The following is a 278,124-nucleotide window of genomic DNA, read 5'->3' as shown; positions in this document are numbered from 1 at the left end:
GAGATTTCTAAATGTACATTTCCAATGTTTTTAACTTCCATGTCTTTAGGAATTAAAATTAAAATGATACCCATTTCAGTTCACGCCAGCATGTATTTTCAAAAATAAAATTTACTTCTTAAATAAATGTATATTTAAACACTGAATATATTTGATTATTCTTTTACAATAACTGATTACACAGTAGCAGTTTATACTACAGTCAGTACACAAACACTGTTATAGATTCTTTAGCAGACAGTCTGGCATTTCAACATCCATCCCCTATGTAGTAGATTTCTCTAAAATTAATTAAATAGCTGCAATAATGTAGCTATTTCCGATTTTTTATTTTGAAACCCCCCCCCCCCCCAATACATTAGAGAGGGCTACAATATTGCAGCTAGTAATTAAACTGCATTAATTACATATCCTAAGGAATATCACCAGAAAGCTGAAGACAGTTGATTTGCAAGGCAACAAGCATTTTACACTGCAAGGAGCCTCTTGGTTTCAAAGGCACTGACAGATAAAAAACATTTCACAATTCACCACATACAAAATTAGATGCATCATTTATATTTTATCCCCAGTTACTGTATTTTATTCATTACACATAATGGCATCTTTCAACAGCATGAATTTATGATACAAATATTGCACTTCAATTGGTCTTGCCTCACTGGTCCACTTAAGCAATTAAACACAATATGCTGCATGTCAAAGCATAAAATCAATTGATATTGTTACCAGAGCAGGCACCAATCTACTGATTTTTCCAGCCACTTTTACAATATTCAGCTCTATAGTTGTAAATCTCAAATGCTAAAACTGTTGATTTTCAACATCATTTAACATCAATAAATTTTCTTTCAAAAATATGATTACCTAAAAAAATAATTCAAAACTGTACTTCGGCTGAAAGATTCAACCCATTGGATGGGGTGCACTGGGTGTAATAGCAGCATTTTCATGCATGTTATGAATTACCCTATGTGGGTTTTTATTAATTACGGTTCTTATCATCAATGAAATCATTATGAATACTCCATACTCTTCAAATTGTTTCCCCCCAAGTCTGAATGTATGTAGAAAACGTTCCAGCACATAATGAAAAACAACCTTCCAAGTTCACGGAATGAATTGTGTTTAGATGCAACCCTTGCTATCAGCAGGAAACCAAACAGTCATTAGGAGGTTGCTGATAAAAGACTGCACCTGTCAGCTTTATCACAGGTGTACAATATTTATGACCAGTTAACATAAACTTTAGGATGAAGACTGCTGACTAGGTTTTTGAGCCTTGTTCACATTGCACAACCATTTTATTATCCTAGCATTTGTTTCTACTACGGAAGTTTGTTTACTATTACATTCAGCAATTTTTTTGTCGGTTTCTGATATTCCCCCGCCCTGTGAAGCATCGCTACAGGAGCTCCTATCATTTGGAGCAGAGGCGATGGAGCTGAGACTCTCAAACATGTCACTATTCTGAGTTCTGTGATGAAGTCTGAGCATGGGGTCCAAAACTGATCGATCTATTCCCATTTCATCAAAGAATCTCTCGAGTTCTGTACTTGTTCTTGATAGTCTTGAACTCAGGTCAGAAAGGTCAGAACTTGTCCTTGAATGTCGACCACTAAGGTCGGATTGAGATCTATGAAGTGTCTTTTTTCTCCTTACTAGAACACCAGCTTCATTTTCTGATGTTTTTGTCGCAGGACTTGCACACCGTTTTTCCACCAGTACGGTAACGGATGTACTGAGAGACTGATAGGAAGTAGGAACTAAGAAGTCCTTGGATTTCACAGGCGGGGTAGGTCTGTCAGGAATATTGGGTTTTTCTGGAAGTTTTGGCCTATCTGGGAGCTTGGGCTTTTCTGCAAGTTTGGGTTTTTCATTTGAAGAGGAATCCATACTTAATCCATGGTCCTTGTATCTATTCTTTGAAGTACTTGACACAGGCACACAGACTTTTGACTTGTGATTTTCACTTAGCACAGGAGACACATGATTTTCATGTTCTTTAACTCCATTTCTCCCCACATCGACACAATTGTATCCTAGTTTGTGATCACTGGCACTCACAGGTCGAATTCTTTTGGAAGAACCGGAATGCACCGAGCTATTTGAATTTTTCTTCTGAACACATTTAATATCGGTCTTCTCTGTGGATTTCTGTGATGAAGCAGGGGAACCTCGATGATCCACGGAGTCTAATCCTAATCCATATTCAGACACCGGGCGAGTAGGACGGCTGCCAGAGATGCAACTGTTTGACCTGGGAACAGAGACATTATTGATTATGGAAGTTTACATATGTTTGTTCTCTGAAAGACTTGTCATTTCTCATCTGCAGTAATGATTTTTTAAAGTATTACTCTCTCATATAGTCACAGAATTAACAAGACACTACCATAAATAAAACTTCCTCACTGATTCTGCTTGAAATTAATTAGTAAATGCATTATCATGCTTACGTAAATCAAAATTCTGAATATTCTTTTTGCTCTTCAGTGAAGCATGATGGCTTTTGCGTTAGAATAATATTAATATTGTTTATGTTAAGTCATAAAAGCCTTAGATCCTAAAACTTATGGGCCATTATAACATTTTCACTCCTTCCTTTCATTGATCCCCTTTAATAACTTCTCATTAATTAACCACTCATTTCCCTGTTTATCAATGACACTAAATGCAGTGTCAGCTCCAATTTCTTATGTTAAATGCACTTCATTTGTTTAAGGAAAAGAAAAGCACCCATTTACTGTTGAGAAACCTTAAGTACATGGAGCTCTGCATGAACAAACTGCTTTAGGAAAATAAAATCAAGCAGAAATCAATGCCATGCACACAGAAACGTGCACTTTCTGCTGGCCTAATGCTACATCAATATTGTACTTACTGGTCCCCGATATGTAGTACTTCTGGTCTACTGCTACATCAATATTGTACTTACTGGTCACCGATATGTAGTACTTCTGGTCTACTGCTACATCAATATTGTACTTACTGGTCACCGATATGTAGTACTTCTGGTCTAATGCTACATCAATATTGTACTTACTGGTCCCCGATATGTAGTACTTCTGGTCTAATGCTACATCAATATTGTACTTACTAGTCCCCGATATGTAGTACTTCTGGTCTACTGCTACATCAATATTGTACTTACTGGTCACCGATATGTAGTACTTCTGGTCTAATGCTACATCAATATTGTACTTACTAGTCCCCGATATGTAGTACTTCTGGTCTACTGCTACATCAATATTGTACTTACTGGTCCCCGATATGTAGTACTTCTGGGTGCTTCAGCTCCTGCTTGTGGTTTAAAACGCTGATGCTCTTTACGTACTCTGACTTGGAGGCTTCCAAAAGTTCCACTGCACTCTTGCGTCTACGAGCTGAAAATGCATGAAGAAATTTGTCAGATGGTTCACGTTATGCACTCTCTCTTCTCCAGTAGATCGGTTTGAGGGACAAGCAGCCTTCACTTTCTTTTGCTCTGTCAGTCATCTTCCTCTGGGGAATCTATCACTGAGTAGCCTCCCTTGCCATGAAAGATTTTTTTTTTTAAGCAGCTATACATGAATTTGTTCCACTGCCATAAATTATCCCTTCAAAACTGATATAATCTTAGGCGATACAGGGCATCATCTGGATATCATATCATCATTTCTTCTTGCTTAATCTTATGTTTTGTTTTATTGATAAATCAGTCTGAGGTTTAGAGGATTAGACTTGAAGTATACAAATCTCTGAGGTTTAAAAGAAATTTGTCTGTAAATTGTCAATTTTAAAAAAAGATGGCAACTTTATCTCCAAAAGTACGTGCATGATCTCCTACAGCACATTAATGCATTACTACCTTTTAACAATATGCTACATGATCAGGTGTTGGCTAACTTAAGGAGGAGTAATACATCATTATAATGGCTGACTTCCTTATCAGCAATACATGTATATTCCTTTTAAATCTAATTGCCTAGCTGAGTAGCTCAATAGGTTTAAGTGTCGACTGCTGATCTGTAATACATGTCTTTGAGTCTAGCAGAGCTTTTCATTTTTTCCCAGATAAATTTCTTCTAAACCTGCATTTTTTAACTAAAATACTTTTCAATTTCAAAATATTGTTGTACATATTCTCCACTTTCCATCCATATCAGATTTCTCTGGTGTGTTATTCCTCCTCAATTTATCACATATTAACCAGAAACAAAATATATAAAAGTTACATGTTGGAATTTCGCAGCTGAATGGCACCCAATCCCCTATTCTATATACTGACTACTCATCAACAACCCCCCCCCCCTCCAAGACAACTCACCAAATATATTCATGTTGGTGGTGCCTTTTCATGCTGACTACTCATCAAATCCCCTCCCCACCCCACTCCCTGAGTACTCGCCTAGTGGTGCCTCTCCATTCTGATTACTTATCGAAACCCACTCCCCTTACCCCACTCCCCGAGTACTCACCAAATATGCCAGTGTTGGCGGTGCCTCTCCTGAGGAAGTCAGCTCCCTTAGTGGCCAGACGGTCTGGGGTCTTTGTGATGGAGGTTAACTGGAGACTCATGTTTTCATAAATTCGAAGAATCTCTCTCCTTCCTGAGCCCCATGAAATAGACATTAGCCTATATTACAGCCCATAATCTGTAAATACAAAGATGCCATAGCAACCCCACTTGAATTTCATAATATAAAGGTTTAGTGCATAATCCAAATTATTATGCATTTTATGAGCTTGCAAAAATATATAAAAGTTTTGCAGCACTGGCAGCACTTGCATAAATTACCCTTTTGTTAAAACAATATTCTCACTGGTAATTAAAAGAGTGTTGTGACTTCACACACACACACACACACATATATATATATGTAGTAATTGTGTGCAGAGAGTGCTTATTTGATGACTAGTTTTAATATTTTCTAACTTGAAACATTGATTACACTATATAGAGGAATACATTTTTATTATGTTATTTGATCTCTTTACAATGTATAGTATTTTCTTATGTAAAAAAAACTGTTTAACAATAATTAACAATAATATGAAATTAGAAAATATATTTTGATTTTGACGTCAATTATCTTTTCATAAAAAGCAGGCAGCCTATATATATACTTGTTTCCTCAACATGCTGCATCCACATGCAGTTTGCAGTCTATGTAACCTGTAGTTAATGTTGTAAACTTTCTTTCTTTTTTTGAATTTCCTTCTTTATAAAATGTCTTACTGTTATGCCCTCTGGGCCCAAAATTGGAATAAACTTATCTTATCTTATCTTATCTATATAAGTTCTTGTTCTGAAGTACTAGATTAATAAATGTTTACTTTTGGTCTGAAAATTTATAACATAAAGGGCAGATAACTTTGTATTTCACATATACATGTATTACAAAAATCTATGAAATTCTACCATTAGTTTTTCAGTTTTCTATTCCTAGACAGTATTTCATCCACAATACACATCCCATGAACTTGACAGTTCTGGGCGATAAATCAGATATTGACTGTCAAATTGCAGTAGTCCTGACATTAAGTGAATATTTGAGCAGGGGAAATCATTTTATTCAATAAATGAACATGTAATGTGGTAATAAAATTACATGATTTAATATTTCTTTTTGTATAATTACCTACATTTCAAAATTAAGTTGGATAACAAATTTTTTATAGACTGGACCAGGTCTGAGGATTGTTTTGATTGACCCTTGAACAGATCTGATGCCCTCAGTCTAAAGATTCAAACAATCTATCCATTCTCAGGTCAAACAAAACAGTTGTTAAACTATTAAACAAGAGGCCCATGGGCCACATTACTCACCTGAGCCACCTTGGCCCTGCACCAAAAACAAGATTTTGCCTTAAAGAATCTATATACAAATTTGAATCTATAAGTAGGTCAAACTCATAGGTCAAAAACCATTGTGTCATAAAGTCTTGCCGTAAAGAATCTCTATACAAAATTTGAAAGCCCTAACTAAAATAGTTCCTAATATATTTAATAGGTCATGTTTTCATAAAAGTTGGTAAAACTCGGAGTTTAAGGTCACAAGGTCAAAAGGCATGATATGAAATGAAGGGTCTTGCATAAGAAATTTATACACAAGATATGAAAGATCTACCTACATAGTTCAGGATATATTGAATAGGTAAGATTTTTATTAAAAGTAGGTCAAACTTCCAGGTCAAGGTCACAAGATTACATACCATTAGATCACATGAAAGATCTTTTCATAAGGAATGTACATACAAAATATGAAAGCCCTAGCTTAAATAGTTCAAGAGATATTTTTGAAGATATTTCCTATATATATCAGCACATATAACTTTGATCCCCTATTGTGGCCCCACCCAATCCCTGGGGGCCATGATTTTAACAAACTTGAATCTGCACTATGTCAGGAAGCTTTCATATAAATTTCAACTTTTTTGGCCCAGTGGTTCTTGAGAAAAAGATTTTAAATAATTTTCCTATATTTGCATGTAAAACTTTGATCCCCTATTGTGACCCCACCTTAACCCTGGGGGACATGGTTTTAACAAACTTGAATCTGCACTATGTTAGGAAGCTTTCATGTAATTGCAACTTGTCCAATTTTTGCATTTTCATGATTACATCCCCTTTCAAGGGAGCATGGCCCTTCATTTTAACAAACTTGAATCCCCTTTACCTTGGGATGCTTTGTGCAAAGTTTGGTTACAATTGGCCGGCTGGTTCTGGAAAGAATTTTTTTTTAAATTTTGTCAGTGTATTTTTGCTATTTCCCTATTATCTCCTCTTGGAGAAGGGCGTTCTTCATTTGATCAAACTTAAATTCCCTTCACCCAAGGATGCTTTTTGCCAAGTTTCGTTGAAATTGGCCCAATGGTTCTGGAGAAGTAGAATAATTATGTGAAAAGTTTACAGACAGATGGACAACGGGTGCATGATCATAAAAGCTCACTTGGGCTTTCAGCTAAGGTTAGTTAAAAATATCTACATATCATTGTATTTCGTTTCTAGATAAAAACACTGACTTCTAAACTATAAACATAAAAACCTATATATCACAAAATATAATGAATAAATGTGTTAAGGTTTTTGGAGGTCAGCATAATTACTTCATGTTCCCATTGTTTATCATATACTCCAGTCTCTCAACACAGACAATCTAGACTTTTATTCTTTGCATAATTTGAATATATCAAATTTGTGTATTGCACTGGTATTATTTTGGTAACGCACTTTACTATAATTAAATCATATAAAGAATATCCAGATTTTTCTGTCACCATAAAATTAATGAATGCACCTAGTGGTGGGGGTGAAGGGGGGGGGGGGTATATCAGGTGATCGATACATTTGAGTAAGTTATCACTTGCTCCAGTGTTCCTAACATCCTCCTATTACACATACACCCTCAACTAGACAGTTATTTTTAATCTGTTTTCTATGTTGTTCATAAGTGCAATGTTAACAATTGATGCATGCTGCATTATATCTACAAAGATATGCACATTACTTGTGAAGTATTTATCAGTCTCGATTCCAGTGAATCTAAACATTTCTTGCCAAATGCATGTATCAAAATGATAAAGTTCTCTGTATGAACTTAAGATAAAGTTAACAATGAAAAGCACTACTAAAATTTAAAGACCTTCTAAACGAATTTCCCTCCGAAAATGAAATCAATTATTCAACAAGAAGCTCTACTACAATATAGATCCATACTTGAAATTGATTTACTCTTTTTAAAAGACTTTTTTAAATGCTTCACCCACTTTAAGTCATGATTATTCACAACAACGCTGGTCTATTTGTGAAAATAATGGTAGTCAATGAATGACAGTGAAACCTCACTAAGTGCATTCCGCAATAAAATCAAGTTATGAATGAATAACAAAAATGAACACACCATAGGATTGTCTAACGAATTCCACAACATGTCACAAATCAGTTATTATCATAAAAACATAAGCCTGGAACAATATATTCTTGAAAACTTTATACTGAAATAAAACTTGAAGTATGATGCCCTGTATGTCTATGAGACAATCACTGTGTATGTATCTACCTGCTTCTATCACTGCAGTGCTGTATGTGACTCATTGGAAATTTTTCTTTAAGTCTGACTAAGGTAGAGTAATCAATAGTCAATACTCTATCTCCCTCAGCGCTTATAATGGCGGGAATTGTCAATAAAGGTCAAGTTATCAATGAACTATATGACTCTAACAATGTAATTAAAGCTCTAGGGCTAAACCGTTAGTCTAACTAAATGACTTACATGTGGAGAACTGAGTTTGTTATGTTGAACATTAAAATTTTTCGAGTTAAGATAATGACTGTGTCTGTGCCTTGACCCAGCAATCCAGACATGTCTCCGGATTTTTAATGAACTAATTTGATGAATAATTAAGTAGGTAGACTTACAAGATTACATGTTATTATGACTGGAGTCAGTTAGTCGTGTAAATCTACCTGACTTTTAACACTAAGTCATTATACTGTGATGTTACAGTCTGTGTTTGTTGTTAACTCATTCATGTAACAGTTGTAATAAAAACCAACAACAAGAAAACAAAAGTGAAACTGAAACACACCTGAAAACAAGATGCCTGTATGCTGAAGGCACATACCTTATGGATCCAGACGACATGATCCTATTATCAATCCATAAAGATCAAATAAGCTGTCCACAGGTAAAAATAATTAACGACTACCACACTTCTATCCCCTGTTTATGGTCAATGAATCGAGCTAACAAGATTGTGACCAGCTGGCACAGGTCAACCATCAAATTACTAGAGGTAAAAATGTCCCATTACTCATCATTCATCATCAGATCATAATCTTCAGTGTGTTTCTGCTCTGAATCATACACAGTCCATACGGAGGATTGCTTACTTTCAAATTAGCAATACACAACAAAGGAAAAACCTGTCGAGACTTCAAAAATAAAATGATCTTCATATTGACTCTGTTTAAATGACAAATAATGCGTAAACAATTACTGCACTAATTAGCTAGATGTACATTGCAAAACATTCAAAATGCCATACCTCAATGTCGCTCAGTCATGAGAACGTGATATAACAACATGACACAGAGTTTTTAGTCGTGGACTCAGGTGAAAAAAAAGCAGGAAATGCAGACGTCATTTACTGTGAGATAAAGACCAATCCGGCCTGGAAGTTGATATCCCCGATATGTGACCCATGCCAATACCAGGTTATGTTTATACCTGATAGGCCTGTTGCGGGTGGAGACCAATCAAGCATTAAATACCTCTATGGTTCCCTGCTCTTTTTACAACATAGTGACCAATTTGGAACAATTTACTTGGAAATACCTCACCTTTTGTGCAATAGACATAGGTATCTCTGTTTGACATGATCTGTATCACGGTTTGGTTGACTCAAACCAGTTACAAATTGACTGTCTGTTTTGTCTTCATTTTACAAATAACTAAAAAGAAAAATGTGCTGTTGGTTCTTTGCCATTTTATCTTTACACAATCGATTTAACTGCAGTTTTTGAACAGAAACAGGTGGCAATTTCTTCCCTGTTTGGGTTTCCCTGAGAAATTTTGAGCTACCTTTTAAAGCCTAGTGCTAAAGTAAACTTTACTTTTCCTTGTTCATTATTTGAAAAGTACACAATCACACGAAAAGGACATTGTAATGTTAAAATTCATGTACACCTCTAGGGTGCATAAGATTGTGAAATTGTTTTCACCATTTACAAATCCTGGAGGGATCATTAGCTGTGACCTTGAAGAAGAGACGGAGGACATGATTGGTGTTCTTGAGCGACCTTGTTATCGAAAGTTCTTATATTTCACAATTGTGCTCAGACAGCAACACATCCAAATACAAACAAATAAACAGGTCCCTGAATTCATCGTCTGTAAGCAACATATCAAAATGCAAACAAAAAACTGGTCCCTGAATGTTATGTGTCTGTAAGCAAACCTTGAGAATTATGAAATACTTACGACATGTAAAATTATAACACTGAAAAACAAATTTGCATGCATGAGGCTAGACTGCAATTGCAAAGTAAATAGTCGAACTACTGAAATTACATGTAACATAAACCAAAGGTGGTAAATTTTCATGCCCTCCTTCAAAGAGAAGGAAGTGTATTGGTTTGTACCTGTTTGTTAGACAAAGAGTTGTCTGCTAGACAATGTGTCATCTGCTAGATAAAGTGTCGTCTGCTCAGTATCTTGAGGATCCTTTGATTGACAGATCTCAAACTACCAGTACATGACCCCAACTGATTTTGAGGTCAAAGGTTCAAAAGTCATAGGATGAAACCAAAGGTAGTTTATTCAATATCTTTGGAACCCTTTGCTTGACAGATATTAAACTTGATACACAACATTGGTTATGACAACTTGATGACCTTTATTGAATTTGAGGTCATGGGGTTAAAAGTTACTGCGAGTATACAATTTGCCATTGAAATATTATGTGTTCCATTTCTAAAGATCCCTTAGCTTGATGGACATAAATTTCACGGAAAGTTTTTCATGACTAGTACATGAACCCCAATTAATTTCCAGGAGAAAAAAATCGTACATTGTGGAATTTTTTTATTGAAAACTAGTAAATCTATGTCCAAGGATCAAACTTCATAGGCAAGTTGCTGAAGACAGCAACACATGACCCCCACTGATTATAAGGTCAAAAGTTCAGAATTCACAGGTTTTCTAACATGGATACAGTAGCAGCTGTTGTCCAATTGATAACTGAAGAATCTTTGTTTTATAGGTAGGTTTGTCAGGACTAATACAGGACCCCTATTTATTTTAGGTCAGATAATATCTAATAAGCAATCAGCAATTAATAACAAAAGAACTTTATTGTCCAATTGTCATCAAACTTCATTGGTAGTTTGATGGTCAGACGGGTTCGATCGCTGGTGGTTCAGTTGGCAGAGCACCTGAATGGAGATTCAGGAGGCCCAGGTTTGAATCCCTGGTCTGTTGCACTTTCTCCCTTTCTGTTACAGAAGATTGGTCATGATTAGCTGTTGACCCTCTATGGAGCTTCAAGCATGCATACAGAAGTTGTCCAACCAATACCTAGATAACTCTTTGCCCCGTGGTCATCAAACTTCTTATAATGCTAAGCAGCTTGGTCATGGCTAAGAGATTACCCCTATTGACTTTTAGGTCAAAGATAACTCAAGGGCCTTAAACTAAATAGTCATAAAGCTTCATAGGAAAATTCATTATCACTGGCGGATGACCCTTATTTGTTTTCAGGTAGAAATTTCACCATGTATTCTAATCCTGGAATTCAGTTTGGGAGGAGGGGGGGTCATCTGTTTTACAAGCATGTCTTGTTTAGATAGACAACCAAAACCAAAAAATGAGAAGGAAAACATTTGTGGAAGAGGAGGAAATACAGATTAATGGAATTTATTTACAATACGCTGTCTTCCCTATGATTTCCTCGTGTTTGACAGGTTGTACGTGTATGTAAACATTGAGCAGAGGAGTAAACAATAATGACATGTGTGTATGAAACAACCCACAAATTCATAAATTCATAAACTCACACCTGTCTAAAACTGTCCGCCACAACCATGGAGAAAGTCTTTATAATAAATCAATACACATCATTAATGTAATAATCTGACAATCATCATTTTAATATTTAAGTCTAAGCATCCTTTGGTTTCCATGCAATCAATCTATGTTCTGAGTAAAATTGTTCTGTTGTTAAGCACATTTAGATAACATGCAAAGTCACAACATTAACAAGGATTTAGTGTTTTCACTGCTTTGTTTAATTCGTCTGTTGGAAGAAAAAACATTACAAGAACAGACAGCTGTAACTCCAAGGATCAGTGGCAAAAGCACCTGACAAGTAAATGCAGGGTCCCAGGTTCGATTCCAGTCCAGCCACAAATTTTCTCCTTTCCTTATATATATTACATTTGGTGCTGTTGACCACCCCTGGACTTAAGGCCCCCAAGACCGTAAACTGAGAATAGGCTTAGATCTAAATTTCAAATCCAGCTAACTTTTGAAATAATTTTCATAAACAAATAAAATTTTCAGTATATGTTTGCATTTGATTTGATTTTATAAACCTGCAGTTTTTCAAACATCTGTGCCAGATAAATCTTCAGATATAAGTAATCAAAATTTTTACTTAAGTCTATTCTCAGTTTATGGTCTTGGGGCCAGGTGAAAGTCTTGATAAAGACAAAAAAAAACATTTCATGGGGGGGGGGGGTTATGTAGTAGTTAGGGCTATATCAATATAGATAGCTCAGTGGTGGTGGTGGTGGGGGGGGGGGGGGGGTATGTAGTAGTTAGGGCTATAAGTACTGTGGATATCAATATTGATAGCTCAGTGGTTAGAGGACAAAGGTTCGATTCCCGTTCAGCCATAGATTTTCTCTTAAATTTCCTATTATTACACAGAGAATTTTACTTTTAAAATTTTTTTTGTGCAATTAACAACAATACCAATATTTATGCTTATTGCAATGTTTTGTTTATTGTTTCCACATAGGCAAAGTGAACAAAACAAATCCACTTGCCTTCAATGCGCCTTCAACTACCATTATTATGTATGGTACATATGCCGAGGAAATTCAGATTGAACAAAAGCGTGTCCACTTCTCCAATGTAACAGTTTTAACTTCCTTGATAAACATATCAAAAATAAAATCTTACCTTCTCCTGTTCAATCAAAACAATTACAGTTGATCACGAAATCTAGTTTATATTCGTCACGCATATCGCACCTGCCATATGATATGGAGGGCCCAGTATAAGTTAGTAGGTTTATTGTTTACAAATCCCACAGCAATCGCAACTTCTCGGGCCTTTTCTAACAAGACACTCGGCTGTTTCCGTATAGCCCAACGAGTTTACGAAACAGCCGAACGTCTGATTGTTCCATACCGTAGTACAAGTTACGCCCCTTTATGCATTTCATTAATTAAAGTAAAGTAAATTTTTAAAGTCGGCACTATATACATTCAACATATCAAAACACAAGCTCTGTAGAGCTTTTTAAGCGACTATCACATGAACATTCATGTATATCAAGGACAAAGACACATAGCATGCATGTACACATATACACAGACATATCACAGATTAACAAAAGAATACAGAATAAAAGAAAACTTTCATGCAATAATATACAGATACGCCTTGCCTTGCGATGCGGTACTCTTGTTATAGACCAAGGTGACAAGAGGAATTATGATTTTATATTTAAGATGAGGAACATCTATAATAAATGATGATAAAGAATATCAAATCCAGAGGTGTACCACAAATAAAAAAGTGGAGAAAATGAAAACGAAGTGATCAATCTTATAATTCCTATAAAGAACACAAAATTAAGAGAAGGGAAAATACGGATCCTTGAACATTCATGTGCCTAGGAGAAGTAAGACCGGTCACACCCACCGAGCCCTCCTACCTGAGCAAAATGAACTTGAATATGCAACGGACCAGACCAGGATTCAAACTCGAACCCACAGGCACTTGTTTCTGCATATAAGTTATGACGTCTGTATACTAATAATAACACAAGTTGTTATTATAAATATTATTAGTAGTATACAGACGTCATAACTTATATACAGAAACAAGTGTCTGTGCCCGAACCCCCTGAATTTTTAGTCAGGTGCTCGACCAACTGAACTATTTGACTATCGGCGATTGACCCCATCTGATCGTCACATTCTTTCCTCCGTAAATGTCTTCACACCTTGAAGACATCAACTCAGTATCTTTAATCCCCTGACAAGAATTTTAACCTGTCAGTTCCAGGGGCTGGTCTATGGCACCAAATGTAACAGGGGGGGGGGGATGCAATGGACCAGACCGGGATTCGAACCCAAGCCCCCTGAATCTCTAGTCTGGTGCTCTATCAATTGAGCTGTCTGGGCACCGTCAATCGAACTCATCTGACCGCCACATTTATATATATATACATGTATATAATTTTCCAAGATTGTGGAGTGCTTTCTAGTTTTAGATATTTTACTTTATCCCATACATAAAAATTCCAAACATAGAGAACCATAGAAAGTAGGAGTGACCATTTATTATAGGCTAACTCTTAGAAGACACATATGCTGTGAGATTTAACAAGAAGTGCTATATATAATATCCATCAACCAAAATCCACGTAAAGTTTACCAACTCATTAATCATTCGGATATCCTTATCTAGATGTTACCGTCTCTGAGGACATGAAGTAGAACACCCGTAAATATAATTACGAACATCACAAAGCAAGAAACCATGAAGTGGGGCAAGATACTAGTTCTCTCCCCTAACGAACACAGCTACACCGTGTGGTACACACTAGTTACCGTTAATAAAACAAACGGCTTGATGCTACTCCTTTCTATTTTGTCCATACCCGCTTGTAGATATTTCAAGAAGAGTCGTCAAAATCTCATTTCTTTCAAAACCTTTCATCTTGCAGAATGTTCTGAAGATATATAGTCTATAGTTCCCTGTTGAGGCCTCACAAAGTTTCCACTTCGTAACCACTCTGGCTCTTTCTTAGACCTGGTCGATCTGCGTGGAGCAGTAACAGGTGAACTTGTTTCATCTGTTTCTTGTTCAGCATCAACTGCTGGTTCAGTTTCAGATTCTGGACCTTCTGCTTGTAGCGCTGCTTCTATAGCAGTCTCCTCGTCTGCATGATCTACAAAATGCTCTCCAACCTGATGAAAATGTGCATCCTCTATTCCAGTTTCTATCTGTTCAGACAACACACTACTAGGGGCATCAATGCGATGACGCTGTGTTCATCTCGGAACACAATACTAGGGGCATCAATGTGATGACGCTGTGCTCCTCTCGGAATCTCTATAAAGCAGTGTTTGAAACTCGCTGTGAAATTAGCTAGGCATGCAGGACTGACTGCTTGTAAAAGTTGTTAACCCTGCCAAAGACTTACTAGCCCTGAGAAAATAACTGCATTTTTAAAATTTACCTTTAATACTACATGAACATGAGAAACATGAATATATCGTCTAATGCAGTACGACGGACCTAATTTGATTCTACTAAATCATATTTTATTCGAATTTTAAACTACGGTCAAATATGCTGTAATGAATTAAAATCAATGAAGAAAACATGTGGTCATCAGCTTAGTGAGGATTCTGTAACGTGCCAACGCCTGCCGCGACACAAGACCTCCGTTTTTAACGTCATATCCAAAAATTCGTCATTCTCACTTCTCAATGCGGGTACCTGTAAAGTGCGAAACGAAAACTAAACGAAATCTACCGAAACGAAAGGAAATCTAACAAAACGAAACGAACTCTGCCGAAACGAAACCTACCGAAACGACACAGATTGTATAACCGAGCTCTTTTAATTATGATAATTAAAAATGGTATCTTAGGCCCCCGTGAAAGTTACCACATATAAATAAAATTCGCCTCCCCTTTGATGTAGGCTTCGGCTTGACTGATACAAAGATTTAAAAGTTGGAAGGGGGGGGGGAGGGTGAGTAAGCACAAAGTACATATCCGAAGTGGATTAAATACCATGTGCAATTAGTTTCGGATCCATAAATTTCAGAACGGAGGGTTACAGTCTCACAGCTCAGAAGTCTAGGGAAACACACTACACGAGGGGTGGGATCGCCGGCGTTGGATCCGCCTTTGGGCATATAAATACATGTTTCAGTATTTTTTGCTCTAAAGACAAATCTATGTATACATGTGGATATTGTGTACAATGTATTTGTATGTAGTATATCAAACGGTGGATTCTGAGTATGTCCTCCCGTTCTCTTTGTAATTTCTGCTCCCCTTGCTCATAAGCCTTTTGATTTTACAAAATGCTGACCTCCTCCTGATATTATTGCATTAAAAAATTCCGTTTTCCGTCCCGTTTTCAATTCCCCGTCTTAGCAACACCCCAAATGTATAGAGTTATATTTAGACTCACTACATATCAATGATAATTTTTAATAATAAATGTATATATATCTTACAGAATTGCATTCATATAATATGGTATACTATTTAATTTTTTTCCATTATTGAAAGTACATGTACTCGCACCTCAACAGTTAGAGATAAAATAAGAGGTTAAGAGATCTTCCTGCTTTCAACTTTCTCAGACACCAGCTTCTTCAAACAATGTATCTATGCCCAAAGGCGGATCCAATGCCGGCGACTCCACTCCATCTTTTAAAACTTTGTATCAGTCAAGCCGAAAGCCTACACCAACGGGGAGGCGAATTTTATTTATATGTGGTAACTTTCACAGGGGCCTAAGATACCATTTTTAATCATTATGATTAAAAGAGTTCGGTTATACAATCTGTTTCGTTTCGGTAGGTTTCGTTTCGGTGGGTTTCGTTTCGTTTCGGTAAATTTCGTTTCGTTTCGGTAGATTTCGTTTCGATTTCGTTTCGCATTTTACAGGTACCCTTCTAAATGCCAAGGTGCAATCGCTATCTATGTTAACGTTTGATGCGGCCGTGGCACGAGCGGGGCCTCCCGGTTACGAAGCCAAAGCTCTACTACTGAGGTACCGCAACCATTGGGCCCTATATTCATGCCAACAGTTTGACGGCTTGAAGTCCAGAAGATTTTTAGAGTAAGATATAATGCATATTCAATATAATTATGACCAAATATCGAAACATAAATATGTCCCAGAATGCAAATTAATTTTGTTATCGAATGCAAATAGAATTCACAAACAATACAAATTGAAACATTGAATGATACAAATAGTGTAACGTTGTACAATATAAATGAAAATATTTGAGCGATTCGGAGTAATGTCGATTGAATTACTCTATATATATACGTGTACATTTTAAAGGTCAATTTTGGTGCAAGTCTGTACACCAAACCCAATTTAATGGTACCGTTATCGATTTGCCAATGGTAAAACACAAACTCAACAATGGTGTCATCGGTATACCACTGGCTTGTTAGTGAGCACAAAGTGTCAAACAAAGATGTGTAGGATTTTACAGCAAGAAGATTCATTTAGAAATATGTTTTAAGTACTGTTAATTACTTTAAACATCTTTATTCCATCTTTATTCATTTACCATTTTTAATATTGACCGTATTTTTCAATCTGATTAAAATCCACTCCTATAATATTACGTAGCTACACAAAGTATCGCAGCGGATCAAAGATTTTAATCAGATTGTCCTTGATAAGATTACAGGTATTACTCGGACTAGTGTAGCAGGGCCCCTACTGGGCAGTCTGCACTATAAATCCACACCATCATGATATTACTCGGACAAAGGTTTTATATCCTCGGTCCCTGGGGTCGTTTCGAATGACCTCCAACTGAGGTCAGTGTGCAAAAGACACGGTTTCATCATTGGGCAGTTCTTTACAGTATTTCAGTTACATTGAAAATTTACGATTGAATGACCGTTGCACAGTAAATTGCTTCGACAAGAGCGTGAATGTATACACCTTTTTCATGAGCAGATTTAATGTGATTTAACCTTTAGGACTCGACCCAATTATAGAAATTATGACGCTTGCCTTTGATAGCATTGACGTCAATCGGCAGTATGGATATGTATATAAATCCCAAGATTACAAGAAATTGCCATTTAAGCTCAAAATAACTGCATGTATTGTAGTAGTGTAGTTTAAGAAACCTTTGCATTAAGTATGAACCTCTACAGCTCCTCATAGAAAAAAAGTTGTGGACTATCCAAACCCATTCACCATTTACATATTGTATGAGGAAATCACTAAACAATTATTGACTTTTGTTTTGGTAATATCTATCAATCCAAAAAGCATAATATTGACCGAAGTATATATTTCTTGGATTGATAAATTCCTTTATCAAAGAGTTCGCGCCCGAGTTTTGTAGTATTGTAAAAATTTTGCGAAGTGTATTTTGATTTCTTAATTCAAGAAGAATTAGGAAATTAAAAAGAAAAACTGGGTCATAGTGTTTGTTATTGAGCTACAGTGTTTTAAACTTGATCATTTTGCACTTCAAATTTACTCAAGATTTATGCGTTTATACTTGATTTGTCTGTTGGTGTCAACACAACATAAGCAAAACAAATCAATCATTGCATAAAATAGATACATAATCGTGTCTTCTAACAATAGACATAAAAATATTAATACTAGTAGATTAGAAATAAATACTGACCTTATTCATGATATAGAATTTGAGTGTTTAAAAAAAACATATCAGAAGTGTCAAACACCGACAGAAAAAGAAACCAGTGGCGACCGACGATATTGTGGATCTATGTGACAAAAGCCGCGAACTAAAGAACAAGACGAAAGAACCGGAAGGTGGGCAACAATACAATGATGTCAAAGTCCAGAGAGAGCTAAAGGCAGTCATGGGGACATGGATCGTCAACCGATGCAAAGAAATCGAAAACAGTCTTGGAAGAAACGACATCAAAGATGCCTACCAAATCGTAAAAGACCTAACAGTCACGAAACAAGCGAAAAAAACAACAATCCAAGACAAACCTGGAAAATGTCTAACCGATGAAGAACAAGTGCAAAAGAGAAAGACAAAGTATTGCTTAGAGGTATACATGCATAACGCTAAAGGAAATATAAAAGTCCTGGTCACCCCTCAACCAAAGTACAACAGAAAGGACAGAATGATGCGGGGGGGTTGGTTGGTTGTCAAAGCATTTACATCACTGAAGCCTGGAAAATCACCTGGTGTGGACAACATACCGGCAGAGATAATCAAGGCGGTAAGAGACCTAATAGTAGACATGCTACTAGTAAAATACAACAAGATATGGGAAACCGGCGAGCAGCCTTCACCTTGGACGCAATCCTCATCATCATTCTTTTAAAGAAAGGCAATCTCCAACCACAGTATTATTAGCCTCATCAGCCACCCAAACAAAGTCATGCTCAAGGTAAGTATCCTGATAAGATTGAAGCCCAAAGCGGAAAAAATATCGCTGAAAAACAGGCGGGTTTCAAGCCAGACCGCAGTAGAACAGAACAACATTTCAATCTAAGGATACTTTGCGAAATGTACAACCATTATCAACAAAATCTGTACCACGTGTTCATAGATTTCAATAAAAGCCCTTGACCGAGTGTGGCATGAAGCATTATGGGCGACAATGAGACTCTACAACATCAATGCCACCCTCATTAAAGTTATCGAGAGCCTTTACAACAAAATCACCAGTGCTGTTTTCTTCAACAACAACATAGGTGAATGGTTCCGAACAACTGTCGGAGTGCGCCAGGGTTGTCTACTGTCTCCCACGCTCTTCAACGTCTTCCTGGAAAGAATCATGACTGATGCACTTGTGGACCATGAAGGATTAGTCACTATTGGAGTCAGAACCATCACAAACCTCAGTTTCGCCGATGACGTCGACGAATTAGCTGGAGAAGAGCAAGAACTAATCAATCTGATCAACAGGCTGAACAACATCTCCACAGAATATAACATGGAGATCAATACAGAAAAGACTAAAATCATGACCATCAACCCAATCGGTTTTGCCAACGACATAACGATCAACAACAAGAAGCTTGAACCAGTCAACGTCTTCAGATACTTAGGTGCAACAATCGCAGATGAAGGATCAAGATCAGAAACATACTCTCCAGAATTGCTCAGACCACAGCCGCATTGACATAGGTGAAGCCAACATGGAACAATAAAAACATTTCCATCAGCTTAAAACCAGACTGATGCAATCTTTAGTCATGGCAATCTTCCTCTATGCTTGCGAATCATACACTAAAAGCTGACCTTGTAAAAAAAAACATCCAAGCAGTTGAAATGAGGTACTATAGAAGACTCCTTTGCATCTTATACAAAGATCACCAATGAGGAAATAAAGAGACGTACATGTATTTGTCCAACTATCTATTTTGTATTGCTTATAGGAGTTATGAGATTGATCATTGTTCGTTATCTTCACCTTGCATTGAGAATGAAATCATATACAGATCTCCTCACTTCAGTTAGAAGACACAAGCTGGAGTGGTATGGACATGCCATGAGGTCACCAGGCCTTCCAAAAACAATCCTGCAAGGCACAGTACGAGGCGGAAGGCGGAGCGGTCGACAAAGAAAGAGATGGGGAAACATCACAGAGTGGACGGGCGTGGGACCCGTTTTACAAAACAACAAGTCTGTTATTACTTTAAATGAATGAAGTATAACTTTTCTGAGGTTTAATTTTCAACATTTAAAAAATATTTTGCATTTGGAGTGAATGGTCTTACAATAAACTGGAATATTCCATTATGTAAAGTTGGTCGCAAGTTCTTTTGTAAAATGCAACCCTGGAGTTGTGGTACGCATTGAGGAGGGCGGAGTACCGGGATGATTGAAGAAAACTGATTGTCAGAGCTACAGGGTTGTTAGTTTACCGTTAACATCTATTTCCAATAAAATATCTAAGTGTGAAGCAGAAGTGGACGACTCTGTGGTGTCCTTTATTTCGAGTTCACAGGGATATATCGAATCGACACATGAATAAAAATGATTATTGTTAATAGATAATACGTCGTCGATATATCTAAATGTAGAATTGAAAGCCACAGCAAGAGATTTTTTCTTCTCGCGTTAAAGTTTTTGAATAAATCTCTCTCCTGAAGAATATAAAAACAGGTCAGCTAACAAAGGAGCACAATTCGTATCAATGTTTTTAATTACTGGCCAAAATACTGAAATTTTATACAAAATTTCGGGTAAATTAATTTAGACTTTTTTAAGATTCGGTGTTCTTTTTGAGAAAAAAAGTTAACCAAATTAATGAATTACAACATTTGAACTACTCCTCCTAGGCATCTGATCCCACCTCTGGGGTGTCCAGGAGTCTGTATTTACCCAACTCTCTATTTTGTATTGCTTATAGGAGTAATGATATTGATCACTGTTCGTTATCTTCACCTTCCAAGTCTCAACCAATAGAATCAAAAGCGATAAAATGGAAATACATTGTATAAGTATAGGGGTATGTAAAAATTGACGATATATTGCTGTAAAATCATGCAGATTTAGAACGCTTTGATTAAAAAATCCTTCCGTCACCAAATGTAGTCCCTGCAAAGCCCTTTCAAAATTTGAATTGATACAAATTTTCAACTGGATAGAGTTAAGTAATAGATATATAATGATGTCTTCCTGTGGCCTTTAATTCAACATCTAGCTATATTGACGATGTTTTATCTACTACCAATGCTCATTTTCATTCCTATATTGATTCACTATATCCTAGTGATCTCGAAATAAAAGACACCACACAGTCTTCCATATATGCTTCATATTTGGATATTTTATTGAGCAAAGATGTTGATAGGATACTAAAATCTTTAGTCGTCCACTTCTGCTTCATACTTAGACATTTTATTGAAAGTAGATTTTAACGGCAAACTAACAACTCAACTTTATGACAAACGGGATGACTTCAGCTTTTCCATCGTGAACGAGGGCCTCCGTGGCGTAGTGGTTAGAGCATTGCGATCAAAATCACACGGCCTCTCGCCTCTGCTCGGCGCGAAGTGAGAAAGTTTCCCAGTCTACTTGCGGAAGGTCTCTTTACAGGTACGTTGTATCTGGGTTCTCTCTTCCGCCAATAAAAACTGGGCGCCACCATATAACTGAAAAATTGTGGAATGTGGCGGAAAAAATCAATCAATCCATCGTGAACATCCCATATTTCTGTAACAATATTCCATTATCACCTGCATATGGTGTTTATTTCTCTCGACTGATTCAATACGCTAAAGCATGTCCTGCGTATGATCAATTTTTAAATCGAGGTAAGTTAATATCAAATAAATTGATGTTACAGGGGTTTCAACACTCTCGTATTAAGTCAGATTTCGCAAATTGTATGATAGTTATAATTATCTTATTTGCAAATACTACCTGTCATTGGGTTGAATGCTGTCTGATGTGTTTCATACCAATTGAAAATTTTAATTACGGATTGCTCCGTTTACCTGGTCAAGATAGATGGCTCACAGTGAGTGTTACCGGTCAACAGGGGATGATTACTCCTCCTTGGCACCTGATCCCACCTCTGGTGTGTCTAGGGGTCCATGCTCGCCCTAATCTTAATTTTGTATTCTCTAAGGGATTATGTTCGATTGATTGATTGTATATTGTGTAATGTCCCTTTCGAGAATGTTTAAATCATATGGGGATGGTACCATTGTTGGTGAAGGGTTGCAAAATTTAGACATATGCTCGATGCTTACGGCCTACAGTGACACGGGACCACTGGTTTTGCGGTCTCATCCGCAGGACCGCCCCTCTTACGACAAGCAAGTGATATTGAGGATCTATTCTAACCTGGATCTAATGGATTATGAGATTGAACACTATTCGTTATCTACACTTTTCATTCACATTGTTTCACATATATTGTATATGTTTTAAATACTCCAGATTTTGTAAGTGTTTACGTAACGCATGCAGTTAACAAATTCTTTACATGTGTCATCATACCTCAATGTATAGTTATGACGTCATCAATTTATTTTCATATTGATCAGATACAATTCACACGACAGTAGTAGAATGTTTTGTATTTCTTTCTATCTTAATACCTATGAAGCGCCAAATTAACATAAACTCAAATAATTGAAGATATCTTCAATTATTTGAAGATATCATCAATTCATTTGATGCGCGCAACAATTGAATTCAAGATCTCTTCAAATAATTAATGATATCTTCAATTCTGAATTATTGCGCGCAATAATTGAATTGATGATAGCATTAATTCTTTAGCTGAATTGATGCGCGCTTTAATTGAATTAATGATCTCTTCAAATGAATTAATGATATCAACAATTGAATTGATGCGCGCACTAATTCATTTGATGAGAGCAATAATTGATTTAATGCGCGCATTAATTCAATTATTGCTCTCCTCAATTAATGATATCTTTAATTCGTTTGAAGAGAGCAATAATTCTTTAAAGATATCTTCAATTCAACATATCCACAATTGAATTAATGATCTCTTTAATTGAATTGTTGCTATCTTTAAAAGAATTGATGTGCGCATTAATTCCTTATACAAAAGCATTGTAAATGATTTAAAGATATCTTCAACTGAATTAAAGAGATCATCAAATTTATACCAAGCTCTAAATTAATTATTGCGAGCAATATTTCTACTAAATTGATGCTCTCATCAAATGAATTGAAAAGAGCAATAATTGAATTAATGCGATCATCAAATATATTTTTGCTCTCATTAATGCGCGCATCAATTGAATTGAAGAGAACAATAATTGAATTGATGCGCGCATTAAATCAATTATTGCTCTCATTAATTCAATTGAAGCGCGCATTAATTCAATTGATGAGAGCAATAATTGAATTGAAGCGCGCATTAATTCATTTGATGAGAGCAATAATTGATTTAATGCGCGCATTAATTCAATTAAAGAGAGCAATAATTGAATTGATGATATCTTCAAATAATTGAAGATATCTTCAATTATTTGAGTTTATGCTAATTTGGCGCTCCATAAATACCTGCTTGGTTTATGATGTCATATTGTTTTGTGGATTCTATCCCAGCAACGATTTTCATTACCTTACCCGCGTTTGATATAATGGGATCAAGTAAGTTGATGACAATTTGCGGCATCAACAAGCTGGCCTTCGCAGAAATATGTTCTTATGTGAAGAAGATAGCAACCATACATTGTGCGGAATGGAAACCCCCCCCCCCTCTCTCTCTCAATTTCATAGATTTCTAGAATGAAGAAAAACATTCACTTGATAGAAGAAACCCCATGAAATACCAACAAAGATTGTTAATATCAAACTCTGTTCCTACAATCAACCGAATCATTCAAAGTAAACACTGGCGTCTGACAAGGATATCTACCAACACTCTTCCTGTTCCTACTTGCAGTTGTTTATGAGATCAATCCACACACAATAGAAAGAACGACATTCAGTGGACACCTTGAAACCAGCTGGATAATCAGAACTTTGGATGACAATCTGGTTAAAATCCGATCTGTGGCACACTGATTTTGACTACGGATAACTCCGTTTACCTGATCAGGATATAGGGCTCACGGCGGGTGTTATACTTATGCCTAAATGCAGGAGATGAACACGACATTAGTAAAAGTAAATCTGAAAATTATCTTCTAACGAAGACAATGATATGAAGACTAGACACAACATCAAATGCTTCTTAAATAGAAGAGTGTGTATATATATATATATATATATATATATATATATATATATATATATATAAAGAAGTTGACATTTTTACCTGAGAAGCATAGTTGATGGAAAGAGAGGCACAGATTGCTTTGAAAGAAAGACCAGAGCAGCATTTTTACAACCGTAATCAAAGAAACTAACAACATGCACTAAAGTTACTCTATAACAGCAATGTTAAGGCAGTACTCTTGTATGGGTCAGGAACACGGAGGACAACAGTAACAACAACAACAGGATCCAAACATTTATAAACACTTGTCTGAGAAGAATCCTCTGGATTAGATATGGCCTAATATAATGAACAACAAAGAGCTCTGACATAAGACAAAACAACCCCAAAAGAGGAAGAGATCATGAAGAGACAATGGAGGTGGATAGGGCACATCTCGCGCAATCTACAAAGCGACAGCACTATAACTCCAAAATGAAAGCGTTAGAAGGGAAAACCAAGACACGCCTGGCGAAGAGGCATGGAAGCTGGCAACAGAAGCTTAGACAACTGGAACAAAAACACAGGATGGAGATGCCTAGATGAATCTTGTAGGCAGTCGATGCCCTTATAGGATGGATAAGTCTGGAGAAATCTTGTCGGCAGTCTATAATCCAGGAGGAAGAAGGCATAAGCAAGTAACACGGTGCAACAACCTGAAAAGGATAAAATCAACACAACTGTCCACAGGTATGGATTTAAGTTTTGATGGTTATAAGTGTACTGCAAGCCAGAAATATCCCAATTAGTAGGTTTTTGATGAATAAAAAGTAAAACGAAGAAAGAAATAATTCAGTTATAGAACAGGATACTCGTATGTGGTGTATCGCTATCTTCTTCATAAAATATCGTGATGTATCAAGATATATATTTCCTCGCGAGACTTATTATTATGTATTTAAAATGTTGTTTCTTCTGGTCACCATGAATTTGTGTAAATAACCTAGGGTCGTCATCAGGTTGTTTCTCCGCTATACATATTACAAAGTTATAGTCACAAGCTGCACACACAGACATGTACTTAGATCGAGGGAGCATCTCAGCAAAGAACGGTAACTCAAATCACAAAAATTTGGTTTCGATTGTTTCACATTTATTATCAAATGTATTATTTGTGAAAATATGTACTATGCAGTGATCATGTATTTCGAAAGACTTTGAATTTAAACAAATTCTGCAAAATGACTATATTTCCATGAACTACATGTTTTCTTTAAATGAAACCGGTTGGATACTGTAAAACTTTTACACCTTAAAAATTTATAAAAAATTAGTCATGAAATTGAAAATTACTACGGAAGCGTATTAGTGCCACGTTTTTACTTTTTATATTTTACACATTAATCTGTAAATTTTACACTTTAATTAATCTGTAAAATTTACACTTTAATCTGTGAAAATTGATTTGTCAATCAAATTTAAATAAAACCTGATCAAAAATTGAACCCCATCAAAATACCTGTTTGCCCTTAACAGGACATGGAAACTGTTTTCTCTCTTTTCTTGTAATAAATACGTGTATACATTGACAATTCCAATGCTTTTGCCTTTGATACCTTTACAAATTGTAATGACAGCCATTTTCTCGTGAATGTGCGTATGAATCTTAATAAATATAGTACATCTATTCATCAGCTGGGAATTCCGATAGAAATGAAAATAAAGTTTAAATATAAGAAATAAATTCCAGTTTTACAAATACATGAGGGTAGGAACTGCAACGTTTCACGCCGACGTATTTTTCATGAAGCGTGTAACCACTTCCGCCAGCGTAATGCATCGCAGTTCATGCCATCAAATGAAATTCATTTCTTACTCTTGTAACATTTTCTATGCACCATGAAAATTTCTATCCGCGTTTCTAAGAAAATAATTTGCAATTTCATGATATTTCTCCTATATAATGTAATATATTTACAATGGTCTACTGAGATAAGAAGTGTTGGATATACTTACATTAAAAGTCTATTTAGTGTTTTTTGGACAATTCATAGACAACAGAAGATCATCAGAAAATGTACGTATATAATTTTTAAAACTTGAATACTTATAATTAAGATAACGTCACACCTGTCAATCACAGATATGACAATATTTAAAGTTAATACACTGAATCTAAATGCAGGTAAGTAATGCTAAATGAAGGCACTGGGGTAAGATTTAAAACCCAAGCACTTGCTCCGTGTAAGTGTACTAGAACAGCATATTTCATCCGACACCGTTTTCTTCTAAACGGTGAATTGAAAAATTTACGATCACTGTTCCGTTGTAAACTAAGAAATGCACTGATCGATTCACGATGAAATCGACACTGTATATTACATTCCAAACTAGAAATTGACTAGAAACTCAATCTTTGTACTCGAAACTTTACACGATTCCATAGAAATCACACCAAACCGCTTGCTCATTCACTTATTGTCGATTTCCGCACGGAATCTTTTCCTTTCGACCTTTTAGGTCGTCCGTCGGGAATTACAATGTCCGGGAAATGACTTTTCGCACTGGGTTCTGAACCATGCATTAACCAAGTCATTACAAACTCTTTGGAGGGCATACCCCTCGGCAGGGTATTCAATAGGGGTGGGTGTTGTCTGCGTTCGAGGGGAATATTATCAGAGCCCCTCAGTCTCTTTCCGTCTTTAGTCAATGTGTTTTTGGATAACGATTTCCTGACAGTTCCGGGCGAGTGTTGACCGGTTTGGTGATTACTGTAAAAAAGTAAGTCATTTTTTCTGTCCTTTTTGAAATGAATAGCACACGGCGAGGCTCGGACCTCGGGGAGAATTTGGGCGGAATCCGTCCGGACGGAGTTGGCTTTGGCAACTTTGTCTATGGCATCCTCTGGCAAATCAAATCCATCACTACTGCTGTCCATCGCCCTGAAAGGAAAATAAAAGCCTCATTTACATACGACACACTATTTATAGTCTTATCCTCTTCACAACATTTGCAGATCATTAAAAATTCATACTGTTTCAAGAGCTGTGTAAAAGAATGTGACGTGGGTCATAAATCGTATCAGATAAACTATATTGACTATGTTTGATACCAGTATTTAAGTTAAGAATGACTTTCTCTTCAGTAATTTATGTGAACGATAACCTTTAGCGACAGGTTTCTTAACATGACCGATCCCAGGTCGGAGGCTCTCAAAATGATATTCGAATGTAAAAATAAACATCTAACACTAGACGAAAAGTTGAATTTAATAACAGTGAAAAAAATTCTCTTTTAATAAAATGAAATTACATTCATACTTCAATTTGATAAAAGCATATAATTGTTAAGTTCAGTTTTAATCCTAACTTACCGACAATGAAAAACGTCAACAAATGCCAACAAAACAATTTAATAATCGAAGAAATTGTTCCTTTATTTGACCAAACTCGGGGATAAATGCAAAATAGACAAAAGGTATTATCCCAAAGTGTACGATGTTTTCCCCTGCAAATCCTCTAAGACATCCATGCACTAACAACGGATGCAAGAAAAAACGAGAAAGAAAAGTCTTACCTGGTCTCGCGCGGTGTTATGCGCGCGGAAAGCAAACAAAAATTGCATTTCCTTCTCAAAGCTGTCATTTTACCAAGTGATTCATAAGAATTTCATAAATGCTCTGACAATTTGAAAACTGTTCCAGGGAAATACCAACATGATATCCTATCATAAAGTCAAGGAAGGCCAATCACAACCGAGCCATGTATATATGAATAGTGTGTGATAAATGACTCCAATGCTTTTAGTCCGTGGCCGAAATGATTTCCCAGATTCCTTCCAAACGCTCAAAAGATAAGCTGTTACCGGACAATGGGAAATGGATCTTAAAAACTTCTCAAGTCTCCCAACAGCCGTAAATTAGACAGCGACTTAATAATAAAGTTAATATCCCTTTTCAAAGACACATGAAAATCTGTAGCGAAATATTTACAGACGAATTTAAACGTCGTTATCTACTAAAATAACAGGACCACTAGAAATTATTTGGAATTGGCGATCAAGCATACTACACATTAAAGAGATATAAAATATAAATGGTTAGGCATGACATCTCGATTGTTTATTCACGGATAAGATTTTTTTATGTCGATCTTCATCTATTTGATTAAGGATCAAACGTGATAGGCTGGCACTCAGAATGTTTTTAATTTATTTCTTCCCTCATTTGCTTAAAACACTGGACCCATTTCAATTCCATGACATAATGGATCGGTGCCGTTCTCCCGCCAACAATCCCGGGTCTTTTACACCGAAATTGGCACTAAGAACTGTTAAATCCCCTGTCAGTTCTCACAACTTCCCCACTCTCAGATTAGGTTCCGAATTCTTTAACAGCTGCTTGTACACATCGAACAGGATAAACAACTGCGCGAAGGCGCCACTTTCATAAACAATAATTAAATGTAAGAAGTTTGCCATTTCATATAGATTTTAAACCCTGTTCCTGTCAACACTTCTGGTTACACCATCAACCTTAGCACCAGATACTCAGGGCACAAGCGGCAAATCAAACAACAGCACCATATTTGACAAAATTAGAAGTGCACTTATAGACTTTACGCCTAAAAGGCGCCATAAGCAAGTTCGGAAGATTTCGAGTTCAATTTATAAGAAAACTCGTTCAGAACATACATTTATATCATTAATAAGAAATGAACCAATACCTCTCTAGACAAAACACTTTGATGTAATATACATCAGATAGCAATCAATTAATCATTGTGTGGTTTTTATATAGAAACCTAATGGATTTGTTGGAAATCCGTAGAGCTATACAAATATAAAAACAATCGCTATAAGAAATGTCTAAGTCTGTTGTGAAACCACATTGTTCTTGAAACCCATAAACATAAAACACAATACGACATGTACCAGGACTCGATACCACGGGGATGTAAAGATTTAAAACTACTGAAACCAATGTACGGACAATACATCAATCAATGGCGTGGCAATTTTGTGAATCTTTGCACATCAAGGTTACAGAAACATTTCTTTACACTGCCTTTGATCACAGGAAGATGAAAGTATCAGGATGACAGAGATTTCCTACCTGCGAGTCACGGAGTTGCCCGAGACCACCAGATCGTCCATGGTTGCTCTGAATGGAGCAGACCTTTCCACACCCGCAAACAATGTGTCAGCTTACAAGTAAACTCAATACATTACTATTCGATATCAAAATATACACAGGTTTTAAAAAGAACTTGTCTATTGAGCGCGGTCGTTGATTAAATGATCGAATTATCTATACATAACGAAAGATAGATATTTTTTGGCACTGTGTGCAGACTAAAAACGGAATTAAAGTGGATGTGTTTGTTTAAAGCATTTGATACAAGTGTTAGGGTCACTTCAATTATTTTTAAATCTGTGTATGCAAAGTCAGTAATCCATATATTTAATAGAATGATTCTGCAAAGTAGTTTTAATTGCCGGATGGCGCAAACAACGAGACTATTGTTTTCAGAACTAAACGGTCGAAATTTAATCGATTGGTAAACAGTAGGACACTTACATTGAACCATATCTTATCTTGTACTTTAAATGATAAACTGTCGTATCTGTTAAAAGCTTAATACTGAAATGAAGCTGGAAATTTTTATGCATGATTAGCAGTCAATACTAATTAAATTTATTTAGTTTATGTTTTAATTGACGCGCTCTGCAGTCTTATTCAGCTTTTAAAAATGTCTTGCTCAACAGCATTCAATTCCTGGAGAAAAGCAAACACAGTGTTTCCAATAATCATGTGTCAAATCAAAAGATTACGTGCACAAAAACTTCTCAAATCTCGTTTCCATTGCCATTAATCTAATAACCAAACACTGTTTTTGCGCACATGTGAAATACATGGCGTGTTACAGATTTTATAGTCTCTCCATCCATTCCAAGTCTTTAATAGGTAATATTGACATTTCCAATGTTTTTACCTTCGATATCTTTACCAATTGAAATGATATCCATTTTTTCATGAGTGTGAAGGATGTGCGTATGAATCTTGATAAATATAGTACGACCATTTCAAAGACTGGGAGTTCCGACAGAAAGGAAAGCAGAATATAAATATAAAATTCTTAAAATACATTATGATATGAACAACATTCACACTAGCAAACTTTTCATGAAGTGCTAATGAAATTTATTTCTTGAATGAATTGTATACCATGCTCTTTCATCACTCACGACATAAAGGTATTGATTGATGTCCGAACACAGGAAATTACCACATCTATTTAGTTGTTTGTTTTACGCCCCGTTGAGAATTTTTCACTCCTATTGAGACGTCACCAGCTGAAGGTGAAGTACCACAAATTTAGACCTATTGAAGCCTCGCTAGTGAACTATCTTTTCTAGTGATATGTTAGTGCCTCTCTTTGGATCACGCAAGTTAAGCAATGGCGAGCGTCATAAGCCCTTGGATGGGTGACACAATGGTGGCAGCGGTGAGGCTCTCATGTTTGGTGGGAGTCTCTCCGGAGCTCTGAACGGACGTGGTTTCGTCCGGGGACGACGGTGGTTGTCGTCGGGAACGGCGGATGCCGTTGCTGAAGAGGTGCTAACCATTAAGAGGAAACTCGCGCTAAGCTTCGGAATGAAGCTCCCCCGACTGCGGGGAGGGGGGGGGGGGGTGTAGCGGACAGTATAAGAGGGAACTTATACTGCCTCGCTAGTGAACTAGCTTTTCTAGTGATGTGGTAGAGTCTCTCTCTCTCTCTCTCTCTCTCTCTCTCTCTCTCTCTCTCTCTCTCTCTCCACGCAAGTTAAGCAACGGCTATCAATCCTAGATGGGTGTCCGCTACACGTCACACCGTGCTTGGCGTTCAGGGCCGTAGCAGCGAGGCTCTCTAATGTGCCAACACCTGCCGCGACACACGACCTGTTTTTAAGGTCATACCCGACAGACCCGAAACTCTCAATTCTAAATGCCAAACGTTTGGTGAAGGAGCAATCACTACCTACGTTTACGTCTTAAGTTTGGTGCGGCCATGGCATGAGTGGGACCCGAACTCACGACCTACCCCTGAGCTGCCGCGATCAGGCACATGTATCATATTATAGATAAAGTGTGGTGTTATCGTATATCTTTATAAAGTAGATATACATGTGATAAGTCTCTGTGGCCATACAACCAACAACACATCTCATTATCTTTAAAACACCACGTTTGTATTTTTGACGATGAAAACATGATCAGCTCTGTAACTTATTCATATTCGCGATTTTTGCGAAAGACGTCCTACACTTCGCAACATACTTGCCTGTCGTCTGGGATCGGGTCCACCCGTTTCTTTATAATGGTGAAGTGACGTCCAGCACGTTCAAATTTCTTTTCACTAAATCTGATGTCGACTCTATTTATCCCAATGAGTGGAAATATGTCGGTTAGTTCGGAGACTAAAGTGGGCGTAAACAACATGTCTCCCCCGCTGATTTGTGGCAGGGTTGTTCTTTCCCGAGTCAGTGGTCGCCTGGCCGACATGGCTATATTGCAATTTCACACATACGGATTCAGAACATCACCAACAAAAGGTACAGAAGTGTTTCTATATTGTTTTCATTAGTATTCACACATCCCTTAGATACACGACTTAATACAATTACTGAGTTTTTCCACGTAATAGAATTTTCGTCCACCTTGATATTGAGCTGGTTTAGGCCTATATTACACAATGAATCCGATTAAAGACTTCACACAATTTCACATAAATCGCAGTGAACTACTTTCACACGAAATAAAGCCTCACATAAGGCTAGTCAGTTTAACTCGAATCAATGCGTTATGTCTATAAAAATCAAAAGCTCCTCTAATCCAGTTTTCGATGTGTCGCTTGGGACGAGCTGGTCGGCATGTCGATTCCTCTTCTTTGATAGAAACATTTAGATAACAATGCTGCTCTGTTAAGGTGAAGCAATTGATACCATCGTATTAAAGGTATCCCATGCATCCATAATCTTTTATTTACTCTGAAAATCGACCACTTCCAATATTAAGGTGGAACGATCATTTACCATACGGATTGATGATACTCAATGCACCTCATTCAACAAAAGAGTTCTTCTGTTCATTCAATCTCGTGCTGCACGCAGAACATCTCTTACAATCAACAAATACATCTTTTCACAGTGTACCAATTGTCAAAGACTTAAACAATGTTGTTCACATGCAAAGGGCAGAAATCACACGCATACGCGTTCCTTCGTGTCGCCGTTTTTTCATATCCCACCAGCCATGAAATTTTCTGCTATATCAACTTTCGGCGGAAACTTTTGAATAGCCGTTCGTGAGTCGTCCTGTTTGAAGTCTTTAAACATGGTCAAGGGTAAGCGGGTGTTTAGTGCAAAACAAATTTAAATAGTAACAATGTATAAGCAGCTATATGCAGATGTGACGAGGATTAAATTTCGTCAATAAATGCATATAAACACACTTGAAAGAAAAGCTAAGCCTATTGGAATATAGAGACAGGTATACGTACAAATATACATTTGAATGTGTTCACGAGAAAATTAGTAACCAAATACAGGAACGTGACTAAAAGGAATATAGAAAATATCCCCTCCCCCAAGAAAAACCCCCCACCCTGATTCTATGACCATGAACTGAGAATAGAATTGTGCCAAAAATTCAGATCTGTCTAATCCATGAAATATTAGTATTTATAAGACTATAAAATTCACAATGAGATTGGATTTTAAATACAATGTACATGTATAATTCGAAATCCCAATGAGGTACTTCTTACGATTTTAACAAATCAGGGATGCATACAAAAATCATCTTTTTTCACTTAAAGACACCTGCTACAAGCAAATTTTTCTACCTCCTTTTTGAAAAGTTTCAATTTATATAGTTTTTAACAAAGTATTGGGTCATGTTTGAAAGTTCCTTTTTTTGTAGAGTATGTACATATGTATTTGAGAAATGAAGTTTTCGTTTTCGTTGCAGGATAACCCCCAAGATTGAGAAATGTTGTTATGAAATATAAAACCAAAACGGCATCATTCATGAAAACAAGAACTTTATTTCTATCTACTAAGGCTCAGAACTTTACCTATACAGATACAAATTAGATCACTTCGTGACGCCATGGCGTTTTCCGATACGGACTAGGTCTTCATATTTTTTTCTGATGAATCTAATTTGAAAAATACTTCAAGTTTTTAGTTTGATGTTGACGAATTATATTAACTGTATTGAATCACAGTTCCAAGAAGACTACACATACAACTGTACATGGAAGAGAGTTAACTTGTCCGTGCATCGCCATGTTTGTTTACATGTGTATCGATCTCGGAATGCAGACGATTGATTTCTATTGATATTCTGTCATTTGTAAATTTGTTTTGCAACATATATTTATAATTTTTTATGATTATAAGATTGAATTATCAGTTATCGACTTTATTTTCGTATTTGCAAAACAGGAAGAGCAATTGAGATGTGTATCATTTTTCTTATAATCAGTTAGTACGTATGAAAGTATATCGCACAATAATGACCGCGTCATTCCTTTGATCTTTGTAATAATCGTGGTAGAATGACACTTATTTACCAACATGATGAGCATCTCCATATGAGTGAAAAATTCTCGTACAATCAACCAACCGACATGATGCAGCTAGAGCTTAATCAATGCGTGAAAAGAAATTCAGACGATTACAGACTGTATCTATATGGTGGAAAAGCTCCGAAAACAAATACCCAGTAAACACTAATAATTTGACCAACTTGGCTTTAAAATTCATTTTGCAAAGTTGCCATTTTTACATGTTTTGCTTTAATCACATTTGGTACAGAAATTATTTCAAATATTTGAAAACAGAGAAGTTTGATTTGTTTGTAGCCCGTGTCCCCTAGCCTAAGTCTGTATTCGGTTTATGGTCATGAAGTCATATTTGCTCTCATCAAGTCAGTATCGGAAACAAATGGAGTATCAAAGCATGTGATTAATTAATCATACAATATGCATAACAGATGTAAACAAATCTGCCATTTACATAACCGGCAGTTCTTTGCATTGTACTTCATTGTTATCACGTGAATTAATGATATATTCGGATGGTCGATAACATATCGATTTTTATACCTTTTAGAATTTGATGCCTACATTTTAGGCTGTTCAATATTGGATAAAAATAAAAAATAAAATGAGCATCTTTGTTGAAAATTGATCAGGTTTCAAGAGATGGTTAATCAATGAGAATACAACATTGTATTTAGATTGCTTTATGGATGGGATAAGATAATACATAATTATTAATTGATAAACTGTTTGAGCATTCTCTTGTCGTCTAAAATTATTTATCTTGACGTTCTCAAATGGGTAATGGGACATTCCATGCGGTGTGTGATTGCTTTCAAATTGATTATATTCTGCTGTCGTAAAGACGTTTCCCTTGAACGGAAACCTTGCAAAAACACAATTTAATGATGCGTGTAAACTTCTATGGGAATGTTCAATTAACATAGGAAGACTGTCTTACGGCTTCTTTCATCGTGATTTATAAATCATTGTACTATTAGAAGAAGAAAAAATCACCCCGTGTCCTTCTTGTATCTTTCATATACGACAATAGGGGAAGTATCGTACAAGCCCGGTAATGTGATCGCCTAAGACCCTCGACATACCAGGAATTTTAATATTGCAAAAATTCTATGTACAGCACGGACATATTATTTATTCTTATCAAATCGTAAAACTTTTCTCAAATCAACAACATCAAAACGTATGACCCTTCAACACTTTACATGACCATTCCTCACGATAAATTAAAGACTAGACTTTTTGACATCATAGACAGTTGCTTCTTCAGCAAAAATGGAAAACGGAAATAGTCATATCTAGTGATCAGTCATCCAAAAAATTACTTTGTTATACACCACTCTGATTCCACACACAAGTACTCTGAAGTTGAAATTAAAAAAATTATGCTGGGATTCCTCATTGACAATATCTTCATAGCCGTCTTCCCAGTCTGTTAGAATTGCCATGGGCACGAATTGTGCTCCTTTGTTGGTTGTTTTATATTCTTATGAAGCAGAATTTATTCAAAAACGTCTACGTGAGAACAAAACATCTCTTGCTGTGGCCTTCAATTCGACATTTCGATATATCAACGTCGTATTATCTATCAATGATAATTTTCATTTATATGTCGATTCGATATATTCCTGTGAGCTCGAAATAAAAGACACCACAGAGTCGTCCACTTCTGCTTCATACTTAAACATTTTATTGAAAGTAGATTTTAACGGCAAACTAACAACTCAACTTTATGGCAAACGGGTGATTTCAGCTTCTCCGTCGTCAACTTCCCATATTTATGTAACAATATTCCATTGTCACCTGCAAATGGTGTTTATATCTTTCAACTGATTCGATACACAAGAGCTTGTTCTGCGTATAGTCAGTTTTTAAATCGAGGTAAGCTACTGACAAACAAGTTGATGGTACAGGGGTTTCAATAGTCTCGTTTAAAGTCGGTATTTCGCAAATTCTATGATCGTTATTACGATCTAATTTGCCAATACAACCTACCATTGGGTCAAATGCCGTCTGACGTGTTTCACACCGATTGTTAGGCCCTTCTTGGCACACTGATTTTGACAACGGGTAACTCCGTTAACCTGGCTCACGGCGGGTGTGACCGTTCGACAGGGGATGCTTACTCCTCCTAGGTACCTGAAACCCACCTCTGGTGAGTTCAGGGGTCCGTGTTTGCCCAACTCTTAATTTTGTATTGCTTATAGGAGTTATGAGATGGATCACTGTCCGTTATCTTCACCTTCATAAGAGTTATGAGATTAATCACTGTCCGTTATCTTCACCTTTCATACAGAGTTAACAAACAACGATACAGAGAGAGAGAGGGGGAATAAAACCAACTTAGAAACAAAACAAGGCTGATAAAACTTCCATCAACATAACAATTCTATGACGTATCATTGAACAGGTTCTACCACACATGACGTAGAACCAGATAAGCGGACACGAACGAGCAGAAACATGTACTGTATATACAATCTTCAGAGATCAGTGCCAACATCGTAATGCAGGTGAATAAACCCACTCGTCACATGTACAAGTTATAACGTAGTGTATCTAGAGTAGATTGTATGGTGTGAGTATGATTGAAAATATCATCCTACTTACTTAGAATCATTTCTGGATCACCGTCATCGCTCTGAACCAGTGACTTGTGTCTAATTATGTCATACGAGCCGACATGTCATTGAATAAAGAATAGGTACAGTTTCTAAAGTCATTTGGCCGAATATCAAACACTGCAGCACTTCCGTAACATGGCGAATTAGATTTGAAACAACAGTAAAATTGTTATAATAAAGCACTGGGTAAGGCTATCTTTACTTCTTGAAACGAGAATCAAATTCACCATAAGCGGGATCTGTATGTGTTATGATATAAATCTGTAACACACAACCAACAAGAGCAGGAGGCGAGACAGTTGGGGCCAATTAGAAAGAACGGCCCGGGGAAGAAAAAAATGGAGAGCCCTTGGTGGCGACCTACAAGATTAAAGGGATGAGAGAGAGAGAGAGAGAGAGAGGGGGGGGGACCCATGATGCACCACACTCACTCCAGTTACTTTGCTCTTGTACAGACAAGACGTACCGGGTATACCTTGAAACATTGAAAATGGTTCAACGCTACGCAGAGGCCGATTATAAAACATCTATATAGTGTGTACACTACATTTCTCAAAATGTTCGCAAATCATTTTGTCAAAATGTAATTACATCCTGTTGATATCAGAAATATCATAAAATACCCCGACTTTCATATACATCTGCTTCCATGCTTCTTAAATAAATGTATATAGCTGTTTGCTTGGTTTTGTGTTATTGGTTTTTTTTAAAATAGTTATTTGTATGTAATCCTTTACCACCACCTCAGTCCCTGTCACACTCTATCCCCGGTGGTGTGAACTATTTATTTAGCACAAATCTTTTTACTGAACTGCAGCCTCATTGTCTTCAGGAGAAGACTTTAATAGATCTTAACCAGAATGATTGATTCATTGAATATTGTTTAACGTCCTCTCGAGAATATTTCACTCATATGAAGACGTCACCACTGCCGGTGAGGGCTGCAAAATTTAGGCCTATGCTCGGGGCTTGTGGCCATTGAACAGGGAGGATCTTTATCGTGACATACCTGCTGTGACAAGGGGCCTCGGTTTTTGCGGTCTCATCCGAAGGACCACCCCATTTAGTCACCTCTTATGACAAGCAAGGCGGTAATGAGGACCTATTCTAACCCAGATCCCCACAGGATTGATCTTCACTTTGATTCATCATATAAAATATGAACCCTGGTTCGTACGTATTCAAACTGTCCCTAAGCATTAGCGTTAAACTTGAGTCTTCACTTACAAGAGGATGTTTGTATGTTTTGACATATTGTAGCCTCGTGGTTCTAAAAGTAAAAACCACCGAAGCTCTAGCTGGCCAGAGTACACTGAAGACCCAAGGATGTGTTGTCACAGGCAATAAAGGAGGGGGACCCATGTATGAAACAAGTGCCTGTGTGTGTTATGCTAAGAGTTTGGCTGAAAATGGCAAACTGCTCGGGGAAAGTCGACGACGACGACAGTTTTGATCGCAAAATACCACCTGCATTTGAGAGTTTAAAAAACTACCAATATGCGGTAAAAGAGGGCATCTGGGATTTCTAATAAAGCCATTTTCAACAAGTTTTCCTCGATTTCTAATCGAAGAAAATTTTGACTGTCAGATGAACCAAGTTGTTTTACACCACAGCGTCTTCACGGTCCTTGCCTCACTGGGATAACACGGGGTTTCTTTCTTCGAATATCATTGTTGATGAAAATTTCTCATTAGAAAAATGTATTATTACCTGAGGCATGCCAAAAGATCATCACTCTCCCACATCTTCATTCTTCCGTTCTTCATTTCAAATATCTCCGCAGACGACACCTAGCTATGCAGCAGAAGATTGTATCTTCCAACACGCACAGACGTCGGAGGATTAGAGCACTTTCCAACACTATCACTTTCATCTAGCGACAACAATCTGGTTACCATCATCTCCGACACTTCGCCTTATCACTCTTTTTAAGAATTAAATTAGAAATTCTGAAACTGTACATAGCATTAATGCGCCGGTAAAACACTATGTCGAAGTTGAGCATATATTGGCACCGATATCATGGTTTGGACCTCTGTGTAGGATTAAAACCGAACTTTTCGGCAGAGGAGTGTTCAGAAAAACAACACGGAACGTTAGCATTTAAAAGAAAGCTTTTTGAATTTGGATTTGCTGCAAAAAGGTATTAGAAATTGACTTTTGATCGACCATAAGGAGAAATGTAATTTGCAATGAAAGTGATGGAATACTTCCAAAACTTGCTTTTTCCTTTACACCAACTCGACGTGCTCTTGTACAAATATTTTAGTGGCTTTTTATTTAAATGTAACATTGTTGCTGTACTTAGTAAATTTAATAAACCACACAATGGTATATATATATATACAATGTCGTTTTCATATGCAGGTGTATATATTAATATTTTCTAAAGAAATATTGTGCTTGCATTTAATAAAATTCTTTTAAAGTTTAGAAATGAGACGAAATGTCTTTCTTAAACTTCGTATTGACGATGTAAATAAAAATCAACCCTCTATTGATAAGAAAGAGTTAACTGTACATTTTCTATTTAAGAATCTAAAAGAAAGCTATATATCTTATAGGGAGGGGGGGGGGGGGGGGGTCAGAGAGCGGAGAAAATAAATATATAAACAAAGTTCAAAAAGTGTTTAAGAAATCGTCAGTATAAATCGTGCATTGAACAAGAATTTTAAATACATCATATATATACGTGTATTGGTTTCACATCAAATGCTCTGCCTGGTTGGATTTAAATATAAACAGCTTAATTATGCATGGTTCTGTATACAAACCCATACACATTGAATCGAGCACAGCGATACCAGCAGAATCATGGCGCTTTTATATTGCGAGGTAAGTAATCGGTGCTTTAAAATCAAACAAATCTACAGTTTTGTTTTACGAATGTATATCTGCGCTGTTCTAGGGTTAAAATCTATCCCCCCAAAAAATGCGTTACAAAAATGTGCTATGGGTGATGTTTACAAGCAATCGCTTAACAACAGGCAAAAGAGCCAGATATTGATTATTTGAAGAAATGCTCGGGAGGCCATATTTTTTCTTCAGCTGTATCACTTATTGCACGGTTTTTATTTTAGGGGACAGTGAAGCCGGCAGGGGGAACCACGACCCCGAGGAAGCTTCCAACCGTCTACATAAAGCCATCCAGGGTCTAGGTAGGCTTTGGGTTAATAATACAAATATATACATACAATGTATACATACTTTTGTTCGCTTTTCTGATGAAAAGTGAAGATATAACAAACAGTTATCAATCTCATAATTCCTACAAGGAATAAAAAATTAAGAATAGGGCAAGAACGGACCCCTGGACACACCAAGGTTGGGATCAGGTCCTAGGAGGAGTAAGCATTCCCTGTTGACCGTTCACAGCCGCCGTTAACCCTCTATCTTCATCAAGAAAAGGGAGCATTGGGGTCTGCTACTCGCAACAACCCTATCGTTGCTATAAAAATTAGTGTAGTGCATGGTCCACTAATCAGTTCTGAAGACGTGCCATTACGGTAACTACTTGGCCGGGGTGCATTCTTTGGCAGGTGCCGAGTAATCTTTTAAATATCCGACACTTGTCCCCTCCTGTCTGGTGCCTAACAAAATAACCCATCAGTAATTAGGACATACTTGTGTGTTAACAGGATGAGGAAGCCTCCAGAAAAAAGGGGAGGAATGTAGGGTTGGGTTCGTCGGTCCAGTAGCTCATATGGTTCCCAGTCCAGAATACCGGTTCACACTTTCTCCTTACTGTCATAAATTGAATTGCGAGACTGTCATCATACCTTTTTGGTTGAATACACATGTATTGTATTAAACAGGTAGATGCACAATGTGGGCAATATCGGTCTTTTAATAGTATTCATCTTTTACAGGCACCGATGAAAAGGTCATCATCGATGTCCTGGCTGGACATATCAACCACGAACGACAAGAAATCAAGACCATGTATAAAACAATGTTTGGGCAGGTGAAATTTCTCTTGTATACACACAGTCTATAGAACACATGGCACTCAGAATGAAAGTAGGTCGATATCAAAATGGCGAGATATTGCACGAATTGAATGGATAGAGTTTGTTTTTTAAAGTATGACATTTCACGTTGTATAGGGCACTTGACACCTATTGGCAATTAAGTCGTAAAGTCTACACAAGTTGAAAACAAAAAACCAGATTATACAATATTTATTCGTCATAAAGATCACGGCAATATATCTAAAGTACTAACTTCTAAAAATCAACACTCCGATTTATAGACACAGTGGAGTCTTGATAATCCGGACACAGTGGAGTCTCGATAATCCGGACACTCCACCTTACAAGGATTGATGGATTGATTGTATCTTTTTTAACGAAGTCTTCACTCATATGGAGACATTTACATGCAAGGAGTCCAACCCGCATCCATAATACGTGAGATTAACGCCAGCGCTCTAAAGGTTGATAAGTGTGGTATCATAAAAACCTCGTTTGAAATAACCGTCCGCCTGACCGCCCTAGACACATAAATTTTGCCACGGATGAATTCATTTCTTGGATATAGACGCCCGACTGACGTGTTAAAATTTCCGCTAAATAAAATCAAGATGAATCAAATTCATTATCGTTCCGTTAACAAAGTGGACATACCTCGTCAATATAGTGCTTACGGATTTCGCGCTTCTGCGCATAAAGTCGTACGTGTGCCCTGAATGAAACTGTCGTACGCATACTTGTACAAACAAAATAAAATATCTACACACTTTGGTGGCAGGGGACAGTTTCTTTGGTTTTGAAACATGTGGATAGGGGGTATACACCAAAGTCAGATTATGACAGACTAATGAAAAATCATATTTCCCTTTTATGTCCATACTTGTATTTCATATTAGTGTAGTTAATAAATTATGACCCTAAATTACATGTAATCTATAAATGCTGGTGCTGGTGCACAAAACATGCTCTGAGCAGGTTCCCCTTTTTGCTTTGATTTTCCCTCATTTGGGCTAATCCGCACCACCCCCACACCATCACAGTACCAAACATGGGGATTTAGACACTGTGCACAATCAAGAACCCTATCTGCCCTTCTCAAAAATCTACCTCTCATATGGGGCCATCCACCTTCCCTCACAGCTACAGACCTTTTGCTAGACCCTGCATGTTTTCACCGGAATTTCTTCAGCAACTGACCACGTGTCTTAATTTCGTATTTGCACCCATCTATATGCTAGGAATCATGGTGACACCTACATGTTGTATATCAACATTTTTACTAAGCACTCAGCTACATTTGACATTCATCCTAAAATTATTGTATACATTTTTACACATGTAATATCACTCCGGGCCTATAGTGCGAAACTGTCCCCTGCTACCTTTCGCTGAATCGTAAAAAGTTAAAGATCGTGAAAATGAGAAGAAGAAAAAAGGTTCCCTAATTATACATATACATGATATACATGCATCACGTCGTCTCAAGTTCTGTATCGGAATCACTAAATATTGGAATATTAAACGATGATTCAATACTTGTATATATATATATATATATAAACTTTTTCCCAAATTCATGATTATTTAATATAATATAAAGGGAAAGTATGAAACCACAAGAAACATCTTGAATGACAACCTAATTTTTTCTCTCTTATGATTTGTAAAATGAATATTTTCTTACTGTCAAACTTCAATTTGGATTAAAAGTTTGTTATAGAGTTTTTTATATTATAACTTTTATATTTTCCATGATATAGTAGAAACGAATTAGGTCCGTCGTACCTCATTATATGATAGATTCATGTTTCTCATGTTCATGTAGGTCTAGTAATAAAAAATAAAAAATACACTTATTTTCTCAGGGCTAGCAGGTCTTTGGCAGGGCTAACAACTTTTTCTCAGGGCTAGCAGGTCTTTGGTAGGGCTAACAACTTTTCTCAGGGCTAGCAGGTCTTTGGCAGGGCAAACAACTTTTACAAGCAGTCAGCCCTGCATGCATTTATCTAGCTAATTTTACAGCGAATTTCAAACAACTGGCTACATATGATATACAGATTTCGCTGCCCTTAAAAGATCGACTTTGAAATCGTTCCAACAGAGATTGAGAAAATACGGGAAATTCCATTGTTTAGTCTTTGAATTACACAAAGAAGTCTTGAAATAGAGTCGGTCCGGATAATTCCACACATTCGGGTAATTTAAACAAGAAAACCATGGGTCACATCGCTCACCTGAGTCACCTTGGTCCCTATCTAAAGATTTTTCCGAAATATTTGCATGCAAAACTTTGGTCCCTATTGGGCTCCAATCTACCCCCGGATTTTTCTTTGAATCTGCATTATGTCATGAAGCTTTCATGTAAATCTAAACTTCTTTGGCCCAATGGTTGTTGAGAAGGTTTTTAAAGATTTTCTCTATATATTTCTATGTCAAACTTTATTCCCCTATTGTGGCCCCATCCTACCCCCCCTCGGGGGTGGGGGTGGGAGTGGGGGGGGGGGGCTTGATTTCAACAAACTTGAAACTGCACTATGTCAGGAAGCTTTTATGTCAATGTAAACTTTTCTGGCCCAGTGATTCTTCAGAAGTTTTTCGCCATATATTTGTATTTAAAACTTTGATCCCCTATTGTGGCCCCATCCTACCCCCGGGGGCTATTATTTTTACAAACTTCAATCTGCACTATGTCAGAAATCTCAGCTCTTCTGGCCCAATGTTTCTTGAGAAGAAGATTTTTAGAGATTTTTTTTCTATAAATTAGTATGTAAAACTTTGATTACCTATCTTACCCCGTGGATCATGTTTTTTTTAAAAACAAATCTGAATCTCCACTATGTCAAGAAGCTTTTATGTAAATTTCAGCTTTTCGGGCCCAGTGGTTCTTGAGAAGAAGATTTTTAAATGATCCCACCTTATTTTTGCATTTTTGTGATTATCTCCCCTTTAAAGGGGGCATGGTCCTTTCTTTGAACACCAATGATGATTTGTACCAAGTTTGGTTGAAATTAAAACAAAAACAACTAGAACTGTCCTCTCGGGACTAATACCCCCGCGGGGAACACTATAAAATGGATAAAAACAGACTTCTTCAGATCAAACCAGAAATTTTCTAATCAAATGGTCATCTAGTGTATCATTTAATTTTTTATTAAAAATGTAACTTTTAAAAAAAATCAATGAATCAATCAAATATTAAAATATTTCCGGAGATGCTTAATATAAACATTATACAAGTAAATAGGATTTTCAGAGAATTTAATTCTCTTAATTTGGTTCATGGTTTAAAAATTGCTAAAGTATGACACCCCCCCCCCCCCAACAGAAAATATATATATAATGGAAATATTCATGCATTCACTAAAAATCAAAATTTAAGGTACATAAATGTATTTTACTATAATAAAAAAACGTATGTAAAAGGTCTGATATAAACCTTTCAATATGTTTTTGAAATACAATGCATTCTCAAATATTCTTACGATAGCTCCATCTTCATGTGAATTGTCAAAATTAATGGTTAAAAGTAGAAAAACTGTTTAATTTCCACTCAATATAGTTAAATTCAAATATTAACCATCTTTTTAAAGATGTCAGACATACAAAAACAGAAGTATGTGTTAACATCAGAAAATCACACATTTTCGTTATACAGGAAAACAAAAATAGATATAAACTTGTTGAAATGAATTTTTTAATGTCAACGGTTAAAATTGATTGATTGATGTTTTCCGCCACACTCAACAATTTTTCAGTTATCTGGTGGCGCCCAGTTTTTTATTGGTGGAAGAGAGAACCCAGATACAATGTACCTGGGAAGAGACCACCGACCTTCCGAAAGTAAACTGGCAACGGTTGAAAGAAAACCCCTGCTAATTCATAAATATTAATAGTGGATATTAGGGAATCATTGTATAATAGACATGCGGTAGAAGAAATACCAACTTAGGAGTTATTGTCCTTGACAACATGTTTTTAAATATAAAAAATTGATTATCTTGGAAAATATCAACTTTTTCAGTATCAATAGCTTACCAGAATTTTTATTTTATGGAGATAATAAAATTCCCCTCAAAGATATATTTCTAACATGCGCAAAGTTTAATTTAGTTAAGATTTTTGCAAAAACCTAACAGAAATCAGAATAGCTTTCTAATACATGCATAACTTCAGTCTTAGAGTAAAGTATTTACAATGTTCAAATCAAATCTCTCCAAGAATTTTAAAGATATACTCCTTTTAGTTTAAAAAATTACTAAGTCCATAAGTTAAAAAAAAGCCTGTAACTTTTTCACAATCAAATTTTTCCAATCAATATGACAATTGGTACCACGTGCACATCTTCATTCTTCATATGGAGAGTAACGAGTGTACAAATTGTCAGAAAAATCTGCGTGGGGTCGAAAAACGACTTTAAAAAAATAATAAACCTGTTCCCAGAACCCCTCTTACATGTTGTGCAGTAGTCAAATCATTTTTTGAAAGATGATTGGTGTTGTCCTGTAGATGGGTATTAACGTTTCAAACCTTGCATTTTCGTCCTAGGGCCCAAAATCCTCGTACAATTTACACAGCAGCCAAATAATATTTTGGAAGATGATTGGTGGTGTCTGGTAGATGTGCAATTAGGTTTCAGAATTTTTATTTTGATCCTGGGGAGCAATTAAAGATTGAAAAACGTTTCAAATGCTTCTCATAGGCTTTTGTACTCACCTAGACTATACGTCATTAATCAAATATATCTGACCTTCCCCTCCCACTCCTATAGGGTTTCTCACAGTTTCTGTTCTGATGTGAGAACTTTTTTGTGTTCCAACAACAGGGGAATGCTCCCGTTTTAAAACAATTCTAAAAAAGATACTATCTTTTAAAATATAGTAATTCATTTCAAAATTAAGGATTATCTCCCTCATGCATAACTCTGATCCTAAGTTGAATTTGGCTCCAGAATTTGGCACTCTGTTTTTCCCTTTAGGTCTTACAAACATTGTTAATTCGGAATTCCAAATTTCGGCTTGATCATCACTGAAGAGACATTATTTGTCGAAATGCGCAACTGGTGCATTAAAATTGGTACCGTATAAGTTTTACATTGTTTACTATTTTGTTTACAGAATCAAGTCCCCGTGTTCCAACGTACTTAAGGGTATTGCATAAAGTAATAACATGAAACAACAACTTTCAATGCTTGAAAAACTTTATTTTTTATTTAATGATCTATTTAACAAGAGCATCTTATCTTTTTTTAATTTAGAAAACCCAGAAATAAGAAATAAATGACAAACCTGCCTCTAAAAAATCACAATGAATGTGTGACCATATTACGATGAATATTAATATCAACGGTATGAAGTAAAATTTGACTATCTTCAAAAATATTATGTCATGCATCACAACTATGTTGAAGATCATCATGAAATATAAAGTAGATAGAGAAAATGTAATTTTTCTGTAGAAATTATGTATTAGCTAGGGGCGTAGCTTAGTTAGGCTCAAGTAGGCACGTGCCTACACTCTTTTTTTTTTATTTTCAAAACACATTTTTGTCCATAAATGTTAGCAAAATATAAGTTGTTCATATATATTTCTAGTATCTAAAATCGAATATAAAATCATCATTCCGTCGGACCTTTTCTTTTTATAATGTATTCTACATAATGGTTATATATTTTTTCTAAACTTTGGTGATCACAATGACTCGCTCTCGAACTTAACAGTTAAAATTTTTCAAAAGTTGTACAATATTTAATGTCTATTGCAATCATTTTGATGCTCAGAGTAGTGCAAAACGAGTCCTAATATTTCAAAAGCGAGAGGGGGCCACCCCCTCCTGCACCTACCTCCTCGGCGCTTCGCGCCTCGGTGAAACTTTCAGCTTCATCTTTCGTGCCTACACATTAAAGCAGTCCTAGCTACGCCCCTGTTAGCCACATTTAGAGTTATTGGTGATGATACTTATTGTAACTGATATAGACAGAGCTTTGTTACACGCTCTTGTGTTCATGCTTTTGGGACTCTGATTTAAATGATTGTACTAGTATGTTATCAACTGGAAGACCCTGGGAAAGAATATTGCGTACACTAATGAGGTTACCTTCTTAAAGAACATATCAATATTACTGGTAATCGACAATCATCCCCACTTCACCCTACCCATCTTCGGTAGCCAAGGGTGACGCTCCACGGTGTTAAAGAGAAACACCGTGGAGCGTCGCCCTTGGCTAGCGAAGATGAACCCTACCTGAAAACAATACAAGCTGTAACTGACGGTAGATAAATTGAAAAATAAAAGAACATATATTTAACATATTTGTGATTGAATATAGGCCTATATATCTTCATAGAATCCGAGTAATTCTGAAGCAATAAACCCGTCAAATTAGCAGAAAATGTCGGTTCACGAAATATTGTCATCCTGTCAGTAATTCCTGTTTGTAATCTTCGATATGCATATTTACCTCGGAGGTCAACAGTTCGGAAAAGGCGAAAGAGAGGTACTGAGCATGTGTCAGATTTGTAAACAATTTAACATGCCAGTCTTATAGAAAATTCACTATCAAAATTACATTTGAGTGGCACATTTGGGTAATTATTACTTTCTTACACTTACAGTACCTCTTGTCATTCATGAAACGATGCAATATCTTAAAACAAACGGCACGTGTAGTTACTCACGTCAGTTTTCGTCTCGGTCTCAGCAACCCGATTATGTTCGGCAATCATCGTTCCCATGTCCGTGTATACGACGCAATGGCGGTTTATACGAAACGCTCATTGTAGGTATGCTCTCCAAAAATATTTCCTTGTTTATTTTGCTGAATTTTTCTTCAGATCTTGGGGATCATATTAGTTATACCGGTAGGTGTTATTTGGTGCATAATTGGATAGTTGAAAAAATACCATCAGTTACAGCTTGTACTGCTTTAACTATCACATATTTTCTAAGTTCTCTAAAACAATATATATACTACTCAAAATTTGATAAGGATCATTAGGTTATATGTGTGTAATTTACCACTAACATAACAAAAGACATACATTTGACTCAGAAACGTGTTTACTCAGGTTATGAATGAAAATTCATGAACGGCATGAACTTTTATCATTACGGAATGCTTGAAATCTGATAACAACACCAAAAGGAATTTCATTACAAAAAGTTAACAGCAAACCAGAGAAAGAATTACACAGTTTTTGGGGATAGTCCATGATTACACTTAGTCGATGAAGTGTCAATACCGGGTATGGCCTCCCCTTGCATCAATGACGGCTTGACAACGTCGAGCCATGCTGTCAATAAACACCCGGATGTTTCCAATGGGAAGGTTGTTCCATTCTTCCACGAGGGCGTTTCCGAGCTCTGCCAAAGTCGTGGGTTGTGCTCTACGGCGTGAAAGGGCAACCTGCAGCATGTTCCATACATGCTCAATCGGGTTCAAGTCCGGCGAGCGCGCTGTCCAGTCCATACGGACAATTGTCTCCTGCTGAAGGTACTGCTCCACCACCCTGGCGCGATGAGGACGGGCGTTATCATCCATCAGGATGAACTCAGGGCCAACAGCACCAGCGTAGGGTCTGACGTAAACATCGAGGATCTCATCCCGGTACCGCACCCCCGTCATTGTTCCTCTCTCCTGGACATGAAGATCTGTTCTTCCATCCCTGATGATTCCACCCCAGACCATGATGGAACCACCACCATAACGGTCATGTTCACTGATGTTGGCATCATGGAAACGTTCACATTGTCGTCGCCACACTCGGTGCCTCCTGTATGTAAAGTCCAAACAATACCTGGACTCATCGGTGAACAGAACTTTAACCCAATCGTTCTGTGTCCAAGTGACATGATCTTCAGCCCAGTCCAATCGCTCCCGCCGGTGTCGAACAGTCAGAGGGACTCGAACACATGCCCTTCTCGAGTTGAGACCTGCATTGTGAAGCCGATTCCGTATCGTTTGAGTGGACACATTCACCCCCGGGGCGTTCAGGAGGTCGTTACGTAGGCTGGTTGCTGTCCAGAAGGGATGGCGTCGTGTCTGAAGAGCCACAAAATGGTCTTGGTGTTGGGTTGTCGACCTCTGACGACCACCCCCATGTCGGTGTGCTGCTGTACCAAAAGTTTGCTGTCGGTTCCAGGCCCTGTTTACAACGCTCTGACTGACGTTTAGTGCATTTGCAACGTCACATTGTGAATAGCCAGCGTCAAGCATTCCAATACATCTGCCCAGTTGTTCTGTCGTCAGGCGACGCCTTACACGTTGAGGGGACATTGTGTTGATAAACGTAGTGTAAACACTCAAGTGATTTTGAAATTTTAGAAAGAATCAGACATCGATGCCTGAGTGAAAATCGTGCAATGGTAGCAAAAGCATAAACTGTGATGAGAAACGCATTTCCCATGGCATGAAATGCACGTGCAAGTTTGTTGAAGACGTTTTTGATTTCACTTGGACACAATATTGCCAGTTATGCAGTTATTAATTTTTTAAACATAAAAATATCTATGATCCGTATCAAATTTTGAGTAGTATATATTTCCTCTAATATTTTATCCGATACAAAATTTGCCGAAGTGTTTGGATTCATTGGATAGTTACAGTGAACACTGAAATGGAGCCCCTCACTTATTTCTACAGGATTTGGTAGACGACATATCAGGTGACCTGAGCGGGCATTTTGAAAAACTGTGTCTCTATCTCTTGATGCCCAGCAGATTGTTTGATGCCTGGTGTTTGCGTCAGGCTCTAGAGGTAAGTGTTGTTTGATGCCTGTTGTCTGCGTCAGGCTCTAGAGGTAAGTGTTGTTTGATGTCTGGTGTCTGCGTCAGGCTCTAGAGGTAAGTGTTGTTTGATGTCTGGTGTCTGCGTCAGGCTCTAGAGGTAAGTGTTGTTTGATGTCTGGTGTCTGCGTCAGGCTCTAGAGGTAAGTGTTGTTTGATGTCTGGTGTCTGCGTCAGGCTCTAGAGGTAAGTGTTGTTTGATGTCTGGTGTCTGCGTCAGGCTCTAGAGGTAAGTGTTGTTTGATGTCTGGTGTCTGCGTCAGGCTCTAGAGGTAAGTGTTGTTTGATGTCTGTTGTCTCCGTCAGACTCTAGAGGTAAGTGTTGTTTGATGCCTGGTGTCTGCGTCAGGCTCTAGAGGTAAGTGTTGTTTGATGTCTGTTGTCTGCGTCAGGCTCTAGAGGTAAGTGTTGTTTGATGTCTGTTGTCTGCGTCAGACTCTAGAGGTAAGTGTTGTTTGATGTCTGGTGTCTGCGTCAGGCTCTAGAGGTAAGTGTTGTTTGATGTCTGGTGTCTGCGTCAGGCTCTAGAGGTAAGTGTTGTTTGATGTCTGGTGTCTGCGTCAGACTCTAGAGGTAAGTGTTGTTTGATGTCTGGTGTCTGCGTCAGACTCTAGAGGTAAGTGTTGTTTGATGTCTGGTGTCTATGTCAGGCTCTAGAGGTAAGTGTTGTTTGATGTCTGGTGTCTATGTCAGGCTCTAGAGGTAAGAATGGCACTTTCTTCACGAGTGAAACAAAGGCCTACAGATACCAAACACCACCGCTAAGGCTTCCATAATCAAGTTTCATTAACTCTTAGAGTTATTTCTCTTTGTTAGCAAGAATTCAATTTTTTTTCCTGTAACATTCTTATCTTTGAGAAATTCTAATGAAATTCATCCTGTTCACACACAAATCTTAGTGGAGGAAAAACCAGTGAAATATTTGCATACTCTACAGTATTGATTCTTTATAGGAATCACGAGATCGATCACTGTAATCTTCACTTTTTTTGGTCAATCAAATATATGTTTTGCATATCGTTCTCGTATCTAATCATTAAATTTTCCAAAGAGCACAAAATTTGGAAAATCAATTACATTTGGGGTATATTTGGTATCTGAAGGGGAAAAAAACCCACCGGCCGTACAGAAACTGCCAGAGGTTCATAGCCATTTCTACATTCAGCTGAGTCACGTGAATCGATCTACCTACTAGTTGCGGGTTTTTATTTTTTTTATCTTATTCGCCAGGGCCTCGGGACGGATGAAGAAAGACTCATAGAAATTCTGTGTGGTAGAACCAATAGTGAGATCCACTCCATCAAAGAGGAATACCAAAATTGTAAGCATCAGCTCACAGTGGCGGATCCAGAAAATTTTAGGGGAGGGGGGGGGCAAGTTTATACCTTTTTCGTCCCAGAGGGAGGGGGTGAAGGTGGTGTTGAATCCCTAAAAATGGCAAAAACTTACCTTCGTTTTAAAATAAAATTCAACTGAAAGGGAGGTGCGTGTGTGTGTGTGTTACAACACCCTCTTGATCCGCCACTGGTTCATATATACAGACTCTCGGCCAGCCAGGGGCTTTCAGACATGGTAAACACTGGTTTGCCAAGACTCAGTTTTCGAGTATATCAGTGTTATTATACTGTAAAGTTTTGAATTTACTTCAGATTAATTTCACACTTTCTTAAGGAAAAATTGTGGTCATCTATGGATAACTGTATGCTATTTGCACAATGTTGTCTTCAAAATAGACATGAATGGAAAAAGAATATGTATAACGTGATTACAGAATACTGGTCACAATTCCCCAGAGAAAATAAAGAGAGGGTAGGTCTGTGCAGAACATGGTCGAATTTTTTTTTTTAGTGAATTTCTGTTTACTAGATAGAATTGGACTCAACTCTCTATTTTTCATGAATTTTGACATCGATTTTGGCATTTCACAAAATCGGCGAAAATAAAACGGTAACAAAAATAAAACGGTAATTATCTGTTGAAATATAACCCACGTCTCCTGCGGTTCTGCCGGGGACGTAGTTCTAAAATCCCATCTTTGATTTGCAAGAGGAAATTGAGGGAGAAAATGCAACGGACCATTCTGTGATTCATTCCCGGGCCCCCTGAATTCCCTAGTCGGGTGTTCTACCAACGGAGCTATTTGCCAACCGGCGATGGAATCCGTCTGATTTATTCTATATTTTCAGATTTCAAGAGGTCCTTAGAAGATGATGTCAGAAAAGACACCAGTGGCCATTTTCAACACATCTTAATCAGCCTACTGCAGGGGAATAGGAGCGAGGAACAGGAACTTGATGACCAGAAGGTCAGAAAAGATGCAAAGGATCTATTTGAGGTACAGTAGGAGTTGATAAGGTACTGCCTTCCTAATAGCAAATTATGACATTCTGACAAGTTCTCATTTAATTCGCCGTGGAAAACATTTTTTGTGGGTTTTCATTCATTTTGGATTTTTTCGTACCCAATACTGACAAATAAAAACAATATTAACGAATTCTGAAAGATCAAACTCACAACATGCTCCATGAAACTACATATGTACACCCCACGAAGGAAGCTGTCAATGACAACACTAATTGGTATTTGGACTTTGCATTTAACAGCCTTGCTTAACATAATAAAGAATATATAATCGGGACATGCACTACATTTATATAATCAAGACATGCACTACATTTGTACTTAATGAAGATAAACTATGATCAATCTCATAAATCCTATAAAGAATACAAATTAAGAGTTAAGCAAACACTGACCCCTGGGCACACCAGGGAGGGGTGGGATCAGGTGCCTAGGAAAAGTAAACATCCCCTGTTGACAGGTCACACCCGCCATGAGCCCTAAATCTTGATCAGGTAAATGGAGTAATCCATAGTCAAAATTAGTATGCAAGCATCAATGTTTCTTTTGAAAATCTACTTCCCACCTTTCAGGCAGGGGAGAATAGAGTTGGAACTCATACGTCTGTATTCAACAGTATCCTGGCCTCCCGCAGCGCTCCACACCTACAAGCAGTGTTTGAATACTACAGAAGAATTAGTCAGCAGGACATCGAAGCTGCAATCAAATCCGAAACTAGTGGAAACCTGTGCAAGGCCCTCCTAGCAGTTGGTATTGGACGAATATCTTATCATAATTTGTTTCATATCTGCAATATTTAAATGTATGTAGTGCATGATTCTGATATCCATATTAAATACTTGGTTTCTTCATGTTGATAGTTAAATGTATCAAGGACCGTCTGGATTATTATGCAGAGTGCATACATAAGTGTATCAAGGGTTTGGGGACCAACGACAAAAGGCTGATGGAACTGATCGTCTCCCACTGTGAGGTACTCAACATGGAATCATGTATCTGATGCTCCGTGTTAATCTAGACATTTCCATTCCACCTTGTTAATGTAGACATTTTGATTCTGCCTTTTTAATCTAGACATTTTAATTCCACCTTGTTAATCTAGACATTTCCATTCCGTCTTTTCGATTTCAAGAAAATCATCTGGATAAATGAGTTGTTTAGATAGCTGAATTACGTCTGCCATATTTTCATATAAGGAACCAATACCTTTACTTTATCGATGTCATGTTCTTTTCCCTTACAATGAAAACTTCAGAATTCAGATATGCAAATTTATTCCAGATTGATCTGAAAGATATTGGGGATGTGTACTTAAAGAAATACGGGGAAAGTCTGGCTCTGGCAATCAAAGAAGACACCAGCGGGGACTACGGGAAGCTGCTTGTGAGACTTGCCACCCATCAGTGATCAATGTCAAGACATTTACCACAACAGAAATATTATTTACCCTTTCTTTTCAAATATAATCTTACAGGACAACTAGCATGAGAGATCTTGGAACTAGTAATCAATAAATCTGGAACATAACAGACTGGCTAGCAATGAAAGAGACGAATGGTAATAATTCACCATCATTCAAAATGAAGTACATTCACTTGGCTTGAAACCCAATGACTGGAATTTTTTATTTCCATTTTCTAAGTACATTTAGTAGATGGAAACAATCCAATATACATGTGCCATATTTTTTGTATATAATGATCTTGCCAAGATAATTGACGAAATAAAAGAAGCACTCCTAAATAAGTTTTTTGTTTTTTACTGAAAAGGAAATCGGATGGAGATTTTATACCTAACATCTTAGTTATAAATTCACAACCCTAAATTCAAATTTACAGCACATATTATATACACAATGATGAATTACATTACATAGACATAATGAAGAATTACATTACATAGGATAATGAAGATTTACATTACATAGACATAATGAAGAATTACAAAAAAGAAAAACCAGACTTTGTCAATGAATCTAATGCAGGAGTTCTATTATCAAACTTTATTTAACAATATGAAAACATGGTTAAGAAAGTAAGAACATTTTATCATTAAAGTATCTTGAAACTGAAGCAAAAGGCATACCTGTCTAAAAAGAAACCTGTCCAAATTGACACATCAAACTTCTTTTAGATCTATGGGGTATATAACCCTTAGTAATTTACCTTAGCACTTCAATGACAACAGCACTTACGCAAGATACATTTAATGGAACACAATTTACAGATTAACAATAAAAAAATACATAATTTTTACTTTGACAAACCAGGTGTTGAATTTATAAATCCTCTCCTGCATATCAAAAAATGCTTCCTTAGACTACAAAACAAGTCTCCTGATTCTGAAAACTGCAGCAACAGACAACAAAGTAATCCCGCAGCGTCACCATGATTCGCAGGCAACACAAAAATCTGCCTGTATGATTAAAACTTGAAATATTTGACCTGAGAGTTTATAGATTATGTTTTCCTAGCCTTAAGAGTTCCACAGCTTTGAATCTATGGGAAATGGTGTTTTTTGTTTCTTTTGGCATTTCTGCGTAAGTCTGGGTGAATCCCTCCGGCTGGAAGCACGGGTCCCAACCAAAGTCATTGGGTCCTCTGGGTTTCACAATCTGTCCTGGTGTCTTCCCACAAAACAATTTCACTTCAGAGTCCTTTTCTCCTGAGCTGTACGCCAATATACACATTGCTGTGGCAGTCTTATTATCAAAGCCCTCTAACATCTTGTGGAGACCTGATAGATACACAATATGTGTGATTATCAAATCAACAAAGTATGGTCAACTGAAATTTTCAAATTTAGGAAAAAACTCTCGTCATTTTAACGATAACAGAATTTTTTTCTGCATCTTTGTCAGTGATGTATCATTCATAAAGAAAAAAAAAATGTGTCCACATAATTTTGGAGTATTCACACTGGACCTATCTCTTTAAGTTATTTCTTCATATTCTGTTTCATGTACACGAAAATTAGAATCCCTCTCAAATAAAGTAATGTCATTTTCATAATATTTCTGATGCTGTATCAATATCTTTCTGCTCATGGGAGAAAGTTGTAAGCTCAGAAATTATAAATCTGCAACATAATTTTTTACATGCTTTTCAATAATTATCTTAATGAATGAATTGAATCATTGTGTTGTGCTAGAAATAGAACCGTATGATTAATTATATGATCTACTGTTTCCCTCTTCAAATGAATCCAAAGATCAATCAATACTTTATACACAAACCAGTGTACATCTTTTGTTAAATTGGACAGAGTTTAAAACCCTCAAATAACAGTGAAAACAAAAAGAATACCGTAGACGAACTTATTTTTTGCGTGGGATTAATTCATGCTTTTTACAAGGTCATAGATTTGGTGCGGAAATTTTCCCCAGCATACTTAATATGCATTTAAGACATACAATGACAATACAAAAAATCAATGTAATTTTGTACCTGTCAGTGTGGATGGAACAGAAATTATTATTTCACAAAATTATGACCCCGTGGAAAAAAGTACATTTACAGTATCAAAATTTGGAAATACTATTCCAAATGTAAATACATGTAGCAAGTTTTCAACCTGTTTTTGTTTGTTTTACGTCCCTTTGAGAATTTTCACTCATATTGAGACATCAGCAGCTGTACCAGGCGATGTATGACGAAAGACCTAATTGCTTGATGCTCAGGGCCGCAGCAGTGAGGGTTTTATAACATGTGTGAAAGCCAGCCACAACACAGGACCAAAAGATTCGTGATTGTAAATACAGAGGTTGGTGAAGGAGCAAACAATACCTTTTTCTGTCCCCTGCTGCAACATGGAAGGGGACATATATAAATACTGGTGTCTGTGTGTCACACTTGATATTGTGGACACACCTCCTCGGAAACAACTCAACAGACTTTGTTTAAATTCTGTAGGATTGTTAGTCACTATATGTTGTTGATCATATTGCGCTGACATTTTGATTCGACATATTTTACAGGAGTTCTGGGACTTTGTTGAATTTGAATATGCTACACTATAGGAATACTTTGTACAGATTTTGTTCAAATTTTGCAGGATTGTTCGTCACAATCTGTAGTTGATCACATACCACTGCAATTTAGATTCTACAAATTTTACAGGAATAATGGGACTTTTGCGTTTCAATTTTTTTTGTGGTGGCGGGGGACATATGGCTGCATAAAGCAATCTTGTTACATCTTAGGTTTGATGTGGCCAAGGCACAAAGGGGCTCAGACTCGTTAATACCTCCTAGTTACGAATGGAACAATCTAACCAATGAGCCACCACAACCAGTTTCAACAGTTTTAATATAAATGTACGACAATTTTGTGCCTGAAATTCTAGATAATCCCCCTTATCTCCTCCTGTACCTATGCATCTCGGTAAAGATTTTATAAATGACACATTAGGTCACTGTTTGTTAAAAGATAAGTTCTGAAACAAGTATAAATGTTTCACCTTCGGGTCCTAATTTCTGGAGAAACCACTTGATGTATGGACCCGGGAGTCCACCCAGGGCATTAAAACACAGACTAGTGTCCTCAGTGATGACGGGACATTTCAGCTGTTCAGCTGCTAGCTTGCACTTCTCTCTGGCAACATCCTCTGGTTCACCTTGATATTCTGGCAAATCCACATCTGCGTTGGTAATCTAGGAAAAGGTAAAACATTGGTTTCAACAACAGTATTGGCATATACAGTAAAACACACCTATAGCAAACCTCCAGGGCCAGCGAAAAACAGTTATAACCAAACTTCATTATACAGTAAAACACACCTATAGCAAATCTCCAGGGCCAGTGAAAAACAATTATAACCAAACTTCATTATACAGTAAAACACACCTATAGCAAATCTCCAGGGCCAGCGAAAAACAGTTCATTATATAATAACCAAATTTAGTTATATCCAATAAAATGTTTCATTATTTTCCTCTCATATGGGAATAAATATCACTTTGCAATAAGCTTGAATTCATTATAAGGGTGTTCATTATAAGTGTATTTTACTGTACTTGTCGACAATATATTCTTATCATTGAGCATTGCCTTTGAAAGTCTCAATATCAAAAGAGTGCTACCTTGTATGGAAAATCTGGTCCAAGGATTTGCAAGAACTCTTTCAGTTTGTTTTTGTTTCCTGTACAAAGGACAATTTCTTTCTGCTTCTTTGTTTCAGACATTAGAAATCTTTTCTGGAATCAAAGTATAAGGACATACAGATACATGTGACTGCAAACAACATAGTGCCTAAAACAAATTCTCAACTTAAGAACATAATGATCTGACAAGTCATCATTAAGATCAGCTGACAAGTCGTCATAATGATCTGAAAAGTTGACTCGTCAGATGATTATGTTGACTTTTCAGATCATGTCGATATGTCAGATCGTGATGTTGACTTTTCAGATCGTGATGTTGACTTGTCAGATATTGAAGACAGAAACTTTATGAGAAAGTTAGATTTGAGCAAATGGCATATTAGATTTAACATATTCGAATTAAAAGATAAAGTCAAGTGAGTAAATATGAACGAAGATCTTTAAGTTGTTGACAAGTCGACATAATTAACTGACAAGTCAACATAATTTTCTGATATATCTAACCAGTGATGTCAGAATTATGCCACCATACAAATTACTAGAGAGGTCTGTCTTAGTGTCTTAGTGTAGTTAATGCAGTTTGAACTGTCTTGTCTGTAGCAGTGCGTCATAGATTATGATAGGTGTATCAAGCTACACTTGCACATATATTAAATATTGATGTTTATAAATGAAGGCATTATCCTGTTATTTACTTCACGAATCAAATAAGTTTGACGTTCTTGACGTTAACGTCAATTTCATCTCTGTGCATGTTTATCACAATCTTAAACATTTTATAGGGATTGTGGCCCTCTTTTACTTCTGATATACTTAATGTTATACTTAATGTACCTCACTTGTTATATTACTTTAACATTTTATATCCATCTTAAGTACTTGCCTTTATTCCGTAAATATAAATCCGCATAATTCCTTGATACGGAATAAAGTAACATTTACATAATAGCACTGATTTATTCCGTAAAAATTATTCAATTCGATAAAACAATTTTATTTTGTATTAAATTCGTCTAAATGCTTCATATGAATATACGGAATAAAGTAATATTTACTAATATCAACGATTTATTCCGTTAAAGTTATTCAATACAACTAAACATGGATGTACTTAATTTCATATAGAAGTAAAACATGCACTTGATGCGCGGATCAAGACCAATTATATTTCGCCTACATCCTTGATATGAATATTAATTACCCCACCAGCCCACATCACCACCCACAAGGTTATTTTAATTTATACTTCTTTCACCGATGCCATATGCAAATGTTTGAAAATTTGCATATTCCTATAGTAATTTAACGGAATAAACCAAATTTAAAGAGCAAATAACTCTTACTAAAGGAAAAATAAATCTTACACTTTATCGCGGAGCGAATAACATGATTATGCCTATGAAACTCTTCATTTATATTTTTCGTCATCTTTCTTGCGCTCTCCCTTTAAATTTGAGTTGTGAAGGAAATACTTGCCGAGGTTTTGAGTACATTTAAAGAATTTGCGTCGCTATTTACTCCTGTTATTTGCTTCGCGAATCAAATACTTTCCGTGGTTTTGAGTACATTTAAAGAACTTGCGTCGCTATTTACTCCTGTTATTTGCTTCGCTTTGTACAAAAACGTGCTATTTTCTTCATTTGGTGTTTCTTTTAACTTGTTCCCCCCAAAAATACCAAGCCCCATTTTTATATGTTTCTCCCCCAAAGAAACCCTTTTCCCGGGGAATCTTCCCCTTGAAGTGCTATTTAGAATGAACTGCCTCAGTATATATATACTCCTGTATTTGCTTCGCGAATCAAATACTTTTCGTGGTTTTGAGTACATTTAAAGAACTTGCGTCACTATTTACTCCTGTTATTTGCTTCGCTTTGTACACAAAAATGTGCTATTTTCTTCATTTAGTGTTTCTTTTAACTTGTTCCCCCCAAAAATACCAAGCCCCATTTTTAAATGTTTCTCCCCCAAAGAAACCCTTTTCCCGGGAAATCTTCCCCTTGAACAGGTTGGGAACACTTTCCCTATAGCGAGATATCCTCGCTAAAACGCGATTATCCCTCTTTAGCGAGAAATAAACATTACCATAAACAGGAGTTTTGGCGTCTTTATTGAAAATAATGGCAAATCCCGTGCAACGCAGAATAAGTGCGACACGCACTCAACATGATGCGAATTGTTTCTATGAAATTGACAACATAGTAATGAAATTGCATATGAAAGTTGCTGCGTAAGAGGGAAGCTGAAATCCAATACACATCGTGAGTGTTTTTGTTTTGATTCATATATTTGCAGAAGTATCAAACATTTTAGCACTTTTTCTTCTTTCCACGTGAATCACGAAAATATGTACTCCATGGGTGTTTTTCTCTGTTGTACGCGATATATTTATTCTCGCTAGAGAGGGATAATCGCGTTTTAGCGAGAATATCTCGCTATAGGGGAAGTGTTCCCAACCTATTGAAGTGCTATTTAGAATGAACTGCCTCAGTATATATACTCCTGTTATTTGCTTTGCGAAACAAATAATTTCCGAGGTTTTGAGTAGATTTAAAGAACTTGCATCGCTATTTACTTCTGTTATTTGCTTCGCCTCTGTATTTGTTATGATTGTATTGTACGGAATAATCACGGACCCAAAATGAAAGTAGTCGAAATTTGTGAAATTAAAGTCAGAAAGTGTAATGGTGGTCGTAAACATGTACAGAGATGAAATCGACGTTAACGTCAACAACGTCAAACTTATTTGATTCGCGAAGTAAATAACAGGATAATGCCTAAATGAAATTTCTGTGATTGCACTTACATGAGCAACACCAAGACGACGATAAACCAACATACATGTGCTTACAATCGTAACTGCTCGGTTATTTCCGTCACTTCCTGTTCTACACCTTTTCGGGCCAAAAACAACTTACCGGAAAGACCCGAGAAGTTACGATTGCTGCAATGTGACTACTTTCCTTTTCAAATCTTCCTTGGATATTTTCGCACTTTTAAGCAACCTAATGAAATAAACATTATCAATGATATATGATTGCTAAATATCTTGTTTAATAAATATTCTATAATGATATTTTTTATACTGATGAAAATAAAACGCATATTTTATCAACACCCTTGCATTTCTGTTTTTACGACAACGCGGCAAAAATACTGCGACCTATATTTTCAAGAAAGCCAACGCGTCAGGGAGGAATATGTCGTATTTTCCAACTTAACTAACGTATTTATAGACAAGGGTCAAATAAATACATTCAAAATGTCAAGGCATCGTAATGTACGGACTATGAACTATGAGGATGGTATGTTATGTATCAGAATTGTTTATGAAAATATTTCATTACATTATAATCAACTCGGTTAATGAACCGAAAATAGGATTACCCTATGGCTTATATACATACAGCCAACTCATATATATTGGAATTCAAGGAATCGACGAATACTGAGTTAAATTAGTCTTTCATAGGAATGCAGAAGAAAATTGAAAAACTTAAAAATGAGAACACTGACCCGTGGACTCGTCACAAAAGACTGCGGCTTGAGTCAATAAACACCTAGTTTTTAAGACTTAAAATATTTCGTGAGAAGTCTCTGTGAATAAATAGAATGCATCACAAGTATTTATTAATCTTATATTGCTTTGGTTTATCTTAAACAATATTATGATCAACTGGCTAACATAGCTGCATATGTCGATCAAGATATTTCAGCAATCTTATGTTGATTTTATCAGAATTGTCAATATTAAACATCCACAATGTACAACATTAGGTCTAAAAAATGTACACTATTAATTCATCAAATTGGAGGTTGCTGTAGTGAATGGCTTGTGGCCATTGAAAGTTCTAACTGCCATATCTGCTTAAACTATTTAATAACTCTAGGCAGGTTTAATGCATTCCAGCATTTTGATTATAGTGTAAAATCATGTATTTTCAGAAAATTAAGTGACTTTATAAAGAAACTCAATGTTTTGAAACAAAAAAATAGTGTCTGCAGTGTGAAGGATTGAATTTAATTTCAATATAAATGATATTTCAATATAGAATTAATATAGCATTCAATGCATGTAGAGTAAGTTGTATGCAGAGAATACCCAGCTATTTCATTTTATAAAAATCCTGTATTTTCAGAATATTATGATGAGGATGAGGTTTATGGGCATTCTTATGATGACAGCTACTGTGTCTCGCCAGCAACAGGTAATTAGACAGATTTTGTCGGAGATTGCCATCATGTCAGAGGTAGTGGAAAATAGGAAATCTTTTAGATGCCTACCTGACTTATTCTTATTTGATGAATGTTACACTCTGCTATTTCTGATGGATTCATAACACTTATGTTTTAAAACTGTCAGCATAGTAATTAGAAGAAAATAGTATCTTCATGCTACAGATGCTTTAAATCATTCTGTGATATTTTATTAACTCTCACATACATGTATGTAGTTTGTTGTGCAAGTTTGAATAGTGATATGTATATAAATTGGGATTATATTTTATTCATTATATTTTGTTTTGTTCGGGGAGCAGATATCAATTTGTTATTTTGTTTTGTAGCTGCACAGTTCACATTTAATCGGGAGCGAGATATTAATCTGTCATCGTACATGGAGGAGGGAATTCCAGAGGAAGAAGATGAGAGTGACCACGAACCGTTAAACGATTCAGGAAGGGACAATATCAAACTCAGTGATGTGGAACGAGGTTACACATTTCAGGATCATAAACTTTAACATCTTTTTTCAAATTAGATATATATGTATTTTTAGCTCATCAGTGTTGAAAGTTCAAGTGAGCCTTCTGCTCACTTTAGTCTGCCATTCATCTGTCCGTAATTTTTTTAAACATTTTCAACTTCTTTTCCAGAACCACAGGGGTAATTCAAAGTAAACTTGCCACACAGCATGCCTGGGTTCAATTAAAGTACCACATCCTTTTTTAAGAGATATGGAGATAATTTTAAGAATTAGTGAAAATTCTGTGGCATCTTTTAAAATCTTCTCAAGAACTTCTAGGTCAATTTCAATCAATCAAACTTGGTACAAATCAACCTTGAGTAAATGGAATTCAAGTTTGTTGAAATGAAGGGTCATGTTCCGTCCAAAGGGGAGATAATCAAGAAAAGGCAAAAATAGGGTGGAGGTCATTTAAAAATCTTCTTCTCAAGAACCACTGAGCCAAAGATACTGAAATTTTCGTGAAAGCTTCATGACATAAAGTACATTCATGTTTAATTGGGGCCACAATTGAGAATAAAAGTTTTACATGGTGATGTATAGGAATTTTTTTTAAAGATTTCTTCTCAATAACAACAGGGCTATGGTTAGTCATACAAGTCCTAGTGTGGCCCTGCTACTCTCGAAAATATTTGTTTTGATTAATTTCTTAAGTATTCCCATGTAATGCTTTGATCATCTGTTTTGGTCCTACCCTACTACCAGGGCTTGACTTGGAGTGGTGGCATGCTCCTGTAATCGAGCTGCTGGGAAGAAGAAAATTCTTTAAGATGTTTCTCTAGAAACTTTGATCCCCTATTTTAGTCGCATCCTGTCCCGGAGAGGGGTGTGTGTCATGATTGTGCAGGGATATTCTCACCGTGATCTGTCACACTGTATTACGGTTTTGTCGTGACCCTTTGGGGCCGTGTTGGGGTCACAATATTCATGTCAAAACTTTTGATAGGAATAAAGATTGAAAAAAATCACAACAGCCAGGCCAGACAACTCAGATGAGTAATGTGGTCCATGGGCTTTTTTAAGTCAATGTTATTTGAAACTTCTCACTGATTAGATCATATGTATGATCTGAAACTTCCAATTACAAAACCCATGGATGTTGAAAGGAAAGGTGTTTCATGCAGTTATACTTGATGTACAAATGTAATTACAGCCAGACTGAATTCCTGCTTGGAGGAGATTGGAAATGTCCTAGGTGATACTATTCCGGAGCACATTGTGTCCCAGACTGTCGTGAAGAATCATTACAACATACAGGCTTCTCTGAACGAACTCCTCAATAAAAATGGTACAGTGTTTGATGTCCTTTAGTACACCAGGTTTACGGACCTTTACTACAAACAAACTGAACTTCTCTGTTTTCAAATATTTCTGTACGAAATGTAAATAAATATGCATAACGTAAAAATAGCAACATTACAAACTGAATTACATGTAGGTCAAGTTGATCAAATTGTGATTAGTGTTTACTGGGTATTTGTTTTCAGAGCTTTCCCATATTCATACATTGATTAAAACATTGCTCTAGGTGCATCATGTCGGTTAATAAGTATCATATTTACTCTACAGTAAGGAAACTTCTTTTAAATATGCCTGAATTTTGTCAAAAACTGTAAATATGTTAAAATTGGAAAACTCTTCAAAAGGAGGTAGAAAAATTTGTTTGTAGCAGGTGTCTTTACGTTAGAGCTGAAGATAGAAAAAAAAAGAAAAGAAATAAAAACAAAATCCACTTAAAAAAGCAACAACAGTCCCCCTCCCAATAAACTCCAGATCAAGATATAAATTAAAACTAAAATATGAAATACAAAAGACTCAATATTTGCTCAAAGTGTCGCAGTCAGAATGATTTACATGGAGTTAAAGGAATTGTGTGTTGCATTGTTCAAATTATCTTTCAGAGGCACCTAAACCACAAAGACAGCCCAGGGCAGACAGACGATCAAACAGACAAGGTGACTAGCTGATTTCATATTTATAATTAGACATCGCAATACGGTGAAACCTGTCTAATCTGACATTTGGAGACCAAGATTTTGTCGGAATACACAGTGTGTCAGGAAAACATTGTAAAAATACAATGAAATTGAGAATGAAAATAATGGACCGCAATGCTCAGTGAAGCAGATCGGTTAGGTGTCGGATTAGACAGTTTTCGCTGTATTTGGTTTTAGAATATTTAGTTCCTGTGAATTCAACAAGTTTCTGTAGATTTGTTCACGCCCTTCGAATCCATTGCTTAATTTTTTGCCCACTTTTTTTTTCATGACTTCTCTTCCTGTTGGTGATTGGATGCATTTGTTGTTCATCTGCTTTCTGTGGCCTTTTTGTTGGAAATGATGGTATTTTGCTTTAATGATTGGCGTTGGTAAGGTAAGATGAAGATAGTGATTTCGATAGCTTTTTAGAATCTTTAGATTTAGAAACAGATGGTGATGATACTGACATATTTTCAAATATAAGTACAATGTCACCCAAAATTTTTAAATTTGGTACCTCACCCAAAGTAGATACCATTCCAGCTTGTAAGCAAACATTGAGTCAGGAACGATTCGCAACAAAACCATGTAAAATCAACACATCACAATTAGCAGCAAAATGTACGGCAGCTGAAGTTACACAGAAAAGTCCGAAAACAAAGCATGATATAAGTTCTGGTGATCATTCAAGCGTAGAAAAGAAGGGTCTGCCACTCGCTCAGCTGGCAGCTGAAGCAAAGAAGACACCTCTTTCTATGCTAGCATCCAATAAGAACAAAGTTTCTTTAGCCAAGTTGGCATCAGAACAAAAAAGTTCATCTGTTCATCTTGAAGGAAAGAAAAATTTATTGGCTGATTTGGCCTTGAAGCAGAAAACTTCATCTCTTGGCCATCTTGCTGCCGAGCACAAAGGAAATGCAGACACAGAAGACATAAAACCAACCCTAGCACTGCTAGCTGCTAAACAAAAGGAGTGTGGGAACGTATCCGATTCATCGAACACGTGTCTCGCTAAGCTTGCGACGAAAGAGATGGCAGTATCTGGAGGTCGACCGGTCCCTCCAAAATCTCAGGAATCCGTATCCGATTCATCGAACACGTGTCTCGCTAAGCTTGCGATGAAAGAGATGGCAGTATCTGGAGGTCGACCGGTCCCTCCAAAATCTCAGGAGTCCTCTCCAGAATCTCAAAAACCAACGACATCTTTAGCGCAACTAGCTCAAAAACACAAACTAGAAGGTCAGGGTTCAAATTCACCAACACAGGTTAAAGGTCATTTATCAACAGAACAAAAGAGATCACCTTTAGCTCAGCTGGCTTCAAGACACACAGGAATCTCTGTTGCTGGTTCAAAGCAAAGAGAAAAAGAAGTATCCCTTGCACAGCTTGCTTCAAAAAGCGATAATTCCTCCAGCAGCAATGGAATTTCTCTCAGTCAGCTGGCAAAGGGAACCACTTCAGGCATAGTGAGTCTAAGTGAACTCGCAAAGCAAAATAAGATGAAGACTAAAAGTGGAAGTGAATCAGAGGTCAGGGTTTCTGGCAATCTGCAGGTTGAAACGTCAGCACCTGCAGAATCATTTAAAAGGGATTCACAGGGAAGAATGATGTCAAAGACTCGGTATATCCTAGCAGAAGAAACTGTGGATGACAGAGATTTGTCACAGGATGGAAAAACAGCAGAAGATACTAACTTTGAAAAGCTTTCTATCGATTTTGAAACCTTGGTAACCATCACCAAAAAGCCATCTTCTATTGGAAAAGTTGTCTGTGGAAAGTTTGGGGGTTTCAAAAAGAAATTAAAGAACAATGATAACTATACTTACCAACCTTTTTCATTTGCGAACCAAAGAAAATGTACAGGTAGACATTCGCCAGAAAATCAGCAGAGTTTCGTTCCCTTTGACTTTTCCACCCCCTCCCCGGATGACATTATTAGGGAGAAACAAAACAGAGCTTTCTCTCGCTCAGGAGAAAGAGTGGTTTCCAGATGACTTATGTAATTCCATATTGATGTCCTTTTTCTCTCTGTGAACTTGGTGTTAAAACTTCGAAATATGTTGTACAAATGTTCTTTCATTTGCATAATCATGCCCCACAAAAAAAAAAAAATTTTATTGTGGGGAGGGGATATATTGTAATCACTATTTCAGTCCACCCATAGACATTTTTTTTTGTTCAGAGATTTTCTCTGACACTGTTAATTGATGTTTTATGACATGCTGTATATCTTGTTAGTATTTGTACCTAGTATTTTCTGACTTATTCATGCAGTGTTTATGAGAGTACAATGTATTTCAAAAGTGATAATTTTTCTGTACGTTCTCTCAATATATTTTTTTGTTTACAACAGAAAGATAGAATGTTCATAGTTGACAAGGTGGTTGTTATTGACATTGTGTTTTGTCCTGCTCCAGACCAAGGTAACGGTAACATAGCTCCATCCTCATGTGAATTATCAATATTAGTGGTTAAAAATGGAAAAACTAAATCAATTTCCACTTAATATAGTTTAATTTAATCAATAACCAAAGAAAGTGTGTGTATTTTTTAAAGATGTCGAACATACACAAATGGAAATATATGTCAACATCGGAAAATCACACAATTTCATTAAAATATACTTATAAATATACATATATGTGTGTTAAAATGACCAGTTTTTAATTTCAACAGTTTCAAAAAATGCTATAAGTATAAATATGTATAAACTGATTGTGGATATCGGGGGAATCATTGGATAATAGAGAATAAACATACAGTTGAGAAAATACCAGCATGGGAGTTATTGCCCTTGACAATATTTTTAAAATTTTAAATAGTAAATTTTTTATTGGAAATTATAAACTTCTTCAATATCAATAGTTTTCAAATTCATTATTATACCCCCCGCAACAAGTTGTGGGGGGGGGGGGGGGGGGGGTATACTGGAATCGGGTTGTCCGTCTGTCTGTCCGTTCGTCCGTCCATCTGTAGACGCAATGGTTTCCGGGCTCTAAAGCATTATCCTTTCCACCTACCGTCACCATATCATACATATGGACTACCCATGGGATGAAGATGTTCCCTATCGATTTTGGGGTCAAAGGTCAAGCACACTGGACATCAAAGTAGCAATATGGTTTCCGGGCTCTAAAGCGTTATCCTTTCCACCTACAGTCACCATATCATACATATGGACTACCCATGGGATGAAGATGTTCCCTATCGATTTTGGGGTCAAAAGGTCACGCGCACTGGACATCGAAGTAGCAATATGGTTCGGTTTGTCATGCCATTTGTTTTTTACACTCAGAAAAGAGGTAGTTTATACCTATTACCAACACCCTTTGGGAGATTGGGGTAAGCGGGGGGTATTCTTAGTGAGCATTGCTCACAGTACCTCTTGTTTTATTCAGTGAATAAAATTCCCCTGAAAGATATATTTTTATAAGGTTCAAAGTTTAATCAAATAAAGATTTTGCAAAAACCTATGATGTCACATGAGGATGGAGTTACCTTGGTCCCTGACAAATTCCTCTGTAATTCAGGTGCAAACCATGTAATTGGAGAAGTTCTTTGCATTCACTTTTGACAGAAAGGTTGCTGATTGTGAATATGTTCTGCTACATTCACAAGGTCATTTAGACTAGGTTAGTTGTCCAGGTCATTTAGACTAGGTTAGTTGTCCAGGTCATATTTTACAATGCAGAAAGATTAGATGCTCATATTTAAAATAGAGGTGGGTACAGTACCACTAAAATATGGAATGGAATTTAATAAATTGAAACAATTTGAAATGAAACATAATTGAAAGTATGAAATAAGGACATAATCCTTTGATGAAATAAAAATGGTTGGTTGGGGTTGAGACAGGGGTCTAAAATTAAAAGAGGGCCAAGTTTAACACCATATTGGGGTTCATGAGTCAAAAGGTCGAATGCTGTGTATGATTTACAATGGCTGTTTTTAGTGCAACAAAACTAACATTGTTTGTGTGTGTGTTCCACTTGCTCTCCAATAGTTCATCAATATAGAATTGTAGACCCTCTCTGTACATTCAGAACTTCTGGTGGTTTTGGAGCTAGTCTCAGGTTGTTGGTCAGAAAATTCCCATTAAGGGCTTCTTTTAGGAGAATTTGTCCATTTGTATTCAGTAGTTATTCTTAGGACAATTATCTTGCAGCATAATAATCCTTCAGACCTTTACATTTCTAGTGAGTCTAGTTTACATTTTTAGTGAGTCTTGTTTATATTTTTAGTGAGTTGAAATAGATGAATTAATTCTAGAAAAGATATAAAACATTTCTTTCACTGCTCTATCTTTAGAGCTTTTAGTTACTTACAGTGGACACAATCATTTCCTTGAACACCATGTTATGATCCTATCTCAAGGTTATCTGGACGATTTCAAGGTCATCCGGGGAAAGATATGTGTAATTTTTGTTGAAGCCATATCATAGCAGTGTTGAAATATTTGGTTTTTTTAGCTCTAGGATTCAATATAGTCCTAGAATTTAACTCAAGGATTCATTATAGTTCCAGATCTCAACTCTTAGACTAGGATTCAATATAGTCCTAGGATTCAATATAGTCCTTATAATTCAACTCTTAGATTCACCTCAACTCTTGTCTGACTTTGTAGTGCATGGATTTTTTTGAAGATATTTATTTTACTTTTTAAACTAAGAATAATAGAATTGAATGTTTAGAAGATATTTATGCAAATAGTTTTTAACCTAAGAATAATAGAATTGGATGTGAACCAGTTTGTTTGTGCTTGGGGGGTGGGGGGGGGACATTCATTTTATCAGAAAAGGAATAGTTTCACTTTGTTAACATATCAGCATAATAATCTCTTTAGCAATAAGTTACTGCAGTAGCTTTAACAAGGCAAGGTATCAAAAAAAGCAATGGATGTAGTTTGAATTTGTTTAATGCTCAAATGTTTCAATTTTGAACGAACGACAATGTTTTATTTCAGTTGGTTTCAAACTTTTAACAAATGACAATATTTTGCTTCAGTTGGTTTCAAACAATCTTTGTAACTTGAAAACTTAGTTATAGATTTTATATGTAGTAATTTTTTAATAGATTGAACATTGATCAATTTATATATTTATACAAATGTTAATGTTTTTTTCATGTTTTTATTGAATGTATTTATCTTTGATTTGATGAATAAATGCAGCATAGTGTCATGTCTATTCTTATCACAATCTTTTCTATATCATGTGGAAAATATTTCCTCCAGGTTACAAATTCAGTGAAGAAGTTGTGATCAATGATTTAATTCTAGATTTTTTTCCTCGGATAAAATTACAGGCATTTATAACATGGTTTCAGTGTTAGGCATTACTCTGCACTAAAGAAAGGTTGCTTAGCAACGTAAAATCCGTAACATCTGCCAAGGTCAATATAATACATGAAGTCATTTGAAAAAGAAATTTAAGAATGAAATTTCACTTTTGAAAATACAGGAGGGAATGAACTACGCTGCTTCATGCCAGCATACTTTTAACGCACTTCATGAAAAGTATTCTGGTGTGAAGAATTGCTGTTTATACCCTCATGTATTTTCAAAAATTAAATTTATTTTTACACTTTACTTTCATTTTTGTCAGAATATTCCCAACCATTAGAATAGTCATCCTATATTTATCAAGACTCATACACACATTGTTTACATTCGTGAGGAAATGGCTTCAATGATTTCCATCGGTAAAGATATCGAAGGTAAAAACCTTGCAAATTTAAATATTGCATCTTGAACACTACTGAAACGCTCTTTAGTGACGTGTATTTTCATATGTTAGAAACGGGTGAAGCTCCATTAATAGAAATGGTGAATATTTTCATTTTTTCCTTCATGATGATACAAATTCAAGTTGAAATTGAGGATATGGTTAGTTTTAGAAGGATAAAATGGAAGACTTGTTTGTGACAAAATAACCATATAGCCACCAATATTCTTTTTTAAAAATTGGCTACCATTGATTTGAAGCTGTGAGAAAAAGATGGTTACCAGTCAGATTATGCCAATCAGTACAGCATTTTAAATCTAACGTAAAAGTATTCTCGCCAGGTAAATTAAATTGCTATGAAGTAGGTAAGTAAATTGATGAATTACACTGCTACTGTTGTACATTGATGAATTATGCTGCTTCTGTTTCACTCATAGATGGTCTTTCAGAGTTTGCACCCGTTCAACCAACAGTTCAACTGAAAACCCCAGTAAAGAAAACCTCCACACCAGACATCACTACCTCCGCCGTGTCGCAAAAGAAACCGGCATCCACCACAGAGGAGCTCGTAAAATCAACTGTAAATGGACTAGTCTCTGTGTCCAGCGCTGGTAAAAGTGCTGTAAAAGATTCAAGGACTAATGCTGTAAACAGAAATACAAACAGTGAAGTGAATGTTACAGCTGATGACAGGAGAGATGTGAATGTTACAGCTGATGACAGGAGAGATGTGAATGTTACAGCTGATGACAGGAGAGATGACATGACAGATGTGGTGGACACGAGTCTTAAAGTTGCGAATTCTGAGGTGGATCTCTGTGCTGAACTGACACGTAAAAGTGAGCTTGATATCTCGAGTAAACCGACACTAAGCATCGTTCCTGCAACTCCAAAAAGTACCTCAAAGTAAGTGTGTGTCTACTGTAGGACTGCTATGTCTTATAAATTACTCTTATTCCGTATAATTATTTATATCTTAGGTAATTGGAGATTCAGGGGCATGTACATGTAGTTTATTTTCAAAAACTTTAACCCTGTCTGTGAGCTTGAAATGGATGGTGATAGGGATTTCACATGTATATTCCTTGTGACAAAACCTTTCTTTTGGTACCCAATGTTTTACATCATGAGCTTGACCCTGGAATTTGCCATACAGGGGCACAAGCATTTCACAAACACATCTTGGTTTTAAGAAAATTGCAATTTGATGTAATTTCAATTTGACGAATATTTATGATTAAGGAAATTAAAAATTATTGTTTGGAGGAATATTGCCTAGCAAGAAAATGGAAATACGAGAAGCTAAATGTATTGTAGCATGGTTCCCAAAACATCACGTAGTGCAACCAAACGCCGACCTAGTTTATAATGATTTGAAAATGTTGATAAAGTCAAATAAACCAATCAAATTATGCTAAAATAAAAAGCTTATAATTGCATGTATGCTTGACTTTACGTAGAATGAAACAAGATAAAGCCAAATTAAAAGCAGAGTATGAGAAGAGGAAAACAGGGAAGGATCTACTGAACTTGGTGGTCATTGGTAAGGAGAAAATATCGTGAAATTAGCTTCAACTTGTATAATGTATCGTGTACAGTAAAGATCTGCTGAACTTGGTGGTCATTGGTAAGGAGAAAATATCGTGAGATTAGCTTCAACTTGTATAATGTGTCATGTACAGTAAAGATCTGCTGAACTTGGTGGTCATTGGTAAGGAGAAAATATCGTGAGATTAGCTCCAACTCGTATAATGTGTCACGTACAGTAAAGATCTACTGAACTTGGTGGTCATTGATAAGCAGTTTGAAAAATATCGTAAGATTAGCTTCAGCTCGTATAATGTGTTATGTACAATGTACAAGAATGTATATATTGGAACAATTATAATTAGTAATGTGTTGACTAAATACACCGGCACCATCTGGTAAGTCTGTGCACATATTTTCCTGTAGGTCATGTCGATGCTGGAAAGAGTACATTAATGGGGCACCTGCTGTATCAGCTGGGCGTCGTCAACAAGAGAGCAATGCACAAATACGAACAGGAGTCCAGAAAACTGGGAAAAGGGTCCTTCGCTTATGCCTGGGTCTTAGATGAAACGGAGGAAGAAAGGTAAATATTAATGATGATTGCGATGATGCCTGGGTCTTAGATGAAACGGAGGAAGAAAGGTAAATATTAATGATGATTGCAAAGATGCCTGGGTCTTAGATGAAATGGAAGAAGAAAGGTAAATATTAATGATGATTGCAAAGATGCCTGGGTCTTAGATGAAATGGAAGAAGAAAGGTAAATATTAATGATGATTGTGATGATGCCTGGGTCTTAGATGAGACGGAGGAAGAAAGGTAAATATTAATGATGATTGCAATGATGCCTAGGTCTTAGATGAAACGGAGGAAGAAAGGTAGATATTAATGATGATTGCGATGATGCCTAGGTCTTAGATGAGACGGAGGAAGAAAGGTAGATATTAATGATGATTGCGATGATGCCTGGGTCTTAGATGAGACGGAGGAAGAAAGGTAAATATTAATGATGATTGCGATGATGCCTAGGTCTTAGATGAAACGGAGGAGGAAAGGTAGATATTAATGATGATTGCAATGATGCCTAGGTCTTAGATGAGACGGAGGAGGAAAGGTAGATATTAATGATGATTGCGATGATGCCTAGGTCTTAGATGAGACGGAGGAGGAAAGGTAGATATTAATGATGATTGCGATGATGCCTAGGTCTTAGATGAGACGGAGGAGGAAAGGTAGATATTAATGATGATTGCGATGATGCTTAGGTCAGAGATGAGACGGAGGAGGAAAGGTAGATATTAATGATGATTGCGATGATGCCTGGGTCTTAGATGAGACGGAGGAAGAAAGGTAAATATTAATGATGAATGCGATGATGCCTAGGTCTTAGATGAAACGGAGGAAGAAAGGTAGATATTAATGATGATTGCGATGATGCCTAGGTCTTAGATGAGACGGAGGAAGAAAGGTAGATATTAATGATGATTGCGATGATGCCTGGGTCTTAGATGAGACGGAGGAAGAAAGGTAGATATTAATGATGATTGCGATGATGCCTGGGTCTTAGATGAAACGGAGGAGGAAAGGTAAATATTAATGATGATTGCGATGATGCCTGGGTCTTAGATGAGACGGAGGAAGAGAGGTAGATATTAATGATGGTTGCGATGATGCCTAGGTCTTAGATGAAACGGAGGAAGAAAGGTAAATATTAATGATGATTGCAATGATGCCTGGGTCTTAGATGAGACGGAGGAAGAAAGGTAAATATTAATGATGATTACGATGATGAAGATATGTGATTTTACTTCATGTAATGTTATTTTGCAGATCAAGGGGAGTAACGATGGACATTGCTCAGACAACATTCGAGACCCCAAACAAACAAATAACTCTGCTAGACGCACCAGGACACAAAGATTTCATCCCAAATATGATCACAGGTATTTTAAAAGCAGTCAATTTATTAAGCATTGAATTTAGTGTCATGGGGCATTTCATGTGAAAGACCTGTATTTTCATTATTTCAATCAGTTTCTTCTCAATTTCAATCAAATTCTCTGCATTCAACCTTGAGAGAAAATCACGAGGAAGCAATGATGTAAACAGTGATGGTAATTTGTGAATGTTTTTGTATCCAGACATTGGATGTTTGAAGTGGGTGTGTATGTTGTAATTTAAGGCACCGCCCAAGCAGACGTTGCAATCCTAGTGGTCAATGCTACGCGTGGAGAATTTGAGACTGGTTTTGAATCAGGTGGACAGACCAGAGAGCATGCTCTCTTAGCTCGATCTCTAGGTAAGCAGTTAATGATCTATCTCACATGCTGTCTTAGCTCGATCTCTAGGTAAGCAGTTAATGATCTATCTCACATGCTGTCTTAGCTCGATCTCTAGGTAAGCAATATATGACCTATCTCACATGCTGTCTTAGCTCGATCTCTAGGTAAGCAGTTAATGATCTATCTCACATGCTGTCTTAGCTCGATCTCTAGGTAAGCAATATATGACCTATCTCACATGCTGTCTTAGCTCGATCTCTAGGTAAGCAGAAAATGACCTATCTCACATGCTGTCTTAGCTCGGATCTCTAGGTAAGCAGAAAATGACCTATCTCACATGCTGTCTTAGCTCGATCTCTAGGTAAGCAGAAAATGACCTATCTCACATGCTGTCTTAGCTCGATCTCTAGGTAAGCAGAAAATGACCTATCTCACATGCTGTCTTAACTCAATCTCTAGGTAAGCAGAAAATGACCTATCTCACATGTATTGTTAGAGCAAACATGTCTATTGATTGAAGTTTCAAGTAAACCATTTTATCAATATTTTTTAATGCAAACAGTTTTTTTTTATACAATTCTCAAGTTGTTCAAGATTCTTGACAAGAGAAAGCGTACTTAGAATAGTGAAGGCTGTTCACTGTGACAGGAAGTACTTAGAATAGTGACGGCTGTTCACTGTGACAGGAAGTACTTAGAATAGTGACGGCTGTTCACTGTGACAGGAAGTACTTAGAATAGTGACGGCTGTTCACTGTGACAGGAAGCACTTATGTTTCTTCGTGTTTACAGGCGTGTCACAACTGTTAGTAGCCGTCAATAAGATGGACACTGTGGACTGGTCACAGAGTCGTTATGATGACATCGTGAAAAAATTAGGCCTGTTCCTGAAGCAAGCTGGATATAAGGACTCGGACCTCTCGTACATTCCCTGCAGTGGACTGGGAGGGGAAAACCTAGCTAAAACAGTTACAGAACCCAAGCTCTCAGCCTGGTATAAAGGAAGCACTCTGGTGGAACAAATAGGTGAATATTTTACAGATTTTTAAAGTGAAACTTTACGAAGAGGAAGGGAGGGATAGGGGCCCCATGTGGCACCTGTTTCATTTGGAATTTCAGAATGGACTTCAATCCTTGAAACCTAATAAAACACTCCTAATAACTAATCACAGTCAGGAATGTATTTCACTAAAGCCACAAAATTGTCAGGTTTAAGCAAATGTAGTTTCGGAACAAAATGACATGGTTGGTTTTTTTTTTGTGTGTTTTTTTTTTTATGCATAAATATATATAGATTACAAAATATGAAGGTATTTAAGTTTGAGAGCCAAGCATGTGCTATATATTTTATGAATCAATATTTGCTTCAAATTTGTCAATTTTGGCCCAAAACAAGGAAAGAAATTTCCATTAACCTTGTGACCTTCCTGTGAACTTGGAATGTCATATGTGGAAACTGATACATGTATTTATTTTGAGACAATCCATTGTCGGGTTTACTGATAAATATCAACAATTTGTTCCATGATAATATATCAAAATGGGGCAAGTTAAGACTCTTATCACAGGAATTTTTTTAGGGTCTGTATGGGGCTGAAATAAGGCCCCATTCCCAATGCTAAAAAGCAAGTATTTTCCCCAATTTTTGCTTTGAAATTCCCAAACAATTAAAACAAATCAAGCTTCTAGAATAGCCTAATTATACCCCGGGGCAACAAGTTGTGGGGGGGGGGGGGGACTGGAATCGGGTTGTCTGTCTGTCTGCCCGTCCGTCCGTCCGTCTGTAGACGCAATGGTTTCCGGGCTCTAAAGCATTATTCTTTCCACCTACCGTCACCATATCATACATATGGACTACCCATGGGATGAAGATGTTCCCTATCGATTTTGGGGTCAAAAGGTCAAAGGTCAAGCGCACTGGACATCGAAGTAGCAATATGGTTCGGTTTGTCATGCCATTTGTTTTTTACACTCAGAAAAGAGGTAGTTTATACCTATTACCAACACCCTTTGGGAGATTGGGGTAAGCGGGGGGTATTCTTAGTGAGCATTGCTCACAGTACCTCTTGTTGTTCATAAATCTTCACAGGCCCACAGATTACAATTGTTTCTTCAAAATTATTAAGTAAACCTAATTTCTTTGACCTCTACTTATTTAAATGAGGTAATGGAAACTTTGACCAAATTGAAAGTCAGAAGGAGTCTATATATACCTTAATGCACTGATTTTGTTTTTTCCCTACTTCATTGTATGATACATTTTTCCCAATTTCAAGCAAATGTTGCTATTTTTCCCAATTGGAAAGGCCAAGGCCCTTGAAATCAAGACCCTAAAAAAAACCTGTATCATACCTTATACTTTAGATGGATTTTACTAGACATATTCTGTACAGTAAAACACAGTTATAGTGAACCTCCAGGACCAGCTAAAAGCTGTTCGTTATAACGAAACTTTATCATATCCAGTAAAGTTTTTATTATTTTCCTTTCATAGGGGAGTAAAAGTCACTTCGCAGTAAGCATGAATTTGGTATAAATGTGTTCATTATAAGTGTGTTATACTGTATTTTGGTTATAGACATATTCGGCTTGTTTGTCTGTCCTAATCATCTGTTGGAATTTAAGGCGAATCAATGAATTTTTTCATCTAAGAAATGTTTTACTTTCTGAACATTTTGAAAACTTGAATTTTTGTTTCCAGACAAGTTCAAGCCAGTTGAGCGTTCCATGGATAAACCGTTCCGTCTGATCATCAGTGATGTTTTCAAGGGAATGGGTAGTGGATTTAGTGTTGTGGGCCGTGTCAGCTCGGGCTCAGTCCAATCTTCTGAGAAAGTTCTGGTCCAGCCTGCTGGAGATTTAGCGGTCGTTAAAGGTATGCTTTCTGGAGTACTAAGTGAATAAAAATAAAAATTTTAATGTGAATATAACTTGATGAACAAGCAATTATTGAAATTGTGAGTATTGATTAAACTTGAAAGTACTACTGGATAAGCAGAATTTTTAGTGAGGATTTAATTTTATTCAATAGTGAGGGTGTTGAGATCTCTAAAATTGAATATCGCTAACAATTTATTCTGTATTGTAGGTAATAGTTATCTTTCTTGAAATTATAAAGTTGCTAAAATTAGCTCTTGCTAAATATAATAACCATCTTTATGGGAAAAAATCACTAAATTTGTGACTCACTAAAAATTCCACTTATATGGTACTTTATATAACTAATATGGGTTCATCTATGATCTTTGAACAAAAGATATTGAAATTTTGATGTGTGTGATATACGTGCTACAGATAGCAGGTATACCCACTGTTGCTTGGACTGGGTAATTGTAGGTGTGTCTGTAAATTGTAGGCGTGTCTGTAATTGTAGGCGATTGTAGGCGTGTCTGTAATTGTAGGTGTGTCTGTAATTGTAGGCGTGTCTGTAATTGTAGGCGATTGTAGGCGTGTCTGTAATTGTAGGCGATTGTAGGTGTGTCTGTAATTGTAGGTGTGTCTGTAATTGTAGGCGTGTCTGTAATTGTAGGCGTGGGTATGTCTGTAATTGTAGGCGTGTCTGTAATTGTAGGTGTGTCTGTAATTGTAGGTGTGTCTGTAATTGTAGGCGTGTCTGTAATTGTAGGTGTGTCTGTAATTGTAGGCGTGTCTGTAATTGTAGGCGTGTCTGTAATTGTAGGCGTGGGTGTGTCTGTAATTGTAGGCGTGTCTTTAATTGTTGTAGGTGTGTCTATGGAGGACTCGGACAACACCTGTGGCTTTGCAGGAGACCATGTAACTATTGTATTAACTGGCATGGATATGGCTCACGTCAATGTTGGTAAGTTCGTGAACGTAAATCAGAAGAAATGCACAAAGTCAGATTTGTAGTATTACATATTGGATTTATTAACAATATCTTTTATTTTTATGGACACAAATTTTAAGGGGGAATAGCACACCAAAGCAATCTGATATGGATGCAAAGTGGAGGATATGTGCAATGATATTTTGAAATTGAAAACTTTCAAATTTTCTTTATTTAGTCAAAAAATGCAGTTTGAGTTGAAAGTAATTTGTCAGAAATTTAAATCCCTGCTGAATTCGAACCCATGATCAACAATTCTACAATTGACGCGCTGAGTACCCAGCAAGGAATCCATTCATTCTCATGTTTTAAAAGGAAGACCCGGGTCCATTTTGACAAAGTAGCATACATCCTTAAACCCTTTTGATAGCGACGAATTCACAATTTATGAGTTTAGTGAAACCAATATACAGTGTCCCTTAAGAAGATTTTGATGAACCACACTAACTGGATTTTGTATATTGCAGGCAGTGTAATATGTGATCCTCAGAATCCTATTAAAAGTGCCATAAGGATCCGGGCGAGGATTGTTTTATTTAATTTGGAGTTACCCATCACAAAAGGATACACGGTACGAATGGTTAGAAAAGGTTTTACCTAGAATGTCGTGAGTCATAGTTAGAAAAGGTTTTACACAGAATGTCGTGAGTCATAGTAAGAAAAGGTTTTACATAGAATGTCGTGAGTCATAGTTAGAAAAGGTTTTACATAGAATGTCGTGAGTCATAGTAAGAAAAGGTTTTACATAGAATGTCATGAGTCATAGTAAGAAAAGGTTTTACCTAGAATGTCATGAGTCATAGTAGAAAAGGTTTTACATAGAATGTCATGAGTCATAGTAAGAAAAGGTTTTACATAGAATGTCGTGAGTCATAGTTAGAAAAGGTTTTACATAGAATGTCATGAGTCATAGTAAGAAAAGGTTTTACATAGAATGTCATGAGTCATAGTAAGAAAAGGTTTTACATAGAATGTCATGAGTCATAGTAAGAAAAGGTTTTACCTAGAATGTCGTGAGTCATAGTTAGAAAAGGTTTTACATAGAATGTCGTGATTTTTAAGTAGAAAGTGACTGGGTTACAATATTATTTAATTCAAGGAACTGTAGGTAATATAGTAAGGATCTTATAGGATCCTATTTGAAGGAAAACATGTATGTAGATGAAGAGCATCTTAACTTGACGTAATGGTGTATGATTTTTATTTCTAGGTTGTGTTTCATTACCAGTCTATAACTGAACCAGCTGTGATTAAACGTCTCAACAGTCAACTCAACAAAAACACTGGAGAAGTTGTCAAAAGTAAACCCAAGTAAGTAATCTAAACCTGGGGAGAAGTCATTAAAAGTAAACCCATGTAAGCAATCTAAAACTGGGGAGAAGTCATTAAAAGTAAAATAATGATGATAATAATAAAGCCTTTATTCATCCAGGATTACATATTTAGAGATAACGCTAGTTTTCAATATGGTCCTGCATATAACATGCATACAGACAAATATTAGTAAAATAAACACAGATTAAAAGAAGTAGAATACATATAAACTTAAGAAATAATTATGAATGTAAGATAAATAGGAACAAAATCCAAAGTAAGTAATCTAAAACTGGGGAGAAGTTATTAAAAGTAAACCCATGTAAGCAATCTAAAACTGGGGAGAAGTTATTAAAAGTAAACCCATGTAAGTAATCTAAAACTGGGGAGAAGTTATTAAAAGTAAACCCAAGTAAGTAATCTAAAACTGGGGAGAAGTTATTAAAAGTAAACCCATGTAAGCAATCTAAAACTGGGGAGAAGTCATTAAAAGTAAACCCAAGTAAGTAATCTAAAACTGGGGAGAAGTCATTAAAAGTAAACCCATGTAAGCAATCTAAAACTGGGGAGAAGTCATTAAAAGTAAATCCATGTAAACAATCTAAACCTGGGGAGAAGTTATTAAAAGTAAACCCATGCAAGCAATCTAAAACTGGGGAGAAGTCATTAAAAGTAAACCCATGTAAGTAATCTAAAACTGGGGAGAAGTCATTAAAAGTAAACCCATGTAAGCAATCTAAAACTGGGGAGAAGTTATTAAAAGTAAACCCATGTAAGTAATCTAAAACCGGGGAGAAGTTATTAAAAGTAAACCCATGTAAGCAATCTAAACCTGGGGAGAAGTCATTAAAAGTAAACCCAAGTAAACCTGGTCAGAAGTTACAGTAAAACTGTGAAGAAAGGTCGACAAGAAATTGATTACATGATTGACCTTGACCTTGACTAGGCGTTTCTTGAATTCTTCAATTTCTTGCATGATTATCTGTAGAAATCATTAAAATTCTTTTGAAAAACATCTACACAACATCAAAGAAAATGTTTTGAAAGTTTACTTAAGGAATGACTTTAATTATGGGCCAAGTTATACGAGTATAACCTGGTTTGGGTCAGTTTATGCTTTGTAATCTGTGAAGCGGATTTTAAAAAAGTGTAAACTGACCCACACCAGGTTATACTCGTATAACTTGCCCCAGAATTAAAGTCATTCCTTATAATTTAATGCAAGAGACAAAGATGCTAACCTTCGTTTATCAAAATGTACATAAACTTGGAAAAATACAAGTCAACTAAGCCGCACAATGATATACTTAGCAACAGCGACACGAAGCATCTAGCTGCGAAACCGAAGATCGCCATCTTTTATCTTAGTTCTACGGAGCCTAGCCATTTATCAAAATATTGTATCGAAAGTGAAGTTTATCATGATAGAAAATATGTGTAGACTATCCATGCAATGCGTATTTCGCTGCCCTTTAGAGATAGAGATCGACTTTGAAGTCGCTCATCTCCGACAGATTGAGAAAATACGGGAAAATGCATTGTTTAGGCCTACCCAAAATAAATCTTCAAATATCAGAAAATGCAATAATTTACGGCTTTCAACTCTGTGAAAACTTCTACTAGATGAAAACTTACCCTTGTATGCAATGTTGTCGCTAATAGTAAATCCGACACAAGAAAATATGTAAGCAAAAAACAAATAGCGATCCACATGTCAATGTGTCTGACGTCATGTGATAATATGTGACGTATGAATTTTTTTTTGCTTTGTTGAAAAATGGATCAAGGAATAAAACAACGCACCCCCCCCCCCTTTCCTTTTCCCCAGTGAGAAATGTATTTCAAAATGAACAGGGTAATGCTTACTTGGCAAATCATTAATTCGAATATAATATCTTTGTTTTAATCTATTATTCGACCATACATACAGAGAAAGATGTTTTACAACAGTGATTTGCGTACAAGTAGATGCTAATATTGACAACGAAAAAACAACATGTGTATCAAACCAAAGTATCTTATTGTGCACGTTGACTTTCTATTCCATAGAAGGCTGAAAACAGTGCTGCGATGTAAATTTAGAGAGAGAGAAAAAAATAGTTCCGACATCTGGTTGTCAAGGGGGTGTGTCCCCATACCAAACCAGGTTATACAAAAATAACTTGCGTTCCTCAATTGGAATTTGACCAATCAGAAACAAGGATACAATAAAAATTAAATTATTTCACAATAAACAAAAAGGCTGACATCACAATGCAAGTGAAACCATTTACAATCCTTGGAAATTTCATTCAAGCATGTAAGGCTGATATATTAAACCAAACGTATAAACTACGGTAAGGATTTGGATTCAATACTTTTATGACAGTAGGGATTTATTCAGAATGAGTTTCCTTGGTTACAAGCAATGATATTGCAGCAGTTAATATAGTTATATGTTAATAAAGTGTCTTATTATACACCCATCAATAATCTGTTTTTTGATACTGTTAAATTCACAGAGCGTGATCCGACTTTCTGGATCACTACACTTGGGTGACCTCATTCCAGTTCTCTGAAACTGATGATGTCACAATGCATCAACACACGTTTTTTTGTGGAAAATTATTGTTTGTCTTTTTAGCTCACCTGAACAGAAGGTTCAAGTGAGCTTTTCTGATCAAAATTTGTCTGGCGTTGTCGTAAACTTTTCACAATTTTATCTTCTTCTTCAGAACTACTGTGCCAATTTCAACCAAACTTTGCCAAAAGCATCCTTGGGTGAAGGGCTTTCAAGTTTGTTCAAATGAAGGGCCAAGTCCCTTTCAAAGGGGAGATAATCACAAAAATGCAAAAATAGGCTGGGGTCATTTAAAAATCTTCTTCTCAAGAACCACTGGGCCAGAAGAGCTAAAATTTACCTGAAAGCTTCCTGACATATTGCAGATTCAAGTTTGTTCAAATCATGGCCCCCGGGGGTAGGACGGGGCCACAAGGGGGGATCAAAGTTTTACATACAAATATATAGGGAAAAACTTTAAAAATCTTCTTTTCAAGAACCACTAAGCCAGAAAAGCTGAGATTTACATGAAAACTTCCTGACATAATGCAGATTTAAGTTTGTTCAAATCATGGGCCCCGGGGGTTGGATGGGGCCACAATAGGGGATTAAAGCTTTACATACAAATATATAGGAAAAATCTTTAAAAATCTTCTTCTCAAGAACCACTGAGCCAGAAAAGCTGATTTTTACATGAAAACTTTCTGACATAGTGCAGATTCAAGTTTGTTCAAATCATGGCCCCCGGGGGTAGGATGGGGCCACAAGGGGGAATCAAAGTTTTACATACAAATATATAGGGAAAAACTTTAAAAATCTTCTTTTCAAGAACCACTAAGCCAGAAAAGCTGAGATTTACATGAAAGCTTCCTGACATAATGCAGATTCAAGTTTGTTCAAATCATGGGCCCCGGGGGTTGGATGGGGCTACAATAGGGGATTAAAGTTTTACATACAAATATATAGGAAAAATCTTTAAAAATCTTCTTCTCAAGAACCACTGAGCCAGAAAAGCTGATTTTTACATGAAAACTTTCTGACATAGTGCAGATTCAAGTTTGTTCAAATCATGGCCCCCGGGGGGTAGGATGGGGCCACAAGGGGGAATCAAAGTTTTACATACAAATATATAGGGAAAAACTTTAAAAATCTTCTTCTCAAGAACCACTACTGTGGATTTACAGTAAGTGTGAATGAGACATATCGGCAAGTACATGACGTGCTTCAGATAGTTCATTTGGAAAGTCCCCGAGTGATTTTAAAGAGCGCTTTTGATAGGTCGGTTAAATTATAGGTAGGCGGTCCCAAGTATTTGGCATTATATTATCTCGTGCCTAACAAGTGTAAGTTTCACTATTTGATTTGAGTGTAAATTGCACCGTACGTAGCGTGAGATTCAATATCGGTTTTGATTTGACAACGGAGATTTGAGATTACGTTAATAAAATGTCTTGTAAAGTTTATCTTATATATACTAGATATCTGCATGTATAAGAGTGATGGGATATCTTATAAAGAAAAAAATATAAGATGTCTTATAAAAGATACAAGATATCTCGTAAACTTTAGAAGATATAACTTTTATCAGATACCTTATAAATTTTATCTTTTAAACAGGAATAACCGTGTTATACTTATAATCCATCGCAGTATCAATAGGTATGGGAGGGGGAATACAGGGTGAAAAAGGCGAGCTCCGATATGTAAAGAAAAGGCAGGATAGCAATATCCCAGAATTCAAATAGTGCTGAATATTGAAAAGAAAAGAAAAAGACGGGATCGAAAATGCTGCGGGAAAAGGCAGGATCCGCAGTTGCCTCTATATCCCAATAAAAATTGAAAGGTTACTCCCTTAAATTCCTGTAGATACTTGTCAGTTTTTTAAAAGTGATCAGAAATTTCAGTACATGTTTCTATAGGCGATTTTGTCCGTTTAAGAACAATGCTTTTGTTTTGTTGTCTCTTTCACATTCGCAGTTTCCATATCGTTATTTTAAAATAAATCTCTCAGAGGATATTTTCAAAATCTTGCAAAGCATTGGAAAAGATCATGTCGGAAAAATTTCTAAATTCAAATAGTTAGGGGGAAGAGGGGGTAAAAACTCGTAAGTTTCTGTCATCCGACATCAATTACACGTTAGTGGGGGAAAAAGACAACTGACTTTAAAACCACATAATAATACATTTTAATAAACGTTTAATAGTTTCAATGTACACTTTCATTTGTTTTACTTGTTAATTGATTAGTTTCAACATACTTCATATTTAGTTTTGTATTGGGGGGGGGGGGGGGGGGGGGGGTCTTGGTGAGAAATATGCGAACTCAGTTTTCTCTAACATTGAACATTTGATATCGCCCCTAAAATAATTCTTCAGATTAAGTAATAAGATCAATAGATATTCTACTTCGAGAAAACATTTATTTTCAACACATGGCATGCTTTGATGTCTTTTACTGTTATATATACCCACATTTTCGTAAGAAATTCGGAAGTAACCATCGCTAGATACTGTTAATTGAATGAACAACGGCAAGTTCTGTGAATTCTAGCAAAAACTAAATTCCCCAAACCACCCCTCTCCTGTACATGTAACACATTATTAAAGAAATTTCAGCATTTCGTTTGCATTCTATAACGTCATAATAAACCACAGCAAAGGTCGATTGTTAATGTTGCGATACTGGCGTACCTTTGAACCTATATCACTGGTCCACCCCTAACTGTATGTCCATAGGAGTTTGAAATTTTATCAATAAAGTTAATAAAATGTATTTGATTGACCAAGCCTTGAGCTATGGTCAATCAAGTACATTTTATTAACTTTATTGATAAAATTTCAAGTTCCTATGGTATGTCCATGATTGCGATTACCCGTTGTACGAACGCGACACTCGCTTCGTCAATATATATATATATATATATAAAGTCTCTTTTTTGAAAGTAAAATACAGAAAAAACTCTAAACACTTTGTTGAAATATTTCGACCGTGTTACCGGTCTTCTTCACGAAAACACGACTGAAGAAGACCGGTAACCCGGTCGAAATATTTCAACAAAGCGTTTAGAGTTTCTCTCTCTCTCTCTGTCTCTCTCTCTCTCTCTCTCTCTCTCTCTCTCTCTCTCTCTCTATATATATATATATAACTGACTCGGCCTAAATTGCATTAAAATCAGTAGCAAAGAAATTTTCAACACTTCGTTCGTGTTCAGACCACAGGGGCTCGTCACGAATTGACCCTCTCTATTCTATATTTACATTTATTTGTAAATATAGAATAGACGATGTCAAATTTTAAAAAGACAAATATTTCGTGACGAGTCCCTGTGTTCAGACGAAATGCTTCTCTTGGATTTTCTTTGCAGTTTCTTAAAAGTAATTTCCCTAAAAATTTCTCGCAGTTCTACAAATTAAAGACACCTTTGGTACATTGTCAGGGGTACAAATATTTCTTCTTAATAAATTTTGTCTGATTTCTCTATTAATATACACTTGATTTCTTTTTAATTTCATACTCGATTAACAAAAGTACATCCGGTGTGAGCATTGCCGGTGTGAGCTTCGTTGGCGACATTTTCGGTGCAAGAGTTCCCATGATTGACAATTTTATAAGGTGGCCTTTGCGACGTGTAATTTCTTACTGATTTTACCATAAAATAAACTCTCGGCATGTAATTTTAAAATCGTCATTGTTTTAGTTAGTATTGGTTTTCCCTTTTCGCAGTCTCTTCCATCGTGCTAAAAGATTATGTAATGACACGCCAGTGTAAAGACAAGTGTGACCATCTAAAATTATTTTTATTCCCGCCCCTTTAAATATTGGTCCAATCGCAGCGATTGTTCTTTCCTTGATGCGTCAACATTGACAGATTTGTTTTGAAACCAACTATCCGAGACCTCGAATGAACTTGAGAAGCTGAGTCGTTCACACTTACTGTAAATTCACAGTAAGCCAGAAAAGCTGAGATTTACTTGAAAGCTTCCTGACATAATGCAGATTCAAGTTTGTTCAAATCATGGGCCCCGGGGGTTGGATGGGGCCACAATAGGGGATCAAAGTTTTACATACAAATATATAGGAAAATCTTCTCAAGAACCACTGAGCCAGAAAAGCTGATATATACAAGAAAACTTTCTGACATAGTGCAGATTCAAGTTTGTTCAAATCATGGCCCCCGGGGGGTAGGATGGGGCCACAAGTGGAGGGGGGGGGGGGGGGGGTCAAAGTTTTACATACAAATATAGGAAAAAGCTTTAAAAATCTTCTTCTCAAGAACCATTGGGCCAAAGAAGTTGACATTTACATGAAAGCTTTCTGGCGTATTGTAGATTCAAGTTTGCAAAATTGTGGCTTCCAGGGGTAGTTGGGGCCATAATAGGGACTAAGGTTTTACATGCAAATATATATATGGAAAGTCTTCAGATATGGGCCAAGGTGACTCAGGTGAGCGATGTGGCCCATGGGCCTCTTGTTGATAATTAGGAATACATTCATTATCTTATAATCATTTATCTAAAATATTAATTAGGGAGTATATAATAAATGTATCATTACTACAGTAATTTGACAAGTGCTTCACGTCTCATTGGATTTGATGACCCATGCCTATCAACTGGATGTGATTCGACTCTTCAGATCAAGTTACTATAGTAATGATATATATCAATAATTAAGTGTGTGATGTGAAACCTTTGTTTAAGTGTGTGATGTGAAACCTATGATTAAGTGTGCAGTGATTTTTTTCCTTATATAACTGGTATTGATAAACGGTACCATTCCCAATGCCAAAAACCATTGATTTTTCCCAATTTTGAGACTAAAAATTCCCAATTTACTTGCCGAAAAATCGTAATTTACTTAGTCTGAAACGTTGTACAAGTTACACCTGTAACTAAAATGTCCTCTTCCGGTATTAAATCGAAAGTACAGATCATGGCAGTGCGCGTGTTTTGTAGAACTACGACAATTCTAAAACGAGCCTATGACGATTCCTTATGATAAGATAAGATAAGATACGTTTATTCCAATTTTGGGCCCAGAGGGCATAACAGTAAGACATTTTATAAAGAAGGAAATTCAAAAAAGAAAGAAAGTTTACAACATTAACTACAGGTTACATAGACTGCAAACTGCGTGTAAATATTACAGTAAATATTAGCGTAAAAAAGTTTATAAAGAGATGACTACTTCTTGTTTTGTTCTCTTTTTTCTTTTCTTGTAGTTAAAATTATTTACCGATACATTGGTAGAAAATTCCCAATTTGTTCGATTTTGACGCTATTTTTCCCAATTGAATGGGTACTGGTACCAGTACCAGTGGGTAGAAAAAAATCGCTGAGTGTGTGATGTGAAACCTATGATTAAGTGTGTGATTTAGTGTGTGATGTGAAACCTATGTTTGTAGATGCCTGGTGAAGAACAGCAGTGCAGTTGTGGAGATAGAATTTGAGCGACCTGTCTGTCTAGAAATGTACAAAGACTACAAAGACCTGGGCAGGTTTATGTTGAGGAATGGTGGTCATACAATCGCTGCCGGACTGGTGGAGGAGGTAAGTAATTTACGAGGATAGAAAGACTTTTTATACGCTCGTCACTTCCTGTTGTCACAGAGCAATGCAGTACAATATCATTTTGTATCCTTCTCTGTATTGTTTACATGTATTTTTTTATTGCAGGTTTTAAAAACCAAGTCAAAAACAGAAGAAAACTCGACAGAATAATGATCTACCACAGGAATTAGACTTTCTTTTTTGAGATGCTGCAAAGTTGTTTACTAAGCCTTGTATTTGTTTTTTCATGTGTGCATGGTCCTTGCCAGAACAGGATACAAAAGTTTTTTTTATCGATCATTGTGATAATTTGTTATTCAGAAAACAAATGGGCAATCTTTAATGTAGGTTGATTGTGAGAGGGATTCTTCAAGTCTATTTGAAATACATGTAGGTCGATTGTCTGCAAGTTTGATCATTTACCATGGAAGAAATTACAATACTACAGCTGTTACAATGTTAAGAATTTGTATAGTGCCTAATTTAACAATAAGATGCTTAACACCATAAAGGTGCACTAATGAATTTGTACATTAAAAACTAGACTTGAAAGTAAATTGGCTAGAAATTTAGATGCCAAAAATAGGACACCCAAACAAAACAAAAAATATAGAAATTTAATAAACATGCATACATATAAATTTTAAAACTTAATAGGACAAAACAAAAAGAGAAATTTGATATATACATGTACATATACATTACCATGAGAGTACGTCCTTAAAGGCTAAAATGAAAGTGGTATGTTTGATAAAGAAAGATTTTAATATTGAAATGCCTTTTGCAGTCATATGATCAAAAGCCCTCTCAAAAAGATATATTTTAAAATTGGTTTTAAAACTGTTAAGATTATCAGAGTTACTGATAGAAAATGGCAGTGAATTCCTGAGTTTAGGAGCTGCCTTGTCAAACCGCTGTTCATCTTATGTGTTTGTTTTGAATTGTTAGCGACTTGGATGTTTCTGAAGGAAGAGGTCGGGTGACACTTGATAAACTCCGTGATTTATCCTGAATTCTGGTGCTAGTCTATACAGAGAAGTAAAAATGTACATTTCACAACGCTGTTAATATGTGTAGTAAACTTGTTATTCAACATTCTGGTGTAACAGTACATCGTTATCATGGATACTGATCAATCTGGCTGTATATTACAGCTTTATTTGTTTTTCTTTGAATTCAGTGGAAAAAGTTTTTAATTTCATTTGAAAAATATCAATGACAAGCTTGGTGAAAGGGTAAAGCCCTGCATCATTGTGAAAAGGGTATGACCTGGTTATAAGGACCTTTATTTTGAATTGGATTTTAATTGTTTTTTAACCGTAAACCTTGAACGAATGTGTTTGTTTTAAATACAGGAGTATTGGTTTTAATTGATATTATCCACCGGTTCAGTAATCGGTCAATAAATCAGAACGATTCTGGCACTCTTATGCTTAGGGATCTAATGATCATCATTGACAAATTTCTCCTCACAATTCAAAATAAATCTACCACACATGCATTAATGAATGTTAAATTGACCAGGGTAGCATTTGTTATATCTGATAACCTGTCAGTCAATGAAATACTTCAAGCAAGTATTTCTGACATTACCCTCATAATCCTTAGAGGTAGAAGGACATTGCCTTGGGCCCCCCCCCCCCCCCCCCCCCCCCATTTAAGTTAACCTGATTAGCTACCCTGAGGCTGCTCAACCAGTATTAGTCCTTTGGGCTACCAGAATATTGCATCATTGCATGATTTTTGTTTATAGTTACTCACAAATGCATTTAATATTTATTTATTCATTAAACTGAATTTGACTTTTAGTTTGAATGGTTAAACATAAAGATACTGAGTACACAAATGCAATATACCTGTACTTGTCATTGCTTATGTTTGTTTATGTATTGTTCAATCCCAAATGTTGGTAAACCTAACACATCTTTTGGCATCAAACTTTTGAAAATACTCTATGCTCTGGTTGTTGTTGAACCTGAAGATTTTTTTCTGATACTAAGTTGAGCATGTACAGAAAAGAGAAGTGTCACTGTCAATTTGTCTCCTTGCTGTTTCGAAGTTTAAATGATGACCGGGATTGATAGAATTTCTGACTAATATCCGGGATTGATGGAATTTCTGAGGCCCGGGATTGATGGAATTTCTGAGGCCCGGGATTGATGGAATTTCTGAGGCCCGGGATTGATGGAATTTCTGACTGAGGCCCAAGATTAATGGAATTCTGATTTATAATGTATTTTGTAAGTGAAATGTTTTTAAACTTTTATTATTTGTGAGTCATCATGTTGGATGAATTGAAATGTTGGCAGTAGATTTTAAACTATTATGAGAAGATTCACTGCAGTTCCTGATGAAACTGGGTTTTTGCTGATGTTTTCAATAATAAAGACATTTTTGCTGTATTTACTTCTTGTCTTAATACTGAATACCATATAGCAGGGTTTTTTTTTTGGGGGGGGGGGGGGGGGTAGGTAATGATTTCTACAGATTTGCCAATTGAAAATGAGAATCGGCAATCTAATTAAAATCAGACTTCTTGGATCCGTGCCGTATACTCTGCGGAAGAAGATCTGACATGACCCGATTAGGGGTCATGTTCAGATGAACTTTATATCAGCCAATCAGCGCGTTGGCTTTGAAACTGTCAGTGTTTACAATTCAAGGAAAACGGCTGCTATTGTTTGTTTTTAAAGAAAACACATCACAGTTAGATGTAACATCACAATGCACCGTTTACGTCGACTGGCGTTATATTCCTCGCGTTAAGTAAACTATTTTGAAAACTATTCAAATCGTACCCATCCCTATTCATACATAAATCGCAATACACAATTAATTTGATTTGGGTGAATTTTATCTCATACGTTTTGTTGTTTGTATGGACGGAATAGGTTAGGAATTATTGCGAAAGTTTAAAATTCCTTATTTGAGAATATACAATTTTATAGTGTGCAATAAACTTCGTGGGAAAGCGATTACTGCAACTTGTTTACGAATTGCCGGGAACCGCCTGAATAGCCATCATTGTATGGCGCAATCTGACTGGCTGATAGTTCTCATGAATATTCCAAGCAAAAGGTCATGTGGACATGACTCCCAATGGGGTTATGTCAGATCCTATTATATAGCGATTGTGAGCATATCCTAGGATCTGATTTTAATTAGATTGTGAGAATCGGTAAATTTATGTATATCAGCATACATATACATTGTATTAATAAATAAGAATGAGTTCATCAAAATTTTTATCCACCAAAATTAATGGTATACCTTGTAGACCCAAAGAAGCAGGTACAGTTTCTACAGTCATTTGGCCCAGATAATGGATGATTTCAGTAGGAGTCCCAAAATCTGGCATTCAAATAAGAAATGTGTATAAGCAATTCCAAGCTACGTTTAATTTAATCTGAAATTGCTTTGTGTTATATGATGGGAACGTGAAGTTGCCATAAGATAGTGAAAATGCCAAAATCAATGAAAAAATTCTTCAATTCAGGGGATTTTCCTTTCAGAAAACATACAACCCATGTGTCGAGCAAATTCATATTCCAATACATTTTTCATTTTCTATTAATACAGTATATATTAATTTCATATTGCTAAACAGATGGGCACACCTTTTCCTAAGCAATTATCTGGATGAAATGTTACAGTTATCAAGCTCTTTTTGAAAAAAGGCAGGAAAAGTCTTATTTATGACATAATAATGCTATCGACTATGCAAACTTATAACTAATCTTCTGATATCCAATAGAAATTTGATTTTCCTTTCATACGGAATAAGTATAATCTCACAATAAGTGGGAATTTGTTATGCCCTTTCTTTATAAACATGTTTACTGTAGCTAGGTCAGAGTGAAAATGTGGTGCTGAACTCAACACCAACAAATCTCGAAAAGAAATATTTGCCTGGTCGAGATAAAGGGCTCGTGGCGGGTGTGACTGGTCGACAGGATGCTTGCTCCTCTTAGGCACCTGATCCCACCTCTGGTGTGTCCAGGGGTCTGTGTAAACTTGCCTTACTCTTAATTTTGCATTCTTTATAGGAGTTATTAGATTGGTCACTGTCCTTTATAATTATAATGCACATAAAGACCAACTAAGACTGAACTTCTTGACCCCTGGGTACCACAGGCACCTGCTGATGTTTGGACCCACACTCCTTTTGATCCACTCCCCCCTCCAAAGGATCTATATACAGAATATGAAAGCCCTACCTAAAATAGTTTTTTAAAAGGTTGTTTTCTGAAAAGTAGGTCAAAGGACATGATATGAAAGCTAGGTCTTGCCAGAAGAAATTTATATATAAGATTAGAAAGATCTACCTCAAATAGTACAGGGCATATTGAACACGTTAGATTTTTATTAAAAGTAGGTCGAACTTCCAGGTCATGGTCACACGAATTTTTAACTAAACTAGAGATTGTTTTTATGGAAAACAAATGTCTCACCAGCTCCCGAAATTGGAAGTGAACCAAATGAAATCTGCTCTCCTTAATGTACTGCATGGTAAGGAGGAGAAAGCATGAACATAGACCATGTAAATGCTGATAATTAAGACATGTAGAAGTGCTCACAAAATATTTTACCCACCCCTCAGATCCACTGTAACTTTAAGGATAACAATTGGATCCTCCTGTCCCTACAATATGCACATGTATAAATGGCATCGAATTATTGTACAAAGTTTCAAGTGTTAATATATAGGAGAAGCTATTTTAACATCTTCCACCTCTCCTAGATCCACTACAACTTTTAGGAAAAGAATTGGATTGTACAAAGTTTCAAATCTATCAGATAAGTACGGAAGCCGATAGGTGCCAGGGTAAAAAATTAATATTTATTTAACTGGCGGCCGCCACTTAATTTATGTGGTGGCCGCCACTTAATTTAACTGGCGGCCGCCACTTATTAACTGGCGGCTGCCACTTATTATCTGGCGGCTGCCATATAAATTAACTGGCACTTAATTTATGTGGCGGCCACCAGTTAATTTATATGGCGGCCGTCAGTTAATTATATGGCGACCGCCAGTTAATTTATATGGCGGCCGACTCTCAATTTAAATCATTTATATGGCTGTGACCAGTTATTCAATTCCTCTCTCTTTCTCTTTCTCAAAATGAAAGGGGTGCAATCCCTCCCAATGCTTAGTAATATGTATGTGATATATATATATATATATATACAATTAAGAGCATTAAATTATTGTTTTTCGATTGTACTGTTAAATACGTAGAACGACGGGGCTATGCATTACTGCAAGAACAGAGCAGATGGTCTTGAAATCTAAGTTCAAAAGGGGCATAACTCCCAGAAAAATTATTAAATCAGAATTTCTTGGGAATATGAACATCTACACAGTGTGTCCTTATTAAGTACAAAATTTCACGAAAGTCTGTTGAGTGGTCTCAGAAGAGTTAAGCTGACAAGAATAGGACAGATGGGCTCGAAATTTTAAGTTTTAAAGGGGCACAACTCCCAGAAAAAATATTGAATCAGAATTTCCTGGGAATATACATATCTACAGTGTGTCCTTATTAACTACAAAGTTTCACGAAATTCTGTTGAGCGGTCTCAGAGGAGTTGCGCTGACAAGAAAGGGACTGACGGACGGGTCAAAAACATTATACCCTCCGCAACTTCATTGCGTGGGGTATAATGAAGCATTGTACAAAGTTTAAAGTCTATCGGACAAGTTAGATAGGAGAAACATTCACAAGATTTTGTGACAGATGGCAGAAAGTACAAAAACAATGTCTCCCCCTGGAAGAGGGGAGACATAACGTAAATTTGAAATTTCAATTTCATATTACTATTGAACATATCCTCCACTTTCCATCGATATCGGATTTCTCAGGTGTGTTATTCCTCAATACATCTTTGCACGCCACGACTGAAACTTACGCTCCTCTTTTCCTTCACTCGTGGTTCTCTGTGTGGCCATTTCTTCGTTTCTTATAAATATGCATGACGCAATCCGTTATCAATAGAAGTAAAACAGCTATAATGGATGTGGCAATGAAAATATGTTCTTTTTGCACTGAAATTATAGTAAACAAAAGTCCTACAGATCAATGACCTCTGAAGAGTTTCGTGGTTTATTTCTTGTAAATGTCCACTGGTTCCAAAAGATGGGAAGGGAGGGGGTGTGTAAATACCAATACACAACACTCGTCGTCATTAGTCTCCGAATATTTCATTAGAAACACCCGTTAGTATAAAGACTTCTCACCGCCTCTTCTTAGTGACAGAAAATATTATGATCCTCATAAATGCACCTTCATAACTGCCAATGTTAAACACGTGTACACAATGGTTTTGCATTTGTTTGTGGAAGAACAAGCGCTCTCACTGGTCAGAGTAATATAACCACATTCTATAAACAGTTTAAATCTCCGATTAAGTCTTGCTGGGAAGCTTGGCGATTAGCCGCGGGTGAAAGGAAAGAGGAATGTACGTTTCGGCCGTGGCATGTGACGATGTTCCTCAATAAAGAGAGTGAAACTGTATTTGAATTGTGTCAAGAAGACTTTAAAAGATATACATGTATATAAAGAACTGGACGAAACTCGCACTCTACAGAGAAAAACTTTGTATTGATTCAAGATATTGGATGCAATTTATTCAAACAGAAAAAATGACATAATAATAATGGGTCAACAAACCAAACTTTTGTACAAGCATTCATACGGCAAGAATCTTCAAAATCCAAAACAGAAAAAAAAATTTGAATCTTTCTTATGACATTGAAACAGTCACTTTCAACTGACCCCTTTTTAAACATAAAAAAAAATATCACACTGCATATTCAAAATGTTAGTGGTATATACTAGCATACATCTATATAGATACAACTGAAATGATAAAATATTCACTTTTTCTGTATCCTGAATGATGTCATTTCATTAAAATTAAAACAATAGTTCTCAGACCTGTTACAATTTCCCTTTCCTATGGATGACTAATCCACTGATAACTAAATTCCTGTGTACTGATAAACTGGGAAATGATTACCTTCACAAACGTATTCACAAATATACTATTTCTGAAAAAATCAGAACTCGGTCTGTGATTCCGCTTGGACTTATCAGTTATGTTAAAAAGTTTCATAGTCCTCTCTGCACTTCTCTCAAAAGTATCTTAAAACATAGCTACAACCACTGGAAAAAAAATAACTTAAGCCCACTAACAAATCACACGAGGCAATTTATACAAAAACTTCCTTTTCTATCTCAAAAATTGTGATTTACAAGGTACAAGCATCTATTAAAGTCACTGAAAAAAAGTACACTTTACTCAGGAGACCCCAGTTACTATCTCAAAGTGAATCAGATTGTGCAAACAACATCGGTACCCTAAATATACATCATTTCTGCCATACTTGACATTTTCTTGGGAATATAAACAAAATCGTCAAAATAGCATGCCAATTCATTCACTGTCATGTCATCTAGCCTGGCCTCCTGTGAACAACTTCTCTCCAAGTACTGGTCACCCGTTTTGTTCTTTGATGTATCAGAACCCAAAGCTCTAGATCCATGGGCAAAATCAATCGGGTCAGTTTTCGACCTGAAGTGGTGCTTATGACTGGAAGATTTTAACTTCTTATGAAGACTGGTGCATTCTAAATCTTTCGCGGTTTCCCTGGAGCCCCGCATTAAAGAAGAAAAGTTCTGAAGGTTTGTTTTACATTCCGACCCAAAGAGAAAATTACTACTTGCTTGACTATTCAAATCATGTCCCACTGCTGGTAATGTTGTTTCCTTTCCGTGCAGTGGAATTTGTTCACTTTGCCTTCCTGGTTTCATTAACTTTAATCGTGCTGCCCTAATAATGTGCTTTCTATCCTTCTCTGAATGATGATATTTTAGCCGAGCCTCCCTGATGTATTTACGAGGAGGCGGAGTCAGAGTGGCAACTTTGGCGTAATTGTACATTTTTCCAGTCTCTCTCTGACATCCTTGCTTTGAACACATGCACTGTTCATTTTCACACTTTTCATGATCTAAAGAGATTTTCTGCATAGAAAAAATGACCTCCTGGGGATAAGGTTCCATTCTCTTAGGAATTTTCTTCTTGTGTTTGATGGTATTCTGAACTTCAGCACCCACCTCCTCCCTGGATGAATCTGGACCAATCCTGGAATACAAAGGAAAAATTCAGCATTTGGTATAACTATTAAAACTCTTCCAAAGTCAAAATAGCTTTTATTGCACATATCAAATACAATGTAATACTGAATGTCTTGAGGGTATACTAAATTTAGAGTGTTACATTTAATAGTCTGTGATGTAAAAATAAAGAAATAGAAAACAATCTGAGAGAAAATAATGCTGACTTTCAGCCTTTTCTTTTAACTCTTAAATATTAAACTTTCTGATACTAAATTATATGTAGTGAAATTGAGTACCGAATCTATTTGCAATGATAAAATGAAATTCTAATTAACAAGTAAAAATTGACAAGATCTCTACAAGCTGTAGCTAATTAAATCTATAGGAGCAAACGTCTTTAAATAACGTAATCATATTGTGAATATTAAGATGAATTGACAGTGCACAGTCAGTACAATTTTACAAACAATGAAAACTACTTACACAGCTGACCATAAGGCATCTATTTCATTTCTGTCACTTCCTCCGAGCAATTTCAGGTCCTCTTTACATCTACGAAGAAAAACAAAGAGTCTAAATTCTTAATACATGTATAAATGTTTGAAGAAAGAAAACATGAGTAACCCCCTTAGGCTGCAAAACTACATGTGTCACCCACAATATATTCAGAAATGCAGTAGCAATCAAAGAAAACATAACTTCCATATAAACCATGACAATGTTCCTTTCGCTTTTTCTCTAATATTGGGGAGTATTAGTTAATTTTAGTTCTATGATGACTTTGTTATACACCAAACTGAAGAAAGCTTTCTCAGTAGTACTTTTTACTATTAGTACACCAAGCCTTAGTAATACTTTTTACTATTAATACTCCCAACCTTACTAGTACTTTTTACTAATAGTACTCCCAGCCTTGCTGATACTTTTTACTATTAGTACTCCCAGCCTCAGTAGTACTTCTTACTAATAGTACTCCCAGCCTTACTAGTACTTTTTACTATTAGTACACCCAGCCTTACTAGTACTTTTTACTATTAGTACTCCCGGCCTTAGTAATACTATTTACTATTAGTACTCCCAGCCTAAGTAATAATTTTTCCTATTAATACTCCCAGCCTCAGTAGTACTTTTTACTATTAGTACTCCCAGCCTAAGTAATACTTTTTACTAATAGTACTCCCAGCCTTGGTAATACTTTTTACTATTAGTACTCCCAGCCTTAGTAGTACTTTTTTTATCAGTCCCACAAAGGTGCTGATGGATGAAGAGACCAACACACTGCACCTTCTCATTATACACCCTGTCTATGGTGGTTGAGTATTAAGTTTGAGTACTGTTTCTATAAAATTACCAATGAAAGTTTGACCTTGCCTTTTGACCTTGAACAGCAATAGACTTCTTCCTCTAATCATATGAAACATGTGTACAAGTTGGATGGTCCGGGCCTTATAAGTACATGTACAATGTGCTATTTTTATCTGACCCACAAGGTGCTGACAGACAGACAGATGTGCATCTATTATGTTTAAATATGAGTATCATTATCCTTGACTTGTTAGTACCATTTCTATCTTGTTTTGTGTCTGTAAAATGACTCCTACCCTTTTGACTTTGAATTACATCAAGTTTCTTCCTCTAGTTATGGAGAACATGTGTACCAAATTTGATGATCCTAGCCTTACAAGTACTGTCATTGTCTGCCCACAAGGTGCTGACAGATGGACAGACAGACAGATGGACTGTACAATACCATAACATGACCCAATAAAAATTAATCCTATACATAATCCACATATCATATATTTAAAAAGCTCACTGGTTTAATTCATATGAACAGTCTGCGAAATTAGCGGGAGTCCGAACGCCTGTGGCCAGTGATTTTCCTGTAGGACTTGTAAAATCTGCTTGGCAACAAGTCCGACTGGCTTGTAAAAAAAAATTACCCATCAGAGTTTTACTTTGACAATCGGAAGTAAATAAATATCACGCGCATGCTCAAGTCATAGAATTAGAATAACTCGCCCCAAGCAAAGTCATTCGTTTCATTAATTACGCATCTTCACTCGGTCTGTTCCGGATTTGTCTTGAAAATTATTCAGATTTCGCAAGTGTATAATTTACTTTCATTTTCAACGACTTTCATTATTCTTTTTTTTTTTCGGGCAAGTGAAATTGAGTTCGGGCATGTGGATTTCCTGAAAATGGTTGCCCGAATGGCTTGTGGCTTGCAAATCGACTGTATGAAATGTTTAATACAAAATATACTGTAAAATCATTATATTTGTCACATAAATTCAAATCTTCAAAAAAATACAAAATCCATGCAATATTCAATATACAGAATCCATTATCCATGAAATTCTATGCAATTCTGACCATTGATTCTACCATTATCTTAACATCTTGTACCTTTTCCTACCTTTGTACCAATACAAACTCCGCAAGTTGAGCAATATCGGAGAATATATTGAATTATTCTGTCATACAAAAAACATTTCAAAAATAATTGTTTTTATTTATGACCTTGCCCTTTGATTTAGTGATCTCAAAATGAATAAACATCTTCCTCTATATTGCCCACCAGAAGTCTTTCGCAAAATACTTAAAATTACCTATGACTTGTAATTCTCCACTTGCATACTTTATTTGAAATCTGTTGGTAAAAAATTCTAAACATGCTGTGTTGCATGAAAGTGTTGATGAATGGAGATTGCCACTTCTCCAGGAGAACTCGTACCCAAATTTCTGGGTACGAGTTCTCCTGGGTACGAGTTCTCCAGAAGTAATTTATTTGGCTATTATTTGTAAACAAATGTTACACATTTTACTTGTAGGTGCTGCCATTAAAATATCAAAATATGTCATCATGACTGTGATTGGTCAATAAATGATTGTGTCATTTCATATATAATAATGAAAATCAAGTGTTTCGCTGATCAAACAGCCACAGCTTGAGGAAGGGTAGGTACTCCCGGACTCGATGAGCATGGCTAACAACGATGAACTCTGAATTACTTCTGTTTGATTAAGTATGTCTGTGGTAAAACGATATACCTTCCAGGGAAATCTTGTTCTTGTCCGACTTTTAAATTGCTGAATGCTGATGTTAACTGGATTTTCACTGAGCTATTGGTGCCTCCATTGTCACCCATATTTGTTACACCTGAAATAAAGATTAAAAACTGTTGTATTCTAAAAAAAATTAAATAAATACCAATGTGTTAGTGAAACACTGATGCCCCCCCCCCCCCCCCCCCCCCCCCCAATGACCATGATTTTCACAACCACTTTTTGGAATTTCATGCAATTTTAGCTTTATTTAACCACCATAAATTTGTCGTTCTCAGGGATTCTACTTTCTATTTTGATCAAGCATGCTATTTTTTTTTAATGTCTTGATTTCAAGGGCCTGGGCCTTTCTGATTGGGAAAAATAGCAACATTTGCTTGAAATTGGAAAAAACCATTTCATACAATGAAGTAAGGAGAAAACTCGAATCAATGCATCATTGGACTCATCCTGACCTGACCTTAAAAAATTAGGTTTACATAACAATTTTGAAGCAAAAATTGTAACCTCTGAAGGACATTTATTAACAATAAGACTACCCTGATTTGATTTGTTTGCTTTCATTGTTTGGGAATTTTAAAGCAAAAATTGGAAAAAATACTTGCTTTTTAGCATTGCAGGGCTGTGAGTGAATTTCTCAGAAATCAGAGGAAAACAGGTCAAAAAGGGAGGAAAATACCTCAAGATACCTGGTAAAATATCATTTTCTGTCACTTTAGATGAAACACAGAGTGTGAGTGTTTCATTTTTTTAAATTGGGCCAATCGGAAGATTTCCTCTGAAAAGAGGAAAAATCACACCCCTGCATATATATAATAATAAAGCCATCCAGGATGACATATTTAGCGATATTAATGCTAGTTTTCAATATGGTCCTGTATTGGGAATGGGTCCTTATTTCGGCCCCCCCACAGATCCTAAAAAATCCCTGCAAGCAGTCTATAATAAAAAATCCCTGCAAGCAGTCTATAATAAAAAATCCCTGCAAGCAGTCTATAATAAAAAATCCCTGCAAGCAGTCTATAATAAAAAATCCCTGCAAGCAGTCTATAATAAAAAATCCCTGCAAGCAGTCTATAATAAAAAATCCCTGCAAGCAGTCTATAATAAAAAATCCCTGCAAGCAGTCTATAATAAAAAATCCCTGCAAGCAGTCTATAATAATGCTTGCTGAATTAATGAGTATAGTTCCCAGCTATCAATGAAATAATGCACAATAATAAATTTAAATAATATTAAATGTGCATGGATAAAACCATTAACCTATGTTGTGTTTTGTTTTTTTGTTTGTTTGTTTTTACAACAAAAGCAATGATCAGTAAAACAATAGCATAGTTTTAAAAGGTGTGAATTTCAATTGTAATATTTGGACAAGGTGTGAAAATCTTCTACATGGTATTGGTATATACCAATATATTATCTATTTTGTATTGCTTATAGGAGTTATGAGATTGATCACTGTTCATTATCTTCACCTTGCATTCTACAGATAGGAAAATTAGCTGGACTATAACATACATTAGGTAGGTATTGTGCTTGGGAGTTGAAAAATACTTCAAGACCAATCGGAGTAGCTGTGATTTCCAAGTTTTAAGATATCCAACAATCTGATTAAAATATCAGGGTTCGAAATTAACACATGCCCGTCAGTCTGTGACTGGTTAAAAGTCTGGCGGACTGACTGACATTTGTTTTAGTCAGTCCGATGGGACTGGTTAATTTTCTAAAGCATCATTTATAAAATTTTATACACATTTGGCATGCTTCGATCTGTAGATATCAGACGAATCCGATTTGTAAATACAAATCCCACATTTAAGTGTTACAATATTGTCTGAGGCATGTTGAGTCAAATTTCATTTTAATAACATTAACGATATATGATTAATTATTTCTGGAAAACTCTGTTGGACTGGTAAATTTTTCTGCGGACTGGTTGAAATTATACCCCATCGGTCCGGCTGGACTGGTGACAAAATGTTAGCTTCAAGCCCTGAATACGGATCTCTCAAGCTGCGCTGTGCGCTATTTGAGAGATCTGTATTTTAATCATATTGGATATCCAAAGTTTTTAAATATGTTTAAATATAATATACACGACTGGGACCAGTGGCTCACTTTGACATATGACAAGTTTGACATATCTGTGTTAAGGATACCCAAAAGTAAACAATCTTCTCACTGTTTTCTTTTACATGCAAATGTTTTCAAGCATGTAATTAAGGGAAAGTTAATAATTTTAAAAACTCATTAATTTGCTTTAAAGTAATGATGTACTTAAATAATGCATAAACATCGGATCATACTGCTTAAAGATTTTGGGTGGTTTGAATCAATGCAAGTAACGTTGGGTGGTTTGAATCAATGTCTGCAATGGTGTCGAAAATATCCAACTTTAATAACTGTGGGATTTACAACATGTAAAAGTAAGAAATGCATGTTTCAATGTGATAGGGAGTTAATAGGATGTCTAAGGCGAAAAGTTGAAGCGGACAAGAAATTCAGTTTAACCCATTTTAATCGCAACAAGCGGCTGAAGTTCAGACAAGATTTCCTGAATCACTTTGTGTGACACTGGTCTGAGATTTGGAAGAGGTGTCAGTCCAAATATCAAGCCTCGATGAATGTCACTGAAAAAATATTGAGTCTCTACCATAATACTATGTGTAAATTAAATTACCTAACTGAGAGGCATATCAGCATCTAAGTTTTTAACCGCAACCCTTCCCCCTAAACTGTCACATACAGAAACCCCTTCCCCTAAACTGTCACATACAGAAACCCCCCTCCCCCTAAACTGTCATGTACAGAAAACCCCTCCCCCTAAACTGCAGCGTTTTCCCCCCCTTATATAACTGGTACCAATAAACGGTACCATTCCCAATGCCAAAAACCGTAGATTTTTCCCAATTTTGAGACTAAAAATTCCCAATTCAATTGCTGAAAAATATAGACATCTGACATTGTAATTTACTTAGTCCGAAACGTTTTACGAGTTAATTAAAATGTTTACTTCCGATATTAAATCGAAAGTACAAAACATGGCAGTGCGCATGTTGTAGAGCTACGATTATTTTAAAATGAGCCTACGACGATTCTTTATGTCTCACAACAGGGAATATTACCGTAAAAAGTTTGTAAGGAGATGAATACTTCTTGTTTTGTTCTTTTTTGCCTTTTCTTTTAGTTGAAATCATTTGCCGATGCATTGGTAGAAAATTCCCAATTTGTTTGATTTTGATGCTATTTTCCCTAATCGAATCGGTACCAGTGGGTAGAAAAAAATCGCTGAACTGTCACATACAGAAATCCCCCTCCCCCTAAACTGTCACATACAGAAATCTCCCTCCCCCTAAACTGTCACATACAGACCCCCCCCCCCTCCCTTCAAACTGTCACATACAGAAATCCCCCTCCCACTAAACTGTCACATACAGAAATCCCCCTCCCACTAAACTGTCACATACAGAAATCCCCCTCCCCCTAAACTGTCACATACAGAAATTCCATGGCCTTAAAGACAGAAGTGATATTAATCTCATTATGGTTGTCGACTATTTTTATTTTCCCTACATTTCTCACATTGATAAAGATGCTCTCATAGATGTGTAAGGGGTGAGAGATAATATACACACAAACAGGAAGTGATTCGTCACCTCACATTGCGTACAAGCATCTCATCAGGATCAGTGACATGCATTTTATTTGGGGGTAATTTAAGTCGTCATTTCGCCTATAAAATTATTCACACGTACACAAAATACAGTGTCTTACCAAGAAACATCCAAATCTAGCTCTTATGAGACAACTTTCAGTGTCCTGAACAGGTTAAATGCTAATTTTCACATTACGTACTTTCTAACAACAACAAATCGACGCCATATTATGAAATTTTTCGATTTAATGGTCACGTGATACCATGTGTTGAAATAATTTTAATTTTTTTTTAGCAAACATAAAAAATACATATTATCCATCACATCCTCATGCATTAAATAACTGGAAGAAAAAAGATAATTTTGTATAAATTTTATCAACTACACATATTTTGTGACGTAGTACACATGCTGACGTCGATTGAGCCCGTGATACGTGTATGGAAAGAAGGCTGAAAGCAGTTGTAGAAAATTGTCAACCATATTTTCTTAAATTTTATGTCGTGTATAGAATAACATATCTTCAAAATAATGGAGCTGACAGAGGTGGTTTCTCCGCATGTTGCCGTGCCAGTAGTTGGAGTTTTGCTTTGTGCATTTTTGGTTTTTGCGTTTGGCTTTAAAACACCTGGTCAACCACCAAGCTTTAATTTTGAAGAAGATAACAAAAGGAAAAGATCAAAGAAATCAAAGGTTAAATTCGTATGTCATGTGTTTGTGTGTTATGATATTGTTGCCAAGTGTGTATTGTTCTCAGTATTACAACATTTATTGAATGTTCAAAAGCGGATAACTGGTCTGGGTATCAGCTGATCAAGTGCACTGGGTCAGTGGTAATATTATTAATAATGATAAGACCAAAAATGTTGTCTTTCTGCAAACAATGCTCCCAAAAATTGGGGTCAGTAATTAAAAAAAAAAGTTCCATTTCTAATTCAGAAACTTCTTAATGTGACAAAATGTCGGAACATTTTCTGGATGGGAGCAGTAGCTGTTCAGGTTAGGAACACTTCCCTATAGTGAGATATTCTCGCTAAATCGCAATTGTCCATCTTTAGCGAGAGTAAATATATCTTGTACAACTGCGAAAAACACCAGTGGAGTACATTTCTTCGTGTTTCATGTGAAAAGAAGAAAAAGTGCTAAAATGTCTGATACTTCTGCAAATTTATTAATCAAAACAAAAACACTCACGATGTGTATTGGATTTCAGACTGCTTCCCTCTTACACAGCAACTTTGATGTGCAATTTTTTGACTATGTTGTCAATTTCATAGAAACAATTGGCATCATGTTGAGTATGTGTTGCACTTATTTAGTGTTGCATGGGATTTGCCATTATTTTCAATAAAGACGCCAAAACACCAGTTTATGGTAATGTTTACTCTCTCGCTAAAGAGGGATAATCACGTTTTAGCAAGAATATCTCGCGATAGGGGAAGTGTTCCCAACCTGTTGTTGTGAAAAATTTGCAAGACATTTTGATATCAACATCTCATGTTGCCTAATATTATAAAGATACTATTAATATGTTACCCACCCTTTAAATAAAACTCAATTGAATAATGAAAAGTACTTTTCTTTGTGTAATTTTTTTTAAACATGGATTATTGTTAAAAATGAAGGATAGCTGTATATGTTTTGTCAGATCAGGAAGTTATGGACACACAAGTTTGTATATTAGATCTTTCAATATTCAGTATACACAAGGATTTATGTTCAGCCATACCTTTGCTTTCATCTTGGATTAAACAACAGTTACATGTGATTGACATGAACATTCCCAAATCTGAGGTACATCATGAATGGTACAATAGTTATATCAAAATTGTCAACATTGATGGAGTCATTTTTACTCCACACAGACCCAGTATTCTCTTACTTCAGTGGACAGTTGTTTTGTTGTTGTTTTTTTGTTAACAATACCCATTAATTTCTGTGTATGTTATAAAAACTCTTAATTGAACAATTTTATTTTATTACTTTAGACCTTGTACCTACTGATTCATGAAACATTAACTGGTGGGCACCCTGCCAGTTGTTAGTTTATTCATTATGACATCATGGAATGCTGTAAACAATGGGAATCAGAAATAGTTATGGTTGTTGATGCAGAGTTTTAAATCTATTAGTAGGATACTAATGAGAGAATCGTCTGATTTTTTAAATAATGGTAATATCGATATCAGCAATATAATACATTTAAATTACACTTAAGTACTTATAATGGAAACAGAATTTATTTTAAGCTTCATCATGGTTGGCTGATATACAAGATTAATGGGAATTTTTTGCCAAATATAGTTTTTTGGACAGTTGATTTATCTCAGTTTGTGCGTATAATTTACTGAATGAATGATGTGAACTTTCTCTTTATTTATGATTAATTAGAAATTGTTGATATAAGATTGTTCACACCAAATATTATTGTGAACGATTTAACATGGTGCTGATATGGGACATGTGTTGCTATGCAATACTTACGTAATGCTTGTTGAATCATTATTATTTTTTTCTGTTTTAGTCTCCCAGGAGCCAGACGAATGGACATGTTGTAGCAGTAAGTGATGACGAAACTGACAACAAAACAAATGCCAAACCGCCTACACAGTCAAAAAATGTTTCTAAGTCTCCAAAACCAAGTGCCAAAAAATCTCCTGAACAGAATAAAAAGGTAATTGTAAATATTATTGTTATCTTATGAAGTCAAGTGGAGAATTTAATATAATTATTATAGATAAAATTTTGATTGCCTGCAGAGAGTTGACAAAGCATATACTGTATTTGCTGGAAGTGTGAAGAAGAAAAAAACCCTCACCAACAGTACTGATGATGTTGGTTTTAAAGAAAATAGTAATTATTTATGTTATTTTATTGGTAATCATAATGCACGAGAAGAGTGAAATGCCTACTATTTTTCATATTAGATTTCTATGAACTTCCAATGCAAAGTCTTACAAAGAAGTGAATGTATATGAAATAGTGATTTTTTTACTTCAAATTTTCAGGTAAAGAAAACTACTAAAGATGTCGAAGAGTCTAAACCTGTGGCATCTTCACCTGTGTCTGAGGATGACGGAGGTATGTTTCCTGTGAGTTATAATTGCCTACCTTGTCTGTGAATGGAATATGTGCATGTCAAACAGGCAGTTGATGAATCATTTGATTAGAGCCCAGACAATCTCACATGTCTAAATGGCAGTTGATGAGTCATTTAATTAGAGCCCAGGCAATCTCACATATCTTACAGACAGTTGATGAATCATTTAATTAGAGCCCAGGCAATCTCACATAATGATTAATGATTGGTTTTATATAGCGCCTTTTCCAGCGTATGCTGCTCAAAGCATGTCACGACATGTCTAAGACAGTTGATGAGTCATTTAATTATAGCCCAGGCAATCTCACATGTCTAAAAGACAGTTGATGAGTCATTTAATTAGAGCCCAGGCAATCTCACATGTCTGACAGACAGTTGATGAGTCATTTAATTAGAGCCCAGGCAATCTCACATGTCTGACAGACAGTTGATGAGTCATTTAATTAGAGCCCAGGCAATCTCACATGTCTGACAGACAGTTGATGAGTCATTTAATTAGAGCCCAGGCAATCTCACATGTCTGACAGACAGTTGATGAGTCATTTAATTAGAGCCCAGGCAATCTCACATGTCTGACAGACAGTTGATGAGTCATTTAATTAGAGCCCAGGCAATCTCACAAGTTGAGGACTGTGTGTATGCCACTGCATTATGTATGCATGCGTCTAATGTGTTGAAAATTGACGTCTTGAACTTACCAAGGAGTGGGGACACAGGTAATACATATTAACATTGTTTTCTTTCCATGGAATGTTTTCAAACTTTAGTTTTGTAATTATTGTCTATGTCAGATCGAAACAAGTGTTCTTTATCGGGGCATGGACACGATTTGGTACAGAAAATTATTCAGATATTTAATGAATAATATGATAGCATTTGATTTATGTAAAACATAGCAAAAAACCTAAATTTCAAAAGTAAATGCAAAGATGTATACGTGAAATCTAAACTTTTCATTTTCAAAACAAGGCACGAGCTCTGTTTATGTTTACATGTCACGTGACTCAACTATCAGTTGACGGCTTTGGTGAAAAAAACTTTTACAACGAAAATTTTCTGTTCTTTCTTATTTGTGCTTGCTCCGTAAATTGATTTATCATTAACATATGTTGACATGTTGAATGCTTTTGACATATATTTTAGAAATCTTGGTGTTCTGATCTCCGCACATGGTTGACTGACTATGACAAGTGTGTTGACAAACACAATTTTTGGATTTTAATAATATGTATATAAAAAAAAAAAACCCTGTAAATTTCAGTGTATCAACATTTTGCCTCTTTAAGAAATAGATTACATTTTTTGAAATATATGTCGGCATGAACTGCAACACAGTTTACATCAGCATACTTCATGAGGCAGGTTAGCATTATTTTCTATAGTTACGATTTACTTTCAGTTTTGTTGGAATATTCCCAGCTGTAAGAATATCCGTACTATATTTATCAAGATTGATATACACTTTGTTCACATTGTTAAGGAAATGGCTATCATTTCAATCGGTAAAGATGTTGAAGATAATAAAGAAATGGGAAAAGATGTTGACGGTAAAAAAAAAAAATGGAAATGTAGGAACAAAATATGCCGGATTTAAAAATGTAGGATACTTCCTTTGAATATATTTATAAGTACACATACTGTATTTGTTTGTTTTTTTATTTACTGATGTCTAATAGTTACTAGTGCACCAGCATGAAACAGGAAGAAAACTATTTGTTCAGGTGTTTGCAATGAACTGACAAGAGTGTTTAGAATTTTTAGCTCACCTGAGTTGAAAGCTTAAGTGAGCTTTTCTAATCACCCTTTGTCCATTGTCTGTCTGTCTGTCTGTCTGTAAACTTTTCATACTTTCGACTTCTGTGAAATTAACTGACAAAAGTGTTTAAATTTTTTTTAATGCTGCAATCAATGTAGTTTAATGTGTTAGAGTACATGTATGCCTTTGAAATAAATTTCTCCATAGCTTTGTGAACATTATCGATGTTGTTGTAATCAGGAGGATGGACCACTCAGGTGTCAAAGAAAGACAAGAAGCAGAGGAAGACGATCATTGAGTCCGACATCGAGGAGAAGACCGTGGAGCCTGTTGAGGAAGCCATCGTAGAGGAGAAGTGTAAACCCATGGAACAGAAAAAAAAGATCAAGAAGAAAAATCAGCAGGTGCGCACACCATTTCTTTTCCTTATACAACAAAATTTGTCAAAACATCGGACCATACAGCATTAAATATTTTAAAACTATCGGCTTTTCTCAATTTTAAGTCTTAAAAAATGCCATTGAACCATATGACATTGTAAAATATGATTTAAAGGCTCACGATTCACTTTGTATGAAATAAAAAAAATTCATGAGTTATCTAATATTTTTACTTCCTTTTAAATGGAATGGAGATGTAAAAAAAAATAATAATATGGTGCATGTTTGTAAAATGTTTATTTGTTTATCCTTTTGAGTATGGCTTATTCAGGGTTCATTTTAAAATCAATGCCATTTGTTTTTTGTATAGAGAAATCCCAATTTGTTCTATATTCATTCTAAATTTCTCAACTAAATGGGTTTGGGTACTATTTCCAAATGGTAGGGGGAAAAAACCACTGTGACATAACTACTGTAACAGTGTTCTATTGATGAGATAAAAGTTTGCCTTTTCTTCTGAGAGTTGAATCATTGACTATTTTTCACTCTACTCTCTCTTTTTCATATAGTGATTATTAAATTGCAGGATAAAAGTTTGACGTATCGAAGCTGTTCATAAATTTGTCAATATTTCCTCCTTATGAAATTTTCACCTTTACAGTATTATGTGCTTCAAGAATAAAACATCACTTTTTTGTGACATCGTACTTTTCAAGAAATCCATATTGACATTGTTTTTATTTGCAGCAGGAGACTGTGACTGTCCAAGATGAGAAGACCCCAGAGGCAAAACCTGACCTGAAAGTATGTCAACTTTGTTACTGTGAAAAAGTGAAAAATTTGCAGAAAGTCGGGCATAATACACAAATTCTTGGTTCAAATTGTAATGAATTTTAGTGTGTTCATTTGAAAATAAAATTGCCTTTATTTCCAAATAATTGGTACATTGACAATGTCCAACATAAAAAATGTAAATTATTTGAAGTTGTATTACGTCTGACATAGAGATTAAAACTCTTTGAAGATGGAAATTTTTAAAACGCACTGTGCATGAACTTATTTTAGTGGATTTAAATTTTAGCGGCTTTGGTGATGAAAACAATAGCACTAATTTGTAGTTGTGCTAAAATATGAAATTCTCTTTTTATCTATTCTCATGTCTAGAAGAAGTACTAAATCATGATTATGCTAAATAGTGCATCAGCTCCGACGGTGCCAAATTTTTAACACCCTAAAATAGGTACGCATACACTAAAATACTACTAAATTTTGAAGGAGACGTCAACTGAAAGCAGCAAAAAAACCAAGAATAAGAAAAAGACAGAAGCCACTAAAGAACCAGAGAAAAAGCCAAGTGAACCAGAGAAAAAGCCAAGTGAACCAGAGAAAAAGCCAAGTGAACCAGAGAAAAAGCCAAGTGAAGCAGTGAAAGCAGTGGTTGAACCAGAGAAGAAAAGTGAAGAAAAAGTCAAGTCAAGCACACCAGAGGATAAAAATAAAACGTCACCCAAAAAAAAGAAAGGAGCCTCTGCAACAGATGTAATATTTCTCATTTAAACAGTTATTCTTATGTACTGTATACAGGGAAATATTGGCTCCCCTTTATTTTATTTTCGCACTCATTCACTGGTCGAAGCTGTTCTCTCCCTCATCTCTCTTATTGTGCGATTGTGTCTGGTCTAATTTAAAATGGGGCAAAACTGTCTGCAAGTGAAGAAGGGCAAAACTAACCCTGAATACGGTCTTCACAGAAGATACCTAAACTACATGTAGGTTGATTCCTCAAGACTATACCGGTTGTTTTGTATCGCTTATAAAGTCTTAAGAATCTAATATGCCTTGGGAGTAGTGATACTTTCCACTAGTACTTAGATGAATGATAAGGCCTGTGGGTCTCTTGTTAAGTATTAACTCCATTATAATCCAGTTTCTTCATTTTCCATTGCACACTATAAATGCAGGATCCTTTTATGTTATATCAAAGAATGGTGATGTTTGATGCAGTGTTACCAAGACAAAGTGAAAAGTTCACACTATAGAATTTATTTATTAATGGACAGGGTAATACATTTTCACGTAGTGCAGGATTTGTCACCATTATGGTGTCATGATCAAATAAATTTTATTGATTAGGCCAGTTCAACTTAATTAGTAGATTATCATCCAGGGTCACCAAAAAGTATAGGGCAGGTGGGAGGATTTTGTTTTTTAATTTTTATTTTCTGATAAAAATATTAAAGACAAACGATTTTTTTTTTTTCAACAGAAGCGCATCATTTAATGCCAGATGGATATCATTAAATGCTATTTTCACAGACGAATTCCAGGTGAAGCTTTAATTTCAAACAGAAATATACCTAACTTCTTCAAGATTTACGCCTGTAAGAACGCGAGATATTAGGAAAACCATATAGATCTATTTTCTTCACTTGGCTTTTCACGTTGCTATACCGGAAATGTAAACAAGATGTGTAAATACAGGAATCTGACATGAACATTTTCCGGAAATCGCAAGTTACGCAAAATAAAAAAATTCGGGGCGGGCCAATTTTTGAGGGGCGGGTGGGGATGATAATCTATCAATTAAGTTGAATTGACCTAAAGTAATTCGGAAATATATTGGTACTTCTATTGATAATTATTAAGAATTAAAATGATTTTGTAATTGAATAGATAAGGACTGAAAGATTCTGTACAATACTTCAGGCATTGTCATTGACCGTTATAGATGAACCAGTATGGATTGATCAAATTTTGGCCTAAATGATGTTTTCTGCATTCAAGCTGTAAATTCTATTCTCTCTCAAAATCACTAAAATCAATCACACTATTGGGAAGGATAACCACCATTTTCTGTCGTGGAAGAAGCTTAAATACAGTCATTTTTCGTAGAAAATAATGCCAGCAGTAAGATGTGGTCATATGACAAAAAGTCATCTAATTCAATGACCTAGAAATAAATACAAATTGTTTTACTGATTATATACAGCTTTTGTCACCTCTCCATTCACTGAAATTCACTCCACTCCATTCGTGTTGTCTTGCTTGTTCTGAATTGGGGAAAACGTGTTTGCATTATCTGCTCTTCTTCACATGCTTGCAGAAGAAGGAGGAGGTGGTGAAGAAGCCCGAGTCAGCCAAAGAGACGAAGAAGGCAGCCGATGCTACTCAAGCTGATCAAAAGAAATCAAAAGTCAAGTCCGACACTTCCTCAGATTCAAAAACCGTCAAAGCACCCCCAGAAGCCGTCTCCGAATCAAAGAAACCTAAAACAGCCGAACAGCCACGTGAGTTGTTTTTAGGAAAATAGTATTAAAAAAAACTTTGTCGTGAATGTAATTTCTTTGTACATGTAGAAATATTCAACCTATGAATATTTTTTTTCCCCATTTCACCCCATTGTTCATTGTTGTCTGGCAAATTCAAACATAGCAGAGAAACGAGAGATCATTAAATGATTTATGAGGACTAAAACAGCAGCAAATATTTTCTAGTACTCAAAGCTGAAACAGTTGCATGTACAAGAATGTCTACACAGTCACTAAACATTAACGAAATAGTGTAGGATGACATTTTCTTAATCATTCAATGCAATTTTACAAAGAAATAAAACACAGCTAGAATTTTTGTGCGTATATCAGGGTGTGATTTTTCCTCTTTTCAGAGGAAATCCTTTGATTAGCTCAATTTTTGAGAGAGAGAAAAAAATGAAACAGTGTGGGTTTGATTTATAGTGACAGAAAATGATATTTTTCCAGGTAGGATGAGGTGTTTTCCTTCTTTTTTTAACCAGTTATCTTCTGATTTCTGATGAATTCAGTGACAGCCCTGGTATATCAATAACTGGAAACAGAAAATGGACTTAGACAGGTGTATGTAATGTACTGTACTTGTATTTGTAGATGTTGAGGCTGAGGTGAAAAGTGCTGAAAATGATGGGTCATCTGTCTCATTTGATGAAATTGGAGGTAAGTATTTTGATGAGAGCAACAAAAAATAATGATTACCGTATTTTGCCGAATATAATAAGCACTTTTTTTAGAGAATATTTTTGTGTCAGAAAGGGGTGCGTATTATATACCACAATAGGTTTTTGACCTTTTTTTCCAGATGAAACTCGGCGATTAAGTAGTGTAATATTTCACTCAAAGACCAAGGCTTCGGATACTGTACGCCGCGCCTTTTCACGTTCACCTATTTATTAAGTAGAAAATTCGACCTCAAGAAAATTACTACAGAAACGTAAAATTGCAGAAAATGTGATATATATACTTACAATATCTAAATAATTCAATTATCATGAAACAAACAGCCAATCAAATTGCATTGGATCTGACTATTCATTACATCGCATGCCGCCATTATTGAAAGCATGTGTACACAATAATGCCTTGACACGTGCTAAAATTGTTGGAAAATAATTTTGTCACTTGCTAAAAGTTTGTTTACTGTAAGTTTTATGAATAGGCCTAATTTTTAATGAAATACTTATTTGAATCTTTGAAATAACTATTCTTGCGTAAAAGCGTGTGTTTTACGAAGCCATTGTTGTGTACACTGCTTTTGTTAGATACCCCCTCCGGGTAAAGAAATACCTAACAAATTTTTTTTCCACACATTTTAATAGTCATCGTAGTTAACGAGGAGTTGATAATTTGCATCTTTGTACCTACCATGGTGTGTTGATTACAGTAAAATAAGCGATAGTTTAATTGTTTCATTTTATTTTTATAACATCGGCTATTTGATTGATTTTAAGTTTCAACAAAGGAAATATCGAGTCAGTTAAGACTTTAATGCTACAAAATCTCGTGCTTTGCTGAAATGAACAGGCTTGTCCGGGTTGATATTTCCCTGAAGATTCTCATTGAAGATTACCGCGATGTAGACCTCATCTCAAAAAGTTTGCAAATTATTGTGCGTTGTTTAGAATTCATTATTTCTGCAAAAATATTAAGTGAAAATTAACACCAAGTATAAAATAAAGATTACCGCTTGGTCAAAATTTTTGCTGCGTATTATACACCCGAAGTGCGTTTTTTCACCAACTTTTAGGCTCAAAGTGGGGGGTGCGTATTAAACACCACTGCGTATTATATTCGGCAAAATACGGTAGGCCAAAAAAAAATATCAATAATTTCTCAGACACGGCCACATTTGTGAAAAGGTACTGCATAGAATTTGTTTTTTGTTCAATTTATATTTGTTTATTTATGTAAATGAGGTTACTCTTGCTATAGATTGTTTTGGTAAACTTTCAGGAGGATTTAATGAAACTGTATGGATATTTTTTATTAAACAATTATAGAATGCATACTTATTTATGTGCAAGTGATTAAGAATATGAAATTTGAATACAAAGTAGAATAATTTCATACCATTTTGTTTGTCATTTTTTTCTTTGGCAAACTTGGGTACCCAACATTGTATATTTCAAGTTATCTATATATATATATATATATATATATATATATATATATATATATCTAATGGTAGAGAGCAATATCAAAAAGAACATTAAATGCATGATAAAAGTCTATTAATGTTTATCCTTTGTGGTCATTTAGATTCCTGGGTTGAAGCCAAGCCTAAAAGCAAGAAGAAAAAAGCCAGGCGAGACAACTAGTTGATGCGGTTTTGTTTTATTGTTGTTGCTATATACTGCAATGAAAGGTGCTGGACCCTCATTAACAAGGCTCTGTGACCTTAACACACATTGACAAAGGCCTGGTTGTGGTGGTAGATTTAGAAACAAGGCCTGCACACCTCATGATCATCAAAGGCACAGCCCAAAGCATAGTTTATTCATCCAGGAAGAAAATGTCAACAGAATTTGGAACATCAAGTATTAACATAGTTCGTGCAAGATATTTCGGGTTCCCTTCTTGACAGGAATTAAGAGTAGAAAAGACTTTGGAGAATAATAAGAGATGAATTTTTGGGGAATTTTTTTTTATTTATTTATTTTTTGGATTTTTTTTTATTTCTTTTGTTTTATTTTGTTTTTGCTTGTTTGAAGAAGAAAAATGTACACAGTGATGAGAGAACATTAAACCTTGGTACATAGTATGATTTCGCTCAACATTGACTATGAATTTTTTTTCTTTTATGATTGTTGAATAATTTGTTTTCTTTTGTATTTTTGTGAAGCTATTCTTTTTAAAACTGTGTGAAGGCATTTTGGGGCTTTTTGTTAAGTTCATGTTAGATCCTTACAAATGATTGATTCTAGTCACCATGTGGAAAATGACCTCTGATGGTGAAGTTGAACTATGGCTGCTGAAGCTACTGGAAGATATATTTCCCCATTGTTTCTGCGTAATGATGGTTGTTGATAAAAAGATAAATGAAATCGTCAAGAATGAAATACAATGAAATTATCTATGTGTAGTTCTGCATTAGCTTATTAATATAGTGCAAACCTATTTTTCACTCCAAATATAGCACAGATATTAGACGAAAAAAGAAATATATTTTTGATAGTTTTTGTTTGAAATGTAAAATATGTGACTTGTGATGGACGGATCATATTAGTTTACAAGTGGACTTGAATGGAATATACCTTAATTCACATTTTCTAAATATTTAATCATGATTTGATTATGTATTGTCCTCTGAAATAATCAATCTGCAAGAGGTTTCCTGTTTGAGAGTCTACAATGGATGTCATGATAAATTATTAGTAGTTTTTGTTATGCAGTGTTTATGTATGGGTTTAAAGAGAGAAGGGGAGAAAAAAAACAACTATAATGGGTGTGTGTTAAAGGCAGATGCCAGATATTATTGTATAAAATACTTGGGACATTTGTGATATTTAGTGCTTAAGGGGGGGCAGTGGACACTGAACAGAAAATAGGGGTTGGTTTAGGGCATATATTTATTTATTATTTTAACAACAAAAAAAGTGTTGCTGATAGTCAAATATACGCATTCAACTTTTATCTAAAAATGACTTGCATAACCGGGTGTGAGTGTGTACAGTGTTATGCATTATAAGTGGAATTTTTAGTGAGACACAAATTTAGCGATTTTCCCATAAGAAAGGGTGTACATATATTTAGCAAGAGCTATGTTGTCGCGACTTTAAAATTCCAAGAGAGATAAATATTACTTATGATTCAGAATAAATTAATTTTAGCAATCTCAACACCCTCGCTAATAATGCCAAAATTAAACCCTTGCTAAACTTTTCTGCTTTATACACGATATATATGTGTTTATTGTGAAAAATTTTCACTAAATGTTAATATTACACACACATACAGACAGACTGAATTTTATTTAATACATTCCAGATTTTTCTTTGGCAGCTTTTAGTACATTTGAAGAATTTAAACAGTTTTTAACTTTTATCTTCCTGTTTGTATTGCTCTTTACACAGTCTGATAAGCTTTTTAAAATGTGATGGGGGGGATGCCTGCAATACAATAAAGTTTGTCTTCCAGAGTCTAGTTTTGTTGAAAAGTGGGTTCTGTTTTGATGTAAATATTTTGCCCCCCCCCCCCCCCCTTTTTAAAAAAAAAAAAAAAAAGAGATGTATAGAAAGATAAATTATAATCAAGTTTTCCAACTAATAACAGAACTAAGCCATAATATCTTATGTTCCTGATTGCGAATCGTATGATTTTTATTTATCAAAGTGCCAAAACAGCAGAGGACGCCAATTATGAATTCTCTTGGAAGAAAGTAGATGATGAACGTTTAGAATGTTGAAAATCATATTTGATTGAAATGGAAATATATGTTGGATATGATGTGCAAATTGTTTGTTTTTTTTGTGAAAAATTTATTTATTAAATATGTCTATGTTTACATATGTGCAAATCGCATGAGAAAAACTACGGCACTGTTATAAATGGCATGCAAATGCTGTTTAATTAGTTTATGATGGCATGTATGTGTGCTTTTGCAGTAGATATAGTTTTATCGCTATTTAAGTTGTGTCCCTTTAACATATAATTTTGTTGTTGTCGATGTCTCTAATTGATCGATGTTGAAATGTTGATGATCAGGGAAGTAAATTAGGAAGAGGGCCAATATAATCTACAGAAAAATTCATTTCTGCTGCTGTAAATGGGAACATGCATGTATATTATGGTTGTGGGATTTTACTTGTTATTAAGAATGTCCAGTTCACCCAAACAAGTGCACCCTATTCTTATTAAAGATATAAAAACCTGAGGAAGTGATCATTTATTGAGTAATTGTAGGTCACAAATTGTACAGATCTATGGAATATTGACTGATTTATAAAGTTGACAGAGTTTTTATGTACATGATGACATAAGTGTACAAAATATTATCTTAGACACTTGAAGGGTGAATATGGAACAGCTGTTAAACTGCTACTGAAATGAAAATGAGTGCTGTCATGGAAAGCTTTAGGGAAATAAGGGGGGATGAAAATTTATATGGTGCAATGTTTGTTATTTGTAAGTGTATATATCTAAAAGAGTATACATTTATATATATATATATATATATATATATATATATATATATATATATATATATATTTCTTTCACAGTTTGTCAGTATTTTCCAAAAGAATTACCCCCTTTTTTTTTTTAAATTGGGTCACTTGTGTATGACAATAATTTCATCACAGACATGTTAAAAACATTTAGAGAAATGAATATCAGATTATGTATTTCCACCCATAGAATGTTCAATGGATGTCTGCAGAATCACTACTAAAAGGCAATATAATGGATTACGATTTGACATGTGTAGTCCTGAAGTGGTGTATAAATGGAAATGTTTGAAATGGTATATCTTATTATATGATTTATTGTGATACATGTATGTAAATATGTGTTTTATATAATGCATGTGATTACTCAAACGACCAATCTGAAGTCATTATACAGGGTATGTGACATCTTCCCAGATCTGTCGGAGCGTCTCACTTTATGTGGCATTAGTTAATCATTCCAAGATTTAGTGCATATACTTGTTTCCTTCTTTTTTTTTGTCTTTGGAATTGTTTTTTCAGGATTGAGTGATAGTGTCTTATGATGCCATGTGTTTCAGTTCTTGATGATGGAGAAGGAATGATATTTTTGTTGTCTTCTGAATGTTTAATCTGAGAGTGTGCGAGAAATAAAGTGACGGGTGTGATTTGACTCTTATCAGGTTCACTTAGGTTGTGTTCATTATAGAAAAAGAAATGACAAGAATGAATTAAAATTGATCATATATACATATAATATGTCTTGTTTGTGATAGAAAGCTCCTTTTCTGAGTGTTCATTTTAACACTTTGAACATGGATTGTGTATTCAGCTACAAAAAACATTGAGTATAAATGAATGAGCGTTTTTGAAAGGGGAGATAATTTTTAAAATGGTGAACTTAGGGTGGGAGTGTTAAAAATCTTCCTTAGAACCACTGGACCAGAAAATATAAAGTATGTACTTTACAATGAATTAAATTTGGTCATGCCACAACCTACGATGGTCGGAAATAGTTTTACATGAGAAAACCTACTACTGTTGGTAATTGGTATGCGAGCTGTGTGGATACCCTCCCGGCCAGGACTGGGGCGGAGTCGCTGTAGAGTTGCATGTTGACTCGAGTGACCTTTTGCTATTGGTTTGTGCCCGTTATTGTGTTAACAATGAAACATTTTTAATCTCTTCTTCCAATTTTTCTTAAATTTGGTATAAAACATCTTTGGGACAAGGGGGACAGAAATGGTAAATTTCAGGACTCCTGCATCCCCATTTCTGTAGGGGTAAGGCAAAAACTGTCCAAAGTTGACCAATTTTCAAAAATCTCTACAATTGAACATCTGTAAAAATCTCAGCTTGATCTTGTCCTGCAGACAAAAATTAGTATAAATCATGAGAATATAATATTGCATCGCCTCAAAAACACAACAACAAAATGATGCCCCCCTCCCAAACCAGCTAGTACATGTAATAATATCAATTTGTCTCCATTCACCTATAGTTTTTATTTCTTTTTTAGCTGAGCCTTTCTGATTGAAATTGGTTGTCGTCGGCATCGTAAACTTTTCACATTTATATCTTCTTCTCCAGAACCACTGGGATGATTTCAACCAAATTTGGCACAAAGCATCCTTGGGTGAAGGGATTCTAGATTGTTGAAATGAAGAGGCACGCCCCCTCCAAGGGGAGATAATTGTGAAAATACATTGATGACTTTTAAAAATCTTATCCAGAACCACTGGGCCAATTTCAATCAAGATTTGCACAAAGTATCCTTGAGTGAAGGGGATTCAAATTTGTTCACATGAATGGCCACGCCCTTCTTTAAGGGGAGAAAATAATGAAAATACATTAACAACATTAAAAAATCTTATTCTGGAGAACCACTGGGCCAATTTCAACCAAATTTGGCACAATTCATCCTTGGGTGAAGAGTATTAAGTTTGTTCAAATGAAGGGCCACGTCCCTTTCCAATTGGGAGATTACAGTGAAATACATTAAAGACTTAAAAATCTAAGACTCTTCTTTAGAACCTGTGACTGGGCCAATTTCAACCAAACTTGGCACAAAGTATCCTTGGGCAAAGGGGATTCAAGTTTGTTCAATTGAAGGGTCATGCCCCCTTCAAAGGGGAGATAATCACAAATATGCAAAAATAGGGTGGGGTCATTTAAAAATCTTCAAGAACCACTGGGCCAGAAGAGCTGAAGTTTACATCAAAGCTTTCTGACATAGTGCAGATTGAAGTTTGTTAAAACCATGACCCCCAGGAGTAGGTTGGGGCTACAACAGGGGATCTAAATTTTACAAGCGAATATGCAGGTAAAATCTTTGAAATCTTCTCAAGAACCACTCTGCCAAGAAAGTACAAATTTACATGAAAGCTTCCTGACGTAGTGCAAATTCAAGTTTGTTACAATCACGGCCCCTGGGGGTAGGATGGGGCCCCAATAGGGGATCAAACCTTTACAAACAAACATATATAGAGAAAATCTTTTTAAGAACCACTGGGCCAGAAAAGTTTATATTTACATTTAAGCTTCCTGACATAATGCAGATTCAATTTTCTTAAAATCATAGCCCCAGGGGTAGAATGGGGCTACAATAGGGGATCCACATTTTACATACAAATATATGTATGTGTATATAGGGAAAATCTTCTCCTTAAATACCATCGGGCCAAAGAATTTTACATTTACATGAAAGCTTCCTGACATAGTGCAGATTCAAGTTTGTAGAGATCATACATACAAATATATGTATGTGTATATAGGGAAAATCTTCTCCTTAAAAACCATTGGGCCAAAGAATTTTACATTTACACGAAAGCTTCCTAACATAGTGCAGATTCAAGTTTGTAGAGATCATAGCCCTGGGGGTAGGTTGGGGCCACAATAGGGATCAAAGTTTTACATTGGAATAAATCTTGAAATATGTTGAGCCAAAGTAGTTCCCAGGTGAGCTATGTGGCCCATGGGCCTCTTGTATTTTAATATATCTATTCCTTTTTCATATTAATAAATAATATGAAACTTGAATGAAATGTAGTATTTCAAATACATTTAAGATCCATAGCTAGCGCAGTAAATTTGAAAGTATATGATCGAGAGAGGGGTACTTCCTTTCTCCACGCATCAAATTTGTACCTATTTAATGTCAATTCTCTGATAATAACTAAATAAAAATGACCAACAACCTCAAAATTTCATCATTTGAAGGCCTTGCTATTTCAAGATAAAATAATGCTATTACCCATAATTAACCGACATATCAAAACCTCACATAGAACACTTAGTCTAGTTATGAACTCTTTAAACAGAACACTCTGTGGACATTTTTGCTTTACTAGTATTCTGTGAAAGATTTGCAAAACTATGCTATTAAAGTTTATAGTTATTTATGAAAAAAATACATGTTGTAAATTGTCAATGACAATTAACTGTAAGTAAGAAGGAGAAATAGTTCACAACTGATGAAAATACTAATATTTGTCTGAATGATGACAAGAATCTATTCTTAACCACATGGGCTTGTCTTCCAGATTGTGAAAAATGAAAATATGAATCTTCTTTAAAATCCCCTTTGAAGTCATTTTAATAACAATGTCGACACATTTTGGTAATTTATTTAAGAAATTACTTTAATTGTGGGTCATATTCATCTTTGCTAGATTTTAAGGTTTACAATCCGCTCTGCTTTTAGAACTACAACCCTTGCAGGCTGCGTTAGAAATTTTTGTAGCTTTAAGTGGTGTCCTCTAGCGGATGGAGAAAACAAACTCTGTTTGGATTACATCATTTTCAACCAATGAAAATGCTTTTTTCAACAACACTTTGTGTGTTGTTCAAATATAAATGTCTGTGCCCAGTGAGTTACACGATGTTATATGCAAAGCCTCATGGCACAGTCTACACACCACCGTGCTGTATGGAGACTCTATGAAAATCTGATTAAATGGAAGATGATGACTAATTATTTACACATTCCATCGTCTTGCATGGGGTGTAATGTAACACACTATCTGATTAGATGCAGGGGACTTGGCCTGCATCCAATCATCATGCAGGAAATTGTTGACACAAAAATCGTGCTAACGCAGTCAAGGGTTGTAGAGAAGGGGTGCAGATCATAAACCCTTGGCTAGCGAAGATGGAACATATTATACGAGTATAACCTGGTTTGGGTCAGTTTACGCTTCCAGGATTATAAAAAGTGCATTAAACTGACCCAAACTAAGGTTATACTCGTATAATATGCACCACAATTATAGTCATTCCTTTTAATTTAATGCAAAAGACAAAGTTACTAACTTTCGTTTCTCAAAATATAAAAAAAATCTGAAAAATACAAGTCAATTGAGCCGCGCAATGATTCACTTAACCATGGTGACAAGTGCGTTCAATATTGGCGTTCCAAATGTTTTCATGCTCCCTTCTTAGAGTCACAAACGGCGAGAACATGTGCACACGAATGTGTTCTTAATTGGGTTTTTTCCCCGACCACACTACCTACAGAGGTGGTGTGAGTTATTGCACCTCGGGCCGGGTCATAGGCTAATATTAGTACTTTCAGTACTTTGATTTTAGTTTTTTTTAATTAATGTCGTAAATTGTTCTTGATTGTGACAAATAATATTTTTAAGCTATATAATCATAAAATTCATATTTAATATTCATATTCTAATGGCAGAAACATCCCCTATACTTACGATTTTGTCTTCTTTTATTTATCATCACATGTAAACTTTACGACAAATACGCTGTACCTATTTACGGTATCAACATGTGAAAAGTCGAGAAATTAGGTCCGTTTTCAATTACTTCTGAATTTCTGTAATTTTATAATGGGTCTTCGTTTTTCCAAGCTAAAGAGGGCCATAATTACGGAGCACCTGCTGTTGACTAATGTCCTGACCACGGGCGGATTAATGGGTTTAGGAGATGTCATCACACAGAACCTGGAAATAAGAATGGACAAGGAGGGCAAACAGAAATATAGTTTACAACGGACAGGTGATTGATGAAGATTGCTCACAAAAATCTTTTAATGAGATACCTGTCTATAATGTTGATATCTCATTTTATTTCAAGAAATGTTAATAGTACAAGATCTTCACAAGTCAAGGGTTATTGATTCGTTACCTCGCACCTACTAATCAATAACCCTTGACTTGTGAAGATGTGTCGTGTTGAAAATCGTATTGTGTGTAGATGTACTGAAGTTTTTAGCCGAATATAATAATTTTGCCAAATCTAAGGTTGTCATATAAAGAAAAAGCGTGTATAATATAAATCTGATGATTATCATTGGACCTATGTGGCTGATGCAATAATGGATTAAGATGTCGGATTTGACACATTTATATAAGCACACTGTCTATCTCAGTTCCTGATTAGTTAAGTTGAGAGAGATGAAGATGGTGAATTCACAGTTTAACTCACTCACAACCCTGTTTACCCTCACAATCTGTATATGAGCCGACATGGAGGAGAGAGTTATTTTAATTTGTGTTTTACTACAAAAGTTGGTTATGTGGGAATTTTTAATAGTCCCATTGGGATATGGGTTAGAATAGGTCCTTAGTACCCTAGTTTGCTTGTCGTAAGAGGCAACTAAATGGGACAGTCCTTCGGATGAGACTGCAAAAAACGAGGTCCCGTGTCACAGCAGGTGTGGCACTATTCGGCTCGGCTGAATATTTGGACTGATGCCATCACCGGTGAAGGTGTCAGTCCAAATATTCAGCCAAGCCGAATCTCAGCCGATATTAGTGTGGCACGATAAAGATCCCTCCCTGCTCATAAGTACTGAGCATAGGCCTAAATTTTGCAGCCCTTGATTTATTTCATTTCTAGACCTTTTCCAAATTTTTTTTCTTCCAAAAAATCCTAGCCCCAGGGTTTTGATGGTAGGCTGGAGATTAGTGTCTTACACAGAGAAAAGGCATTCTTTCTTCTGACATTATATGTCATTAAACTGACTGTGCACAGAAATAATGAATAGGGAAGCCTTTACCAAAATTGTAAAATTCGTAACTCCGGGATCAGGGTGCAGGTCTAAGGGAAGGGCTATTTTGCTCACACACTGGAAATGCCTTACATCTTTAAAAAATTTCTTTATTCCTGAACATCTTGAAAACAAATTAGTACTAAATTGATAGTTATAGCCCTCTGTAAATAAAGTTGATACAATTTTTTGTGATACTTGGATGACCATGAAGGCCCATGGGCCTCAAGTTGTACTGTACTTTATTACATAAGAAATGATTTTATACAAGGTAATATACACTTTACAGAGCGGATGCTTGCAGTTGGTCTTGCTTTGGGTCCATTTGGACATTTGTGGTATAGCAAGATAGTGGATAAATTAGTCCCAGGGGTCGTGAGTACTCGCACAGCGGTCAAGAAAATTCTTGCTGATCAGGTTGTGGCTGGTCCTTTCTTCTGTAGTGCCTTCTTCTTTGGTAAGAGAATAAAAAATCACCCAAACATTTAATTTTTTATGATAAAAAAAAACCCAATCCATTATAAATCATGTTAGGTATTCGATGCATAACGATTATATTTCATATCTAGTAAATGATTGGTGGGATTTTTGTAATCATGGTATCATTTTGAATTAGGGTTTATCAAATAGATATAATCCATCATAGGATGTTACAAAATTTTGGTTACTGCCTGACTTATTTCACTTTCAATTTTACATTGAAGTCTATGGAAATTAAGAACATGTTTTATCAAAATGTATCTAAAGGAAATTCATACAAATCTCTTGGTGAAAAAATGATAAGTTACATAAACTTTCTTTTATAGAAAAATGAAATAAAATTAATCTACCACAGATATTCTTTAGAAGATTAGATTTTTCTTATTTTCATCTTTAACTCTCCCAAACAGTTTTGGTTCCAAAAGAGATTGGTTTCTATTATCCTTTTTTTTAAATCCCAATTTAATAATAAACATTTATCTTGATTTAAATCATTCAGATTTGTTCAATCTTCTTTTGTCATGCATTGAATATTTTAATGTGAGACTTTTCTTTTATTTAAGTTGAAATGTTTGGAATATCTTGTTCTATTGTTATTTTTTGACAGGTATGGGATTACTAGAAGGAAAAGGAAATCAGGGTGCTATAGCGGAAGTGAAGGAGAAGTTTCTACCAGTCTACATGGTAACAGTTTGTTGATAGATATAGATTCACCTTCAAAGATCTTATGTCATACTGTCATTTAATTTCATTTAAATGTGTTTTATCATGTTCCATTCCTCTTCTTACCCTTGTAAAGCGCCTTAGAGTAACTGACGTGTAACTAATGGTCATTGTTGTTTTTATGTCTAACTTTAAATATAAAGATTATTATTATTCATTTTAAAAATGCATGTTGTAAAACTTGAAAGTAAATCTTTGTTTTAGCTTGACTGGTGTGTATGGCCCCCTCTTCAGTTTATCAACTTCCGATTTCTGCCTATGGAATATCGTGTTATATATGTAGCATGTATAACGCTATGCTGGAACACATTTTTATCGTATTATAAACACATGGTAAGAATTTCTTTATGCTACAAATTAACAAATTATAATTATATTTCATTTTCATTAAAAATTGTCCAAATCATTAAAAGTTAAAAATGGTGTTTTCTTTGTTTTTGAGAAGACTTTTCTTTAGTGACACGAGATATGTTTGTGGAGTATTGAGATATGTTGTGGAGCATTGAGATATGTAGTGGATTATTGAGATATGTTGTGGAGTATTGAGATATGTTGTGGAGTATTGAGATATGTTTGTGGAGTATTGAGATATGTTGTGGAGTATTGAGATATGTTGTGGAATATTGAAATATGTTGTGGAGTATTGAGATATGTTGTGGATTATTGAGATATGTAGTTAGTATTGAGATATGTTGTGAAGTATTGAGATATGTTGTGAAGTATTGAGATATTGAGAGATGTTGTGAAGTATTGAGAGATGTTGTGAAGTATTGAGATATTTTGTGAAGTATTGAGATATTTTTGTGGAGTATTAAGATGTGTTTGTGGAGTATTGAGATATGTTGTGGAGTTTTGAGATATGTTGTGAAGTATTGAGATAAGTTGTGGAGTATTGAGATATGCTGTTAAGTATTGAGATATGTTGTGGAGTATTGAGATATGTTTGTGGAGTATTGAGATATGTTTGTGGAGTATTGAGATATGTTTGTGGAGTATTGAAATATGTTTGTGGAGTATTGAGATGTGTTGTGGAGTATTGAGATAAGTTGTGGAGTATTGAGATATGTTGTAGAGTTTTGAGATATGTTGTGGAGTATTGAGATATGTTGTGGAGTTTTGAGATATGTTGTGAAGTATTGAGATAAGTTGTGGAATATTGAGATATGTTGTTAAGTATTGAGATAAGTTGTAGAGTACTGAGATGTGTTGTGGAGTATGGAGATGTGTTGTGGAGTATTGAGATGTGTTGTGGAGTATTGAGATAAGTTGTGGAGTATTGAGATATGTTGTGGGATATTGAGATAAGTTGTGGAGTATTGAGATATGTTGTGGAGTATTGAGATATGTTGTGGAGTATTGAGATATGTTGTGGAGTATTGAGATATGTTTGTGGAGTATTGAAATAAGTTGTGGAGTATTGAGATATGTTGTGGATTATTGAGATAAGTTGTGGAGCATTGAGATATGTTGTAGAGTATTGAGATATGTTGTGGCGTATTATTGAATAAGTAACACATTTATTTTAGGATTCACATCAACATCAGGAAATTCCAGAGCAAACTAAAAGCTGATGTTCAGAGACACTAGAGGAAGAAATCTGTGTGATGGTGTTCATGTGATATTTATTCAAGTGAACAATGTTATGTATATCTAAACAGTAATTAAGGATGATTGTTGTGTATCAGAACTTTATATTCCTTAATGAATACTCATGATGTACATGCCTTTTTATAAACATTTATTTATCTGGTTTTTTTCTTTTTTATGATTGAATTGTCATCATATTGAATTAAGTATTTTATTTATTAAATAAATTTATATTAAAAAAGTGTATATGTTTGATTTTACTATTCTATATTCAGTGTACATATCTTCCAAATACCCCCATTTAAATAGACTAAGAAGTGAGACAATATTACAGATAAAGATTTAAAACCAAATAAAATACTTGTTAAATTTTGCTGATATCTGTAAAATGATACACCCAGATTTAAAACTAATAGAATTACTTACTAAATTTTGCAGACATCTGTAAAATCAATACACCCAGTATATTATGTAAGACTTACGCTGCAGATTATGTTTACGAGTTACCAGTGTTCTCACCTGAAGCCTCGTACTATGTTTTGCGACAACTCTTGCTGCGGGGCAAATCTAGTCTGTGTCTTAGCAGGAAGTACCCAAGATTTTGCCTGCAATACTCGCTGATGTCACGGTGAATATCAAGTATATGTACCTGTAATTTGTGTTAAATCAAGTGCAGTTTCTCTACAGGATTTTATTTTTTTGTAATTAAGTGAATGGATTTTTATTAATGAAATATGACCAGAAGGATTTAAAGTGTTGCTGAAAATTAGTAAGTACTAAAAAGTCTTACCTTTTGATACTTAAATATTGACTGAGAAACTTATCATTCTGTAATTTTTTTCTTTTTAATTTTTAAAACACTATTTGAATTACTTGGTTGGCAAATACCTGTCAGTGAGTTTTGAAATTTTTTTTAGAACTTTTTAAAGACTTGGAAAATCACAGAAGAATATTTGTAATTTGCTAATTAGATATTTTTGGACTGTACTGTGAATTAAATTATTTAATTGATAGTTTTTTTTTTTTTGCAACTGTTCATTAGTGACTGTAGATGTGAATTTAAATATTTTTCACAAAAATATTGATATACAATAGGTGATTGCTTCAGAAGACATGGGGTTTTGGAAACAGCTTGGTTTGCTTCTGTGGAAAAACTATACTTTAAGGAAAAGACAAAAGGTTTGAAGGGATTGATTAATTAAATTAATGAATTATCTCTGAATTCAGTTGATGGAATATTTTGTGACATTCAGAGAATGGTATACATGATCAAGTGTTTATGAATCATAGACCAGTGGTGACCTTTCCTCTGTGTATAACGGGTTCTAAGGAGTGCACGCGTGTGTAAATATATATGTACGTCTATCATGACGAGCATTATACAGTGTAGATGATGTAAGTTTATGTTAATGCAATAGGATGCAGAAATATATACATTTAAATTTCCATCTGTTTTCTTTGTGATAACCCTTTGAAGCTCCAATGATTTCTCCACCACTTACAACTGGCTTGGATTCTCAAAAAAATTATTACATTTCAAATAGAACAGAAAAAATGAACTGATTTTGATAATCAAATGATATATAACAAAATTTCATGTCTTTTAAATCAGAAATTGATGAATTAAAATGCATAGACACTTACTTATGTAGAAAAGAAATCTTCTCATGAAGGAGAGTGAATATTCCCATGAGATGAAAATTTTAAAACACTGTATTTTTTTTTTATAATTCTTCACTCATATATTTCTGAAATGTATATACTCACTCATTTGAGGATAAAGTAGAGACAAAAATTTTATCTTGGCTTTAAGATTGTTTTTTTTGAAAACGTGTAATTTTCATTTAAATGTGTTATTGTTTATGTCAGATCGATCATCTTTTGATCTAACTGAAATCAGATTCCCTGATCTGCTAATGTAGTAGTGAACTAAAAGCAAATAAAATCTTTTAATTTGAATCAATTTGATCAACTTTCTACAATATAGAGCAATTTTATTCGGTGTTTTTCTTTTTTCTCTTAATGACAGTTCAGATTATTGGCTGAAATAGTGACCCCCACCATTCTTTTGTTAGTGCTGGTGTTAGTCCGGACTCGTCCGGATCTTCAGGAATACAACCATGAATGTAAGTTACTCAACCAATGAATAGACTTGTTACTTAACATTACGTAATTACCGTTACTCTATGCAATGTAATGTTACATTGGCTAATATAACGTTACCTTGTTACACTATCTGACTATACCATGATTATGTCTCCAGTTTATTTATAATCCTGCTTATATATAACTGCACATCATCTGATATGTTTTCCAGTCATCTCCCTTACATTCACACTAGTATTTGACATTCAAAGTTCATTTTCTGGAAAATGAAAGGGAAATTTAATGTTTTAAATTGTACATTATCAACAATTAACAAACAAAATCTACGACATATGTTCACTTTCATTGGGTTTAATATTGAGGGGGTCAGTGTGATATTATGAGGAAATTATAAGAACATTTGTGAATGCAATTTCTACTATATTGTTAAATTGGATTGGAATGAAACTTTTGAGAGATATTCATTTCCAAGAATAATTGTTCAAGACGCTTTTTTTAGCTCACTTGGACTGAAAGCTCAAGTGAGCTTTTCTGATCACCCGTTGTCTGTTGTCTGTCTGTAAACTTTTTACATTTTCTATTTCTTCTACAGAACCACTGGGCCAATTTCAACCAAACTTGGCAAAAAGCATCCTTGGGTGAAGGGCTTTCAAGTTTGTTCAAATGAAGGGCCATAATGTCACAAAAATGCAAAAAATAAGGTGGGGTCATTTAAAAATCTTTTTCTCAAGAACCACTGGGCCAGAAGAGCTGAAAGTTATGAAAGCTTCCTGACATAGTGCAGATTTCAGGTTTTTTTAAATCTTGACACCCCAGGGGTAGAATGGGGCCACAATAGGGGATCAAAGTTGTACATGTGAATATATAGGTAAAATCTTTGAAAATCTTCTCAAGAACTACTGAGCTAGTAAAGTACAAATTTACATAAAAGCTTCCTGACATAGTGCAGATTCATATTTGATAAAACCATGATCCACCCCCCCCACCCCCCATCTCCCCATAAGGGGGGGGGGGGGGTAGGATGGGACCACAATAGGGGCCGATCAAAGTTTTACATGCAAATATATAGGGGAAATCTCAAAAGATCGTCTTCTCAAGAACCACTGGCCAAAGAAAGTAGAAATTTAATTTACATGAAAGCTTCCTGACATAATGCAGATTCAAGTTTGTTAAAATCGTGACCTCTGGGGGTAGGGTGGGGCCACAATATGGGCCAATGTTTTACATACAAATATATAGGGCAACATCTTTTAAAATCTTCTCAAGAACCACTGGCCAAAGAAAGTAGAAATTTACATGAAAGCTTCCTAACATAGTGCAGATTAAAGTTTGTTAAAATCATGAATAAAAAAATGTGAATATATAGGGAAAATCTTTAAACATGGGTCAAGGTTATTCAGGGGAGCAATGTGGTCTATGAGCCTCTTGTTTTGTTCGTTTGTTGGGGGGGGGGTGTAATTTTTCCCTTACAAGTACTATAACTTGGACTTTGTTTTGTCTATGATATATGGAGGTGTTTGTGAATGTAATTTTTGTTGCATTTTAAATCAGGTTGGCATGAAGTTTGACAGGAATGTTTAAGGGGAGGGGGGGGGGGGGGTCTTGTAAGTATACATATGGGGGATTGTGGGAGACAAGTTTTGGCATAAAAATTTTCAAAACAGACAAAAGTTTTCAAGATATTTTTTGTTGCACCCCTTTAAGGAGGAATGACTTTTTGAAACTTCAAAGAAACTATAAATATCAGCAATATTTGTAAATTCCTTTTAAATCTAATTGCCTAGCTGGGTAGCTCAGTAGGTTTACATGATTTTCATTTCAACTGCTGATCTGTAGTTTGTGTGTTGACATCTAGCAGGGGTTTTAATTTTTTTCAGATTAGTTTCTACTAAAACTGCATTTTTTAAAGAAACTGAATAAGGTAAACTTTTCAAATTCAATATTGCACATATCCTCCACTTTCCATTCATAACAGATTTCTCTGGTGTGTTATTCCTCCTTAATCTACTGATGGGCATAAAAATGCAATAGGGGGATAATTTCCAGTGTCATTCCTCCTTAATCTACTGATGGGCATAAAAACGCAATAGGGGGACAATTTCCTGTGTCATTCCTCCTTAATCTACTAATTGGCATTAAAAACGCAATAGGGGGACAATATCCAGTGCTATTCCTCCTTAAAGAAAAGACTTGGAGGAGAATATTACAAGCATTAAAGGTCTGCCGTATGTCCACAATATCTTGTATCACCTAGGTCAATGTTAAAGACTACTTCTGCTATTTTCTGTAGGTCATTTCGATGGAAAAGATTGCATCACCTGGTTTGACGATTAAGACTTCTTCTGCTATTTTCTGTAGGTCATTTTGATGGAAAAGCGATGCCGAGTGCAGGTGTTCTCCCCTTTCTTCAGTCCTTCTTTTGTACCTTTAATAACACTTGTCATGAAACAGGAACACAAGACGAACAACCGGGACATGTTGGCAACTTTGACAAGTCCATGTGAGTGCTGATAATCTTCTATATGTATATAATCTTATAATCATATTGAAAATTATAGACAGATTATGATGTCTATGATAAAAATACTATTGTCTTTAGATTTAAAAAATTCAAACTATTTATTTTTAATGAAGATTAGTAAACAAGGTCTACAACTTTTATTAATGCTTCTCATCGGCTCGGATATTGACGCAAACGGGTCATCGATGTGGAAGAAAATTGGAGTATTTGGAGGAAACGTACCTCATCTTTGCTAGCCAAGGGTGTTTCACTTTTCTCCATAGAGCATCAAATTTGGCTTGTGAAGATGAGGAAACCTACATGTCTGAGTCAGCGAGTGGGCAACCACAACCTCACTGCCGATCTAGATCGGATCGTAGTGATGAGAAGCGAGGGTGTTAACCTTTAAACTACCTAGACAACCAGTCTTTAGTTTAACATTGGTATAATGATGGTGGAATGTTTTGTAAATCATTGAAAAGTGTACTCAAAACTTGCTTATTGATAGACAATAATTCCTGACTATTGATTTGACAGTTATAGACATGTGCATGATATAAAAATTTAACAAGTTTTCCCCTAATGATGCAGACTGACTAACCTGGTCTTTGACATCGAGGAAGTGCTGAATAGTAACATAGACAGAGATCTGATTAGTGACCTGCTGGAGGACTGGGAAATCATCACTCAGCTGATGAACAAAATTAGCAGCGGCAGTACTACAGGTTTGTCACAGACTATCAACTGATTAGTGAATTAAATCATCACTAATTACTTAATTAAATCATCACTAATTAGTGAATTAAATCATCACTAATTACTTAATGAAATCATCACTAATTAGTGGATTAAATCATCACTAATTAGTGAATTAAATCATCACTAATTAGTGAATTAAATCATCACTAATTACTTAATTAAATCATCACTAATTACTTAATTAAATCATCACTAATTACTTAATTAAATCATCACTCAGCTGATGAACAAGATCAGCAGTGGCAGTACCACAGGTTTGTCATGGACAATTAACTAATTAATTAAGATGTGCATGGTTCATTTCATCTGTTGTGGTTTACACATAACTATAATTTTCTGAAGATCTCCAATGGACATGCATGGTTGATTTCAGCCTCTGCTCATCACTATAAGCCAAAGTTGTTTTAAAGGATCAATACAAATTGGAACAATTCAAATTATCATTACACACCTCATTTGTCTGCACACCACTCTGTATTATCAGCACAATAGAAGTCAAAACATAATCATTCATTGCTTAATTAACTTATATTTAATCCGGTGTTTCAGGAGCAATACGAATCGGAACAATATTGGGAAATCCCCAAAATATAAGTGATGTTGTGAAGACGAAGGAGATCAACCTGTCAATAGATGTTTTGATCAACGTCATGAATGCCACCCTAGACTTCAATCAGGTAGTTGTATGACAATGATTTCCCCTCGGAATACAATATATACTTGAAAATTTCAGGAAAATTTAAACTTAATGTTTGTCTGTTTTGTATTTCAGCTTAACAAACCAAGTTTAAACAAGATATTTAAGGATTTTGACACCTGCCCCGACTCGCAGCACCGCCAGCCTGCCGCCCTGGAGATATGGCAGCGTATTTGTGATACAGGAAGCGTGCTTCACACGATCAACTTTCACAGTGATGAAGCTAAGAAACAGAGTCGGGAGGAGCTTTGTAACCTTGAAAAGAGTGACCTTGAACATATGTACCAGGCTTTCAGAGCTCAGTTCAGCATCCAGAGATTTTTTATACAGGTGATTTTAACTTGCTTAATTACACTTTTACTTAATTACACTTTTACTTAATTACACTTTTACTTAATTACACTTCTACTTACCAATATGGTATGTGTCTCCCATTCCTCAACTAAATCTGGCTTGGATTTCTCAAAAAAGTCTCGAACTTAAGTTTGAGTTTTCTTTTATTTGAGCAGCCAAAATTTGGGCAAAATCTCAGACTTAAGTCCAAGTTTTGACTTAAGTTGATCTCGAGAAATCCAGACCTGGTATTTGTGATTTTATAAATGTTCAAAAACTAAATAGATTTGTTATTGTATGTATAAATTGTATGAAATGTTTCTTCAGGTGATTTAAAAAAGGCTGTATTTGCAGGTATCTCTTGAATTCATAGGACAACTACAGTGTGTTTATTCTTTCAGATGTTTAAGTTTTTTTTGGGTTTTTTCCAGATGTTTAAATTTATATTTGTCAACACAATGAAAATTCCAAATGTTCAAGATATCTACAAGAGATTTAAAAAGCTGATAAGTGATGTAAGTATACATATTTAATCATGTAATCCAACTTAAATTAAAAAGTTTATTTGAGAAATAAATTTTATTTTTGAAAATGTATTTGAGGGCATGAACTGCGAGGCTTTAAAACAGCGTGCTTCATTAAATGCATTAGTGCTTCATGAAAAGTATGCTGGCATACCCTATATGTATTTTCAAAATTGAGTTTCATTTTTTATATTTACATCTTACTTTCATTTCTGTTGGAATATTTCCAGCCGTTACAGTATAGTCGTACTAATATTTATCAAGATTCATATGCACATCATTTCAATTGGTGAAGATTTTAAAGATGAAAATGTTGGAAATGTAAATATACTGATATGAATGAATAACCAAAAAAAAAATGTATTGTTAATTTGTTTTTCTTTATAGTTAACATCTTTGAAGGAGTTGGACGTCAATAAGATGGAAAAATTCTTCAGAGACATGAATAAAAAGAAAATGAATTCTACTCTGATCATTCAAAATCTTGGTGACTTTGTTTGTGGGGCCAATTCCTTTTTACGCATGCAAAGCAAACGTTCTGAAGATCTGTTTGAGAGATTTCGATCTCATGGTCGTCTTTCAAGAGGAGAATCCGACTCAAATAGTGCCACAAATGGTTACGGAAAGGATCGTAAGTGAAATTTCAGTTTGAATGCATAAACATTATCAAAATTTGTCAGGCTATATTACACATATTTTGATATTTTATGTATAAATCTCAACTATTTGACACCAATTCCATTTTTAATAATTAATGTATCTTGTTTTTTTTATTGAGATTGTGAAACAGAAAGAGACATTTCTGATATAGCATATTGTTTATCATAAAGGATCATTTTGTTCATTCTCCTCAAGAAGAGCAAATATAACAGAATTTTATATATTGAAGTGAAGTACTGATGTACTGTAGTTAAAAGTATCAAGATGTTTGGTACATCAGTATGGAATTGTTGTGTTACTATTTTTCAATGTTTCCGTGTAGGTCCTCTTTGTCGGGACGTGGTGAATTTCCTAAATGAGGATGTCCAGACCCAGATTCTGTGGAAGAATCTCAGACCTGTGGTGATGGGGAGGATCACGTATGCCCCAGACATACCATCAGTCAGGAAAGTTATAGAAAAGGTAGAAATTTAAAGACAAAACCTGGAGATGGAACATAAATTAATGATGTGTATTGTTTCTTCATTATTGGGCTGTAATATGTAATGTTGAAATATATCAATTTATCTGACCTATTTTGTGACTTTCTAGGCGAATCAGACATTCTCTGACTTTGCGAGATCAGTACAGTTAGCTAAAGATTGGGAAGGCTATATTGATTCTGTCCAGAAGCACTTTGCAGAGAGTTCAACATATGATATTTTGAGAGTACGTATAGATAATTAACATATGATATTCTGATAAGTTATAGTAAGTTAACTTATGATATTCTGAGTGTAAGTTATAGAGAGTTAACATATGATATTCTGAGTGTAAGTTATAGTAAGTTAACATGATATTCTGATAAGTTATAGTAAGTTAACATATGATATTCTGAGTGTAAGTTATAGTAAGTTAACATATGATATTCTGATAAGTTATAGTAAGTTAACATATGATATTCTGATAAGTTATAATAAGTTAACATATGATATTCTGATAAGTTATAGTAAGTTAACATATGATATTCTGATAAGTTATAGTAAGTTAACATATGATATTCTGAGTGTAAGTTTTAGTGAGTGAACATATGATATTCAGACAAGTTATAGTGAGTTAACATATGATATTGTGATAAGTTTTAATGAGTTAACATATGATATTCTGCGTGTAAGTTTTAGTGAGTGAACATATGATATTCTGACAAGTTATAGTGAGTTAACATATGATATTGTGATAAGTTTTAATGAATTAACATATGATATTCTGAGTGTAAGTTATAGTGAGTTAACATATGATATCCTGATAAGTTATAGTAAATTAACATATGATATTGTGATAAGTTGTAGTGAGTTAACATATAATATTCTGAGAGTAAGTTATAGTGAGTTAACCTATGATATTGTGATAAGTTGTTGTGAGTTAACCTATGATATTGTGATAAGTTGTAGTGAGTTAACATATGATATTCTGATAAGTTGTAGTGAGTTAACATATGATATAATGATAAGTTATAGTGAGTTAACATATGATATTGTAATAAGTTATAGTGAGTTAACCTCTGATATTGTGATAAGTTGTAGTGAGTTAACATATGATATTCTGATAAGTTGTAGTGAGTTAACATATAATATTCTGAGAGTAAGTTATAGTGAGTTAACCTATGTTATTATACTTTCATATAAAATACTCGATCCTGATTGGTCGAGAAGCATTTGAAAAAACATATTGTTACCCTCTGAGAACAAAAAACACGCGCCCCAGGGTGATAGTATCTAGCAACGGGTAACAGTACTTGACAACGGGTGATATTATAAAAAATTATCACATGCGTCAAATTTATGCGCGTACGTTCGCCGTAGATTGCTAGACGACGTCGTTTGAGCGTTTGTATTAAACGCGAGTACCCGCATCGAAATACGAAATATCGCATGACAGTGATTGATCAAATGTCAACAGACGTAAGTTTTTTCTGCTTTCCAGTTTACATAACATTCAGTATAATAAAACAAATATTGCATGTAGTTGAGGGTAACATTGAAATTTTCACCCCTCGAGAAACCATTGTCAACCTCGGCTACGCCTTGGTTGACAATGGTTTTCTCGGGGTGAAAATTTTCAATGTTACCCTCAACTACATGCAATATTTATATAATGTGATAAGTTATAGTGAGTTAACCTCTGATATTGTGATAAGTTGTAGTGAGTTAACCTATGATATTCTGGTAAGTTATAGAGAGTTAACATATGATATTCTGAGTGTAAGTTATACTAAGTTAACCTATGATATTCTGGTAAGTTATAGTGAGTTAACATATGATATTCTGATAAGTTGTAGTGAGTTAACCTATGATATTCTGAGTGTAAGTTATAGTGAGTTAACCTCTGATATTGTGATAAGTTGTAGTGAGTTAACCTATGATATTCTGAGTGTAAGTTATAGTGAGTTAACCTCTGATATTGTGATAAGTTGTAGTGAGTTAACCTATGATATTCTGATAAGTTGTAGTGAGTTAACATATGCTATTCTGAGTGTAAGTTATAGTGAGTTAACCTCTGATATTGTGATAAGTTGTAGTGAGTTAACCTATGATATTCTGAGTGTAAGTTGTAGTGAGTTAACTTCTGATATTGTGATAAGTTGTAGTGAGTTAACCTATGATATTCTGAGTGTAAGTTGTAGTGAGTTAACTTCTGATATTGTGATAAGTTGTAGTGAGTTAACCTATGATTTTCATAGAGAGTTAACATACAGTAAAATATCTGTATCTCGAATATGGTTTATCTCGAATACCCCGCCTGAGTCGAAGTCGACCGCCAGTCCCGGCTGTTTTCCCTATATAAATGATTTTAAAAACTTCTGATATTTCAAACACGGTAATCTCGAATACTACGCTTATGTCGAAGTATTTTCAAGGTCCGATACCCTAAATTCACCTGGTTTATCTCGAAGTCCAGTAAATTTTCCGCTCTGCCAGGTATTGGCATCATTAAATCACACATTCACACCCGCGGCTACATCAATTATAATTAATGACCGCTAATCCACGCTCGCCTTTTCCGAGTAGACCCAGGTCGTGATAAATGGTTCAACAGCTTGGGTGATTAGTGTAGCCTTCCAACATTACAGCTAAAGTTCACCACCAATTATGAAGTAACACACCCGATTCCATTGATGGTGTTTTGAATGACACACGCTCTATTATTAACATGTGGGTTAGATAAACGTACAAAATCGTCGAAGTACGCTTGAAGGTAATGCTCGTAATAACGATAATGCATTTAATAATACACGATTCATCATTAAAACTAGTACAGAGAAAACACGAAAATTTATTTAATAAACATTTAAAAGTTTGGTTTTTCTTTTAATCCATCTTTTTTGTTTTTTACGTGATACGTTATTTCATTACAACGCAATAACTACATCCCAGTTGAGCCTGGACATCAGTAAACTTAAAGCAACCAGGCACGATCATCTTAATTTTGAAACACATTGTGAATTTAATTGGATGTTTATATATATTAAAAAAAACGAAATGCTTGTCTTTGAAATTCCACAATATTAATTTATCAACTTGTATTAAACTGTAAGAAACGGCAATGGGTTTTTGTTTATAATGCAAATCCCATACTATGCATCAAATATCCTCCTTCCAAAAAAAAAATATATATCCAAGATCGATTTTGGATATCTCGAACCCCCGGATATCTCGAAGTTTTTTCGTGGTCCCTCGGACTTCGAGATAGAGATATTTTACTGTATGATATTCTGAGTGTAAGTTATACTAAGTTAATCTATGATATTCTGAGTGTAAGTTATAGTGAGTTAACATATGATATAACATATGAGTATGTTACTTATTGACTTGTACTGTATGAATTCCTTTGTAGAGGTTCTCTGGGTCCTGTACTTGTACTGTATGAATTCCTTTGTAGAGGTTCTCTGGGTCCTGTGTGTGTACGTGTACTGTATGAATTCCTTTGTATAGGTTTTCTGGGTCCTGTGTGTGTACGTGTACTGTATGAATTCCTTTGTAGAGGTTCTCTGGGTCCTGTACTTGTACTGTATGAATTCCTTTGTAGAGGTTCTCTGGGTCCTCTACTTGTACTGTGTGAATTCCTTTGTATAGGTTCTCTGGGTCCTGTACTTGTACTGTGTGAATTCCTTTGTAGAGGTTCTCTGGGTCCTGTACTTGTACTGTGTGAATTCCTTTGTAGAGGTTCTCTGGGTCCTGTTTGTGTGACCTGGTGGAGAACATCACAATGACAGCCTTTGGTAAGACAAAGAGTGTGGGGATCTGTCGATTCACCAAGACTCTACTGAGTGGGAGCCCGGATATCGGGAGTTATAACTGGAGGGACATTATCAAGTTTACTAAATCACTGGCCAGGGTCCTAGCAGATTATGGAGAGGTAATTTAGTGTGAATTTAGGTGTTTATACAGTGAAAAAAACTGTCTAATCCAACATGCAATGGGAGTAATTTTTTTTGTCATAATACATAGTGTCTTGGAATATACAGTGTAAAAAGCCATGAAAATATGAAATTGACGGTTGCAATGTCCAGTGAAATGGATTGCACAGGTGTCAGATTAAATAGTTTACACTGTACTTACATTTATAACTGTTTGTTAGAAAGCTTCTCCTTTCAAATATATATATAGATTAATTAACTTAATTCATATTGATGAATGGAGTGTATGAAACTTGTACACTGAAGATAAGACGTAGTCTCAGATCTGCATTAAAAATTAGGGTTGGAATGATCAGTCAAACGGGTTACACAGGTTTCAGATAACGGAGTTTTCACTGTAATGATATTGATGATAATGGGCTTGAACATTTTACAATACATGTATTATTTATCTCCCTGCATTAGTTATTTAGACAAGAGAAATTTACATGGAATATTAATGTTGCTGGGTTTGATCATTTTTATCTGTACATGTATTATTTATCTCCCTGCATTAGTTATTTAGACAAGAGAAATTTACATGGAATATTAATGTTGCTGGTTTTTTGCTTGTTGTAGTGCATGGTATTTGACAAGTTTGTTGGATTTGCGACAGAAGAAGAAATGCTTGTAGAGAGTGCCAAAATGGTGGAAAACAACACTCTGTGGGGAGGTCAGAGTTCAAAGCATATTATCATATTTAAAAAGACATTAAAAGATATTAAGAAGGTAGACTACATTGTCATAATGGCTGACTTCCTTTTAAAAAATATAAATATCAGCAATACTTGTATTTTCCTTTTAAATTTGATTGCCTTGCTGGGTAGCTCAGTCCATTAACATGTCGACTGTTGATCTGTAGATCGTCCGAGTCCAGCAGGGGTTATAAATATTTTTTTCAGATTCCTTTCTGCTAAAACTGCATTTTTTGACTACATCAAGTAAATCTGAATCTTTTCAATTTCAAAATATGTACAACAATATATGGTGTTTGATTTTTGTTGTCATTACAGCCCTGGTGTTTGATTTTTGTTGTCATTACAGTCCTAATGTTTGATTTTTGTTGTTGAAGCGTTGATGTTTGATTTTTGTTGTTGTTGCAGCCCTGGTATTTGATTTTTAGCTCACCTGAGCTAAAAGCTCAAGTGAGCTTTTCTGATCACCCGTATTCCGGCATCCGTCCATCCGTCTGTAAACTGTTAACATTTTTGACTTCTTCTCAAAAACCACTGGGCCAATTTCAACCTAAGTTTGCACAAAGCATCCTTAGGTAAAGGGAATTCTAAATTGTTAACATAAAGGGCCAGGCCACCTTCCAAGGGGCGATAATCAAGAAAAGGTAAAAATAGAGTAGGGTCATTAAAAAATCTTCTTCTCAAGAACCACTGGGCCAGAAAAGATGAAATTTATAGATAAGCTTTATTAGGTAGTGCAGATTCTAAATTGTTAAAATCATGGCCCCCGGGGGTCGGATGGGGCCACAATAGGGGATCAAAGTTTTACATACAAATATATAGGAAAAATCTTTAAAAATCTTCTTCTCAAGAACCACTGAGCCAGAAAAGCTGATATTTACATGAAAGCTTCCTGACATAGTGCAGATTCAAGTTTGTTCAAACCATGGCCCCTGGGGGTAGGATGGGGCCACAAGGGGGGGGGGGGTTCAAAGTTTTACATACAAATACATGTATATAGGAAAGATCTTTAAAAATCTTCTCAAGAACCATTGGGCCGAAGAAGTTCCCATTTACATGAAAGCTTTCTGACATAGTGTAGATTCAAGTTTACAAAAACCATGGCCTCCAGGGGTAGGTTGGGGCTATAATAGGGACTACAGTTTTACATTCAAATATATATGGAAAGTCTTCTGATATGGACCAAGGTGACTCAGGTGAGCGATGTGGCCCATGGGCCTCTTGTGTTGTTGTTACAGCCCTGGTGTTTGATTTTTGTTGTTGTTGTCACAGCCCAGGTGTTTGATTTTTGTTGTTGGTGTTACAGCCCTGGTGTTTGATTTTTGTTGTTGGTGTTACAGCCCTGGTGTTTGATTTTTGTTGTTGTTGTTACAGCCCTGGTGTTTGATTTTTGTTGTTGTTGTCACAGCCCTGGTGTTTGATTTTTGTTGTTGTTGTTACAGCCCTGGTGTTTGATTTTTGTTGTTGTTGTTACAGCCCTGGTGTTTGATTTTTGTTGTTGTTGTTACAGCCCTGGTGTTTGATTTTTGTTGTTGTTGTTACAGCCCTGGTGTTTGATTTTTGTTGTTGTTGTTACAGCCCTGGTGTTTGATGTCAGCAATGAGACACACATGTACTCTTTGCCGTCCCATGTCGCTTACAAAATAAGAATGGATGCAGACAGAGTGGACACCACAGACAGAGTCCTAGATCAGTAAGAAAACAAATCTAAATCATTAATACTGTATATGTACTTGTTCTAACAGAACTCATATTTTAATGGCTTTAAGCAGTGAAGCAAAATGCTAATTTATAGTTGTGCTAAGATATGAAATTCTCTATTTTATTCATTTTCTTATATAGGAAAAGTGCTAAATCATGATTATGCTAAATAGTGCATCTGCAGTTCCAAATTCACCAAATTTTAAATAATCTGAAATATTTAAGTCCACATACAGGACAATATCTAAACATGATACAGTGAATTCTGTCTAATCCAAAATGCTCTGGGAGATAAATTTTGTGTCAGGTTAGACAGGATATTGAATATTGCACAATGTAAAGAAAATGGTGTTGGATTAAACAGGTTTCACTGTTTTACTGAAAAATTACGAGCCGCAGAAGAAATTCATATACTGTACTAGTATGATACATGTTGCTTACTATAGATGCCATTTTTAAGTGGAGCGTAAACAACAATGGGCTTATTTAGCATCAGTCGATTTTCAATCGATTCATAGGTGCTTTTAGTCAAACGCCATTATGTACTGAGTGTGATTTTAAAATAATTCATTCTTAGAAAAGTCATAGTCCTGTGGGGTGTTTACCTTTACCGGCAGGGCTCGCAGTGTATATAATAAGTGTTTATGATCTTTTTGTACATAATTATATTTCTTTTCCTATTCGTTAAGTTTGCAAAGAAATGCATATTTAAAACAAATTGTAAAAATAGAACGACTTTATGAGACCTTGTTTATGTTGTCAAAGCAAAGTCGTATTTCATGTAAACGCCAGAATTCACACGCTTAGTGCTGTTCTGTACTCTGAGTATAGGTTGAAAATGTTTCCCTCAATTTTAACTATATGGTCATTTCTGTGAGCGATAAAAATTCATTCTTATTGATAATTCTTAATAGTTATTTATCACTCACAGAATGGCCGAGTAGTTTCGATTGGTGTATTCCTATGCAGATACCAGAAGATTATATCAAACTGTCCTCCATAGGCAAAAGCTCTGTTGTTAGTGTCTATTCAACGAACCATAGAATTTACTGCACTTCGAGATCGAGTGTATCTGTCAGTAAGTGAACTGTTAGGTTCTCTGTTTTCCAGAGTGTACAAGCCTGGTCCCCGGAGAACGCCCGGTAAGCAGACCAAGTTTCTAAGTTACGGCTTTGCGTACCTCCAGGATATGGTGGAACATGCCATCATTAAGATACAGACAGGCTCTGACAAAGACGTGGGGGTGATGGTGGAACAGTTTCCATATCCATGCTACATACGAGATTCGTAAGTTAAGACTGCCATTTGTTGTTACCAGTAGTCTGTAAACTTCGGTAAATCTGCTCACCTTTGTCGCAGATGAATTTTTAGCAAATTTGCTGGTCTATTGAATACTGAACGTGGGATACAAATTTTAGTGGCTTTAGCGGTGAAGCAAGAGCACTAATTTATAGGTACACTAAAATATGAAATTCTCTTATTATCCATTGACATATTAAAGAAGTGCTAAATCATGATTATGCTAAATAGTGCATCAGCTCCAACTAGATACGCTGTAATAAGTATACACGCAGTAACTCTGAAAATGAATGTTTTTGAAATATACTTAGCACCAAATTGATTTACCACGTTTTGATACACAAAATATTTACAGAATTTGACTGAAAAATAAGATTTACTATTAAATTAAATGTAATTGTTATTGGTAAAAAGAAGAAAATACATTTGTGTTCATTGTGAGGAGCTTCTCTTGCTTATCTATTTATTACTAATTTATATGCAGTAATACACCTTATAGCAATGTGCAGGGGGATGAACAATTCTGATTCGTTATAAACGTAATTTGATGTATCCAATACATTCATGATATGTTTTAAAACCACTTTTCTGTAAGTGTAAATTTATTATAAGCGTGTTAGCTGTAACCATGTTTTACTGTAAGTGTGAATTCATTATAAGTGTGTTCACTGTAATTGTGTTGTACTGTAAGTTTGAATTCATTATTAGCGTGTTTGCTGTAACTGTGTTTTACTGTAAGTGTGAATTCATTATAAGTGTGTTCGCTGTAACCATGTTTTACTGTAAGTGTGAATTCATTATAAATGTGTTCACTGTAATTGTGTTGTACTGTAAGTTTGAATTCATTATTAGCATGTTTGCTGTAACTGTGTTTTACTGTAAGTGTGAATTCATTATAAGTGTGTTCACTGTAACTGTGTTTTACTTTAAGTGTGAATTCATTATAAGTGTGTTCACTGTAACTGTGTTTTACTGTAAGTGTGAATTCATTATAAGTGTGTTCACTGTAACCGTGTTTTACTGTATGTGTGAATTCATTATATTAAGTGTGTTCACTGTAACTGTGTTTTACTGTAAGTGTGAATTCATTATAAGTGTGTTCACTGTAGCCGTGTTTTACACTATGCATGAATTCATTATAAACATGTTTGCTGTAACCATGTTTTACAGTAGATATTTGATATTTGGGGTGTAGCAGTCTTGGTTTTATATTCCCACAAATCGATGTCGAGTAGTGATTTAAGTACTCACATAATATAAACAATCTACTGTAGACATATTATTGATTTTAGGTTCACCTACGCCATTGAGATTGTTCTCCCTCTTCTTCTGGTATTAGCCTGGATACTACCAGTAGCCATGCTGTGTAAGAATATTGTATATGAAAAGGAGAAGAGGTTAAAGGAAGTGATGAGAATGATGGGATTGGGTAATGGCGTCCATTGGCTGGCCTGGTTCATTAATGCGTTTGTTGTAATGATGTTCACCATGGGACTTCTTGTTGTTTTATTGAAAGTAAGTTACATCCTGAGAATCATATCATTTTTCACAATTCATGTAGTGCAACAGCACACAATCATCTGTTACTCTATGTTCCTTTGGAAGTGCATACAATTATCTGTTGATAGTTACATTCACGGAATCTTTTCTCTTAGATATTTCTTTTGAGAATACATGTTTGTTGCAAACTAGTTTATTCCAGTTTTTTAGTACCAAATTTTCTGCAATGCTAGCTACCTTCATCACCCGATAAAACAAAAAAGAAATGATTTTATTGTTTAAGAATTTGCGCTTTGATGCCCACAATTTTTCTGTTACAATTTGTGCCGTTGAATTGTTTAAAGTTTGTGAATCTGAAAAACAGTGTCAATGTCGTGGATACTTATTTTCATTTTTTCAGTATGGAAATGTCATCAAGTACACAGACCCTACGATTCTGCTGTTCTTCTTCACCACATTTGCCGTGGCTACCATCATGCAGTGTTTTTTCTTCAGCGTTCTGTTTCATCAGGCCAATCTGGCAGCCTGCAGTTCAGGCTTCCTATACTTCACGCTGTATATTCCATACGTGTTGGCTAAACGATGGCAGGAGGTTCTACATCTCCCAGAAAAAATGGCAATCGTAAGTCCCTACTGAGATCATAAAAATACTGCGCAGTATCAGTGAAAAGAAACTCCTGATGTTTTTTTTTTTTCAAAAACAGTCAAATAACATCCCTATCAAATATATTACAATTTTCCTTTCATTTATTGTGGTATAATGATAATCATGTCTGTTGTTTTTAAGTTTGATTTTGCCTTGCTTACTAAAGTAAAACATGCTTATAGCAAAGTGCTGAGGATGGACAATTTTGATTTGTGATAAATGTAATTCGTTATATACAGTGAATTCAGAGTGTGTTTTAAAACTACGGGGAATGAAAATTACTTCGCTAAAAGCATGAATTCATTATAAGCATGTTCTATGTAACCGTGTTTTACTATAAACATGAATTCATTATAAGTGTGTTCACTGTAACTTTGTTTTACTGTAAGTTTGAATTCATTATAAGCGTGTTCAGTGTAACCGTGTTTTACTGTAAGTGTGAATTCATTATAAGTGTTTTAACTGTAACCATGTTTTACTGTAAGTGTGAATTCATTATAAGTGTGTTCACTGTAACCATGTTTAACTGTAAGCATGAATTCATTATAAGTGTTTTAACTGTAACCATGTTTTACTGTAAGTGTGAATTCATTATAAGTGTGTTCACTGTAACTGTATTTTACTGTAAGTGTGAATTCATTTTCAGTGTTTTAACTGTAACCATGTTTTACTGTAAGTGTGAATTCATTATAAGTGTGTTCGTTATAACCGTGTTTTACTGTAATTTTTTCCCTGACAGTGCTTGTCCTCCAGCATTGCGTTTGGATTTGGCTGCTTTAAGATTTCTCAGTTTGAGCAGCAGGCCGTGGGCGTGCAGTGGAACAACATCTGGGACAGCCCTATGACAGGAGACGACTTTTCCATGATGCATATCATTATCATGATGTGCGTGGACTCAGTGATCTATGGTTTGCTGACGTGGTACATCGAGGCAGTGTTCCCAGGGCAGTATGGGATCCCGAGACCTTGGTACTTCTTTGTACTGAAATCTTACTGGTGTGGGGGCGTATCTGAGAAGGACAGTCTGGAGGAGGGTCTCTCACCATATTTCGACCCGGAGGGTGAGTCACCTCTTCTCATTCTAACTTTCTTTTTATTGTATGCATGTACATAATGTATTTGTAAATTGTTTATAATGCATACTTGGAAAGAGCTTTTTTTAATAAACTTTGGTACTTTGACATGTACAGAGTGTTTTTTTTTGGTTTATATGGGGCTTTAATGAATGTTTAACGGTATATCTTGACACAAATGAAGTGGGAAAATATGCTAGGAATTGTTTTATATCAATATTTTGAGGCAGAGAACACAGCAGTACAATTGTGCACAGAATAAGTTGCATTGTAAATTTAAGGTTTTTACAAGGGGTGGATCCGTAACATGCTGGTATGTCCCAATTTATTCCCCAGAGAGCTACAGTTCTGGAGCTGATCTATGCGGAGAATAAAAATCACTTTGTTTTAATCAGTAATTCCATTTAAACATGTTCATTATAATTGTGTTTTACTTTTTGTTGATTTCGTTGCCTTTTATTTCTGGAGAACAGGCAAGCCAGTAGAAGATGAACCTCAGGACCGGACGTTAGGTGTGGCTATCAGAAACCTGAGGAAGGTGTACAGTGAAGGAAACAAGGTGGCCGTCAATGGACTCAGTCTCAACTTCTACGAAGGGCAGATAACTTCGTTCCTAGGTCATAATGGAGCTGGGAAAACGACCACAATGTACGAATGCTAATACATGTAGACGATTTAATGAAAATGTAATATTACTCATGAGTGCAAAAAAAAAATTCTGTAATTTTGAAAGCAAGATGATATTTTTATCATTTTGTAGTTTATAAAATGGTTTTTTTTGGTCAGGTCTATTTTGACAGGGATGTTTCCACCAACAGATGGCACTGCGTATATCTATGGAAAAGACATAAGGAAGGACATTGATGAGATTCGTCAGAGCCTGGGAGTTTGTCCTCAGCACGATTTACTGTTTCAGTTGTATGTTATTTAGAAATTCAGTTAAAGGGACATGGACAGGATTTGAGCTGAAAATTTTCAAATTTCATTTTCCCATTTTTATTGTTTGCAATGCTTAACTATATATACAGTATTATTACTGTATATGTTTTCACAATATTCTTTTGTTGATGAGCAAAAATTTAATTCATCTTGAATATTTTGTTTGTTTTCAGTATGACCGTAAAGGAACACCTCTGGTTTTATTCACAGTTGAAAGGATTAAGTCTGCAAGAGACTGCAAATGAAATCAATCCAATGATCCGGGACATTGGATTGGGTCACAGGAAGCATGCCTTTCCGGACATGTTGTCAGGTATGTTAGAGACTTGGGGGATGGTAAATGAAAGTCTCGTGATCTGTGATATCGACCATGTCAGAGTGAGGAAATGATGGACATGGCTAACTTCTGTGTTCAGATTTCAGGGCAATTCTTAATGACAGTTCCAATTCTTTTCAAATTTGGTATGAAGAATATTCAGGACAAGGGAACATAAATTGTCAATTTCATGATTCCTGCACCCCTATGGTCGTAGGGGTGGGGCAAAATCTGCCAAAAATTGATGTAATTGTTGGAAAATGAGTTTGACCAGTAATGGAGTGGGTAAAACAGGAGTTTGTGACTGGTAAATCGGCATAAACGACCTCCAATCTTAACACAGAGACTACCATAGATTTTGTTATTCTGTTGTAATTTTCAGTGTTTACTTGACATTTATCTGTTATTGTTTTGTTATAAAAATACAAAATATTTGCATTTGATTTTATGCTTTTGTGTCATTTAACTGTGACATCACAATTGAAAACTTTGCAGAAGATCAATGTTTGTTCCACTGCCTCACATTAACCAATCAAAACAGTTTCGTGTTTAATAGACAAAAATAGCAAGCTGTAGAATAGAGCACCAGAGATGTAAACTTACTCTCAAAGGATTTGCAACAACAACAAAACTGGATTCATGGGTTGATTTGTATTTTTTGGTTAAGTCATTTGGTTGTAATAAGTACAAATATGAAATTTCTATAATTAAAATAAATTAGAGACTTGGTAGTTTTCTATGATCTTCAGAAGTTGAAATATGTTACCCCGCCCTATATAACTCTTGATATATTAAATTTTCCACACTCTTTTTGACTTCATTGATAAATCATGGGAATAAATGATATTCTGTACAGTAAATTGAATTCATATTTTACTTTTACAAAAATGAACTGAGTTTTCATTTTCATCTTTTTTTTTTAAAAAAGTTTGTTTGTAGCAAGTGTTGTCAACTCACAATTTCTCAAAGGATTCTCCTGGAAGTTTTGTCATCCCTGATTATAAGAATTTTGATTACCCCTGTAGGTGGAATGAAGAGAAAGCTGTCTGTGGCCATCGCTTTCGTGGGGCATGTGAAGACGGTCATTCTGGATGAGCCAACAGCGGGGGTTGACCCATACTCCAGGAGATCAATATGGGAGCTGCTTCTGAAGTATAAAGAAGGTATCCAATACTACTGAAAGCATGTATTCATGTAGGCATCCAAACAATCCATGTGCTAAATGTTAAAGTTGATAGAGAATTGAATTAAAGATAAAGTCGTTGAATTCCATGAAATCACCAAAAGTCGTTGAATTCCATGAAATCACCAAAAGTCGTTGAATTTGATGAAATTTGATGAAATCAGCAATAATGGTTGAATTTGATGAAATCAGCAATAGTGGTTGCATTTGCTGAAATCAGCAATAGTGGTTAAATTTGATGAAATCAGCAATAGCGGTTGAATTTGATGAAATCAGCAATAGTGGTTAAATTTGATGAAATCAGAAATAGTGGTTGAATTTGATGAAATCAGAAATAGTGGTTAAATTTGATGAAATCAGCAATAGTGGTTAAATTTGATGAAATCAGAAATAGTGGTTGAATTTGATGAAATCAGCAATAGTGGTTAAATTTGATGAAATCAGCAATAGTGGTTGAATTTGATGAAATCAGCTATAGTGGTTGAATTTGATGAAATCAGCAATAGTGGTTGAATTTGATGAAATCAGCAATAGTGGTTGAATTTGATGAAATCAGCAATAGTGGTTGAATTTGATCAAATCAGCTATAGTGGTTGAATTTGATGAAATCAGCAATAGTGGTTGAATTTGATGAAATCAGCAATAATTGTTGAATTTGATCAAATCAGTAATAGTCGTTGAATTTGATGAAATCAGTAATAGTCGTTGAATTTGATGAAATCAGCAATAGTGGTTGAATTCAATGAAAACTATGAAAGAGGATCATTATTAACCTGTAGGACACTTGTTGAATTTTTCAACGGTTCACTTATACAGAAATAACTCATACATTTCTTGATGCTATTTAAATTATTGCAAGAAAATATCTACAGGTAGATTTTATCCACACATTGATATAATAATATATATATATATATATAGAGAGAGAGAGAGAGAGAGAGAGAAAGAGAGAGAGAACCATTATTTTATCCACACATTGCTTTATACCTGTATACTAGGTAGAACGATTATTTTATCCACTCACCACATGGATGAAGCAGACGTTCTGGGAGACAGAATAGCCATTATCTCGCAGGGAAGACTTTGCTGTTGTGGTTCCAGCCTCTTTCTGAAATCTCAGTACGGTAATGGCTACTATCTGACGATAGTTAGAAATCTGAACGAGGAGAATATTGAAATGAAGGGAGATAAATGTGCATCACCACCACTGAGTCCTCTCCCTTTGAAGAAAAGTCCAGTCCCGGCTCCCAGAAGAAAAGCCAACCATAAAGTGGTTAGATATCTTGATTTAAATCTATAACATTGACCTAAAATGTGTAGGGTCTTTACATACTGTTTATATATTTGATTTAGCAAGATTCATATTAAACCAATAGTAATAATATATAAATTATAGTTCGCACAAAAATTTGAAATTCTCAATTTTCAATGTATTCACTATTGTAGAACATTGTCACACCAATTCACGGTTTTACCAGATGATGTATCTGCTTTGACTGTGTTAAATCAAATATGTAGAAATAAATGCATATATACAGTATTTGTGCACTCATATTAACACTGAAATTTATTACGTGTATTTCTCTGATACTGATGAAGTTAAACTATGTGATATGTAGGTGAATGAAGCTGAACCAATTCATCATAGCATTTCTTGTGTGGAGAAGCTAAAGAAAGATGAAAGTTCCTGTCCTTCTACCTGTAAATCAGGAACCACGGAGACCACGGTTATAACAGGTGTGTAGTGTTACTAAAAATAAACCACAGGGACCACGGTAACGGGTTATAGCAGGTGTGTAGTGTTACTAAAAATAAACCACAGGGGGACCACGGTTATAACAGGTGTGTAGTGTTACTAAAAATAAACCACAGTGGGACCACGGTTATAACAGGTGTGTAGAGTTACTAAATATAAACCACAGGGACCACGGTTATAACAGGTGAAAAATGAATTATCAAAATGCTTTAAAGCAAGTCATGAAAGTTATTGAAATGTATATTGTAAATTGTAAACTAAGTGATTTCTAATTGCAGATGAATTGCTCCGGTTTACAAGAAAGCGATTACAGGCCTTCGTGAGGAAGTTTGTCAAGCGGGCAAAGTTTGTCGAGGACAATTCTACTGAGGTCACTTTCTTGTTACCAGAGGTCAGTGCCCACAATGGAGACTTTGAGGACCTGTTTATGGAATTAGAGAGATCCAGGAAAAAGCTCGGAATCTCCAGCTTCGGTGTGTCTGATACCAGCCTGGAGGAGGTAAACCAATAATACAATATGATAATAATGAAAGTATTAAACATCAGAATTATCAATTATTCTTACTTGTATTATATCCACTGTGTATTGTTTTAGGTGTTCTTGAGAGTTGCTGAGCAAGATGGTGAAAAACAAACAGATGAAGTAAAACGAAATAAACTAGAGGAAAATTCAGACAGTATGTAAACTTTGATAAATATCGATAGACATAAACAAGAGGAATATTCAGACAGTGTGTAAACTTTGATAAATATTGGTAGACATAAATACCGAAAGACATAAATACTGATAGACAAAATTACCAGTAGACAAAAATACTGGTAGACATTAATACTGATCGACAAACTGGAGGAAAAGCAGAAGTAGAAGAGGCATTAGATCGTTACATTTCTTGACTTTTGGAAAGTTGTGATCATAAAATGAAGATAGAGTTTGAGGCTCTTACATTTGAGTCCTCCAGCTGTAGACGTACAGACTGAGTTACCGTCACATCATCATGTTATTTTTCAGGAGGAAGAGTTCCGAGGCCAGTGACAAACTTAAGTTTCCGACATAACAGGAAAGCCTCCTACCTGAGATCACAGTCCGTGGAGGAGAAGAATGAAACTATCGACCTGGAGGAGAGCAGTGCTGGTAAGTTATATACTCGTAATGCAAGGCATCTACAGAGATCCTTTAATACAGTAAAACATGGCTACAGTGAACACACTTATAATGAATTCACACTTACAGTAAAACACAGTTACAATGAACACACTTATAATGAATTCACACTTACAGTAAAACACAGTTACAGTGAACACACTTATAATGAATTCACACTTACAGTAAAACACAGTTACAGTGAACACACTTATAATGAATTCACACTTACAGTAAAACACAGTTACAGTGAACACACTTATAATGAATTCACACTTACAGTCAAACACAGTTACAGTGAACACACTTATAATGAATTCACACTTACAGTCAAACACAGTTACAGTGAACACACTTATAATGAATTCACACATTCAGTGAAACATGGTTACAGTGAACACACTTATAATGAATTCACACTTACAGTAAAACACGGTTACAGTGAACACACTTATAATGAATTCATAACTACAGTTAAACACAGTTACAGTGAACACACTTATAATGAATTCACACTTACAGTAAAACACAGTTACAGTGAACACACTTATAATGAATTCACACTTACAGTTAAACACGGTTACAATGAACACACTTATAATGAATTCACACTTACAGTCAAACACAGTTACAGTGAACACACTTATAATGAATTCACACTTACAGTAAAACACAGTTACAGTGAACACACTTATAATGAATTCACACTTACAGTAAAACACAGTTACAATGAACACACTTATAATGAATTCACACTTACAGTAAAACACAGTTACAGTGAACACACTTATAATGAATTCACACATTCAGTAAAACATGGTTACAGTGAACACACTTATAATGAATTCACACTTACAGTAAAACACGGTTACAGTGAACACACTTATAATGAATTCATAACTACAGTTAAACACAGTTACAGTGAACACACTTATAATGAATTCACACTTACAGTAAAACACAGTTACAGTGAACACACTTATAATGAATTCACACTTACAGTTAAACACGGTTACAATGAACACACTTATAATGAATTCACACTTACAGTCAAACACAGTTACAGTGAACACACTTATAATGAATTCACACTTACAGTAAAACACAGTTACAATGAACACACTTATAATGAATTCACACTTACAGTAAAACACAGTTACAGTGAACACACTTATAATGAATTCACACATTCAGTAAAACATGGTTACAGCGAACACACTTATAATGAATTCACACTTACAGTAAAACACAGTTACAGTGAACACACTTATAATGAATTCACACTTACAGTTAAACACGGTTACAGTGAACACACTTATAATGAATTCATAACTACAGTTAAACAGAGTTACAGTGAACACACTTATAATGAATTCATACTTACAGTAAAACACGGTTACAGTGAACACACTTATAATGAATTCATAACTACAGTTAAACACAGTTACAGTGAACACACTTATAATGAATTTACACTTACAGTAAAACACAGTTACAGTGAACACACTTATAATGAATTCACATTGACAGTAATACACGATTACAGCGAACACGCTTATAATGAATTCATGCTTACAGTAAAGCACAGTTACAGTGAACACACTTACAATGAATTCACACTTACAGTAAAACACAGTTACAGTGAACACACTTACAATGAATTCATGCTTACAGGGAAGGGATTTTCATTCCCTGTAGTTTTTACATATTATGAATTTATTGGATATAATGAATTACGTTTATTACAAATCAAGATGGTACAACCCCAGCACTTCACTATAAACATGTTTTACTGTATATCTGGGTAGATAGTACATCCCCAGTACTTCACTATAAGTGTGTTTTACTGTATATCTGGGTAGATTGTTCATCCCAGCACTTCACTATAAGTGTGTTTTATTGTATATCTGGGTAGATAGTACATCCCCAGTACTTCACTATAAGCGTGTTTTACTGTATATCTGGGTAGATTGTACTCTATTGAAGTTCAGTAATTATGTCTCCCCTCTTTCAAAGGGAGACATTGTTTTTGTACTTTCTGTCCGTCCATTCGTCTGTCTGTCACAAAATCTTGGGAACGTTTCTCCTTCTATATGGGTTATCGGATAGACTTTGTACAATACTTCATTGCCATTTGTAGATGTGCATATTGTAGGGACAGGAGGATCCAATTATTTTCCTAAAAGTTATAGTGGATCTAAGAGGGGTGGAGGATGTAAAATAGTTTGTGAACACTTCTCCTCCTATATGGGTTATAGGATAGACTTGAAACTGTGTACAATGCTTCATTGCCATTTGTAGATGTGCATATTGTAGGGACAGGAGGATCCAATTATTTTCCTAAAAGTTATAGTGGATCTAAGAGGGGTGGAGGATGTTAAATAGCTTGGGAACACGTCTCCTTCTAAATGGCTTATCTGATAGATTTGAAACTTTGTACAATGCTTCATTGCCATTTGTAGTTGTGCATATTTGTGGGACCGGAGGATCCAATTATTTTCCTAAAAGTTATAGTGGATCTAAGAGGGGTGGAGGATGTAAAATAGCTTGTGAACACTTCTCCTATATGGCTTATCCGATAGGCTTAAAATTTTGTACAATACTTCAATGCCATTTGCAGATGTGCATATTGTAGGGACAGGAGGATCCAATTGTTTTCCTTAAAGTTATAGTGGATCTGAGGGGTGGAGGGTGTAAAATAGTTTGTGAGCACTTCTCCTATGTGGTTTATCTGAGTTCTTAATGTCTATGTTCCTGCTCATGCATTTTTCTCCATATCATGCAGTACATAAAGGGGAGGAGGTTTCATATGGAGCACTTCCAATTTGGGGAGCTGGGGATTCAGGGCTTGAAATTAACTTTTTATGTCACCAGTTCAGCCAGACTTATAAGGTATAATTTCAACTAGTCCGCAGAAAAATTTACCAGTCCATCACAGTTTTCCAGAAATAATTAACGTATTTCGGTAATGTCATTGAAATTGAATAATGGAATTGAACTCAATATGCCTCAGACAGTATTTTAATACTTACATGAGATTTAAATTTACTAGCTGGGTTCCTGTGATATTTACAGAGGGGCCCAATGTGTGTTTACAATTTGATAAGTAGGTTTTCTAAAATGACATTTTAGAAAATTGAGTAGTCCCATCGGACTGACTAAAACAAATGTCAATCAGTCTGCCAGACTTTTAACCTGTCACGGGCTGACGGGCATATGTTAATTTCGAGCCCTGGCATTTGTTTTTCTTAAAACAATCTGTAGTGAATGATTTCATTGGTCAATGTGGTTCATGAAAATACTGTCCACATTTCAGTTGTCAGTTACTTATTTACATTTCAACACGGAATTAATATTGATTATTGTAGATGGATTTAATCATGAGTTACAAGAAACAGTTCAAGGAAAGAGACTCTTGTTCATGCAGTTTTATGCTTTACTTATCAAAAGATTTCATCACTTCAAAAGGAGCAAGAAAGGCTTCCTGTGTGAGGTAGGATATTGTGAATACTTCCTGTGTGAGGTAGGATATTTTGAATACTTCCTGTATGAGTTAGGGTATTTTGAATACTTCCTGTGTGAGGTAGGATATTTTGAATACTTGCAGTGTGAGGTAGGATATTTTGAATACTTCCTGTGTGAGGTAGGATATTTTGAATTCTTCCTGTGTGAGGTAGGATATTTTGAATACTTCCTGTATGAGGTAGGGTATTTTGAATACTTCCTGTGTGAGGTAGGATATTTTGAATACTTGCAGTGTGAGGTAGGATATTTTGAATACTTCCTGTGTGAGGTAGGATATTTTGAATTCTTCCTGTGTGAGGTAGGATATTTTGAATACTTCCTGTATGAGGAAGGATATTTTGAACACTTCCTGTGTGAGGTAGGATATTTTGAATACTTGCAGTGTGAGGTAGGATATTTTGAATACTTCCTGTGTGAGGTAGGATATTTTGAATACTTCCTGTGTGAGGTAGGATATTTTGAATACTTGCAGTGTGAGGTAGGATATTTTGAATACTTGCAGTGTGAGAGGTAGGTACTTTAAAAAAATTTGCTTCGTGATTTAGAGTACTTATAGAGACTTTGAACTTTGCTTTGTGATGTAGAGTACTTATAGAGACTTTGAACTTTGCTTCGTGATGTAGAGTACTTATAGAGACTTTGAACTTTGCTTCGTGATGTAGAGTACTTATAGAGACTTTGAACTTTGCTTCGTGATGTAGAGTACTTATAGAGACTTTGAACTTTGCTTCGTGATGTAGAGTACTTATAGAGACTTTGAACTTTGCTTCGTGATGTAGAGTACTTATAGAGACTTTGAACTTTGCTTCGTGATGTAGAGTACTTACAGACACTTTGAACTTTGCTTCGTGATGTAGAGTACTTATAGAGACTTTGAACTTTGCTTCGTGATGTAGAGTACTTACAGAGACTGTGAATTTTTGTTATGTGAGTTAGCATACTATGAATGTTATGTTACAGTAGTAAAATGACATTTCTTTATGCTGTGTAACTCAAGAAACTAGATGGGTTATTTGGATGAAGTAGAATTCACATTACTTGTGTAGATTGTAATGCCAGTGCTGTTCATCTTGATCTCCATGGTGTTTGCCAAAATAGAATCTCCATACTCAGAGCCCCAACCAATGACTCTGCACCCCTGGCATTTTACACCAAAGAGGAGTGATCCGCATTTATTTATGTTCTACAGGTATTGTAAAAACAATGTATGGACATTTCCAAATGTTTCTAAAATCCTAAAAAAAGAAAGATTACAAATCTTTTGACCCTGTGTTTCATGTATTTGGATGTTTTGTTTTAGCCTGGATGAAAAGTCTCAGCTGGGAAAACACCTTGTCAGAACTTTAAAATCGGATTACGGTATCGGGAATCGATGTCTGGATTCAGAAATCTATACATTACAGTAAGTTGTGTTAAAGTGATCTATACATTACAGTACATTGTGTGCTAAAGTAATCTACGCATTACAGTAAGTTGTGCTAAAGTTATCTATACATTACAGTAAGTTGTGCTAAAGTAATCTATACATTACAGTAAATTGTGCTAAAGTGATCTATACATTACAGTAAGTTGTGCTAAAGTAATCTATACATTACAGTAAGTTGTGCTAAAGTAATCTATACATTACAGTAAGTTGTGCTAAAGTAATCTATACATTACAGTAAGTTGTGCTAAAGTAATCTATACATTACAGTAAATTGTGTGCTAAAGTAATCTATACATTACAGTAAATTGTGTGTTAAAGTAATCTATACATTACAGTAAGTTGTGCTAAAGTAATCTATACATTACAGTAAATTGTGCTAAAGTAATCTATACATTACAGTAAGTTGTGCTAAAGTAATCTATACATTACAGTAAGTTGTGCTAAAGTAATCTATACATTACAGTAAGTTGTGCTAAAGTAATTGGCATTTTGAAATGCTGAGAAATATAAATACAGTAAAACACACGTATAACGAATTCACACTTATTGCAAAGGGATATCTATTCCCATTAGAGGAAAATGATGGAAATTTTATTGGATTTAGCGAAGTTTGCTTATAATGACCTGTTTTCTCTTGCCTTGGAGGTTCATCATAATCATGTTTTACTGTATATTAGTGGATAATTATGTACAATCTTGAAGACTTTAAAATGATTTACGCGACTTGTATTTGAAATCTGCAGGGGATACCCTTGTCAGCCACAGTATGCAGCCTTATATATCTCAGACACAACTAGAAATCAGACACTGGATTGTTCATGCAGCACTGGTGTACAGCAGTGTCCAAAAGGCAGGTCCCACTGTTATTTATTGTAAAAATGGTGTACAGCTGTGTCCAAAAAGTCATGTCCAACAATTAATCATAGTAGAACTGGTGCATGAACAGGTTACATTTAAGAAATTAATATGAAGGTTGACTGTCACCTGATAATCAGTATTTATCATTAAATGACAATTTCCAGATATGCAAATGATGTGTAAAAAACAAAGTTGCAGGTAATTATTTTTATCTAACATTGCTTTGTTCCTGTCTAGGATCGGAGGGACTGGAACCTCCACTACAGATGCTGGCTTCTACAGATTACCTATACGATCTCACAGACAGAAACATATCTCAGTGGCTGCTGAAGACAAATGATCAGTTCATTGGAAGGAGGTACTATTTGTCAAAGTGCAGTGAAAACTGTCTAATCTGACACCTGTGCAATCCGTTTTACTGGGCATTCTGACCCTTATTTTCATTCTCAGTTTCATATGTTCATTGTTTTTACACTGTTTATTCCTTTATTTTTACACACTGTGTATTCCGACAAAAAGTTTTGTCTCTCTGTGCATGTCAGATTAGACAGGTTTCACTGTATTGTGATGTCTTAGACAGATTTCACTGTATTGTGATGTCAGATTAGACAGGTTTCACCGTATTGTGATGTCAGATTAGACAGGTTTCACCGTATTGTGATGTCAGATTAGACAGGTTTCACTGTAGTTTCATTTTACAAATGAACACTGAATGATGTGTCACCGTGTTGTAATATACAATGGACAGAACAGGAAAAAAACTCCAAATACTTTGTCAAACAAAATTTGATGATCAACGTAGATGCATGTTGAAGCACACAATGATGAGGCTATGCTTGTTGCCGGATCCTTTTGAGCTTCTCAATAAAATATGTTTGAATTAATGATGAGGATCATTTTGCAGATTTGGAGGCTTTTCATTTGGAGAGAAAACCAAACTGGCTAAACTAAACAACAAGAATGTACAGGAATTACTGCAGAAATTCTCATCAGTTAAAACAGCTGACAAGTCTTACGGCGTAGATAACAACAAGATCTGGAGCAATGTGGCTCTGTTGTTACACACCATGGCAACAGAGGATATCGCCAAGGTAACTGATGTTGATATTGGTTGGAAGACACTTTGCCTCAGGAAAGTCCTGCTCTCGGAACAATGGAATCTTACTAACTCTCTCAACTCTACAGTAAAACTCATTATTCGATAAAACATGCTTATAGTGAAATGCTTAAGACGAACAATTTCGATTCGTTATAAATGTAATTCGTTATACCAATAAGTTTATAATATGTTTTAAAGCTATAAGGAATGAAAATCACTTTGCTATAAGCATAAATTCATTATAAGCCTATTCTCTGTAACTGTGTTGTACTGTACGAGGACTACGTGTTTAGATTTGCCTATTACAGTAAAACAGGCTTATAACGAAGTGCTGGGGATGAACAATTTCGATTCGTTATACACTTAATTTGTTATATCCTTGCAGTTAGTTGAAATGTTCCAAAACTAAAGGAAATGAAAATCATTTCCCTGGAAATGTGAATTCATTGTAAGCATGTTATACTGTATACTGCTCTTGCTTTTGAAAGAATTTGATATATTAATATCGGACTTGGTTAATACATTGATATCGGACTTGGTTAATATATTGATATCAGACTTGGTTAATACATTGATATCAGACTTGGTTAATACATTGATATCGGACTTGGTTAATATATTAATATCGGACTTTGTTGATATATTGATATCGGACTTGGTTAATACATTGATATCGGACTTGGATAATACATTGATATCACACTTGTTTAATACATTGATATCGGACTTGGTTAATATATTGATATCAGACTTGGTTAATACATTGACATCGGACTTGGTTAATATATTAATATCGGACGTTGTTGATATATTGATATCGGACTTGGTTAATACATTGATATCGGACTTGGATAATACATTAATATCGGACTTTGTTGATATATTGATATTGGACTTGGTTAATACATTAATATCGGACTTGGTTAATATATTAATATCGGACTTGATTGATATATTGATATCAGACTTGGTTTGTCCCCAGGTTTGGTACAACAACAAAGGCTACATTGCTGTGGTATCGTACATGAATGTCGTCAACAACGTGATACTGAGAAGTAGGCTCCCCCGAAACAAGGACCCCTCCAAATACGGCATCACTGTCATCAACCACCCCCTACAACTATCTCAACAACAGTCCCATCAGGAATCCAAGTAAGTAGATATACCCCTACAACTATCTCAACAACAGTCACATCAGGAATCCAAGTAAGTAGACGTACCTACAACTATCTCAACAACAGTCCCATCAGGAATCCAAGTAAGTAGACGTACCTACAACTATCTCAACAACAGTCCCATCAGGAATCCAAGTAAGTAGACGTACCTACAACTATCTCAACAACAGTTCCATCAGGAATCCAAGTAAGTAGACGTACCTACAACTATCTCAACAACAGTCACATCAGGAATCCTAGTAAGTATATATACCTACAATTATCTCAACAACAGTCACATCAGTAATCCTAGTAAGTAGATATACCTACAACTATCTCAACAACAGTCACATCAGGAATCCTAGTAAGTAGATGTACCTACAATTATCTCAACAACAGTCACATCAGTAATCCTAGTAAGTATATATACCTACAACTATCTCAACAACAGTCCCATCAGTAATCCTAGTAAGTATATATACCTACAACTATCTCAACAACAGTCCCATCAGTAATCCTAGTAAGTATATATACCTACAATTATCTCAACAACAGTCACATCAGTAATCCTAGTAAGTAGATATACCTACAATTATCTCAACAACAGTCACATCAGTAATCCTAGTAAGTATATATACCTACAATTATCTCAACAACAGTCCCATCAGTAATCCTAGTAAGTATATATACCTACAATTATCTCAACAACAGTCACATCAGTAATCCTAGTAAGTAGATATACCTACAACTATCTCAACAACAGTCACATCAGTAATCCTAGTAAGTATATATACTCCTACAATTATCTCAACAACAGTCACATCAGTAATCCTAGTAAGTAGATATACTCCTACAATTATCTCAACAACAGTCACATCAGTAATCCTAGTAAGTAGATATACTCCTACAATTATCTCAACAACAGTCACATCAGTAATCCTAGTAAGTAGATATACCTACAACTATCTCAACAACAGTCACATCAGTAATCCTAGTAAGTAGATATACTCCTACAATTATCTCAACAACAGTCACATCAGTAATCCTAGTAAGTAGATATACCTACAATTATCTCAACAACAGTCACATCAGTAATCCTAGTAAGTAGATATACCTACAATTATCTCAACAACAGTCATCTATGTTGTTTCAGATCTAACAGTGAGGCTGATGTGTGTCTCTATTGTTTCAGATTTAACAGTAAGGCTGATGTGTGGCTGTTTTGTTTCAGATTTAACAGTAAGGCTGATGTGTGGCTGTTTTGTTTTAGATTTAACAGTGATGCTGATGTGTGGCTGTTTTGTTTCAGATTTAACAGTGAGGCTGATGTGTGTCTCTATTGTTTCAGATTTAACAGTAAGGCTGATGTGTGGCTTTATTGTTTCAGATTTAACAGTAAGGCTGATGTGTGTCTCTATTGTTTCAGATTTAACAGTAAGGCTGATGTGTGGCTGTTTTGTTTTAGATTTAACAGTAAGGCTGATGTGTGGCTGTTTTGTTTCAGATCTAAAAGTGAGACTGATGTGTGGCTTTATTGTTTCAGATTTAACAGTGAGGCTGATGTGTGGCTTTATTGTTTCAGATTTAACAGTAAGGCTGATGTGTGTCTCTATTGTTTCAGATTTAACGGTAAGGCTGATGTGTGGCTTTATTGTTTCAGATCTAACAGTAAGGCTGATGTGTGGCTGTTTTGTTTTAGATCTAACAGTGAGGCTGATGTGTGGCTGTTTTGTTTCAGATTTAACAGTAAGGCTGATGTGTGGCTTTATTGTTTCAGATTTAACAGTAAGGCTGATGTGCTGGTGGCAACCTGTGTTATTTTTGCCATGTCCTTCATTCCCGCCAGTTTTGTCATGATTCTAATCGATGAACGGATCACAAATTCCAAGCATCTTCAGTTTGTCAGTGGCGTCAATCCACTCATCTACTGGTCAACAAACTTCTTCTGGGACATGGTATGTGTCCTGTTTACACAACACAGTAAAACACGCTTATAGTGAACACATTTATAATGAATCCACACTTACTGCGAAGTGATATTTATTCCCCTATGAGAGGAAAATAACAAAAGTTATATTGGATATAATGAGGTTTAATTATAACAGATCGACAGCTTTTCACTGGTCCTGGATTTTTTTGTAATCTTTTCTACATTACTTATTTGGGGGGGAAATTCTTTTTATTTTGAAGTATTGAGTTGTTTTTTTCTTGCAGCTAAATTACTCCATTTCCTGTGCATTGTGCGTCTGCATCTTCCTGGGATTTCAGGTCGAGTCGTACATCAGTCCTAGTAACATTCCATGTCTCATTCTACTGCTAATTTTATTTGGGTTAGTACTTTTATTCGTGACTTTTGTGATTGAAAATAAAATCAAACCATTCCCCACATGTATTTACAAATCAGAAGTTTTGATTTGTGTCTAAACCTTTTGTGTAAACTATTTATTTTGCAATATGTTCAAAACATTGAGATATTTCCATTATTTACATAATTTCAGTGACTCTCTTATTAAAATGACATCTTTATTTTCAGCTATGCTCTGATTCCAATGATGTATCCCTTCTCCCGCATGTTCAATGTGGCTAGCACTGCCATGGTGACCTTGAAGTCGATAAATATCTTCATAGGAACCACTTCCACTCTGTCGACGTTTATACTGGAGCTCCTGGCAGAAGAGGATGAGGTTTGTCAACAAGACACAGTAGAACACAGTTATAGTGAACCTCCAGGGTCAGCAAAAAACAGTTCATTATAACCAAACTTCATTATACAGTAAAACACAGTTATAGTGAACCTCCAGGGACAGCAAAAAACAGTTCATTATATCCCAACTTCATTATACAGTAAAACACAGTTATAGTGAACCTCCAGGGTCAGCAAAAATAGTTCATTATAACCAAACTTCATTATACAGTAAAACACAGTCATAGCGAACCTCAGGGGTCAATAAAAGAGTTCATTTATCCAAACTTCACTATACTGAATAAAATTTTTGTTATTTTCCTCTCATAGTGAAATAAATATCACTTCATAATAAGCGTGGATTTATTATAAGCATGTTCATTAAAGGTGTGTTCTTCTGTAGATACAGTTAAACTTTCAATTGGTATCTTGAAGATTGATATCTTGAATACCATGGATATGTCAAAGTGAGTTAGAAGTCCTAACTACATTTTCTTTAGGTACTTTAACTTCAATATATTTTTTTCTCAGCCCCATCAAGTTCAATATAATAAGGTTTGAATGTGTATGTATGTGAATTAAATATTTTCATCTCATACTTGACATAAAGTCTGACTTTGACAAATGGATGTGTTATAGATGTGATTCAAGGTCAAGTGAACGAGGTCAAAATCATAGGTGATTTAGATATTGACGAAGCAGGATTTCAATTCCATTAATTTGGACAACACCAGTTTTGCTTAGGCAGATTATAAAACTAAATGGACTACTGGCATTTTATAGCAACTCCAGTACATCAATGAGCTGTTGAAGAATGTGATGCTGATCTTCCCTCAGTACTGCCTGGGCCTGGGTCTAATGGAGATGTCCCGGAACCAGCTCTATACCGACGCCTTCAAAAAATTCAGTAAGTGGTCCTTTAGGAGGATACATGTTTTAACGTATGAATACAGTAAAACATGGCTACAGCAATCACACTTATCATGAATTCATGCTTACAGCAAAGTGATTTTCATTCATTGTAGTTTTAAAACATCATACATATACACGTATGAACTTAATGGATATAACAAATTTTGTTTATTAGGACTCAGCATACCGTTTAAGGGTGGAATTTTCAGCGAGACACAAATTTTGCAATTTTTCCATAAAAATGTTAACCCAACTATCTATTTTGTATTGCTTGTGGGAGTTATGAGATTGATCACTGTTCGTTATCTTCACCTTGCATATATGATTATAACGAGAACTAATTTTAACGACTTTATAATTCCAGGAAAGATAACTGATACCTCTATATGAAATAAATTGTTAGCAATATTCAATTTTAGAAACCTCATCACTCTCACTAATAATGCCAAAATGAAATCCTCGCTAAAAATTCTGCTTATGTGGTATTTTACTGCCTCATGTTATACTGTATAATGAATACAAGATAATCTCTGCAGTCAAATCTTGAAATGATTTTATGCTGCAGCATCATTATATCAAATTACAAGCAAATATATACGTAAAATATATCTTTTAAATGTTCTCACGTTTATACATGGATATAAAATGTTTGTAATTTTTGATTTGTTCAGATCTGAAGAGTAAGATATCCCCGCTACAGTTTAATATGGTGGGAAAAAACATCCTAGCACTGTTTCTTCAAGGGACGCTGTTCTTTGTCATCAATCTTCTGATTGAATACAACTTCTGTATTAAACCAAGGTAAACATTTACTGCATTCTTTGTTACATTGTGATGTCAAGAGGTTTATCGCAGATTTTACATCTTGATATCATGATCTCCAAATGACGTTGTGTACTTTGTGTTTGTTAAACATCACTGTATTAGAATGGAATTTTATCTCTTTGTTGGATTTGTTGAAGAATGATCCCATCGGTTTCAAGATATTGTTGAAACAGGAAAGCCTAGGTCTATTTAATTGGTATTTATCTCCCACAATTCCACTTACACAATCATGATTTCTTAATTATACAGACAAATAACAATAAAGGACTATCCACATGATGACACGGATGTGGATGTGGAGAAGGAGAGGAAGAGAGTGTTAGACGGAGCGGCGGTGGATGACATTGTCAGGGTGGAAAACATGACCAAGGTAAAGCCTGGTGCTTCTGACGTTAAAGTACAATTCATTAAACCTTACACATAGTGTACATCTGATGTTAGTGTACAATTCATTAAACCTTACACATAGTGTACATCTGATGTTAGTGTACAATTCATTAAACCTTACACATAGTGTGCTTCTGATGTTAGTGTACAATTAAACCTTACACATAGTATACATCTGATGTTAGTGTACAATTCATTAACCCTTACACATAGTGTACATCTGATGTTAGTGTACAATTAAACCTTACACATAGTGTACATCTGATGTTAGTGTACAATTAAACCTTACACATAGTGTACATCTGATGTTAGTGTACAATTAAACCTTACACATAGTGTACATCTGATGTTAGTGTACAATTAAACCTTACACATAGTGTACATCTGATGTTAGTGTACAATTCATTAAACCTTACACATAGTGTACATCTGATGTTAGTGTACAATTCATTAAACCTTACACATAGTGTACATCTGATGTTAGTGTACAATTCATTAAACCTTACACATAGTGTGCTTCTGATGTTAGTGTACAATTCAATAAAATTTAATCTTACACATAACATTTTTTGTATGTATGTTGGAATTTTCGGATTAATTTATATTTACGTACAAGTATAAGAGAAAAAAACATACTGTAAATGGGGAAATGATTGCAGTGGTTTTAATTTCACTATGTTCCCGGTTGGGGATTTTTTCGTGAAATTAAAACCACCGCAATCATTTTGCAAGTGTGACACAATACGTTTTGAAAAGTTACTAGTAATCAAAATAAAATTTGAATTCCGCAAAAATAAAAGCACCGGAATTAGACCAATATGAAAAACTGCAAACTTTTAGCAACGCGAAATTAAAACCACTTACAGTATTTGGTGGCAATTGGAATCCCAAAAAACTCTGTCATTCTCCTATTTTACTGCATGAAATACACATACATACATTTGTTTAAGTATAAATCAGAATAAAGAAAATAGATCATTTGTTATCTTTTGATCCAACAAATTTCCACTTGTAGATTTATAAGATGGCTGAGGGGACGTCAAAGCACACAGCAGTCGATCGCCTGTGCGTAGGAATACCCAAGGGGCAGTGTTTTGGGCTGTTGGGGGTCAACGGAGCTGGAAAAACTACAACATTTAAAATGCTGACAGGGGATATCCCATTATCAAGTGGAATGGCATCTATTGCAGGACATAGGTCTGTCCAACATTTGTCAAAGTCACTAACAACAAAACTGATGTTATTTTTATAGATTGAGAAAAATCACCTTTGCTCACTCTGATCCTTGTTCTCTGATTTACTCCTTTTTTTCTCCTTTACTCCTTTTTCTTGGGTAAATTCTGAGTGATGATAGCAGATATAACATTCATTTGATTCTCTGCCTTTTTTGGTGCATGACTTTGTATTTAATAGCTTTTTATGCTGCATATATAGCACAAATAATGATGACTGTTAGATTGATAAATGAACAGAAGCAATATATATACAATCTTTTGTTTCAGTGTGATAGACGAGACTGACAGAGTTCGTAAATGTACATACAATATTTCCCTTTGTTTCAGAGTAATAGACGAGACTGACAGAGTTCGTAAATGTATATACACTGTACAATATTTCCCTCTGTTTCAGTGTGATAGATGAGATTGACTTTGTTCGTAAATGTGTCGGCTACTGCCCACAGTTTGATGCTTATGACTTATTACTTACGTCTAAAGAAGTGCTCGTGTTTTATGCTCGGCTTCGAGGAATCCCAGAAAAAGATGTCAATAAGGTTCGTACATTATAACACCATGTACATGATGTATATATCGTACATTATAACACAGCATACAGAATGTATATATCCTACATTATAACACTGTGTACAGGATCTATATATTGTACATTATAATGCTGTGTACAGGATGTATGTATCATACATTATAACACTGTGTACAGGATATATGTATCATACATTATAACACTGTGTACAGGATGTATATATCAACATTATAACACTGTGTACAGGATGTATATATCATACATTATAACACTGTGTACAGGATGTATATATCGTACATTATAACACTGTGTACAGGACGTATATATCGTACATTATAACACTGTGTACAGGATGTATGTATCATACATTATAACACTGTGTACAGGATGTATATATCATACATTATAACATTGTGTAAAGGATGTATATATCGTACATTATAACACTACGTACAGGATATATATACCGTACATAATAACACTGCGTACAGGATGTATATATCGTACATTATAACACTGTGTACAGGATCTATATATCGTACATTATAATGCTGTGTACAGGATGTATATATTGTGTATTATAACACTGTGTACAGGATGTATATATCGTACATCATAACACTGTGTACAGGATGTATATATCGTACATTATAGCACTGTGTACAGGATGTATATATCGTACATTATAACACTGTGTACAGGATGTATATATCATACATTATAACAGAGCATACAGGATCTATATACCGTACATTATAACACAGCATACAATATGTATATATCATACATTATAACACTGTATACAGGATGTATATATCATACATTATAACACTCAGTACAAGATGTATATGTCATACATTATAACACTGTGTACAAGATGTATATATCATACATTATAACACTGTATACTGGATCTATATATCGTATAATATAACACTGTGTAAAGGATGTATATATTGTACATTATAACACTGCGTACAGGATATATATACCGTACATAATAACACTGTGTACAAAATGTACATATTGTACATTATAACACTGTGTACAGGATGTATATATCATACATTATAACACTGTGTACAGGATGTATATATCATACATTATAACACCGTATACTGGATGTATATATTGTGCTTTCACAATGAATTTGGATATACTGCAGACATATTTAAATCCACAGATCCATAATTTCGCAGATTACCATTTTTGGTTTGGTCTGCAGGTATGAAATTCCGCTGGGTTGCATATGGCTTACATGAAAATAGCTTGCACACTGTAAAAATCTGCTGGTATGAAATTGCCCACATTTTATGTGACCGTGGACTTAGCAGAAATAAGTACTGCACATAAAAATGTACATTTAGCAGTGTGAGAACTGTCCGTATGTTTCTATGTAATGCAACTGTATATGTATATATATTCCGCTAGGAGCTACTGTAGAGGTATGTTAAATGAAAAATGCCAAATTTTAAGTGCAGTGTATTTGATGGGTTGTAATATGGAGCGCCAAATTAACATAAACTCAAATAATTGAAGATATCTTCAATTAGTTGAAGATATCATCAATTCATTTGATGCGCGCAACAATTTAATTAAAGATCTCTTCAAATAATTAATGATATCTTCAATTCTGAATTATTGCACGCATTAATTGAATTGATGATAGCATTAATTCTTCAGCTGAATTGATGCACACTTTAATTGAATTAATGATCTCTTCAAATGAATTAATGATATCAACAATTGAATTGATGCGCGCTACAATTCAATTGAAGAGAGCAATAATTGATATAATGCGCGCATTAAATCAATTGATGAGAGCAATAATTGAATTGATGCATGCATTAATTCATTGGATGAGAGCAATAATGGATTTAATGTGCGCTTTAATTCAATTATTGCTCTCTTCAATTGAATTAATGATATCTTTAATTCATTTGAAGAGAGCAATAATTCTTTTAGAGAGAGCAACTATATAATTAAATATATCTTCAATTCAACATATCCACAATTGAATTAATGATCTCTTTAATTGAATTGTTGCTCTCTTTAAAAGAATTGATGCACGCATTAATTCCTTATACAAAAGCATTGTAAATAATTAAAGATATCTTCAATTGAATTAAAGAGATCATCAAATTATTTATACCGAGCTCTAAATTAATTATTGCGAGCAATATTTCTACAAAATTGATGCTCTCATCAATTGAAGTGAAGAGAGCAATAATTGAATTAATGTGCGCATCAAATCTATTATTGCTCTCATTAATTCAATTGATGCGTGCATTAATTCAATTGATGAGAGCAATAATTGAATTGAAGCGAGCATTAATTCATTTGATGAGAGCAATAATTGATTTAATGCAAGCATTAATTCAATTAAAGAGAGCAATAATTGAATTGATGATATCTTCAAATAATTGAAGATATCTTCAATTATTTGAGTTTATGTTAATTTGGTGCTCCATATTGTAAAACTATGCATTAGAGATTATTGTATCCTGAAGAAGTTTAGAAAGAACTGCAAACGATAGTATTGTTTTGGCACTTACCTTCTGGTAAAATTTTAAAAGTTATCATTTCTAAATGATTCTTTTATGTCGATATAGATATTTATTTCATAAAAGTTGATATGTTTGACAAAAGAAAGAGATATAACTCTATAATTTGGATTAAAATCGTAGGAAGCAATGGAAAACGGAAAATATTTTTAAAAGCAAATTTATACCCAAACTTTTGTTGTTTCACGGGGGTTGGGGGGCACATGTTTACAGACCAAAATTTAACACAGCGAAAATGTTCACTCTAATGATCAATTGCAAATGAGGATAAAGTGTGAGAAATGAAGATTAAACATTTTATGCTCAATAATATGAAGTAATTTAACAAATTAAATGGTTATTAATTGCTATCAATAAAGATTTTAAGATATATGACGTTTTAAAGCCCAGTTTCAATGAACATGATTTTCTACCCACTACTCAAAATGAGTTGAAATTAAGAGCAATTAATCTATGAACATTGGTATTAAAGTTGATAATCAATTACTAATGGATTCTACTTTGCATTTGAAAAAATATCATTAGCAAAATTGCAAAGCTTTATAAAATATACGAGTTGAAAATGTAGGCGGGAATCCAGAGTTAGCGTGCATAGTTCTTTCCGATAGAAACATTGTGTTTCAGAGATGATTGTGTCCTGGAGAAGTTTAGAAATTTCCGATAGAAACGTTGTGTTTTAGAGATTTATATTAGTTCTCGTGACAGGTGGCTGACTGGGGAATCAAGAAACTTGGGCTGATTCCGTACGCCAACAAAATATCAGGGGGCTACTCAGGGGGAAACAGGAGAAAGCTGTCCACAGCCATCGCATTGCTGGGGAATCCCAAGGTCATTTTCCTGGTGAGTTCAGCCTAATCAAAGCACTGATAGCCAGGCTCATGTTCAGCCTAAAAATTCATAGATACTTTCTCAGTTTGATTGGACAAGTGTGTGTGATGATGACTCACAAACTTTGTTATGCATTACGCTGTGCCCTACACGAGAGTGTTCCTGTCAGGAACAGAAAATAATATAGATGATGACCTGTTCTTTAGGATGAGCCCACCACTGGTATGGATCCAAAAGCCAGGCGATTTCTGTGGACCTGTATCAACAGTATTGTCAAAGATGGGCGCTCAATCATAATGACTTCTCACAGGTCTGTGTTTTACTGCTAGCAAAAAATCAGACAATTCAGCATTTTTCTGCCCCCGTAATTGGAGATTCGAGGGCATATAGTTTTTGGTCTGTCTGTCTGTTTGTCCCCAAAAACTTTAACCTTGGCCATTACTTTTGAACACTTAGTGCTAGGGCCTTCATATTTTACATGTGTATTCCTTCTGACAGGGCCTTCCTTTTGGTACCAAAATATTATATACGACCTTGTGACCTTCACCTTGGAGTTTGACTACTACTGAAAAACTTTAACGTTGGCCATAACACTTGATAGTTTAGTGCTAGGGCTTTCATACTTCACATGTGTATTAACTTTGTACAATTACTTTGCTGCCATACAGATGCATCAACGTTTTACAAACACATCTTATTCAAATTAAGTTTGAGATTTTTTTCAAGAAATCCAAGCCAAAAATGTTCTTTGCTTCGACAAGTTCTGATAGGACACATGTATTTTGAATGATTTATTTTGCAGTATGGAGGAGTGTGAAGCTTTGTGTGGCAGGCTAGCCATCATGGTCAATGGAAAGTTTAGATGTATTGGCAGTATACAGCATCTCAAAAACAGGTTTGTATGACAAGAATACCAAATTTGAAAGTGGTCGAAAAGTTTTATGTAGACATACTGGAAAGTTACAGTCACTGAAAGGGTTTGTATGACAAGAATACCAAAACTGACTCAAAAGTCTCAGCGCGAACAGTCGTATTATGGAAAGTTACAGTCACTAGAAGAGAATTTGTGTGTTTTACAGATTTGGTGATGGTTATACCATACTGATCCGAGTCAGTGGCGCTAATCCTAACCTGGAGCCTGTGGAACGGTACATAAACACCATGTTCCCCGGCAGCACTCTTAAGGAGAAACATCACAACATGGTGCAGTACCAGCTGGGCCCTACCATCAAACTGTCCTATATATTTGGTCAGATTGAGTCGGTCCGACATGAATTTTCTATCGAGGATTACTCTGTGTCGCAGACCACACTTGATCAAGTGAGTGTTAAAGCTGTGAAATACGGAACCATATTTCAAATCTTTTATTGATCAGTTTCCTGAAGTAGTTTTAGTATTGGCCATAATTGAAATCTGTAACTGATGAGATAAAAAGTACTGTATGCTTTTGTTAAGTACAGCTCCGAAAGAAGGGAAGGGGGTTGATTTCTTCATTCTTTTGATTGTTTTTTAATCTTTGTAGGTATTTATTAATTTTGCCAAGAATCAGACAGATATTCTTCCTGAGGAGGAAAGTAGTGCAATCGATTTTCAGACCATAGGTAAGAACTCTTAAGTAGTGAAATCGATTCTCAGATCATAGGTAAGAACTCTTAAGTAGTGTAATCGATTCTCAGATCATAGGTAAGAACTCTTAAGTAGTGCAATCGATTCTCAGATCATAGGTAAGAACTCTTAAGTAGTGCAATCGATTCTCAGATCATAGGTAAGAACTCTAAGTAGTGCAATCGATTCTCAGACCATAGGTAAGAACTCTTAAGTAGTGCAATCGATTTTCATACCATTGCAATCGATTTTCATACCATAGGTAAGAACTGTTAAGTAGTGCAATCGATTCTCAGATCATAGGTAAGAACTCTTAAGTAGTGCAATCGATTCTCAGATCATAGGTAAGAACTCTTAAGTAGTGCAATCAATTCTCAGATCATAGGTAAGAACTGTTAAGTAGTGTAATCGATTCTCAGATCATAGGTAAGAACTCTTAAGTAGTGCAATCGATTTTCATACCATTGCAATCGATTTTCATACCATAGGTAAGAACTGTTAAGTAGTGCAATTGATTCTCAGATCATAGGTAAGAACTCTAACTAGTGCAATCGATTCTCAGACCATAGGTAAGAACTCTTAAGTAGTGCAATCGATTTTCCGACCATAGGCAAGCACTCTAAGTAATGCAATCGATTCTCAGACTATAGGTAAGAACTCTTAAGTAGTACAATCGATTTTCATACCATTGCAATCGATTTTCATACCATAGGTAAGAACTGTTAAGTAGTGCAATCGATTCTCAGATCATAGGTAAGAACTCTTAAGTAGTGCAATCGATTCTCAGATCATAGGTAAGAACTCTTAAGTAGTGCAATCAATTCTCAGATCATAGGTAAGAACTGTTAAGTAGTGCAATCAATTCTCAGATCATAGGTAAGAACTGTTAAGTAGTGTAATCGATTCTCAGATCATAGGTAAGAACTCTTAAGTAGTGCAATCGATTCTCAGATCATAGGTAGGAACTCTTAAGTAGTGCAATCGATTCTCAGATCATAGGTAAGCACTCTAAGTAGTGCAATCGATTCTCAGATCATAGGTAAGAACTGTAAGCATGCTCTTCACCAAAGGATGTACTTGTAAACAACTTACAGTGACTGAAGCTAAAACCACAACGGTGTACATTTTCACAAATTCTATGGTCGTTATAACGATCTAGTTCGTCAATACAACCTCGCATTGGGTCAAATGCTGTCTGACGTGTTTCATACCGATTGTTAAGCCGTTCTTGGCACACTCATTTTGACTGCGGATAACTCCGTTTACCTGATCAGGATATAGGGCTCATGGCGGGTGTGACCGGTCAACAGGGATGCTTACTCCTCCTAGGCACCTGATCCCACCTCTGGTGTGTCCAGGGGTCCATGTTTGCCCAACTATCTAATTTGTATTGCTTATAGGAGTTATGAGATTGATCACTGTTCGTTATCTTCACCTTGCATTGTATAGAGAACATGCAATGTAAATAACATACATGGGTGTGCACTATACTGAGTTACTTTTGATTTTATTGATAACCATTTTTTGAAAAATATTTTGTGGTGCTGATTACAGTACCTATATTTAACCGTATAAAAAAACTACACTGTACAATTATTGAAACTAATCGTGGAGTTCTTTCAGATGAGAGTGCTGATTCCATGGAGAACCACACCCTGCAGAACCTGAGAGTGAGTCAAACAGGAAGTACAATAGATCTGATTGGAAGTGAGACCGATGACCCAATTTATGTGAATACTGCTTTTGTGTCAGACTTGGAAGAATCGGATGTGTGAAGTGATGCTGTGCGACTTTCTTATTTATTATTGTTGTTTTCTTTTTGAGTTGGGCTTGTAACTCGACTTTGAGTGGCTTTAATGTGCAACGTATGATGAGAGATTCTTTATTATTGCAAGAAGGATGTTATTAAAAATTAATGATGTACACGTTCAAATAGTTTTTAAAATTGTTTCACCCAATCATTTTCTAAATTTCATTGTGTTTTAAAATCAACCAAGTTGTCTTGATTATTTTGTCTGTGGTACGTGTGTATTCAAAAGTGTACTATGTATAATGTACATGTAAGAATTTCTTGGCGCTCTTGGGAAAACTTATGAGGAAATTGATGGATTTTGCTTTTGATAAATGGAGAAAGAGAACGAAAAAAGGATTATTCATCAACAAGTCAAGTTAAAAATATAAAGCCTGGACGAGATGAACTGTGGAAAAAATTGTTTAAAACAGATCATGTTCTTGCAGCAGATATTTTACACCGTGTATTACACAAAACTATTGTATGAAAGAGAATGGTCTGAAGGTAACATCATTAACTACCAAACTAAGGTGACCTCAACGAATTGCAACAGGTGGCAGGTATAAGCCTACTTTTAATATCTAGCAAAATACACTGTTCGTTATCTTCACCTTTCATCAGGCAAGATCGATACTCAATCAGAATGGCAGTTGACAGCAACTAGAAAAAAACAAGCAGGCGTTCTAAAGGGGAAGGATTTGTTGTGACCACCCTGTGCAATACAGTAAAACACGCTATAACGAACACACTTTTGAAAAAAGAATTCACGCTTATTGCGAAGTGATATTTTTTCTCCTATGAAAGGAGAGTACCGGGGTATTGAAAATTTTATTGGAAATAACAAAGTTTGGTTTTAAGGAACTGTTTTTTGCTGACCCTGGAGGTTTGCTACAATCTAATTAAAATTAGATGTTAGATCCGCTCGCTTACTCGCTTTGTGTAGCGAGTATGTGAGTGGATCTAACATCTAATTTTAATTAGATTGGGTTTACTATAGCTTTGTTTTACTGTTTTGCTGAACAATGCACTGAAAGGTGTGGACAGGGGTTAGAATTCTAAAAGGCTTTTGATAGCATAGAGATGGCTAATGGAAGATACTGAGACAACGTGGTGTGAAAATAGTGAAGATAACGACCAGTGATCAATCTCATAATTCCTATAAAGAATGCAAAATTAAGAGTAGGGCAAATACGGACCCCTGGACACATCAGAGGTGTTGACCGATCACACCCGCTTGATCATGTAAACGGAATAATCCGTAGTCAAAATCATGGTGTAAAGAACGGCCTAACAATTGATATGAAATACCTCAGACAACATTTGACCCAACGACAGGTTGTATTTGCATATAGGATAATTATAATGACCATAGAATTTACGAGAAGCTGACTTTAGACGAGGCTTAAAAGCCCAGTAACATCAAATTATTTGTCAGTAGCCTGTCTAGGTTTAAAAATTGATTATATGCAGAACATGATCTTGCGTATTGAATCGGGAGAAAATATTGCTACATAAATATGGGAGGCTTAAATCGGGATATCCCGTTAGTCTTTGAAGTTGAATTCTTAGTTTGTCATTAACTTTTGTTCAGATGTGCATAGAATCAGAATGGTGTTTACAAAGTAATTTTTGGATGACTGGTCATAAATCTTGAATGTTTTCGAGTTTCATTTTAAGAAGAAGCAATTGTCTATTATATCAGAAAGCATCTATTAGTCTTAGATTTATGGTGAGGAATGATCGTGTAAAGTGTTGAAAAGTCGAACAGAACAGGTGTATATTCACAAAACATGGATAACCCTTATCTTACAGGCAGAAAGCAAGGCTGGGTGTATTGGGAATGTCTGAAATGTGTATATAAGTTGTTATAGCGACCGAGTCAAATTCTAACAATCACTGAGGCTGTCCACGAGTATTTGAAAAAATTAGCACGATTTGAAATTATTCAAAGTTACCAACATATCACTAAATAATCCTCACAACCCGTGCGCTACATTTCCCCTATAACATCGGTAAAAATGACACATTTTTAATTTCAACTAACTGTGTCTGACGAAGCTCCGCCTCGGCACAGAAACCCGCTATGCAGTGGCGGATCCAGGATTTTTCGAAAGAGGGGGGGGGGGGTATATGTGAAAATCAAGATTAGCTAAAATACTCTGCCTTTGTGGTGCCAAATTTGGAGTTTTACTCACATTTTTTTTATAATATGTGGCCAAAAAAGGGGGGGGGCTCTAAGTCTTTATCTTAATGAAATCTATTTAAAGTACACTCAGTCAAAGCAAATCTTTATCACAAAAATATTGACTGACCGAATATATTGGTGTTATGAAGAGTACTACCGAGAAAAATTGTAGCGAACGTTATGGTTAGGGTGATAAATTGTATTTGGACCAAAACTGGTAAAATTCATAAGATGGAAATGTCTCAAAAAAGAAACACACGATAAGAAAACCATCTCAACACAATGTGATTTCTATAATTAGCATTGCATCAGATTCTATTTTTAGTACTCATTTTAAGACTCGTGTAGGCGGTCAGTGGATGGTATTGTTGAGTTTTAGATTACAGAATTCGTTTCACCTTTTTACAGATTTTTGTCTTGTTTTTATCCAACAATTTTAATTCAATATCCCTGTATACCCCCCTCTCTGTCAGAGCGACATAAACTCAAATAATTGAAGATTTCTTTAATCATTTGAAGATAGAAGATATAATCAACTCATTTGATGCGCGTAATAGTTCAATTAAACATCACTTCAAATAATTAATGATATCTTCAATTCTGAATTATTGCGCAAATCAATCATTGCTCTCAAATGAGCACAATAATTGAATTGATGATATCTTCAAATAATTAAAGATATCTTCAATTATTTGGCGCTCCATAGGCCATCGATGACCTGGCATAACTTCCCCGGCTCTTATCATACGAACTAGTGCAAACACGGTCATCGTACGTTACACAATCATGGAGCTTCACGGGTTATCTGCAGTGCTATTTATTGTGATACATTTAACAGTGAGCAGGGCAGACGAACTAACTTTATTAAGAGATGAAATTGCGGACATCAGAAACATTTTGGGACACCAGAAGGAAAAAATCATACAACTTGAGAGCGTTAACGAGGCTCTGAAAACCAAGATTTTTGAAATGAATGAAAACAACGAATTTTTGAAAAATAAAGTCACGGATTTAAACTATAAAAATGAGGTTTTGGAGAATGATGTTAAAGATTTAAAGGCAAAAAGAGCAAAACTGGATGAAGTTCTAGAAAAAGACAATTCATTTTCGCCGGAGAACACGATGCAGGAAAAAACGACGGAATCCTCCGAATTATCCCGAGGACGTAAGTGTACATTACATTCTATTGAAAACTCGGTTAGACATGAAATCTAGCGGTGTCTGGTTTTATTCAATCTTAATATTGACAGGAATGTTGAGGATACTTTATTTATCGAAAATTTGTATTTGTAGGCCGCCTTCTGTTGACAAATTCAGCTTCTCCATCCGTGGAACCGATAGCCTTCTACGCTTATATGTCCAAATCAGAACCTGCACCTAGCGTTCACCATACATTGGTCTTTGATGTCGCGAAAACAAATCTCGGAAACGGATACAATAAATACAGCGGGACGTTTGTCGCACCCGCAGCGGGGGCGTATGTGTTCACCTGGACAATCAACACTAACCCACATGGCGCACACTTCATCAACTTGATGGTCAACAATGCGGTTGTTGGGGGATCTCTGACAGACACACAAGACACTGGCGACTACGACTCGGACTCGTCCACTGTGGTGGTCGCCTTAAACACGGGGGACAGTGTCAATCTCCGGACCACAAGTGCAAGTGACCGGGCTCAAATCTACGTTGATATTCACGCTTTCACGTGCTTCTCAGGATGGAGAATTTAATATAAATTATAAATAACAACGCAAAGGTCACTTGTTATTCACCATTCTTAAAGTTTACTTTACACATTATTTCAGTTTTTGGTAAAGCACATCGATGCTAGAAAGCATATATATGTATATACCTTTTAGGTTACTCTTATGGGTTATACTTTATACAAATCAATAAATAACAACAACAAATTGATTTGTTTATCTTTATGCACCTTATACTTTCGCCGTTGTTCTACTAATTTATGGTCCCCCCCCCAAAAAAAAAATCGGGAGGGGGGGGGGGGGGTCCTCTAATTCCGCCACCGAGTACGTCTGTCTTGGTCATCACATGGGATCTAGAATGCTTGAAAACTTTCTGAATGTTAATGTAACAGATAATTCCTCTGTTATTTATAGAAAGGGTTAACCCAATTTCCAGAGCTAGTACTACCCAGTAGTAGGAGGACCATGTGTCTAACAATACTACATTGTCCGGAGAGAGAGAGAGAGAGAGAGAGAGAGAGAGATTCTTGTGTGGATGTGTATTGCGTCTTTACATAGTATCACATTTTATAATTCATTACTATCAGGCTTACATTGGTGAAATCTAAATCTAGAGACACTCAGTATAACTGATCAAGGAAAGACACCTAGCATTGAGGTCAAAGTAAATCTTTATCACGAAATACTGACTGACCGAAGATATTAGTATTGTGGAGAGTACTACCGAGAAAAATTGTAGCGAACGTTATGGTCAGGGTGATAAATTGTATTTGGATCAAAACTGGTAAAATTCATATGATGGAAATGTCTCAAAAAAGAAACCCACGATAAGAAAAATATCGCAACACAGCGTGATTTCTATAATACAACATATTTATCATTGCTTCTAATTTTTCTTAGTACACTATACTCACTTGTTGAGTACATTTTAAGACTCGGACAGAGTAAGACTGGAGTAGGCGGTCAGTGGTGGGGGGTATTATCGAGATTTAGAATACAGAATTCGTTTCATCTTTTCAAACTTGTATGACTAAATTTTATCATTTCAGTTTTCATCGAAGGTCCCCTGTCTTTATAGCAGTCTATAGGTAACATCTACGCTAGGGATCACAGGAATATACCCCCCCCCCCCCCATCTTCTATGTACACAAAGATTCGATATGGAATAAGTGTAACCATTTGCATTTAATTCCTCATTTTACTATACGTATGCACCAATAAACTTATAAAGATTGCCATTATTTTGCATCTTTATAATGTCCTCAAAATCGACTTCGTATTAATCACAATGCATATTTGTGAACAAAAGGGGAAAGGGGGAGGAGAGCTAAATTAATAATTGAAGATATCTTTAATTTCTTAAAGATATCATCCATTCCATCATTGCGTGCAATAACTGAATTGATTGTGCACCAATTCAATTGATAAGAGCATTGATGCGCGCAATAAATCAAGTAGTACGCGCAAAAATTGAATCGCATTATGCATTGCAGGACTATAGCATTTGTGTGTTTTAACGTTTCTGTAACATGCCATAATGATTACTTTGAGGCTTGAGTGTAATTTATTCATAAATATTTTCATTTCGTAGATCTGGCGCAATGGCCATACCGCTGTACGTAGAAATTTCAAATTTAATGTATTCGATAAGATGTTAGTATGCATAAATCAGTAAAATTCGTGTTGAGGTTTAATTTGATATGATACAATGTCAATATACTGTAATGCATTAGTAGGATATGCAAAAGGCAAGAGTATAAACATTTTCTTTTTTCATTATCAGTATCAATATCTATATGATCACGAAAAAACATTATATAATTTATATCCGGATTCATTTATACCGATTTAGATATCAATAAAAACAAAGTTGCATAGTTTGGGAGAGGGGTTTCTAATGAGTCTGATGAAATTAAAAGAAGGAACCCAACATTTGCATTCAAACTAGATGTACTTCAAAATGAATTCATTTCTGCTCTGACTGAAAGCATGATTCTAAATTCGGGAACGAATCTTGCATACAAAATAATTAATAGGGGAACACATAAATTCGAGCTCCTTTGGAATTTAATGAAATGTAGATATGCACCTCTCTTTCAACACGAATTGATATGTTGTTTCAGGCACGAAAACAGGGGGTTGGGGTGGGCAGGAAGGCTGGTCTTCTTTTCCCACTTTTTTTGACAATTTACTTTTTTCCCGTTATTCTAACATACAAAGTCAGTATTTTCTACATGCACAGTTCAAACTAATATTCTTTTTTTAAAATTTGTAATGAATTCAATTATAAGCATCAACTCCTGTAAGTTTCCAATATATTGTCAATCACAAATTTTTTTAGCTGGAAAATTTTAAGGCTTGTAAGCTTACATTTATATAAGTGATCAATTTTCTTTCCTTCTGTGAAATGATATACATGTATTATAAATCGAAATAGGACGGTCTCTCTCTCTCTCTCTCTCTCTCTCTCTCTCTGAATATGGACATACAGAAACCGTAAATAATTATGTGGTTCCAAAAGAGACAACAAAACAATATTTTCGTTTATAAATCTCCGTTCATATGTGTCTTTGTGTAATGAACTGTTTATTATGGATTGCAAATGTAATACACGCATTTGTACACACTTGTATATTTTCGATCATTATTCCCTTATTTGTATATCCAAGTTTGTATATGATCATCGAGAAATTTTGAATTGTGCACGCAATATATCCAACTAGATATTAGATTCCCGATTTCTATAAACTGCAAAACCTCGATCAGACAAGCGTTCCATATAGGAAAAATTTTCGACTCTGACATCTCCCCTGATTGAAGACACCCTGTTTGGCACGGGTGAAATGTGTCGCAGTCTGTATAATGGAATGAAAACGTGTTGTAAAGTTCTAACGAAATACAAATGGAGTTTATCATTTTGTTTCGTGGATTTATCAGAATAAAGAGAATCTAATATTTTCGGTAAGTGCACATCTCCGATACCTGTTGAATAGACGCCCGTATTTGATATTATACCTTGTGCATTGCATATTATTTTGCAAATCAATACTTGGGGTACATAAATCTGCAACAAACTTTGCCGTACTGTCGGAACTGGGAAGATTCCCCCTTCACTTTGACATATTAAAAAGTATGTTAAGTTACTGGTACAGACTCGAAAATCTTGGTCAGTCATTTCCACTATTGTTTGATGCATATCGAGAATCAAAATTACTTTTTGAACAAAACGATTCATCATGGTTTGATTCTATAAACTGTTTCATAACCAATATTAATGGGATTAGAGATTTGCCCATTAAAGGGGCATACCAGTTTAAAAAGGCTCTTAAAGATTGTTTATTCAAACATTACATCAAAGAATGGCATTCACACCTTGCATTAAATTCAGATAAAAAACTAAGTTGCTTTTCTACTTTTAAACAAAACTTTGGTTTTGAGAATTATTTGAGTTCAATTAAAAATTTTGAGCAAAGGAGAAGTCTAACACGTTTCCGTATATCAGCTCATAGACTAAACATTGAAAGGGGACGTTACCAAAAAATCCCTCGACACGAGAGATTTTGTCTAAGATGCAACAACAATTCAGTGGATGACGAAAAACATTTTTTATTCTCATGTAGTCATTTATCAGAAGAAAGGGTTATTTTATTCCAAACGATAGACAAATCATGTAAGAATTTTGTAAAGATGGACAGTGATCAAAAACTTATATGGCTAATGACCAATGAAGATGAAAATATTCTCATCCAAATTAGTAAGATGATTTTAAACAGTGGGATATAATACTACAAATGTTACATTTCATTGCATTATGCACATTTTCTTAGATAGAATGTTCTATCGTTAAAATGATAATGTCCTACGGACCCGATTTAACGATAGAATGCGTCCTATATACCTGCAATGTAGCAAAATGAAAATTGCACACAGTGCATGTTTCGGTAAAATTATGTAACACATCACTCATATGCATTTGGAAAGTTATCTTAACGACCCACTTGGGCCGTTCTTATTTGCAAATTAGGTAAGCGTTCGTTTTTGGAAAACAGCATGCAGCAGGGTGTTCCGATGGCAGTTTCCGGTAAAATGGCAGTCAGTTCGAATCGAGAAAAGTGACATTTCAAAGTGTTGAGTTTACAATATTATTATACGATTTTTTACAGTGTTAAGGACTTACAAATTACCAATGAGGTTAGTTGTATATAAATTTAACTTTAAATGTACGCGTTTATTCTTTGATAAGTTTAAAATCGTTTTGGAGCGATTCCGCAATTTTCTGCTACATTACGGGTATATGGGAGGTATTCTAACTGTGGTGAGGGCCTGTCCCGAGACACAGTTAGATTATTCTAACTAACATTTTCTCTCTTCATATTTTACACCTGCAGACTGTCTTGGCTACTGGGAGTACAAGACCAACAGTCTGGTACAACAATTTGCTACCAGATTGTTAACAGGCACTGTCCCTTGTAATCCGAGATTCCTCTGACTCTTACCCCCGCTTTTATATTTGACATGTGCGGGGGAGAGTCAGAGCGGACTCCATATTGAAACGTGGGAATTCAGCGACACCAGCTGGTGTCGCTGCTTTACCTACCTCTTACAACTTTATTTCGCGGATCTATCTTCCAAGACGTGAGAATTCAGTTAACGGAAGATAAATCTATAAATAGATCATGATTAATACGATGCTATCGCCGTTTAAACGGCCCTAACACCGACAAATGGAGCATCACTTGAATTAGGTCGCCGCCTCGCCATTTGATTTCTTTGCGCATGACGTCAGCACATGTAAACACAAAATTCCATCGTTTAAACGGCGATAGCATCGTATTAATCATGATGTATTTGTAGAATAATCTTCCGATAACTGAATCCTCGCGTCTTGGAGGATGGGTCCGCGAAATAAAGTTGTAAGAGGTAGGTAAAGCAGCGACACCAGCTGGTGTCGCTGAATTCCCACTTTTCAATATGGAGTCCGCTCTGACTCTCCCCCGCAGAAGTCACAAAATAAAAGCGGGGTTAAGAGTCAGAGGAATCTCGGATTATGTCCCTTGGTACTCCCTGTAGTCAGGTCAACATATCGTGTTTTTATTCTCTCATATAACGTTATTCTCTTTTATATAAGTATTCTAACCTTCCTGCTTTAGACATAAAACATTCAGAAAAACTGGATCCTGCGTGTAAATATGTAATATACTAGCATGCTGTATTCAGTAAGATGATTTTGAACAGTGTAATGTGATACTGCAAATACATGTCTTTACATTCTACACATTTCCTTTACTTTACAATAGTAAGCTGTCTTGGTTACTGGGAGTACAAGACCAACGGTCTGGTACAATAAATTTATTACCAGACTGTTAACAGGCACTGTCCCTTGGTGCTCCCTGTAATCAGGTCAACATATTGTGGGTTTGTGGTTTTTTTTCTTCTTTTCTTTCTTTCATATAATGCTATTATTCTCTTTTATATAAGTATTCGCACGACACTATCATTATCTGCTATCCCAGTTACTGTTATGTGAGGCAGTTGGGTTATTTTATTTATCATGTTGTTAATTTAAATCTTGTCTGTAATCAGTATTTCATATATAATTATATAGATATGTGCAGTGCAGAAGTGTGAACTCTGTCAGTATTACCAGTAGTATTTCTAATTGATTGTTATTTATTTTCATTGTTATAATTAATTGCCTGTTAACATGTACATGCTCCCCGAGGGCCCTTGATTGGTGAATAAACTATATGTAGCTTACTATTATGCATATGACATGCACCTTTATTTTGCAAGAATTGATATAAATAATATATTTTATGCTCTTTGCCTATTCCATTCTATCAGTATGTAATTGGCAAATGATTTATCCGCATTTATTTTATTAGAAAATGCAAATACTTGCATGCACTTGCAAGTATGCAAAAAAAGTTGGGGTTTTTGTGTGTGTATTTTTGTCTAACTTATCTAAACTTCCAGAATGTTGCGTTAGTATACAATCAATATTTTGTAATTTCGAGCAAAGCATAATGTTTTAAAATGTTATTTTATTTGTTTCTCATTCCCTATATATTACTATCGGAGATGTGCACTGGTCGAGTCCACCTAGAAAAATCACTCAGGTGTGACAATCACATTTGGGGTATATACGGGTAGAGTAAATTAGGCTACCTGAAAGGAATATGGCGGATAAGATGAGAAAGGTGTACGTATTTATTAATTCATGTCAGCTTTAATATTGACAAGAATGTTGAGGATACTTATTTTTTGAAAATTTGTATTTGTAGGCCGCCTTCTTTTGTCAAAGTCAGCTTCTCCATCCGTGGAACCGATAGCCTTCTACGCTTATATGTCCAAATCAGAACCTGCACCTATCACTCACCATACATTGGTCTTTGATGTCGAGAAAACAAATCTCGGAAACGGATACAATAAATACAGCGGGACGTTTGTCGCACCCGCAGCGGGGGCGTATGTGTTCACCTGGACAATCAACACTAACCCACACGGCGCACACTTCATCAACTTAATGGTCAACAATGCGGTTGTTGGGGGATCTCTGACAGACACACAAGATGCTAACGACTACGACTCGGACTCATCCACTGTGGTGGTCGCCTTAAACACGGGGGACAGTGTCAATCTCCGGACCACAAGTGCAAGTGACCGGGCTCAAATCTACGTTGATATTCACGCTTTCACGTGCTTCTCAGGATGGATGATTTAATATAAATTATAAATAACAACGCAAAGGTCACTTGTTATTCACCATCTTAAAGTTTACTCTACACATTATTTCAGTTTGGTAAAGCACATCGATGCTAGAAAGCATACATGTATATATACCTTTTAGGTTACTCTTATGGGTTATACTTTATACATAGTGAAATCAATAAATAACAACAACAACTTGATTTGTTTATCTTTATGCACCTTCTACTTTCGTCGTTGTTCTACTAATTCATGGTCTCCCAAAAATGATGATGGGGGGGGGGGGGGGGGGGGGGGGGGAAGAAGAAGCAAGAATTTCTTTCACTCTGAAAGAAATAAATGGCAAAATCTTTTGATTTATTGAATTACTTTTATTGGAAGAACTTACATTTCCCCCCAAAAAGCCTTAAAATTTGCATCATTTTATTAAGTTCACCATACTAAAATTGACAGAAAATAGTAAAAATGACTACATACATGTAGGAGACATATTTCAAGCCTATAAAATCTGTAAAATCCAGGAGCTTCTGGGGGCTGGGCCCCCACAAGGGCTTCGCCCTGGACCCACCGGGGGCCTCAAGGCGGCCCCCCAACCGCTATTCCTGGATCCCCCCCCCCCCCCGGGTGAGGTCCTCTAATTCCGCCACTGAGTACTCTGTAATTGTGTCTGTTTTGTCTTCATGCGTCTCACTGCTAGAAAACATTCGGTATGTTAATGTAACAGATAATGACTGTTATTTATAGAAAGGGTTAACCCAACTTCCAGAGCTAGCACTAGTAGGAGGACCATGTATCTAAAAATACTACATTGTCACGAGAGAGAGAGAGAGAGAGAACGAGAAAGAGAGAGAGAGGGGGGTCTTGACTGAGAGTCGCAGCCTGTGGGGCGAAAATCTGGAGGCAATCACTCTCACCCATAAGAGAGTACACGGATTCTAACGTGGGTTCCAAATGAAACAGACAAAATATATGCCTCTGGCACTACAGTCCAATACACCCAAATTAACATTAATTCAAATAATTGAAAATATCAATTTAACTGTGCATAATAATTGATTCGATGCGCGCATTACTGCAATTGATTAGCGTGTTAATGTGGCGAAGTTATTGATGGCAAAATTCTAATTTGGAGCTCGCTATAAATGATTTGATGATTTCTTTTAATTCAATTGCATTCATTCATTCTTTATTTCCCCATTATGGGATTGAATATAGATATATTAATTACATGCAATTACATATATGTGACAAAATATAGAGGAAAACAAAATGATAATAAGCAGAGTGATGACGATATATACAATGAACAAATATTTTCATACAGACTGACAAGATCGGTTGAGTGATTAGTTAGCCATCACTGGCAGATGACGTCTGTAACGCTGATATGTGGCTGTAGCGTTGCTTAAAAAATTTAAGTTTTTAATTTGAAAAACCTCAAGTTCACAAGGATCTAAATTAGTATGTGGTATACGACCCAGGAGAATATAGTATAGATCTTTGTCTGTAAGGCCACAGTTCTGCAGAGAGATCAATGCAATGGTTGTTTGTGATGTCATTCCACCAATTACCTCGAATGTTAATGTGGCGAAGTTATTGATGGCAAAATTCTAATTTGGAGCTCGCTATAAATGATTTGATGATTTCTTTTAATTCAATTGCAGATATCTTGAATTATTTACTACGATTTTGTATAAGGAATTAATGTGCATGCACATCAATTCTTTTAAAGATACCAACCATTCGATTTAAAGAGATCATTAATTCAGTTGTGGAGATATTGAATTGAAGATATCTCTAATTAGATAATTGTTCTCTCTAAAAGAATTATTGCGTGCATCAATTGAATTAATGATATCATTAACATTCAATTGAAGAAAGCAACAATTAAATATTGCGCGCATTAATTGAATTATTTCTCTCTTCAATGAGGTTGTCGATATCATCAATTTTCTCTATTTTGAATTAAAATGAACTAGGGTTAAATATCGCTGTCCCCAAAACGCATATGTACCGCTAAATAATACACCCTGACTGTATCGCAGTAGACCTGTATTGATATGCAGCACCTTTCAATGTTTATAAAACAAAATATTTCATGTCAAATATTTACTTCAATATTGAATAATAAAATCGTTAAAAGAATCAAAAATGTCTTGACGGATATCATAAATAATGTGTAGTGTACGCAGGACTTCGATTTAATATTTTCTTTTGTATTTCGTTAGACTTAGTTAATCCACATGCCCTTTTTATTATTTGATCACTTAGCTGATTCAGTTATTTGTCTCTGACTGATTACATTTTATAATGGGGGTAGGGGTCACACTGTCGAAAGTCCTGGTGGCTTAAAACAAGGGGCATAACTCAACCCCATAGTGCTCCAATATAGATTTGTACGATATCGGAGACTTATATTTATAGATTATTCTGTGAATTTCTTCATTTTCTGTACAAGATCTGACCAGTAACCCTGTACGATTTTGATTGACACTTCTAGAAAACAAATTCAAATTGACTGCTTAACAAGCCTCTGTGGCAATGTTAATAATAAAATAGTTTGATTTCATTACTTAAAATTCCTTTCACAAGAGGGCAATTTACAGCAATGCTAGCTCGAGTTCTTTTACAAAATAGCTTCTGTTTCAAGGGCAAGATTTCTACTTTCAGATGTTTTGAAAATTGACCTCAAACATCAATTTCAACACCATATTGAATTAACCACAAACTTTTAACGGATCATCATATTCTTTCACATTGAAAATCTAATTTGGAAAAAATAAAGAGTTTATGAAATCAGCACAAAAAGATTTCATCATGAGAGATACAGGGCTCACAGTGGGTGTGACCGATCGACAGGGGATGCTTACTCCTCCTAGACACCTGATCCCACCTCTGGTATATCCAGGGGTCTGTGTTAGCCCAATGATTAATTTTGTATTCCTTATATAGGAATTATGAGATTAATCGCTGTTCGTTATCTTCACCTTTCATTCAGGGGACATATGATGATGAGCAAGAAGTACTTATGTAAAAAGACAATAAGGAATTTTGGATTAAAAAAAACCACCATGATTTTCAAAACTTAATTTATTTCAATAAATATTAACAAAAGGCACCGGTGAATTTGAGCTTGGAATCTGCAGATTGGCAACCTGACACTTTATCCACTTAGTTAGATGAAAGACAAATCTGGTGGCGAGCTCCTGTAATCTAGCTAATTGGAGGTCAGAGTTCGGTATTTACAAACAATTTCACAAAACATTTGAATCACCAATTTATGGCGTAGTGTCATAAAATGTATGTCGTGATATTAATTCAAAACAGTTTAAGCTAGCTCACTACACTAAAGCTTATACTCTGTCACAAGATGGCGATTTAAATGTTTTGTAAAATTATTTGTATCGATCGATTTGTTTGTCTATCATCGTAACTCAGTGGTGAAACATTGGGCTGGTGAATCACAGATCTTAAGTTCAAATTCCCCCCCCCCCCCCCCCCCCCCCCCCCGAGAGTCTTTTATTCACATGTGTATGTGTGGAGGAAATAATTTTTTTTTGAAAATCATGTTTGTATCCAAATTTGTATATTTTTGCCTTTTTTGCATATACATGTATACTAATGTATATCATCATATCTTTTATAATTAAATCAATTCGTACTGATTTGAGAAACTATTTCTGGGTGTAGTGAGCCACCTTAAAGAAGTAAAACATGTTGTAGTGACATGATATCAACAGGCTTCCAAAGAAATTTCTTCTTTCATCTAATCAATAGAAGTTATGATTACTGAGATATGAAGATGTTGTTGGTCAAAAAAGCTCATTGAAGCATATGTTACCTGTTACATGTATCACAATATCAACTTTATTGAAATAAATCCTTTGAGTTTTTAATAGTAGATCTATACATGTATAAAAATTTTAAATAACTTCAGCTAAATACAGAGCACTTGCCCTGCATAAATAGATTTAGATGCCCCATTCACTTTTACATAATAAATGTAAAATCATGTGAAATGTATAAATGATATCAATAAAAATTGTGATATGTAACAATCATTTTTAAACATATCTCTACCATTCGAAAAACTATAAAAAAGTTTCCAAGATTCTACAATTTCTATGTACATGTATTCAACAATACACATATACATATGTACCCATATCATGTGTGTATCATGTATGGAAGACAGAAATTACCTCAGTAAATTCATATTTGAAATTTGCATTCTAAATACATTTATCTACATTGTATGTCTATGTTGAAGCAGATTGAACAATAAAATCCTACATGAAAATTTGATGAGCTAGTATAGATATATAAGTACAGTTGAATAATCAAACAAAAATGACTTATTAAACATTTGTAAAACACAAACTAATTCCTGAGAGAATTACAGGTACATGCATGGGGAATTAAATGGCAGATAATATTCACCATCCCTTTCTTAAAACAAAATATTACTGTCAAATTAAACATGTGAATAAACAAGCATGTAAATCTTCTGTAGTAAATTACTGATACCGATCCCCACAGCTGACCAACTATCTGTACTGCTTATATACAGTCAAACACAGTTATCTCACACTCAGTGGAGCCGAAAAAAAAAGCTTAGAGATATCCACAAGTTCAAGATATTAGAGTTAAAATACATAAAGAAAATAATAGTTGGGATTTCCAAGTGTGGCGGAAAACAACAAAACAATCAATCAATCAACATATTTTTGGTACAGTACAACATGCTTATAAGGAAAACTCTTTTAATAAAATGCTTATTACAAAGTGATATTCCTCAATGAATGAAAAATAACAAAACTTTCATTGGATATCACAAAGTTTAGATATAACAAACCGTTTTTCACTGGCCTTGGAGTTTTACTGTATAAGAGATACCGATGTTCAAGACACTGAAGTTCAACCAGTACTTGCTGCTTTTCTGACTGACTAGTTCAGAGCAAGAGAAAAATCAAAGAAAACAACGGTAGATCACTGAGATAATCTGAACACACAAACAGAGGTAGATCTACTAATTAAGAATTTATAATTAATTACCCTTTCATGATGTACAGTAACCATTACTTTGTTGCTATACCCATACATAGGGGTCTGATGACGAACACAAATGGAAACTTTCCGTTGAATGGCGTGATACGTGTGCGGGCGAATCCTGCTCGTCGTACTGCCTGTTTTGTTTCTCTTGTAATATGACAGCCACTCATAAAGCTCCAAATCGGATTTAAAAGTCCCTGGAAATATCCTGTCAGTGATCCCTTTTCTGCCGCAATGTGTTCCAAAAAATAAAATTTCCCACCCTGAAAAAAACAAGAGGTATGCTCACACATTCACCTGAGTACATATGTATCACAAAACGAAAAATTACATTTAAAGTGTTGCATGTTGATGTTGCAATGAATGCATCTTTCAAATGCAGATACTTTATGGTGTAAGTTTATTGCTAAGTTTTTCTCATGTGTGTATGTGATCAAAAGTAATGATCAACAAGAAAATTATAGCCTGAATAAATATTTTTAACATTTCATTGGTGACCTCGATTTTGGACAAACAAGCTCGATTCTGGACTCAAAGTCTTTGGTCATATTCAAGCTTTGTATCTGAGCCCCTAATGTCTCCTCATTACAAAGTTATGGTCTGGAACAAATACCTGGTAATTCTTACCATTTGTGAACCAGTCACTCTCATCTTGGTCAAATAATACACATGCAGATAAATGAGACCTTATGTGGCAGTCAGACGGGTTTGATTATTGGTGGTTAGATAGCTCAGTTGGTAGAGCACTTGACTAGAGATTCAGGGGGCCCAGATTCGAATCCTGCATGGTCTGGTTTATTGCATTTTCTCCCTTCCTGTTACAACTGGTGCCATAGCCCAGCCCCAGGAGCTGACAGGTGAAAATGCCTGCCAGGAGATAAAGATGGTGGGTTCAAGTGTGAAGACATTTAAAAGGGGAGGAATGTAGTGGTCAGCCAGTGACTAGATGCCTCAGTTGGTAGAGCACCTGAAGTCCTGGAGATTTAGGGGGCCCAGTCTGGTCCACTGCATTTTCTCCCTTCCTGACACACCATCTGGTAATTTGCAGCAGTAGGAGCATTAACGTAGTTCCACACTCGTGTGATGTCATAGGATTTTGCAAAGTCAATAATTTAATGATAGGAACATAAATTTTGTTGGAATCTTTTTCAATAGTTATTGTAAAAAATCTTGTTAGCCATAAAATATTTCAAAATTCTTAGTTATATTTGAATAGTCAATGATATGTTTCAAAATATTGAATCCAAGGACAATAACTCTGTTTTCATTCAATTATCTATCAAGTCCATAATGCGATATATTTCTTTTATTTTTGACAAACATTTTACCAAGGTGATAAGGAATCATTATCTGTGTCTTTTCATGAAATTACATACAATTTTAATCCTGAGTGATTTAAATAGCTCAGCTGTATGGTGCCAGACTTCAGTTTTTGATGGGGGTATACATAATCTGGAAGCTATAGATTTGAATTTATTAAGGAAAGGTATGGATTTTCCCCCATGAATAACTGTAACAGATGTAACTCTACTAATATAAACAGAAAAAATTATATGTAAACCATGCTATAAGGAAAATGCGTCCACATTTGTTTGTTTTTTAACATTTTGGGGAATAACGCTAATTCAATAATTTTCCACATACATGTATTATTCTAAAACTTGATGAACATTTTGAAAATGACATGTGTTTTAGTTATTGACATGTTTCCCGATAAATAAATGCAATTCAAAAAATATTTTGTTGTTTTTATATTAAAATAACAACAAATAACTGTTTCCAATGAATTCCATAAAAATCTACATCGGGTAGGGCTGGGACGATTCAGGGTTAGCTCGATTCGGTTCGGTTTCGATTCAGAACAGCACGGTTCGGTTATTTTCGATTCGGTTCATGTTAGGTCCAATTTATCTAATGACACCACAAAAATTAACAATTTTAATGAGTAGCATATTTGATTTGATTTAATTCAAGTTATATAACTATATGTTGTCATTTGTAAACATCATATCTATTCATAATGGCATTTTATAACTTTGATAGAAAAAAGAAAACACTGACAGTCTATCAAAATTTGTTATATTAATGTGCTGCATAAGGCCACTGATAAAATGTGTTGTGTTTCCGCTAACCCGACCGACCCTAAATTATAGCCCTGACCCTAGAATTTTTTTTCGATATTTAAAAAAGAAAATCGTCATTTTCCCGGAAAAAATATATTCCCGGTTCTTGGTTTTCGTTTTAGTTAGACATTGAGATGAAGTCATTCAAACGCTTAATGATATACAAAATTGCATGGTATTGTGTCAAGCGTTTAAACAACATTGATAATGTTTCTAACTAACAGCATGGATGATGGTTGACCCAGTGGCTAGTACCTCCATGCGTGCTCACGCAACGATGATTGAACAATTGAAGTTAACAGACGGTCGAGAGACTCTGCAAAGTGTCATGTTTTCATAGAAGACTTTCTTTTGTTAAAATTGCCAACTCCTATGTTGTTTTTAGACGGTGGCTATTTATAGCCATGCACTGTCTTATGCTATCATTTCAACGGGCATTAGACGGGGACCCTAGTTTTATATGGAGGTCATGATGCAGAGTGACAGACATGAATGTCCAGTCTGTCAAATTTGTATGCACATCCTTGGTTTCTGCTGCAGTTCTAACTGAAAACACTATAAAAAAAGGTCGCAAATAAAGCAGTGAGCGCATTCGAGTTGTTGATGGCTGGTGAGAGCCGAGAGGAAAAAAAGATGTGCAGATTGTTTTTAAAATAAAAATTTATGTCCGGTAAAAAGTTTTAGCTGGAAGAGAGTTGGATCCCATTAGGATAAGTGGGATCTACCCAGACTGTCTTCCTACCCTTGTTCCATTTAGATTGTGAAAATACATTCAGAAATGTATTAATAAACTTAAAATATGTTAATGATGTTGATATTTTGGTGATGATTTAATATATATTTTTCAAAACCATCACATTATTTCCCTGTCAAACATATCCAATAGAAGTATTCCTATGACAACCAATCTAAATGTAGAAACAATATATCTGGTACTTGTAGAACATAGTGGCATAGAGGAGTTAACTTAAATTTGTGTTTTATGCTAGATATGTTTCATTGAAAAATATAGTTTCTTATAAAACATCTGGAAATAATCCTCAGCCAATAACGGGTGAAATGTTATGATTGAAAGTTTACTTGCAATGCAATTTAAGCGAAATTTTATTTTGAAAGTATAAAATTCAATAGAACATTTAACTTGTGCAGTAATTAGGGCTATACGGACCGTGGATATCGGCCTGGATAGCTCAGTGGTTAGAGCACCTGACTAGAAATGCAGGGGTCCAGCCAAAGATTTTCTCCTTCCCATACTACATTTGGTGCCGTTGACCATCCCTAATGGTGCAGGTTGGCCTATCAGGGGCGAAAAGAACCTGGGTTGATATTGAAAGACAATTATAAAATTATAATTGATCTTAAGGAGGGAGGAATGTAGTAATGAGGGCTATACGGACCGTGGATATCGGCCTGGATAGCTCAGTGATTAGAGCACCTGCCTAGTAATGCAGGGGTCCCGGGTTCGATTCCCGGTCCAGCCAAAGATTTTCTCCTCCTTCCTATACTACACAGTCTACACTTGTTAGTGTTTACAATGTTTTTGCATACTTTGAAAAAATAAAATTAAAAAAAAAAAAAAATTTATTTCCTACCTACCTACCCTATTTTTTTCTGGAACGTTAGCGGAAACTCAACAATTTTTATCGTTGGCCTAAGTTTTGGATTATTAAACAAATCTATAGTGAATCTAAAATGTATATGATATTGTTTTCATTGATATGCAAAAATTCAACAATTCTATCAATTGAGAGTCTTTGAAAATCTCTCCTTTATTGATTTACTTCTCTCATGTTAACTGTCAAATCTGTGTCATTACCTACGATGTTGATTTCTCTCCACCACTGACATAAATGCTATATGCCATGTAAAGATAAACTGCAATGATCTTACGGACCATATTCTGTTGGTATCTGAGTGGTGAAAATGCTAACTCTTAACATAGTAGTGATTTAAATCTCCGTTGTATAAAAAAACCCACATGTTTTCAACATCACTCGGACGCCATATTTGTTGTTTTGGTGTAAGTAAAATCTAAACCGAACCGAACCGAAATCCGGAATTTGTAATCGGTGCATCGAATCGAATGGTATGAATCGCGGTGCACCGAACTTTTCGGTGCACCGCACAGCCCTAACATCGGGGTATATGACTTTAGTGGTGTATGTAATGAAAATTAATATGGAAACCCTTAACTGTTTTGCCTTTTTTCATTACTCTGAATGTTAATTTATTGATTCCAAACAAAAAAATGCTACCTAAACCCCAAAAATCCAGGACTAAGGACCTACCTTAAATGTCTTCCCATTATATATCAATGGCCTGATTAGTTATTTCTAATCTGTAATGCTTTTTACAGATAACTTTGACCTTGGTAAAATGACCTTGGTTCAGGGTTTAGAGTCATGACACAGTCTATTACATAACTTGAAGTATGGTCTAGGCCATAAATGAGTTGGAACTTGGAACAAATGATGAAGAGATAGGACTATATCATCTTTGCAAGCCAAGTGTCAGATTTACTTAATTACTCTCATGAGCTGGAGTAGGTTTGCAGAGATGGGACTAAAAATATAATGAAGATTTTCAAAGATGTAATTCATTCTCAGCAACTTAGTCATATACCCCCTCCCAAAGGGCTTGAACCCCTGACCAAAAGGGTCACATGTTTTACAATTTTGAAATGCACTTCCGCTTCATTTTCATTCTTCACACTGCTGCATGTTCAGGTTGAATTTATATACTTTCACTACACAACCTATTAGCCCCACCCTGGGGCTTGGGCCCCAGACCCAGGGATCACAAATTTCACTTTGTTTGGTAGAGATCACCTTGCTCATTACAAATATGCACAAAATTTGCGTTCAGGGGTTAAAAATTCCTCAAGCCAGACATCTTGGATTTGCTGATCATTCAGAATTTAGACTTGGCATTCAGAAACACAGGAAGTCTGAGGGGTTTGCCAAAAAGTGAATACCAAGCAAAAGTGTGTTACTTCTAGAATGAGTTAAATACAGTTATTTATACCTTATTTGTGTTTACTTACATGAAAATGTCAAGAAAAGATAGAAAGTTTTCCTTCATTATTTTTGGCTTTAATCAATTTACAGTACATTTATTACAAATTTTGAAAATGACAAAATTCAGCATGACTTGACATTAATCAGTTGGCCTTGCTAAAAGTATAGACTTCAAGTATCAACCTTGAGCATATGAAATCAATTTATACCCCTAAATAGTCTGCTACAAATTATAGAGAAAAAGGTTTTGTTTCAAAATTGCATTATCATTCTTTTTTGTTTTGGCCCCACACCTCAAATCCCAAACCAGCTATTGAGGGTTGAGACCATGCAATTCACAAATTTTATTTTCCTATCCCTAAAGTACTCCAGCATGCTAGAGGTTCACGGCGAGATACTTTTAACTTGGCGTCGCGTAACCTCTAGCATCCATTGTGAAAATTATCACTGCTGAAAATGCCAAATTGGGAATGGGTTGCTTAAAACATTAAAAGCTTTATCATTGATGAATGACCATTACCAATCAAATATTTGTTATTTATATAAATAAGTATCTTTAAAACGAAGCAATTATGCCAGAGGTATATAAGGGACATTAACTGCTCTAACTTGGAGTATTCCTAAAGATGTTACACACCACTTTGAGTGATAATTGGTTAGGTAGTTTCTAAGAACTTGAAAATGTTCCAAAGTTGATGACACATGATGACTTCAAAACTTCTAAAAGATAAAAAGAAATGTCTGATCTCATTTATGGACCTGCTTTTGCCATCACAATAACCAAATTCTAATTTTCACCCAAACTCACAAAGAACTTTTCTACTGTGTGAGTGGTTAAGGGTGCAAAATTTAATCACAAGAATTACAATAAAATCTCACCCAGGTAATAGACAGATTAGTCAAAAATCAAGTTCACTCGAGCATTCATGGAGCTAACACTGTGGCCAATCCGAGTTGTCTACCATACTGGTAAAACTCAAAATCTGTATTAGATACAAATGCATCTGATTCCATTTCTTTGTCAAGCAATCCATTTCCTCTGTATTACAATGTATATCGCCATTTTCACAGTATTGGTGATAATTCATACTTGCTAATGTTATAATGCATTCTACATAAAGATATATGATTAAACCCATAACAAGTATGACCAAATATTGACCAAATGGTACCTTTAACAAATCCAATGATATATAACAGTCCCATGTTCTATTCAAAAAAAATATTCAAGATATACAACTGAAAAAAGGGATATTTTGTGTGTTATGCTGTTGCAGCTCAAAAATGGCTTTATTTTCAAGTTTTTGTTCAAAGAGATTTATAGAAGAGGCTTTTGGTAATAGAAACCAGATCAGTGAGAAATTATTCCACTTTTACGTGCAATTTACTGTATGTAAATCGAAAAAATATTAGCGAAATAATGTTTAAATATGTGAAAATGCTTGTACGTTATGCAATTTTATAAAATTCCAATGTTTAAACTTACAAGTAAAAAAACTACATGTTAATTCATTATTTCAACTTTTGTTTTGCATTGAAAATTGAGTTGAATACTAAATGAAACATTATAGAAAAGTTTGAGTGGATTATTCAAAACTAGAAAAAACAAGCAATGCTCACTAAGAATACCCCCCGCTTACCCCAATCTCCCAAAGGGTGTTGGTAATAGGTATAAATTACCTCTTTTCTGAGTGTAAAAAACAAATGGCATGACAAACCGAACCATATTGCTACTTTGATGTCCAGTGTGCTTGACCTTTGACCTTTTGACCCCAAAATCGATAGGGAACATCTTCATCCCATGGGTAGTCCAAATGTATGATATGGTGACTGTAGGTGGAAAGGATAACGCTTTAGAGCCTAGAAACCATATTGCTACTTCGATGTCCAGTGCGCGTGACCTTTGACCTTTTGACCCCAAAATCAATAGGGAACATCTTCATCCCATGGGTAGTCCATATGTATGATATGGTGACTGTAGGTGGAAAGTATAACGCTTTAGAGCCCGGAAACCATATTGCTACTTCGATGTCCAGTGCGCTTGACCTTTGACCTTTTGACCCCAAAATCGATAGGGAACATCTTCATCCCATGGGTAGTCCATATATATGATATGGTGACGGTAGGTGGAAAGGATAATGCTTTAGAGTCCGGAAACCATTGCGTCTACAGACGGACAGACGGACAACCCGATTCCAGTATACCCCCCCCCCCCCCCCCACAACTTGTTGCGGGGGGTATAATTACGCACTTTTCTCTAACTGGTATAAAAATGCCCCAAAATTTCTGTAGTGTCCGCAACATGTGCATATTTTGGAATGTCTGATGACTTATACTTCTATACTCTTACTGGTAAGAGGCAATACAGTTACTAATGTGTCTACCAAAGAAACAGACTCTAGCTCAGTATTGCTAAGTTTTCTGACAGATATATTGTGTTTTGTAGTGTCCGCAACCCTGTAGAGTCCGCAACAGCTTTTTGATTTCATAGATTTTTTCAAGAAAATGTATTATGATTTATCTTTCTGATAACTATAACTATTCAAGTATTTACTTTAAACATGTAATGGATTAAAATATTGTGAAAATATATGTTCAAACTCGGAATTTACACACATAACATCTAGTGTATACATATTCAAAATCCTTCAATTTTCAGTCTAAAGTTATATATTTCAAGTGAATTTTCACATATTTCAAACTGAAGTGGGAACTAATTAAACAAATATATGTCAAGATGTTAATTGTTTAATGATAAATCTAAATATATTCCAATTTAACTATGTTGCGGACACTACAGTAATGATATGCATTCCAATTTTCTTAAGCGTCTTGGACTAAAAAATTTTAATGAGCCACTAAGATGAGCAGCCCTGAGAGGTTAATGAAATCAAGGGAGAAGATAGAAGAAATAGGGTGAAATTAAAAAAAAAAACCCAGTGAAGCTAAAGAAAGACAAAATAAGGAAAAGGAGAAAGAGAGAGAGAGGTAAAAAACAATCCCCAATTTCTTGCCACAAAAAGAGATTACATGAATGAAAAAATACAGACAGAAAGAAATCTTGAGAGAAAGAAAAGGTTGAAATTGATTTGAATATGAAATGCAAGAAAAGGTGAACACAAAAAATTGGAAAGAAAAGAACAAATTTAAAAAGGAAAAGAATTAAAACCAAAAAGGGCAGAGAAAGAAATGTTATTTGTGAAAAACATAATTTTCAGATCATAGTTAAGGACAAGGAGAAAGATGAGGTTAACCCCCCCCCCCCCCCCCCCCCTCCAAGTACTGCTGGATATCTGAATACAATTCCTGTTCACACGAAATACAGAAAGTAGATTCCTCCTGGGGAAACTAATGATAAAATTAGCATCATACTTTCTGAGCCAATTTTATCCCCAAACAGTACCAATGACAAGTTATTTCATTCTTTTGATAATTAGTATTGTTTATATGCAAACATTATTTTGCATTCAACATTTAGTTCCAAGTTCAAGTTTGTTTGAATTTGAAAAAATAAATAAGAGTTGTTCATAAATTTATCTACAGTACTTGCAGTGTCTACATTAGCATTAATTATCATTTCACTTTGACGTGGCATAACTTTTTTTTATAGGAATGCTTATACAAATTTTTTTGGTTCTTGTACGCATACATATTGTACTTTCTAGGCAACATGTCAAAAATGTGCTATGTGGATTTTTATTTGTTGCTCCAAGTGCAACATAATTTGCACAAATACCGTGAAAATGGCATATATATATCACAGCAAGATTCATCAAGGCTGAATATTTGAACTGACGCCTCTTTGGAAGAGGTGTCAGTCCATATATCCAGCCTTGACAAATCTCGCTGACATTACACTGTACCATGTTTATTATCATATGAAATATTTCAACAAATTAAAATATACCGGTTTCAAAACTCTTCGGACTTCTTCTAATGATTTTGATGTACTCCTAACACTGCAAAGCACTAGAGTGCAGACGACAGCATCATACATGTCACTTTCCACCATCTCCATATTCTCAGCGAAACCTTTCAAGTAATTCACACGCTGTCTGTGTTTCTTTGAATTAACTTCCAAGTATGCATCAAAATATCTATTGGGATCTAAACAAGTGACGTTGCTTTTGGGTGGATAAAACGCGAAATTAGCTCCGCCACCTGCCCCAATTTCAAGAATCATTAAATCTCTGCCCAGATCTTTACGCTGATCCAACAGTTCAGAAAACAGTTTCTTTTTATGTCGTTTAGTTGCCTTGTTCACGATCGGCACCGTTTTATTGAGGAGATAAGCCCACACTGCACTGAAAATTTCTTTAAATTTTCTCTTAAAAAAGTGCAACACGAAGATTATTGCGCAACACGGGAGAACCCAAGAGACAACGAAGGCTTTGACGACAAGATCACTTTCTGCCATTTTGAAGTCATGTGACATAGGGTTAGGAATAAAATGGAGCCCAATCCCATCTTTATTTACACTCGGTATTGAAAATTGAAATATGTCTTCTGCTCGCAATGGACTTGCGTTTTTGAAACAGATGGTGAAATTCAGAACAGAAGTCAAAAGTTTTGAACATGTTTTACAAGGCGTAAGTACAACTCTAAGGTATTTTCCGATCTTTTTCTGAATTCAGTTCGAATTATCTCAAATGTAACTTACTATGGTATCGTCCAATTTTAATGAAATTTTCAATTGAAATGTAGAGTTGAGTAATTTTCCAAACAGGCACGTATTAATCACATGACATATGTTGTCTTATTAAAGCTATGCAATTTTTTTTACATCATTATTTATGATAACAAGTAAGGTTTAAAAATTGTTGTTTTTCCTTTTTGTTTAATTAATTTCTCTATTAATTACCTGTCCTAATATTTTAATTGTGTTTGTGTTGTTGTCATCAAACGCGGTACACTGGTTCTACTGAAAAAGATGACCCCAATTGATTTTGATGTCACAAGGCCAAAGGTCAAACTACCCGAGTATCGTCCGCTCAATATCTTGAGAATCCTTTGCATGTGTAGACTGTAGTAATTAGGGCTATACGGACCATGGATATCGGCCTGGATAGCTCAATGGTTAGAGCACCTGACTAGTAATGCAGGGGTCCCGGATTCGATTCTCGGTCCAGCTAAAGGTTTTCTCCTCTCTCCTAGATACCACATTTGGTGCCGTTGACCACCCCGATTAAGATTTGCAGCCGGGTGAAAAGAACCTGGGTTGTGTGCGTCTTCGAGGGCGAAGACAAATTAAGGAGGGAGGAATGTAGTAATTAGGGCTATAAGGCCCGTGGATATCGGCCTAGATAGCTCAGTGGTTAGAGCACCTGACTAGTAATGCAGGGGTCCCAGTCCAGCCAAAGATTTTCTCCTCTCTCCTATACTACACATGAAAGATATGAATCTTGGTACACAGGTACATCCTAAGAATCAGTATTGTAAATTTCTGAGGATGATGAAATCTCACAAAGCTATAAGTCAATTCACAATGGATAAAATACACTGTTATCTTTAGGGCAGACTTGTGTAGTTGTCCATGAAGTCGTAGTAATAATCCATATATATATATATATATATATATATATATATATATATATATATATATATATATAACACAACATTGTCTTTGTTTGTAAGGCTCATTATTACAACTGTATTTTCAATGAACTTGGCATTAATTCCACTTTTGGTAATCGTACTTATACTCCAACTGCCCTTTCAAAAGATGAAGTTCTTCAAAACCATGCTTCAGTTTTAGACACATTTAATATCCCAGTCAATGGGTCGAATGAATATGAGTTACCGTACCTATACTGGATTCCTAAACTACATAAAAACCCTTGCAAACAAAGATACATCGCTGGATCCAGTAAGTGCTCTACCAAGCCCCTATCTTTGCTCCTCACGAAAATATTAACAGTTACCCGTTGCTAGATACTATCACCCTGAACCGCGTGCTTTCTGTTCTCAGAGGGTAACAATGTTTTTCAAATGCTTCTCAACCAACCAGATTCAAGTATTTTACATGAAAGGATGATGCCATTCTTAATAACTGTATGGTATTGACAGACACACGATAGCCTAGTTGTTACTAGTGTTTATCCACACGGGTTACCAGTAAATGTATGTATACAATATATGCACATGAAGCCGTTCCTCTTGTTCTGATCATTTGTTTCAGTAACGTAAAATAACCAATAAGTTTGGTAAATTGATGCTGACTTTAATTCAAAGTTTTGAACTCTGTATAGAAAGCTGTGCAAGTACCTTAAATGTTGTAGCAACTATATAAGCATAATTCAATTTCAATATTAATCTTTCTTTTTTTTTTTAATTTTTTTACTAAGGTTCGAGTTGTGGACGGAGGAGAGGGGCGATGTCAGTGTGAAATGACCGTAAAGGAGGAACACCAGAATGCTGGAGGGACGCTACATGGGGGCTTGACCGCCACTCTGGTGGATGCCGTGTCCACGTGGGCTTTGATGACAACAGAGCGACAGGTGCCTGGCGTTAGTGTTGATCTTAGTGTATCGTAAGTACTCGTACAATGCTGTATACAATGGAGCGAGGATTTTGCATATAATTTAGGCGTAGGTTTTATTTAGTTTATTTGCTCTATATCCCATCAAAGAACGTCACACTATGACTATGTGTTTACAAAACTTCAAGATATTGTACAACTGTAACACCTCTCTAGAACAAAATTAAGTGTTAGACAAACACGGACCCCTGAATATACAAGAGGTGGGGTCAGGTGCCTAGGAGTAGTAAGCATTCCCTGTCGACCGGTCACAACCGCCGTGAGCCCTATACCTCAATCAGGTAAATGGAGTAATCCATCGTCAAAATCAGTGTGTAAAGACCGGCCTAACAATCGGTATGAAACAAGTCAGACAACATTTGACCAAATGACAGGTTGTAATGGCAAACTAGATCGTTATATTTACACAAAACTGTTGCACACAGGATTAGATCTGTTGCACACAGGATTAGATGTATTCCTCCATTCATGCCTATTCCCGTGGGGATCCGGGTTAGAATAGGTCCTCAGTACCCCCTTGTTTGTCGTAAGAGGCGACTAAATGGGGCGGTCCTTCGGATGAGACCGCAAAAACCGAGGTCCCGTGTCACAGCAGGTGTGGCACGATAAAAATCCCTCCCTGCTCAATGGCCATAAGCGCCGAGCAGCCCTTCACCGGCAGAGGGACGTTAAACAATATTCAACCAACCAACCATTCATGCCTGAGAAGGATATTTAAAATATATTGGCCGGAGAAGATCGATAACATCAAATTGAGGAAAGTGCAGAGATGGATAAGATCAGTGTATTAGTGAGAGTAAGAAGATGGACCTGGATTGGGCATGTTTTGAGAAAAGATGCACATAAACAACTGCAGAGTAGCATTAAGATGGAGACCTGAAGGTAGAAGGAAAAGAGGTCGACCAAAGGAAACGTGGAGAAGAACGGTGGAGAGAGAAAGAGAGCAGCTAGGGTTTACAAACTGGCTGAAACAGCAAGAGCTGCACAAGACAGGAAAACCTGGAAAATGCGTGTTAGAGGCCCTATTCTCCAGGAGGAGAGAAGGAACTATAAGTCAAAGTTGCACACATGTATACTAGTACTTTGTCACACTCTGCTTGCAGAAGCTGTCTGAATTAAAAGACGTGTCGGCTAACGTGCTGTATTTCTTCAGCTGTGAAATTCAAGAGCGTGCATTTCTTCAGCCGTGAAATTCAGTCAGTGGTTCAGAGCGTTTATTACTTCAGTAGGGAAAGTCAGTCATTCATTCAGAGTGATTGCAGTGATCCTGGAATGTGGAATCTCTACTCAGCCATAGGGTCAGCAAGCTATTGGACACGTACGATTCAACTACACAATGATATGGGACCCGATAGTGATTCGATCCCAGCCGGAATATTGCAGACGTTTACTAGCTGCTCCTAAACCATCAAAAATGTGATGAACTGCAAATATTCTGTTTTTGCTTTCAAAAGTTCTTTTTAGCTCACCTGTAAAAAAAAATCATGGTCCCCATGGCGGTAGGTTGGGGCCACAATAGGGATAAAAGTTTTATAAGCGAATATAAAGGGAAATTTTTAAATATGTGCCAAGGTGACTCAGGTGAGCGATGTGGCCCATGGGCCTCTTGTTTATCTTTATCTCCAACCTAGGCAATATGTCACTGACTACGTCAGATTGAGTTTTACTATAAAACGGTTTAGACATGCATAGAAGTGAAGTGTTTAGAGTGAGTCATGCATCTTATACGTCAATAAACTGGATAGACAACCAATGCTGAGGAGGAGAGGATGGTAATGGTTGGACAGTGAAGAAGACCACAGTGGATCTACTGAAGAAAGGACCAATGAACACCACGCTAAGGGAACCAGTTATCTGCTCCTGATTAAGGAATGATATGCATGTACACAATGTCTCATAATGACAAGAAAAATACTTCGAAGAAGAGTCCGTGTGGGAATGGACACTGGTCATCAAAATGGATCAGCAATGGAAGTGCATTGATAACAGTAATGAACTACCAAGGAGTCAGAGACAAACCCCAGACAAGATACATCATAAGAGAATGATAAGCAAAACTGTCAAAATTGAGACGAGAAAGGAAAGAAAACGAAGCGAATACCTTTTAAAAGTTTTAAGTCTTGTACTTAATACAAACATTCTCTCTAGGTGAGACTAGATTTAACTGAATGGAAATCAATGCAACCAACTTTACCACATGGCTCTGAGTACCTTGTTTATGAAATACAGCTCAACGTGTCGGGAAATGAAAATAAAAAAAAGAGAAACCATGGGAATTTTAAATTATTTGAAGAAAATAGAAATTGTTGGGTCACATCTTTGAATTCCACCAAGTAAGCTAAACTAAGTCAGACAGACAAAGTGTATCGTATAAGACAAGGCCGGGACAAAAGGAAACAAAGATCCCTGGTTAATAACAACCTGCCAGTTATAAAGGTTAAAATCACAGTGATGACTAGATAGGGATGAAATCCAATACTAGGAATCAAGGAATAGAAAGGAATACTAGATAGGGATGAAATCCGGTAATGAGGAATAGACAGGATGACTAGTGGAGATGAAATCCGATAATCAATGGATTCAAGTAGAGTAGATGAAATCCTATATAGATAGAATCGCTAGTGAATTGGAAAATAAAATCCGGTAATCGAGGAATAGACAGGATGACTAGATAGAGATGAAATCCTATATACATGTAGATAGGATGGCTAGTGAATTGGAAAATAAAATCCGGTATTCGAGGAATATACAGGATGACTAGATATAAATGAAATCCGGTAATCGAGGAATAGACAGGATGGCTAGTGAAGATGAAATTCTATAATCGAGAAATAAACAGGATGACAAGATAAAGATGAAATCCGGTAATCGAGGAATAGACAGGATCGATGGCTAGATGGAGATGAAAAGTTGAGTTCAGATTGGAAGGAAAGAAATGAGGACAGAAAAACACCTGGGGCCAGTTTCACAAAACTAACTTACGACTAAGATCTAACTTAAGACATAAATTTTTCCTAATTTCATTCCTTATCCGTTTCACAAAAAATGTCGTATCTTAGGATTTTCATAAGTTCTTTCGTAACTTTACGACAGGTAAGTAGGTGTCTTAAGTCCAAACTAATATGGCGGCGGCCTTTATTTTGCTGTGTCATCGTCAACTTAGACGAGAAAGACAATTCAGAGATGGAAAGAATCCTTTAGATTATATGAACGACATGGAGATTGTTTCAAAATTTAAACTACCACTTCATTTGATCATCGACTTATGCCAAATGATGGAAAACGATTTGAAAAGACACACTCGTAGGTCCCAATCATTGCCAACATCGTTAAAAGTCATGGCTGCCCTCAGATTTTATGCCACGGGGAATTTCCAATTGGTGACTGCTGATCTCCACGGCATCAGTAAGTCCAACGTTTCCAGAATAGTTAGAGATGTTTCTTCTTTACTTTCAAACATGAGCCCTAACTACGTCAAGATGTCTGAAGGAGATGCAGAGGGCTTAGTGGAACTTGAAGGTTCCTTATCGAAAGTATCAACCCCACCCGAAATCCCAGAAACGCACGTGTTTCCAATTATAGCTTGGATTTTGTCCTCTATTTGAGTGATTTCTACTTCTCTGGGCAGGGGGCCACCGCCAGTTTTTCGCTGTTCTCGTCTATTCAACGTCATCTCTCTTTTCGTATCGCTCGTTAAGCAGCTCCATTTTTTTTAGCTCATCAACTGTCCTTTCTTGGGAGGTATTAACTACGTTTACCTTTGCTGTAATTTCTTCCCATTGTCTTTTTTTAGCTGGATTTGTCACGCTGGAGTACTGTTTGGATATAACACTTCTTTTCTTTTTTCTACCTCCTCAGTTAAGATTTATATTTCTGCCGTTGAGATATTTTGATTTCTTTTTGACTGCGACATGTTTACATTTCGAGCACGGCATGGGTTGTGGGGCTCGATTTATTCGTTGAATTGGATAGTGAGTTGAACAATAAAATCATTGAAACATGACAGACCGTCAATTATTGGAAATGTGTTGAATTTCTACATGTAGTTGCAATATCGGGCTGAAACAGGTGACAGCCCCCCTCCCCCTCCCCCTCTCTGAAACTATGTACCAATGTCAAACTTAATTGCTTGTATAGTGTGTATCTAATAAGGTTTTCTATCAATTATCATTTTTTAATGATTAATTTACACAAGCCATTTATTCACTACCGGTATTTAAACTGTTAATGCAAAATCTGAAAACACTGATCACCTGTTTTGATTTACACATATTTAAGATACATCTTAGGAAAAGAGATTTCTTATGAACGTTTCGTGAAACAGTTGTGGATATTCTTAGGAAATTCGTAAGTTAGAATTTAAGAATATCTTACGACATATCTTAAGATATATCTTAGGAAAGTTTTATGAAACTGGACCCTGGAGTACCGGAGAATAATCTCATTCTATATATAAAACACCGAGAGTACCCGAGAATAATCTCATTCTATATATAAAACACCGAGAGTACCCGAGAATAATCTCATTCTCTATATAAAACACTAGAGTACCCGAGAATAATCTCATTCTATATATAAAACACTAGAGTACCCGAGAATAATCTCATTCTATATATAAAACACTAGAGTACCCGAGAACAGTATCATTCTATATATAGAAAGAAGGCACTGAGGCATTGCAGCGACCCCTGTACTTCCTCTGAGAAGAAACGAAGTATAAACATTTTGCGTCACGACATGTTAAGGGTATAATCTGCATAGGTATATCTACCAGATTTTATTTGTAATATAGATACCTCTTTGAAAAGGGTATCCAACATTGATTGATAAGTTTGGATCATATGATAATGAATAACACTACGTCCACAATCGGCGACTCGGGCGGTATTTATATTTACAGTGGATGTGCCATGAGGACACTGGTCCAGGATCCTTGTGTATATGTTTTGATAGTATGAAAAGTAAAGATAACGAACAGTGATCAATCTCATAACTCCTATAATCAATACAAAATAGAGAATTTGGCAATCACGGACCCCTGGATATACTATACCACAGGTGTGATCAGGTGCCTAGGAGGAGTTAGAATCCTCTATAGTATATTATCTCACACAGTTTTAAAATCTTGAAGGTACGATTGCTATTGATGTAAATCTCAACATTTGTGATTAGTCGTGTATTTACGTCTCTCCGAAAGATAACATATTGTACATCGTGAATAATAAATACAGGTAAAATTCATTTCTAAAAATTAAATTTACTAAAATAGAAATCATCTTTTAACTCATCTTCAGAAAGTCATTTTTAAATGTTAGATATGAGATGATGGATCAAATACGTGTGCACTTAGACAAGTTTGACAAATCATGTGTATTTAAAGAAATATATTTGTTTACAGATTTATGAAACCGGTGAAAATTGGAAACGACATTGTGATTGATGCTGACACACTGAAGATGGGAAAAAATCTGGCGTTTTGTTCAGTGGACATTAAATTGAAAAACGACGGTTCTCTTGTAGCTCAAGGAAAACATACGAAATATGTAGGATGAAGTGGTGTTTTAGATTTCCCAAGACATTTTAAGTTGCAAGATTTATAATTCTTACCAGAGAATATTTATAGGTTCTATCTATGCCCCATACACTTGTATAATACTTCTATCATTCTGTGTATATTTATATTGCGGATTTTTTTAAAGAATGAAACATGAATAAACGTGGAGGATTAACATACCCGTATAGAATCTTCGTTAAACAATGAATTGATTTAGATCACGCTTGTATTCCTAAAATATTGTAATAAAAGTAGAGTTTTTTATATACAGAGAAGTATTGAATAGAGAGTGGCAGCGTAATGAATTTGGTTTACATGTATAGTAGTCTTTACCAGATCTAATTGTCTATATTCTGGATCATAGATTAATATAATCATGATGAGAATGAAAAGTGAAAATAATGAACAGTGATCAATCTCATAAATTCCATAAAAAATGCAGAATTAAGAGTAGGGCATGGAATCAGGTACCTAGGAGGAGTAAGCATCCCCTGTTGAGAATGAATTCTGAGAGGTCAGAACATTGCACCATAGCATTTTAAATTCTAGCAACACTAAGGGACCGGTTGTAGTAGCTCAGCGGTTAAGGTGTCCATCCTCCCAAAACACTAACAATTTGTCGAATAGGTCGTAAAATCACAACAAAAACTCAAAACAAGATGACATGACACCATACTGTGGAAGCTACAAATTTACGCAAATATAAAAACGTACGACGGTTCGATGGTACATTGTCGATGATTGTGTGTATAATGTCGATTTTACGTCCAACAGGTCGATGATTGTGTGTATAATGTCGATTTTACGTCCAACAGTTCGATGATTGTGTGTATAATGTCGATTTTACGTCCGACGGTTCGATGATTGTGGTACGATGTCGATTTTACGTTCGATTTTTGTTACTATCGTCATAATACCGTGTCATCGCACCATAACGACAATGATATGAATGGATGGAACAAAATTCCATATAGCTGAAATAATTTGAATCAGATAATAGCTGGAGAGTTAGGTTGACTTTCATGTTGCCTTGTTGACCTACAGTATAGAATGGTTGACCGCTTTCTCCAGTTTCCAGACGTTGATATATATAGCGGTCTGCAGAAGATGTTGATGGTATATCTTGGTCGTCTCTCTACAGTCTCCAAGCGTCTATTTATTTTGTGGTCTGCTGACTGTTTTCGTCCATTTCTAAAAGTTATTTGGTTTGCGGTATATTTTGTAGTCTTCACGACGTCTCTGCATTCTCCAAACGTGTATTTATTTTGTAGTTTCATTGAAGCATATGTTACATGTATCACAATATTGACTTCATTGAAATAAATCCTTTGAGTTCTTAATAGTATACACGTATAATTTTTTTTAACTTCAGCTAAATAGATAGATTGATTGATTATTGTTTAACGTCCCTCTCGAGAATATTTCACTCATATGGAGACGTCACCACTGCCGGTGAAGGGCTGCAAAATTTAGGCCTATGCTTGGCGCTTATGGCCTTTGAGCAGGGAGGGATCTTTATCGTGCAACACCTGGTGTGACACGGGACCTCGATTTTTGCGGTCTCATCCGAAGGACCGCCCCATTTAGTCGCCTTCTACAAGTACGACAAGCAAAGAGTACTGAGGACCTCTTCTAACCCGGATCCCCACGGGATGATTTAATATGGATTTTTTAGTCAAACGTACTAGATTATGTGTTCTGTTCTGTTCCAATGTACGTTTATCCCCCCCCCAAATAATTAAAGTAACAAAAGATACGGTATTTAATTTTTTTTATAATAATAGAAAATATTCAAAATGTATGGGACTTTGTTGATATATGATATGATTTTTAATAATGTTTTCATTATTTAATTAAAAGTTACATATGAAATGCTCAATGGCCATAAGCGCCGAGAGAAGGCCTAAATTTTGCAGCCCTTCACCGGCAGTGGTGACGTCTCCATATGAGTGAAAGATTCTCGAGAGGGATGTTAAGGACGACAGACCTAATTCGAAATTTTGCACTTCTGCGCAGAAAGCCGCGCACATCGCTATTTACCGTCTCCGTGCATTGTGACGTCGCTGCAATTGTATCATCACTTTTTTGGCACGCTGTTTTTGGCTATATTTAGCTCCAAAACTTCATAGTTATTTCGGATTTCAAACATTTCGGTTGAGCATCACTGAAGAGACATTATTTGTCGAAATGCGCATCTGGTGCATCAAAATTGGTACCGTATAAGTTTTACATTATGAACATGCGAAATTTACGAACTGAACTTGAGACTGTATATTTCTTTCATTATACAAGTAATACATACATTCTTCAACAAAGTCGATTTATAGAATTTCCGTAACTTTGGTATCTGTGAATCCGTGACTAAACAATCTGTCCGTGATTCTTCCGTGTTTTATGTGTAATTTCTGGGATTCCGTAATTGTCCGTGTTTTTACAACTTCCCGCACATATGCCATGAATCAAACTGTCATAGGTATGCACAACGAAGTAAAAACAAATGTAGACTCTTTTGTTATTAAATTGTACTTCTGAATATAGTTTATATCATGAAAATTCTTATTAATAGTAATTATTGTACTATTACTCTATAAACAATTAACGATTTACGGCATGCACCAGAAGCGTATTACTCAAAAACCGACGATAATCTCTGTTTACAACCGACCGCGGAAAAGAGGGTATAGAATTCTATTTTGAAATCTTTCAACCATTCATTAAAACGACACAGAAAAAATGACTAAAACCGTATCAATCAACAACAACCGAAGAACAGAGGCAGGACCGGGGGTGGGGGGGGGGGGGGGGTGGGGGGGTAGTTTCTCTCGCGTCTGATAATAAACACGCTATCGCCCCTACCCATTGGATATATATTTTATTATTATACCAAAGCAGAATAATTCCTCTTCCGACAACAAAGCAAATCGTTCAGTCATAATGTTGGGAACAGCTGCTAAATAGTTGTGACGTTGAATATGCCGCTGGGCTTTGTATTTGACGTCACAATGCCGAATTGCGCGGAAAATCGATACTGTCATTGAATATGTTTTGGATTCGTGTTCATTCATTCATTTACTGTTTGATCAGCTGTTTGTGTACTGTTGTGTATGACGTCACGTTTTCTGTGTTCTTGAATAAATGGTACCGGTAGATTAGACTACACGTGTTTTCATGGTGCTCGACTAAACATGGTGTCAGAAGCGGGATACCAGTGATATTACCAGAAATTTACCTACAGATTTAGCAGTTAGTTATCCCTACAGAAGCATGCCTCGTTTCAACCCCCCGGAAAGTTTTAACTTCAGCAACCCGACGGAGTGGCTTGACTGGAAGGAGAGGTTTTCGCGCTTCAGAATGGCGTCGAAATTACACAAGGATGACCCCGAGGTCCAGATCAGTGCACTCATTTACGCAATGGGTAAGGAGGCTGAACACATATTCAAGTCCTTACAGTTTGCAGAAAATGGGGATGAGAAGAAATTTGAGAAAGTCTTCGAGAAATTCGACGAGTACTTCATTCCTAAGAGGAATATTATTCATGAGCGAGCCAGATTTCATCAGCGTGCACAACAACCCGGTGAGTCTATAGAAACTTTTGTTAGAAATCTCCATGAAATATCCGAGTATTGTGATTTTGCCGACAAGAAGGAGCAAATTAGAGATCAATTAGTGATAGGAATTTCTGACAAAGAACTCTCAGAAAAATTACAACTCAGATCAGACCTGACACTTGAGAAAGCAGTCGAAATTGCGCGGCAATCAGAAATGGTTAAATCACAAATCAAGGACCAGAGCGTATCAGCTACAAATGTGGAGGCTGTCCGCAAGCATAGCGTTATGGGTCAAAGTCAGCGGAATTTTAACACTAGTCGAGGCAGAGGACGTGGTCACAGATCCTCAGGCGGTCGTGGCAGGGGTAACCATCACGGAGCAGGACAAAGTCAGGGAAAATGTAGTAAATGTAATCTTCGACATTCAAGGGATCATTGTTTCGCTAAGGGCAAACAGTGCAGACGATGTCACAAGTATGACCACTTCGCTGTGTGTTGTAACCAAAATAGTGTAGCAGAAATAGTACAACCAAAACTTGGAGGATTGTATGAGGAAACAGGATTTCTAGGATCCGTCACTACCTGTCATGATGACGAGTCGGCGTGGAAGGTGAACCTAAGAATTTGCGGGAAAACGTTAACGTTTAAGATCGATTCTGGAGCAGATACCTCAGTCATGGGGAAATCAACCTACCGCACACTTCAGTACCTACCGAAACTCAAATCTGCTAATACTGCTCTATTTGGACCTGGAGGACGAATTGACTGTCTTGGAGTTTTTACAGCTGAAACTAATTTTAAGGACCAAAACTTTGTGTTCCCAATACATGTTATCGAAGGAACAAGTAACCTTTTAGGGCGATCAGCTGCACACAAGTTTGGACTCATCAAGAAAATTGACAATGTTGAATCAAGTTTGTTTGGAAGTTTTGGACTGGTGAAATGTGAGCCTGTTAGAATTACCCTCAAGGATGGTGCAAAGCCATACTGTCTAACAACTGCCCGTCGTATAGCATTTCCACTGATGGCAAAAGTAGAAGCAGAGTTGAACAGACTTGAGAAAGAGGGCATTATCGAAAAAGTGGAGGGGCCAACGGACTGATGCGCTCCTATGATGCCTGTGTTAAAAAAGAACGGCAATGTGAGGATTTGTGTGGATCTTAAAAAACTTAATGAAGCAGTGAACAGAGAACATTTCATGCTTCCAAATCTTGATGATATTTCCCCAAGATTAGCAGGATCAACACTATTCTCCAAACTTGACGCATCAAGTGGTTTCTGCCAAATTCCCTTACATCCCGACAGCTGTGGATTGACAACATTCATAACACCCATGGGACGTTATTGCTGTAGGCGAGTACCATTTGGGATAACATCCGCCCCAGAAATCTTCCAGCGCAAAATGACAGAATTATTACATGGCATTGAGGGAGTGGAGGTCATCATTGATGATATCTTGATTCACGGGAAGACTCGCAAGGAACATGACCTCAGACTTGATTCAGGACTCAAATTGAATCGTGAGAAGTGTGAATTCCGTAAAACTGAGATAGAGTACTTTGGACATAGTATTTCATCTGAAGGTATCCGACCAAGTAGCAGTCGAGTTGATGCTATCAGACAGATGGAAACTCCAACAAACCTTACAGAATTACGCAGATTTATCGGAATGGTGAACTACCTGGGACGATTTATTTCAGAGTTAGCCTCAGTGATCAGCCCAATGACAGATCTACTGAAATCTGGAAGTGCCTGGTTATGGGACCAAGCTCAAGCTAACGCATTCAGTCATGTTAAACAACTACTTACCTGTGCTCCCGTATTGACATTCTATGATCCACAGAAGCCGATTGTTGTCAGTGCAGATGCTAGCAGCTTTGACTTAGGGGCAGCTCTTTCTCAGCAGGAAGGAGACGTGTTCAAGCCAGTGGCTTACTGTTCTAGGAAACTGACCAGTGCTGAGCTGAAATATGCCCAGATTGAGAAAGAGTATCTAGCCTCGCTTTGGGCTTGTGAAAAATTCTCGCGTTACATAGTAGGACTGAAATCGTTCAAGTTACTTACAGACCACAAACCTCTTGTACCCTTGATAAATACTCAAGACTTGGACAAAGCACCTTTACGCTGTCAACGCATGCTCATGCGACTACGAGGATACAGCTTACATGCAGAACATGTTCCTGGAAAACACCTTATTGTTCCAGACACACTGTCAAGAAGCCCGATAGGAAGACCAAATCAAGGTGATACTCTTGCTGAGGAAGTTGAATGTTACGTTGATTTGTTGGAGAACTCCAGACCATTGTCAGACAAGCTACTAGAGCAAATACAACAAGCTACAGAAGGAGACAGCATCCTACAAGAGGCAATCAACCATACTAGACATGGATGGCCGACACACATGGATTCCATTTACAGGAGGGAATTGCGAGATTACTTTGTAACACGCAGTGAACTGTCAGAGTCGAGAGGACTACTTTTGTACAGAAATCGCATTGTAATACCAGAGACTCTTAGAAGTGAAGTTCTGAGAAGCATACATGATGGACATCTTGGACTTAATAAGTGCAGAGCAAGAGCTCAGGATTCTGTGTGGTGGCCTGGAATTACACAGGACATTCGCAACCTTATAAACACATGTGAATTTTGCCAAACTCACCGTCGATCACAACAACGAGAACCGTTGAAGTATACACCATTACCAAGTCGACCATGGCAGAAAATTCCAGAAGACCTGTGTGAGTTAGATGGGAAACACTTCTTAGTAGTCATAGACTATTTTTCCAGATTCATTGAGATAGCGTTTCTACAGTCTACTACCAGCGCACAAGTTATCGGAAAGATGAAAAACATGTTTGCTCGATGGGGAATTCCTGAAGAGCTAGTCTCCGATAATGGTACCCAATTCACCTCAGACTTTCCACGAATTTGCAGTAAATTACAAATTTTGTCAGACGTTCACGAGTCCTCATTATCCACAATCTAATGGGGAGGCTGAAAGCGCCGTAAAGATTGCGAAAAGAATTCTCCGCCAGGATGATGTATTTAAGGCGTTGTTATCATATCGCAACACACCTATAGAAGCAACCGGTAAAAGCCCAGCAGAACTCATGATGGGACGGAAACTACGCACTACTGTTCCAACACTACCAGAATGGCTAGAACCAGAGTGGATGGATCGTGATGAAGTTTTCCTTCGTGATCTACGATACAAGGAGCGGTATAAATCTGGTTATGACCAACATCACAACGTGCGTCCATTAGCCGAACTAAAGCCAGGAGATTCGGTCAGAATCAAGACGGACAAAGACAAACTATGGGTCACCCAAGGAACCGTACAGGAGGCAGATCCAAAGACGCGATCATACGTTGTAGGGATCCCCAGAGGTTCTTATCGCAGGAACCGTCGACATCTTCAGAAAACCGATAGATCCGTGTTCTCCGACCGTTACAGTAAACCAGTAGTACCTGCAGACACATTCATATTAGATGCAGACCAAGAACCACAAGTCATTTCTAAGGAATCGCAATCACAGGAGCCTAAGGCTACGAGTGATGTTCCCTTAACTCCGCAGTCACCGAAGCAAGGAGTGATTCAAACGCGCAGCGGACGTGTCGTCCAACGTCCCAAGAACCTGGACGATTATGTTGAATGACATTTGTTTAAAGATTTGTGTTCTTTGCTAAAATTTGTATGTCTTAGAATGACTGTGTATTTGTAAAGTTGTATGTATCCAATTCTATAGAATAAGAACCCTTGTAATGAATCAGATATTTTTATTTCATGATGACTAGCAATGATTTATTCTAGTCAAATGTATGTTCTAGTCAGGAGGACATTTTGTTTAAATTTACTGTATTTCCATAGCTTAGGGGGAAAGATGTTTTGGATTCATGTTCATTCATTCATTTACTGTTTGATCAGCTGTTTGTGTACTGTTGTGTATGACGTCACGTTTTCTGTGTTCTTGAATAAATGGTAGATTAGACTACACGTGTTTTCATGGTGCTCGACTAAACAGAATAGTTTGAAGACTATCATCCTAGCGCAGATCTTAGCAAAGAACCCATTAATCAACCATAACAAATCCGGCAATCTGCAAGAGTATTTCTTCAAGAGAATTAGTAAGAAATGTGTTATTAAACTCAGAAATTCATCAAATTAAACTTAATTTGTAACGAGGGCTCTACGGTAGAACTATATATATATATATATATATATACACGTCCATGTAGTAGAATCGGGGAAACACATAATTCATGTGGCTAAGAGTTCTGCCATAATTTAGAAACACCAAGAATGTCCAATGGTAAAGTTTATTAATTTTAAAAAGTAATTTGTTTCCATTTTAATGGTATCTTTCTTCAAATGGATCATTGTGTTATATATCCATATGTTTCAGGGCTCGAAAAATTAACATATACCCGTCAGTCTGTGACTGGTTAAAAGTCTGGCGGACTGACTGACTGGCTAATTTTTTAAAGCATCATTTTGGAAAATATACTTATGAAATTTTTTACATTTAGCATGCTTCGATCTGTAGATATAAGACGAATCTGATTCGTAAATATAAATCCCACATTTAATTTAAGTGTGTTACAATATTGTCTGAGGCATATTTAGTCATAAAATCCGTAAAAGCATGTAAATCTTAATTTCTTAATCATATATTAATGCGATATTGTACCGTGTTTCCTATGTTTATGTATTTGCTAAACACCGACGCTGAATATGACGTCACAATGCACTGTTTACATCAGTTGCATAGCGTTTCCCGCGTTTGATGAATAGGCGAATCAAAAATGTCTAAAGTTAGAATACTTTGATTGAGCTCTGTCCTCACACGTTAGGTGCTAATATTTCGGGATATTTTTCATCCTGTTATGAATCTAAATACTAATGCCAATACTTTTTGTTTCACCCTCAAACACGGTCACGCCGTAAGACATATTAGAGAGCGAAGCCATCTCACCGTGACAGTGGAACTCTCCCTATAGGTAACACGTATGTGGTAGAGCATCCTTACCCGTCTGGAATAATAAAATGTTTAATTTATATTATTACATGTGTTCAGTGTTTTTAATTTTACGATAGATAATATCAGCTTAATATGTGTAATAAATACACAAACAGGTTTCCATAGTTGGTATTAAACAACTTTTAATATTTGAGTATTTCCCTTATGGCCAACTATAGTTTAGGTTGGTTACGGATTGTTTTTCATGGTTCATCGGTTCGTTTCTTAATTATTGGTCACATGACAGTTCTTGGTCAGTGTAAGATTCAGTTTGAATTTAGAAATTGAATTGGGCAGTTGTGTCATACTTTAGTTGAAAACTTTGGACATTTGGACTTACAGACTACAATCTACTAATCAGGTCAGTTACTAATTATGTTAAGGATTTTATGCATAGAGTGAGTGAGAGTAAGAGTAGTATGATTATTTTATTTCTATTTATTTCATAATGAGTGTATTGCTTCAGAAATCTGAGTAATATATATGTTTGTATTAATTGATAGATATACACCAGATCTACACATTACTATAGATCCATCCGGATTCTAATACCACATATTTGGTAAGAGTGTGTTATGTATTGTTTAGGTGGTGTTTGAGTTTGTCTTGCCATTATATGTTCTGGACAGGTTCTTAGTTTAAATGCAGAATATTAAGTAAATTTGATTAATTATGATTTTATATTAATGATGTGATCTGATGAAGAAAAGACAATTCTATCTATATGATTAATAAAGCTTAATATGGAATTATTTCTTTGTCATGTCTGTCCGTGATTTTATGTCGTGTCATATGTAATGTGTGCATGTTTAATATTTGTTATTACTTGTTGTAGAATCTTTTGGATGATATTTATTGGATAACATTTGGATGATCTGTGAATGATGTTATTCTGATCGATTGTGATAAATAAACCTCGTGACCGGTATGCTTGTTTGAGTTATCACCCGGTAACATGTATATATACATGTTTAAAAGGAAAATATAGAAAACTAATGAAAAATTAAACCATACCTATAGAACTTGAAAATTTTGGTCCCAATGGCGTCGATTCGAATACTAGCGCGTGGACATGTATTTCTCCATTTTGAATCTCGTCTATCCTAGTTCACGTAGTTCTGAGATGTTACATAACATTCGTAAAAGCATGTAAATCTTATTTTCTTAATCATGTATAATCAATCCTCAATAAACGCGATTTGTGCCATGCATCCTATGTTTGTGTATTTGCTAAACACCGACGCTAAAAATGACGTCACAATGCACTGTTTACATCAGTTGCATAGCGTTTCCCACGTTCAATAAATAGGCGGATCAAAAATGTCTAAAGTTAGAATACTTTGATTGAGCTCTGTCCTCACACGATAGGTGCTAATATTTCGAGATATTTTTGTCCTGTTATGGATCTAGATACTAATGCCAATACTTTTTGCTTCGCCCTCAAACACGGTCACGCCGTAAGACATACATATGTTTAAAGGGAAAATATCGAAAACTAATGAAAAATTAAACCATACCTATGGAACTTGAAAAGTTTGGTCCATATGCCGTCGATTCGAATACGAGCACGTGGACATGTATTTCTTCATATTGAATCTCGTGTACCCAAGTTCACGTCGTTCTGAGATGTTACATAAAATCCGTAAAACTAAAAGCATGTAAATCTTATTTTTTAAATCATATATATAATCACTCCTCTATTAAATCTCACTCTTCCACGCCCCGCCCACCGATGACAACGAACGTCACATGTTTTCAGACTCCGTCAACTAATGTAAACAACATGGCGGGCGATTTCGATCTTATACAGGATACCTTTTCAATCGCCTCGTTTACTCGTGAATTTTCACAGAACAGTCCGTCAAAGGGTTTGACATACTTCAGAGAAGGTTATGTTCACATAATTTCATACATAAGTAATTATAACTTATTTGTTAGCGCTAGATGCTTTCGCTGCATTTGAAGTAAAGAAACACTACATCGTCTAACCATCGAATTGCAGGATTCGGCTGCCATCGATGCTTACTGTTCATGCACAGCTGGGTTAATATTACGAAACGTTTTCCGAGTTTTGAATAATTGTTTTGTTACGGAATTGATGATGTTTGTTGTTCGGTTGAAACTGAATAACAATATCATATATGCTGCGTTGACCGGTTCAATAAAATAATTCATCTGCTTGCTTGCTTTTGCATCTTTTATTTTACTATTATTTATGATTTACTTATGAAAAACAGTTAAATATTATCAAGAATTTACATTGCAGCTCAAATATCATCTGTGATCTCCATTAAATGTTCAACTTCAGTTATACTTGAATGGATATTGTAGATCTAGATATCTACATTGAGATATTTACATGCATAATTTTTTTTAATGGTAATGGGTTAATTAGATCATTACAAGTTTTTATTCCACGTCCACCCAAATATCTATTTCTATTAAAAAAAAAAAAACCAACTTGCAAATCAACAGAAAGAATGTGTACAATGTTTGATAGACATCACCATCCTGAACCCAAGCACCTGTAGCTCTTAGTACATGTATACACATGACATGGGCATGTATTATTATCAGTCCCTGATTTAACTATTACTATTAACTAATACATAATTGTCTGCTAAGACTAACTTACTTTGTGTACCGGTCCATTCTGCTCTTACTGTGTGGCCTACCGCACGCCTTTATCCAACGTAAACATTAATCTTTATGTGATTTTGGGTTTGGAAATGGGATAAACATTACTTCTAGTATCCTTTCTGGGTAACGTGAATCACTGTTGCATTTCCCCGATGCACACAATTCCACCAATTTTATGAGAACTCGAAGTAATCAGGCTAAAACATCTGTACCTCAAAACCTCCGTCATCATAAGTTTTGACGGAGATTACCTCTTCCGCGATTCTGATTGGCTGTGCGGAGGTGATAACCGCACCCCCCTGACGACAGTGGAAGCGTGTACCACGTCTCCTATGTTTGTGAATTTGCTAAACACCGATGCTGAATATGACGTCACAATGCTTTGTTTAGATCAATTGTGTTATGTTTCCCGCGTTCAAGGAACAGGCGGATCAAATGTCTATTAAAGTTAGGAGGTTTCTTTGATGGAGTGTTATAAGTGCTAACTTCGTGATATTGTTTTGTCCCTGTTATGGATATAGATTCTACAGATGCTAATACTTTTTGCTTCGCCCTCAAAAACGGTCACACCGTAAGACATTATTGGGTTTTTTTTAAATTGTGTGAATCAATTTGGACATAAAGATTGTTCCCGAGAAGTATGAAGTTATTCTGTTCGCCGGTTTTGATATTATCTGTAAAACATCGCAATCCGGGACCATCGGGAGTCGGCAGTACTAGATTTACCGCCCGCCGACATGGGGTTAGGAATAAAATGGAGCCCAATCCCAACTCGATCTCTATTTGCACTAAGTATTGAAAATTGAAATATGTCTTTTGCTCGCAATGGACTTGCGTTTTTGAAACAGATGGTGAAATTCACAACAGAAATGAAAAGTTTTGAAAATGTTTTACAAGGCGTAAGTATAACTCGAAGATATTTTCCGATCCTTTACTGAATTCAGTTCGAATTATCTCAAATTTAACTTACTATCCAAATTTAATGAAATTTTCAATTGAAATGTAAAGTTGAGTAATTTTCCAAACAGGCACGCATTAATCACATGACATATGTTGTCTGATTAAAGTTTTATTTTATTTTTTCATCATTATTTATGATGTTGTTTGTTTTTCCTTTTTTATGTATCTATTGATTAATTATTAATTACCTGTCTTAATATTTTGATTGTGTTTGTGTCGTTGTCATCAAACGCGGTACACTGGTTCTACTGAAAAAGATTACCCCAATGATTTTGAGTTCACAAGACCAAAGTTCAAACTACCCAAGTATTGTCCGCTCAATATCTTGAATATCCTTTGCATGAAAGACATGGAACTTGGTACGCAGGTACATCCTAAAGGATCAGTATTTATAAATTTCTGAGGTTGATCAAATCTCACAAAGTTGTAAGTCAATTCACTATGAATAAAAATAAACTCCTTGTTATCTTTAGAGCAGACTATTGTAGTTGTCCCTGACTAGTAGTTAGTAGATAACCATTTTTTAAAACTATAATTATCATATATATATTTATATATTTATATTTACTATCAATAGGCCTACAGACATTCTAGATTTAATTTGACAATTTACTTTTCAAAAATTGCCACGGGCGGGGGGGGCATATATATATATATATATATATATATATATATATATATATATATATATATATATGTTTTCTAAAAACGGTGTTTTAAAATAATTTTACTATCCTGAGTTTCGACTCTATATAGGCCTATATGTGTGCTACCAACGCGCTGATGCATTTCAATTCATCGTAGTATCGGAACTATAAATAGAACTCTGATGTAGGCCTATTTCAAGTCATTACAGTATCAACTCGGAGGCATTTTAATTCCTCATAGTATCAAAACTCTAAATAGAAACCGGAGGCATTTCAATTCATCATAATATCAATTAAAACTCTGAATGTAACTCAGATGCATTTCAACTCATTATAGTGTCAAACTTCAAAATAGAACTCAGAAGCATTTTTAGCATCTCAGATGAGGTGATGAGGGAATTTAATGCACCAAGCAACTTTCTGAGAATTTGATTTGCAGATATAATATTCTGAAGCGATCTATGCAGTGAACTGTATACTATGTTTACTTTAAAAAATAACGAATGACAAAAAAATGTAGGGAGGGGGGTTGCACGAATACAATTATGCCTTGTCCCCTTTTGTTGGTTGGAGTGGGGGATGGCTATGATCCTTCAATGCCTTGAATATGTTTGTCCAAGATTTTGAATATGTTTATCCAAAATTTTTAATGCCACCTTTGAATGTATTCACCTAGAATTATTAATACCACCCTTGAATATGTTTAAATCCAAGGGTCTTGATTCCACATTCATCACTGATACAGACTTGACAGAAAGCAATATGTCTGCCTCCGATATCAATATCTTCATATGAAAATGTAACTGATTTAATCTGTACAACGATATGTGTAATCATGATAGAATATACTCAATGTTTTTTGTTGTACATTGATATTTTCAGTTTATATTTATTGACATTCACTTAACGAATATTCTATTCATCATAACGTTCATTGCACTGGATATGTTGTGTTATATATAATAGCGCGAACATTTCTATCTATATATAAATATTATACTTGTTAAATGAAACCGCGCCAAATATCATATCGCTAAAAATTTCAAAGAAAATCTCGTCAAATATTCTCCACGTTAAAATGACCCGCTATTATCGTACTTTTTTCATGTCATTTGTTAATCTAATAATTGTTTAATATTGACAGGCACACGATAGCCTAGTTGTTAGTAAGTGTTTATCCACAGGGGTTACCAGTAAATGTATGTATACAGTATATGCACATGAAGCCGTTCCTCTTGTTCTGAACATTTGTTTCAGTAACGTAAAATAACCAACAAGTTTGGTAAATTGATGCTGACTTTAATTCAAAGTTTTGAACTCTGTACAGAAACACGTGCAAGTACCTTAAATGTTGTAGAAACTTATCTAAGCATAATTCAATTTCTATGGTAATCTTTTTACTAAGGTTCGAGTTGTGGACGGAGGGGAGGGGCGATGTCAGTGTGAAATGACCGTGAAGGAGGAACACCAGAATGCTGACGGGACACTACATGGGGGCATGACCGCCACTCTGGTGGGTGCCGTGTCCGCGTGGGCTTTGATGACAACAGAGCGACAGGTGCCTGGCGTTAGTGTTGATCTTAGTGTATCGTAAGTACTCATACAATGCTGTATACAATGGAGCGAGGATTTTGCATATATTTTAGGCGTAGGTTTTATTTAGTTTATTTGCTCTACATCCCATCAAAGAACGTCACACTGTGTTTTGACTACGTGTTTACAAAACTTCAAGATATTGTACAACTATAACACCTCCCTAGAACAAAATTAAGAGTTTGACAAACACGGACCCCTGAATATACCAGGTGAATATATGTCAGGTGCCTAGGAGCAGTAATCATCCCCTGTCGACCGGTCACACCCGACGTGAGCCCTATACCGCAGTCAGGTAAATGGAGTAATCCATCGTCAAAATCAGTGAGTAAAGAACGGCGTAACAATCGGTATGAAGCACGTCAGACAACATTTGACCAAATGACAGGTTGTATTGGCAAACTAGATCGTTATATTTACACAAAACTCATGCATCAAACTGATGGGTCCCACAATAGGGGATCAAAGTTTTAAATACAAATATATAGAGAAAATTTCTAAAAATGTTCTCAAGAACCATTGGGCCAAAGAAGTTTACATTCATATGAAAGCTTCCTGACATAATACAGATTCAAGTTTGTAAAAATCATGGCCCCTGGTGGTAGTTTGGGGCCACAATAGGGATAAAAGTTTTACATGCGAATATATAGGGAAAATCTTTAAATATGGGCCAAGGTGACTCAGGTGAGCGATGTGGCCCATGGGCCTCTTGTTTATCTTTATCTCCAACCTAGGCAATATGTCACTGACTACGTCAGATTCATTTTTACTGTATACGGTTTAGACATGCATAGAAGTGAAGTGTTTAGAGTGAGTGCATCTTATACGTCAATAAACTGGATGAACAACCAAACAATGCTGAGGAGGAGAGGATGGTAAAGGTTGGACAGTGAAGTAGACCACAGTGGATCTACTGAAGAAAGGACCAATGAACACCACGCTATGGGAACAAGTTATCTGCTCCTGATTAAGGAATGCCTCATAATGACAAGAAAAATACTTCGAAGAAGAATCAGTGTGGGAATTGGCACTGGTCATCAAAATGGATCAGGAATGGAAGTGCATTGATAACAGTAATGAACGACCAAGGAGTCAGAGACAAACCCCAGACAAGATACATCATAAGAGAATGATAAGCAAAACTGTCAAAATTGAGACGAGAAAGGAAAGGAAACGAAGCGAATATCTATTAAAACCCTTTAAATCTTGTATTTACAACAATCATTCTTACAAGATGAGACTAGATTTAAATGAATGGAAATCAATGCAACCAACTTTACCACATGGCTCTGAGTACCTTGTTTTTGAAATACAGCGCAACTTGTCGGAAAATGAAACTAAACAAAGAACCGATGGAAACCTTATATTATTTGAAGATAAATGAAAATAAAAAAAAGAAACCATGGGAATTTTAAATTATTTGAAGAAAATAGAAATCGTTGGATCAGATATTTGAATTCCACCAAGTAAGCTATACTAAGTCAGACAGACAAAATGTATCGTATAAGACAAAGCCAGGACAAAAGGAAACAAGGATACCTGGTTAATAACAACCTGCCCGTTATGAAGGTTAAAATCACAGTGAGTGGATTCAAGTAGAATAGATGAAATCCTATATACATGTAGATAGGATGGCTAGTGAATTCGAAAATAAAATCCGGTATTCGAGGAATATACATGATGACTAGATAGAGATGAAATCCGTAATCGAGGAATAGACAAGATGACTAGATAGGGATGAAATCCGGTAATGAGGAATAGACAGGATGACTAGTAGAGATGAAATCTGGTAATCGAGAAATAGAAAGGGTGACTAGTGGAGATGAAATCCGATAATCAAGGGTTAGAATCCGGTAATCGAGGAATAGATAGGATGATTAGATAGGGATGAAATCCGGTAATCGAGGAATAGACAGGATGACTAGATAGGGATGAAATCCGGTAATCGAGGAATAGACAAGATGACTAGATAGGGATGAAATCCGGTAATCGAGGAATAGACAGGATGACTAGTGGAGATGAAAGGATGACTAGTGGATATGAAATTCTGTAATCGAAAAATAAATACGATGACTAGATAAAGATGAAATCTGGTAATCGAGGAATAGACAGGATCGATGGCTAGATGGAGATGAAGAGTTGGAGATTGGAAGGAAAGAAAAGAGGACAGAAAAACACCTAGAGTAACCATGAACAGTCTCATTCTATATGTAAAACTTATACGGTACCAATTTTGATGCACCAGATGCGCATTTCGACAAATAATGTCTCCAAAAACAGCGTGCCAAAAAAGTGGAGCCAAATTCGTCCAAGGATAAGAGCTATGCATGAGGGAGATAATCCTTAATTTTGAAATGAATTTCTAGATTAATGTCTCTTCAGTGATGCTCAAGCCGAAATTTTGAAAATTCGAAATGACAAAAAACTTGTAAGAGTTAAAAGGAAAACTAGAGTGCCAAAAACTGGAGCCAAATTCGTCCAAGGATCAGAGCTATGCAGGAGGGAGATATCATCCTTAATTTTTATATGAATTTCTAAATTTTATCCCAGCAATTAGATATACATCCGTATTTTCAAGCTAGTAACGAAGTATGTAAAACAGTAGAGTATATTAACCGAGAATAGTCTCATTCTATATATAAAACACCGAGAGTACTCGAGAACAGTCTCATTCTATATATAGAAAGAAGGCACTGAGGCATTGCAGCGACCCCTGTATTTCCTTTGACAAAAACAAAATCTAGAAATTTTGCATCACGACATGTTAAGGATATAATCTGCATAGGTATATCTACCAGATTTTATTTGTAATATAGATAATTCTTTGAAGAGGGTGCCCAATATTGATTGAGAAGTTTGGATCATATGATATTGAATAATGCTATGCCCACAATCGGTGACTCAGACGGTATTTATATTTACAGTGGATGTGCCATGAGGACACTGGGATCCTTGTATATATATTTTGATAGTATATGAAATCTCAGGTTTAAAATCATGATGTTACGATTGCTGCATTAGTCACCGATTGTGGACTTAGCCTTCTCAATCAATATTGGGCACCCTCTTCAAAGAGTTATCTATATTACAAATTTATGTAGATCTCAACATTTGTGGTGAACCTGTTCTGTCATGTATTTATGTCTTTCCTAAAAATGACATATTGTACGTTATTATGAAAGGTGAAGATAACGAACAGTGATCAATCTCATAACTCATACAAGCAATACAAAATAGATAGTTGGGCAAACACGGACCCCAGGACACACCAGAGGTGGGATCAGGTGCATAGGAGGAGTAAGCATCCGCTGTCGACTGGTCACACCCGCCGTGATCCCTATATCCTGTTCAGGTAAACGGAGTTATCCGCAGTCAAATTCAGTGTGCCAAGAACGGCTTAACAGTCGGTATGAAACACGTCAGATAGTATTTGACCCAATGATATGTTGTATTGACGAACTAAATCGTTAATAGTTTTAATTATGAATAATAAATACAGGTAAAATTCATTTCTAAAAATTAAATTTAAAAAAAATAGAAATCATCTTTCAACGCATCTTTAGAAAGTCATTTTTAAATGTTAGATTTGAAATGGTGGATCAAATACGTGTGCACTTAGACAAGTTTGACAAATCATGTATATTTAAAGAAATATATTTGTTTACAGATTTATGAAACCGGTGAAAATCGGGAACGACATTGTGATTGATGCTGACACACTGAAGATAGGGAAAACTCTGGCGTTTTGTTCAGTCGACATTAAATTGAAAAGCGACGGTTCACTTGTAGCTCAAGGAAAACACACGACATATGTCGGATGAAGTGGTATTTAGAATTCCGAAGACAGTCTGTTGGAATTCCCTTGGGCACGAATTGTGCTCCTTTGTTAGCTGATCTGTTTCTATATTCATATGAAGCAGAATTTTCAAAAACTTCTATGCAAGAAGAAAAAATATCTTGCTGTGGCCTTCAATTCGACATTTAGATATATCTACAACGTTTTGTTTATTAACAATAATAACTTTCATTCATATGTCGATTCGATATATCCCTGTGAACTCGAAATAAAAGACACCACAGAGTCGTCCACTTCTGCTTCATACTTAGATATTTTATTGAAAGTAGGCATTAACGGCAAACTAACAACTCAACTGTATGAAAAACGGAATGATTTCAGCTTCTCCATCGTCAACTTCCCATATTTATGTACACAATATTCCATTATCACCTGCATATGATGTTAATATCTCTCAAATGATGCGATACGGAAGAGCTTGTTCTGCGTATAGTCAGTTTTTAAATCGAGACAAGCTACTGACAAACAAGTTCATGGTACAGGGGTTTCAACAGTTTCGATTGAAGTCTGCATTTCGCAAATTCTAGTTCGTCAATACAACCTATCCTTGGGTCAAATGCTGTCTGACGTGTTTCATACCGATTGTTAGGCCGTTCTTGGCACACTAATTTTGACTACGGATAACTCCGTGTACCTGATCAGGATATAGGGCTCACGGCGGGTGCGACCGGTCGACAGCGGATGCTTACTCCTCCTATGCACCTGACCCCACCTCTGGTGTGTCCAGGGGTCCGTGTTTGCCCAACTATCTATTTTGTATTGCTTATAGGAGTTATGAGATTGATCACTGTTCGTTATATTCAACTTTCATGTTGCAAGATTTATAATTCTTGCCAGAGAATATTTATAGGTTCTATCTATGCCCCTACACTTGTATAATGCTTCTATCATTCTGTGTATGTTTATATCGCGTTTTTAGGAGATTGAAACATGAACAAACGTGGAGGATTAACATACCCGTATATAATGTTTACACAACCTTCGTTAAACAATGAATTGATTTAGATCACGCTTGTATTCCTTAATATTGTAATTAAAGTAGACTTTTCTATTTTATATGGAAAAGTTTACTTTTATTACAATATTGAGGAATACAGTCATGATCTAAATCAATTCATGTCCCGTTGGGATCCGGGTTAGAATAGGTCCTCAGTACCCCTTTCTTGTTGTAAGAGGTGACTAAATTGGGCGGTCCTTCGGATGAGACCGTAAAAACCGAGGTCCTGCGTCACAGTAGGTGTGGTACGATAAAGATCCCTCCCTGCTCAAACGCCGTAAGAGCAAAGCATAGGCCTAAATTTTGCAGCCCTTTCCATGTGAGTGAAATATTCTCGAGAGGGACGTTTAACAATATACAATAAATCAATTCATGAACCGCCGCGGTGGCCTAGACGTTAGAGCGTTCGCCCCGCATGAGGAAGGCGGGGGTTCGAATCCCGGCCGCGACAGACCTAAGTCGTTAAAACAGGTAGTGACAGTTCCATCGCTAAATGCTCGGCATCAGGTGTGAATGTCGCGGGTCCTCGGAAATGACCTTAACAACGGATGTCCCGTGTCACAATAAGTGTGGCACGCTAAAGAACTCTCACTGCTCAATGGCTGTAAGCGCCTAGCAAAGGCCTAAATTTGAAGCCCTTCACCGGTCTTGGTGACGTCTCCAAATGAGTGAAAAATTCTCAAGTGAGACGTTAAGCAAGATACAATCAATGAATCTATTTTATATACAGAGAAGTATTGAATTTAGAGTGTCAGCGTAATGAAATTGGGTGAATACGGGTTACATGTTTACTAGTCTTTACCAGATCAAATTGTCCATATTCTGGATTACACATTTAAATTAATATACAACTGCACTATGATCATTATGAGAATGAAAAGTGAAAACAGTTATCAATCTCATAAAAACCATAAAGAATGCAGAATTAAGAGTAGGGTATGGAATCAGGTACCTAGGAGGAGTAAGCATCCCCTGTTGAGAATGAATTATGAGAGGTCAGAACATTGCACTGTAGCATTTAAAATTCTAGCCACTCTAAAGGACCGGTAGCTCAGCGGTTAAGGTGTCCAAAAACCTCTGACAATTTCTCGAACAGGTCGTAAAATTACTACAAAAAACTCAAAACAAGATGACATGACACCATGCTGTGGAAACTACAAATTTACGCAAATATGAAAACGTACGATAGTTCGATGGTACATTGTCGATGACTGTGTGTATAATGTCGATTTCACGTCCGGCGGTTCGATGAATGTGTGTATAATGTCGATTTTACGTCCGACAGTTCGATGATTGTGGTACGATGTCGAGTTTACGTTCGAATTTGTTACTATCGTCATAATACCGTGTCATCGCACCATAACGACAATGATATGAATGGATGGAACAAAATTCCATATAGCTGAAATAATTTAAATCAGGTCATAGTTGGAGAGTTAGGTTGACTTTACATGTTGCCTTGTTGACCTGCAGTATAGAATGGTTGACCGCTTTCTCCAGTTTCCAGACGTTGATATATATTGCGGTCTGCTGCATGGTCTGCAGAAGATGTTGATGGTATATCTTAGTCGTCTCTCTACAGTCCCCAAAGCGTCTATTTATTTTGTGGTCTGCTGACTGTTTTCTTCCATTTCTAAAAGTTATTTGGTTTGTGGTATATTTTGTAGTCTTCATAAATCCTTTGAGTTTTTATAAATTTTTTAAACTTCAGCTAAATAGAGAACACTTGCCCTGCATAAATAGATTTAATATTTATTTGGTTTGTGGTATATTTTGTAGTCTTCATGACGTCTCTCTGCATTCTCCAACCGTCTATTTATTTTGTGGTCTGCTGCACGGCTTTATTCTATTTCTACTTGTTGGTTTGTTTCTCTACAGACGTTGATACACACATTGGGATTATCTGGTTACAGACATGGATCGGTGTCTTTAGTATCAAGACGTAGAAGTACGAGTATGATTTAGTTCGTGAATCGTCGTCATTGAATAAAAGTAACGTACAAGCGACATATCATACACATTTATTCATTTACATTTGTTTCGTGTGTAAAAATTCACAAGTACAAAATTCTCGTTATTACATTTAATATCATTGCTAATTGATCAATAATAAAGTGAAGGTTAACAAACGGTGATCAATTTCTTAAATCCTATGAAGAATATAAAATTAGGAGTAGGGGAAGTACGGACTCCTGGATACACCAGCGGAGGGATTAGGTGCTTAGGAGGAGTAAGCATCTCTTGTTGACCGGTATTACCAGCTGAAGCCCCTCTATCTTGATCAGGTAAACGGAGTAATCCACAGTCAAGATAACTGTGTAAAGAACGGTTCTACAATTGGTTTGAAACACTTTAGACAGTATCACGCCTCAGACAAAATTGTTGAAATCTAATTGGTCAGATCTTGGTCACATGACGCCTTGAAAAAAACCGTATCATGCGAATAAAATCCGTATTGGGCGAGTGATTTTATTTATCGTCGGGTTCGACTTGCAGCCGTGTCAAAAGGAAAGACATTTGACTAAGTTGTATGATATAGACCCCCACATATACAGTTAGAGGTCTTCGGCGTGATAAATTCGTTACACAGTTAGTTAGTGACCTGATACGGAAAAATACATGGTGTGAAAAGAAAACCCGTATCGGGGCTCGGCTTCGCCTCGCCCGATACGGGTTTTCTTTTCACACCATGTATTTTTCCATATCAGGTCACTAACTGTGTAACTAATAGTATTAAACCTGACGACAGGTTATATTTGCTGATTTTAAACGAGACTGTTGAAACTCCTGTAACATCACCTTTTTTGTCTGTAGAGTTGGGATCACAAGATATGAATATTTCCGTGGTCCATTTTTATTGATGAAGCAGCTGTCTATCATGTCAAAAAGCATAATGTTTAATTTATTGTGAGGAATGGACGTGTAAAGTGTTAAAAAGTCGTACGTTTTGATGTTGTTGATTTCGGAAATATTTTTGAGATTTCAAATTTATTAAAAGTTCTTTGGGAGCTTTTTGAATCCAAATCTAATTTCACTACTTCTCGCATATTTCGTGACACAATACGTTTGATATTTCTGCTTCACAGCATTTAATATTTTCGTGAGGAGAAAGGCTTGGTAGAATATTCACTGGATCCAGCAGTATATCTATAGATACGGTAACTCATTCATTCATGACTGGAATATCATGTATACTCGGTTCAATTCACAATATAGTGGAAGGGTGAAGATAACGACCAGTGATCAATTTCATAACTATTATAAAGAATACAAAATTAAAAGTTAGGCAAACACGGACCACTCGACATACCAGAGGCAGGGTCAGGTGCCTAGGAGGAGTAAGAATGTCCCCTGTCGACCGGGTACACCAATGCCAAAATCTTTAATTTGAACAGTTAAAACAATCGGGTACATTTTATATTCATTTAAATTACTTATGGATACTAGGGAAATCAATGCATGAGAGGCATATAAAGAAAATATAGCATAGGAGTTATTGCCCTTTTGACAACATATTTTTGGTATGTACAGATAATTGAAAGTATATAGAGAAAACCTATACAGTTTCATCTCAAATACAAATAATTTACAAACTTTTGTATTGAACCTGGTGAATAAAAGTTCAACACGAAGTTACACGAGGGCAGAGTGACATTAAACGGATTTTTGTCTTTATCCCGACAGAGAAACAATACGTTTTAAAATGCAAGAGAACTACAAACGATTTCCGGATGACTTGTGTTTGAATGGCACACGAATGTAGGGAGGTGAGATACACAGTGATGAAAAATTATCCTAATTCAATTTACATCACTGTTCGTTATCTTCAGTTTTCATCGACGCATCATATTTGTTTTCAATGTATCGTAGTTCACAGGAAGTGGAAAATGTCCTGTGTAAATATCGTGTAGACAGGTTCAGGCCATTGCATCGGAAGTTGCACGGTACTTATTATCCCAGCATCTTGGTTTGTAAATAAAAACGGTGAAGATAAACGAACACTGATCAATCTCATAAATGTTATGAAAAAGTGAAGATAACAAACGGTGATCAATCTCAACTCCTCTGAAGAATAAAAAATAAGAATCGGGCAAACGCGGACCCTTGTTCATATCAGAGGTGGGATCAGGTGACTAGGAAGAGTAAACATCCCCTGTCGACCGGTCACACCCACCGTGGGCCTATATCTCGATTGGGTAAACGAAGTAATCCGTAGTCAAAATCAGTGTTTAAAATTACCTGAATTGGTATTAAACATGTGAAACAGCATTTTACCCAATGACAGGTTGTGTTGCTAAATTAGATCGTTATAGTCCCTAACATTTGCGAAATGCTGACTGTAAACGAGACTGTTGAAACCCCTGTAACATCAGCTTATAAGAGATATGAGATTGATCAATCTTCGTTATCTTCACCTTTCATTTGTCAGTAGCCTGCCTCGATTTAAAAAATGACCATAGGCAGAGCAAGCTCTTGCGTATCGAATCAGTTGAGAGACAAAAACACCATATGCAGGTGATAATGGAATATTGTTACATGGGGTGTTGACGGTGGAGAAGCTCAGGTCATCTCGTTTGTCGTAAAGTCGAGTTTTCCGCTAACTATAGATATACAAAATTGAGAGCAGGGCAAAAAAGGAGCCTGGTAACACCACGGGTGGGAGGTGTCTACGAGGAGTAAGGATCTCTTGTCGACCGATCACACCGACTGTGAGCCCTATATCTTAACCAATAAAATGCAGTAATCCGTAGTAAAAATCAGTATGTAAAGAACAACCTAACTATTGGCATGATATACACCAGGCCTCATTTTTTTCTTTGTTGTATTTGCAAATAAGACCAATATAACGGCTCTAGAATTTGCGAAATGCTAACTTTAAACGAGGATGTTTAACCCCGCTAAGATCAACTTATTTGGCAGTTGTCTGCTAAAAACATCATATGTAGAACATGTTCTTACGTATCGAATCAGTTGAGAGACATAAACACCATAAGCAGTTGATATTGGAAGATTGCTACATAAATATGGGTAATTCATGAAGGAGAAGCTGGAGTCATCCTGTTTGTTATAAAGTTGTGTTGTTAGTTTGCCGTTAACGTCTATGTTCAATAGAGAATCCAAATATGTAAACAGATGTGGAAGGCTAAATAAATTTCATATTCGCTGGAGACATCAAACTTGATAGATAAATGAAAATGATAAAACGTTGTTGGTGTACCTAATTCCTCAGTTGAAGGACACATCAAGTGATTTGTGATAATAAAATGACGAAATATCAATATATATTTTAAGATATCCAATTTTGTCTACGGTAAACACGGACCCCTGAACAGACACGAGGTGGAATCAGGTACCTAGAAGGAATAATAATATCCCCTGTTGACCGGTCACACACGCCGCGAGCCCTACCGTATATCTTGATCAGGTAAACGAAGTAATCCGTAGTCAAAATCAATATGTAATGAACGGTCTAATAATTCGTATTAACCGTCAGATAGCATTGGCAAACTAGATTGCTATTACGACCATAGAATTTGGGATATGCTGACTTTCAATGAAACTGTCGAACCTCTGTAACCTGCCTCGATCTAAAAACCGATCATACGCAGGACAAGCTCTTGCGTATCGAATAAGTTGAGAGACATAAACACTATTTGAAAATGATAAATGAATATGAGAAGTTGACGATGGAGAAGCTGAAGTCATCGTTTGTCATATAAATGTAGTTGAGTTGTTAGTTTGCCGTTAACATCTATGTTCAATAAAAATGCGGAAGATCCCCTGCAGTCTCTTACCTCGAGATATATCGAATGAACATATGAATGAAAATAATTATTGTTTGTAAAGTCGATATATATAAATGTGGAGTTGAAGGCCACAGCAAGAGATTTCTTTTTCTCACGCAGAATAAATTTTGCCTCGTAAGAATATAAAAAAAGGTCAACCAAAGTAGCCAAATTCGTGCCAATGGGAATTCCAATAGACTATTGGAAGACCTGATCACCAAAGACCACGAAGATAATTCCAATGAGGAACCCCAGCATCTTTTCAATATCAACCTCCGAGTACTTGTGCCTGAAATCAGAATGGTTCTTAACAAAGTAACCTTTTGAATGACTGATCACCAGACTTGGATAATTCTTTCTCCTATTTTTGTTGAAGAAGCAACTGTCTATGATGGCAAAAACTCTACTCTTTAATTAACCCGAAGAACGGTCGTTTAAATTATTGAAAAGTCACGCGTTTTGATGTTGTTTATTTGCGAAAAGTTGTGTGATTGCACGATCAATAGGGGATGCTTACTCCTCTTATACATCTGATTCCGCCTCTGATTTGTCCAGGGTTGTTTTCCCCACTCTTTATTTTGTATTCTTTATAGAATTATTATATTGATCACTCTTTGCTATCTCGAGTTTTACATCACAGATAGGTTTTGGTCGTTGGTTATCGAACTTCTTGTTGATCACATCTCGAATGACCTTCTTTGATCCACCCCACGACAATGGTGAATGGTCTTCTGGACAATTCACTCCAGTCTTCAGATGCTAATGTATCTGATGGTGTTCTAGACTACTCTCGCCAGTCGTTAATGTATTGTAGTCATGTTAGAGAACTCTGTCTTGTCTTCAGGTGTATCATGATTTCTTATAGTTCTTTTTGGTCTTTAGATGTTGATTGAGATATAGTACTCACGGTGGGTGCGCCCAGTCAACAGGGGATGCTTACTCCTCTTATGCACCTGGTCCCACCTCTGATATATCCAGGGGTCCGTGTTTGCTTAACTCTTAATTTTGTATTCATTGTAGGAGTTATGAGATTTATCACTGTTCGTTATCTTCACCTTTTCACGTTGATGAAATTGGTGGATATATGGACAGATATCCAAGGGAACACCTTTAATAATCTCCAGGTATACTGTATGGCCTAATCAGGAGTTATCTCCCGTCATCATTGCATTCGAAAGCCACACACACCGTCTACAACTGACTACCAAAGCTAGTTTCAGTTCTTGACTTTATTTTTTACTTCACCATTGTAAACAAAGTATAACGGATAATAAATAAGCATTTGAAAGTGACAAACGACGTACTGTGAATTCATAAGATTTTATCTTGCCGTTTAAGAGTTTCTGTGAATATTTGTTTGGAATTGTATCATCAGTAGCTTTCTGGCGAGACCACTGGCGGCAGGATATGTCCAGAGTAGTAACAATCACATAATCGAACAATAGACATATTGCAAGACATGAATGTATACCGGTCAAATTCGCTTAGTATATGGAATGTGTTTGTTAAAAAGTATTCTTGTAGTGTGTCTCCGAAATAATCTTCGTGGCAATGGTTACTTGTATCACAGTTTCGATATTTAGTTCGGTTTCCAAACACAGTAATATTCTATGAATATTGTTGAACTCACAGTACACATTGTCGTATAGGGATGAATCAACGGCTGATCTCTATATACAATGGGATTATAATATTTTCAAAACATTAAGTAACAAAAAAATGCATCTCTCACAATCACGAAAACGAAAAATTAACAATATTACAATGCATTTTCACCGAACTGATATAATAGATAAACAGTACCATTTTATTTCATAATGATCTGTTAAATAATTTTGATCATAACGATGTAACGGTAAATATTGCATTCTTTGGCACACAGTAAGTTGAAAGTTTCTTTATCTTATAAAATATAAAAATCCACATCGTGAATTCACTCAGAATTGCAATACCTACAGATTTACGTTAATAAATAGAATAGAGAGCTTTTTTTATTGGATAGTCTGAACGTGAAGCATTTCTTTACAGACATCTTTACAGACAGGCCTCTGAAACTCTTAAGCACTCATCAAAAAGTGTCAACGTCACGAAGGGCCTACGTATGAAGTTCCGTAACCCTGAAGGTCAATTGTTTTTCACAGATCCTCAGAATCCTCTGTAAGTATTGAGACGATGATCCTTCACTTTTCAAGACTAGTATCACCATGCATGGAACACTATTTTGTAGAATGTCACCATGATTTTGAATTGTAATTAAAAACCTGGAAAAAATAAATGATAATGATTGTGATGATGATTAGAATTTAAAAAAAAACCTCTTAGAGTTAAGGGAAATATCACTTTTAATGGAGAATATTAAAATGATAGTTACCTACACCATTATCCAATGGATCCCAATGCTACACATTGGCCATTTAGGCACACCTGAAAAAGAAACATATTCTTAAATAGACGTTAAATCTTTGACGTGGACATTTGCAGCGTATGTTGTATCCAGCTTAACATTTTCAGCGAAATGTGCTTGAAAACAGCTTCAAGTTTTTCTTTCAAAACTGTCAACTTACATTGGCCTTGCCGCACGACGTTCCATCCACTGCCGGCTCTGATCTCGTGTAGCGCCACTCTCCCTGACGGTCGTCACAACATAAATGTTCACACTGTTTTGGTCCTTCCTGCAAAATTGAAATTCCACGTTATTCTCTAGATTAGGGCTCAGGGTGGGTGTGACCAGTCAATAAAGTCACATGATAGTGTATTACCTCAACATTCCAGATGACCCTTTGACTTCCTCCATCATTATCTCAAAACTTTCTTCTATTTCTTGATTCATTATTGCAACATATGATGGAAGGATTCCATTTTGTATTTCAATTAGCCTTCGAGTAGAATTTTGATCAATTTTTAAAGATTTAATAGCATCTTGTATTGGCATCATTCTTACTTACTTCACAAGGAGGACCTCCAGTAAAACGTCGGCATTGTTCGTGTAATGTCATGTATTTTCCAGGGAAAGTAGTGGGAAACTGCAGGCTTTCTTTGCTGGATCTCTGCATCAAACACGATGATCTGTCCATTCTGAGAAAATTCTGAAAACTTCGTATCGAACATTCCGAGAATCTGCTGAATTTAAAGGAGTCGTCCCTCGTGTAACTCATAATGAAACCAGACGAGGACGAACATGTGCTAGCTTCAGACTCGCCATCGTGGTACGCTCCCAAGCTGAAATGTACAGATTGAATATTCACAATGTATGACTTCTCTGTTGAAGAGTGTCCGAGTAAACACAATAAGAAAGGATTACTAGGTGTTTTATATATCATATACTTACAGGTGTCCCACTTCGTGAGCTGCAATAATGACTCCGTTAAAACTGGTAGAAGCCTCCCCTATACCAAAGTTGAAAGCGCTGCCACGCAACAATGGAGCCGACAGACATGCACCTCTAACGTAAGCAACACCTAAAATAATTCAGTAAAATTATTTCTTTCATATTTTATGAAAAAAGTAAAGATAGACAGTGATCAATTTCATAATTCCTATAAAGAATACAAAATTAAGAGTATGGCAAACACGGACCCCTGGACACACCAGAGGTGGGGTTGTGTTTCAAAATTGAGAAGACTGTGGCCTGTAATTGTATAGTTGGATCAGGAATCTCTACCTGCAGTTCCTTTAACACATTCGTTAGAGTCTTTGGTCTTATCCATTGATGAGATAGGCATTCCTTGTCTAATAGCTGTTAGAACGTTTGGACTGAATGGAGTGATGGTGTCGCGGTGTTTCACTTTTCTACAGGCGTTTTCTCTGTTAAGAAAACATAAATATTGTACACTATTCATATCATCAATAGCAAGATTCCGTTCATATTATAGATTGTATTTAATGACCTATAAAGAGATATTTTTTACATTCATTTTTTCTTACCCAGTTTGCAAAAATGTAATATCATGCACAGGTAAAACATTCTCGTATCGTATCAACCATTTCTGAAGACTATCCATGGCGTCATACAGGGAGAAGAGTTTACTCCCTTTGTATATACGACTGTTCTCGATGAATGGTTGGGCGTTTGGTTCTTTAAAAACACCAATCTCTCTGATTTTTAAATCGATGACAGGCCATTGCCCAGCTAATGTGATTGTCAAGTACTTCCAATTTACCTTAAAAAAAAACCCATAGAGCATTATTTATTAGGCTTTACCAGTCTGCAGTTAAAAAAAGAATTAAATGACTCCCACATATAACAGTGTGAGATTAAACTCACTGCGTGCCAGAAGTGGAGTAAGTATTCCAGCAGTTCGTTGGAGTCTCCTTCAAAGGCCCGGAAGAGGGCATGGTCAACAAACAACAGCAGTTCCGGTTCTATTCGGGGGGATCTGTACTGTCTCTTTTTGCGGCGGTGACTTTCATTTTTTGTTTTCTTTTTGACGTCTAATTTAAGTTTTTCAACAAAATCAGGAACTGAAATAGAATAAAATTTATGAGTACGATGCATATTCACAATTAATGTTGAAAAATCTCTCACAAAACACGCCAGCTGCATTTATTAGACTGTGAGGTTTATTGAGAATGAGTGTGTTGGATATTAAATATATTAACCTTTTAATGTATCAAAATTAAATGGAGATTCTTCTTTATCTTTCTTCCACACTGTGTGTTTCACAGGAAACAAGTCTCTTTTGTGACGTCGTCCAGCAGTTGGTGGTGCAACCATTAGCTCGTCAAACATGACGCCTTCCTAGAACATGAATTAATATTTATATGAATATAATTTTTAATTTAACATTTCACTCCTTGTAAAAAATGAACCTGAATAATATTTGGGGACTCCTTGTATAGGGTATAAAATTTCAAAATTCATGGCAGACGGCTCTAAGTTTTTTTTTATTCTTCAAAAACCAGATCCGTACCATTGGTTATAGGCATAGAATTATGTGAAGCGAATACGAAATGTAGAAAGTCACAGAATATGTGTCTAAAATGACAGATTGTTTAATGCTTGTACATATTTCATAGGACGCTGATACGCCTAGCAATTTTGTGTATACGCTTTGGACAATCTCAGTAACTGTAAACAGCGATCGAATAAAACAAAAAATAGCGCATAATTATCATAAATCAACACCGCGGTTCTAAAAATACGCTTACGGTGATTATTTTTGTCCGACGTTTAAACAAATACATGTATCTACATCTGTAGTAATCGAATTTTAATGTCTTGATACAAGCATGAGTGTCATCCTGCTGGTCCTGTCCAACACACGGATTAAGTTGGAAATTTCACGGGATTTTTTAAAAGTTAATTTTGATACGATGTACATGTTGTAGGAGGGGAATACTTACAATGTATGTGTGATTGGGTGAGACTCCACCAAGTCGATGAGATCGGATATTTAAGAAAGTCCCTGAATTAATGTCGTGGTAGAAATTCATGGATTTGGCTATCTTATGTAAATCAACCTGAAATATACACGAACCTTCAATTAACAAACCCTACAAATGGTGGCTGCAGATAAAAAAAAAATCCGCCATATTTTATTCAAGAATGATATTTTGCAAACGTAATTTGAATGAGAAAAACGTAATTAGCACTTTGCTGCTATGTATCTTTATACTACATTGCATATACAAATCCTTTACATCAAAGTGAATTTACAGCAAATATATATACATATGAATTGTTATAAAAATAATTACTGGTTTGTATTCTTCTTTGAAAACCGTTTTCCCTGTTTCATCCACAGACACGGATAAATACCGAACGTCCTCGTGGAATAACTCGTGATTCACTCTCTGTAGTTCAACATTATAAATATTGTCAGGGGTTGATACTCTGACTCCAAGCACTTGATCTACATCCGGGTTTCCAAGAATATGGATATCTGCGGGTACGTTTCCTTGGATCCCCGGTACTTGCTTGTTGGCATGCACTCCATGTATATGTGATTTTCTAGAGACACCTGAAAGTTTTATAAACAATAGAATTATCAAAATTATTAACTATTGGTGTCATTCATACTCTCTGAACATACAAACTACATCAGATTATAGTCTTAGCCATTTTCAGTTTTCTCATAATTTGAAATATTGAACTAAAGTGACAAGCCCATTTATTATGTATTGGCGGTATTATATTCTGCATTACTAGGAAGAGACACTTCAGAGAGCTATTCATTTACCTGGTTGCCATTGTTTGGACGGATTCCATCGATTTGTTGGATATCTTTTATGCTGAAAAAGTTGAAAATATTGCTAGAAATTGTCATAAAAATGGCCTTTTTCTTTATGCATATCTTAATAGAAATGCCAAATTAAGATGCTTTCAAACAAGTGTCAGAATATCATTTGATAATGATTTCCGCTTCACTTGCACGCTTGTATTCTTGTTGCATGAAAATAAAGCACATGCACTTGGATCCCTCTTACTTATTATTCATCATTTCTCCCCAAAACAACCGCTTTTCCCCTTTACGATATACTAAAACATGAAAAAAAAATCTTTTTTTCTCTCTTGGATATCTGTTTGGACACTATCTACCATCCAGTTCCTAGTAGCTCTAATTATTAACGGTCACTCTTTATGGCAATTTAATAACAGGATAATTGTTTTTATCTGCCACGATGTGGCCGTGACGGACTATAAATCGCTTATGTGGTCAGCAAATCGCTAACCACCAGCATTCGAGGTTACGGTAGGACATAACTTCAACTGGACAATAGCACTAAGTATGTATTCAAGTGAAGGCCTATTTCATTTTCCTTCTTTCATAGAACTATGACCTTTATATAAAAATAAAATACAAGTATAACAAGAAAACCATGATTACATTCAATCCATGCATACTTGTATATTGCCTTAAGGGGCATCAGCCTACTGAATTATACAAGATCCGATTTGGTGTGGATATAACGATATATCATTTTAGTATATACATTTATACAAGTAATTTAGGTTTTGTTTTTTTTTGTTTTTGGTTTACATGTTTATCAGTTTATGTATAAAATTCAACCGAAATGGAATTGGATTAAATGGGCAACTCTGTCTCATACCAAAATATAAAGTTTATTTGAAATCTTTCATATCAAATGTTCATGTAAACTTTCTAACACAATGTATTGCGTGTATATTAATAACGTGAACAGACTTGTATTTAAAAAACCCGACAGCATCCCTGTACAAAATTAAATGTAAGTATTATTCATTTGACACCACGCCCTCGTATATTCCAGGGAATGAAGGATTTCAGATGGATGATTACATATGATATGAATTGATTTCGTGTAATACAATAGTGTATTATTTCTGAAATTCTTATGTTTAGAGTAATGATTGATAAATATTGATGGGATTGATTGTACATCATGATCGCATACAAAAAGAGATGTAAAGATTTATCTATATTCTAGAGATATAAAGCAGATACTAATGCATATTAAGTGTTTATTAGAATGTGCATTTCTTTGTCAGGTTCTGAATTTTAAAAAAGCAAATTCACGCGAATGGTATAACCGACCTATTAAATTCATGAATCCATGATTTGTCATTAAACGTGTACTAGTATTTAAAGTCATTCAAGGCTTCGAAAACACTATGTCAAGCAGTCAGCCCATAAACACTGAGAAATTAATTGGGGATAATCCTTCTTTATTTTCCCATTAAAACCAAGCAGTGTAATAATTCAATATGGATATTAATTTTTGAGTCATAATTATTAATTTATTTTCATTCAAATGATGAAATATAACAACCTTGGCGTAACAGGCACCGTGTCAATATACATATTATTATTAATTGAATGTACAGAAATATTAATTAGCGCAAATGACAGGGACATGGTCATTATAATTGATGGCCGTACACGGGGACGGACAGTTTTCAGTTATAAGGAAGTATGTTTTATGTTTTAATAAGTATCCCATCTGATTACAGGACGTGCTAACTATGACAGTACACATATGACACTTATATTTGTCCAGATCTGCTATTCTGTATAAGATGATAGTATTTCCAATAATCAGTATGAAAATTAAACATGGAATGTGCAAACTGTCTTCTCAACATTTACATACCAGAATATTTCTGTCGAGTTCTCAGAAATATATTGCACGGTGCAAAAAAAAAAAGAAAAAAAAAAAAAAAAGGAAAATTACATAACACTCTCTCGCTTGTCAGAAATTTTTCATTCCATTATTGAACATTTTTGCTGAAGTCCTTATCATATAGGTCTGCCTCTGGCATGTAAAAATGAAGGAAAGCTAACGAAACCCAAAGAAACTGTAGGTTTTAACACCAGAAGCCGTGTAACCCAAGTGCACCTACACAAACTGAGAGTTCAGTAACTGATTTTTCAAATTTGTGGAAGATTGATTTGGTTCCGTGTGTCTGAACAGAATTTTTTTTGGGAAACTAGGTGATATAGGCCTATATATATTTTAAAATCTAGGTGACAAGAATGAATGACATATGTATCATCGTTAGCGTGAGTACTAATAACTCAAGCATCCGCTACTTTAAACGAGAGGAGAACCAGTGGTAGTTATTACAGTGATATCGCCCTTACAAAGACAGGCTCTGTAGATGTCATAAAGCAGCAGATCTAGAACATACAACTCTGCGCAGAATCTGGTATTTATATATTTTCATAAAAAATATGCTTTCCGAGCACTTCTTTACCAAATTACATTATGATAATCAGAAAGATTTCCATCAATGTTCATAAATACAGCTTTTTGGTTGCCCTCGTCATTAATCAAGGTTTCTAGTGTAAGGTAATGATAATTAATAATGATACGATCATAAGACTCCATTATCAAAGCGACTTGCAAATTAACATTATCTGACATATGCAGAGATGGATATTGCACGTTTGTGAGAAACTATTATTTCCGTGTCAGAAAGGTTGAACTCAAATTTATTAGAAATCTTATCAGATTCCGACAAAAACCGAGTCTTAGATCCCCCCACTATTGCTCTATGCAATTTAGTTATTGTTTACATGGTGATTTGGTTGTTATGTTGATCTGCCATAGACTCTCATTTTGATACAAGATTGAACAAGATCTAATGGTAAAAGTCAGAGAACAGAGAAATCAGAAGAATGATTGGTAGTCTGTTCGGAAACGGAACAGTACGGGATCGTTTAGATATTGTCTGGAAGGGGATCCCCCTTGTCATAAGAAAATGAAAAGATCGCTTTCTAATGTGACATCATCAAGAATGCGTGAGGGGCGCTGGAAAGGTCTCGTGGAGTTGGTAAATATTTCAATCGATCATCCAAGACACGAGATCATCGTTGCGGTAGACCGCGTGATCATTAAGAAAATGAAACAGCCATTTTAAAAATCCTGTTTAACGATTAGACGAGAAATATTGAAACTGAAAGACCCAATCAGCTTCTTGACATATCGTAATTTGATTTGGGCATGCGCACTACATGTACTTCTAAATACAAATGCGGACTTTCGAAATAATCATCTATTTTGGTTTTACTCCTTTATAATGCTCCTTAAAACAAACGTATTTGTTCTCTTATTTTATCGTGGGAAGAAGAGTATTTAAAACACTTGACAGAAACAGTTAAGACTGACACGAAATAGAAAAAAAACCTCATAAAAGTATATAGGCGGCAAAACAACGATATAAAATACATATTCTTGCCAAAGTAATATTTACGAATTGGATGAAATTGACCTGACACGGCGGACAGAACAAAGTAAAGGTTTAAAGGTTAGGGACCGTTATGAACTACAGGCTGCAAAACAAATTCTTTTACAGAAATTTACCCCCATGAGATTTGTGCAACAATTTGCAAACGTCATGTTTATCAACATTTCACTATAATTTTGAATTAGAAATAACAACAAAGAAACTTAGAAGTGTCTATGCCTCATCACATACAACATGTTGGAAGGGATTGAAATTTCTTTTAAAGGGAAAGTTGGAGATCAGTATAGGTCTTGTACATAAGCTCTCTATTTGCATTTACTTTGTTCTTTCCTTTTCTGTCATAAATGACTCCTCGCTGCTAGGGCCCTGAGTGACGTTCAGTATGAGTGAAAATTTCTCGAGTGGACGTTAAACAAAGAAATGATAAAAGAGAAAAACCAGGAGCGACCACTTGAATGACAAAACGTTCTAAACTTTGCAACAAGGATGATGAATAAAAGATACAAAGCAGGCTTTCCCCCTTTATATCCAGAGTCATTTGACCTATGACCTTATGACAATCAAAATATGAAGTTCTGAAATCAATACCAAACGTTTCAGAGAGTCAGTATGACATGGCACGTAAAACGCACATCTACTTGAAATATCTGAAAAGTCTAGATTAACTGCACCTAAAAATTACACTTTATACAGCTCTAGAGTATAATTTCAATACGGATCCAGACGTTTTCGTTCATGAATTTAAATTTCAGGTCATAATGATGTAAATTAGATGAAATTAAAAACTGAAATTAAGATATTTTTTAAGGTTTTATGATATAGAAGAATTTATATATAATTTATGATAGTTACTAACAATTTAAGTTTTAAGCAATTAAGTGCAAGAAGTAAATATTTATTTAAGAAGAGATTTTATGAAAATTAGAAATATGTAAAATTGTTGAATTACATGCACTACAGAGATTCAATGGTGCTAATTGTAACAACTGCAAAATTGGAACATCGATATTAAATATTTAGTCCAAAAAGGTCAATGTCATCTTCTTCATCGATCCGCTTCCTTCTAACATTTGGAATTCAATATAAATACAGATAATACGTATGTACCCAGTCTGTTTTATTGCTCTCATACTTAGAGACTAACATTCTAAACGTATGTTGCAACACCCATCGGTTAACAGGGAATGCTTACTCCTCCTAGGAACCCGATCCCACTTCTGTTAAGTCCAGGGATTTGTATTTGCCCAACTCTTAATTTTGTATTCTTTATTGAATTACCGTTCGTTATCTTTACTTATCGGAAGCAGAACTTGATCTTCAGGTTGTGACTTGGAAAAATTTGTACATATTACATATCACGCGATCGTTCTTTACAAACTAATTTTGACTATGGATTACTCCTTTTATCTGATCAAGATATAGGGATCACGGCGAATTTGACCGGTCAACAAGGGATGCTTACTCCTCCTAAGCAACTGATCCCACCTTGTTAGGCTGTTCTTTTCACCCTGATTTTGACTACGGATTACTCCGTTTACCTGATCAAGATATAAGGCTCACGACGGGTGTCACCGGTCGACAGGGGATGTTTACTCCTCCTAGACACCTGGTCCCACCTCTGGTGTGTACAGGGGTCTGTGTTAACCCTACTCTTAATTTTGTATTCTTTATAGGATTTATGAGATCGATCATTATTCGCTGTCTTTACTCTTACATATCTGTGATTTGAATTATAGCTAGAGTGATGAATCGTGTCATGTATTTACGTTTTGTTATGTATAATGTATGTCAACCCATAGATTCAAGAATTGTGTTTTTGTGCTTATATTTGATTTAATGACAACCTTCTATTTGTAGATTCGAAGTCCATATTAAGCCTTTATACATGTAAACACCTGGAAATGTGTCATCAGTTCCCAGCATTCAGACACGTCACAGAACACCATTCAAGCTACCCCATTGTTGTATGAGTAACCACATCAAATGATACTTAACTCCCAAGACAGACAGTTAGCTGTAAAATCCATGTTGTTTTATAGTGATTGATAGTACAATGATGCATAAGACATATATATCCAAATAACAGTAAAATGGAAAAATAAAAAGGATGCCTAGGTCACTTTGTGCCGACAAAAGGAACATAATAAAGAAAAAAGTGTTATACATCGGTTTTCCTCGATTTTACAGATTTTGGGGCATGAATGACGGGTCTTTAAGAAATGGAACCAAACTTAGGGTTCAAACAACAAATTCCCTTATCAAACACCACTCAGATTTGGATCTCTTAAATATTTTCCGTCACCACGATACAAACTGCAAAAGAATACTCCATCTAGTATAACACCAGTCCCTTTTTTTCTGAGCAGAAACCCCCTGGAAATCCCAAGAACAAAAATAGCAGAGAGGCGATTTTCCTTATGATAGCAACACCTGCAGACTTCGTGAGAAGTCGTAATGCTGAGCAGTAAGTAATCAATTACCACGATTAGAAAATGTCATTAATGATCCCCAAACGGACACCTTCGTCTTGTAGGCACTGCCTGCATATTCTTAAAAATATTCCCATTGTCAGGATTCCATATCCGTCCAACCAATTCGTGTATTACTGAGGTCATCAAGCCAGACGTTTGTTAACAGGCCACGAGACGAAGCGAGCATATATTCAAAAGAAGGTTTTAGACTTTATCTAATACATTTGTACTTTGAATGAAATATGTTCAAACTACAATTTAAATGAAGAAGAAAGTAGTCGGTTAACCTATACTACAGACCGACAATTTCGTAATTCTTTTTAAATATGCCCTGAACTTTGACTAGAATAAAATATTCCTTAAAGCACAAGAGAACTGAATCTTTTAACGTGATATGACAGTTTATATTACCAGTTGTCGTTCTGATACTGGCTAGTAATGCATATTTCGAATACATTTACCTCTATAAATTTTATTTTAAGGAAATGTGCAGCAAACTATTTTCATAGCCCTTTCGTACACAATGCACTAGAAACGATAAATGCACCTAACAACACAAAGAAGTGACTGAGTCTAGGGTATTCACCTTAAGAATTCACACACACAAAATACAACAACCAAAAACACGAACATTGTAGTTTTACGACATTGAGAGAAAACAATGCGTCCTGCATTTGGCAGTACAAAAAGAACATAACGAGGAAGCTCTGTTTGCGGCATAAGTACATGCATTCTCGGCGTGATGGATGCACCGATGTTGTGTATGACAATTAATAATTCTATTACTGGACTGTTTTTGGGCGGTGATGGAAACTGTCAAAGAACACATAGGAGATCATCAGGACATATTGGAAACTCTTTGTTGAAGAGGAACATTTTTATGGAGAGTAAAAATAGTCAGAGGTCATGCACAAATTTGAAGATCATTACGATTCAAAATTTAATGAACGGTTAATGAGACCATTATGTGTTTGATGGTGAGGGGATATGATCTATTAATATCGTAGCACTATTTATTGCATTGTATAATTTGTCTAATAGTCTCTATTAATACGTAAGTGTTGACAGCTGTTTTCATTCTTTGTTAATGAGACATTTAAAAGAAATTATACTGTTACGGTTTTCTGATATGTTTTCTGGCGGCCAAAGGTTCAGATTGAAGTCAGAACCAAGGATCAACGTGCATATCATGCATTGAAAGTTCAAACAGCTATTTTAACATCAAAAGTTTACTTATGATATTCATTGTGCAAGGTAACACGCAACGATTTGCAGATGAATTGAATAAAACGCGTGAACTTTTATTCATATATTATGCGCTTATATTTACATTGACTGTACATGTAGATGATATTTTTTAAAATGTCATCACTAGATCCCATTTTCACAGTCAAATGTCATAGTCATGGTTGCTTCTTCAACATGATTTATTGAATTGGTGTAGTGGTTATTGGAGGTGTTTAGTGTGGCTGTGTTTATGTTTAGTGTGGCTGTGTTTAGTGTGGCTGTGTTTATGTTTAGTGTGGCTGTGTTTAGTGTGGCTGTGTTTAGTGTGGCTGTGTTTATGTTTAGTGTGGCTGTGTTTAGTATGGCTGTGTTTAGTGTGGCTGTGTTTATGTTTAGTGTGGCTGTGTTTAGTGTGGCTGTGTGACATCAAGGCAAGCGGTTGTCTGTTGTTTGTTTTACGTCCCGTCGAGAATTTTTCATTCATATTGATAATCTTTTAAAACACTTCATTATTAAACCCTTTTATAGCAAAATCATACTGGAATGTAAATGTATTTCAGAATATATCGAATTGAACTCTTGATTTTAAAAAGGCTATTGCCCCCCCCCCCCCCCCCCCCCATGTTAACAGGCTTATAAAGGCCAGATTGGAGCATTTAACGTCAGTAATAGTGACGTAATGAAACAAATAAGATATGCTTACGTTATTTCTTTCCGAAAACCTATACGACTGCATAAGATTAGCACAAGCGACATCAGAGCTTTTATCCCCCGGGGGTCTCTACCCATATTCAACTCAATACTAGTGTATTCAAATAGTAGCCCGGGGCTAGCGTCTAATGATTCACACTAGTGGTAGTGGTACTTGTAGGCCTTACTAATCACAGTTCCTTCTAATGGCAATCCTTTAACAGATGTTTTGTTGTGAAAGCATCTGTAGTTATATAATGTATAGAACAGAGCGATTCTAAGACTGATATTGGAAATCGTGTAGCACATGTCATGTAGTTTTTCTTACCTATATCCTGATTTAGAAGTAATTTTTAAAATTAAATTGATGCCCTTAGAATTTTATTGACATATTGCACAAAAGAAACATGACGGAAATGCACGAAGTTGTTCCAACCTCAGGTGTCAAAAGAAAATAAGCAGACGACGTGGCTATATCAACTAAATCGGCACCGAACCTAACCAGAAAGGTGGCAATTAAAATTTATAATTGATTTGTTGAGTTTATACATATGCTTTTGTAATTAAGAATTGCAATTGTACAGCTGTCAGTCCTGTTTAGAGTCGTCATTTTTCAAGTATGTTCTTACTATAGCGATATTTCATTGCGACCTTTGATTTTTCGTGAATGTTTTTATTATGAAGCTCTGTTTTATAATTCAGCAACCAGTGCTTTTTATTCAAAATTCACACCATTTTTTTAATATCAAAGTATAAAACAAGGGATTGGTTTAATGAAGCTGAAAAGCGATCGGTCGACCTTGAAAATATGTGGCAATCACAAATATCCACAAAGGTCTTAGAAACTCAACCAGAAATTGCCAATTGTAATTTGAGGTCTTGGTGAAACAATGGATATAAAGTCTGTTCAGACGATACTCTTATGTATGCAAATGAAAACATTTCGTGTCAGACTTTGATAATTATCGATTATTTTTCTAACGAGTACTATCAATCAAGCTAATTAAAGCATGTCAACCCGCACAGATAAAACAGGGTTATAGCGGGATCCCTGTGCATATTTTGTGATATATTTCATTTTTATATAAAAGAAATTATTGTGTAGTGTGCATTACGTAATCATTTCACGCTTAACTTTAATAAATGCGATGCTCTTTTTAATTTTTTTCTTCTTCAATTCCATGAATAAAATTTAGAAAGGGATGAAGTTTGGAATATCTATATCAATAACTGACTTTGTTGATAAGAAAATTATATACTATGTCAATTTCCTGGTCAGTGATGCAATACTTGCTTGGTACGCTTAAATGTATTCACACCAGTGTTTGTTTTGAAGTGGTTGTCCACAGAAGTGTTCTGGGACCAATGACAATCCACTGACCCTTATAAAGCTCATGTATAACAATACTCCATGGGGTTGAAATGCCCTTGTTGTACACTAAATCATGTAACTAACGGAAACTCTTATACCGAAATGTTTCTTTGGTCTCACGTGACCCTGTAGTCGTCTAAGAATTGGTAGAGATTTGCTAATTACTAAGTATTCTTGTCACTGTCCAGTAGGACGTCCACTGGTTTTTTTTATTCGCAGGCTTCCTGGTAATAAGTCTTGTTTTTATTCCTGGTAATAAGTCTGTGGTTTTTATTTCATATTATGACTTGTTCGGTCAAAATACTTGTTAACAAAACACTCAAATGCGACGGGAGTAACCATCAATTAGATTTCTTGCATATAATTATTGTTTATTGTTTTTAAAGACTTGGAATTTTTGTACAGAATTCTCTCTCTCTCTCTCTCTCTCTCTCTCTCTCTCTCTCTCTCTCTCTCTCTCTCAAAGAGCAAGAACACTGATGGAATGGCTCATTTGCTTTGCTGCGGAAGTTCCCAATCATGACGTCATTAATCAATACCTTTCCCATGATTCCCGTTCTGTTCCCTTTTTAGTAATTGCTAATGATCCCGTAACATTTGATACATTGTTAATGAAGTCTTGGGGAAGAATCTTAATATATCAAGTGTAAATAACGTTCATCAATATGTTGTAAATTTAAATGAAAGTTATCCCCAAGGTGGTATATACATGTAGTAGAAATGAAAATCATTTTTAAAAACGTTTTGTAAGATTTCTAAAATTATTCAGTCTCACCACGTTCCTTAACCACTAATTTACTAATGTGCTTGCAATGGGTCAAGAAAATGCCACTTAAATGTTACCGGAGTGTAGTGTTACATAGCAAAGCTTACATTATGCTAAGATTTATCATAAAAAGAATAATATATTCCTTGGAAATTATTGAGTGTCGCTTCATAATCACATATTTTCCTCTTGAACAGTGACAGGCGTAGATTTCAAATTAACATTTTGGTTGTTATTCAGTCATCAAGATTATGTGCTGTGAATATCAATCTGATCGTCTTTACCTATACATTATATATTGTTCCATTTAATTGTATGCACTCTCATGATTGAACGAAGTAATGTTCGCATTAGGAAAATGTTCGATAAGGCTAAAATATTTGCCCTCGCCCGAGCGACTGAAATAAATTTTCTGACTCAAAAGTTAATTTAAAAATTTTTTTTTTTTTTTTTTTTTTTTTTTTTTTTTTACATATTATTATCAAGATATTGCATTTGACGATTTTATTCAAGTTTTTTGTAAAGTATGAGTATATCTTCGTGGTGAAATTCCCTCAGTTTCAAATTCCCTATTTGGAAAGACGATTATATGTAAACTGCAATGTCTTTAAAATAAAATGTCTGTCTAACTACCTACCCATGTCTATCACATGAAGTCAGAAATGGGCAAACAAAGTAGTCTGATATTCTAATATATAGATAAAGCGCCTACAGAAGACACGGGTTTTATTTAATTATTTCTTTTTTCCGTGTTACTAAATGTTGTCTGTTCGCAGCTAATTTTTATTTCCAAGTTTTGAAATTAAATGCATCGCACATTTGAACACGTTATAAATTGTATGAAGACGAATTCAGCTATGAATTTATTGCATGATGATGTGAGAATATATATCGTAAGGTTGTTTAATGAGAATTATGCTGACAAAGCGTAACTTTTATTTCACGTATGCAATAAATTATTTCCCCTTTTTAAGCAATGCTTGCGCTTTTCCTTTGATGCTTTGTGAAAAATGTTTGAGAAATATCGAGGTTAAAGTACACAATGCACAGTCGTAAAATATCACAACATTAAATTACACAATGGTACTTGCCTTGCTGAATTTACAAAATAAAACATAACATAAATATTATATTTTGGAAAAGTCGTAGACGTTTGAAGAGAAAAGAATTAGATAAAAATGGAACTCACCTCATATTGCCAATGTGAATAACTGGTGCACGTGGAAATGAGGAGGGTGAGAAAATAAGTCTTGATAAGGTATAAAAATCCCATGATAGTTAAAATATCACTCAATAAATAAAATCAAAAAAATCACAAGACGTAACTGGCCTCAAGAGTTTATGGTTGAAGTTTTGTAAATAATCCTCATTGATTCAAATATTCAGATAAATGTCCCATTTTAAGGAAAACGTTTGTTTTTTCTTCTGTTTCTCCACTGGTGAGTTGTTAAGTTACCCGAGAGTTGAAATCGACAACTTGATAACGAACAGGCTTGGCGGGATGTAAGTTGCGCTTGAGCTTTTTTCGTTGTCGAGTTCGCCGATTACTCTGACGAGAAAGCTAGCTCTTCGGAAGTAGTTGATTTTCCGTCATGCTCGTAATAGGGGTTAATCACGGTCGTACGCTCGTGTAATAGTGCCTTCTCTGGTCACACTTGACTGCGTGCTGTCTTTAGGGCAACTTGATGGAGATCAAATAGTTGGTTACCTGTGTTTTCAGACTTTACTGCTGTAAAATAAAAAACAATTTGGCATTTTTATGAGAAATAACATAATCTAACATATATTCATATTAGGGACAATGATTACCTAAGATTATATGGCTCCTAGAAATTTTTTTCTAGAAACCATAAACAAATTAGTTCATACCAACAACAAACACATTCTGAAGACGGGATGAGATCCCCAAACCGTAACCGCTTTGGAATGTTATAGTATTCAATATAGTTTGAATTCTTATCACGAAACCAATGCCATTTTAACGCATATGTATGGAAACAGATTGCTTGCGAGATCGAACAAAAGTATTTGAAAGTAAAGCTACTAGTAGATTTCCTGTTTTAGATGATGATTGTAGGCGTTACTATAAACGACCATGTGATCCAGTGGTGTTTGTTTCAAATATGAATAAGAGGACAATGGTATTTTAAAAGGATGAATAGCACACCAGAGAAATCTGATATGGATGGAAAGTGGAGGATATGTAAAATAATATTTTGAATTTGAAAAGTTTCAAATTTACCTTATTTAGTTAAAAAGAAATCCGCAGTTTTAGTAGAGAGTAATTTAAAAAAAAATCAAAAAAAAAAATCAAGATCCCTGCCAGACTCGAACGCACAAACTAGATCAGCAGTCGACGCCTTAACCTACTGAGCTACCCAGCTAGATGATTGGATTTAAAAGGAATAGACATGTATTGCTGATATTTAGATTTTTATTCAAGTTCTAAAAAGGAGTCGGTCATTATGATGATGTATTGTTCATTCTTTTAAATTCTGTTTAATCACGTCGTGGTAGCCAAGTCATGGAAGTCCCTTCGCAACCGGAAGGTCCCGCGTTCGATTCTCGAACCCGATGCCGCATCAAACCAACATATTTAACTTAGGTAGGGACTATTCCTTCACCAAGTGACGGGGACTAGAAGAGAAAAATCACAAGCCTCTCAGATATGACCTCAAAACCAGAGGTTCCTGGTCGCGGTAGGTGTTGACACTCTTAACTGTTTCAGCCATGTATAAGTGAAAATGTGTGGGACTCCGCCTAGACCTGGTGATGTCTTTATATGGATGTAATATTCTCAAATAAGATGTAAAGGATATAACCCCCCAACCCAGAAGAATAAACTCTTACTACTTCACAAAAGTTTATTTGCTTAGTTCATAGTTCAACTGATTCGATACGCGATAGCATGTTCTGCGTTTGATCAATTTTTAAATCGAGACAGGCTATTGACAAGCAAATTGATATTACAGGGATTCAACAGCCTCGTTTGAATTCCATGATCGGTTGAATGATACAACCTGGGTCCGCGTTTGTTCTGCTCTTAATTTTATATTCTTAATAGGAGTTATGAAAAGCGAAGATAATGAACAGTGATCAATCTCATAACTCCTATAAGCAATACAAAATAGATAGTTGGGCAAACACGGACCCTTGGACACACCAGGGCTGGGATCAGGTGCCTAGGAGGAGTAAGCATCCCCTATCGGCCGGTTGATGTTGATGGTACAGAGGTTTCGCCGTGAGCCCTATATCCTGATCAATTAAACGGAGTTATCCATAGTCAAAATCAGTGTACCAAGAACGGCCTAACAATCAGTATGAAACACGTCAGACAGCATTTGACCCAATGATAGGTTGTATCGACGAACTAGATCGTTATAACGACCATAGAATTTGCGAAATGCTGACTTCACTCGAGACTGTTGAAACCTCTGTACCATCAACTTGTTTGTCAGTAGCTTGCCTCGATTTAAAAACTGACTATACGCAGAACAAGCTCTTGCGTATTGAATCAGTTCAGAAATATAAACACCATATGCAGGTGATAATGGAATATTGCTACATAAACATGGGAAGTTGACGATGGAGGGATTGATCAATGTTCGCTATCTTCACTTTCATAATCTCACGAGATGTAAATGCAAGACCATCATCATTATTCGCTCGTTATTATTATTTTTAAAACTCCCTGATTATCATTAGTTATTTTCTGAATGTTAACTTTATAGTAACCCTTCCTGTCGTTAACATTATCAAGACTCTTCCGATCGTATATCTTGTTTCATAGTACATGGAAAAAGTGAACATAATGAGCAGTTCTATCCTATAAAAGAATGCAAAATTAAGAAGGGCAAAACGGACCCCCTGGACTCACCAGTGGTAGGATCAGGTGCTTAGAAGGAGTAAACACCCCCTGTTGACCGGTCACACCCACAGTGAGCCCTATATCTTTATCACGTAAACGGAGTAATCCGAAGTCAAAATTAGTATGTAAAGACCTGCCTAACAATTGGTATGAAACACATCAGACAGCATTCGACCCAACGGCAAGTTGTATTTGCAAACAAGATCATTATAACAAATATAAAATTTGTGAAATGCTGACTTTAAATTCGAGATTGTTGGAACCAATGCAGCATCAACTTCTTTGTCAGTAGCCTGCCTCCATGAAATTGATCAAACACAAAATATAATCTCCCATAACGAAATCAGTTGTGAGACATAAACACCGCATGCAAGTGTTAATGGTATTTTGCTACATGAATATGGGAAGTTGACGATGGAGAAGCTGACGTCATCCCGTTAGTCATAAAGGTGAGTTGTTAGTTTGCCATTAACGGCTATATTCAGTCAAATATACAAATATGAAACTGATGTGGAAGACTTTATTGTCTTTTATGCGCATATATCGAATGGACATATAAATGAGAATATTGGTCATAAATGAAACGCCGTCAATGTACCTAAATGTCAAGATGAAGGTCATAGCAAGGTGTTCTTTTCATATAGAAAAGTTTGAATAAATGTTTCTTAATAAGAATACAAATTCAGGTCGGCTAACATAGGAGCCCAATTTGTGCCCATGAGAATTCCAACAGGCTGTTGAGATTCCTGGTCTTCAAAGACTACATAGATAGTGCCAATGAGGAACCCCAACGTTTTTTTTTTAAACTATCAACTCCAGAGTACTGAAAGTGAAAAACAAAACAAATGAAGATCACAATAAACCGTACTTGTTAAAGAGAAAAAAAACTTGAAGAAACCCTAACCCTGATGTAAAGTGAAAAATACTTGAAGACTGAACTTCAATGTAATTTTCTAGAAATCAAAATGAAAAAAAAAAATCTTGAAAGAAGAAATCTAATGTAGTCTTCTTGGATTTGAAGTGGGAAAAGAATACAACAGGAAGTGTACACATGAGTTGTATAAGGCAGAGAAGGAAGAGAATAAGTATATATAACACAGTTCTGCATGATTAAACACCCAAATATAAAAACAAACAGAGGAAGAATGTACATGGTGTTCTTTGAGATTTAAAGTAAACGATCTTTAAAGAAGAAAGTAAATGTGATTTTAGGAGAAAGAAAATGGGGAAAGGAATATTACAAGTTTATTTTCCAACGAAAAAAATGGAACGATGGAAGAGACATGTGAAGTTATGTTTCAGGGATATATTAATTAGTTACTTGCTAAACATGAACCATCTTCACTATTAATAAGTTATGTTTCAGGGATATTAGTTACTTAACATGAAACATCTTCACTATTAATAAGTTATGTTTCAGGGATATTAGTTGCTGAACATGAAACATCTTCACTATTAATAAGTTATGTTTCAGGGATATTAGTTACTGAACATGAAACATCTTCACTATTAATAAGTTATGTTTCAGGGATATTAGTTACTGAACATGAAACATCTTCACTATTAATAAGTTATGTTTCAGGGATATTAGTTACTGAACATGAAACATCTTCACTATTAATAAGTTATGTTTCAGGGATATTAGTTACTGAACATGAAACATCTTCACTATTAATAAGTTATGTTTCAGGGATATTAGTTACTTGCTGAACAGGAAACATCTTCACTATCAATAAGAAATATCCAGTACCCTCTCTGTTGTCCGCTAGATAGGATAATATCTTTGTATATTCGAAATATTCATATAATATTTGAACAATGCACAGGAAATGCATTTTACGGTACACACAAAGCAGTACTGAGTATGAGGTGCATTTTAATAATGCTTAGCATTGCAAAATCAATGAAAGGAATTTACAGTTCACATACTTGTTTCATATTGACAGTCTAAATATCAAGTAAGTTGCACCGAAGTCATGCGTACATTCAAAATTACAGGAAATTAGTTACAAATCAATGTGCTAATAGAGTTATAATGCGTTTTGTCATATAAATAAATTAGACGATTCATTACGACACCATAAAACAAGCAGAAATGGTTATTGGTACCTTATGTTGTGAGTGTAGATATGTAAATGAGCTCATTTGCATATGTCAATACTATATCACAAGGTTCAAATATTTTAAAGACAAGGATATGCACTATGACATGAATGCTGACACGGGGTCCACTACACGACATATTATTCCAATGAATGGAGATGGACTTAATATTTCGTTACAGTAAATAGGAATAATTTGCAAGGATGTGATTTCAAAGGTTTTGACATTTTACATCTTAACATATGTACATTGGCTTTTTTATTTACATTGCATTATTACTAATTGAAAAATAATTTTGTGTATTCCATTTTATATGGACATACGGTTAATTATAATGTCAATATTAAATCTTGACCCACAAACTTTGTATATGCATATCAAGGAAATTACACGTGCTTGAAAACAAAGTAGGACATCCTATAGTTTTTTTTCTTTCGAGACAACTACACGTGGAAGTCGGGAAATGATTTTGATATAGATATGATTTCATTACTGATTAATTTGATTGATCATTGAACACTTCGATTATTAGATTATTATATTTTGAAATAAATGCCAAACAGAAAGTGTATTGAAATAAGTTATACAGTAACTGAATAATAAATCGGTCAACATTAAGAAAGAAGAAAATCCTAGTGACTATTTGTAGTTTTGTTAGTCATGAAAACAATGACAGTTGATGTATGTGATGACACCTATACATGCTGTTTTCAATCTGTGAACAATCGATTTACAAAAAGGTGATTGAATTAAGTTTGCGTGGTTTGACACCACTCTCCACTTCCCCTCTACGTCAGACATGTCGTACATTTTCTCCTTTGCTCTACGACAAAGATATGAAACACTACAAGATGTTAACGTTCTATAACATTAAATGCAATCTTTGATACCATTTTCAATTACAGTTATACTGTGTTTCCAAATGATAAAAGAAATGAAAAATCAAAGCACTTCCCATCATATTTGTCATGTAGAACCAGAAAGGTTGCAAGACTATGTATGGGAAGAGCCTTTTTTGACGCCCATTTCAATTATTCACAAACTTTGTCAGGGAGTGTATGGGCGGCTCATTCCCATGAATTACAACCGAAATTTGTCATCCGAATATGCAACGTCATTAAACATTATTTTGTGGTTAATTAAACTCTTAATTGATATCATTGATTTCATTCCACTTTGCATCTATCAGTATAGATCGAAACTTGAAGTTACATATTTGTAATTAAAGAAAAATGTGTAATCGTCATAGATATTAAAATATACTGTTCTTTAATTAGGTTTCAAGGGTTCCCAAGCATTGCATCAGTGGAACCCCTAAAACCTTGCTACATGATATTGAAAGTAGAAAATAATCAGCCTTGCAGTCCCGGTAGACAAGATTTTTATTGAGTACATCACCCTTAATTAACTACAATTAATCATGTACAGGAGTACTCTCCCCTGATCTGTGTTGTCGCCCTTTATTTTATGTAAATGATGTGTCTATAAAACAGACCTACAACAAAACGTCTTGTGGGGAAAGTGTACCGTTTTGACAAATTAGACGAAACATTCAGTTAATTAAGACGTATTGAAAATTAGTAGGTCTTTATCTTCTCTCTAATCGCGACAGGTTGAATATTACCTTGAAGTTCAGTACAATGGTGAACGATATACATGTATATATACAAGGTGTGTGTTAGAGGTTTCTTTAATGTAGCCCATCTGTCCATTTCTGTTTTGTTGCTTCGGTATTGCAATTTGTTTAGAGTTCCTTTTTTGCATTAAATTCAAATCATTTCTTATCTTTAGGTAAGGTAATATGCTTAATCTACCCTTTCATTCTTGAATAAGAGGGTTACTGTTAATATATAAAAAGCTTGTGCGATTTGTCCCAGAATAAACACAATAAAGGTGTTCATTCTACGCATGCGTTATCCGAGGTACATGTAGGAATGAGGATTATGGTCAGTTTGGTAGAGGGTGAAAGATTCACCATAGATGTAAAGAAGTCCCCGGATGCAGTAAATATATGGCTTGTATATACAGCTACGATTTTTGCAACCTCACTGTTATCATTCAAATGTTAACTAGCTACTTTGCAAAGCAAATTCTAGTCGCATCATAACGGCCAAGTTTATTTTATAGACAGACTGAGTTACTGACATTTATTATTTTATCAAATATAGTATTTGTGGTCAAACCGTGGGAATGTCATTCTAATGTTTTCAAAAAGTACACCGGCTTGTTTCAATAAATATTAGATTTGTCTTCAGATGCTTGACACTATATAGTCCTAAAGATGATCGACACTATAGTCCTACAGACGCTTGAAACTGTATTGTCCTAAGGACGCTTAACGCTATATAGTCAAAACTTTAAACGAAGAAGCAAAATAAAATAATACAATAATACAATAAAAGCAATACGACTATATGCTGAACATGCATGAAAATGAAGCAAGGAACAGAAATAAACATAGAGGGATCATGGCGGGTGTGACCGGTTAACAGGGGATATTTACTCCTCCTAGGCACCTGATCCCACCTGTGATGTTTACAGGGGTCTGTGTTTGCCCTACTCTTAATTTTGTATTCTTTATGGGATTTATGAGATTGATCACTGTTCGTTATCTTTACCTTTCATGCATATCAAGTTCTTCATTTTCTTCAAAATCTTTTCTGAGTACGAGGTTCAGGATAATTAACTATTTAAACATTGCAGGAATACATATGACTGTATCGAAACCAATCTGTATGCGACACGCATACATATATTCCTTGTGTAAATAAAAAATTCCTTTCAGTAAATGGTTTGATTATATTATGGTAAACTAAAAGTATGATTGAATCTAGGTGAATTTCAAGCAGTTCAGCTGACCTCACTAAGTTCCAAGGACATTCTTAAAATGAAATGACGTCCTAATTTTCTAATTGTTTTGTTTTACATGATTATCTTGACAAAATTCCCCGTCCACTTTTTAATTTGCAAAATCTTAGCCTAGCCATATTTTGATAAATATCTCATTTGCAAAACATATTCTGTCATCTGTTAACATAATGTTCACAGGGATGAAATTTAATGTTATTATAATTGATAAAATTACGTTGTCTGTGGTTACAATTTAGTAATTTTAACTTACATCAGACTCTTCTCTACTCTGCCCCATTAAGCCAATCCTTGTCCCCCAATACTATATCGACATCTTATCACAGCTAACTATATCATTTACTTCTATATATCGCATTATCAACAGGGAATGCGTACTCCTCCTAGGCACCTGATCCCGTCTCTGGTATATCCAGAGGTCCGTGTTTGTCCTTTTCTTAATTTTGTAGATTTTTATAGGATTTAAGTGGTTGATCACCATTAATTATCTTCAATTTTTCATTATGAACAGTTGACAAGCCTGAATTGACCTCTGATTTTCAAACTAACCGTCTCTTGTGCAGACTAAAATGAATAAATTTATTTTGTATTGACCAGGGAAATGATTTATATATCTGAAAAGCTTGAGGATCGTAGAGAAATTTTAGTGATCAAGAGCATGGGCAAATAAACTTAACAAAGGAGTATCCGTGAACTTATAAATACTAATAAACTACTTATGAATACCGATAAACCATTACACCACGAGCTCTTGCTACCAACACGTCGCGAGTTTTTATAATGGCATGAAAAGTAATTAAAACACCGCAAACAATGAGGCGCCGATTTGTTATTTACAAAACCTGTATATGGTGGTATAACCAGTTCATTGATTGATATCACTTAATCGAATAGATGATAGAGCCTACTTAGTTTTTGAATAACTGATATCATTTAGATAACTGACATTGATAACGATATCTCGCAAGTATTCACAATGTCGGTGATATCTACATCTTAAGAATATGTTAATATCTAAATTTAAAAATAGTAGCATTCATATCATAAAAATAATGGCATTGATATCGACATCTTAAAAATAATTACATTGATATCGACATCTTTAAAATAATGACATTGATGTCGATATCTTAAAAATAATGACATTGATGTCGATATCTTAAAAATAATGACATTGATGTCGATATCTTAAAAATAATGACATTGATATCGATATCTTAAAAATAATGACATTGATATCGATATCCCATAAGCTTGCTTGCCCTCGAGTTTCCATCAATATCCTGCAAGCTCTCACAAATAATGAAATTGATATCAACATCTCTGAAGTTTTAAAATAGCATTAATTACACCCTCCCTCAAGCCCTAAGAGAGTGACACTGAGTGATTTCATTGCACCTGACGGTACATGGTAGATATGTTTCTTGCAGTGGGGAAGGCTTCGTTGCATTCTAATTTTAGAAATCATGATACCATACTGTATACAGCTTTATTTTCGCTGCACTTTGATATTCGCTATTTACACCATAGTTCAAATCGGAAAGTAAAATTGCAGGGAATAAAACTTAGCTGTCCTGTTTACATACAATGAACACAAAAACTGGATTGAAAACTGTGAGAACAGCCGGACTAAACAGTCGGTGTGAAAACGAAAGGAGGACAGAACCACTCACAATGACTTTGGACAACCATTGTTTGTCTTTTTAAAAAATCTTATTTTCATAATGATCTAAAAATCCACTAGCAGTTGATATTACATAAATGCTGTTTTGTAAGCAAAATTGACATGATTGCTAAACGTCATAATACTGTAAGTTCACTAAACATAAATATAAATAATTCTAAACTTATCAATTTTTAAAACATGTGTGCAGATTTAATATTGTGTTTGCATTGAATTCAAAGTAAAAAATCGATAGTGTTTTAAAGTATATTTCAATTAAATCCAGCTTTTAACGAACACGTTATTTTGACATTTAAAAATGATAAAATGGATTGCATGTCAAGCAAAATGCCACATTTGATGTGCTGCCACCAGAAGGGGAAGAACAGCTGGAAAAAAAATCACAATTTACTAGATACTTAAAATAATATGAAGAATAACATGTACAGTTTTCTTTAGATCATGGAAGTGAAAGGTAAATTTCAGAATTTCAGAATGCAAAGTTAGATTTGTCGATTCAAATAAAGGAAGCGACGTAACTGACAAATCTATGAGAACAATTGTGGTTGTTTTAAATGTGACTCCAGGTCTTCCTCAATTTATGTCGCATGTGTCAACACTATTCCCGCCTGATACTAAGGCAAATTGATATTGATTTGCGAAAAGGCAATTAAGAAATAAATTCTATTTTTGAAAATACATGGGAGAATAGCCTGCGACGCTTCAGTTAGAGCGTCAACTAAATGAGATTTTTAAAAAATATATTTATACATGTATTACTAGTGTACTTTCATTCTTGTCTTAATCCCCAGCTGTTAAAACAGACGTACTATATTTATCAAGATTCATACTCACATTGTTCACATCTGCATCGCATTCATGAGGAAATGGCTATCATTAGAATTGGTAAACATATCGTAGACAGAAACATGGGAGATGTCAATATATCAGGATGCTACTAGGAAGTGATATACATGTATATCAAAACTTAGACAAAAGCGGAATTGTGAAACTGCATGGGTTGAAGTTGAACAGCAATTATAATCTGTATCTATTCTTTACTGTTTTGTACGAGGTAATTGTGAAACTAGTTTATTTTGATGCAAAGAAAGACAACTTGGGCATTGCCTTTGAAGACTTGGAGAATTACGACACGGAAACAAACTGTAATTGTAACTTCCTAGAATACGAATGAAAGCCAGATTTTAATAATTCCCCACCAGAAGCAGTCTGTATTACCATCTACATGTGACACTAGAAGATTAATGGCCATTTCTGTCTCTCTGCATGTTCTTCGATAATTTGTTAAGATAATGTATGTAAATTCTTCTTCTGCCAACTCCCCCAGTCAAAATTGTCCACAGCCTCTTATAGGGCAACGGAAAGTTTGTTTTGCATTTTACCAGCTTTTTAAAAATTTTTTTTTTTTTTACCAAATATGTTTCCTGCCATGCATATTCAGTCTCAATAACTTATGTATGTCAATACTAGCTACATACTAAACTATAATACACCGTGTACACTCAGGTAATTTGAAAAGTTTTCTACCTGAAGCCAAAGGGAAAGATGGCAAGAGACTCCTGTGTTTTTTCAATTTGAAAACACTAGTATACGGATCATAAAATGGATTCTTAAAATATCTTCTTTATAATCTAACTTGGCTAATGTTGACAGGTTAATTATGATTTCAAAATCCTTCTAACATAGTTATTTCTGTATGTATAATATTAAAATGAAAAATTGATGAGCGGGTCATCCTTTGAATACACAATAACACAATACTAGTACAAAGTTAAAATACCACCAGACCTTAATTTCTCCAGAAATTATCAAAGATATATATATAGATGTCCAAGATAGATTAGGATACTTAAGTTGTAATTAATGTTAGAGAACTTTAAATCAGACTTACTTGTCAAATGTGAAAAATCTCCGCTGACATCAGATGGCAGAGGATAAATAATGCAACGGGAGTTGAGGTCTATGCATATCCACCAAGTTGTAAACTGTTAAGAAAGACAAATTAGAGACTGTTGTAAAGAATAGATGATGCTTGCTTGCTTAACCCCTCACAGTCTATGTCAAACCATTTTCTCAGGTGGGTTCATTAACATATTCAAATTTGGAAGCAGACAGTGGGTCCCAAAAAAATGCCAGATCTGTTCATTCCGAATTGTGATTTGTTGAATGACAAGAAATCAGAAATGAAGGCGAGATTGATTCTTACTTTGAAAGGGGAAGTTCCTTCTTCGGCATCATCAAACAAATAAACAATTAGCTTGTGTAAATAAGGATTCCTGCTCTGTTTCTTAATTATTGTTTATGTATTTAGGACATGATCAATGATCTTGATATATTTTTGTCATTTTTCCTTCAGGTCTTTTTTATGTTGTACCGTAAATTCAATCAATCTAGTTCTTGAGAGGATTAAGTGACGTGCTATGTATATATATAGAAATGGTGAGAGATACTCTTTGATGTACACATGGACCCGGGCAGCATAGTTTGTATCAATATGTTAATTATCATCTTTAATATCATGTATACTTAGAGAAAACATTTAACACATTTGATTAGTGCAGGTGCCCTACAGTGATCAGCCTGTCCGTCCGTCTGTCCGTCAGTACATACAAACGTTTTCTACAGTTTTTAGGTAATCCCTGCAGCTATTGAATTGAAAACTTAGCCATGAAATTATATTAATGAGTTACAGATCAAGTTTGTTGACCTAATTTTGAAAGAATTATGAACCTTGAACTTAGCAAACTTCAGGGATTTGACATTTTCGAACTTTTCTTGAGGGGGGGGGGGCTATTCCCTCAAATATCGATATGAAAATTTATACTTGAATGGGTTACAGATCAAGTGCGAGTCTCCTTTAAATACTTGCCATTACAATGATTTGTGTACAATTTATGGCCATTTGGAAGGTCGATTAAACTCACGGAAGTGAGCATTGGATGTCTAAAAATATCTTATTCGTTATTCATCATAACCATACAAAAACCTGAGACGATATTCAGAGCAATATATCTCGTTCATTTCTGTGTATCAACTTTAAAAGTCACAAATAAAACTGATGTACATGTATAATTCATAATAAAAATCAACACAAAGCTAATAGTTTATCACACAAGTTTCAGAATGATAACAAATTACTTTGAATTTCATGTTTACAGATATAAATATAATACCACTTATAGTCCAACTCAATGTTAGTCTCAACTTGAAGCTTGAAGTTTATTGCAGAAAGTCGTATGATTCGTTGGTAATATCTAAATCTTTGTCGATTTGTCACGAATGAGAACTGTTTCTATTTATACCAACACCTCAGGAAATTTTATTATTTTGAAGCAAATCAACTCCAGTTATTTAAGTGCTGTGTTTTGTTATGATTCTTGGTAGAGAGAGAGAGAGAGAGAGAGAGAGAGAGAGAGAGAGAGAGTAACCGTTGCGCATTTTCATGAAACATGGCGATGTTAAGTTTCATTTCCGTATATTTACATTTTAAAATGTTTTTGCCTATGATATCTCTACAAATTAATTGTAATGATAGTCCATTTCATCATGAATTGCGCTAAAGTTGTGACCAATGCGCGTATGAATATAGATTATTATAGTCCGTCCATTTCAACGGATAAGAATTTCGACAGATATAAAGATATAAAGGAGTGTAAATATGTAAGAAATAATTTCATTTTGAAAATACATGAGACTACACACCAGCATACTTTTGATCTTTATGAAGTATGCCGGCACGAAGTATGCAATTTGATTAAAACCAGATCTTAGATCCGCTCCGATGATCTTATTTATTTTAATCAGATTGGTAATACATGTACTGTTTTTTTATTGTACAATACATTCTGTAGTATATAGTTGAAGAAGGAATAGACGTAGTGACTTTTTCTTCACTGTACATGTGATATTGGGTTGAAAATTGACATTAACACAAGAAAGTGCTCGAATCTAAAGTTCAATTTCTATAAAGTCTACAATAGATAAACAAATCTTTTTCAGCATGGTTAAAATGCGGAGTTTCTTTTACAGTTTAGTGGGGTTTTTTTTTCCGAATCAATTACTGCTTTTGTTCATTCTCTATTTGTAGACGGAAAGTTATTAACAGCATACATAAGAAGTAAATATACTTCAAAAGTAATCAATCTATTGGTTACAGCAAAAATGTCAAGGTCATAATGTTAAATGTCAATAGAATCTAACCACCGTCGCTGGACGGTTCTTCACAGAAAACCTGCCTTTTGTCAGGAAAATAAGACATTCATGCTATGCACTCAGCACAAATCTATAATAAGACACTTATTAATGTAAGCGTCAGAAATCGGCCGCAAAGCATTTATCTTGCTCTAATTTCACAATTGTCTATTATCTCCCCCTGATATCACGATTGTCTTTTACCTCCCTTTACAAAGGACTGTATTTGAAAGACCCTTCACTCAGGGATTGTCTGTACCAAGTTTGATTGAATATGCATAGACATTTTCAATACGAAAACATAAAGCAGTATCTATTATTTGTATCCATCCCATTCTTTGCTTTAGATAATATGGGAATAGTTTCGGAACTCTCTTTTCACTTGGAACTCTCTTTTTACTCGGAGCTCTCTTTTACAGTAGTGGACTTTGCACAATATACTTCTGATAGATAGTTTATGTGTATTTATGTATATACAATTTCAGCCTCGCACAAACACACTGCAACTTAAACTTTCACATCGTTTAACCGAGCGCCTCCTGGCGGATGGTTATAAGGATAGCTTACTGTTACTGTTCTATATAACATCTGGCCAAACCTAAAATTTGACCTTACCAAGCAATATTTCACATGTTGACGTATGATATTTCTGTTTATTTACGCATATTTTATCATGCGTATGGTTATTATGACCTTCAGGTGAGTGATTCGGTTCCGGGGAACCTCTGGGTAATATTCCCCTGCTTTTGTAACCTGTACTGTAGCCACAGGTGTTGGCGACAAATTTCAAAATTGCCCTTATTTGCATAATTAATTAATAGAGCGTAAAAAAAAAAGACAATTAAGCATCACTGTGTACAAGAACTATAAATATTCATGTACTCTGGAAGATTCTGTACTAAAAAAAGGTGAATTTAAAAAGAATTATTAAATTTCAACTGAACCATTGGTCACAACACAAACATGATTCGCCAAGATTTTCTCCATCAGGTATCAAATTTGAACATGACTATACACTATGTAACGGTGTTGTATTTAAAGTGTATCAATTATAGTTTTGTTTTTCTTAAGAAGACATTTTACATATTAGCATTTTCCATATCTTTGGGTTTTGTTGCTGACCATTCTGTTGTTCCACATGTCGGGGACATGTTGTATTTGTTTTAGTCGTATTTCCTATTTATGGTACTTTGAGAACATATTGAAATTATTTCAGAGCCTGACGGTTTTACATTTAGAAGAAAAACTCAGTTACGACGGTGAACATTTAATGACAAACTTAAGAGGGGACATCCATTTCATCAAGGACGATTTTTCAAATATCGTGGGACATCTGTCAACTCCAAGGCGGTTTATCTGACAAAGAAATCTCCATGATTTTGTGGCTAAGAGAATCCTAATTTTAGAAAGTGCAATGAATAACTTGCTCGTTTTCTATGATACCACATGCTAAACAGAAGATGGGTTATTCCTCACTCCTTCTTTTGATTTTGAGGGTAACATTGTACAGTAGAGATATGGGGGGGGGGGGGGGGGGGTACAGATCGCACTGGCCCAGTGGACAGGGTGCTCGTTTCCCAACCGGGAGAGATTCAGGTTCGATTCTCGATCCCGGCACTGCGCTAAAACTTTCCTTCGCCAAGTGACCAGCATTAGAAATGATAATCATGGGGCTTTCGAATATAACCTTAAAACCTGCGGTCCCACGTTAGGCGTTGGTAAGATGAAGAATTCTCACTGCGACGACTCCGAGTACCGGGTATAGGTCACACTCTGTAGAACTTCAATTAAAGGTCGTAACATATCAACTTAAAGTGATAAATTCTCGAATGCGATCAAAATAATTCTAAACAAACATGCTAAGAATGCTTTCTGAATCTGATTACAAATATAGATGTTTGACCTAGGTGCTGCTTACTTGTTTTGACCATTTGACCATGCTATGGGATTATTATCTTTAAAAGGTATAATGAATAACTACCAATTTCATATTCGCCGATTGCTACTAAAATGACTAAACCATTTTCACAGTACATATTAGAATTCATACATCTTGCAATCATTTCCCCCCGTAATTCTGACATTATGATTTATATAGAAACAATGAAAGAAACAGTGTTGTATAGAAATAAATAATTCGCTGCGGAGAAATTTTACATAATATTCATGAAATTGGATTGGAGATTGCTTTTTTTCATTCTCCAATTCATTTTCCCTCAATTTTAACGCATTCCAACAATCACGGTTCAGGATTTTAGATAAAAAAGCTTTTAAGTCCTTGCAGATTAAATTTTTGGTCACTATTGATTCAGATATGAAGCACTGAAGAAGGATAATTAGATAATAGTTTTTCGAGCAAATTTATTTATTGCAATAAATACACGATGTATTTCAGTGTGGCTATGGTATACTAATAATTGCATATGAAAATAAAATAAAAATGATACTTATATTTACATACTCACATTTCTCCCCCATAGTTCTCTACAGTAAAAAAAAAAAATCAAGAGCGAAACTTCCCGAGGCCAGTGCAATCACAATCCCTAACAAATGAAAATGAACCCACACATTGCTAATGTTTTCTCGACAGAAATTTAATCCCATGAAATATACCACTACAGTTAAAAACTTTCTGCATTACCGTCTTTTTTTGACAAATGAGGAGAGTACGGCTATTTGTGTTACGACGACAGTGATTTCACCAAAAAAATATGAACATACAACCAAACGGCCGATGTGCAAAATGAATTTCTCAAGCAAACTTTGGAGTTTAATGTCCTAATGATGCAAGCAACGTGAATGATTTAAGCGTGACAATTTACAATTTTCTTTGAAGCACTTTAAAAGAGCATTATTTTAGGCATTTCAACTTGGAAAAGTTCTTTGTGCATGAAAAAGTATGACTTCTATGGCAAGCTAATACATGTTTCGTGCTTTACAATTGTTATATTTTGCGAGTGTCTTATCTTCGTTGTTTTGTAACACGGGTATCTCTGCGAATTCAAATTTACTTGTATAAATAGGTGAAAAATTAAAAAGAAAAGACAATCATACAACCAGGAAATCAAGGAGTCACAATTATATATCGAAAAACAAATAAACTTGACCTCTTAGAAATAAATTATATTACTTTAACCTTACTGTATTCCATAGCCATTAAATGGAATTCTGTCCAATATTTGGTTTGTGACAATTATACCAATATACTTCATCAACATCTAAATCATATTTGAATTATGATATCGGTATAAATTTCATTGATTTACAAAATCTTATGGATACGATCAATTTCAAATTTTGACTTTTGAAAGTCTATTCTCAATAGCAATAGAGCATTGAGTAATAAATCTGTATACAGTGAAACCTGTATAAGCCGACTTGCACTGGGAGACAACTTTTGTCGGAATACACAGTGTGTCAGAATAAAATGTAAAAACAATGAAATTGAGAATGGAATGCTCATTGAAAAGAATTACACTGGTGTCAGGCTGTGTTGATATTTAGTTTCAATAAGACAATCGTGTTATTAACTTATTCTCAATAAGATAATCGTGTTATTAACTTATTCTCAATAAGACAATCGTGTTATTAACTTATTCTCAATAAGACAATCGTGTTATTAACTTATTCTCAATAAGACAATTGTGTAACTAAACACTTGTAAGGGTGTGGTCAACAATGCCCTCACGTAGAATAAGTGTTTCAATATAAAAGTCTCATCAAAATTCTTATTTATGATATTATTTTATTTAAGATTATCGTTATTATGCATTCAACAGCAAGTAAAATCAAGGCTGTTTTTGTTGAGGAATTTTTTTTTTAGATTTTAGTATACTAGTAGGTACTTCATTAGAAAACATTAATGACAAAGTTAATGACAGAACATTCAGCTACCTTTACTGTTAAAAATAGCTGAGTCACACATATAAGAGCAGTTCTTTTGATGTAAAAATATAAATGAGTACAATGAAAGTTAAAATGTTTACCTTCAGCCGTCAATCACAGCAGCACTTTTTGACCACCAGCATTTTCTTCAGAGCGTTGGTGGCACAGTATCTCATTGTTTAACGAAATTCTACACGATAGATTTGAAATGATAAAGAGACACTTTATTATTAACAATGACTACGAATATGTCGTGTTGGTAGGATTTAGAAGAAGTATCGAACAAGCGTTTACGTTCCGTTATAATGATATAAGCCATCACTGGGTTAAAGGGGCGTGGACACGGTTTGAGCTGAAAATTTTCAAATTTTAATATTTGACTTTTAATGTTTAGAATTTATTAACTAAGGTATTTTAAAATAATGATCAGTAAAATTTGAATGTCAGTAGTCAAGGTACATGGGAGATACAGAGGTCACAAGTCCTTTTCATGTAAACAAGGCTCGTGCCCACAGGCACTTGGGGCATGGATCATGATCCCCCCTCCCCCCAATTATTACTATTAATTTTTTTTCAATGCATAGGTTGAATAAACTAATAAAGGTTTCGTTTAAAGCAGATTTTTTTCAATTCATAAGTGAATTTTTAACACAATTGAATTGTTTCTATAGTTTGGCATATCTCAATTTGATTTAAACACGTTATTTTCTATTAAACAGTCTAATGCAAACAAAAACATGGCACAAGCCTTGTTTAGATAACAAAGAATTGCGAGTGCTGTATCTCACTTATAACTCAACAACTGATATTCAAATTTTGGTTGACCATTATAAATACTTTAATTAAGCATTGCAAACTATAAAAACGGAATAATAAAATTTGAGATTTTTTAGTTCAAATCGTGTCTATGCCCCTTTAAATGCTTCCTGACGTGTTTCATACCGATATTGTTTGGCCGTACTTTATGGATATTTATTCCCCTAGGCACCTGATCCCACCTCTGGTAACCAAAGAGGTCCGTGTTTTACCCTTGGCTTAATATTGATATAGGAGTGTGAAGTTGATCACTGTTCTTTATCTTCTCTTCATTATAATAAGGCTCACTTGCTACAGACAGACGAACGGCCCCGTTACTATTTCCATCTCACAATGAATTGCGACTTTTAAAAATGAAAAATTTAAAAAATGTTTGATGAAAGGGTGATGCTAACGAATAGTGATCAATTTCACAACTTCTATAAAGGATACAAAATTAAGAGTAGGGCAAACACGGACCCTTGGACATCGTACTTTTTTGTGTTGACTGCATCACAAATTAGCACTGCATATATCAACTCCTCTGTTTCCGTATGTATTCGTTCGTACACGTGGGTAGACGAGTAGTATTGGGTTTTCTGAGCGTTATGTTCTTGTAAATACAGGGGTGATGTTCCTTCTAAAGCCCTAAAGACTTGCACAGCATTCGCTGCTCAATATGCTTCCTTGTACGTGTAAGTATTCTGGCAGAGGTATTTTGTATCCTTTTTATGGTGGCTGATTTGTGCCACTTTTACAATTACAGCGACTTTTCGCCCCAAAATAACGAAAAGATGACAGAACGAAAAGACGACAAAATGTAGGCGAAAAGACGACAAACAAAACCTGCAAATTATCGACCTAATTTGTCGTCTTTCCGCTTGGCGTTTTGTCGTGTTTTTTTAGGCTTACAACTTACCTCTTTCCCCCTTCATTTGGTCCACTTTCGTTACCATCGACTCGTTAAATTTGCATACCCGATTTAATAGCTGTACTGTTCAAGTGAAGTTTTTGATGACAGCCTTGTAACCCCGATCTTTGATAGTGGCACAACAAAACGCACACACTTCCATGGACGTCGCCATTACTGCTGACGCTCGGAGTTTCGGAATTACTTACGGCGATTCCCATGGGTCCTCGACAGGTCACGTAAGGTCATGCATTTTAATGAGTTATGTGAAACCTCGGTGTTGTGTCCCACGGGAGGAAAAAGAAATGCGACAGATAGTGGGTTTCCGATGATGTATAATACTTGAACCCCGATGTTGTGTTTGCCTCAGATGTTGCAGAAACATATTAGGGCTAAGGACGAATCCCTGCGGTACACTAAACTCTAAATGTAAGCCACTGAACACTGACTAACCAGTAGCAATGCATTGGTACTGATCTCTGAGACTTAAATTCACAAGACATAACGGGAGCCGTTATGCTTATGTTCAAACTTAGAGATGAAAGATGAAGACAATGAACAGTAATCAGTCTCATAACTCCTATAAGAAATACAAAATAGAGAGTTGGACAAACACGAACTCCTGGATATACCAGAGGTGGGATCAGGTGCTTAGGAGGAGTAAGCATGCCCTGTCGACCGGTCACATCCACCGTGAGCCCTATATCTTGATCAAGTAAACAGAGTAATCCGTAGTCAAAATATGTGCCAGGAACGGTCTAACAATCGGTGTGAAGCACGTCAGAGAGCATTTGACATAATGAAAGGTTGTATTAGCAAACTAGATCATTGTAACGACCATAGAATTTGCGAAACGCTGACTTTAAACGAGACTATTGAAACCCCTGTTACATCAATTTGATTTTCAGTAGCCTGCCTCGATTTAGAAATTGATCATACGCTGTAGAAGCTCTTGCGGATCGAATCAGTTGAGAGATATAAACACAGTATGCAGGTGATGTATGGAATGTCGACGATGGGGAAGCTGAAATCATCCCGTTTGTCATAAAGTTAATAGTTTGGTGTCTTTTATTTCGAGTTCACAGGGATATATGGAATCCCAGTAACTAGGAGTAAGCATCCCCTGTTATATCATCAAATGCGAAAGAGCAGCGTCGGTTGAATGATGAACGTATCGTTTTTTATCATGTAGATGATTTGACTGTAGGGGATCTGGAAATAAATGGCAGGCTTGAGACAGGACGATATTTCTTAAACACCTTTTTTTTTCTAATTCCTGTTTTTAAAGAGAGAACATACTACGACATTCTTGAATGATGTTGAAAAATGAAACCGGATTTTGTTGAATTAATTATTCAGTTTTACAAGATTCTTTACTCGTACACATCAAGGAAGCAAACCTAGTTAATGTTCGTATTGAGCATGAATATTCAATCAATTACAAAAAATGTATTCTTCTATATTTCTGAACATCTAGCACACTAGACTTAGTGTATCGAGGTTTATAGTAAAATTTCTGAAACTCGATACCCCTAGGTTATAGGGTGCATCTATTTACTATGCAATATGCACTATTTATTTAGCGCATCATATAATTGATAAAAATCACTCTAAAGCTCTATATAAGACGACATAGAAACAATATAAGGGGACAGAGACGACGGCTGTGCTGAGAGATAAAAATGAAATTAGAATAAATTAAAATAAATGAATAAAATTTAAACATGCTGTGATTTTAAAAATAGTTGTACGCCAAACTAGAAATAAGACACGAAATACAACAGATGTACTAAACAGAGCTCTTCTTAAAGTCATGAAGAAGATCAGGATAAAATCACTTTAAAAATCAATCATATGTAAGCTAAAGATGATGTATACCAGATGTGTTTTAGTGTTGAATAAGGCTCACAGGCAGATAATTCCATACTGAAGCCGCGACAAGATGCAAGCGTCTGCTGCCATATATTAAATCTAAAGAAGGCTGTGGTTCTTCAGGTTTAAGAGAATGTCCAGGTTTCAGAGAATGTCCAGGTTGATATGTAGTTATAATCTCATCTGTGTTGTTGTTGGTTGTTTATTTTACGTCCTGAAGTTTTCACTCGTATTGTGACGTCACCATCTATAGGTGAAGTAGCACAAATTTAGACCTCAGCGCTCAAGGCCGTAACAGGGATGGTTCTTTAACGTGCCAACGCCTGCCGCAACATGGGACGTCCGTTTTAAGGTCAGTGGGTCTCACTTCTAAATGCCCAGCGTTTGGCAAAGGAGCAATCACTACCTATGTTTGCGTCTTAGGTTTGACGCGGCAATGGCACGAGTGGGTCTCGAACTCACGACCTCCCGGTTACGAAGCGAACACTCTACCACTGAGCCACCTCGACCAATCTCCTCTATGTTGTGCATCGCTTTATATAGTGGAGAATTTTATAATGGATGTGTTTCTCAATTGGAAGCCAACGAAAGGTGCCTAGCAGGAGTAAGCATTCCTTGTCGACCGGTCACACCCACCGTGAACCCTATATCTTGATCTGGTAAACGGAGTTATCCGTAGTTTGTTAAGAACGGACTAAGAATCGGTATGAAACACGTCAGACAGCAAGTAGTCTGCCATTGTACATCTATAGCTGTACCTTTAGTCCAAACCAGCATCACATGACGAGATCCATGTCATTACGTCATCACCTCCAAAATCTTGCGAACTCGATCCGATATCATCATCCTTACTGAAACCATGCCTGGATAGTCTCCTAACCTTAGTAACAACTTTGTTAACCAATACCTCAGTCATTTTCCCATTATCTCTCTCCGTGAGAAGAAAACTTCTCTTGCTGTTGCTTTCAGTTCGACATTTAGATATATCGACGACGTTTTATCTATCAACAATAATGATTTTCATTCATATGTCGATTCGATATATCCCTGTGAATTCGAAATAAAAGACACCACAAAGTCGTTCACTTCTGCTTCACACTTAGATATTTTATTGAAAATAAATATTAACGGCAAACTAACAACTCAACTTTATGATAAACCGGATGATTTCTGCTTCTCCGTCGTCAACTTCCCATATTTTGTTTTAGCAATATTCCATTATCACCTGTATATGGTGTTTACATCTCTCAACTGATTCGGTACGCAAGAGCTTGTTCTGCGTATGATCAGTTTTTAAATCGAGACAGGCTACTAAAAACCAAGTTGGTGGTGCAGGGGTTTTAACAGCCTCGTTTAAAGTCAGCATTTCGCAAATTCCATGGTCGTTATATCGATCTAGTTTGCCAATACAACCTATCATTGGGTCAAATGCTGTCTGACGTGTTTTATGCCAATTGTTAGGCCGTTCTTGGTACACTGATTTTGACTACGGATAACCCCGTTTACCTGATAAAGATTAGGGATTACGGCGGGTGTGACCGGTCGACAGGAGATACTTACTCCTCCTAAGTACCTGATCCCACCTCTGGTATATCCAGGGGTCCGTGTTTAGAAGTGAGAATCACAGGTCTTTCGAATATGACCTTAAAAACGGAGGTCCTGTGTCGCGGCGTTAAAGAACCCTAGGGTCTTGAGCGCTAGACATTGGTCGTATGTATGGTGCTTCACCTATGTTGAGATGGTGACGTCTCAATATTCACGAGTGAAAAATTTATCAAGGGGCGTAAAACAAACAAACAGGTTTTACTTTTGAACCAATGGTCTATGAGTTCTGACTACTGAGTATACCAATTAAAAACATTCGCACATTACAGTTACAGGTGTACAAAAGATACACGTCATTAGTGAAAACATGTGGGGATGTATGAAATACGATTTCCTGAAGTAATTAACATGTCGAAAATAGACAGATATACATAAATTACAAATTCTTATCTTAATTATCAAGCAATATATCTAAGCATGTAAAAATTCCATTAAATACCTAAAAGAACCTTTAAAAGGCGATCTAGATTAATCAGAAACAAGAAAAAAGAAAGCAAAATAATAATAATTATAAAGATGTAGATTTGTACATGGGAATCATGTATTTCTGGCAATTGATGAAAAGGTGAAGATAACGAACAGTGATCAATCTCATAACTCCTATAAGCAATACAAAATAGATAGTTGGGCAAACACGGACCCCTGGACACACCAGAGGTGGAATCAGGTGCAGGAGTAAGCATCACTTGTCGACAAGTCACAACCGCCGTGACTCCTATATCACGAGTTTTTTTTACAGAATAATCGATAAAAATATATGCTCTCTCTCTCTCTCTCTCTCTCTCTCTCTCTCTCTCTCTCTCTCTCTCCACGTCATATATCATGAATACCAGTGTTACCGCCAAAACAGAAAAGAATGAATCAACAATGTTAAATTACATATATTATTCAACGCTGTCGTAGCCATTCACACCCCCCCCCCCTGGAAAAGAATGGATCTAAAATAAGGGTGTAATAAAGATGTACTATTTGATGTCATTTCATCAACAAACATGAATATACAATAGTCATGCATCTGTAGTTAGAATAGGTTCAGATTTGTTAGAATTTATCACCTGACCCACAAGATTTCACAATAGGCCAAGTAGCCACTACATTATACAATTATTAATGTTTTGAGGCCATGTTCTACCTATCTGAGATGTGAATCGAAATCTTCACCAAAGCGGAGGGCGGTGTGCATATTGTACAGGTACCTAAAACATCGTATTGACCTAAAAAGTGTCATTCATTGTTTTATTATATGATTGAATAATTTAAAACTCAAAACAGGCAACTAAAGTCTACGATACGAGACCTGGTCGGTCATCTATGTTTACAACTAGAGTGCAAGACCTAGTCAAAAACGACTAGAGTTACAAATTTTGTTCCATATATGATTGAATAAATCCAAAACATTAAACGCTTACCAACAATAGCTGTTCGGACATCTTTATTTACAGCTCGAGTGCGAGACCTTGTCAAAAACGATTACAGTCACGTTTTTTCATTGGACAACAAAAAAATAATAACAACCATATCATTCCTGGAAGCCTTATGAAGGAGGTAAATGTAACGTTCGATTGTATGCCCCCGCCATGAAATAGTCGGGGCATATAGTGATACACCTTTACTTCTTTCATTCGGTCGGTTAGATTTTCCGGACTATAATTCATGCTGTGTTTGTAAATAATGAACTTGATGGTACAGGGGTTTCAACAGTCTCGTTTAAAGACAGCATTTCGCAAATTCTACGGTCGCTATAACGATCTAGTTTGCCAATACAACCTATCATTGGGTCAAATGCTGTCTGGCTTGTTTCATACCGATTGTTAGACCGTTCTTGGCACACTGTTTTTGACTACGGATAACTCCGTTTAACTGATCAAAATATAGGGCGCACGGCGGGTGTGACCGGTCGACAGGGGATGCTTACTCCTCCGAAGTACCTGATCCCACCTCTGGTATATCCAGGGGTCAGTGTTTGCTAAACTCTCAATTCTGTATTGCTTATGGGAATTATGGGATTGATCACTGTTCGTTATCTTCACCTTTAATCGACGACTTTCACAGAAAAAAAATGATGTTGATTGATGTCTTTTCGTCAGAACTTTAGATTTTAAGAATGTCTAATTCGTCACTGTTTCCGGAGTTTTTGTAGTGCTTGTAGATTATGAGCTAATATTGAAGACAAACAAATAAAGATAGAGTTTTATGTCAATTTATCTATTTTCATCAGTCATTGCCCTTAAATTTTGAAAATTTCTAATGCTTCACCTTTTTCTAGACATTTTTTTTCCTGAAGTACCTTTGGATGATCAGCAGATTTTTAATGCGCCTTCAAAATAACTACTTTCAGATTAAGCTTAATTTCGGTGTGTACTTTCATGTGATATATATCGCCCTTAGACCTAAACATATCCCAATCAGTACTGCCGTCTTTCTGACAGACATTAATTAACGAACTAATAAAACGTTGTGCGTGTGTCTAAGTAATTATGTAATTAGTATCTTAATGATTCATTAAGTTCACCTTGCACTTCCATGTTCTTAAAAAACTAATGTAATTAAACTTTCTTCACAACTTATTCAAGAAAACAAAAACACTAATTGCGATGTTCTATTTTTGTTTCATTTGCACCCAGTCCTTGGACTTTCAAATATTTCTAACTTAAATGTCAGCGGGGGCATCCGTGTCGTCCTGACACTTCTAGTTTGATGAATCTCAGCTAATCAGAAAGCTCCGAGTTATCCAATCATATTCACTAGTTTAAGAAGCATCTGTATCCGCGTCACAAACACAGAAACTCGGGTAACAACTAACATCCCCCATTTGTAGATATTTACTTATAGAAATGTACTGATGTTTGTCAACAATAACAATGGGAATTCAAGGTTGAATTCTAAAGTAAAGAATTTTTCTTGCAGGGTAAGTAACTACTGTAAATCCCTAAATATACGCGAGAAATTTATCATCGCGAAATTTTGCGAGAGGTATCACTCGCGAAATAAAAGTATTCGATTTTATTTTTCTGTCGTTTATGTAAGAACTCTTGATTAACAGACCACTCGCGAATCCATGTTCACGCGATTTGGCGTATATGAGTCATTTCGCGATATTAAGCATTCGCGTAAAATAAGGATTACATTGTATACAGTAATCAATGCTTTGGAGTATTCATTGTGTTGAGACAGAGACCTAACTGACTTAACAATTTCAAATTCTTATTATCATTCCAATTTAGCTAATAAAATCTTAATTTCTTTATTATCATTTGAACTCATAGCAGAATTAGTTTCTTGTCATTGTTCTAAATTAGACATTTTTACTGTAACAATACATCTAGCTACACTTAAAAAGATAGGACAAAATTAGATCCTTAGATCCGCTCATCTACTATCGCTACACAAACACTATAAAGTGTAGCGATAGTGGATGAGCGGATCTAATTTTAATTCAATTTTATATTGGTATTTTACAGGACATTCAGCGATTCCACCGCATTGTTCAGTATATAAGAAGACACATTTGGTCGATGATTTCAGAAACATTTTCAGGAAGCCTTTAAGATGTAAATATCATAAAACACATCAAAAACACACAACGTCAAGCAACTTTACAATCATGTATATATGTCACTTTAAAAAAAAATACACTCAGTTAAATTAGTACTTTATATCGTGCTAGGAATATCCACTCGTACGTTTATGGCCCTTTGTAACAACTATGTATCAAAATGTGCCCACATTACTGAAATAGTTTTGAACATAATTAGTAATACATGTGAAGATGTATGTTATGAATTTCCCGGAGTAATTAGCACTTATTCTGTCTTTCGTTTTAAGGTCGGCAACACATACCACGCATTACAACATAATTACAGGTATGATATCTGGAATTTTTCTCCCAAAGTCCCATCAAACGTGATCTTTGACTTGTCTTCATATTTGGTAATGATTTTCATATTTGAACGCATAAAATAAGCTGTCATATAATATAGGTAAGCGTTATTTTTAGTGCATCTGATCTAAACCCAGCTACTTTGTTATGGGTATAAAATATCCCATGAATGCCGACAAAATTCAATGAAGACTTTACAAATTTTAACAACATATCTGCAATAATCTATAATAAAACATCAGTGCTAGTTATTTCTTCACAGCTGAATTCACACAGGAGAATAAGCCTGTTTATAGCGATAAGTCCAGACCCCAGTAATGTCATATCCAATGTAATTATAGAGAGTGCTTCTTACCATAAAGCTTACAGGCTATCTATATTAAAGTAAAATTATAGAGAAAACTATTTGTAGAGCGTATCTACAAGAGGAGTAAACAGGTTATTACGTCACCTTTCTATTGAACTCTCCCAAACATCGTTCTAAACATAGAACGACTTTTCCAGATTCTTAGAAACCAGGTCACATGTTTCAATACCTAGCATATACATGTACAGTGTACATGCAATACAAAATAAGGGAAATTGGCATGGGTCTGTCGTTTTCAATGTTCGTCAATCGACACGTGGCCCCCCGGATCGTGGTTTGGCATTGTGCCAAGTACTGATTATGTGTCATTGACAAACGCACTCGAAAAGAAAAACAATCTACTGAATGTAATTGCGTTAGACATTAATCATACGATGTGCAAAATATAAGTCAGATTTAAGAAGGTAAACGAAAGGGCAATATAAGATACAAGCAGGTGCTCTATTTGCTTCTTTGCTTCCCAAAATCAACATATTCTATGCAAAAATACTCTTGCATACTGAATTATTTGTAATTTGAAGGGTGGGGGGATGACGAAAACCATATCGTACGTTGTCTTCTTTTCGACATAAGATGACTGGGCTTTTTTTCTATCTAGGGAACAATGAGTGCAGGTTTGCACACTTTCCAGTGCTTATGTGTAAACAAAAAATTGTCCAAAGCTAAGCTCTGTTCACTGAAAGAAAATCATTCACAAAAATCAGCTTTGTAATCCAAATAACGGTAAATATGGGAGACAAATATCGGAGACAAATAACGGTAAATATCGTAGACAAATATCGGTAAATATCGGAGACAAATAACGGTAAATATCGGAGACAAATATCAGTAAATATCGGAGACAAATAACGGTAAATATCGGAGACATATATGGGTAAATATCGGAGACAAACGACGGTAAATATCGGAGACAAATGAAAAGAAACTGCGCTGAACATGATCATTTTTATGAAATACAATAAAAGATTAAGTATTCATTGAAAGCTTTCAACTTTTGAAAACCACCGCGGTGGTCTAGAGGTAGAGCGTTCGCTCCGCATGCGGAAGGTCGGGTTTCGAATCCCGGCCGCGACAGACCGAAGTCGTTAAAACAGGTAGTGACAGTTCCATCGCCAAACGCTCGGCATCAGATGTGAATGTCACGTTAAAACGAATGTCCCGTGTCACAGTAGGTGTGGCACGCTAAAGAATCCTCACTGCTCAAAGGCCGTAAGCGCCGAGTATAGGCCTAAATTCAAAGCCCTTCACCGGTATACATGTAGGTAACGTCTCCATATGAGTGTAAAATTCTCAAGAGGGAAGTTAAACAAGATACAATCAATCATAAACTTTTGAATTCTACGGAGGTCCCAAATGGCTGTTATCATTCAGAGTCCTTGATGGTAAGGTTTGTTTTTTGTTGTTTTCTGGGTTTTTTTAAACTGTAGCTCTTTAAAATTATGAGACTACTAGATACATCATGTAGTGTCAAAAGTGGTTATGGTTTGTTTCATTAAAGTAGCAGTTTTTACTGTAATTATAAATCTCTTCATCGTGGTCCATTGTTCATTAGTATAGGTAACGCGGTCTGATCCACTGGGACATTTCAGACAGAATGTCTATAATCTCACTGCCATACAGTAACACCCCCCCCCCCCCTTACACAGTACAGAGTAATTCTACTACCCAGGTACTGTGGGAAAGACCGCGAATTTCTGGATGTCTTCCTAAGTAAACCCGATATTTAACAGAGAAGTAGACACGAAAACAGTACCAAGTACACACTGTACCTTTGTTGAAGAATGGTCATGTGTTGGAGATGAATAGTAAAATGTATATTATTTTACATAATGCACTCCAGCGCCTCATTTCAAATTCCGTACCATATGTTGTGGTGATCCATCATGTTTCGTGAATTTTTACAGAAAATGGGGTTTGTCTTCTTCTACAAGTAACTCGTCTCACAAAACCGACCTTGTTAGCGATGTATGACGCCCGTTCGTGTATGCATTACCTATTAGAATAAGCATACTATGACGTCTAACAATAATTTTTAAAAAGTGTATTTGTAAATCTTTTAAAGAGATAGTATAACTCACTTTGGTGATTTTTTCTCTTTCACCCCAAAACACCTTATTCCTTTCTGGTATTATAAGTAAAGGTAAATGAATGATATCTATCAGCTTTAAAATTACTTCTTGTTCGTCAAAAGTTACACTAGGAGCCAACTTGTATAGCAGGTTGAAATTTTGTCTAGGAAGAAAAAATTCAGGAACATAATTTGAAGATTATGATTGTTTTAAACTTGGAAATAAATGCATAAAATTGTTATTATTCACTGAAAATTATTTGTTCGAGTCATTTGGATTCATTTTAATTATTTAAACAAATTGAACAAAATTATCTTTACTGCCCCTTTAATACTCATTGAAAGAAAACATTAGTTATATTTATCCAATAACTACCTCACAATGGTCGATAAATTCTGATGGAATCAACTACAGAATAATCCTCCTCCATGAAATTTAATGCAAACACATAAACTATATCTGTGTCATTCTTAAGGCATTGTACAATGCATATCTGGCCATGAAAGAAATTAGAATTTGGAAGAACGCACGTGCACACAAAGAAAAATCCATTTGTTATGCAAAAATAAGAGCACCTTCATTCAAATCCATCAAATTGAGCATTTCCCAAAATATCTGGTTCCGTAATCGTTACCCCAATGCACTGACGGATTTGGAGGGGGGGGGGGGGGGGGGGGGGTGAGCTGCGCCGAAAATATTCAATGTTTAACACTTGTGTGTCCTTTATCAGAATGTAATTTAATTCACATTTTTAATGGAGAAGGTGTATAGATATAACACAAATAATGTAGATCAATACATTAAAATAATTTATGTTTGTTTTTTTTGGTTTTAGTAGAAAACAAGAGGCCCAAGGGCCTAGAATCGCTCTTCTGATAAATTTTGTACAACCCCACCATTTCTATTCTTAGCCTCTTAGTATTCTAAATCTTTAGTTAAATCCTAAGAATTCAAAAAAGTAGGTCAATGTGACCTACTTTTTGGTTTACACATTTTGAGAACCCAAGAAATATCAACTGACAAAGTTTGATGATTTTAAACCAATTAGTATCTGGATATTGAAATATAGCTGTCAAATTCCAATCGTAGGTCATGGTGACCTACTTTTTGGTCAGCGAACTCTGAACATGCAAGACCCTTCAACTGACAAAGTTTGATGACTGTAGGTCAAATAGTATCTGAAATATATAAATATAGCCGTCAAATTCCAAAAGTAGGTCAAGGTGACCTACTTTTTCGTCAGCACCCTTCAAACATGCAAGACCTAACAACTGACAGAGTTTGATGACTGTAGGTCAAATAGTATCTGAATTATATAAATATAGCCGTCCAATTCCAAAAGTAGGTCAAGGTGACCTACTTTTTGGACAACACCCTTTGAACATGCAAGACGCATCAACTGACAAAGTTTGATGACTGTAGGTCAAATAGTATCTGAAATATATAAATATAGCCGTCCAATTCCAAAAGTAGGTCAAGGTGACCTACTTTTTGGTCGAAACCCTTCGAACATGCAAAACCCATCAACTGACAAAGTTTGATGACTGTAGATCAAATAGTATCTGAAATATATAAATATAGCCGTCCAATTCCAAAAGTAGGTCAAGGTGACCTACTTTTTGGTCGACACACTCCGTAGACTCAAGATGCATCAACTGTCAAAGTTTGATGATTGTAGGTCAATTAGTGACTGAAATATAATTTAGCTGTCAAATACCAAAAGTAGGTCACTGTGACCTACTTTTTTTATAAATATGTTTCAAGGCCTCAAGATGCATCAACTTACAAGATTTGATGATTCTAAACCTCTCGGTATTTGAAATAACAATTTAAAATATATCTATAAATGATAAGCCATAAAATTCAGAAAGTAGGTCACGGTGACCTATTTTTCAGTTGACGCATTTCAAGGTCCCATGATCCACCAACTGACAAGTTTTGATGATCATAGGCTTCAAAGTGTCCAAGATATGCATCAAAATTAATTTTAAAATAAATACCTGCAAAATTCAAAAAGTAGGTCACCGTGACCTACTTTTGAGACAACTTGACACAAGGTCCTAAGATGCATCAACTGTCAAAATTTGATGATCCTAGTCCTTATAATGACTAAAATATCAAAGATTTAAGGAAATATAAATTTAGGTCAACTTTGAAGTGACCTTGAGACTACGCCCTTTGCCCCAGGGTAATGCCTTGAACAATTTTTAATCTACAACATATCCTCATCCTTATGTGTAAGTTTGGTGATAATCTGCCCAGTGGTTCTTGAGAAGAAGATTTTTTAGCAACCACTACTTTTGTTTGTATTTTCCTGATTATCTCCCCTTGTTAAAGGGTCACATCCCTCTATTTAGTATGTATGAAAGCCCTTGGGCCAATGATACCCTGTAACAAATTTGAAAAAAATTGGCCAAGGGGTTCTTGAGTTATAGCCCTTTTTCTAAAAAGTTTACGCACACCGCACAAATGGCCATAGCATTAGCTTTTTGAGCCTTCGGCTCAGAAGAGCTAAAAATCACCAAAATGACCAACGACACGAACAACAGTGAATTGTCAAATTTTCGGGACGACCTGTCCCTTCCTCAGGACGATAGAATATTTACAAAAAAAAGAAAACTAAACAGGAAAGGAAACTAAAACTACAAAAGCTGATAACAAACAAATCGTCTACATATTACAATTATCGAGTGTAATATGTGGCAAAAGAACAGTCTGTTCTAATCGAGCGTCCAGACTGAACTGAATGAATATGTCCTACCCTTGAATCAGTGTAGGACTCAAGTATGTATGTGTGTGTTGTGGGTGTTTGTGCGTGTGGTTTTTTTTAAAAACATTATTTCCATTTATGGGAACAACTATTTACAACAGATTTCGTTATCAACACAGCACAGTAAAACTCGGGAACTTCCTCGGACCTGGCTCCCAGACACACTGCCTCTCAGATTTTCCCCATGCTCCTGCACACTGAAATCTTGGATCCGCCCATGCACTGTATTATGTTAAAATATAAAACGCATAAACGACAGATTGGTAGCTTAAACACATTTAGACGAAAACATGTTATTTAAATTGAGTGTAATTAGTCCACCACTGGTGTGGACTATAACTTTCTGCTCCGTCTGTCAATCTGTCCTTGTTTTCCACACTTGATGAAGCTAGTTGTGTAGCTCCACAGATTGACGTATCAGAAGTTCTTCACATAAAGATCATCAACGAAAGCCACCAACAAACAACATATCATTTGCCACTTTAAAGACATTAATTTCTGTAAGTAAGGTGAAAGTCTGTCCCCCAGATAGAGGTAGCTGTAGTTTTAATGCCTTGATTACATGTAAAGTGAAGATGACGAACAGTGATCAATCTCATAACTCCCATACGCAATACAAAATAGATAGTTGAGCAAACACGGACCCCTGGACACACCAGAGGTGGGATCCGGTACCTAGGAGGAGTAAGCATCTCCTGTTGACCGGTCACACCCGAATGAAATTTGAAACTTAAACAACATATTCATCATTAATTATTACAAGACAAATCTTCATGTTGTACATATATTAAAAAAGTTTGCTACACGTAGCCATGTCCCCCACCGCAGCAAAATAAAAGTTGAAGCACAAAAGTCCCATAACTCCTGCAAAATTTGTTGAATCAAAATGGCAGCGCAATATGATCAACTACATATGGTGACTAACAATCCTACAAAATTTGAATGAAATCCGGAGAGCGGTTTCGGAGGAGTTGCGTCCACAAAGTGTTTCTATAGTGTAGCATATACAAATTCAACAAAGTTTCATAACTCCTGTAAAATTTGTCAAATCAAAATGACGGCGCAATATGATCAACTACATATGGTGACTAACAATCCTACAAAATTTGAATGAAATCCGGAGAGCGGTTTCGGAGGAGTTGCGTCCACAGAGTGTTCCTATAGTGTACTATGTACAAATTCAACAAAGTCCAATAACTCCTATAAAATTTGTCGAATCAAAATGGTAGCACAATATTATCAACTACACATGGTGACTAACAATCCTACAAATTATGAACAAAATCCGTTGAGCGGTTTCAGAGGAGTTGCGTCCACAAAGTGTTCCTATAGTGTAGCATGAACAAATTCAACAAAGTCCCGTAACTCCTGTCAAAATTGTCGAATCAAAATTCCGGCATATGATCAACTGCACATTGTGACTAACAATCCTACAAAATCTGTTCAGCGGTTTCTGAGGAGTTGCGTCCACAAAGTGAAGTGGGACGGACGGACGGACACCGGTATTTCCATGTCCCCTTCCGCGTTGCGGTGGGGGACAAAAAACATTCCAACCACATTAAACATATTATAGAGGCCTTCCTGGTGCTCACCTCAAAATTCAAATTAACACTGTGAATACTGAATAATGTCCCTTGCATTGATATTTGACATTTTACGCATAAGATCACGTGATCAATTAGTTATAAAGGGTCCCTCTATATAGAAAAAGGGTAGGGTATTTTCATGAGTAAAAGTAAACAAAAATGAATTTCAAATATTACTAAGAGGCACGTAGGAAACGATGCTCACATGAGTCACCATTTTCATAAAGGCTTACAATAATTTAGGAAACTTATATCATTATAATTTAATTGATGAGAGCAATAATTGACGCATTAATCGAATATAATAATTCAATTATTGCGCGCATCAGCTGGATTTATGTGCGCAGCATTAAATTGAATCATTGCTCTCTTCAATTGTATTGTAGTGCGCATCAATTCATTTGAAGAGAGCGCCTATCGAGACCCCATAATGTCGTGTCTATTGTTTCGTCAAGT

General features: G+C 35.6%; 15 protein-coding genes across 31 annotated transcripts in view; 9 read left to right on the top strand and 6 right to left on the bottom strand.

Annotated features, from left to right (window-relative positions):
* LOC125669860 (protein FAM110B-like) overlaps positions 1-12,838 on the bottom strand; it is a 13,576-nt gene extending 738 nt beyond the window's left edge. Inside the window, exons 1-5 of one of the 6 annotated variants that reach the window (XM_048904693.2) lie at positions 12,672-12,813; positions 9,969-9,987; positions 4,461-4,637; positions 3,263-3,386; positions 1-2,260 (exon numbers count right to left, since the gene is read on the bottom strand). The exon at positions 1-2,260 is cut by the window's left edge and continues 738 nt beyond it. In XM_048904693.2, coding sequence (XP_048760650.1) covers positions 1,249-2,260; positions 3,263-3,386; positions 4,461-4,614 — 1,290 coding nt within the window. In that variant the 5' untranslated portion in view covers positions 4,615-4,637; positions 9,969-9,987; positions 12,672-12,813 and the 3' untranslated portion in view covers positions 1-1,248. Of the gene's footprint in view, positions 2,261-3,262; positions 3,387-4,460; positions 4,638-7,886; positions 8,534-8,574; positions 8,940-9,033; positions 9,249-9,968; positions 9,988-12,671 lie in introns of those variants that run through there. The other 5 variants (XM_048904691.2, XM_048904690.2, XM_048904692.2 and 2 more) reach the window with 5 other exon arrangements.
* Positions 12,839-26,204: 13,366 nt separating this feature from the next.
* LOC125670044 (uncharacterized) lies at positions 26,205-32,875 on the bottom strand. Its single transcript, XM_048904961.2, has 2 exons — positions 31,456-32,875; positions 26,205-27,075 (listed from the first exon to the last, which is right to left on the bottom strand). The coding sequence occupies exons 1-2, from the start codon at positions 31,674-31,676 to the stop codon at positions 26,601-26,603; spliced, it is 696 nt and encodes a 231-aa protein (XP_048760918.1). The 5' UTR covers positions 31,677-32,875; the 3' UTR covers positions 26,205-26,600.
* Positions 32,876-39,180: 6,305 nt separating this feature from the next.
* On the top strand, positions 39,181-53,223 carry LOC125670042 (annexin A4-like). The gene is given in 10 exon segments (XM_048904956.2): positions 39,181-39,201; positions 39,447-39,462; positions 39,465-39,524; positions 40,236-40,330; positions 48,977-49,090; positions 50,350-50,440; positions 51,306-51,454; positions 52,053-52,230; positions 52,341-52,453; positions 52,762-53,223. Coding segments are annotated over 10 exon segments (963 nt in total). The 3' UTR covers positions 52,888-53,223.
* LOC125670043 (inosine triphosphate pyrophosphatase-like) lies at positions 53,224-59,481 on the bottom strand. 3 transcript variants are annotated; one of them, XM_048904959.2, is made up of 4 exons: positions 59,385-59,481; positions 56,561-56,674; positions 55,939-56,131; positions 53,224-54,216 (listed from the first exon to the last, which is right to left on the bottom strand). In XM_048904959.2, the coding sequence occupies exons 1-4, from the start codon at positions 59,415-59,417 to the stop codon at positions 53,933-53,935; spliced, it is 624 nt and encodes a 207-aa protein (XP_048760916.1). In that variant the 5' UTR covers positions 59,418-59,481; the 3' UTR covers positions 53,224-53,932. The 3 variants fall into 3 exon arrangements, with proteins under 3 accessions (XP_048760916.1, XP_048760915.1, XP_048760917.1); XM_048904958.2 differs by lacking the exon at positions 59,385-59,481 and adding an exon at positions 59,154-59,294; XM_048904960.2 differs by lacking the exon at positions 59,385-59,481 and adding an exon at positions 57,086-57,221.
* Positions 59,482-59,734: 253 nt separating this feature from the next.
* Positions 59,735-88,487, top strand: LOC125669402 (HBS1-like protein). 3 transcript variants are annotated; one of them, XM_048903869.2, is made up of 17 exons: positions 59,735-59,883; positions 60,718-60,786; positions 61,144-61,290; positions 62,476-62,610; positions 63,224-63,277; positions 69,474-69,930; positions 70,485-70,567; positions 70,978-71,137; positions 72,385-72,497; positions 72,737-72,853; positions 73,628-73,861; positions 75,537-75,710; positions 76,560-76,655; positions 77,150-77,253; positions 77,893-77,993; positions 85,941-86,085; positions 86,212-88,487. In XM_048903869.2, the coding sequence occupies exons 1-17, from the start codon at positions 59,841-59,843 to the stop codon at positions 86,254-86,256; spliced, it is 2,277 nt and encodes a 758-aa protein (XP_048759826.1). In that variant the 5' UTR covers positions 59,735-59,840; the 3' UTR covers positions 86,257-88,487. The 3 variants fall into 3 exon arrangements, with proteins under 3 accessions (XP_048759826.1, XP_048759825.1, XP_048759827.2); XM_048903868.2 differs by having other exon boundaries at positions 69,462-69,930; XM_048903870.2 differs by lacking the exons at positions 69,474-69,930; positions 70,485-70,567; positions 70,978-71,137; ... (7 more) ...; positions 85,941-86,085; positions 86,212-88,487 and adding an exon at positions 63,701-68,493.
* Positions 88,488-92,688: 4,201 nt separating this feature from the next.
* Positions 92,689-101,180, bottom strand: LOC125668480 (uncharacterized). Its single transcript, XM_048902693.2, has 4 exons — positions 101,046-101,180; positions 97,257-97,365; positions 94,686-94,754; positions 92,689-94,227 (listed from the first exon to the last, which is right to left on the bottom strand). Exons 1-4 carry the CDS (start codon positions 101,053-101,055, stop codon positions 93,444-93,446), a joined length of 972 nt encoding a protein of 323 aa, XP_048758650.1. The 5' UTR covers positions 101,056-101,180; the 3' UTR covers positions 92,689-93,443.
* A 131-nt stretch (positions 101,181-101,311) lies between these two features.
* On the top strand, positions 101,312-115,372 carry LOC125669009 (transcriptional regulator ATRX homolog). 4 transcript variants are annotated; one of them, XM_056162676.1, is made up of 9 exons: positions 101,312-101,620; positions 103,452-103,601; positions 103,936-104,008; positions 106,024-106,187; positions 106,914-106,967; positions 107,439-107,702; positions 109,270-109,450; positions 110,066-110,131; positions 111,731-115,372. In XM_056162676.1, exons 1-9 carry the CDS (start codon positions 101,459-101,461, stop codon positions 111,787-111,789), a joined length of 1,173 nt encoding a protein of 390 aa, XP_056018651.1. In that variant the 5' UTR covers positions 101,312-101,458; the 3' UTR covers positions 111,790-115,372. The 4 variants fall into 4 exon arrangements, with proteins under 4 accessions (XP_056018651.1, XP_056018649.1, XP_056018650.1 ...); XM_056162674.1 differs by having other exon boundaries at positions 109,267-109,450; XM_056162675.1 differs by having other exon boundaries at positions 106,911-106,967.
* Positions 115,373-119,129: 3,757 nt separating this feature from the next.
* LOC125670920 (mpv17-like protein 2) lies at positions 119,130-123,654 on the top strand. 3 transcript variants are annotated; one of them, XR_008802419.1, is made up of 5 exons: positions 119,130-119,628; positions 120,912-121,079; positions 121,710-121,786; positions 122,030-122,425; positions 123,000-123,654. XR_008802419.1 is itself a non-coding variant. In XM_048906359.2 (5 exons), the coding sequence occupies exons 1-5, from the start codon at positions 119,460-119,462 to the stop codon at positions 123,394-123,396; spliced, it is 588 nt and encodes a 195-aa protein (XP_048762316.1). In that variant the 5' UTR covers positions 119,208-119,459; the 3' UTR covers positions 123,397-123,654. The 3 variants fall into 3 exon arrangements, 2 of the variants coding, with proteins under 2 accessions (XP_056018653.1, XP_048762316.1); XM_048906359.2 differs by having other exon boundaries at positions 119,208-119,628; positions 122,030-122,158; positions 123,352-123,654; XM_056162678.1 differs by having other exon boundaries at positions 122,030-123,654.
* Positions 123,655-124,449: 795 nt separating this feature from the next.
* LOC125670919 (phospholipid-transporting ATPase ABCA1-like) lies at positions 124,450-169,235 on the top strand. The gene is made up of 47 exons (XM_056162679.1): positions 124,450-124,591; positions 125,442-125,538; positions 127,877-128,018; positions 128,610-128,743; positions 129,327-129,454; positions 129,550-129,804; positions 130,239-130,322; positions 130,719-130,962; positions 131,314-131,453; positions 131,583-131,699; positions 135,192-135,386; positions 136,006-136,099; positions 137,700-137,814; positions 138,933-139,109; positions 140,414-140,636; positions 141,022-141,243; positions 142,007-142,328; positions 142,814-142,988; positions 143,127-143,258; positions 143,453-143,592; positions 144,621-144,758; positions 145,777-146,051; positions 146,398-146,515; positions 146,813-147,033; positions 147,130-147,211; positions 147,544-147,666; positions 151,044-151,168; positions 152,247-152,389; positions 152,501-152,602; positions 153,370-153,476; positions 153,722-153,842; positions 154,389-154,575; positions 155,566-155,735; positions 157,515-157,692; positions 157,952-158,067; positions 158,271-158,421; positions 159,204-159,327; positions 160,004-160,133; positions 160,407-160,527; positions 161,560-161,741; positions 162,174-162,315; positions 165,575-165,709; positions 165,904-166,007; positions 166,500-166,592; positions 166,777-167,017; positions 167,220-167,298; positions 168,926-169,235. The coding sequence occupies exons 1-47, from the start codon at positions 124,526-124,528 to the stop codon at positions 169,075-169,077; spliced, it is 7,062 nt and encodes a 2,353-aa protein (XP_056018654.1). The 5' UTR covers positions 124,450-124,525; the 3' UTR covers positions 169,078-169,235.
* Positions 169,236-172,023: 2,788 nt separating this feature from the next.
* On the top strand, positions 172,024-173,192 carry LOC125672023 (uncharacterized). The gene is made up of 2 exons (XM_048908077.2): positions 172,024-172,444; positions 172,573-173,192. Exons 1-2 carry the CDS (start codon positions 172,066-172,068, stop codon positions 173,010-173,012), a joined length of 819 nt encoding a protein of 272 aa, XP_048764034.2. The 5' UTR covers positions 172,024-172,065; the 3' UTR covers positions 173,013-173,192.
* A 4,452-nt stretch (positions 173,193-177,644) lies between these two features.
* On the top strand, positions 177,645-179,734 carry LOC125672028 (complement C1q-like protein 3). Its single transcript, XM_048908083.2, has 2 exons — positions 177,645-177,905; positions 179,270-179,734. Exons 1-2 carry the CDS (start codon positions 177,878-177,880, stop codon positions 179,707-179,709), a joined length of 468 nt encoding a protein of 155 aa, XP_048764040.2. The 5' UTR covers positions 177,645-177,877; the 3' UTR covers positions 179,710-179,734.
* Positions 179,735-182,764: 3,030 nt separating this feature from the next.
* LOC125672024 (N6-adenosine-methyltransferase TMT1A-like) lies at positions 182,765-194,339 on the bottom strand. Its single transcript, XM_048908078.2, has 2 exons — positions 193,793-194,339; positions 182,765-185,008 (listed from the first exon to the last, which is right to left on the bottom strand). Exons 1-2 carry the CDS (start codon positions 194,318-194,320, stop codon positions 184,772-184,774), a joined length of 765 nt encoding a protein of 254 aa, XP_048764035.1. The 5' UTR covers positions 194,321-194,339; the 3' UTR covers positions 182,765-184,771.
* LOC125672025 (acyl-coenzyme A thioesterase 13-like) lies at positions 194,336-202,243 on the top strand. Its single transcript, XM_048908080.2, has 3 exons — positions 194,336-194,474; positions 196,230-196,414; positions 201,822-202,243. Exons 1-3 carry the CDS (start codon positions 194,385-194,387, stop codon positions 201,973-201,975), a joined length of 429 nt encoding a protein of 142 aa, XP_048764037.2. The 5' UTR covers positions 194,336-194,384; the 3' UTR covers positions 201,976-202,243.
* Positions 202,244-213,897: 11,654 nt separating this feature from the next.
* LOC125672026 (acyl-coenzyme A thioesterase 13-like) lies at positions 213,898-220,467 on the top strand. Its single transcript, XM_048908081.2, has 3 exons — positions 213,898-214,082; positions 216,196-216,380; positions 220,051-220,467. The coding sequence occupies exons 1-3, from the start codon at positions 213,993-213,995 to the stop codon at positions 220,202-220,204; spliced, it is 429 nt and encodes a 142-aa protein (XP_048764038.2). The 5' UTR covers positions 213,898-213,992; the 3' UTR covers positions 220,205-220,467.
* A 7,765-nt stretch (positions 220,468-228,232) lies between these two features.
* Positions 228,233-260,564, bottom strand: LOC125672019 (A disintegrin and metalloproteinase with thrombospondin motifs like). 3 transcript variants are annotated; one of them, XM_048908071.2, is made up of 15 exons: positions 260,391-260,564; positions 255,630-255,723; positions 244,405-244,944; positions 233,202-233,253; positions 232,720-232,982; positions 232,366-232,482; positions 231,622-231,760; positions 231,287-231,483; positions 230,947-231,182; positions 230,684-230,826; positions 230,351-230,480; positions 229,968-230,241; positions 229,587-229,694; positions 229,394-229,446; positions 228,233-229,283 (listed from the first exon to the last, which is right to left on the bottom strand). In XM_048908071.2, exons 3-14 carry the CDS (start codon positions 244,486-244,488, stop codon positions 229,402-229,404), a joined length of 1,788 nt encoding a protein of 595 aa, XP_048764028.1. In that variant the 5' UTR covers positions 244,489-244,944; positions 255,630-255,723; positions 260,391-260,564; the 3' UTR covers positions 228,233-229,283; positions 229,394-229,401. The 3 variants fall into 3 exon arrangements, with proteins under 3 accessions (XP_048764028.1, XP_048764027.1, XP_048764029.1); XM_048908070.2 differs by having other exon boundaries at positions 260,395-260,564; XM_048908072.2 differs by having other exon boundaries at positions 229,398-229,446; positions 260,395-260,564.
* Between the last annotated feature and the right edge of the window lie 17,560 nt (positions 260,565-278,124).

This window comes from Ostrea edulis, chromosome 4, assembly GCF_947568905.1.
Source record: "Ostrea edulis chromosome 4, xbOstEdul1.1, whole genome shotgun sequence".
Lineage (NCBI taxonomy): Eukaryota > Metazoa > Mollusca > Bivalvia > Ostreida > Ostreidae > Ostrea > Ostrea edulis.
Note: the sequence above shows the minus strand (reverse complement) of the source record. Positions and strands in the feature narration are given on the sequence as shown.

Excerpts from the sequence above, each read along its gene's own strand:
- LOC125672023 (XM_048908077.2), top strand. The coding sequence starts at position 172,066 with ATGGAGCTTCACGGGTTATCTGCAGTGCTATTTATTGTGATACATTTA. Across the intron at positions 172,445-172,572 it reads CTCCGAATTATCCCGAGGAC|GCCGCCTTCTGTTGACAAAT; the intron begins GTAAGTGTACAT and ends TTGTATTTGTAG.
- LOC125669009 (XM_056162673.1), top strand. The coding sequence starts at position 101,459 with ATGGAGCTGACAGAGGTGGTTTCTCCGCATGTTGCCGTGCCAGTAGTT. Across the intron at positions 103,602-103,935 it reads CTCCTGAACAGAATAAAAAG|GTAAAGAAAACTACTAAAGA; the intron begins GTAATTGTAAAT and ends TCAAATTTTCAG. Across the intron at positions 107,703-109,266 it reads AAGGAGCCTCTGCAACAGAT|AAGAAGGAGGAGGTGGTGAA; the intron begins GTAATATTTCTC and ends ACATGCTTGCAG.
- LOC125670920 (XM_056162678.1), top strand. The coding sequence starts at position 119,460 with ATGGGTCTTCGTTTTTCCAAGCTAAAGAGGGCCATAATTACGGAGCAC. Across the intron at positions 121,080-121,709 it reads CTGTAGTGCCTTCTTCTTTG|GTATGGGATTACTAGAAGGA; the intron begins GTAAGAGAATAA and ends ATTTTTTGACAG. Across the intron at positions 121,787-122,029 it reads AGTTTCTACCAGTCTACATG|CTTGACTGGTGTGTATGGCC; the intron begins GTAACAGTTTGT and ends TCTTTGTTTTAG.
- LOC125670044 (XM_048904961.2), bottom strand. The coding sequence starts at position 31,676 with ATGTCGGCCAGGCGACCACTGACTCGGGAAAGAACAACCCTGCCACAA. Across the intron at positions 27,076-31,455 it reads GACCCGATCCCAGACGACAG|GGCGATGGACAGCAGTAGTG; the intron begins GCAAGTATGTTG and ends TTTTCCTTTCAG.
- LOC125672019 (XM_048908071.2), bottom strand. The coding sequence starts at position 244,488 with ATGGGATTTTTATACCTTATCAAGACTTATTTTCTCACCCTCCTCATT. Across the intron at positions 231,484-231,621 it reads TAATTTTGATACATTAAAAG|TTCCTGATTTTGTTGAAAAA; the intron begins GTTAATATATTT and ends ATTCTATTTCAG. Across the intron at positions 230,242-230,350 it reads GCTCACGAAGTGGGACACCT|CTTGGGAGCGTACCACGATG; the intron begins GTAAGTATATGA and ends TGTACATTTCAG.
- LOC125672024 (XM_048908078.2), bottom strand. The coding sequence starts at position 194,320 with ATGTCACATGACTTCAAAATGGCAGAAAGTGATCTTGTCGTCAAAGCC. Across the intron at positions 185,009-193,792 it reads TCCGAAGAGTTTTGAAACCG|GGTGGGAAATTTTATTTTTT; the intron begins GTATATTTTAAT and ends TGTTTTTTTCAG.
- LOC125672025 (XM_048908080.2), top strand. The coding sequence starts at position 194,385 with ATGTCTTCTGCTCGCAATGGACTTGCGTTTTTGAAACAGATGGTGAAA. Across the intron at positions 194,475-196,229 it reads TTGAACATGTTTTACAAGGC|GTTCGAGTTGTGGACGGAGG; the intron begins GTAAGTACAACT and ends TTTTTTACTAAG. Across the intron at positions 196,415-201,821 it reads AGTGTTGATCTTAGTGTATC|ATTTATGAAACCGGTGAAAA; the intron begins GTAAGTACTCGT and ends ATTTGTTTACAG.
- LOC125670919 (XM_056162679.1), top strand. The coding sequence starts at position 124,526 with ATGGGGTTTTGGAAACAGCTTGGTTTGCTTCTGTGGAAAAACTATACT. Across the intron at positions 143,593-144,620 it reads CTTTCCGGACATGTTGTCAG|GTGGAATGAAGAGAAAGCTG; the intron begins GTATGTTAGAGA and ends TTACCCCTGTAG. Across the intron at positions 153,477-153,721 it reads TGTACAGCAGTGTCCAAAAG|GATCGGAGGGACTGGAACCT; the intron begins GCAGGTCCCACT and ends GTTCCTGTCTAG.
- LOC125668480 (XM_048902693.2), bottom strand. Across the intron at positions 94,755-97,256 it reads GAACAAGATTTCCCTGGAAG|ATGTAAAGAGGACCTGAAAT; the intron begins GTATATCGTTTT and ends TTTTCTTCGTAG. Across the intron at positions 94,228-94,685 it reads GATGCCTTATGGTCAGCTGT|GATTGGTCCAGATTCATCCA; the intron begins GTAAGTAGTTTT and ends TTTGTATTCCAG.
- LOC125669402 (XM_048903868.2), top strand. The coding sequence starts at position 59,841 with ATGTCAAGGCATCGTAATGTACGGACTATGAACTATGAGGATG. Across the intron at positions 69,931-70,484 it reads ACTCCAAAAAGTACCTCAAA|AATGAAACAAGATAAAGCCA; the intron begins GTAAGTGTGTGT and ends GACTTTACGTAG. Across the intron at positions 77,994-85,940 it reads GTTGTCAAAAGTAAACCCAA|ATGCCTGGTGAAGAACAGCA; the intron begins GTAAGTAATCTA and ends CTATGTTTGTAG.
- LOC125670043 (XM_048904958.2), bottom strand. The coding sequence starts at position 59,279 with ATGTTTACGACCACCATTACACTTTCTGACTTTAATTTCACAAATTTC. Across the intron at positions 56,132-56,560 it reads GACCAGATTTTCCATACAAG|ATTACCAACGCAGATGTGGA; the intron begins GTAGCACTCTTT and ends ACCTTTTCCTAG. Across the intron at positions 54,217-55,938 it reads CCAGAAATTAGGACCCGAAG|GTCTCCACAAGATGTTAGAG; the intron begins GTGAAACATTTA and ends TGTATCTATCAG.
- LOC125672028 (XM_048908083.2), top strand. The coding sequence starts at position 177,878 with ATGGGTCCGCGAAATAAAGTTGTAAGAG. Across the intron at positions 177,906-179,269 it reads GCGAAATAAAGTTGTAAGAG|GCCGCCTTCTTTTGTCAAAG; the intron begins GTAGGTAAAGCA and ends TTGTATTTGTAG.
- LOC125672026 (XM_048908081.2), top strand. The coding sequence starts at position 213,993 with ATGTCTTTTGCTCGCAATGGACTTGCGTTTTTGAAACAGATGGTGAAA. Across the intron at positions 214,083-216,195 it reads TTGAAAATGTTTTACAAGGC|GTTCGAGTTGTGGACGGAGG; the intron begins GTAAGTATAACT and ends CTTTTTACTAAG. Across the intron at positions 216,381-220,050 it reads AGTGTTGATCTTAGTGTATC|ATTTATGAAACCGGTGAAAA; the intron begins GTAAGTACTCAT and ends ATTTGTTTACAG.